This window comes from Phascolarctos cinereus, unplaced genomic scaffold, assembly GCF_003287225.1.
Source record: "Phascolarctos cinereus isolate Bilbo 61053 unplaced genomic scaffold, phaCin_HiC Scaffold_726;HRSCAF=1367, whole genome shotgun sequence".
In the NCBI taxonomy this organism is placed as follows: Eukaryota; Metazoa; Chordata; class Mammalia; order Diprotodontia; family Phascolarctidae; genus Phascolarctos; species Phascolarctos cinereus.
In genome coordinates this window covers 383,859,340-384,147,697 of record NW_027556098.1, presented here as the reverse complement: position 1 = coordinate 384,147,697, position 288,358 = coordinate 383,859,340, and the positions used below count along the sequence as shown (strand labels likewise).

At 44.7% G+C, this 288,358-nt stretch overlaps 4 protein-coding genes across 7 annotated transcripts; 3 read left to right on the top strand and 1 right to left on the bottom strand.

Annotated features, from left to right (window-relative positions):
* The first annotated feature begins 4,945 nt into the window (after positions 1-4,945).
* Positions 4,946-53,997, top strand: LOC110198406 (protein-arginine deiminase type-3). Its single transcript, XM_020972674.2, has 16 exons — positions 4,946-5,070; positions 22,280-22,460; positions 24,147-24,219; positions 25,772-25,833; positions 27,456-27,573; positions 28,339-28,464; positions 29,992-30,170; positions 31,290-31,393; positions 31,515-31,626; positions 32,413-32,520; positions 33,579-33,730; positions 41,870-42,014; positions 42,630-42,732; positions 46,882-46,961; positions 48,865-48,990; positions 53,321-53,997. The coding sequence occupies exons 1-16, from the start codon at positions 4,979-4,981 to the stop codon at positions 53,552-53,554; spliced, it is 1,995 nt and encodes a 664-aa protein (XP_020828333.1). The 5' UTR covers positions 4,946-4,978; the 3' UTR covers positions 53,555-53,997.
* Positions 53,998-82,693: 28,696 nt separating this feature from the next.
* LOC110198386 (protein-arginine deiminase type-4) lies at positions 82,694-130,831 on the top strand. Its single transcript, XM_020972630.2, has 16 exons — positions 82,694-82,842; positions 97,607-97,784; positions 98,648-98,714; positions 102,082-102,149; positions 106,660-106,777; positions 107,569-107,694; positions 111,378-111,556; positions 112,770-112,873; positions 116,440-116,551; positions 116,797-116,904; positions 120,571-120,725; positions 121,701-121,845; positions 122,480-122,582; positions 125,410-125,480; positions 129,310-129,453; positions 130,297-130,831. The coding sequence occupies exons 1-16, from the start codon at positions 82,751-82,753 to the stop codon at positions 130,528-130,530; spliced, it is 2,004 nt and encodes a 667-aa protein (XP_020828289.1). The 5' UTR covers positions 82,694-82,750; the 3' UTR covers positions 130,531-130,831.
* Positions 130,832-135,325: 4,494 nt separating this feature from the next.
* Positions 135,326-166,436, top strand: LOC110203054 (protein-arginine deiminase type-4-like). Its single transcript, XM_078146222.1, has 17 exons — positions 135,326-135,525; positions 136,327-136,507; positions 137,805-137,877; positions 142,044-142,111; positions 143,571-143,682; positions 146,170-146,289; positions 149,241-149,419; positions 149,824-149,927; positions 150,393-150,515; positions 152,278-152,389; positions 157,730-157,837; positions 158,994-159,142; positions 161,903-162,047; positions 163,163-163,286; positions 164,108-164,178; positions 164,652-164,807; positions 165,899-166,436. Exons 1-17 carry the CDS (start codon positions 135,368-135,370, stop codon positions 166,130-166,132), a joined length of 2,217 nt encoding a protein of 738 aa, XP_078002348.1. The 5' UTR covers positions 135,326-135,367; the 3' UTR covers positions 166,133-166,436.
* Positions 166,437-183,194: 16,758 nt separating this feature from the next.
* On the bottom strand, positions 183,195-234,307 carry RCC2 (regulator of chromosome condensation 2). 4 transcript variants are annotated; one of them, XM_020972587.2, is made up of 13 exons: positions 234,198-234,307; positions 232,465-232,874; positions 219,548-219,641; positions 216,102-216,245; positions 210,863-210,994; positions 210,356-210,444; positions 207,033-207,147; positions 204,974-205,140; positions 203,216-203,396; positions 202,346-202,451; positions 196,858-196,930; positions 186,576-186,653; positions 183,195-183,580 (listed from the first exon to the last, which is right to left on the bottom strand). In XM_020972587.2, the coding sequence occupies exons 2-13, from the start codon at positions 232,819-232,821 to the stop codon at positions 183,473-183,475; spliced, it is 1,644 nt and encodes a 547-aa protein (XP_020828246.1). In that variant the 5' UTR covers positions 232,822-232,874; positions 234,198-234,307; the 3' UTR covers positions 183,195-183,472. The 4 variants fall into 4 exon arrangements, with proteins under 4 accessions (XP_020828246.1, XP_020828256.1, XP_020828275.1 ...); XM_020972597.2 differs by lacking the exon at positions 234,198-234,307 and adding an exon at positions 233,615-233,825; XM_020972616.2 differs by lacking the exon at positions 234,198-234,307 and adding an exon at positions 233,702-233,825.
* Between the last annotated feature and the right edge of the window lie 54,051 nt (positions 234,308-288,358).

Here is a 288,358-nt window from a genome sequence, read left to right as displayed (position 1 = left end):
TGACTCTTGCTTCCTGAGGGATACATCAATGAAGCAAAAGCCCTGGCACCCTCTCTTCTCATAAAGGCTTGAAGCACCACCCCGGCAACAGTGAGTTTCATTGCTTGCTCTGTGCAAGGTACTGCGTTAGACATAAAATCTAGGGATAAAAAGAAGAAAAAAGACAGATTCACTGTCCTCAAGAAACTTATAGTCAAATGGGAAGGGAGAAGATATATACAAGATGAACATACAGTCAGCCAATCGACAAACATTTATTAAGCACTTTTACTGATCTAGGCACTGTGCTAAGAAATACCAAAAAAGACAAGTTTAGCCAAACCACTGCCATTGCTGACTCCCAAACCCTTTCTCACCTGCCTCACTGGTGCCTGAAATCCCAATGTAAGATTTCTATTACTGTAGCTTAAGGCTTTTAAATAAATAAAATTTTATCTTTTATTTTTGCATCGCCTACTTTTCCCAATATACACCTCTTCTCCTCCATTCCCAGAGAGCCATCTGTTATAACAAAGAAAAAGAGAGAGGGAAAAATTTCATCAAAATAAACCAAAACATCTGAAAAGTCTGGCATTATAGTCAGTGTTCCAAACCCACTGTCGCATATCTCTTTGAAGGAGAAGTGGAGGTACCTTTCTCTCTCTCTCTCTCTCTCTCCCTCTCTCCTCTCTCCCTCTCTCTCTCTCCCTCTCTCCCTCTCTCCCTCTCCCTCTCTCCCTCTCTCCTCTCTCTCTCTTCTCTTCTCTTCTCTCTCTCTCTCTCTCTCTCTCTCTCTCTCTCTCTCTCTCCCTCTCTCAGCAATCAGGGTTAGGTGACTTGCCCAGGGTCACACAGGTAGTAAGTGTCTGAGGTCACATTTGAACTTAGGTCCTCCTGACTCCAGGGACAGTGCTGTATCCACTATACCACCTAGCTGCCCCTAAAGGTACCCTCTCATATCTCTCTTTTGGGGGAGAGGGTTAAGTTTGGTCATTAAAATTCTGTGGCATTTAGATTCAGTTGTTTTGTTATTGTTCTTTGTGTTTATATCATCTGTTAAGGGAATTATGATATATGTAATAAATATACTAATAATTTAGATTTCTCAGAGCTGCCTCTTCCAGCTTGGGAGTCAGAAGCTCACAATGCAGCTTGAAATGATCCATCAAACCCTTGACAATGCTCTCACAGTCACTACATTCCTGTGCCTGTGAACCTTAAGTGAATCAAACCAAAGATTATAGAACCTGTTCCCATCTCAGAACTCTTGTCATGTGCCCCACCAAGTAATCATGACCCCCAAGACTTGAAATGATACTGTTCCCACAGGACTTGAGAATGCCTGTAATGTCCTGAACTCATGGGGTTGTCCTGGCATACCACTCAGGCCCTGGAAATGATTGCATTGTAATCCACCTTTCCCCCTTTCCCACTTGTGATTTAGGTAAATAAACTGTTCCTTTACTCCAGCATGTAGAGCTCTCCTCGAGAGAACTTCTAAGGTCTGCAGACCCATCCTCCGCTCTGAAAGTAATTCATTAAACTATTACTTGTTTCCTGGCATTCCTGTCTCTGGCCTGCTTTGTGTGGCTCCGGCTAGTCTCAGGTTAGAGACCAGTCCTGTCCAGATTACATTTAAAATTCTGTTAACAAGTCTTAGTCCTTGTGTATATCATTTCCCTGACTCTGCTTAACTTCACCCTGCATCAGGTCATCTAAGTCTTCCATGCTTCTCTGTATTCATTATTTTCACAATTTCTTAGGTACGCTCACATACAGCAACTTGTTGAGACGTTCTCTGATTGATGGGCTACCCTGAAGCTTTGACCCTTGTTGAAATTGAAATCTCCCTGAGAGGGGCAGTAATCTGGGTTATCAACCATTTGCATTTTAACATGAAATAATTTAGCTTTTCCTTTCTTAGGAATAGGCTTGGGAACATGGAGGGAGTGGTGGGGATACTAGGCATCTGAGGACTGGCAATTCTCCATCCAGTCACCAAAGTGCAGGTCCAGCTATGTGGTGCCCATAGTCAATAAACTCCCTTGGCACCCTATCACCTCCAGGATCAAATCCAAATCTTTTGTTTGGCATTCAAATCTCTTTATAACCTAATCCTACCTTACATTTCCAGTTCCCTCACACCTTATACCTCACACATGTACTCCGATCCAGAAACACTGGTTTACTTGCTGTTCCAACAAAAAGGCTACCTATTTCTTATCTCTGGGCATTTTTCCCCCACGCCTGGAATGTCCTCCCTCCTTACCTCTGACTCCTGGCTTTCCTGGCTTCCTTCGGGTTCCAACTAAAATCTCACCTTCTATAGGAAACCTTTCCCTCCCCTCTGTTAATTATTTTGTAGTTATCCTGTAGTTATCCTCATTATCTCCCCTTTTAGATCATAAGCTCCTTGAGGGCAGAAACTGTTTTTGCCTTTCTTTGTATACCCAATCCTTAATACAGTGACTGGCACATAGTAGGGACTTAATAGATGCTTATTGATGAATTGATCTGAGCTGATTGGGGGAGGGGAAGAAGTACTAGAGTACAGGAAAGGGAGACTGAGGATGATGAAGACAAACCTCTCCTACCTCAGTTTTTTGATAAGCAGACCTTGCCTATTGGCTACCGGGCAAATGTTCACTCTGAAGGGATTGGTTAGTCAGTCAACAAGCATTTAAGTTCTTACTATGTGCTAGGTGCTGTGCTAAGCACTGGGAATACAAAGAAAGGCAAAAACAAAATTCCTGCCTTCAAGGAGCTTCCTTTCTAATGGAACAGACAGGCAAATAATTCTCTGTGTGTGTGTGTGTGTGTGTGTAATATGCGCACACAAGACATAGACATTATAAATAGAAGGCAATTTCAGAGGCATCTTGGGCAAGTCACTTCACCCTGCTTGCCTTAGTTTCCTCATCTGTAAATGAGCTGGAGAAGCAAATGGCAAGCCACCTCAGCATCTTTGCCAAGAAAACTCCAAATGGGGTCACAAAGAGTCAAATACAACAACAAGAAAAATCTCCGAAGGAAAGCACTAACAGTGGGAGAGGATGGGAATTGGGAAAGGTGCCTTGCAGATGGTGGATTCTCCAACCTGTGCCCAGAACCAATAGCTTTTCTAGCCAATTGGAACCATTTGCTGCTGACTTCTGCCCCTGGGGCTGAGACAACCATTCTTGAGAAATCCATTTTGCTGTTGAAAAAATTGAGATAATTTAAATTAAGACTAAGATTGGGTCAGGTAAGCCATAAGTAGAGTCCTTAGATAAATATCAGCCTGGTGTGGTGGAGTGGGAAAGGGCTGGATCAGGAGTCAGGAGACTTCAATTCTAATGGTAGTTGTGCTGCTAACTTACTGTGAGATCTTCCCTTCCCTTCTCTGGTCCTCAGTTTTTTCATCTGTAAAAGGAGAGGATTGGCAAATGGACTCTAAGGTCTCTTTGAACTCTGGCATTCTATATTGGAAGGTTCCCCCAATCTATATCAATATTCTGTATTTTAAGGTCCCTTCCAATCAACCAAGATGTCAACATGCACTACTAATTAAAAGATGAAATTTTATGCGGAAAAATGTAAAGTTCTACATTTGGGTCCAAAAAATCAATTGCACGAGCACAAGGTATGAGATGAGAATCCATGGCTGGACAAGATTTGTATTGTGCCAGGGTAAGAGCAGACTTCAAAAGCTTAACAGTGTGACATGATATACAAAAATAACCAATGTAAATCCGGCTAAATATGATAGGTGCAGAGTACAGAATGAGGGGAGAGTGCAGTCCTGCTACACTCTGGCCTGGTCAAAGGCCAGTTCAGTTCTGGGCCACCATATTTGAGAAAGGATATTGACTAAATGGAACATATCCAGAGAAGGGTGGCCCCGGGTGGCGAGGGGACAAGGGAACATCCCTTATGAAGATGAGTTAAAGGAACTAGGGATGCTTAGTTTGGAGAAGAGAAGGCTTAAGGACACTCCACTGAAAAATTTTTTTAATTAAGCGCCTACTATGTGCCAAGTACTTGGGATACAAGGACAAAAAACCAAAACAATATACCTTCTCATATTCCCTCTGGGAAGACAATGTGCACATACATGAATAAATATACATATACATATACATATACATATACATATACATATACATACATACATATACACACACATATACATATATATATATATATATATATATATATATATATATGTATGTATGTTGGAGGGACATGATAGCAGTCTTCACTGTTTGGAGGGCTGTCATGAAGAAGATTGATTAGTTTTGTTCTGCTTGGCGCCACAAGGAAGCAGAAGTTAGGAGGCAGATTTAGGCTTAATGAATGAAGAAAATTTCCTGAGAATCAGAGGTGTCCAGAAGTGGAATGGACTGCTTGGGAAGAGAGTGGGTTTATCCCTCCATAGGAGTCTTAGAGCGAAGGCTGGGTGACCATCATAACCAGTGTGTTGTAGAAAAGATTCTTATTCAGGGACTGGTTGGACCAGAGGTCCTCTCTGAGGTCCCTTCCGACTCAAAGACTTTGTGATCTATGAATATTGCGTCTGCTTGGACAAATGCCCTCCAGAAGCATTTGGTTCAAAGACAAAGACAGAAGTATTCCAGAGCCCCCAGTTCTGCTGGTCTAGTGGACTCCTGACTTTCTGCACCCCACTCTACTTCCCCCCACCCCAGCCAGGAACAGAAAGTTCACTACCAGGTGCCACAATCCAGAAGCCCCGACTGTAGGCATCTCTGGGCGGGTACCTGCTCGCTCCCCTTAGGGGCATAATTAGTTGCATAGGGCAACTGGTTCATATGTAAATGAGAGGCACCCTGCAGCCAATTCTGAGCCTGAGCTCCTGGGAGGGATAAGGTGAGGACCAATTAAGTGCCATCTTTGAAAAAGAAGAGGAGGGTTCCTAGACCCCAGGCTGGCCCTTTAAATGGAATCATGCTTAGCCTTTGAGGCAGTGGGAACGCTGGCTGGAGCCTGGTGGGGATTCATCATGTCCCTCCAGAGGATAGTCCGAGTGTCCCTGGAGCATCCCACCAGCGCGGTGTGTGTGGCAGGAGTGGAAACACTGGTGGATATTTATGGGTAAGAGGGCCAGACTGGGGGCAGGGAGTGTATGAGACCTGGGGGCGAGAGATGGGCTTTTCTCCTGAAAGCCGGTGAAGCCTTCCCCTGGGAGCTCCTGACCCACATAGGACCTCGATGCTCCTGAGGAGATGGGAGGGGGATGTTGGAAATGAAGAGAAAGGGGGGTGGGGACTCATTGAAGTCGTTTCTCTGTCATTTGGTGTTTCATGGTAATGAGAGGAATTAGTTCTTGGTTTAGCTGTTCTCATCTGGGCTGTGGTCTAGGAATGGTGGCCAAACCACAGAGTGATTGCATCTTGAGCAAGCCTGGAACCTTTGACTAATGCCAGCATCATAGGATAATAAAGTATCGAGCAGGAAAGGATCTTAGACCTAGAAAGTCAGAACCGAAAGGGGTCTTTGAACCTAGAACAGAGAACGCCAGAGCTGGGTGGGATCATAGAACATAGACTGTTAGAGCTGAATGGAGCCCTAGAACACAGATCAAAGAACAAAGAATCTTGGGCACCAGCAAGCTCAGCCCGTCTTTGTCCAAATAGTCCGAGTAAAGCTAAGAGGGTGGAGGTGATTTGTCCAAAGTCACATGTTCTAATTAAGTCAGAGGTGAGGTCTTTTGACTCCCAGCCTTGGACTCTTTCCGCTACACCTCTTTCTTGAAACATAATCATTTTTCTTAAAAACCCAAACAAACAAAACCCCATGAACCTTTGAGAAGAATTGGCAGAGGCGAGACTGATCTTGGAGTCTGAAAGCCCCAGACATCGGCAGGGCTTGGCTCTGGAGTATGGGGCGTAGGGAGTATGGAGTATTGTACTGTTTCTAAGTCCAGTGTCAAGCTTCAGGGCCTTTCTCACACTTCAGAGCCCGGGTCTTGTCACAGGGTGCAATCTCAATTGTGGAGGGGCCTCCATCCCCTGGATGGAGATGGATGGGGATATTTGCTCCTGTCCTGCCTTTCTCCAAGTTGGCTTCTCATCCACCCCTACGGAGGTGCCTCCCAAGCTTCTGCCTGTGGGATTGTCTGATCTGATTCTTGGAAAAAGAAGGGAGAGGATGCTCCATCCACATGTGCAAGTATTTTTGCACCCATTTTATAGGTGAGAAGCCTGAGTCTCAGAGAAGATAGGCAACTGGCTCAGAGCCATACAGCATCCCTGAATCCTGTGAGTTTGAAGGGAGGACCTGGAAGATCATCTGGTTTACTTTCATCTCTCCTCAGGCACTTATTAGCTCTGGGACTCTGGGTAAACCTCTCTGACCTTCAGTTTCTCGTCTGTAAAATGGGGCTGATAACTTCTACCTTCTGGGGAGGATTGAAGGAGATAATGTAACAAACCTTAAAGCGCTACATAAACGTGAGCTATTATTAGGACTGGTTTCTAGATGAAGAGACTGAGGTCCAGAGAAGTGAATTGCTCAAGGCCACTAAACTGGTATATGGCATGGCCAGAACTCAAACCCAATGTCCAATGCTCCTTCCAATACACCACGAACAGCCTTGCTTCCTCCACTGAGACTTTCGGGATAGGACTAGATGCAGCTGCACAGAAGGGTGGGGGATTGGCCACAGGGAGCTGCGTAGAATGGGCGCGAGGAGCCAGCTTTTGGGAAAGGCTGCGTATCAGCCCTGGCGGCGTCCTCAGACAGCCACGTCTCGAAATGGCAGCTTCTTCCTGTCGTGAGAACTGAAGGCGAGAGCAGGGGAAGTAACCTTCATGAGCTTCTTCCAGGAGATGGGGAGGTTGGAACAGCTGGCAAAGTTCATCAGTGACGGGAAACCATTGTGGGGGAGGGAGATTGAGGGCGGAAGCCTTGCAGACAGGCGCCGCTGCCTGCCCTGGGGCTTCCTCCCTCACCTGGCCCAGCTGCCTGCTTTCCATCAGGCCGCCTTTTCATTGACCTGTGTCTGGGAAAGGTATAGTCTGGGGACTGGTCATGGGGGCATCCCTGAGCAGAGCTTGCCCTTCTTTTCCTGAAATCCAAGGAATCTCTTCAGGGGAGCTGAGGTTATCATACAGGCTATCCAATGCCAGCCTCCTCATTTTACAGAAATGGAAACTGAGGCATAGAGAGGGGAAGGGACTTGCCTGAGGTCACTCTGGTAACATGTGCTGTTTGGAGGATATGGTATAATGTGTTTGCCCTTCACATGTGAGTTAGACTCGATGGCCATTTATGTCCCTTTCTCCTTGCAAATTCTGTGATTCTGAAGTGGCAGGTCCAGGATTCAACTCTTTGTCTTCTGGTTTCCCTTTCTGGGTCACCAAGCTACTGACGTGGGGGGGGTCAGTGTGGTGCTGTATGAAGAGCACAGCACTGGCAGTTAGAGAACTTTGGGTACCACTCTATGCCTCAGTTTCCTCCTCTGTGAACTGAGATGACTGGGCTGAGTGTTTTTTTTATAACAAGTCCTATGAAACCACTGTCATCTTTTGGAAATTCCTTGGGCTTTGGAGAAAGGAAGACTTTGCTTGGTGGGAGAGGGGAGGGAGGAATCATCTTAAGAATGGATCTCAGTCTAAGAGTTGGACAGGTAGTTAATAATAATAGTAGCTAATATTTATATAATGCTTACTGTGTGACAAGTGCTGAGCTAAACACTTTATAACTATTATCTCATTTGACCTTCATTACAACCCTGCAAGGTAGGTGCTATTACTGTCCCCATTTTACAGATGAGGAAACTGAGGCAACCATAGGCTAAGTGACTTGCCCAGGGTTACACGACCAATAAGTTTCTGAGGCCAGATTTGAACCCAGCACCCTACCCACTGTGCCACCTAGCTGCCCTCTACGTTGTTATTGTTGGGTTGTTTCAATCATGTCTGACTCCTTGTGACCCCACTTGAGGTTTTCTTGGCAAAGATACTGGAGTGGTTTGCCATTTCCTTCTCCAGCCCATTTTACAGAGAAGGAACTAAGGCAAACAAGGTTAAGTGACTTGCCCAGGGTCACACAGCTCGTAAGTGTCTGAGGAGGGACTTGCACCTATGAAGATGAGTCTTCCTGATTCTAGGCCTAGGGCTCTGCCCACTGTGCCATCTACCTGCCTGCCCTCTAGGAATCAGGGCAAATTTTCAAAAGACAGAAGAGAACTTGTAAACTATAGGCTAGTGAGCTTGATGGTGATTCCTGGCAAACTTTTGGAGAGTATTATTAAAGGGATGGTTGATGGAAATTTAGAAAAGGAATTGGTGATCACAAAGGACCAACGTGGCATCATCAGGAAGAAATGCCTGCCTAATCTCATTTCCTTTTTTGACAGGATTAGATCAGGGGGATGCTATAGGTAAAGTTGGCCTATCTTTCAGTAAAGCATAGGACAAAATCTCATGCTGTTCTTAGGTAAAACAGGAAGAGATGCATGTTATTAGGTGGTTTGGGAACTATTGGAAAGATTAGACCCAAAGAACAGTCCCAAGGAGGTTGGCCTAGATGAGCTCTCTCAGACTGCTTCCAGCTGTGGAATCCAATGGACTGAAGGGAATGGGAATAAGGGTCTGGGACCCTGGGGCTAGTAGATCCACTAAGGTCCGAGAAGGGAGAACGATGTTGCCTGTAGACATAAGGGCACACTCAGAGAATGATCCAGAAATTCCATCAAATCCACCCTTACTAAGCCACTACCGTGTGCCCAGCCTTGTGCCGTACTCTGAGGATATAAGGGGTGAAGAACAAAAACAACAGCGACAATAATAATAGTAGCTAGCATTGACGTAGTGCTTTAAGGTTTCCAATTCATGTGTCATCTCCTTTGATCCTCACAACAACTCCCGGACCTAGCAACTATTAGTATCCCCTTTGAACAGATGAGGAAAATAAGACTGAGAGGAGTTAAGCGTCTCAGCTAGGGTCATGCGGCTAGCGTGAGGCAGGATTTGAACTCAGATCCTCCTGCCTCTAGTCCTGGTGTTCTTTCCACTGTGCTACTTTCAAGTTTGCAAAATTCTTTCCTCATGACGATCCTTAAACTGCTTAGAGCAGCAGTTCTTAAACTTTTTGGTCTTAGGACTCCTTTGCCCCCTTAAAAATTATTGAAGACTTCAAATCTGGACTTAGACACTTGGCTAGCTGTGTGACCCTGGGCAAGTCACTTAACCTTGATTGCCTCAAAAAAATTATTGAAGACCCTAAGGAGCTTTTATTTATGTGGGTTATATCTATTGGCATTTACCATATTAGAAATGAAAACATCTTAATATTATTATAAAAATTGTTTTGACCTCACTGACCCTCCTAAAAGAGTCTTAGGAATCCCCAGGGTTCCCAGACTCCGTTTTGAGGACTGCTGACTTAGAGAATAATCAGAGTGTGCTAAGAAAATGGAGCTCAGAGCTCCCAATCTGAAGGCACCTGCTTGGCTGACTGCCTTGCAGAGGGCATCCAGAGCATGACCATTTGCTTGGGATGACTCAGTGAGATCTCAAAGCACCTTGCTGAAAAAAAAAAAAAGGAAAGCATTATCATCCCCCTTTTAAAGTTGAGGAATTATTCTCAGAGAGGCAACAGGATTTGCCTGGGGTTACTCACCTATTAAATCATGTAGCTATAAGATGTTAGAACTGGTAGGGGCCTTAGAAATCATCCAGTTCAACTCCCTGTTTTTTCAGAGGAGGAAACAGACCCATTGAGGTTAAGTGACTTACCCAAGATCACTTTCTTCCCACAGCACATACACGGTGCTCTCTTCATTCCTCTTGACGGGGAGCTTCAGTCTGGCTGGGGAGAGAAGGCTGACCCGTAGAAGATCATTAGAGAACAAGGAAGCATTAAGCTGCATCATATAGATGCTTGGGGCATTCAGAAAGTTCAGTAAAATCACTGTTGGCGGGGGTGCTCAGTGAAGGCTTTATGAAGAATGTGCTCCCGAGCTGGGCCTTGAAGGTGAGCACCAGCCTAGAATGGGAAAGGCATGAGAGAAGGGGGCAAGACCACGGGGTCTGCCTTCCAAGGTCACTAGTATTTTGGCCATCCACATCCTCCAGGTTGGTAAACCACGGTTCCTCCTTGGTCTGTAAAATGAGGGGGTTGAATTCGATGATCTCTTCTGAGATCCCCCAGCTAATAACTGGTCATGAGATCTGGAATTGAAAGGAGATTTTGACATCCTAGGATCCCAGACCTAGAGCTTCAGGTTGACCTGGGAGGTCATTGAATCCATACCACCCTATTCATTTTACAAAGGAAGAGCTAAGGCCCAGGCTGGTAAAGAGCCTTGGCCAGCATCACATAAGAAGGAACAAAAGAAAACAAGCCTTTATTAAGTGCTCATTATGTGCCAGGCCCTGTGCTTAGCACTTTACAAATACCATCTTGTTCTTGTCCTCACAGCAACCCTGGGGGTGGGCACTATCATTCTCCCTATTTTATATTTGAGGAAACTGAGGCAGACAGAGGTGAGGGCATTTGTCTGGGGTCACACATCCAGCAAGCGTCTGGGGCCATATTGGAACTCAAGTCTTCCTGACTCCAGGCCCAATGCCCCATCCACTGCGCCACCCAGCTGGTGGAGGAGCTAGAATCTGACCTCAGATCATAGGATCATAGATCTAGAATCGCAATGGACCTTATGGGCCATTTAATCCAACCCTCTTATTTTAAAGATGAGGAAACTAACTAAACTCATAATCCTGAGTTGGGTGGTGCAGTGGATAGAGCTCTAGGCCTGGAGTCAGGAAGACCTGAGTTCAAATGTGACCTCAGATGTTTACTAGCTGTGTGACCCTGGGCAAGTCATTTAACCGTTTGCCTCAGTTTCCTTATCTGTAAAATGAGCTGGAGAAGGAAATGGCAGTATCTCTGCCAAAAACACCCCAAATGGGGTAAGGAAGAGTCAGACATAACCAAACAAGCAGACAACAACAAAACACGCCTAACTGACAGAGTTTATACAGAGATGATGTGCTCAAGGTCATACAGATGTTAAATGGCAGAAGGGGGACTTGAACCCAGGTCCTCTGACTCTAGACCCAGTGTTCTTCCTGCGGTACCATTCTGCCTCCCACAGATGAGGAAACTGAGGTGCAGAAAGGGGATTTATTATTATGATTATTATTATTGTTCTATTTTTATTATTTGTTATTGTTATTAATTTTGGTATGTGAATACTTTTGGTGCCGGAATGATCTGGGCTGGCAGAACTCTAGCAGGTCCTGCAGAATGGAAAGGTTCACCTTGATCTTAGAGAATCTCTAGTTTTCTCCAAAGCAGTTCACTTGCCACTCCTATGTGGGCCCTGGCCTGCTTTCCCCCCAGTTATTAAGGGCTTTCTCTGCTTCTTAAAATGACCTTGAATTCGCTTTGCATATATCTTGTATTTACTTTTATGTGCATGTGTTGTCTCCTTTAAAAGAACGTAAGCTTCTTGAGGGCAGAAATTGTTTCATGTTCATTATTGTTGTTATTGTTATTATTGTTATTATCGTTGTTGTTCCCACACCATGAACCTGATGGGGGCTTGAGTTGAAATTCTAAGTATCTAAGTGAAGTTCCTCCATCCCTAAATTGGAATCCCTAGGTCTAAGGGAGTGTAAGCTGGGACGAGTATAACCCAATTTTAACATTCCCAGAGGGAGAGGGAAGACAGAAAAGCTGAGCAGAAGGTGATAATAACTCACTTTTATATAGTGCATTACAGAGACATTATCTTCTTTGATCCTTACAGCAGTCCTATGAGGTAGGTGCTATTATTACCCCCATTTTATAGAAGAGGAAACTGAAGTTGATGGAGAATTTCCTTTAAAACATCTCTCTTTCAAGTGGTTCATCTGTCCTCTGCTTGAATACCTCCAATGATGAGAAACTCACTATCTCCAGAAGCAGACCATTCTACTTTGGAATAGCTCTCGTTGTGAGGAAGCTTTCCCTGACACTGAGACTAAATCTGCCTTTGCTTTCTCCCTCTCCACCCACCCCAGTACACCCTCCTTGCCTCTTCGCTGCTGGTTCTGCCCCCTGGGGCCAAACAGGACAAGGCCCGTGGTTCTTCCGCAGGTCACCTCACCAGCTCTCTCCTGCCTTTGATCTCCTATAGTGCTAATTAATAATAACACTCCCTTGGTTTTTATGTAGCATTTGTTTTTACAGCTTCCGAGAAGCTTTCACATAGATCTTCTCATTTGGCCTTCACGGCAACCTTGTGAGGAAGACTGGATAGGGACTATTAGCTCCATTTTACAGAGAAGGAAACTGAGGGCCAGGGAAAGGGAAGGACTTGCCCAAGGTCACGAGATGAATGGGGGGGGCCCACCACCCAGGTCCCCTAACCAGGAGCCAGGAAGATCTGAGTTTGAGCCTCCACTCCAAACCTTAAAGGCCATGTGACCCTGATCTGGAGAGGGGGGGATTTTCTATCACGCTGCTTGTGATTTCTTGTTTTATTTAATTCAGTGTAATTTAACTCACATTTATTAAATGCCTGTTACGTGCGCTGTGTTGGGAGAGCTTAAATAAAAAAGACTTGGTAACTGCTTCACGGAGTTCACAGTCTAGACAAGATACAAGACACATAAAATAGTGATCATCATGATAAGTGGAAGGCATTCTGGCACAATGGTTAGTGGGGGAGGGGGAGAAGAGAGCATGTTTTTTATTAAACACCACTTGATGCTGAGACCAGTTCTTTGTGACCTCATTTGGGGTTTTCCTGGCAGAGATACTGGAGTGGTTTGCCATTTCCTTCTCCAGTTTGTTTTACAGATGAAGAAACTGAGGCAAACAAGGTTAAACGACTTGCCCAAGGTCACACAGCTAGTAAATGTCTGAGGCCAGATTTGAACTCAGGTTTTCCTGACTCCAGGCCTAGAGCTCTAGCCACTGCACCACCCAGCTGCCTCAGAATTATGAATACTTGAGTCCAAGTCACATCTCTAACCCTTGCTTGCTTAAGCTCTAAGTGTCTCAGGCAATGCTCTAATTCAATTCAATTCAACAAGCCTGAGCACAGGGGATGCAAATACTGAAGTGATACCGCACCTGCTCTCAAGCAGCTTACTCTCTATGGGAAGGAATCCCACTGTATGGGAGATCACTGAGTGGCCAGGGAAGGGAGCCAGAGGGCAGGAGATGGTCACACCTTTTTCATTAGTGGCGTACCAGAGCAAGAGTCAAAGGTAGAAATCCGAGGGGGAAAGGAAGGCAGGTGGGCTATGTGTGTATCACGGAGGGCGTGTCCACAACAAGAATTTCCCTTGCGCTGATAAAATCATGAGGCCAGATCAAAAAGTTTGCAGAGAGAGACTGAGACAGAGAGAGAGACAGAGAGACAGAGACAGAGAAACAGAGAAAGGGAGGGAGAAAAGGGGAAAGAGAGAGAGAGAGAGAGAGAGAGAGAGAGAGAGAGAGAGAGAGAGAGACAGAGAGAGAGACAGAGAGAGAGACAGAGAGACAGAGACAGAGAGACAGAGACAGAGAGACAGAGACAGAGAGACAGAACAGAGAAACAGAGACAGAGAAACAGAGAAAGGGAGGGAGAAAAGGGGAAAGAGACAGAGAGAGAGAGAGAGAGAGAGAGAGAGAGAGAGAGAGAGAGAGAGAGAGAGAGAAACTCTGTTAGTGGTGTAGTGGGAAGAGCAACTGGATGTGGAGCCAGGAAGACTTGAGTTTAAATCTTGACTCAGAAACTTAAAAGCTGTGTGATGCTGGGCAAATCTCTTGACCTCTCTGAGCTTTGGTTCCCTCACCTGTAAAATGAGGGAGCTCTGAATGGATGGCCTCTAAGGTCCCTTCCAGCTCTCCCTCTAGGATACTATGAATCCTCGCTTTGGCATTCAATGACTGTGGTTTTGGGCAAACTCTGGTCATTTCTCTGAGCCTCAGGTTTTTCATCTGTAAAAGGGGACAACAATATGTACATTCCCTACTTGACACAGGGCTGCTATAAGAGATGCGTTCTGTAAAGCTTGATGTTCCATAGAAATGAGAGTTCTGATGATGAGGGAGCCATGAGCCACACAAATAGCTATAATACAAGACGGCACATGACGTACCAGACAGCTGGGTTAACAGGGAGGTTCTGTATGGCCCCAAGGGCAGAACTGGGGGGGGGGGAGGCTGCACAGGGGTGACTTTAGGCTTGTTTTCAGCCAAGATTTCCTAACCATGAGGGCTCTCCAATAGTGCTTACTATGTGCTGGGACACAGAGAAAGGTACCTGGTGATCCCTGCTCTCAAGGTGCTCCAGGTCTGATGGGGAGGATAACATGCCAATAACCAGATACCAGCAAGCTTCACAGAAGACACACTGGAGAGAATCGGTAGAGAGAAGGCATTAACACGAGAGGGGATTAGGAAAGTCTTCTCGTAGGAGGTGAGACCTGCTGGAAGCCAGAGAAGTTAGGAGGCAGAAGGAAGGAGGAAGGAGATAGTTTCAGGCATGGGGGGCAGCCAGAGAAAATGCCTGGAGTTGTAAGAGGGAGAGACTTGTTTGGGGAGCAGCCATGAAGCCGGCATCACCGGATAGAAGAGTCCACGGGTGGTGGGAGAGTGGGGGGTGAGTGGAAGCAGGGGCTGGGTGGCTGCTAACATATTGGGTGTGTTGTAGAGAAAGCCTTCTTCAAGTAGAGATTGGGCCAAAGACCTCTGAGGCCCCTTCCAGTCCTAAGGTTCTGTGACAGGTCTCGTCTCTCTTCATTTCTCTGAGGGTCCCCTAAAAGGACCAGCAAAGTTGCCTGGATACTTGAGGGCAGGGGGTCAAAGGGCACCTATCCATCTCAGAAATCATAGCCTGGAGAGAAGAGCTGACTTCCTCCCCTCCCCCCACCCATCAGGAGTACAGGAACTCCCCATACAGCTGTTGTTGTCTAACCTTCAGATTATAAGGATCCCGTCTGATGACCCCTTCTGCTCCATCTTTTTTTTTGTTCGTTTTTACAAGTTTCTTTGGGACCCCTCTGAGTCATCCTGGGGACTCAAGAGGTCATGTTCCTGCTGTCTTCTTCTTCAGAGATGAGACACCTAGAACAAGTCCAGTGGGTGCCATTCCGTTCCAGAGTGGCCAGAATCATGGCGTCTGGGCAGGAGGACCAGCGCCTCAGTTGTGAGGACTTGCTAAGTCTTTTTCAAGGCTTCTCATCCACCTTCACCCTGCTCTCACCTGTGGCTCCGAGAAGCTGTAGCAGGTGCATCGGCCACACCCCAGTAAACCATCAGGGCAGATGGGCTAAACCAGGTTGAGGGTGATCAATGGGCCTCAAACCTGTTGGTAAATTAGGGGGATGTCTACCCCAAGCGTGTGAAAACTTTCCCCGGCAGAAAGGGCAATGATCGAAGGTGCCAAGGTCACCCACTGCCTCCTGGACCATCCCAGTCACCTTGACTTCTGTCTCACCACTGGGCTTCAATGACTCTGGAAGAGAGAGTGAGGCTGAGACAAATCTTTCGGGACAGCTAGGTGGTGCAGTGGATAGAGCACCAGCCCTGAAGTCAGGAGCACCTGAGTTCAAATCCTGCCTCAGACCAAACACTTGACACTTACTAGCTGTGTGACCCTGGGCAAGTCACTTAACTCCAATTGCCTAAAAAAAAGAGAGAGAGAGAGTGAGGCTGAGGATTTTGTGCAGCTCTGCTTCACTTAAATCCAATTCACTCGAAAGTCAAGACATCACCCATGAGGTCATTGTTCCTTGCTCTCTGAGCATCCCACATCCTACTTGCTGTTCCTGGCACACAGTAGGAGCTTAATAAATGCTGTTCAACTGACTGACAAACCATATCCCTGATAGACACAGACACCTGGGAACAGTCCCTGCTTGCCCCAGGGAGAGGAGACCTCAGCCCTGTGGGTGCTGCTGCTGCTGCCACCCTGCTCTTCTGGCTCACCTAGCCTCCAACCCACATTCACTCTCAGACCATTGTCTCGGTTGAATCAAGAAATATGGATTTGAATTCCAGCTATGTCGCTTATTAGCTGTGTAACTGTATACGCCACTCCATTTATCATGGAGGTGGAAAAGGGATTTTAGAGGTCAGCAAATACAAACTCCTTATTCTGCAGTTGAAGAAACTGAGGCTGAGATAAATTAAGTGACTTACCCAGGGTCACACAGCTAAGTAAATGTCTGAAGGAGGATTTGAAGTCAGGCATTCCTGGCTCCAAGCCCCGTGCTCTATCTGCTGTACTCTATACGCTTTTCTGAGCCTCAGTTTCCTTCTTGGTAAAACAGAGGTAAATAAATTTATCCTATATATGGCTTGCATGTAGCTGTTTGCATGTTGTCTCCTACATACAGCAGGGGCTGTATTTTGCCTTTCTTTGTATCTCTAGAGCTTAGAGTAGTGCCGGACACAGAGTAGGTGCTTAATGAATGGTTATTGATTGACTATCTAACTGAACAGAGTTGTTCCAGAGTGTCTGTAAACCTTAGAGCACCAGAGAAAAGCAATTACCCAAAATAAGCCAGGTCATCCTTGCTCAGCAGCTCCAGCTTTGCAGGGAAATCTCCAGCACACAACCCATGGAATCATTCCATCTTTTTCTACCTCCCAGTGGCCTCAGTTTCCTCATCTGTAAAATGAGGGGGGTGGATTCAGTGACCTCTGAGAGTCTTTCTCAGTCTGTGATTCTTTGAGGCTATGTACATTCCCTTCTGTCTATGAGACACATTCAAGCCTGTAGAATGGTGGGATTAAAATTTGCCTAAAGTAGAGGATGCTTGAGGGCATTGAAATGACAAATAGAGTCTCAATTTTATCCTGTCACCAGTTGTCTTGACTTTTATTTTGCCGCTGGACTTTGATGACTGGAGGAGAAAGTGAGGCTGGTGACTCTGAAGGCTGTGCCTCACTTAAGTCCAATTCACAAGCAGGTCAAGACCCTCGTGATGTCATTGGTCCTCTTTGAGAATAAAGGATGAACAACAGCAGAAGAGTTTCGTTTTATCCTAGAGGTACTAGGGAGCCACAGGCTTTTATGGAATCGCAGAGTGATGTGGTTAGATCTGTACTTTAGGAGAGTCACTTTGCTAGCTGTATAGGGGATGGACTGAGTGAGAAGAGGTCTGAAGAAGGAAAACCAGAAAGGAAGATATTGAAATGAGACCCGAACTAGGGTGGTGGGTATATGGGAAGAGTGAAGGAGATGTACGTGAGAGATGTTGAGAAGACAGAAATGATTGGATATGTGTGATGAGCGAGAGTGAGGAGATGGGAAGGTATCGAGGGTACAAAATTGGAGGACTGAGAGGATGGTGACGTCCTTATCGGTGTTTGGCCTTGACACCAGCAGGGAAGTCTGGAAGAGGAGTGGGTTTGGGAGTAAAAATAGGAGTCCTATTTTGGACAAGTTGAGTTTAGGGTGCAGTTAGGAGATCTCATCGATAGTTAGTTGGTGATTAGAGCTAGGAAGAGAAACTAGTGCTCTGTGTATGGATTGGACATCATTTGTGTAGAGAGAATTGTATCCAGGAGAGCTGATGAGGTCACCAAGTAAGAGAGTGCAGAGGGAGGAGAGAAGAGGACCCAGGACAGAGCCTTGGGGGACAACCAAAGTTAGGGAGTGTGATGATTGATGAGCCAGCGAAGGAATCTGAGGAGTGGTCAGACAGGTAGGGGGAAAACCAGGAGACGGCAGTGTCATGGAAACCCAGAGGCAACAGAGTATATAATGGTTTAGGGCAGGGGTAGGGAACCTGCGGCCTTAAGGCCACATGTGGCCTTCTAGGTCCTTAAGTGCGGCCTTTTGACTGAATCCAAATTTTACAAACAAATCCTTAAGGCCACGTGTGACCTTAAGGCCGAAGGTTCCCCACCCCTGGTTTAGGTCTTCATCGTCCTTCCAGGCTGTTGAAATAACTTCCTAATTAGCCTTGTAGTTTCTTCCTTCTCCAATTCATCCATCACACAGCTGTCATAACAGCAACAGTAATAATAATAACCTGCATGTATATATAGACAGCACTGCATAAGCTTTACAGACATTTCATTTCATTCTCCTTCACGTGTTCCACATTGCAGTCAAGCTGGTCGGCTACCTGTCATGTTCCTCATATTGCCCACGCCCTGTCTTGTCTCCTTGTCTTTGTGTGCATTGTCCTTCCTGCATGCCTGGGATGCGTACTCCACTTACCTCCAACATTTAGAACCTCTGGCTTCCTTCAAAGTTCAGCTCAGGTGTCACTGCCTACAGAACTTTCTTGTTTCCTTCCAGGTGTGAGTGCTTGCTCCTAAGTTAGGTGATAAGTTCCCTATTGTGTTCACTTTGGTCTCTATAGACAACTCTCCTTTTTCCTTCCCATCAAAATAATTTCTCTTCTTGTCTCCATAATTTTGTTATTGAGAGCCTCCCGTTCCTCCTGGGATGACTTCCCCTGTAGAATTGTAGTTCACAAGTTCTTATATTTCCTCTAAGCTCTGGAATTTGCTTTACCAAATCTAAGATGCACGCTAGACCATTCCTAGCTTTCCCTTCTTTCTCTAGCACACACTGGAAGATGGTGTGGTCACTTCCCCAAGATTCCTATCATTTCTTCTCCAGCAACCAGTTCCTATTGACAAGAATCAGATCCAGAATACAGCTTCCCTTTGATGGCTCCTCCACCTTTTTGAAGGCCCAAGTTATCGTTAAGACAGGTCAAGAAATAACTACCTCTTTTGCTTTGGGCAAAGAGTAAATCCCAGCAGGTCTCTAGATATTTGGTTTCCTACTGTAGTTATACCATGCCTCTACGCCAGGCTTGTCTAATTCCCAAACTCCTCATCTATGTCCGCTTTCTGTCCAGGTGGATTGTAGTTTACTCAGACGGCAAGAGTGCTTCTGCATTTGTCTCCATTGATTTTTCCTCAGATCTTTTCCATCGGGCTCCCTCCTCTGGGTCCTCTATTTCCTCATACGATTATATTTTCTTAATATGTTACACTACCTGCCTACTCTTTCACTTGTCCTGTCTCTCTCTCTCTCTTTTTTTTTTTTGCTAGGCAATGGGGTTAAGTGACTTGCCCAGGGTCACACAGCTAGTAAGTGTCAAATGTCTGAGGCTGGATTTGAACTCAGGTCCTCTTGCCTACAAGGTCAGAGCTTTATTCATTGAGCTGCCTAGCTGCCCCTCCAAATTTTTTAATGCACTGAATCAAATACATAGAGTTACCCAGAACACTGGGCCTAGAGTCAGGAAGACTGAGTTCAAATCTGGCCTCAAACATTTGCTAGCTATGTGACCCTGGGCAAGTCAGTTCATATAAAGTGTTTCCAAGTTTTTCTCAGACTATCCCCTTTATTTTTCTTTGAGACAATCAGGGTTAAGCGACTTGCCCAAGGCCACACACCTAGTAAGTGTCCGAGGCCGGATTTGAACTCAGATCCTCCTGACTCCAGGGCTGGTGCTCTATCCACTGCACCACCTGGCTGCCTCATGTCCTGTTTCTTTTGAATAAGGTCTATGCTTCCAGAATAAAATTCCCATCATGAGCTTCATCCAGTAATCTAATGAGGCCAAATCTACCTACCTCCTTGAGTTAAGATTTCTAGTTCATCTTACCTGTTATCCATAGTTTGTAAGTGATATACACACACACACATATAGCCCATATATATCTATATTTACACATATGAAAAATATGTGTATGTGTCAGAGTGTGTATGCATATGTGTATCTACACATGTAGTGTCTATATAAGCATATGCACAAACATTTCTATAGGTATGCATATATATATATAATAAGTATTTGTGTAATGTATATATACACACACATATACACACTTATCTGTCACTTGGTAGAATGAAATGAAAGCTTCTTGAGACCAAAGTCTATCCCATCTTCATCTTTGTATCACAGCAAGTAAAGTTCTTTGCCATCATAGATACTTAATTAATGTTGTTTGAATTGGAGAGACAGAGACAGAGAGACAGAGAGAGAGAGGAACAGAGAGAGAGACAGAGAGAGAAAGAGAGAGAGAGACAGACAGACAGACAGACAGACAGAGAGAGAGAGACAGAGAGACAGAGAGATTGATTAGGTTGGGGATTGGGATGAAGTCTGATCATCCTCTCATTCCCTTTCCTACCATTTCAGTACAGTTCCCCAAATCCCACTTTAGTTTCCATTTAATTGATCCATGAGAAAAAGAAGGACAGGTCAAGACAGGAGTGCCCCATGGCAGAGGAGAGAGGGCGGGATGATGCTAGTAGGGAGACCTGGGACAGCAGAGAAAAAGCAGCAAGATATAGTGCTTCAGGGTTCTTAACCTTTTTGGACTCCTTTAACAGCCTGATAATGATTAATAGTAACAATAGTAACCATAATATTTTGCTGTTTCTTAGTCATTTCAGTTATGTCTGACTTTTTATGGCCCCATTTGGGCTTTTATTGGCAAAGATACTGGAGTGGTTTGCCATTTCCTTCTCTGGCTCATTTTACAGATAAGGAAGCTGAGGCAGACCAGGGTGAAGTGACTTACCCAGGGTCACACAGCTAGTAAGTGTCTGAGGCTGGATTTGAACTCAGGAAGATGAGTCTCCTTGACTCCAAGCCTGGCACTCTATCCACTGTACCGCCTAGCTGCCCTCCATGTATCTAATAAACCTTTAATGTTTTTTAACCCTCTTTACTTCGGAAGGTCAAAAGAGGACATAGAGAAACAGGGATATGGGTTGGCATTATCATGTTAAATTTAATACCTCTGTATTAGGCTCATAGGTTCCTATGCAATCCTCTTTTTTCTGTTTTTTCTTTTTTGGATATTGTATGTTGACATTTGTTACATCCAAAACAATAATAAGAAAAACATTTTAAAAGAAACAAAATACTTTACTCTCAACAGTGTTGTGAGGCTGGTACAGTCGTATAAAGTATCCTTACCCCCATTTTATTAATGAGGAAACTGAGGCTCAAAAAGGGTAAGAGATTGGCTTAGAGTCACCAAGTTAGTCTGAAGAGAACTCAGTTCTCCTAACTCCAAGACTAGTGCTCGTTCCATTAGAGAACAATGCCTTCAAGACAAAATTGTCAACAGGGTATGTATTGGAGAAAGTGCCAGCTGAGGGGACCTGGATTCAAATCCCTCCTCTTACTTACTGTCTATATGACCTTGGGTAAGTCATTAAACCATCACTGGCCCCAATGATCTCATCTGTAAGATGAGGTTGGACTAGATGGGTGATGAGATAGCATGAAGGCCAGTTACAAAATGGAGTTGGTTTGGTGTGGGAATCGAGAGAACCAATCAGATTCTAGCTCATGAACACTGACTCCATCTTCCATCTTATGTTTCTGCAAAGTTTTCTGTGGGAAACTAGACATTACAAGCCATCTATTGCTTCACAAATGCAGGTGAATGCAATTAGTCAGCATCTCTCAGTTCTGGGAAAACAAAGCCCTTAAAACCTACTGGGCCCCTCCCAAATTGACCAAAACTCACTCTTCCCCTGTCCCAAATTGGGAAGCCTCTAATCTTTCCTCCAATTAGAAATCAGATTACCTAACTTTGTATCCTAGTTTGTATCCTATTCATTGTTTTCTCTTAATTAATTGATCTTATTGATTAACTGTTTTTAATACGTAAAATTCTCTTGCTCTGTATTCAGGGTCTTTGGCCTGACTGGGGAGTCCATTGAGTCATTTATCAGGCCTGTTGTGCTAATAAATCACATAGCTCAGAACCTGTTTCCTCAGTTATAAATTATCCACCACATGGGTTCTGAAGTCCCTTCCAACTCTATGATTCCATGGTTGTCTTCAGGTATTTGAAGGGTCATCACATAGAAATGAAATTGAACTTGTCCTGCTTGGCTCCAGAGAGAAAAACAAGAAACAGTGGGTGGAAGTTATAGGGGAGACCTTTTGTTCTGATCTATGGAAACATTTCTAAGTGATGAGAGCTGGCCCAAAACGGGCTAGGCAAACTCAAGTAGGGGATGGACAACCACTTGTCAGGGAGGTACCATGTTCTATATGAAGCCTTCCTGGACCCCTCCTTTCAGCGGCTAATGTTGGTCTCCCCTAAATCACCCTCTTTTATCTGTACCTACTTATATTTATACTTCTTGTCTTCCTTTGGCTAGACTGTAAACAACCTGAGGGAAGGATTTGTTTCATTCTTATCCTTGTATCCCCAGCAACTGGTATGATGCCTTGCCTACGGTAGGCACTTAATAAATGCTTATGGATGGATTGATCAATGCTGTTGAGAGGATTCCTATTCAGGTGTGGCTTGGATTGGGCACGCAGCCAAGGGGCTCTCCAGCATCTCCCATCATTCTTGTCTCTTTCAGGTCTGTGCCAGAGGGCACGGAGACCTTCGAAGTCTATGGCACCCCAGGCGTGGACATCTTCATCTCTCCAAACATGGAAACTTCAAGGGAACGGGCTGACACCAGGAGGTGGCACTTCAATATGGGGCTTGAGATCATCGTTGTCATGAACTCTCCAAGCAATGACCTGAATGACAGCCACGTAAGTGTGGGCCCCTTGTGCCAAAGGTGTGGAGTGCCAGATTCATCAGGAAACGCTTGAGTGATTGGAATCTCCTCTGGAGGGAACTCAGTCACTGGTGACCTTCAGTGAGACACCTCCTCTCTCTAGACTTGTTCCTTTTCCTCATTGGTAAAACGAAGGAGGTGGACTCGATTAATTCCGGTGTCCTCATTCCCGACATTCTGTGCCCTCTGGCCCCTCCTGGCTCTCCCACTCTATGTTAGCCCCCGACAACCATCACTACCACTTTTTAACCTCCCCTTACCCAAACCCTGACACCACTTAGCACAGCGTTAGACACACAATGGGGGCTTGTGCTCAAAGGAGAGAACCCTGGTTGAGTGCTCCAAGGACCTGAGTTCTAGTCCTGGGTCTTTGGACCCTCAGTAGTCCTTCCCTTCTCACCGCTGAATCATCCCTTGATTTTGATAACCGTTGCAGTGACTGTTTCGTGAGACCTGAACACCCTCCATCCTGCCCTTGGATTTGGGATGAGGAGGGCAGGCATGGGTAATTCCATGTTTGGGGCCCATTCCATTGCTGGGATTCAATAAATGGGGAACAGTAATTATAGATGTATGGGTGTGTCTAGGCAGAAAGGGCCTGTTTCCTCATAATGTGGGGGAAGTGTTCATTTTAGTTCAGCGAGTCAGAGTCAGAGATCTGAGGGGCTGAGAGATAAATCCTCAAATGTGGAGTATCCATGGAAAATAGCTGTGACACAGCAATTTGAGCACTAGGCATGAGTGTTGCTGCCTTAGAAAGCTGTTTTCTTTATAGAACTAGAGAAACACGGAATCTCAGAATTGGGAGTGAGATGGGAGTTAGAACATAGACTGTCAGAGCTGGGAGGGCCCTTAGAACACAGAATGTCAGAGCTGGGAGGGGCCTCAGAACACAGAATGTCAGAGCTGGGAGGGACCTCAGAACACAGAATGTCAGAGCTGGAGGGGCTTGGAATATAGAATGTTAGAATTAGAAGGAAATGTAGAGACCGTTTTTCCCCCTTTGTTCAGTTATTTCAGTTGTGTCTGACTCTTCATGACACCATGTGGGTTGTCTTGGCAAACATACTGCAGTGATTTCTTTTATTCTATAAATAAGTAAACCAAGGCCCAGAATGGGGCAGTGTTTTCTTCAGGTCACATAGATAGTGCCAGAATTGGAACTAAAGTTTAAGACTATGTAGGAGTCATTGTAAACCGTGACCTATATGACCTACAGCCACCAGAGCTAGCTGTGTGGATACTCAGGGGAGGCTCAGTGCACAGGGAGGGAAGGGAGAGAGGGAATTATCCAGAACGGATCATCATGCTGCCTCTACTGTGGATGAATCTACCATCCTCCCCTTTTGGCTCCGTGAATATTCACATTTTCCAGATGGACCAGTTGAGGCCCAGATCACTAAATAATACACAGACTGCCGAGGGCTTCTGTGTTCCCATTGAGTCACAAATCCTTTCTTGGTTCTCCTTTGTGGGTTGCCCCATGACCAGAGCCATCAGTGATTTGGTCCTCCTTGAACAGAATAGGAAGGATTGGGAGCCCTGGCGTCCCCAAGGGCTTCCCTGCTGGGCCGAAGGCTACCACCCTTGGTTGCTGGCTCCCACGGCGGTCAGTGTCTGCAGGTGGTGGCTGCGACTCAGGGACCATCTCTTTCTGCAGGTTCAGATCTCCTACCACTCCAAGGATGAGCCCCTCGCCCTGGCCTATGCTGTCCTCTACCTCACTTGTGTAGGTAAGTGATGAGGGCAGCAGTGCTGGTCCTGGCCAGCTCCTCGGAGTGAACAGAAATGGGGTGGCCTTGGTGCATTGTGAACATCGGTGTCCTAACATCCCCAAGATAAAGGCCTCTGGCTCTAACACTGCACGAGCCTATCTCAGCACCTCAGAAGGTGTGACTGCAGATATGGGGGTCCACCTTGCAATGAGGCTGCTCGTGGCCCATCTCGGCCTGCCCATCCTGGCAAAGATCCAAGTATCAGGACACCTAGCCCAAAGGGACCTCACCAGTGCCCACTAGAGTGCTGGGCAAGGACCTGAGAGATCTGGGTTTGAATCTCACCTCCCATTCTTTCTGGCTACCTGATCAGGAGCAGATCTATTCAGCTCTCCATGGTCTAGTTTTCTCATCGGTAAAACGGGAAGTTTAGTGAGTCAGTATTATGTAGTGTAGAAACAGCTGGCCTCAGAGCCCCGAAGGCCCGGGTTCAAGATCTGCTTCGAACACAAACTGGCTGTGTGAGCCTGAGCAAATCCCTTCACTTCTTAGTGACCATGGCAGCTTTCCGGGACTCTGAGGTGCTGCATCGGTGCATTGATGGAGGGAGTTTCTCACTAGGAGCTCCCTCTGCCAAAGAAATCGCAAGTTCAGTCCAAAAAGAAATTACTGCTTAATTCACAGTCCTTTGTAAGTGGTCCAACTCTACGGGCATGTTAGTTATCATTAGCTAGTCCAACCTACTTCTTCTATAGGACCACTAAGGGGCGCCATAGTGCATAGAGCTCTGGGCCTGGAATCAGGAAGACTCATCTTCATGAATTTAAATCCAGCCTCAGATACTTACTAGCTGTGTGACCTTGGGCAAGTCACTTCACCCTGTTTGCCTCAGTTTCCTCATCTGTTAAATGAGCTGGAGAAGGAAGGGGAAAAATAATCCAGTATGTCTGCCAAGAAAACCCCAAAATGGGGTCACAAAGCGTTGGACACACCTGAAAAATGACTGAACTACAAAATACATTCTATAGGTGGCTCATACAGTCAGTCATCCATTTGTTCATCTGTTGAACAATGATTGAGTATGGGATAGTGGAAAGAAGGCTAGACTTGCACCCAATAGACCTGGGTTTGAATCCTGGCTCTAATAACTTATTTAGCTGTGAGACTCTGAGCGAGTCCCTTTGTCAGTGTGATCTTGTGTTTGGCCAGAACTTTTCTCCAGGAAATCATTGAGGGGATAGCAGGGCATGGTGGAAAGAGCATTCATTGGCTTTAGATCCAGGGGTCCTGGCTTAAATGACAGCTCTGTGTGATCCTAGGAAAGTCTCTTGGCTTCCCTGGGATTCAGTTTCATCATCTGTCAGATGATGGCATTGAATGACGTGATCACTGAGGTTTCTTCTAGCTTGAACTCTCTTAGAAGAATTAATCTGCTAAAAAGATAGTCTTCTTGGGCACGTGCCATCTATTTCCTGCTCCTGGGGGCCAATGTCCAGCCTAGGGCAGACTCAGAGAGCTCTGAGATCTTGTCCTGACTCACCCCTCTTTTTTTTTTCTTGCAATGGTACAGACATCTCTCTGGACAGTGACATGAATTGTGATGGCAAAGTAGAGAGGAACTACATGGATAAGGTACTCAGTCACTTCTCGGACACCAGCGTGACAGGGAACACAATGGGGAAATCCACTTTGGAGCTGTCTCCAGGCCGGGCCAAGCCCAGAGAGGGATGTTACCGGTATCCCTCTGCTACAGGAGTCATAGTTAAGTTAAGTCTAGGTAGCCAAGAGGAAGCCAGAGGAGCAGGAACTCTCCTTCCTCAAAGGGCAAGCCTGTGCAATATTTATTGAGTGTATGCTTATGCTGTGCCCAGCCTAGTGCTAAGAGCAATCAACAAACATTTATTAAGGACCTACTATGTGCCAGGCACTGTGCTGAGTGCTGGGGAGACAAAGAAAGGCAAAAACACGGTCCTTGTCCTTAGAGAGTTTGTAAATAACTAGGAATATACAAAATCTGTACAGTGTAAATGGAAGGGAGACTTGGGGGGGAAGTCACTAGCTGGCCCTGCCCTCAAGTTGCTTATAGTCTAATTGAAGAGTCGAAGGTTTTACACAAGAAACAGAGAAGAATTAAGTGCCCATAGTACAGCAATGTCCTTTTCAGCAGTCTTCTGCCTCTATTCTCACTCTCCTACACCCATCTACAATTAATGATGTCACAGCTCTGCTCAAGAAACTTGAGTAGCTCTCTATTGCCTCCTGAGTCAAGTTCAGTGTTTTTTGTCTGGCCTTCAAGACCCTCTACCATCTGGCACCTCCTTTCCCTTCCAGTCTTAATTCCTAGTATTCTCTTGCACACAGTCCATGCCCTTGATAACCATCTGTCTTCTGAACAGGGGTGTGTGTGTTCACACCTGAAGGTCCTTTACCCTTTAGCTGGTGAGCCCCTACTCATTCTTTCAGGCCCAGTTCAAAAATTGCCTACTCCAGGAAGTCTTCCCTGATTGTCCTCCAGATCACTAATACCCACAGAACCTGTCTCTGAACCTCTCTAATGTGCCAGGCATTGGGCATTCTATGTGTTTGTCTTATCCCTCTACCAGACAGGCAACTCTATGAGGGTAGGGACAATATCTTATCTAAACATTGTTAACCAGCACAGTGTTCTGCATACAGTAGGTGTTTAAGACATGTTTGTTGTATTAATTTGAACTATGGAGGGCTACTGAGTCCCACGTATGACTCTGTGTATCCTTATAGCCTATAAGGATTGGGGATGGGGAGCGGGGAGAATTCATGTAGGAAATGAGACATGTCATCCCTGGAAGGATGGAGAGTAGCTGGGGATTTACAGAGGTGAATAGGAGGAAGAGGGAATTCTAGGCAGGGGGAAACAGCATAAGCCAAGACAAGAGGAGAGTGAATATAGTGGCCACGGGGGATGATAAAAAGGGGCTAGGTTTGTTGTGGACTTTGGTGTGGATGGAGCATGAAGAGCCTTGAATGCCAGATGAAGAAGTCTGGATTTGGTACTTGAAGACAGAGCTGGGGAGCCAAGAAAGGTTCTGCAGCAGAGGAGTGGCACAATGAGAGTTTTTTGAGGAAGATTACCCTGGTGGCCTTTGGGGGGTGATTTGGAAAGGGTGGGGGGTGAAATCTTGGGGGAAGGGATTATTGCATCCCCAGGAGAAAGGGCATAAGGTTTGGAGATCGAGGGAGGCATATCCAGAGCTTACCCGATTTATTATTGTCAGAGGCACTGGGTATGGGGACCTGGTGGACATGGAGCAGTCCTCTTGGTGAACTGTGACCGGGATGATCTCACCTGTGGCGACAAAGATAACTGTGACAAACGCGTGAGCTGCCTTGAAGGTACAAGCAATGATTCTGGCCAGAAGACATAGAGGGTTACCTGGGAGCCAGGAAAGTGGGCCGACCTTGGCCCTGTGTGGGGGAGGGCTCTCGGTGAGGCTCCTCAGGCCACAGTGGTCCATTTTTCACGTGGCTATCAACCTCTTAGCCCTGAGGTCTGATTCTGAAAGGAAAGGAACTCCATGGTGCCTCGGGCTATCATTCATAGCATGTAGATGGCCGACAACTTCATGGAAGCATGAAGTAGTGTTAGACCACATCCCATCAGCCTAATCAAAGTGGAGATCTGGATTCTAATTCTGTCTCTTCTGTGACCTTGAATAAATCACTTAGTTTCTCTGGGTCTCAATTTCCTCATTTGTCAAATTAGGTTAGATGACTGCTCAGGTCCTTCCAGCTCTGAGTCCTATAATCCTGTGACTTAGGCTCGTAAGACCATAGATGTATAGCTGGAAGAAGACTCAGAGTTCTTCTAGCCTAATTCCTTCATTTTCAGGATAAGCAAACTGAGACCTCAAGAGATGAGGGGGCCGATCTGAGGTCACACAAAGACTTATTGTCAGAGCTAAGACTTGGACCCGCATGTCTAAACTCCCAGCTCTAGCTCTGTCCTGAGTGCAATTACTTTTGCTTGTGGTCCAAGACCCAAGACAGGAGGTGGAACAAGGCATGGCTGGAAGGGTGGGGGGAGGCCATTAGAATATGGCGGCTGGGCTGGTAGGAGTGCCTGTGGGCCTGAGACACCTTGTGCCTCTGGATCCCCAGACCTGCAGGACATGTCGCTCATGATCCTGAGGACCCAGGGCCCCACTGCCCTCTTCGATGACCACAAGCTGGTTCTACACGTCTCCAGTTTTGATGCGGAGAGGGTGCGAGTCTTCCATGCCTGTGGTGAGTTTATCCCCTTATACTGTTTCCAGCAGAGCCACCATCACCAGGAGAGATGTCCACTGAACTGTGTTTCCTACAGTGGGGATGGGCTTCATGGAACAATGCACACTTTTGACTCTAGTCCCCTTGTAATTGAGGGAATAGCTGGCAGGTGGCAGGGTGCTCCAGAGTCTTAGAATTGGAAGGGTCCTCAGAGGCCATCTACTCTAAGCTAGATGAGAGCAGCAATCCCTTCTTCGACATCCCTGAAAAATGGCCATCCAGTCACCGTTCTTCTTGATATCAAGCAAAAACCTGTCTGCCAACCCCTTCCCATTGCTTCCTGTTTGTTCTGCCCTCTGGGCAGAAGAAGGATTCTTCTTCCATGTGACAGGACTTTGGTACTTGAAGACAGAGGTTATGTCTCTCCTACCCTCCAAGGCTTCACTAGACTAAACATGTCTGCATGGTCAGAGGTTTCATCTAGGCAAAGATGCAGTGTGATAAAGTGCAAGGCAATGTATTTGAAATGAAAGGATCTCGGTTCAAATTTTACCTCCATCTGTTACTACTTGGGTGAACTTAACCAAATGACTTTGATTCCCTGGACCTCAGTTTCCTCATATGGTGAAACGGGATCCTGTGGGATCAAATCCAGACTTCTTAATCTAGTATTCAAGGTCCTGCACACTCCATCCACACCAAACCTAGCTTCAGTTTCCATTCCAACTAGGCCCTTTTCACCATAGATGGTGAAATGCAACCATCCTAAATCTTCCACCCTCAAGTAACTTACATTCTACTGAGATGAACCCAAGGCAGTTTGAGAAGGGAGAGAGCATTATTAGCAAATTGGAGACATCAAGGAGGGCTTTAGAGAGGAGAAGGCCTCCTTAGCTGAGCTGTGAAGGGCAGCGAGAGCCATAGCAGGACAGGGTGGAAAGAGCTCTAGCACTGGAGTCATAGGGCTTGATGCTTTATCATCTGTGTGAGCCTGGACAAGTCACTTCAACACTCAGGGCCTCAGTTTCTTCATCTGTAAAACAAAGAGATTGGAAAGCAGGCAGACTTGGAAGTTCCTTCTAACTCTAAATCCATGAGGCGGCCACGATGGATATGGCAGATAAAGAGTGGAGAGTCAAGGATGACTCTCAGGTTATGAACCCAGGGCCCTGGAAGGATGGCGGTGCCATTGGCAGGGTTCCTAGGGTCATAGGCACCTGTGTCAGCTTGGGTTCCGGGCTTGTTCTCCTTAACACACACAGTGAGTACCAATGAGGAGGCAAGAAATGATGAAGTCTAGGTCAAGGCTAGCCTGCTGCTGCCTTTCTGAATGGTACCAGCTCAGGTTCTTCGTGGTTCCCATCCCAAGGGAAGAGCACTAGGGGTCAGGGGATGGCTCTGGACAAAGATGACAAGAAGCATCTTCTGCCTTAGAGGGGAACGACCTCATGACCTACTCCTCTGGGCATGTCTCTAGCTCTTTAAGAGTGACTTCCTCCTCCTTCTCCTCCCCTTAATCCCCTGTGTCCCATCCCTCCCCTTCAGGTCCTGAGGACTCATGTGAAGCCTACAGGTATGTTCTAGGGCCAAACAAGGTGTCCTATGTGGTCCCTCGCTTCAACGGGGATGAAGAAAGGTTCTATGTAGAAGGACTTTCCTTCCCTGATGCTGGCTTTGCCGGGCTCATCACCTTCCATGTCACCTTGTTGGATGATTCCAATCAGGTATGAAGGGTGAGGCTGGGGGGATACATGGCATTGGGCATTGATGCTAGGCTGTAGGAGTGGGTAGGGAAAAGGGCTGTGCTCTCAAGGCTGTTGGCCATGACATAGACATGGAAAGGAGCCAATAGAGTTGGGTCATCTCTTCAGAGGAGGCTTCACCTGGTCCTAGGAGGTTGGGCCTCTGATGTTCCGAACGCTCCAGGGCCTTTCTCCCAGTGGTGCTGCAAGTACAGGTCAGCCCAGGTATTCTTGGGGGAATGCTAGTTTCAATATCCAGAGTTCAGTCATGGGATCATTCATGTACATCTTGTCCATGCCTCTAGAATTGTCTAGATGTCAGTCTTAATCCCCTCTCATCTCCCTTGCCACCGCCCCCTCCACTAAGCATCAGTCTTCCCAAACTCAACCATCATCTGGCCACCTCCTTATTCCACTGTCAGTGAGGAAGAGCAATTGATTAGAGTGTGATAGTGAACGACGTCAATAATCCTGTGAAGAGTATCATCCTCTTTGCCACTCTGAGGTTGCGTGTAGGCACCTTATTAAAGCAGAGAGAGAGAGCTTGAACCTCTGAACTGAAGTTAAGACTCCCACCCCAGTTATAATGGATAAGACCCCCACACTCATAATAATAGCATAGTTGGAGTGTGTTTAGGGAGAACAGAGATCCAAATGAGACCTTTCTACGGTAGAGTAGAACACCTCTGAGGAGTTTGGTTATCTGGGGGTTTTCTCTGTGTGTCTATGTTTAGGTTGCCTTGGGGGTGTGTGTGTGTGTGTGTGTGTGTGTGTGTGTGGTGTGTGTGTGTGTCCCTGGGGAAAGCTTGATGTTATGGACTGTACTTTGAGCCGCCTGAGTTCTCAGACATAAAGCACACCAAAGAGTAGATGGTGGTGACTATGTCCTAAGGTGAGTGACTGTGCACCCTTGACAACACCCTCTGAACCCTTCCTTATTCCCTTCAGTGAGCTTGGTTCAGAAATTACCAGACCCCGGAGGTCCATAGTTTCCCAACATCTTGTTGACTGGGGCCTGGCTCAGAATTCTTCCAGAGCTTGATGAAGCACTGCTCTCTAAGAATCATCGACTGATGAGGCTTCTCTGATCCTTCCCCACAGGATTTTCCGGAGTCCCCGATCTTCACAGACACTGTTGTATTCCGTGTGGCCCCCTGGATCATGACCCCAAGCACCCTCCCGCCCATAGAGGTGTATGTGTGCAAGTGAGTCTGATGTCAGGAGATGGTGAAGGGGAATGCTGGGGAACTTGGGGGTGCTCCCGTTTCATCTCTCTCAGTCCCCTGGACATTTCTTGAGACACCTAACCTACTGACCTGTCCACAGAGTAAGGAATAACACCCACTTTGTGGAAGCAGTCGCACAATTGGCGAGGAAAGCGGGCTGCAAGCTGACCATCTGTCCCCAGGCTGAGAATCGCAATGACCGTTGGATACAGGTGAGGACGCCTCTCTATTCCCAAGAGGCAGCATGAAGAATTGGTGGGGCATAGAGAGAGAGAAGGAGAGAAAGAGAGGGAGAGAGAGAGAGCGAGAGAGAGAGAGAGAGAGAGAGGAGGGAGTGAGGAACGGGGGAGGAGAGAGGAGACAGAGAGAAAGGCAGAGACAGAAAGGGATAGAGAGAGGAGGGAGGGAGGAGGGAGAGAGGAGACAGACAGAGAGAGAGAGAGAGAGAGAGAGAGAGAGAGAGAGAGAGAGAGAGAGAGGCAGAGACAGAGACAGATGGAAAGACAGACAGAAAGACAGAGAGAGAGACAGAGAAGGGAAGGAGAGGGAGAAGGAGGAGGGGGAGAGGAAAGAGAGTGAGAGAGATAAGAGAGAGAGGGAGGAGAGAGACACAGAGATGAAAAAGGGAGAGAAGAGAGACAAAGAAAGAGAAGCAAGAGAGAGATAATGAAGAAGGGGGAAAGAGAGAGGGAGAGACAGAGCATCTGAGGATGTAGGGCTTGATTGACCCCTCTCCCCTTGGAAGGACCATGCTAAGACATTCTAAGACCTTTATAAACAGTCTCCATTATCCTGAAGGAAGGGAGTCCTGAGTTCAAATTTGGCCTCAGACACTTAGTAGCTGTGTGACTCTGGGCACAATTGCCTCAGTTTCTGTAAACTGTAAAATGAGCTGGAGAAGGAAATGGCAAACCACTTTGTCAAGAAAACCCCAAATAGAGGCCTGAAGAGTAGATCATAACTGAAAAACAGCTAAACAACAATCTGTTTCTTCATAGGATGAGATGGAATTGGGGTATATCCAGGCTCCACACAAGACTTTCCCTGTGGTCTTTGACTCCCCACGCAATGGCGAGCTGCAGGACTTTCCCTACAAAAGGATCCTGGTGGGTCCCTTCCTAACCTTCAGGCTTATTTCTGGCCGGCACCATAGGGCCAAACAGCAGCTTCCACCTGGATTCTCCCCAAGGACCATCTAGACAGAGGGGGCAGGGGCGGGAAGGTGGGGAGGCCGCTCATGCCTGATCCCTAATGGGGGCCTCTGGTTTGTCAGCATCCATTCTTGTGAATCTATTCAAGTGACTCGCCTGTTATTCAGTACTCCAGTGAGGGTACCCTAGACAAAGTAATGAGTAACATAGAGAGAGACCTGGAAAAGGTCAGAGGTGTAAGGAGAAACTAGAATGGAGAATGTCAGAACTGGGAGAGGCCTTACAGCACAGAATGTCAAAGCTGGGAGAATCTTAGAACACAGAATGTCAGAGCTGAGAGGGGCCTTAGAACACAGAATGTCAGAGGTAGAAGGGACCTTAGAACACAGAATGTCAGAGCTGGGAAAGACCTTAGAACACAGGATGTCAGAGGTAGAAGGGACCTTAGAACACAGAATGTCAGAGGTAGAAGGGACCTTAGAACACAGAATGTCGGAGCTGGGAAGGACCTTAGAACACAGAGTGTCAGAGCTGGGAAGGACCTTAGAACACAGAGTGTCAGAGCTGGAGAAACCTCAGAACACAGAACAGAGATATGTTTATAGAGATAAAGGGGACCTGAGAACCCAGAATGTCACAGCAAGATCACTTGGAGTTTATCCAGCCAGAGTCCCTAATTTAATCCTCCAAATGAGGAGCTTTGGTTCTTTTGCTGTAAAATGCAGAGCTCCACCACCTTCCTGGTGGGAAGAGGACAGAGAGGTCAGGAAGTCCGACTCTTCCCTTCTTCCTGACTCATGCACCTGCGCACCACATGATGAGTAAGCCATGGTTCCTCTTGTGGCCTCAGTTTCCCAATCTGCAGAGGGAGTAAAATGTTCTCCAGTGCCTCCAAGGATCCCCTGTGAGCCAGAGAGAACCCAGAGCTGCCATGGGACTTCACAAGCATGTGGGGAAATGGGCATCTGTGGCCTGTGCCCTTTCCTGACTCTGTCCTCTCCCCCTCTGCCCAGGGCCCAGACTTTGGCTACGTGACCAGGGAACCACGGGATAAGTCTGTCAGTGGCCTAGACTCCTTTGGGAACTTGGAAGTCAGCCCTCCCGTGGTGGCCAATGGGAAGGAGTACCCCTTGGGAAGAATCCTTATCGGGGGCAACTTGCCTGGGTAAGAGGGAATGAGAGGGATGGGGCATCCTGGCATAGATATTGGAGGTGCTGGTACAGAGCGGGAGGGTGAGGGAGCAGACATTTATATAGCTCCTACTATGTGCTGGGCACTATGCTAAAGGCTTCACAAATATTGCTCACTTGATCCTCCCAATGACCCTGTGAGGGAGGAGCTATTATTATCCCCATTTCAGATTCGAGGAAACTGAGGTAGGCAGAGTTAGGTAATTTGCCCAGGTTCTCACAGTTAGCAGGTGGGTAGGCTTCTGAGGCTGGATTTGAACTCAGGACTTCCTGACTCCAAGCCAGAGCTCTATCCACTGTGCCACCTAGCTGCCCCCTCCCCAAGACAGGGAAAATGCTGGCAAGCTGTAGTCAGAATGCACTGATTTAATCTCATAGACATTTATTGAGTGCCTAATATATGCAGAACCTTGTCCGAGCACCTGGGAGATACGGAGTTTAGGAAAGACACAATCCCAGCTCTCTTGGGGTGTATGGTATAGTTCTGGGAATAAATAGGAGTCCTTAGCGTAGACTAGTTCCCAAAGGGCTTTATCCAAATGCTGCCCTGCCATTTTCTAGCTGTGGGACCTTAGATAAGTCTCTGAGCCTCTTCTGTTAAATGGGGGAAGAGGCACCTGGTACTGCTATGCCAGCCTCACCAGGTTGTTATGAGAAGCAACCTAGCAAGGGTCTACAAAATTAATTTGAAAACAGTAAGAGTCACTAGTGAGTATTTAGTGCTTAAAGGTTTGCAAAGCAATTTACATCCCTCATCTCACCCAAACTCCCTGATCATCCTGGGAGGTAAGTGATATCAGTATCCTCATTTTACAGATAAGGAAACTGAGGTTCAGAGAGCTGAAAGGACCTGCCCTGTGGTCACACAGCTAGTGAGTGTTGAAGGAAGGATTTGAACTCACACCCTCCTGATATAGTGCAGCCTTCATTGCCCTGAACCATACTGTAAACTGTGAAGTGTCATATACATATCTGAGCATTTTTGCTATTGCTGTGATCTTACCTTCCACAGATATGGTGACCCCCAATCCCCAAGTAGCCCTGGGAAGGAACCATGAAGGGAGAGCAAACGGTCTCCCCAACCAAGATGCACAGGCACAATTAGCATGGCTAGAGCTCTCCCTGAGAGGCAGCCCAGCATCTTGGATAGAGGGAAGAGGGGTACAAGTCTAAAATTGCAGAAAAAATCCAGGCCTCCCTTAGGAGAAGAATTTAACTCATTGGGCTTTCCCTACATGAATGAAATCAGAGTTTTCATTAAACAAAACAAAACAAATCCCTCCGGTTCCACACAAAATAGCCTCTGTCACAGAATGACAGGCCCTCGGAGCTGGTCTGGACCTCAGAGGCTGTCCGGTGCATCCCTTATCTGAGCAGGAATTCACAAGTCCTTGACCAATGGCCATCTGTCCTCCGCCCGTAGACTTCCATCCATTGGAGGGGCAACCCTGTGGCAGCTCGTTCTGCTCATGCACAGCCTCAGCATTAGGAAGGTCTGCTTCTTATGGACCAAAGTCTGCCTCCCCAACCTTCGGCCCCCAGCCCTGCTCTGCCCTCTGGGGCCAAGCACATCAAGACTGACCCCCTCTTCCATGTGACTGCCCTTTAAATGCTGTAAGACTCAAAATCAACCTCTAGTCTCCTTTGTGGGCCCAGCTACTACCTCCTACAATGCCCACAGCCAGAGAATAAGACATCTGAAAAATCTGGTGGGTCTCTGAAGGTCCCACTCCCTGCCCTCTGGCACTGGGCACACCCTTCAATACCTCAGGGACTTCCAACTTCACTCTCCCATCATAAGAACCAGCCCTCCGTGCTTCAGCAGGTGATTTCATGCTGTGGCTAACATAAATAAGTGGCCAAAGCCCTGGGGTGACAAGCTTCTCCCTAATGAGTTGGGCTGGGCCTCTGATGAAAGATGGCCCTTCTGTGGCCAGGCTGGTACACAAAGCGTTTCCAGCTTTGACAGAACCTGCCCCAGACATAGGGTCACCTCCAGGTCATAATGAAGACCACTAGAATCAGAGCAGGAAGGGACTTTGGATTGAGCTACTGAAGCTTTCAACTGCACTAAGACTTTTGGGACACCCTCCGTGTATATGTGGGTATATATATATATGTGTATGTGTGTGCTTAATGTAGATAATATAATCACCCTGCATATAGCCCTTGATAGCATATATATATATATATATATATATATATGGAGAGAGAGAGAGAGGGAGAGTTTATATGTGTGTATAATAGAAATAATATATATTACTTTGCATATAGCCCTTTATAGCATATATATTTATATGGGCATAATAGAAATAATATTTTATATAGAACATATATATACCACATTATACATATATACATATGTGTACATATACAGTACACATATACATGTGTGATTTATTTTTATATATTTTATTTTTTATATTTTATTTATAAATACATGTATAGATATATTTTATTTATAAATATATGTATAGGTATACTTTATTTACAAATATATTTAAGTTTATATTTTATTTATAAATATATATATGTATAATAGAAATTAACATATCACCTTTATGATTATTATGGCCCATTATAGCATGTATATTTATGTGTGTATAATAGAAAGGATACATTAATATATATTTATATATAACATACACATATCACTTTATACATATACACATACCTATAAATGCATATACATGTATGTATATATGTACAATGTGATGTACATATGTTCTACATAAATGTGTGTATATGGTATATATATCTATAACCTTACAGTATATATTTATATGCATGTACATATGCTCATGTGCATGCATAGAAAGACATTTATATAGTTAGAGGCTAAGAGCATTGGATCTGAAATCAGGAAGTCCTGAGTGCAAATCCAGCCTCAGGCATTTATTAGCTGTGTGACCCTGGGCAAGTCACTTAACCTTTGCCTCTCCCGTTCCGTTGCTCTCAGGGTTGTCATGAGGCTCAGATGAGATGACATTTGTAAAGCACTTTAAAAACCTTAAAGTGCTATATAAATGCATGTTATTGTTATGATCTTTGCCAAGAAAACCTCAAATGGGGTTACAAAGAGTTGGACATGACTGAAACAACTGAACAGCAAAAATAAATATTATTAATAATATTAATAACTCATTTGAGGGAGGTGATATCATCCCCATTCTATAAATAAGAAAATTAAGGCTGGATAAGTTTTGGAAGCATTGTGGATATAGTGGTCAGAGCGTCGGACTTGGGATCAGAAAGACGGGTTCAAATCCCATTTCAGACACTTACCTAAGCTATATGAATCTAGGGAGGTCACAAGTTTCTTTGTGCCTCAGTTTCCTCATCTGAAAAAGAAAGGCTTGAAGGGACAGCTAGGTGGCACAGTGGATAGAGCACCGGCCCTGAAGTCAGGAGGACCCGAGTTCAAATCCAGCCTCAGACTGAACACTTGACACGTGCTAGCTGTGTGACCCTGGGCAAGTCACTTAACCCTGATTGCCTCACTAAAAAAACAAACAAAGAAAAAAGAAAAAGAGAGTCTTGGACTCTGGTCTCTAAGGCCCTTTCTAGCTCTAAGTCAATGATGCTAGTTCATGGTGATGCAGCTCATAGAGTCATGGATTTAGAACTGGGAGGGGCTTAGAGTCCATCTGGTCCAGGGGTAGAGAGCCTGTAGCCTCCAGGCCACATGTGGCCCTCTAGGTCCTTGAGTGTAGCTCAGTCCATCAAAGGGCCACACTTAAGCACCTAGAGGACCACACATGGCGTTGAGGCCACAGGTTCCCTACCCCCAATCTAGTCCAACCCTCTCATTTTACAGTTGAGGAAACTGAGGCATAAAGAGGTTCAGTGACTTGTCCAAAGTCATACAGATAAATAGTAGGTGGCAATGGTGAGATTTTCACTGCAGTATTCTCAGTCCACATACACTGATGCTTCTATTACACCAGCTGCTTCTCACATCAGAGTCAGGAATCAAATCCATATTTTCATTTCAAATCCACAGCCTCCATTCAGTCACACTGAGGCCTGCAGAGGGGAAGTCATTTGTTGGAGGTCACAGGGCCAGTGAGGAGCAGAGAGATGAAGCCAGGGCCTCTCACTCTCAGGACGTTGCTCCTTCCCTTATCATCCGCTGCTTCTCCTCGCTCTCCTGAGACATCCTGCACGGAGAGCTCTTGGCCTCACCCCTCCCCTCCGACCTCAACTCTCCCAATGATGCTCACCTGGGTACAGCTAGACCAGGTGACGACGGCATAGCTGGCCAGCTGAGGCCCTTCCCAAAGTACTGCCCATTGAATTTTTGAAAATTACTAAAATAGAGAAAAATAATGGTATCTTAGGATGTTGGTAGTAAAAGGTCCCTAGAGCGTGAGGTGAAAGGAACGTTAGGAAATAGAAAGTCAGAGCTGGAGGGACCTTGGAGCACAGAATGTCAAGGCTGGTGGAACACTGGATTTGGAGTTCAAATCCCAGCTCTGCTATTTAATACCTGTGTGACCTCAGGCAAGTGACTTGACATCCCTGGGTCTCCTTTTCCTTATTTGTAAAACAAATATCAGACAGGTTTTGTTACTGTTGGGTCATTTTTAAACCATGTTCTACTCTTTGTGACCCCATTTAGAGTTTCCTTGGCAAAGATCCTGGAGCGGTTTGCCATTTCCTTCTCCAGCTCACTTTACAGATAAGGAAACAGAGGCAAACAGGGTGAAGTGACTTGCCCAGGGTCACACAGCTAGTAATATCTGAGGCCAGATTTGAACTCAGATCTTCTGACTCCAGGTTCTGTTCACTGAGCTTCCTAGACACATAGCAGGTGCTTAATAAATGCTCTGTTGCTTGATTAAAGTGAACAGTCCAGACTAAATGATACTTAAGATTCTCCCCAGCGTTATACATATCCTTCTATGACCTTAGAGTGCAGAATATTAAGTCTGGAAGGGGCCTTACTTATCATCCCTTCCATTTTCAGCTGGGGAAAATAAGTCCCAGAAAGAAGTAATTTGTTTAAGACCTTATAGCATTGCTGGGAAATTCCAAGTCAGTGTGCCTTCCATCCCACTACTCGGCCTCTCCTGGGTGATTCTGCCTAGCATCTCTGGGCTTTGGACTGTTCATTTCATTTCTAAAAGTCGATTGACACGCCTCACCCTTATAGACCACCACAGCTTTCCCTGCTCTCCCACTTCAATCCCTTGAACACTTGGGCATTTTGGAGTTTCATGACTCCCGACTGAGTTAACAAAGATTTCTCATCAACACCAATTCTTTTCTAACTCTGAATTCTGTGCAGATTTCTGAGGGTGCTGGGGTCTCTGAAGATTCACTTGGCTCTGGTGTGATTATAAGTGGGAGCCCCCTAATGGGGCAGAATTACTAGGATTCTTAAACTCAGGTGTTGATTGGCTTTGCTGGCTACAGTCCTCCTCCTACTGCCTGATTAGCTGCATTGCTGTTAAGAGAATATAAACTCTTTCGTTATGGGTTGCAGGAACGCGAGAATACAGAGTATTAGAAAGCAGAATGTGAGAGCTGGGAGGGAATGTTAGCAAAGAGAGAGACAGAGAGAAAGAGAGAGGAGAGAGAGAAAGAGACAGACAGAGATAGAGAGAGTGAAAGGGAGGGAGAGGGAGGGAGGGAGGAAGAGAGAGGCAGAGACACAGAGAAAGAGAGAGACAGAGAGAGAACAAAAGAGAAGAGTAAGAGAAGAGATAGTGAAAGAAAGAAGAAAGGAAATAGAGAGAAAAAGAGATTTAGAGATAGAGATAGAGAGGCACAGAGACAGAGAAACAGAGAGAAAGAGACACAGAGAGAGAGAAAAAGGCAAAGACACAGAGATGCAGAGACAGAAGAGAAGAGAGGAGAGGAGAGAAGAGAGAATGAGAGAGAAGAGAAAGAGAGGAGAGAAGAGAGGGTGAAAGAAAAAAGAAAAGGAACAGAGAAGAAGAGAGATTGAGAGCGTTTTTAACTGCTTGCATTCTAATGGTCTCATTAGATTACTGGATGAAGCTCATGATGGGAATTTTATTCTGGAAGCATAGACCTTATTCAAAAGAAAGAGGACGGGGCAGCTAGGTGGTGCAGTGATAGAGCTCCAGCCTTGGAGAAGGAGGATCCGAGTTCAAATCCAGTCTCAGACACTTGACACTTACTAGCTGTGTGACCCTAGGCAACCCCAATTGCTTCACCAAGAAAAAGAAATATATTGCTGAATTCAATTTATCCCCCATTTTACAGATGTGGCAACTGAGGGTCAAAGTGAGGAAGTGCCTTTCCAAGGTCTCATAGCTAGTAAATGGCAGAGCTGGGATCTGGACTCAGATCTGCTACCCAGCGCTCTTACCATTACACTATGTTAACAACTCATGGATTCAAATCTCCAAGGAGAGGGAAAGGTAGTGACTGAAGTTTATTACTGAGATAAAAATGGCTGATAGTAGGGGCAGCTAGGTGGCACAGTGGATAGAGCACCGGCCCTGAAGTCGGGAGGACCTGAGTTCAAATCCGGCCTCAGACCAAACACTTGACACTTACTAGCTGTGTGATCCTGGGCAAGTCACTTAACCTCAATTGCCTAAAAAAAAAAATGGCTGATAGCAGACTCTTTCCTGAGAGCAGAGAGGACAAAGAGAATGGAATTTATCTCCAGCACCGGCAGAGTGCTCCAATACAGACTGTAAGTTTCTTGAGGGCAGGGCCAGAGTCGGGTTTCTGTTTGTAACCCCCAGCACCTAGCATAGTGCGTGTTCCCTGCATGGAGTAGGTGCTTAATAAATGTTCGTTGAACTAAATGGATCTAATCCAGCCGGGCTAACCAACGGGTGCTAATCTTGGCTTCGCCATTTTTTAATCATGGGACTGGCCCGGACCTGAGTCCTTGCACTGACTACTGAAATGGGCCCAGCGGAGGGTGAGGAGCCCGAGCTCAGACCTGCCTGGCTCCCACCCACCTCTCGAGGTCCTTTTGAGGTCTATGAGACTTGGTACGTTAAGCACAAGTAACAACCTGTACCAAGCGCCGCACAAAGTCTGCTCTCTTCCACTATCTCCTTCCAGCCTGGAGTTGATCCTGGTGGGCTTTCAAGGGCTGGGCCTTTGGAACGTGAATGTTGACAAATCTTACCAAGCTGGAAAGGTTTCAAGACAGTGCCTCTATTGTCAGAGGACCTGCCTGGCTAAGGGCAGAGACCCTGAGCACCAGAGTGGTTTAGCCAACAGGACGTGGGGAGGGGTCGGCAGGGAAAAAGGGGGTGAGGTCAGCTCCATGAGAGGTGGAGGGGTTGTATCCTAGCACGGAGGACCCACCCTGATGAAATCATGGAATCAAATGACCAGGAATCAAAGCCTAATTAAAGTCACTAAATGAAATTTACTCTGGTCTCTGCCCAGGGCCATTTGATCTACCGGGATCCCTCTTGAGTCACCCATCTTGTCTGAGTAGATGCTTAGGATGGATCTGGGGTGTGTGTGTGTGTGTGTGTGTGTGTGTGTGTGTGTGTGTGAGAGATTTCTTTTAGTCACAGACCTCCTTAGTGTATATTCTCAGTAATGGGATTACTGAATCAAGGGGTGTAAATAGTTTAAAGACTTTTATCACATAATTCCAAATCGTTTCCAAGAATAGCTATACCTATTCATAGTTCCCGCAATAATGTCTGTTTGTGTGCTTGTCTTCCCATAGCCTCTCCAGCATCAACAGTTTCCATCTTTCATCATCTTTACCAATATGGTGGATGCAAGGTGAAAGTTTAGAGTGGTTTTCATCTTCATTTTTTTCTTACTGTTATTGATGTGGATACCTATTTTTTTCATGTGGTCACCTGATAATGCACATTTCTTCTGAAAACTGTGCATACCTTGGAGCATCCATCCACTGAGAAATGGCGCTAGGGGCTGCTAGATGGTGCAGAGGATAGAGCTTTGGCCCTGGAGTCAGGAGGACCTGAGTTCAAATCCAGCCTCAGACACTTGACACTTACTAGCTGTGTGACCTTGGGCAAGTCACAACCCCAGTTGCCTCACCAAAAAGCAAAAGAAATGATGCTTTGTCTCTAATATTTGAGCCACTTATTTGGGTTCCTTCTGAGGGATGTTTTGTCCACTTTTTTCACTCCAGATCTGGTGGAAGGCGGGTCACGCAGGTGGTCCGGGACTTCCTGTACGCCCAGAAAGTTCAGCCTCCCGTGGAGCTCTTTGTGGACTGGCTGGCTGTGGGCCATGTGGATGAGTTCTTAAGCTTTGTTCCTGTCCCTGATGACAAGGTAAGGTCCCCCAAGGAAGGCCCTTCATCAGCTCTTGAGGGTCCAGTGGTGCGGTTTCATCTCTTCCGAGGCCTTTCTGCAGCTTTCCAAAGGTGATAGGTTTTATGACCATCATTGTTGTATGCTCTTATTATGTATGCATGAGCACAGACAAGAGACAACATGGAACCCTGGAATTTGGGTTGGATTTGGAGTCAGAGGCCTTAACTTTGCTACTTCTGAGCTGTATAATCTTGGGTAAAGCCCTAACCCTAATTGTGCTTGCCCTCAAAGAGCTTACATTCTGTTGGGTGTTTGGAGCTACCCAGACTGGCTGGTAGGGGTCTGGACTTTAGTTCTAAATCTGTGCTCCTGTAACTATAAAGAGTAAAGATGTGTAATCCCTTGGCATCAGGTACTTACCTCTGCTAGCATCCATGCCCTTAGATGCTCAGGTGGCCAAAGCCTGGCCCTGTGGTGACACTGCCCCTGGGGCTGCTGAAGTTAGCAGGAAGCCTGGCCGTGGACCCCTGGACCCTTTGGGTGCTGCCTACAGAGCAGGGTCAGAATCCTTGCCCTCTGTGCATGGACTGCATCAGGAGCCCTGGTTGAGGGCATCTGCCTTTCTCCATACAGGGTTTCCGCCTGCTTCTGGCCAGCCCTAGCGCATGCTTCAAACTTTTCCAGGAGAAACAGAAATGGGGCCATGGAAGGGCCCTCCTGTTTGAAGGTGTTATGGGTGAGTTCTTTGTTGTGTTACTCTTCCTCATCCTTGCCACTAAGGTCCTGCTTGGCCCCTTCCCTTCCCTTCCTATGTCTTCAGTCCCTCAGCTCCACCAGTACCAGAGATCTGGGGAGAGACGCCAGAGGCCCTCTAATCCAATGTGTTCAATATGCCTCCCAGAGGAGGAATCAGAGCGGTTATCTGGCCTTCCTTTGTTGACCTCCAGAGAGGCAGCTCTGATTATTAGGACGTTTCTCCTCACTGAGGTTTCCTACCTGCTCTACTCCTGGCTCACGGGGCTAGTTAGAAACCACTGACGAACAAGTCACAAGGCATTGTGGAAGGGACGGAGAAGAAGACACAGTCCCTCCTTTCAAGATGGTGTCACTAGGAGAGAGAGAAAGCACTGTCCTGGCAGCCTGAAGGCCTGCCTCTGACACTATGCTGTATGACCCTGAACAAATCACTTTTCTCTCTCCAGGCCTCAGTTTCCTCATCTGTAAAATGAGAGGTTTGGACTTAGATATTCTGTAAACTTCTTTCTGACTCCCCAATCCTAGGATCACTTATTAGCCACATGACCTTGGGTCTCTCTCCAAGCCTCAGTTTCCCCATCTGTAAAATGGTGATGCCTCAGGGGATGAGGAAAAAGTTTTCAAAATCTTAAATATGCCCAAAAATACCACAGAAAACGTGAATGGTTATGATTTAAGGAATGCTAATAAGAATAACAGCTCCCATTTCTATGAATTTGACTATTTTATATAACACTTTCCTCACAAGAGCCCTGTGACTCATTCTCATTTTATAGAGGAAGAAATTGAGACTCAAATATCATTTTTATGTTATAGATGGGGAGATTGCAACTCAGATGTTATTATTCTCATTTTACAGTTGGAGTAACTGAGGCTTAAATAATATTTTATAGATAGGGAAACTGAGGCTCAAATATTATTATTCTCATTTTACAGATGGGGAAACAGGCTTAGAATGGTGAGGTGACTTGTCCACGTCTCACAGCTAACAAGCGATTGTGAGATTTAGACGATCTTAGAGATAATTTACATATACCCCCAATACCTGCATCATTTTTCAAGTGAAGAAACAGAGCCCCAGAGAAGGAGGTGACTTGGGACCTTGGCGTTTTTGACTCCAGAACCAGTAGTCTCTCTCTGGCCCAGAACAGCTGTTGTGGCAGGGCTGAAGCTTAAACCCAGACCTTCTAGCTACAGCTTTGAGGCTTTCTTTATGATCCTCCCCCCCCCAACTGCCTCACAGTCTAGCTGGCAAGAGAGCTTATCTGTGTGTGGAAGGACAACTCAGCATTCCAAGGAATAGATATCCAGTGTCAAATGAGGGAAACAGTCACTGAGTCACTCAACAAGCCTTTATTAAGTCCTGATTATATGTTAGGCACTGTTCTAAACACTGGGGACACAAAGAAAGGCAAAAAATGAAAGCCTGCCCTCACAGGGTTTCCATTCTAATGGGGGGGACAGCATGTAAATGAGGAGGTACATCTAAGTTGTAGCACAAGAGGGTCTAGAGAGGGGCAGAGATGGTGGTCTGGACCACTTCCTGGAGGAGACACCCTCCCCAGAGCAGACCAGAAAAATCCTCAGGATTTCAGGGCTCTGGGCAGCGTTCCAACAAAACCTTCCCCGCCCAGGGCCCCTGGGCACATACCTGGCTGCCTCTGGAATGCTCTGATCTAATCACGGGGCCTCAAACCACATTAGCCCAAGTTGTCTCTGGAATCAGTGAGAACAGCACGATGGAGTGGGAAAAGGGGAGGACCCAGAGTTAGGAGAGACCAGGTTTTGTATCCTGCCTTTGAAGCTGTGAGACCCCGGGAGAGTCACAGGGCAGCTCGGCTCCCACCCTCCCTGACTCATCCGGTCTGCTCTGCTTGGCCGCCCACTAGTGAGCATCAGCTGTCACATGATGTTGTAGGTGGAATGTTTGTCCAATCTGTGGGTGTCCCAAGCTGGGAGGTGTAGCTAGCATGCTGGATGACAGAACCAAGGTCCAGAAAGATGTCACCAGGCTGCAATATTAGGCCCAATCTAATAAAAGAAATTTAATAAGGAGAAAAACTTGTAGAAAGACTACAGGATGGGAAAATTTGACCAGAAAATGGTTCGGGTGAAAAAGATCTGGGGGTTTCAGTGGACTGCAAGCTCAATATTAGACCACATTGTGACATGGCCAGTACACACACAAAAAAGTGAATGCTTTTAGATTGCACTAATAGGGGGGCAGCTAGATGGCACAGTGGATAAGCACTGGCCCTGAAGTCAGGAGGACCTGAGTTCAAATCTGGCCTCAGACCAAACACTTGTCACTTGCTAGCTGTGTGACCCTGGGCAAGTCACTTAACCCCAATTGCCCAAAAACCAAAAAAAAAAAAAATTTTAGATGGCAGTAATAGAAGCAGAGTTTCAGAATGAGGGTAGGGGTAGCTCCACCCTGGTCAGACTATGACACTTCAGTTCGGGGGAACACAAAATAATTGATGCCGGGGCAGCGAGGTGGCACAGTGGCTACAGCAGTGGCCCTGGAGACAGGAGGACCTGAGTTCAAATCCGGCCTCAGACCAAACGCTTGCCACTTACTAGCTGTGTGACCCTGGGCAAGTCACTTAACCTCAATTGTCTCACCAAAAAAAAAAAGAGAAATTAACCAAAGAAAAAATAATTGATCCCCAAATTGCTTGCCTTCTCAATGACTTGGGGAGGGAAGAGAGGAAGAGAATTTGGAACTCAAAAATTTTTAAAATGAATGTTAAATTGTTTTTCTACATGTAATTGGGGAAAAAATAAAATATTAAAGTTAAAAAATTGATACCATTTGTTTAAATGTTCCGCTCCCATAGTCCCTCACTTCTACAAAAAAAAAAGGGAAAAAAGCACATCTTTTCATCTGTTCTATGGGGCTACATCTTTGAAAGGATGCTGACAAACTAGAGTGTATCCAGAAGAGAATGTGGCCAGCCTGGGGGGTGGGGGTGGGATGGTAGATCATTTCATGGGAAGCCAGTAGAAGGAATTGGCTGGGTCTTGTTTGGAGAAAAGAAGGCATAAGAGAACCACAGTAATGGTCTTCAAGTATGTGAAGGGATCTCATGAGGGAGGAGAAATTTGCCTCATTCTGCTTGGCCCCAGAAGATAGAACCAGGAGCAATGAGTAGAAATCACCAAAAAACCTTTCTAGTCTTGGAAAAAAAAACAACCCTCTCCAGTGATGAGTGTCCAGAGGGGGAGTGGGCCATCTCTGCAGGTAGGGAGTTCTCTCTCACACTAGGTCTTCAAGTAGAACCTGGATAAACACCATATAGATACATCATAGCGGGGATTCCTGTCCAGGGACGGCAGCCTCTGTTGTCCTTTCCCACCCTGAAATTCAATGATTCTACCATATTAGGAAGAGAAACTTAAGTTGTCCTACTCTTAGCCCAGCTCAGCCCTTCCCTGGGCCCCCCTTTCTCCTCTTCCTCAGGGCCTGACCTCCCTTCCAGGAATTCATTTCAGGCTTTCTATAATTCAAAGGCACTGACACCTCTGGGAAGTTGTAAGATGTCTGAGGGACGAGGTCACCGTGCAGAATTACAACACCCTGGCCCCCCCCCCCCCCCCCCCGCCCCACATGCTTGCAAAACTGCTTTGCTAAGTAAGAAGGTGTCTGGTCAACCTGCAAAAATATATTGACTCAGTGTCTGAGAACTTGAACCCTGCCTTCTGATTTAAAGCCCTCAAAGCAATAGGATTTTAAAGGACTAATTTTTTTTTTAATTACTGATGGTAATTTCTAACTTGATTTCTCTCCTTCTGTCTCTTTCCCTCCACCCACCATTTCATCTCTCATTCTCTCTGTCTTTGTCTCTTTCCCTTTCTCCTTTATATCTCTCTCTCCCTACTTCTCTCTCTCTCTCTTTCCCTTTAACTCTGTCTGTCTCTCTCTTCCTCCCTCCCTCTCTCTCTCCCTTTCACTCTCTCTGTCTTTCTTTGTCTCTCTGTCTCTCTCTATCTCTGTCTCTGCCTCCTCTCTCTCTCCTTCACTGTCTCACTATCTCTTTCTGTCTCTCTCTTCTCTATCTCACACTTCTCTGTTTCTCTATCTCTCTCCCTATCTCTGTCTCTCCCCTTCTCACTCTTTACTCCACAGGGAGTTCACAGGTGAAGACCATGTCCATCAATCAGATCCTCTCCAATGAAAACTTTATCAGTTACAACAAATTTGTCCAGGTACTGGGAAGGGGACAGAGAAAATTGAAGACACTCAATAAAAAGTCTCCTTTATGCTTTTTTACGAAGAGAGTCAGAAGGCAGAGAAAAAGAAATTCTACAAGAAAAAACCGTTGCTCCAAGACCTTGCCATACCCAGAAGGGAGCTGCTCTCCCCTGGCTCCTGTGTCTCTCCAATCACACCTGGCATCCTTTGCTGATCCTGGCTTCAAGTTGCTGCTATGGTTCAGTAACTCCTCTGAGTCAGAACAGTTGCAAGGCACAGTGTGAGGTGCTAGTTATTGGGGGCTATCTTTCCCTCTGCTGCTCTGGAAGACTTGTTGAGGTGTGGCCCCAGGTGTAGCCCCAGGTGCAGCCCCAGGTGTGGCCCCAGGTGAGGCCTAAGCAAAGGCAGAAGAGCTTGTTGCTTCTGGAATGTGGTTTAAGGGACACTGAGCAGCCCAAATGAGCTGCAGCTCCCACTACCACAGTCACTCCTTTGGCTGAGGCTCCGGTTTATGTAAACACATTATCTGAGAAGCACAAGATATGAAGCTATTATCTGCTTCTAACAGATTAGTTTATCAGAATGGTGTTGAGAGAGAGATTGGGTGTCATGAGAAGAGCCCTTGATTTGGAGACATAGGGTCCGGATTCAAATCCTATCTCTGTGACCTTGGTTTTTACTTGTCTGCCCCTCAGCTCCCACCTGTAAAATCAGGGGGTTGAACTAACTGATCTCTAAGATGTCTTCTGCCTCTAAATCTATGGTCCAATGATGATCCAGTGACCAGCACAGACACTAATTACATCCAAGGAGATAAGGAAAGCATTGGAAGATGTGATTTCTGAGACACTGATGATCCTTAAGAGGCTGTAGAGAATGGAGGTGGCAAAGCAGGATTGGGGAAGGTCAACATCCCCATTTTCAAAGATGAGAAGAGATTGATGTCTGTAAACAATAGGCCAGTGAGCTTGACTTTGATTTATGGGGAAATTCTAGGATGGTTCATTGAAGAGATGGTTCGTGAAAGTCTAGAAAAGGAAGCAGTGATCATGAAGGACCAGCGTGGCTTCATCACAAAAAGGGCATGCCAGATGAACCCTATTTGAATGAGAGAACAAAAGAGCAGTTATTTGTGTGAATGAAAGAACATTTATTAAATGCTTACTATGCCCCAAGCAGAATAGCTGGGCGGCTAAACGATACAGTAGATTGAGTGCCAGGCCTGGAGTCAGGAAGATTTGTTTCCCTGAGTTCAGATCTGGCCTGAGACACTTACTAGCAAGTCACCTCACCTGTTTTTCTCAGTTTCCTCATCTGTAGAAGGACATGGCAGACCACTCCAGTAGCTTTGCCAAGAAAACCTCAGATGGGGTCAGGAAGAGTCAAACATGACTGAAAAATGACCCAACGAGAACAAAACGCCCCAGTGTGAACATAAGCGCAAAATCGAAGCAGTGTCAGCCTTCAAGGGCATTCAATTCTAATGAGAGAGACCTTACATTTGGGGAAGACGTGGCCAAGGACTGGGTTACTAGGGCAGGGAAATTCTGTAGGTAGAGTCTACCTAGATCTTAGCTAAGCATGTGATAAAGTCACTCATGTATTCTTGTAGATGAGCGATGTAGCTGCTAGAGAGGGAATACTGAATGTAGTGAGGAGGGTGCCTGCCAACAGCTGGCTCTTACTTGACATGGCCTTAGAGCCAGGCTCTGGCTCCCGGGGGAGTTTCTATGATGGTGGAGGGTGAACCCAGGTGATCCTTCATAGAGCTGGACAACATCATATGGGGCTCCTCGCTTAAGCGGTCTGTGGGTTCTCTCCTGGAGCCGAATCGTTCTTTGGTTTCATCTTCCTTCTCTCTCCACTAACTCTGCCTCTCCTTGTCTTTCCCTCGATGCTCACTGCCCATGCTCCCAGAGTTGCATCGACTGGAACCGAGAGGTTCTGAAGCGAGAGCTGGGCCTGGTAGATCGAGACATCATTGACATCCCTCAGCTCTTCAAAACGGAGAGGAGGAAAGCAGTGGCGTTTTTCCCTGACTTGGTGAGGAAGAACGGGAGGATGAATGGTGGTGTCCAATGTCGCTGGGATTATTAGTCCCAATTATTAATAACATCTCCCTAAGTTTCCAACAGCTCCAGGAGGGAGTAAGGCAAGCCTTATCATCCTGCTTAATGAAGGGGAAAGTGTTTTACATTTACCTGGCATGGATGGGACAAGTAGCCGAGAAGGGGCTTAGTGGAAAACTCCAAGACATCCCAGTTGGAAGGCAGGAAGGCCTGATTTCAGTTTCTGCCTCTGGCTAAATCCAATCCAGTGTTTCCATTGTACTTCAAGGTTCACAAAGCACTTGTTTCCATGTCCTTGGGTCCTCAGGACAGCCTAGGGAGGGAGGGAGTTCAGGTTTTAGTATTCCCATTCTACAGGTGAATAAAATGAGGTTTCAAGAAACAAGCACCCTGCTCAAATTCACACAGGTGTGAAGCGAAGATTCAAACTCAGGTCTCCTGATTCCAAAACTGGAGCTTCTTCCTTCCACCCCATTATATCACACTGCCTCCATTTTATAAAGTATAAACTGAGGCACAGATTGGTTAAGTGACTTGTCCAGAAGGACAAAGTTAGTCAGTGGCTAAGCTGAGGTTCAAGCTTAAATCTTTCCACTAGACTGAGTTGCTTCAAATGTTGTCCCCATTGGACTGCCTGGGGCTCTCTCTTATGTCCCAGAGGGTTTCCTATGGCCTGCATGAGGTTCAGTCATTTATCTGTTTTCTTGGAGAAGGAACAAGGATCCCAACAAGGCCATAATGAGCAATCAGAATGGACTTGGAAGAAGAATCAGAAACTTTACGATCACAGATTCAATCCTGGGAGGGGCCTCAGAGACCATCTGGTCCAGTCCTCTCATTTTATAGATAAAGAAACAGAGACCTGGGAAAAGGAAGTATGTCATCCAAAGCTATGCAAGTAGTAAGTGGCAAGGGGGCAGTCTAAGCCAGGTCATCTGACTCCCAATGCAGGGACATTTCTGCTGCACCAAACTCCTTCCCGGGGGCCTGATGGCTGGTCCATAAACCAAGAGAAGTTACTCTTTTGGCCAGTTTGTCTATAGGCAGGCAGGCAGGCTATAAAGCATCCCAGAACCTGACCCTGAATGACCTTTCCTCATAATAACTGACATCTATCCAGCATTCTAACATTGCTCTTTGCTCATTATCTGACTCGAGCCTCATGAGGTAGGCCCTACAGGGATTATTATCTCTATTTTACAGATGAGGAAATTGAAGCTCAGGGAGGTTGTGACCCAAGTCAATGAATCATTTCTTAAGTCCTTACTGTATCATGAAAGCAGTGACTTGCTTAAGCTCTCCCCCAAACCCCTCCAAATACTCATAAAAAATGGCTCTAAAGTGCTTACTGTATGACAGGCATTGTGTAGATGCTCGCTTACATGTAGAGCAAAATAATGTTATGTCAGCATATAAGCTAAGACCTCAACAAGCTTTCACCTTAATAGAAGGAAGCAATGTCTATATCTTCTAAATATCTATATTCATTATCTGCCTATCTTCTATCTGTCTATGTATCTATCTATCTATCTATCTATCTATCTATCTATCTATCTATCTATCTATCTATAGGAGAGTGGTAGTCAGGTAGAGGTATTTGTGTTTAGAAAGTTACCAGGTTATAAAGCCATAGAGAAGTAGATTGACACATCCGTTTTATGATAAAGTTGATTTGATTATGGTTCCAGAACTGGTAAGATGGTGTGTGATGGAGGCAATCAAAGGGAGAGGGAGACATCAGCACTGAAAGAGTTAATTCCTCTAGGGCAGAGTTTCTAGTACAGGAGGCAAAGCTGATGGTAAGAGGATGACCAGGGAAGGAAGTACCAGGGGGAGAATGAAGATGATGATGATGATGATGATGATGGTAATGATGATGGTGGTGGTGGTGGGTGGGCCAGGGTCTTCCTGAGCTGGCCAGTTACAGCACTATAATTCACCATGTTTCACTATCTCCTTTCCAGAAGCTCTGAGCTCTTTTACAGGAAGACTTCCTTCAAGGGGGAATGTACAAAGGATACAGGGAGGGCAGGTGGCTTCACCGGATCATTTGCTGACCCTGTGGTCAGGCTGGACTCTGAGAGATGCCTCCTGATATACAGGCCTATGCTTCTGGACGTGAAAGATAACAAGCTTCTTTCCTCTCCTGTCATGCTTCCTTTGTTCTTTCCTTCCTCTTTTCAGCTAAATCTCCTTTGCCCCCACATTTCAGCCTTGTTTGGAAACCCTCAACATCACTTCCTCTTCCTATCTTTCTGTGAAAGCAGTAGCTGACTTTTAAGATAAGCTTGCAAATAAGTTCAAAACGCCCCAAATGGTTACCAGCCCACCTTTCTTCTGCCCATCCTGGCCCCACCTTACATAATCATAGACTGCAAATGACAATAGGTCACAGGGAACCGTCTGCAAAGCTTCCATCAAAGGAAGCATTCGATTCAACAAAAATCCATTAAGTGCCTACTATGTGCAATGCACTTTCTTGGGCATTTGTAATAGCAAAATAAACTCCGACATAGTTTGTGGCCTCAAAGAGCTTACAGTCAGTCAGTCAGTCAATAGACATTTATTAAGTACCTGTTATATGTGCCAGGTGCCATAGTAAGGACTGAAAATACAAAGAAAGGCAGAAGACAGTCTCTGCTCTCAAGAAGGGGAGTTAACATGCTAACAGTTATGCACAGGAACAGACTAATTGAGGATAGAGGAAATGTGGGCTATATACAATAAGTATGTAGAACACAACAAACAAAACTAACATTTCTTGAGCACCTACTATGTGCAGAATGGCAGAGGATGAGGGTGAGAAGAAGACAGTGAGTCAGGCACTGAACCATTGGAAAGAGTGAAGGGAATGACCTGGAGACAGGTCCTCGGGATCACAGACCTTGAAGGTCATAGAGCCCAACACTTTCAGAGGCCCAGAGGGATGGGGTCACTCACCTAAGGTCACACAGGTAGAGAGTGTGGAAGAGCTAAGATTCAAATCCAGGGTCTTTGACTCCAAATCCAGTATTCTTTCCAATGCATCACTCTGCTCCTCCTTGTAGATACTGGAGGAGAGGGTGGTACAAGGGAATAGAGCAAAGAGGTCATTTGGGGGAAGTGTGATAGAGGTGAAGCGTATAGGTGGGAGTGGGGATCAAGAAGTAGGTCCACCCTTCCTATGGTCCTGAGTCACACACAGGAAGAGGAGTGGCCTTCACGTTAGAAGCAACAAGGTTCTGGGCCTGGATTGGAACCTCAACCCTACCCTATACCACCTGTATAACCTCAAGCAAGGCACTTTCCCTTCTCGACCTCAGTTTCCTCATCTGTAAAATGAGGGAGTTGGATTAGTCACTGAGGATATTCCAGTTCTAAGTCTATCGTCCTATGAATAAGTCACTTAATCTGTCTGGGCCTCAGTTTCCTCATCTGTAAAATGAAGGAGTTGGATTAAATAGTCATTAAGGATATTCCAGTTCTAAGACTATTGTCCTATGAACAAATCTCTTAAACCCTCTGGGCCTCAGTTTCTCATCTGTAAAATGAAGGAGTCAGACTTGATGGTCTCTAAGATCCCTTCCATTTCTAAATCTATGATGCCTTGTGTCAATGAGGAAACTGAAACATTTGGCTTAGACTCCATTGTTAACCTGATGCAGCCCCCTAGTAAGGATAGAAAGGAGTCTTCCAATCCAAATAGTTCTAAAATACAATACTCCATGATTGGCGCTTTAGAGAGGTGAAAACAAAGTCCTCTGCTGACTGAGGACAAGGTCTTAGCTGATTGGGGTGAGAGGAGGGAAGGCTTTCTGGAATCAGGCTTTAATTATGGATGGGCTAGAGAGATTAAGTGCTGGGAGAAATCTGAGGATGGGAGATCACTTTAATCTGGTGGGGCCAGGGAACTGTTGATAGAAGAAAAAGGGAAAGGAGGAGCTTCTACAGAGTCAGAGTCCATGAGGGGAACAAGAAGACTGTTACAAGAATCAGAGGTCATGGCAGAATGAACAAAAGCACAAATATGTGAGAGGGCAAGATGAGAAACAGGAATCCAGTTTGACTGAAATTGAAGAAATGTGAAAAGGAGTTGTATGAGATAAGGCTGGATGGGTAGTGTAGAAGCAGATGGGGAAGGGCCTTGAATGCCAGGATCCTTTATTCATTGAGCCATGAGGAGTGCTAAAGTTCACCAAAGGTTATGGAGTAGAGGAGCAGCATGGTTTTGGTGGGATATTAGAAGCACTGTGTAGCCATGAGTGCCCTTGGTGATGTGACGCCTTTCCCTCTAACATCCCTGATTTTCCACTCTGTGGTTACAGGTGAACATGCTCGTGTTGGGGAAGTACCTGGGGATCCCCAAACCCTTTGGGCCTATGATCAATGGGCGCTGCTGCCTAGAGGAGAAGGTCCGATCCTTGCTGGAGCCACTGGGCCTTGAGTGCAACTTCATTGATGACTTCACCCCCTACCACATGCTGCATGGAGAGGTACACTGTGGCACCAATGTCCGCCGGAAGCCCTTCCCCTTCAAATGGTGGAACATGAAGCCCTGAGCTGGCTCCCTTCCCTCCTTCCTCTCCTCTGCCTGGGAACTTCAGTATGAGACATGTGGAAGATTCACCTGAATGATGGAAATTCAACAAAGCAAACAAACCTAGGAAGCTTTGAGAGAAACTGAGTCCCACTGGAAACACTAAGCCCTTTCCCTATAGTCCCTTCCCTACATTAGCTCTCTACCTGGGAGCTGAAAAGCTCAGAGACCAAGTCCTCCCTCTCTATGAAACAACATGACCTCATCTTATGCTGCCTCCCACGTTTCACAGGTTTGAGACTCACAATGAATCCCCCAAACTATTCACCTGCCATTTCTTCCTTTTGTAAACTCCTCTTCAGAAAAATGCCAGCTTATAGCGTTGTGTCATGGTGATATCGTCTCCTTCCGTCAGTGAGGCCAGAGCCCCGAGCAGGCTCACACCGCCAGGCAAAAGGAAAAATTCTCAAGCCACATTTAGTTTGGTCCACTTACTTCCAACCCAGCAGACCAATAGAACTAAGAAGTAAGATCATTCCTAGCACGAGAAGGTCTGAAAAACCAAGCGGAAGCCGTAAACACGTCCCTTGTCAGCTGAGTCCTCAGAGCAGGGCCTGCAAGTTAGAATGAGAAGGATTCATAGCAGAGGCATCGACCAAGATTCTTTTTGTTCTGAGCAAATCCAGTGTCCCTTTGCTAGGCTCTAAATTCCTAGAGGGAATGGGCTATATCTTGTATATCTTCCCATCTCTCTCCTAGTACTGAGTTCAAGGTCTTGCATACAGTGGCCTCTAAATAAATGGGTTTATTTTGAAGTGTGACTGTGAAGGTAGGTTTCTAAGAGACTGACAAGATTCCCTTTGTCATCCAGCAATCAGGAATTTGACTCTTGGTCTGAAAACCTAAAAGCACTTGGGAATTTAGAGATACCAGGAATTCCATGAGATAGAGAATAGGGAAAAAGTCAACAAGCATGTAGCACTTACTGTTTGCCAAGTGTAGTAGTGCTAAGTACAGGGAGATACAGAAGCAAAAAGAAAGACAGTCCCTGCCCTGGAGGAGCTTACATGATAATGAGCAAAGACAACCTACAAAAGGGAAAAGCCAGGGGTGGGAGGGTTAGAGAAGGGAAGATATCCGAGACCAGAGAGGGATGAAGACATGTGCATGGCTGGCCCGGGCACTTCCTCAAAATGGAGGCTGTAGGAGGAACAGATCAATCAGAAAAAGGGGCCTCAGAGGCAGAGACATCTTCCAAAGCAAGAAAAGTCATGGAATCTCCTGGTTGGAAGGGAGCTTGGAGGGCATACAGTTCAAGTCATACCAGAACAAGCATTATCTCTGCAATGAACCCAAGCAGTCATCTAGCCTTCCCTTGAAGACCCCCAGTAACAGGCAGCTCACTCCTTCCCCAGCAGCCCATTCCACTTTGGGGCAACTCCACCTGTCGGGAAGCTTCTCTTGGCACCAATCCTCGATGTGCCTCTGTCAGTGCCCTGAAGCCAAAGAGAACAGGCCTCCTCCCTCTTCTACCCCATAGACCTTCAAATATTTGGCCTTCATGGCTATTATATCATTAATGTGATAATATAATATATATTATCACAATAATATGTTAATATAATTATCATAAAATACATTGCTGTATTAATAAAGTAGACAGCTAGCCTTAGACTCAGGAAGACCTGAGTTCAAATCCTACTTCTAACACATATTAGCTGTGTGCCACGATTGGTTATCTTTCCTTCTTCAAGAGGCCCAAAATGACATTATTATGTTAGATAAGTTACAATGTGTCCCACTTGACTGATCAGACCAGTATAAGCTCAGGCTGCTCTCCCACAGGTCGGGTACATTCTCTAAATTTGTGCATCTCACATTTCCTTCGAACTACTTCAATTTTGCTCTCATGGAGCACCAGCACCTTCTCTGATATGGGCACGCCATGCTGGGCGGTCCTGGGCCAATGTCTCCCATGTCACACAATCAATTCCAAAGTTTTTAAGAGAGACTCTGATAGTGTCCTTGCATTGCTTTTTCTGACCTCTGTGTGAGTGCTTGCCACGTGTGAGTTCTCCATAAAATAGTCTTTTAGGCAAATATATGTTTGGCATTCACACAATGTGGCCAGCCCATCGAAGTTGTGCACTCTGAAGCAGAGTTTGAATGCCTGGCAATTTAGCCAAGAAAGAACTTCAGTGTCTGGTGCCTTATCCCGCCAGGTGATCTTCAGAGTATTCCTAAGACAATTCCAATTCAGTTTCCTGGCAAGATACTGGTAGACTGTCCAAGTTTCACAGGCCTGTGTGAGCCCATGGACAAATCACTTGATCTCTCAGTCTCCTAAGCAACTCTTTCAGACTCTGATAGAGAAAAGATGCCTATCTGCATTGATACGGGGAGTTTTCACTCTGGGAGTTCCCCCACACCCCTGAAATCACAGATCTAAATCATATCCCCCTTACCAAAAAAAAAAAAAAGATAAATCTCATTTTTATGGCACTGTGAAGTATGGATTGGAATATTTCCCTGTTGTTCCAAATAAGGAAACTTGGGCTAGAGAGGAGTGAAATGATGTGTCCAAGGTCACAAGGCCAGTAAGGGTCTCAGCTGGGATTCAGTCTCTGCTTTCCTCATTATAAGCCCTGTTCTCTTTCCACACACCAATATCATGATGCCAAAGGGGAAAAGGCTGGCAGCTGCATCCAACTAGCTGGAGACAGTCTATCGGGTCTAGGATGGGACATGGGGGGATCCTTCCTGAGCCCTGCTGTGGGGTTTTTTCAGCAGGTCTTATTTCTAAGACCTTTGTACTAGAGGATGGGGAGCTTCTGGGGGCAATGCAGCCAAACAAAGATGGCAGCTGGAGCTGGCAGAGCAGTGAGGAGTGACTGCCAGCCCAGACAGCGGAGCCCCAAGGATGGCTTTGCTCTTCTCCATACCTGAATGTGTCACCTGTGGTTTTGGCTCAGATGCTGATACTGAGCAATAAATCAAGAGAAAAGACAAGAGATTTGTGCTTGACCTTCTCATCCACTTCCAAGCTTGGGATGACGCTGGAAGGGCAGAGGGGGTTACTTTCATTCCATACATGGCCTTGCCCAGAATAGGTGCTTCAAAAATGGTTGGTGATTACATGAAAACACTTCATGGCTGCCATAGAAATCACAGAATGCCAGCCAAGGAAGAAACCTGAGAACATAGAATGTAAGGACTGAGGACATTAGAACACAGAATGTCGGAGCTGGGAGGGCCCTTAGAACACAGAATGTTAGAGCTGGGAGGGCCCTCAGAACACAGAATGTTAGAGCTGGGAGGGACCTTAGAACACAGAATGTTAGAGCTGCGAGGGCCCTTAGAACACAGAATGTTAGAGCTGGGAGGGACCTTAGAACACAGGATGTCAGAGCTGGGAGGTTCCTTAGAACACAGAATGTTAGAGCTGGGAGGGACCTTAGAACACAGGATATCATAGGTGGGAAGACCCTTAGAACCCGGAATGTTAGAGCTGGGAGGGCCCTTAGTACACAGGATGTCAGGGCTGGAGGGGACCTTAGAACACCTTAGAAAATAAAACATCAGAGTTCAAAGGGATCTTAGAAGACAGGATGTTAGAACTTGGATAGACCTGAGAAAAGAAGTCAGGACTGGTGAGGCTAGTCTTGGAATCCAAAATGCCAGACCTGGAAGAGACCTCATATCACATCTAGCACAATAGCTCCATTTTACAGATGGGGCAACTGAGGTCCAGAGTGGCTTGCCCCAGTTCATAAAGCCAGCCAGTGGTGGAGTTGTGAAGCAAATCCAGGCTCCAGGGTTTTCCTCACTACGACAAATCTCAGGCATTCACCAAGCCAAGGGGGGAGAATTATGAAGCAGCTGAAATTTGCCTTTGGTCAACTTCTGGAGTCCTCTGCCCATCTAAACCCTGTGCAAATGAGGACCACCCTTCATTTCATCTAACACCAATAAGAACATTATCCCTCAGGGCAGCTAGGTGGTGCAGTGGATAAAGCTCCGGCCTTGGAGTCAGGAGGACCCAAGTTCAAATCCGGCCTCAGACACTTGACACGTACTAGCTGTGTGACCCTGGGCAAGTCACTTAACCCCGACTGCCTCACCAAAAAAAAAAAAAAAGAATATTATCCCTCCCAGTGATAATTTGCATTGTATCTAGGAGAATGGAAAACGTCAAGACCCAAGAGTGAGTCTCTAGTGGAAGACTTTCAGTCTCAGCCAGAGGGGTAGTTGTGTTTGAGGGGGGGTGGGTGGCTTCCTAAAAGCACAAAATCATCAAAGTAATGTGTAGATTAGCACCTTCATTTTACAAATGAAGAGCCCGGGGTCCAGAATGTCACTGGCGATGGAAGCCAAGTCTCCTACCTCCCAGTGATGGTCTAGTCCACCTATGTGCTGGGCAGGCCCTCGGATGAGACTCCCTGGCTCCTCCAGGGCTCTACCCTAACCAGAAGGAAGCCATGCTGCTTCTGGTCATGAAAGGATTTCAGGCTCTCTGCCTCGCCAGACCCAGGCTGACTCATTTTATAGGGCTTTAAATCAGTCATTTTGGGATTTCTCCAGCAAGTTCCCCAACCTACACTGAGACAGTCCAGGCTGGTGGAGGAAAAGCTCCTGCAGATCCTGCTGGCCCAGAGACCCACTGAGCTCGGGGTCTTCAGACCCCGAGGAAATCCTAGAAGCCACCAGCCAGATCCCCAGAGACGGAGGATTGGGCAGAAAGGTCTTGGAAACCTGTCTCTTTCTGTTTGTATGTTGGTTTACGGGCTCATAAGAGATGGTGGTGTTGGGGAAAGAGAGCTGACCTGCACCAGGAGTCCCGCCTCTGATACCTACTGGCTGAATGGTGACCCCAGGTAATCATTTTACCTTCTAGTATCTTAGGGACAGACCTGCATTGGTAGAGGGAGTTCCCATACCTGAAGCTCCCTAGATCAAATAAATCACAGGCCTAGTTCCTGCCTCTTACTCCTTTCACAGAACCTCCAAGTTAGAAGAGACCTCAGAAGTCCCCTACATTGCAACCCTTAGCTGAAAAACAGATCCAGCCTACCACGTACCCAGAGTGGTCTATAAGCTTTTGAGGGTACAGGCTATTTCTTTTCTGTAGGGATACAGAGGCTGAGAAGGGTCAAGGGACTTGCCCAGGATCACACAGCTAGGAAGTGTCCCAGGCTGGATTCAAACTGATATCATGCTGACCCCAAATAGAGCCACCCTATCTATTGTACCACAGAGCTGCCTCCTGTCCTGTCTCCGAAGGAGCTTCCTGGACTTTCCAGCTTATTGGCATCCTTCTTAAATTAAACCTGACTCCTACAACTACATATAGTCTCCTGGAAGGGGTCTGAGCAGGGCAGAGGGCTGGCCAATCGCTTCCCTCGTGCTGACCTCTATGCTTCTGCGAACATCAGCTTTTTCCTCTCATCTCCTGCTGGTAATTATTCTGTGACCTCCAGTTCATCCAGCTGCCAGAGAGCTGTAATGCAGAGGGTGCCTGGAAAAGGGCATGAGTCAGGAGTGTGACATCCTCAGAGAATGAGGTGGGCTGTCTTGTATGAACAGGTCCCCATTAAGCGTCAATACAGGGTGGCTGGGGTGATTCTCTTCTCGTCCTTCCTCTTTCCTTGTTTTGGGGGATGATCAGCAAGATAGAGGGTGAAGCTGGGGACAGCTCCTGTTGTGGTTGGCACGATTTCCCCATTGATTCATCCTGAGCGGGGGCTCACCTGGAGAGAGGGAGGCGGGCGGGAAATTCAGGGCTGTCTGCTTGACTCAGTCCCTGACGCTTCGGCCTTGATTTATTGCAATGAAGTTGGGGTTTCCTCCCCTTGTAAAATCGAGTTGTAGCTTCTCAGGGCCCCAGCTTTCTTGTCAGCATAACTGGGTTAGACTAGGGTGTCCTTTGCCTACAGTATTTTATGTTCAAAATTCTAAGGGCCCTCCCAGCTCTGACATCCTATGTTCTGAGACCTTTCCCACCCCTGATACTCTGTGTCCTAAGGGCCCTCCCAGCTCTGACATTCTGTGTTCTAAAGGGCCCTCCCAGCTCTGACATCCTGTATTCTAAGGTCCCTGCCAGCTCAGACATCTATGTTCTAAGACCTTTCCCACCCCTGACACTCTGTGTCTAAAGGCACTCCCAGCTCTGACATCCTATGTCCTAAGACCTTTCCCACCCCTGACACTCTGTGTCCTAAGAGCCCTCCCAGCTCTGACATTCTGTGTTCTAAGACCTTTCCCACCCCTGACACTCTGTGTCCTAAGGGCCCTCCCAGCTCTGACATTCTGTGTTCTAAGGGCCCTCCCAGCTCTGACATCCTGTGTCCTAAGGGCCCACTTAGCTCTGACATTCTGTGTCCTAAGGGCCCTCCCAGCTCTGACATTGTGTGTTCTAAGGGCCCTCCCAGCTCTGACATTCTGTGTTCTAAAGTCCCTCCCAGCCCTGACATCCTGTGTCCTAAGGGCCCTCCCAGCTCTGACGTTCTGTGTTCTAAGGGCCCTCCCATCTCTGACATGCTGTGTTCTAAAGGCCCTCCCAGCTCTGACATTCTGTGTCCTAAGGGCCCTCCCAGCTTTAACAGTCTGAGTCTAAATAAAACACAACTGCCATCTGGCCTCTGACTCCACTATTCAATAGAAACCACTCTCTCCAAGGTGGCTGGTGATCTCTTTCTCAGGCCTCATTTTTCTTGACTTTCCTGCCACTTTTGACCCTCTCCCCTCCCTGGGACACGTTCTCCTCCTTCAGTTTTCATGACACTTCTTTCCTTGTTCTCTTCCTACCTAGTGGAAAGCGCCTTCTTGGTCTACCTGAGGGTTTGCCTTAACCCACTCTTCTCCTAGTAATCTCGTCAACTCCCATCATTTTAATGACCCTTGCCATGCAGATGCCCACTAAATCAAAGAATGCTAGAACTAGAATTGGAGAATCTGGGTTCAAATCTTGGGTCTGCCCCCTGTATGACCTCGGGGAAGCCACTTTATGTCTCTGGGCCTCTGTTTCCTCATCTGTAAAATAAGACATGGATAGCATGTCCAACAGCACCCCTGGACATCTCTATTTGGATGTTCTAAAGGCCTCTCGAGCTCAGCACGTGCCCAGGCCAATGTCTTCTCCTATTCTTCTAAGTTTTGCTCTTCTAGTCATCCAGGTTTGCATTCTCATGGTCATCCTCAACTTTACACTCTCCTGCCCAGCTACCCTTGTCCTGTGACAGAATCACACAGGATTTCAGTTGGGAAGGGGCCTTAGTGGCCATTTTGTCCACCCAGCCTGGCAAGTGGTCATCCTTTGCTTAAAGCCTTCTTACGTGGGAATCCCACCCCCATCACTCTGGGTGTCCTGTTACCCTTTTGGGTAGTCCTCATTGTCAGAAAACTGCTCCTGGCCTCAGGCTTCAGTGGAATTCTTTGTCATTTCTACCCATTTCTCTTGGCTTAGTCATCAGGGATCAAATAGGCCAAGTCCACTCCCTCTCTTCTCCAGGGCAAACATCCCTAATACTTCCAGCCAATCCCCCTTTAGCATGGATTTGAGACACTCTCTCAACCCTCCTCTGAACGTTCTGTCTGACAGTGGTTTCCTTCTTAAATCGTTTTGCCCACAAGTGAACACAACCAGGGTGGGGGCATAAAGGAACTCTCGCCCCCATGTTGCAGTAAGCTACAGCCTCCTTAATGTGGCCCAAGTTTGCCATAGCTTTTACAGCTGATATATCACCCTGGTGACTCATTAAGCTTGTGGCCCACTCAGCCAGGGGTGCTCTGGGGCCAGCTCAGAGAGCCGATCGTTATATTTTAGGCAAATGCTCCAAATCAGGGCTTGGTTTATTGTTTCCTTGACTGCCTACCAGGGGTGGGGAACCTTCGGCCTTGAGGCCACATGTGGTCTTCTAGGTCCTTCGATCTGGCCTTTTGACTGAGTACAAGTTTTACAAAACCAATCCTTTCACTAAGGGGATTTGTTCTGTGAAGGAACCCAAGTTCAGGTCACTGGCCTATAGTTTGCAGATTTTGTTCTCTTCCCTTTTTAGAAAATGTGAACAGCAATACCTTGCTCATCCCCCATGATCTTTTCCCATGATCTCTTGCTTTCCCCCCCATGATTGTGGAGCCTAACAGTGGCTCCGTGATTATATCTGCTGCTTCTGGTGTTGCTTTATTTATTTTGGGTATCAACTTCCCGTTGGCCATTTGTATGTGTGTGGTCATTACCCACTGAGACAGTGTTTCCCAAGTAGAAAGCTCACTGTCTCTAGAATCTGAGGACCTGGGTTCAGACCCTTCCCGAGATTCATATTTACCTGCATGATGTTGGTCACATCTTTTAACCTCTCAAGACTTAGCTTCTTCACCTACGAGGAAAGCTGGGGGGTTTACATGTAAAGCGAGGGGGTCAAACAAGATGGGGCTCTTATCTATTCAACCTCCATCATAGCTGTTGTATCCATCCCTTTGATTCTAATTAAAAGCCACTAAATTAAATTAATTAATTAAACATTCTAATTAAAGGCCATTCTATGCAGGGGTGCATAGTTTAACAGCTGGCTCTCCACAAAAAGAAAAAAGTACATACAATACACTTTTAAATGTCATCTACATTATCAATATTTTCTCCATTGCTTTCTTAAACCCAAGCAGTCAACAAGACAGTGAATCAGGCCCTGATCTGTAGCATTTGCTGATTTCTAAGGCATAAATGCTCCCACTGAAAATGGAGCAGTTGGCTCTCGAGGCAATCCAAGCTGGCTTCAGCACACTCAAGCCCCAGGATGGGTCCCCTTGCCTGGGTTCTTGAATAGTCTCCTAATCAGCCTCTGCGTTACCAGTCTCTCCTCTCTCCAATTCATCTTTCATTTTGTTCAGTCATTTTTCAGTCATATCTGACTCTTCACGACCTCATTTGGGATTTTCTTGGCAAAGATACTGGAATGGTTTTTTGCCATTGCCTTCTCCAGTTCATTTTACAGATGTAAAGACTGAGGCAAACTGGGAGAAGTGATTTGCCTAGGGTCACACAGCTAGTAAGTGTCAGAGGCTGGATTTGAACTCAGAAATGAGTCTCCCTCATTCTAAACCCAGTGCTCTATGCACTATGGTGCCCCCTAGCTGTCCTCACCTTTCATAGAGCTGTTAAAGTAGTCTTCCTAAAGTACAAATCCAACTATGTCTCCTCACTGATCAAGAAGCTATTTTGGCTCCCCATTACTTCTCAGAGAAAATCCAAGCTTCTTTGGCATGGCATGGCATGGCATGGTGTAGAGGAGATAGTGTTGAACTTGGTGTCAAAAAAAATCAGGGGGCAGCTAGGTGGTGCAGTGGCTAGAGCACCGACCCTGGACTCAGGAGGACTTGAATTCAAATCTGACCTCAGACACGTAGTACTTACTAGTTGTGTGACTCTGGGCAAGTCACTTAACCCCAACTGCCTCATAAAAAAAGAAATTTATAAAAAATTACTCACTTACCTGATTTAAGCCTCAGTCTCCCCATCTGTAAAATGGAGATAACAAAGATATCTATAACTCAGAGAACAGATTGTGAGGATCAAATAAAGTAATACATGGAAAGTGCCTTGCAGACCAAAACTTTTATGTAAATATTGGCTACTATTAGGGTCCAGCCCACCTTTCCAGATATATTTCATATTATGCTCCTTCATGCCCTCTACATTTCATGTAAACTGGTCTACCTGCCATTCCCCATATAAAATATTCCATCCGCTATTCCCATGTGTGTTTGCCCAGGCTTTTCCTTGAGCCCGCAATGCTTTCCTTCTTCACCTCTGCCTCTTGGAATCTCTAGCTTCTTCTAGGCTCAACTAAGATGCCATCTCTTACACAAAGTCTTTCTAGAATTCCCTCATCACCTCTCTTTCCCATAAATTATATTTGCCAAGTTGGTATTTAGTATTTAATTGTCTGTATCTATTGTATCTTCCTGGTAGAATGTTAGTTTCTTGAGATCAGGGACTCTTTCATTTTTGTCCTTGTATACAGAAGGCTTGACAAACAGTAGGCACTTAGTAATTGCTCACTGAATTCATTTCAATTGTGCCTCAGTTTCATAAAGATTTGAACATCTTAATTTTATGCTGCCAGTAAATTAGGGTTGATTGCTTTCATGAGAAAAATACTCTTTGATTTAAAGGAACCCTATGGTGAATCTTTCTGTACAGAGTAACCCCAAATCTTAAGACTTTGGGGTCACTCTGCATATTCATTGTAGGATTTTTTTAAAAAAGTTGGTTGATGATCTGAATTGGTAGAGGGGATTCCCTTGCCTGGGAATTACCTAGAGCATTGAAATCACAGGTTTATACCAAATTATGAAAATCTTAATTTTATGCAGCAAGTAAATTAGGATTAATTCCTTTCAGAAGAAAAGGATTCTTCAATTTAAAGGAATTCCATGGTGAATCTTTTTGTAAACAGAGAGCTTCCCAATATACAGGGTGACCCCAAATCTTAAAACGTTGGGGTTGCCCTATATATTCATTGTAGAATTTGACTTTTTTTAATTGCTTCCCTTCAGAGCATACAATGTCAGACACATTTGTATACGGCATCCAGTTGCTCTAAACTTTCTAGTCTTCTTACACTTGATTCCCCTCCATACACTCTATGATCTAGCTGGCCTCCTGACTGTTTCTCACATATTACACGCTATCTTCTAATTGCTTGTCTTTGCCTAGGCTGTCCCCTATCTTTGGCATGTTTTCCCACCATGCCTCTGCCTTCTAGCTTCCCTGGATTCCTGAAACTGTGGGGATGACCATGAATTGGGGAATGGTTGAGCAAGCTATGATGTATGAATATGAGGGAAAACTTGCTGTAAGAAATGATAAAAGGACCCAAAAGGACTACAAAACCATGCATATGCTTTGACCTAGCAGTGCCACTACTATTTTTGTATCCCAAAAGAGATTTTTTTTAAAAAGAAGGACTGAAATGTGCAAAAACATTTATAGCAGCTCTTCTCTGTTGGCAAAGAATTGGAAATTGCAGGGATGTCCATTTATCTGTGAATGGTTGAACAAATCATGGTATATGATTGTAATGGAATACTATTTTGCTCTAAGAAATAACGAGCAGGATCCTCTCAGAAAAACCTGGAAAGATTTACATAAGTTAATGCAAAGTGAAATATTGTAAAATGATCAGCTGTGAATGACTTAGCTATTCTTAACAATACAATGATGCAAGACAACTCGGAAGGTCTTATGATGAAAAAATGCTATCCACCTCCAGAGAAAGATCTGATGAAGTCTGAATACAGATTGAAGCATAGTTGTTTTTTTTTTACTTTATTTTTCCTGAGGATTTTGTTTTGCCTATGTTTTCTTTTATAACATGACTATTATGGAAATACTTTGTATGACTACATCTGTATAACCTATATTGGATTGCTTACTTTCTCGATGGGGGTGGAGTTGGGGAGGGAGGAAGGGAGAGAACTGGAACTCAAAGTTTTTAAAATGAATGTTAAAATTGTTCTTACATGTAACTAGAGAAAATAAAATACTAAATAAAACCAAAAAAGCATTAAAAAAGAAATAATAAAGGGGATGATTTCAGAAAAAACTGTGAAGACCTATATGAACTGATGCAAAAGGAAGTGAGCAGAACCAGGAAAACATTGTACACAGTAACAGCAATGTTGTAACAATGATCAATCCCACGGGGCAGCCGGATGACGCAGTGGATAGAGCACCGGCCCTGGATTCAGGAGGACCTGAGTTCAAATCCGGTCTTAGACATATAACACTTACTAGCTGTGTGACTTGGGCAAGTCACTTAACCCCATTGCCTAGCTTAAAAACAAACAAACAAACAAACAATGATCAGCTCTGAAAGACTTTGCAACTCTGATCAACACAACGACCAATCACAATTCCAAGGACTCATGATGAAACATGCTATCATTCTCCAGATAGAGAATGGATGGAGTATAGATTGAGGTATATTTTCTTCTCTTTTTCTTTCCTTCATTTCTTATTTTTTTCATTCCTTCTTTCTTTTTTTGGGGGGATGGGGCATGGCTAATGTAAGGAGTTCATTTTGCATAACTACATATATTTGAAATGATTTTGTTTTTCTTGCCTTCTCAATGGGTGGAGGAGTGGGAGGAAGGAAAGGGAGACTTTTCAACTGAAAATAGATAAAAATTGAATTAGAAAAAAACAGCTCAAATTTCACCTTCAACAGGAGGCCATTACTAGACCTCATTCTCCACCCCCTGCTAGTGACTTCCCCTTTGAAACTGCTTTCTATCTACTCTGTACATATCTTATACGAGTTAATTATTTACAAGTTGTCTCCCCCATTAGATTGTAAGCATAGTGCCCAGAGCATCATAACCACTTGATAACATGTTTATCAAAGACTGAATGTTGCATTTTCCTCATCTCCCATGATCATCTCTAAGTGCTATTATTCATTCTTGTACAATGGGAAGATGAAACAAGAAGTTATCAGATTTTTACTAGGCCTACTTTCAGTTAAGATTTGCTGGCTCTCAGTTATCTGAACTAGAGTGAGGGCACTGTGGCATCTGAGCAGGGGATTAGGATGGAAGCTTTCTGACTCTTGGTGATGTGATTTAGTTTTTTATTTGGGGTGGGTGGGGGGAGAGTTTAAAATTTTGATGGCAAATTATAATGTCTGAAGTCACTCTTGTTTTGACATCCTGGTGGAAGAAGAGTTACACTTGTATTTTCTAGAAATTGTTAAGGGTTGGGCAAATGTCAGTTGCAAAAGGCCTTAATACTTCCACCACCCTGGTACGGGATCCTATTTCATCACACCTGGATTATAGCAGTAGCTGCCGGTGGGCCTGCCTGCCTTTAGTCATTCCCCAATCCAGTCCATCCTCCATTGGGCCACCAAAGGGATTTTCCTAGAGCATATGGCAGACCATAGCATCACCAGCCCCCTTTCCAGTAGGGAGTCAGTAAACTCTGGTGGGGTCCAGAATCAAATACAAAATCCTCAGTTTGTCATTCAAAGCTCTTTATAACCTAGCCTCCTTCCCCTGCTCCTTCTTTCCAGTCTTCTTACACCTTGCACTCTCCCAGGTAACCTTCCATATAGAGTGACCCTGGCTTCCTTCTTGTTCCTCAATCAAGATACTGCATCTCTCGACTCTGGGCATTTTTACTGGCTGTCCCCCAGGCCTGGAATGCTCTCCCTCCTTATTTCTGCCTTGTGGTGCCCCTGGCTTCTTTCAAGTCACAGCTAAAATCTCACCTTCTACAGGAAGCCTGTTCTAATCCTCTTAATTCTAGTGCCTTCTTTCTGTCAATTAATCCCTGTTTATCCTGTTCATCTGTTTGTACGTAACTGTTTGCATCTTGTCTTCTTCAGTAAACTGTGAGTTCCTCCAGAGTAGGGACTGTCTTTTGCCATTCTTTGTACCCCAGAGTTTAGCACAATGCCTGCATGTAATACATACTTAATAAATGCTTATTGTCTTACTGACTGACTTGAGAGAAGAATGAGGAATCACTGATGCTGACGAATTGGTGTTCCTGGAAGCCAACTTGTTGACTTTCAAGGGATTAAGGTAAATTCTATCGCTCCTTCCTTTTTTTGTCTCTCTCTTCTTCCTCTTTCTATAAATCTGACATTTTGAAGAATCATCAAGTTTCCAAAGGAAATGCAAATCACTCTCATTTATCTTCTTTCATCCTCATCCTCATCCTCATCATCACTATGGTGAAAGATAAGGAAGATTATCATGTGTTACCCTGGTAACCAAGAGACTAGGCTCAGGGAAGGCTCCTCACCAGACTTTTGCTCAAGACTGAGACAGAGAACCGGTGTCCTGAATCCATCATTTCAGTAACCTGACTGATAATGGTATTTTCCCTCAGGAAATAGGAAGGGCCTGTTCTTGGTGAATAGCAGGGTAGGGTTCAGATAAGAGAAGGGATTGTAAGATGCCAAGCTTTGTGGCTCCCATATATAGCCAAGGAGGTATAACACTGAAAGAGTTGGCCTTTTCCTTCCTCTTCTGGAATTCTCTCCCTGGTTGTCAAAACCATTGATGTTTTGGGCTTGCCCAAGGTGAGAGTGGAGACTTCATAGTACCATAGGTTATAGAGTTGAGAGTGTCCTTGGAATCTGGAATGCCAGAGGGAGGAAAAACTGTGGAACATAGAATGTCAGATCTGTCTGGGAGGGAGCTTAAAACCTAGAATGTCAGGGCTTAGAAGGCCCGTAGAACCTAGGTTATCGTATCCAAGGAGGCCCTTAGAACACAGCATGTCAGACCTGGGAAGAACTTTAGAACACAGAATGTCAGAGCTGGGATGACCCTTAGAACACAGAATGTCAGAGCTGGGAGGGCCCTACAGTGTCAACGCTAGGAGGGCCCTTAGAACAGAGAATGTCAGAGCTGGGAGGGCCCTTAGAACAGAGAATGTCAGAGCTGGGAGGGCCCTTAGGACACAGAATGTCACAGCTGGGAGGGCCCTTAGGACACAGAATGTCACAGCTGGGAGGGCCCTTAGGACACAGAATGTCACAGCTGGAAGGCACCTGAGAATGTAAACTATCAGAATGAGAAATAACCTTAGATCAGAGGCTGCCTAAGCTGAAGGGGACCTCCAGGAGCCTTCCTATTAACAGCACAATTCCTTCATATTACAGTTGAAGAAACTGAGCTTCAAAATTAAAAAGCACTCGTAGCCATCTCTGCACTGTAGGCTTTCACTAGTCCTTCATTATCCCCTGTCCTTCCTCCACAGCAGCTAGCTCCGCAGACACTGTGTGCCTATGATTTGAGGGGTGCCGACATTCCTCCCTCCTCTCCGCCCCTCCCCTCCCTCCCCAGCCATCGGCCCATTTCATCTGTAAATCTAGTAGTCTTAGCTCTCTTGACTGATGGCACCACTTGGACTACGATCTCCTGGAGACATCTCCCCAGTGCACTCAGACTGAAATTCCCATGTTAATCATTCCCTTAATTGAAGGACCTTATTAAAAATACAAATATGATCTGGGAAAAGACATTGTCACTCAACCAAGAACACATGAGTTTGATTTGCTTTTTCAGGTGAGCTAAGAGTGTTTCATAAAACAAATATTTATGAAGCACCTAGTGTACACAGGATGGTTCAGGCTCTGTCCCACTCTCCAGCAGCTAAGAAGAGATAAGTGTAGACACACCTAACCCTAATACCAAGGAAGTGCAGTAAGAGGAGGCAGGGGGCTCCGGGAGTGCAGGTCACTTTTTGCTGGGAAGAATTTTTAATTTTTCATTGTGCTTTTCATTGCTCTCAGTTTTGCCTTTATAATGAGAATGGGTGGCATGGAGGTGTGGATTCCATGTGTCCAGGACAGCCTCCGAGGTCTGCAAAGCGCTTTACATATTTTGCCTAATTTAATCCTTAAGGGATGTAGGTGCTACAAGTAATAGAAACCCCATTTTACAGATGAGAAAAATGACGGTCTGAGGAGTGACCTGACTCAAGGGGGCAGTGTGTGTCACACAGCTCATAATTGCCAGAGGCAAAATCTGAACCCAGGTCTCTGTTGACACAGACAGCTAGGTGGCACAATGGGTAGAGTGCTGACCTAGAATCTGGAACACCTGAGTTCAAATCCAGCCTCAGATACTTACTAGTTGTGTGACCCTGGGCAAGTCACTTAACCCTCTGAGAGAAATGATTATTTCCCTCTTGTATTAATAACTAAGTATTGAATTAGGACCAAGATTTTTCCCCTTTTCTGGCTCTTCATCCAGAAATCAGCAGTGTGGGAAATCTCTGTCAAAGACTTGTCCGGTCAGGATGGCTGAGATCTAATCAAAGATAGTGAAAGAAATTCTAAGTTTAGACTAATGGGTGCATTCCAGTTGATTGTGTTTGCTCAGACAGGTCGAGGAAATGTGGCTTTTCCCTTTTTTCAGACATGTGATAAGGAAATTGATAAGTGTTTTTGACCAAGGTTTGGGTGATCCAAGTCACATTTCCCAAGACCCTCACTGTAATACAGGAGGGCCTCTCCTAATAGTCACTTTCTCTTTAACTCTTAATCAATTAGCATTAATTGTTACCCTCAGGAACACTCACTCTTTCAAGGGCATATAAACTGTGAGGCCGCCAGCATGAGTGTCTTTGGTCTGAGAGAGAAGGCCAAATGACCATCTTTTTATTAAAAATACTGGCATTATTAATAAATGACTAATTACCCAGAAACTATATCTCTCAAACTTTTTAAACATCACACTTCTTTGCCTCAGTTTCTTTATCTGTAAAATGAGCTAAGAAGGAAATGGCAAACCACTCCAGTATCTTTAGCAAGAAAACTCCAAATGGGATCACAAGGAGTCAGACATGAATAAACGACTCAACAACTCTGTTGATACAAAACCCAGCACTCCTCCCCCTCCTATGCCCTATTGTCTCTCTCTGGCTCTGGCTCTGCCTCTATCTCCGATCTCTCTTGGCATCTGTCTCTGCCTCTCTGCTTCTGTTTGTCTCTGTGTCTGTGCCTCTGTCTCCCTCTCTGATTTATGGAGACAGGACGGCCTGCAATTTTATATCTGTAGATGTTTAATAAATTTGTGTTGAACTGAACTGGAATTCCTACCATAGGCTTCTAGTAGGTGCTTAATGATAACATTAATAGCTTGCATTTCTACAGCATTTTAATGTCGACAAAGCACATTACGTATGTCATTTCATTCAATCCTCACAACACCCCTATATGAGCTAGGTGCTCTCATTATCCCCATCACATAGATGAAAAAACTGAAGCTAGGCTCAGAAACTTGATTAGGGTCACACAGTTATTAAGGGTGTGAGGAAGGATTCAGATGCAGGTCTCTTCCTGACTCCAGGTCCAAATCTCTATCCATTGCATTATTCAATCAATCAATAAACATTCATTAAACACTTGCTAGGTGCCAGGCACTGTGCTAAGCTCTGGAGATACAAAAAGAGGCAAAGAACAGTCTCTACCCTCAAGTGGTTTACAATCTAATGAGGGAGACAATATGTAAACGAATGCATACTAAGCAAGCTATATGCAGGATAAATAATAATAGTTCACATTTATATAGTGTTTACATTTGCAGCCAGGCACTGTTATAAGAGCTTTACAATGATTATTATCTCATTTGATTCTCAAAACAACCCTGGGAGGTAGGTGCTATCATCATCCCTATTTTACAGGTGAGAAAACTGAGGCAAACAGAGGTTAAGTGACTTGCTCAGGGTTACACAGCTAGCATGTCTAAGACTGGATTTGAACTCCAATCTTCAGACACTAGAATTAAAGAAGGCTTCCTGTAGAAGGTGGGATTTTAGTTGGGACTTAAAGGAAGCCAGGAAGGTCAGTACCACTCGGTTATCTCTAGAAAAAATATGCTGGATTGGATGTTTGGGAAGATATGGGTTCACATATTGCTTCAGATGTTATTAGTTGTGTGACCTTGGGGCAAGTCACTTAAGTTTTCTGAGTTTCAGCTTCTTCATTTATGAAGCGGGGAGAAATAATAGCATCCCCCTTTTCTGCGTCTTTGCATGGGCTGCTCCCCCATCCCTGGAATGTTCTTACTTCTCAGTTGTATCTCTTGGAATCCTCTGTTTCCTTCAAGACAACTCTAGTACCACCTTCTACATTAATCTTCTCTTGACCCCTCAAGCTACTGGTGCCTTTCAGTGCCCTGCCCCAATTACCTTGTGCTTCTTTTATACATAGGTTTGTGCCTATAGATGTACATATTATCCCCCTTGATATAATGTAAGTTTCCGGGGCAGCTAGGTGGTGCGGTGGATAGAGCACCGGCCCTGGAGTTGAGGACCTGAGGTCAAATCCGGCCTCCGACCAAACACTTGACACTTACTAGCAAGTCACTTAACCCTAAATGCCTAAAAAAAATAATAATAATAACATAAGTTTCTTCTGGGCAGGGACTGTTTCGTTTCTGCCTTTGCATCTTCAGCACCTAAAACAGTAATGCACATAGTAGGTGCTCCTTAAATGCTTACTGATTAATCACTCTTTGGTCTTGCAGAGGAGAGCCAGCAATAGTGGGTGGAAGTTAAAAAGAGGCACATTTAGGCTGGACGGCAGCAAGCCCTTCGGAGCTGCCCTGCAGTGGGGTGGGCTGTCCCGAGGGGTGGGGCGCGCCCCTTCCTTGGAAGTCTTCAAGCAGACGCTAGACCACAGCTTGTTGGGAATGTGATAGAGGGGACCTTTTAATGTATGGCTTGGATTACTTGGTCACCAAGGTCCCTCCCAACTCTTAGATTTAGCTACTTGGTGGTTCTGTGTATGTAAACCCTCCAAGGCATATGCTTGTCATTGACCGTCCAGCATTGATGACTGAGTCTGGCTCTCTGAAGCCATTGATGACCACAGGCCATCAGCCAATCTAGAATTAGAGCTAGAAGACTCATTATAGCTTGGTTTGCTTCTCAATGTCCCCAGCTTGTAGGAGAACTGAGCTCATTCCTTTTCTGGTCGGATGGCTGGCTTCACATTAGTGAGGCCCAGCTGTGTGTGATGGGGCAACTGTGTTTGGGGATGAGGAAACTGTGAGGCACCAAGTGCAGAGGGCAGAAATTGACACACTGGGCTAATGACATGAGTCTTTCCCCATGGCTAAGTTAAGCAACCAGAGAGTTCATATTAATTTGGGGCAAAGATTCAGGGAGAAGCCCTAGCTTTCTGGCTTGGCAGAGGCAACAAGCCGCGTCAGGTTATTGATAGAATGGTAGGACAGCCTTCTTCTTACACAGCTATCTGCCCAACAAACTTGATTATAGCTTAAGGGATCCCCACTAAAAATTACTCTTAGAAAGGAGAAAAAAGGAGCAGCTAGGTGGCACAGTGGATAGAGTGCCAGCCCTGCAGTCAGGAGGACCTGAGTTCAAACCCGGCCTCAGACCAAACACCTGACACTTACTAGCTGTGTGACCCTGGGTAACTCACTTAACCCCAATTGTCTTAAAAAAAAAAAAGAGGAGTACTGACCTTAGAGTCATAGGAGCCAGGTTCAAATCCCATCTCTAGCCTCTTAGTACCTTTGTGCTTTTGGGCAAGTCACTTCCTTCTCTGAGCCTCAGTTTCCTTATCTGTAAAAGTAGCATGTTGGACTAGACTGAGGTCCCTTTTAGCTCTAAAGCTATAATCCTATAAACACTTTCCTTTATCAACAGGCTCTTAAACTGGGGTCTGTGAAAAATATTTTGGTAATTACAGTTCAATATAATTGGTTTTCTCTGAGAACTTCTAGATTTTATTTTCTGTATTTAAAAAACATTCTGAAGGGAAAAGGGATAAAAGAGGGGGGGAGACAGAATGGAGGGTGGATTAAGGAAGGGGTATTCAGAATGCACGCCATCTTGGGGTGGCAAGGAGGGACAAGATGATGAGAAAATTTGGAACTCAAAATCTTGTGGAAGTGAATATTGAAAACTAAAAATAAATTAATCAAAAAAAATTTTTTTTTAATTTTTAAAAAATTCGGAGAAGGGGCTTCTAAGCTTCACCAGATTGCCAGAGGGGACTGTGACACAAGAAGGGTTAAAACTTCCTATTTTATCACGTGTTATTATAGTGAAAACTTGCTTAGATTAGTAAGGTAAGCAGAGAGAAAGGTCCAGAGTGAAAGGCTCAGTGGTGGAAACCAGAGGTAGCTGGAGGATACCGTAAAAGCACTGGAGGGAGAATGGAGAAACAAGGCAACAGTGTGAAGACCTGTGAGGCTGGGGCTGGGGCTGGGAGAGCCTGGCACTTGCTTGGGCTCTGCCCCCCAGCTCTGCCCCCAGCTCTACCCCCAGCTCTGCCCCCCCAGCTCTGCCCCCAGCTCTGCCCCAGCTCTGCAGCTCACTTCCCTTTCTGGGCTTGGGTTTCCTTAACGGTCAATTAAGAGACTGAACTAGCTGTTCTCCAAGGTTCCTCCTATTTATGATACTCCATCTTCTAAGATTCTTTCCAGCTCTGACATGTTCTATGGTCAGTCCTAGCAGCACCAACCCTCTTTGTTCTGAGGGCCCTCCCAGCTCTGACATCCTGTGTTCTAAGGGCCCTCCCAGCCCTGACATCCTGTGTTCTAAGGGCCCTCCCAGCTTTGACATTCTCTGTTCTAAGGGCCCTCCTCACTCTGCCATTCTCTGTTCTAAGGGCCCTCCCAGCTCTGCCATTCTGTGTTCTAAGGACCCTCCCAAATCTGACATCCTGTGTTCTAAGGGCCCTCCCAGCCCTGACATCCTGTGTTCTAAGGGCCCTCCCAGCCCTGACATCCTCTGTTCTAAGGGCCCTCCCAGCCCTGACATCCTGTGCTCTAAGGGCCCTCCCAGGCCTGACATCCTCTGCTCTAAGGGCCCTCCCAGCCCTGACATCCTCTGTTCTAAGGGCCCTCCCAGCCCTGACATCCTCTGTTCTAAGGGCCCTCCCAGCTCTGCCATTCTCTGTTCTAAGGGCCCTCCATGTTCTGATATTTAATTTTCTAAGGACCCTCCCAATTGTGACATTCCACTTTCTAAAGTCCCTTTTACCTCTAAACCTACATTAAAGAGCGGTTGATTCCAATGGCAAACTTTACAACTTTGGCAAGAGTCAAGCAATCTTGGATGAATGGCATAGAGATTTGTCCCACTCTCCACCTTCCTTGCCCATGCCTGCAAAGTCCATTCATCTGTACTCCTCCAGGCCCTGGGTCCTGGCCACAGGCTCCTGGGACCCTTGGGGCAGGCCTAACCCAGCCTCATTGGCTGACTCCCCCAAAATCTACTGGATGACATCAGTTGCAATTACTGAGTAAAGACAACTGGGATTTTTATTGTAACATCAAGAAATGTAAACCAAACAAAAGAGAGGGCATTGCCCAAGAAAAACTCATTTCCTGCTAACAAAGTTCGCATCTTTACCCTTTTGTCTGTCAACATTAAGAACATTCTCTTCCTCTGGGATCCCTGGCTCCAAGAGGGAAGAGCCCCGGAGTGCAATCAGAAGGCTTGGTCCAAAAACCGCATTTTACCATACATATACCCATGTCACTTTGAGCAAGGCCCTTTCCCTCTCTGGGCCTCAGTTTACAGATCTGTAAAACTAAGTCTGTTGGACAAAATGAATCATAAGGTCCCTTCTGGCTTTAAAATAAGAGCATGGCTTCCTTTGGCTAGAAAATGTTCCTGTAAAGCACTAATTCCTTAGTGGTCTAAAAGAATTTTAGCATCAATTAAGCACCTACTAAGCACCAGGCACTGGGGATACAAAATAAAAAAACAAAGCAGCACCTGCCCTCGAGGAGTTTACATTCTCCTGGAAGAACAGGACATGAATTCAAATAGGCATATGCACCACATCTACCAATGAAATAGAAGACAATTTCGGGGAATTGGCAGTAGTGGCTGGGGGGATGAAAAAAAAACCTTGTTTAGGGGGTGGCTCAGAATCTGAGCCCTGAGTAGAGCTAAGAAAACAGCCTCTGCTCTCAGGGAATTTATGTTCTCTTGCATACTGCAGACTGAGGCTTCAAATCCAGACCTGAAAGCCACCAAGCCACATCGCCTCTGTTTCCATTAGACCCTGCTTACTGAACGGCCCATGTGAAACAAGAGCTGAGGCTGAAAGCCGAGGTAACGGGCTGATCTGTTTGTTCACAAGCTCCCATGCAGTCTGAGCTTCCATCCAGAGAGGCAGACGGCCCCAGGGCAGGGCGGACAGAGTCTTCTTGTCCACAGCTCTGGCCCCATCCCCTCTGGAGCGCTGAGGTCAGCGCTAGAGGTCACAGTTTAAGAGGGACAAAGTGGGCGGCATCTGGAAGACGGTGACTGGGATGGAGAGGACTGGAGGCTGAGTCACATGAGGAAGACGTTGAAGAAATTAGGGCCATTCAGGGTGGAAAAGAAAAGACTGATCCATGGGCTCAGGCCTGTCCAGGCTTGTCAGGCTGAAGAAGGAGCGGAAGCCTTTTGCTTGGTGCCAGAACTAAGCCACAGGTCAAAGCTGGGAAGAGACTGACTTAGGCTTGCTGTTGGGAGGAAGCTCCCAAGAGAGGTGTTGGCCAAAGGCCTTCCAACAAAAGCCGACTGGCTGCTTGACAGGTGGGTTGATGATGCTTACTCAGGCACAGTCGGACTAGAGAGTCACCAAAGTCCCTTCTTGTTCTGAGATTCTGTGATCCTGTGATTCTGAATTGTGTTGCTAGGAAGATTTTTATGCAAACAAATGCTGATAGCAGTTATGCCCATTTTATAGATGAGGAAACTGAGATTCAGAGAGGTCAAGGGACTTGCCCAAGGTCACACTGCTAGCCAAGAGCAAAGCCAGGAATCCTTTGACTCTAAAAATGTGATAGTAGCTTAGAGTTGTTTTAATTTGCATTTCTCATCAATAGTGATTTAGAGCATTTTTCTCATATGGCTACAGAGAGCTTTGATTATTTTGTTTGAAAACTGCCTATTCATATCTTTTGACCATTTATCAATTGAGGAATGGCTCTTATTTCTATAAATTTGACTCAGTTTTCTATGTTTGAGAAATGAAGTCTTTATCAGAGAAACTCACTGTAGAATTTTTTCTTCACAGTAATGATTACCAACTATGTATTTCCCTCCATCCTATTTTCCCCATTTATCCTACTCTCTCTCTCTGTCTCTCTGTCTCTCTCTGTCTCTCTCTCTCTCTCTCTCTCTCTCTCTCTCTCTCTCTCTCTCTCTTCCCTCTCTCTCTCACTCTCTCTCTTATCTCTCTGTCTGTCTCTCCTCTCTCTCTCTCTCTCTCTCTCTCTCTCTCTCTCTCTCTCTCTCTCTTCCCTCTCTCTCTCACTCTCTCTCTTATCTCTCTGTCTGTCTCTCCTCTTTCTCTCTCTCTCTCTCTCTCTCTCTCTCTCTCTCTCTCTCTCTCTCTCTCTCCTCCACCTCCTTCTCCTCCTCCTCCCCTCTCCCCCCCCCCACTCTCCCACACACTCTCTCTTTCTCCTTTTATCCTGTCTATTTTCAAAATTGTTTTGCTTCGGACTTTCACTTCCTCCAAACTGCCCTCCCCTCTATTAGCTCCCCACCACCACCTACCTTCTCTTATCCCCTTTCCTTCCTACTTTCCTGTATGGTAAGATAGATTTCTACACCCAATCAAGTGTGTATATTATTCTCTCTTTGAGCCAATTTGGATGAAAGTAAGGTTCATGTGATCCCGACCCCTCTTCTTCCATTTCCCCCTCCACTGTAAAATCTCTTTCAGTGCTCTTTTATGTCAGATAATTTAGCCCATTCTATCTCTCCCTTTCCTCTTCTTCCAGTGCATTCTTCTTTCTAATTCCTTAATTTTATTTTTTTAGACAATCATGCTATCACATTCAACTCACACCTCTACCTTCTATGTACACTCCTTCTAATTGCCCTAAAAATGAGAAAGTTTTTAGGAGTTATAAATATAATTTTCCCATGTAGGAATAGAAACAGCTGAACCTTATCAAATCCCTTAAGATTTCTCTTTCCTGTTTACCTTTTTATGCTTCTTTTGTATCTTGCATTTGAAAGTCAAGTTTTCTATTCAACTCTTGTCTTTTCATCAGGAATGCTTGAAAATCCTCTATTTCATTGAATATCCATCCCATCCCCCCCAAAGACTATACTCAGTTTTGCTGAGTAGGTGATTCTTGGTTGTAATCCTAGCTCTTTTGTCCTCTGGAACAAAATCCAAGCCCTCTGATCCTTTAATGTAATGTCTGCTAAATCTTGTGTTATCCTGGCTGTGGTTCCATGATAGTTGAATTGTTTCTCTTTGGCTGCTTGCAGTATTTTCTCCTTGATCTGAGAGCTCTGGAATTTGGCTATAATATTCCTGGGAGTTTTCATTTTGAGATCTCTTTCAGGAGGTGATTGGTAGATTCTTTCAATTTTTATTTTGTGCTCTGGTTCTAGAATATTTGGATAGTTTTCCTTGATAATTTCTGGAAAGATGATGTCTACACTCTTTTTTTGATTATGACTTTCAGGTAGTCCAATAATTCTTAAATTATCTCTCCTGAATCTATTTTCTAGACCAGTTGTTTTTCCAATGAGATATTTCACATTTTCTTCTATTTTTTCATTCTTTTGATTTTGTTTGATTGTTTCTTGATGTCTCATAAAGTCATTGTCTTCCATTTGCCCAATTCTAACTTTTAAGGAATTATTTTCTTCAGTGAGCTTTTGTACCTCCTTTTCCATTTGGCCAATTCTACTTTTTAAGGAGTTCCTCTCTTCAGTGAATTTTGTATATCTTTTTCCATTTGGCCAATTCCGCATTTCAGGGCATTTTTCTCTTCATTGGATTTTTGTGGCTCTTTTACCATTTGGCTTATTCTATTTTTTAGGGTGATATTTTCTTGAGCATTTTTTGTACCTCCTTTAACAAGCTGTTGACTCCTTTTTCATGATTTTCTTGCATCACTCTCATTTCTTTTCCTAATTTTACCTCTACCTCTCTCACTTGATTTTTAAAATCCTTTTTGAGCTCTTCCCATGGCCTGAGAGCAATTAATATTTTTTTGAGGCTTTAGATGAAGGAATTTTTACTTTGTTGTCTTCTTCTTCTTCTTCTTCTTCTTCTTCTTCTTCTTCTTCTTCTTCTTCTTCTTCTTTTGGTTTTGTTTTTAGGCAGTTGGGGTTAAGTGACTTGCCCAGGGTCACACAACTAGTGTCAAGTGTTTGCTCTGAGGCCAGATTTGAACTCAGGTCCTCCTGACTTCAGGGCTGGTGCTCTATCCACTGCACCCATAGCTGCCCCCGTTGTCTTCTTCTGAGTGTGTGTTTTGATCTTCCTTGTCACCATAGTAACTTTCTATGGTCAGATTTCTGTTGTTTGCTCATTTTCCAGCCCATTTCTTGACTCTTAACTTTATGCTAAAGTGGGGTTCTGCTTCCAGGTGGAGGGTGCACTGTCCCAAGTTTCAGGGTTTACAATGCAGTTGTTTTCAGAGGTAATTCTGGGGACCTGTAAGTTTTTGACTCTTCCAAGATGCTATGATCTAGGGAAAGATGTATTTACTACTCTCTAGTAAATGCGTACTAGTTTGTAGGAACTATTTTCCATCCTGGAACTGTGACCAGTATTCCTGCTCCCCTGTGGCCACGAGCTCTGCTGTGCTAGTGCTGTTCCTCACACTGGGACTAAGACCCAGGACTGTGACCCAGATCCAAGAGACCCTTGACCCCCTTGCCATCTGTGGGCTGGGAGATCTAGAAATCGACACTGCTGCCATTGACTCAGTTGCCCTGAAGCCTGCTCCTGGTTTGCTAGAGCCTGGTCTACACTGGCATGGCTTGCACTGGACTGCACTCTTTACTCACTCTGGTCCAACAGACCTTTCCTGCTGACCTTCTAAATTGTCTTGGGCTGGAAAATTGTTTCACTCCATCTTTTTGTGGGTTCTGCTACTCTAGAATTTGTATAGAGTCATTATTTAAAGGCATTTGGAAGGATTTGGGGAAGAGCTCAGGCAAGTCACTGCCCTTACTCCGCCATCTTGGATCTGCCTCCACCATTGTTTATTTCTTTATTTGTTTGTTTATTTATTTATGTATTTATTGGCTAGGCAATGGGGCCAAGTGACTTGCTCAGGGTCACTAAGCTAACAAGTATTATGTGTCTGAGGCTGGATTTGAACTCCTGAATCCAGGGCCAGTGCTCTATCCACTGCACCACCTAGCTGCCCCTACCATTGTCTATTTTAAGGTATATTCTATGAACCTATGGTTGTACGTGTGTAGACAAGCCTGACTTTTATGAGTTTCTCACACCTGTGTGACTGTGTGAGCTACCTCGTGACAGCTTCTTGCCTCGTCCTGTCTTGCAAGACACCTAGATGTCACAGAAAGGCACAAAACATCCTGGTATGGCCAGAGCATCCATCTGAAAATGAAGTCAGGGCTGGTGACTGACCAGCAAATAAGGAAAAATGACAAGCCAAGGGTCGAGTTGTCAGCAAGATCAAACATTATCTTCTCATCCAGAAACAATTCTTCTGGCCTAAAATCTCTTGCCTGTCTTTTTGGAATATCCCCTATGCATTCTCCTCTGTGTTCAAGACTGAATTATAGCTTATTTATGGGATCATAGAACGTCAGAGTGAGACAAGACCTTAGGGCTCCGATGCTTTTGATTCGCAAATGAGAAAACCAAGGCCCAGAGAGATTAGTTGACTTTTCTAAGGTCACATAGATCATGGAAAGTCATGGAATTTAGAGGTTGCAGGGACCATCTAGTCTGATCATCTCATTTTACAGATGAGGAAACTGAGGACCAGAAAAATGAACATGCCCAACGTCACTCAGATAATGAACTAGCATTCAGATCTAGGACCTCTTACCCCAATCCAAATGACTCACTATTACCCAGTGGAACACAATGTCCTTGGAGGCAAGAATTGCTTCGTTACCCTTAAACAAATGGTCATTGAATGGAATTATGACACACTTTTATGTGTGTCTCTGGTTTATCTATTTATATATACATATGTATATGCATATATACACACACATATGTGAGGGTTGGGGGCTGGAAGAGTGTGTGTATGTGTGTGTGTTTAGTCCAAGTTCTTTAACGGCTGACACTGTCATTTTTATCTTTGTATCTTCATTGCTGAGCACAGGGACCTGCCTTTACTGTATATCGGAGGGGCTTCATCAGTACTTATTAAATGGAATCAAACTGATTTTCTGATAGTCCCTCCACCCCCCAATCCCCAAAGGCTGAGATCTGTGAAAACTGGAAGTGGGTGTGAGTATCAGTGATAGCCAGGCTCTTGTCACTGCTGCCAGGAAGCCCTGGAGCAAAAAGCAGGAATAAAACCCTTGCAGGGCCCAGGCAGTTTTGTTTCTTAGTCACTAGGGAAATCGAGGTGACTCTGGCTCTTAGGGTATATCCTGTTCCCACCTCTGCTATGTAAACATATTTATTCAGGCAGAGATCTTTGTCACACTTTGGATCACACAAATTTAATGATCACTTTTTCCCCCTTTAGGTTGTTTTAGACCCTCAGCAGACTTCCTCCTGAGCCTCTGGGTTGATACTGGCTAACCCATAAGGCTCATTTACTTGGGGCCAATATCCCGGATGATAGAATTTTTCATCTCGAGCTCTGGATGCCCTTTCTGGTTCCAGGAGAGGCTAATTTAAGAGCCCTCCATGCTGCACCTAAATTCACTCATAAGGAAATAGGAAATGGACCAATGATTTCTTGGATAAAGGAAATTTCTAGGGGAGGAAATTCCCTCTCCCCATTCAGATCTCCACCTTTTCTGAAAAGCAAAACTAATAGTCTTACAGAGCTGCTAAGGACATTGAGAGGCTTAGTCATCCAGTGTGTGTCAGGAGAGGGACTGAACCCAGGTGTTCTGGGCTCCAAGGCTACCTCTTTATGTATACATTCAGTTTATATGACATACAATGTGCATGTGCATATATGCACACATAAACATACGGAGAGAACGCTTCAGGCTTCTTCACAGCAGCCCTATGAGGTAGGTCAGATGGCACAGTATAATAGCCCCACCTCAGACATGAAGTCACCAAGGCTTAGAGAAAGGCAGTGCATTACAGCACGCAGTAAAGAACTGGGACTTCTGCCTGGGTATCTTCTAACTCTAAGCCCCACTCTCCTTTTGAGACTGAGGAAGCTGTATGTGAGAAGTCCTTCCTTTGCAACCACTTTTGCCAGTTGGGGGTGGTGGGGGCCAAGGCAAAGCTCTGTTACTGGAGACATTCCAGAGCGTCTGTCTGAAGGGAAACAGACTCGGAAACGTCATCAACCCATTGTTAGGGAGGCTGCCCCCTAGTGGGGTGAACGGGGCAGGGTTGGGCTGAAGAGGCGTTCACTTGGGAGACCCAGTTGGAAAGAGAGGAGAACAGAGGGTGGCTGTTCTTCTTCAGTTGTGACTCTGTTTGGGGTTTTCTTGGCAAAGATCCTAGAGTAGTTTGCCATTTCCTTCTCCAACTCACTTTACAGATGAAGAAACTGAGGCAAACAGGGTGAAGTGACTTGCCCAGGGTCACACAGCTAGTAAGTGACTGAGTCTAGATTTGAACTCAGAAAGAGGAGTCTTCCAGCCCAGCACTCTATGCACTATGGCGCCCCCTAGATGCCTCTTGGCCAGCTAATAATAATAATAATAATAATAATAATAATGTAATACAATATTATCAAGCCTCTATTTACAAAGCCATGACTAGCTCAGTTCTTCATCGCCTTTCCCTTAAACTATTGCAAGAGTCTCCTAAGGGGGATCGACCCCCTGTCTCAGGACTCTCCCCACCCAAAGCCATCCTCTGCTCAACTGCCCAAGTGAATGTAGGTCTGACCATGTCACTCCCCTACGCACTTAACTGCAGTGGTTTCTTATTATTCCCAAGACCAAATATATGATCATCTTTTTGGCATTTCCATCCTCCACCACACGGCCCCTTTCCAGCCTCGCTGTGTATCAGTCCCCTTCTCACGCTCTACCATCCTGCCTAGCTTGTCTTCTGGCTCTTCCTCGCCCACAATTCTGAACCTGTCTCTGAGTCTTTGCTCTGGCTGTGCCCCCTGCCTGGAGCACCTAAAACAGAACTCAGGCACCACTCCGCATCTAGCCTTTCACAGTCTGCCCAGCTACTAGTGCCTCCCTCCCCAAAAACTTTGCAGTTAATTTGAATATGCAATGTATATTAAATGGAAATATAGACATATGTAAATATAAATGAACTTAAATATAAATATATGCTGTCTCCCCTAGCAGAATGTAGGTTTCCTGAAGACAGACCTTTTCCATTTTGGTTTCTGCATCTGCAGTTCCTAGCTCTGTGCCTGGACGTAGTAGGCATTTAAATATTTGTTGATTGCTTGATATGGCTGGTAATTGACCAAAAGGGGCTTCAGTGCTGGCTCTCCAGACTCCAAAGAAGGGCTGCCTGGAATGACAACTCTGCATGCCAGCAGCACCTGGGATTCAGCTCTTTCCATGTAGTAAACCTGGGATGTCTTTGGTTAATATCAAACTTCTGTTCACCAGGGGAGGCTGAATGACAACTCGCCCAGCCCCAGGCTGGGAGCCTGAGAAAGGCCCAGAGAAGCCCCAGGAGCCATGGCTGGGAACAGGGAGGAGCGAGCCACAGTGACCTCCAAACCGCATCTGCTGACTCATTTACCCAGTATAAAGGGAGCAGCCCATGGGCAGTGCTGAAGGCCTCAGGCTGGCACCACGCCCCAGAAAATGGCCCAGAAGAGGCTAGTTCGGGTTTCGCTGGATCGATCCACCTCTGCTGTGTGTGTGCTGGGCACCGAGATTGTGGTGGATGTGCAAGGGTAAGGAGAAGGGAGCTCTCCCTGGTGCCTCGGGTGGGTGTGTGGCTCTGACCCTATCTGATAAGTCCAGCAGAAGCTTTCTTCTAGTAAATGCTGTCAGCTTAGCAGTTAATGAAGCTAATAATCTCTGAGCAGTCCTGGGAAGGGCATAAATACTACAAAGAGAAAAGGAGAATCACAGGACAAGGGCCATGCCAGAGCTGGGAAGAAGAGTGAGAGAGGGCCTTAGGACACAGTTATGTCAGAGCTGGGAGGGCCCTTAGAACACAGAATGTGAAAACTAGGAGGGGACCTTAGAACACAGGATGTCAGATCTGGGAGGGGCCTTAGAACACAGCATGTCAGATCTGGGAGGGGCCGTAGAACACAGCATGTCAGAGCTGGGAGAGACCTTAGAACACAGAATGTCAGAGCTGGGAGGGCCCTTGGAACACAGGATGTCAGAGCTGGAAGGGCCCTTAGAACCCAGAATGTCAGAGCTGGAAGGGGCCTTAGAGCACAGGATGTCAGAGCTGGGAGGGACCATAATAGTCAATAGTCCAGTTCTCTCATTTCATAAATGACATTGCGGACACTTCAGGCTGTGCTGCCTCCTGTACAGAACTCTCCTGGCCTGTGGCCCTGACCTTTCACATCACCCTCTCTTGTATCCCTGTTCTCGTACACCTCTTCCTGCTGTTAGACTGTAAGCTCCTTTTTAATCTCAGAGCCGAGCACAAGATCCTGCATGTTGTACATACTTTTGCTGATTTCAGTTAAATAGAATCAAATCTCACAGTTCATTCAGTCCATCCTTTTGGCTGACTGGGAATGCCCTCTCTCTCATCTCCAACATGTGATATTTCTGCCTCTTCTTGGATACCCCCAGTGATGAGGAACTCAGTGCCTTGGATATGTCAGCCCATTGCAGTTTAGGACAACAATTATTAGGATTCCTTCGATAGGGCTGAAATCTCTCTAGCTCTAACATGTTGTTAGGCTGGAATCTGGCACTGGACTGAGGACCGGGCTTCCCCAACCCCCCAATACACACACACACACACACACACACACACACACACTCTTCCAGCCCCCAACCCTCACTTGAGACCCCAGCTTTCTCAGAAATTGCTTGAGATCTCCTTGAGTCTTCCTAATTTTGAGAAAGGTGTTTACCCCATAAGGGGAAAGTGATTCCCTTGAGGCTGAAGTCCCAGGAAGATGAAGGGGAAGAGTTAGACAAGAAGGGGTAAACAAAGGTAGGGACTGAACCTGTGATTTCGTAAATATAGAGACCTCAAGGGTGAAGAAACTCCTCCTACCAGGGTGGGTCGGCCCCTTTTTGTGAACTTAGGGTTTCAGAGAGCTGCCCAGAGTGCTGAGAGGTAGCACCATTTGTCTAGGGTCACACAGACATTATGTGTCAAAGGCAGGATCTGAATCCAGGTCTTCCTGGCTCCAGGCCAGCTTTCTATCCAATATGACATATTGACTCTTTGAAAAGAGAAGACAGTGGGACAGCTGCCCACTGCATAGATAGGGCACTGGCCCTGAAGGCAGGAGGACCTCATCTCAAATCCAGCCCTAGACACTTATTATCCATGTGACCCTGGGCAAGTCCTTTAACCCCAATTGCCTCCCAAAAAAGAAAAGGAAAGAAAATAATTGGAAACAAGGTCCTTTAAAACAAGCTAATGATTTTAAGTAGTACCCGACTAGCAATTCATTCATTCATTTCAACAAACATCTGAAAACTATCCACTAAATAAAAATCCTGGACTTGCTGCCAGTGGACAAACCAAGCAGTCCTTCCTCCTGCCCTCAAGAAGCTTACAGTCCAGTAGCAGCAGTAGCAGGGGTAGCAGGAATTGCTTTTATTAATATAGCTCTTTAAATATGTACACAGATGAATACAATGTCAATTGGCCAATGACAACTGTATGAGGGAGAAAAGTGAGTGCAGTGAGGTCCGGTGACTTCCTGGAGGAGATGGTGGAGGAGCTGAGCTTCCAGGAAGGAGAAGTAATTTGGGAGGGGGTCTAGGGCTTATCTGGCCTCCACATAAGATCATTTTGCTGTTGTCCTTGTTCAGTCATTTCTTTGTGGCCCCATTTGGGGTTTTCTTGGCAAAGATACTGGAGTGGTTTACCATTTCTGTCTCCAGTAACAGATGAAGAAACTGAAGCAGCAGAAGTTAAGTGACTTTCCCAGAGTCACATAGCCAGTAAATGTTGGAGGCCAGATTTGAACTCAGGTCTTCCTGACTCCAGGCCTATCCACTGAGTCACTTAGCTGCCCTAAGTAGTGCTCCTAGGCTCTCCTTAATTAATATGAATGATACTAATTATATCTAATGGCCAGTGCTGGGAGTAGCAACCCCAGCAAGGGACTGGGCTAGGGTTCCATCCCCTTTCTTTTTGGCAGCAGAAGGTCATTAGATTGCCGACAGAACATCTCCCCAGAGCAGGCAGGCGGCACAGCAGGCCAGCCGGTCACCTTGGATACCCACGTCACAGTCTGCCAGCACTCCCCGTCCCAGGGTGTAACCCAGGACGTTTGCCGGTCCCCAGAGCACCAGGTGGTGGGGTGCTTTGAGCACCGATCTGAACGCTCTTTGGGAACTGCAAAGCGATCTGCCATCAAACTGCAGCCCTCACAATGTGACCCAGGGACAGATGAGGAAACTGAGGCCCAAGGAGATAAATATTTTGCCCCTTTATCCAAGGAATAAGCACCAAAGGCAGGATTTGAACCTAGGTCCTTTGATTCCTAAGTCAGTGTGCTTTTTGCTATAAACAGATAACTACTATCAACCAGACGGGAACCAGCCTCTAACCTGTGGGTGGCAGGAGTCAAAGAAGCAGAGTGGGCTAGAGGCAGGAGAGTCAGGACACACACAGAAGCTTAATTAATTTCACAGTAGGAAAAATGCCATTTGCAAACAGAATCCCTGCCCCCCTCCTGAGAAGAAAGCTGCTTATGTACATGAAAGGGGCTGGCCTATCACACAGTCATTCTTCGATCTTGAGATAGTTCTCATGATTAGCATTTCTTTTTTTTTATTTCTTTTTTTAATTTTTAGGCAATTAGGGTTAAGTGACTTGCCCAGGGTCACACAGCTAGTAAGTGCATGGTTAGCATTTCTTGGGACTATACAGGTGTTCTTGGGGTCTGTGGGAACAGTCATTGTCTCAAGTCACAGCCACTCTGAGGGGCACGTAACCAGAGTTCTGTGATGGGAACAGGAATGCGGTACCTGTCAATCACAAGGAACAGGGATTGTGAACACGTGATGGACAGCCTTGGGGAAAAAGGGGAGCTAAATTCCTTAGTGAGCACCTAGTGCTGGCCCAAGTAATGCACTGGTGAGATCATTCCAGGGCAGGAAGGATTATTGTTTTGCCAAACTCAGGGCGCAACCTGCTTGCTGGGCCTTAGCTCTGGAAAACAGGGATCTCCAAAATGTTTTGGTAGTATACAGGATCATTTGAAGAACAATGCTATAGCCCTGACAGTTAGCAGGATCAAGATAGAGTTCCTATATGGGCCCAGGCTGAAAGGAGGCCTAAGATCCCTTGAGATGGCACTGAGGAGGCGCCATGGGGATTGAACGGGAATGCCACGTTTGGGGAAGAACAAGCTGGTTGGAATGTAGATTTTGTGAAAGGGAATAATAAACAAGGAGTCTGGAGAGGTAGGCTGGAAACAAATCACAAAGGGCTTTCAATGCCAAGCTAGGGAGTCTCTGTCTTCCCCTCAAAGCAACAGGGAGCCACTGAAGATTCCTGAGCAGGACAGCAACGTTGTCAGGTGTGTATGGAGCGGAGGTAAAGGAAGGGCATAAACATTTCTATAGTGTTTACTGTGTGTCTGGCTCTGGGCAAAGTCTTTTTTTTTTAAACAAATATTCTCTTTTGATCCTCACAACAACCATTCGAGGTCAATGCTATATTATTCCTATTTTGCAGATGAAGAAACTGAGGCAAACAGCAGTTAAGTGACTTTCCCAGGGTCTCACAGCTAAGAAGTGTCTTGAGGCTGGATTTGAACTCAGAGAGGAGTCTTCCTGACTCCAGGCCCGTGTTCTATCTACCTTGCCACCAACTTGAAGATGATTTTGCCAGCTCCAGCCCTTACTCTGTGACCCTAGACAAAACACTTCACTCTGCCCTAAGCCAGGGATAGGAATACTCACACAACCAGGCTCAGGCAGTTGTGTGGACTGGTGCTTGGCAGTCCTTAAAACCCTGTAGAAATATGGCCTGTCATTGCTGAAGTGCCATAGAAATGAGAGCTGCTATCTTATGAGCTCAGAGCTTGCTTCTTATCTGATAAAGCAAGTCTTTAGGGTATGTTTTTATGGAAGGCAGGAGGGTAAGAATTTGGTATCATGGGACTTGGATTCAAATCCCAGCTCTGCCACTTCCTACAATGCAATACTTCCTATGTGATGGCACACAAGTCTTTTCCCTTCTCTGAGCCTCAGTTTCCTCATCTGTAAAGTGAAAGGCTTGGAGAAAACGACCTCTAAGGTTCTTTCCGACTCTGTGTCTATGCTGCTACGTTAAGTTTTTAAGGGATGGGGCCATGTCCGAGAAAGGATGCTTGATTCTGGGGATATCCCAGCTCCAGTGCCAAGCACAATAAATGTTTGTTGATTCATTATTAGAATGTTTCTTGGTAGAGAGGTAATCTTCTGTTGCCTTTGCCTTGAATATCTTTCCTCCCCGCCCTGCCCCCTCTTCCTTTCAAAGTCAATTCCAATACCACCTCCTTCCTTGATTTTCCTTTCGATAATGACCTTTCCTTGGACCTAACCCAGAACTTTGTACCTCTTTAATAGTAGCACAGTGGGTAGGAGGCTGGCCCTAGAGTCAAGAAAACCTTATTTCCAATCTGGTCTCAGACACTTACTAACCGTGTGACCCTGGGCAAGTCACTTCACCCTGTTTGCCTCAGTTTCTTCATCTGTCAAATGAGCTGGAGAAGGAAATGACAAATTGCCTTTGTCAAGAAAACCCCAAATGGGGTCATGAAGAGTTAGACACAACTGAATGACAACGCTTTTCTATTTATATAGTACACTCTTCTCCTTGTATCTTACCCTGCTTGTGAACTTCCTTGAGGGTAGGACCAGATCTTAGCTAGACTTTAGAATCACGTGATCATCGATTTATAGCTGAAAGGGACCTTTGAAGTCATCCAGTCAGAACGCTCATTTTGCCTATTTTATAGATGAGGACGGTAAGACCAGAGACATTAAATTACTTGCCCAAGGTCACACATTTAAGGCAATAGCAGAATTAGAGCCCAGGTCCTCTATATATCTACCTTCCCTGGGCTAAGAATAATACTCTGTATTCAGTAGGCACTTAATAGATGCCTAAAAGGAAATGAAGTGAATGATGATTAATGAATACTTTAAAGACGTCATCCAAAGTAGCCCCTGTCTCTTCCAGCTTCAAGATTCCCTCCCCTGGCAAGGATGGGCCTGATGAGTAAACTAGCATTTATTAAGCACCAATTGTATACTCCTCTATCACCTTGTTTGTGCTCCACACCAGGCATGCAAAAATGAAAAGGGGCCAATAAGATCACAAGAGCATAGTCTTAGAGGTAGAAGGGACCTTAGTGGACATCAAGTCCAGCCTCTTCCTACCTTCAAGGAGCTTATAGGCTGCTCCTTCAAGTCCTAGTTAAAATCCCACCTTTCCCAAGCCCCCTTAATTCTTGTGTTTTCCCTTTGTTGATTATTTCCAATTTTTGTATAATGTGTATGTTGTCGTCTCCCTGATTAAGATTTCTGGATGGCAGGGACCATCTTTGCCTTTCTTTGTATCCCCAGCACTTCGCATGGTGCCCAGAACACAGTAGGTGCTTAATAAATGTTTACCGACTTACACACAAGTAATATTTAAGGTACAATCTTGGTTCAGTGGCAAAGAGAATGGGATTTGGAGTCAGAGGACCTGGATTTAAGTCCTGGCTCCATTCCTTATTGTCTCTGTCACTTTGAGCAACTGATTTCTCTCTCAGCCTCAGTTTTCTCATCTGCAAAATGGATCCAATCAGCCCTGGTATCCCTTCCAGCCCTAAATCTATGAGCCTGTAAGTATAAAGGAGAGGGATAAAGTACTCCTAGAGAGTAGAGGAAGAAGAAGGCATCACCTTCAGTTCTTCCTCTTTCTGTCCAGTCTATTGAACCATTGATGGCTTTTATTTTCTTTAAAAAAATATATCAATGGGAGCAGCTAGGTGGTGCAGTGGACAGAGCACCAGCCCTGGATTCAGGAGGACCTGAGTTCAAATCTGGTGTCAGACACATAACACTTACTAGATGTGTGACCCTGGGCAAGTCACTTAACCCCACTGCCTAGCCCCCCCCCAAATATATCTCTCAATGCGCTTTTCTTTTCTAAAAAAAACCAAACATTGTCATTTTCCAATAATTCCTCACACCCAATAGACTCTCCCTTGTAACAAATAAATGCATTAAAACAAAAACAAATTCATACATTGGCCATCTCTGGACACATACGCCTCAGTTTGAACTGAAGGTCTATCCCCTGTTTGATGATGTAGGGAGGAATGCTTCATCTTCAGTCCTCTGAATGGGCAGTGATTAGGCATGGATGGCATAGATGGGCTGCTAGCCATTGGAGAGAGCCAATGATGTGATAGATTGATTAGTCAACCAGGAAGCATATATATCAGACATGGTGGTAGGCTCTGGAAGTATAAAAACAAAGCAAAGCAAAAACCAGTCCTTACCCTCAAGGAGCTTACATTCCATGTGACAACACAAGTCTACACGTAAAACTATATGTGAAATGCATATATCAATATATATTTATAAATACATATGTATACAAAGTCACCTTTATTTTAGGAATAAGGAAATGGAGGTCCCAAGAGGTTTCGTCATTTGATCACAGATGTAGAAGAAAGTGGGAAAACCAGGATTCAATCTCAGGTCATCTGACTCCACAGTCTTTCCTCTGGGTTCTTGTCTCCTTGGCATGGGTTGTAGGCCTTTGTGAGATCTCATGGAGGCAGAACAGATTTGCCAGGCCAGCTGATCTGTTGGTGGAACCAAAAACTGACCCAGCTGGTTCAGGACAACTGCCTCTCAAATCATAGAAGGGTTTGTTCACACACACACACACACACACACACACACAACACACACACACACACACATACACTCCTACCTTCCAGACATTGCTCAGGTTGACAAACCCTTCCAGCAGGGCTTAGACAACTCAATGAACTCTTACCTCTTACAAAGATTGACGGGCTGTCAGTGACGTATGATGGAAAGACTGCTGGCCTTGTAGTCAGCAAAGGGTAGGATTCCAATCTCTCCTCTGATGCTTATGAGCTGGGTGACTAGAGGTAAATCTTCTAACCTCTCTGAGTCATGGTTTCCTCCTCTGTAAAAGGGGGTGAAAGTACCCATAGCACCTGTCTTCCTGGGCCATTGTGAAAGAGCCTCACAAACTTTTTAGCCCTCTAGGACAGTGTCATGCCTCACTGTTCCTCCTCCATCCTCACCTCCTCCGGTTGATTTTTTTTTACCCCAACTGGAAGATTTTATATTTATTCCTACTGAATTTCATCTTATTGGATTTAGCCCAAAGTCTTATTAACCTTACTAGATGGCATATTAGTGCACAGAACGATGGGCCTGGAGTCAGTAAGACTCATCTTCCTGAGTTCAAATCCAGCCTCAGATACTTACTAGCTGTGTGACCTTAGGCAAGTCTCTTCACCCTATTTGCCTCAATTTACTCATCTGTAAAGTGGGTTGGAGAAGGAAACGGTAAACCACTTTAGTATCTTTGCCAAGAAAACCCCAAGGAGGTCGCAAAGAACTGGACATGACTGAAAACGACTGAACAACGACTTAACCTCTCACCGAGCTCCTTCCATTTAATCTTTCCAGTTCCCCTTTTCTGACTTCTCTGACTTAGCAGTCTTTCTAAAAAAAAAAAACCTTCATCCTTGTTGGCTTCTGGGCTCAGGCCAGAGGTGTGCTGAGCTGATTGTTAAATTTTCAGTGTAAGCATTTATACCTCAGAAATTGGCAAACATTACAAACCAGGACTCGATCTATTGTTTTGTGGATTGTCTAAACTTAAGAAACTGACGGAAAAGTGTTAATAATTCAACTTAAACTTAGAAATGTGTCAGGGTTAAATCTACCCAACACCCCTACCACCACCACCAAAGCTGGTTGTTAAACATTCACCACTGGCTTTATTTAATTCTACTGACTCCTCCTCCACCCCTCCTCACCTCTTCCACTAACTCTCATAGATCCAGATCAGGCATTCTTAACTGGAACCTTTTGGAAGTCTGGTCAAAGACCTCTTCTCAGAAGAATGTTTTTAAATATACAAAATAAAATATAGAATATGACAAAGGAAACCAATTTTATTGAAATACAGTGGTCAGGGGTAGCTAGGTGGTGCAATGGATAGATCACTGGCCCTAGAGTTCAGGTCAGAAGGACCTGAATTCAAATCCAGCCATAGACACTTATTAGCTGTATGACCCTAGGCAAGTCACTTAACCCCAATTGCAAAAAAGAAAAAGAGAGAGAGAGAAAGAAAGAAAGAAAGAAAGAAAGAAAGAAAGAAAGAAAGAAAGAAAGAAAGAAAGAAAGAAAGAAAGAAAGAAAGAAAGATAGTGGTCAAAATATTGGGAAAAAACACACACAAGTCCATGGGCCCCAATTTAAGAATCCTTGATGGAGTTAAACCGGATGGGAGCTCAGGGGTTCCCCAAAGCAGACTGAGCTGAGGCACAGCAGAGAGTGAACCATCAGGCTGTTTGCTCAGTGGCTGACTAGCTAGAGAGAGCTAGAGGAAGAGGCTGGGTGTGGCTTCCTGGGCCAACGAAGGTTCAGTAAGGAGTTCTTAGAACATACCCATGGGCAGCCTCATTCAGCTTTGGAGCACGAGTTTGGTCCTTGGCTAAGGGCTGATGGGGCAGGTTGTCTGCAATTGCACAATCAAGTCACACAGATCCAGTTTGACGGCTTTTCAGGAGCCCAGGGAGATGGGGCAGTGCCAAAGAAGAGATCAGATGTTTATGAGACCCAGGAAGGCATCCACTTAAGAGGAAGTGTCCTGGGACCAGCATGGGACCAGGAATCAGGAGACCCAGGTTCTCCATCCAGGTCTACTATTAACTGGCTATGTGACCTTGGTCAATTCATCCCTCATCTCTGGGAGTCATCTGCAAAAGGAGAGGATTGAATAAGAAATACTTAAGTGCTGGCTGGGGATAGGGGACTGTGCTTAGCCCTGGGGGCGATAGGATGTTTACATAAGAGATAGGCCTTGTTCTCATAGACTCACAGTCTAGAAAGCGGGGTAAGGCACCAGCACACACAGCAGTTATTTAAAAAAAAAAAGGATTAGAGAATCTTAGTATCATAGACCTGGAGCTGGAAGAAACCGGAGATGGCACTGAATCCAACCTTTTTTAGATGAGAAAACTGAGACAGGCAGAGATTAAGTGACTTGCCCAGGGTCACACAGCTAGGGAGTATCTGAGGCTGGATTTGAACTCAGGTCTTCCTGACTCCAGACCCAACACTGCTCTGTGGTGCCCCGGAGCAGCTTCTAGTTTTACTTCCAGGACATTCCAAGAACCTCTAACTTTGCTGATGTGGAAAGACTACTGTGCTGGGGGTTGTCTCAGGCTAGGGTCCGAGTCCCAGATCTGACATTTCCCAGAATCCTAGAATCTCAGACTGGGATGAGACCTCAGACGCCATCTTGTATAATCTGTGCCTGAACAAGAGTCCCTTCTAAAGAGGGTCCTCAGCAAGGGGTTCTCCTACTTTCCTGAAAGACTTCTTTGAGAGTTACTATGAATGAAATATCCACCCACTTGTTGCCAATCTGGTGGTAAGCTGAACTCAGCTAGGTTGGTCTTCTGGTGATGGATACATGGGTTCAAATCCCACCTTGATTATTAAGCCAGTCCCTCTGCCTCTCTGGGCTTCAGTTTCATTATTTGTGAAATGTGTGAGTGAGACTCGATGGCTTCTCAGGTCCCTTCCAGCCCGTGAACTCCTCTGTGCCTCAGTTTCCTTATCTGCGGGTTGGACTCCATGGCCTTCAAGGTCCCTTCGAGCTTTGAGCATATCAGCCCAGGATGCTTTCCTTGACACCTTTCTGGCTGGACAGGACTGGATAGAGTTTGCCCATTGCTGGGGTAGTCTCTGAGAGGCCGTCCTCACTGTCAAGGATCTCCCATTGAGCATCAGACAGCCCAAATGTCAGGACTGGCATACTGAAAAGAACAGTGGTCCTGGGTTCAGGTCCTCCCTCTGGTGATTGTCCCTTGTGTGTTTCGGGACAACTCACTTTGCCATCTGGGGCCTCAGTTTCTTCATCTGTAAAATGAGCAGATTGGACTCGGCAACTGAGAGCCCTTCCAACTCTAGGTCTGTGATTGGCCATTTCTCCATTTAATACTGCTTTAATCCTGGCATACCCCTGCCCAAATACCTGCCTAAGCCCTGAAGAAGAGATGAAAAATGAACCTCCTCTCTTCTTTGCAGAAGTGGGGGACCATGGGTATAGAATACTGCATACACTGTCAGACTCAATTGCTTTTGGTTGGTGAGTTTTGCTGAACAATGTTTCTCTCTCTCTCTCTCTCTCTCTCTCTCTCTCTCTCTCTCTCTCTCTCCCTCTCTCCTCTTTCTCTCTCCTCTTTTTTGTCTATCTCTCCCTTTCCTTCCACTTTCCTCCTCTCTTCTCTCTCTCTTCCTCTTCTGTCTTTCTTTCTCTCTCTGTCTTTCTTTTTCTATCTTATTATTTGTTTCCAGAGATGGCTCCCTAGGTAGAGGTGCATTCTCCGAGTTGGTGTGGTAGTGTAATGAAAGAGTATTGCATTGGCCTTAGAAACAGGAGACAAGAGTTTGTATCCCAGAGAGGAAGTTCACTCACTGAATTCATATGAGCAAATCACAGTTTCAGCAGATTTAGCATTAGAAGGGCCCTTAGAGACCGTCTAGTCCAGGGGTTCTTAACCTGGAGGTCCATGAAGTTGCTTTTTAAGGTATTTCATTAACTATTCATTCTCCTTGGTTTCCCTTATGATCCCTTGCATTTTATTTCATGCACTTAAAAACATTCTTCTGAGAAGGGGTCCCTAAGCTTCACCAGGCTTCCAGGAATCCAGAGGATCCTGGACACAAAGGGATCCGGGACACGATAAAGGTTAGAGTCCAAGCCCTTTATTTTATAGAGGGGGAAACTGAGATTCAAAGAGAAGTGACTTGCTTAAGAGCATATAGGGGCTGAGCTGGGATTATGAACCCAGGTCTTCTGACTCTAAATCTTCCTCAGGCCCACTTGAGAAGTCTTTCAAGCTTGGCAAGATCTGTGCTTACACTCCACTGTTAGGGCCTTCTGTAACCTAGGGTCACAAAGCTGTGATGAAACATGAGAAGAAGGTCTCTTTGGAAGGATAATAAAATAAAGATGGCAATAAATGTCAGTCATGTCTGATATCTGCAGTGCCTTACATTTCTCAAAGCACTTTTTGAGCACCTATCCGATTTCATTAGCTAATGGCATTGACTTACCCTCAGAAACTTTACTGGGACCACACCCTCAAAACCCCAGCTCATAAATTCACCTCCTTGGGGCAGCGTTTGAAAAGCTGCCCAGGATCATAGAAAGAGCCCTGGATTTCAAGTTAGTAAACTTGGGTTCAAGTTCAGGCTCTAACATTTGCTAGTGGTAAGACTTGGGCAAATCACTTTAACCTCTGCAAACCTCGGTTTCTTGATCTGTAAAATGGACATAATGCCTTCCTTGCCTGATTCACAGGAAGGATTTAATGAGCCAATGGATCAGAAACCCCTTTGAAAACTATGAAGCATTGTGCAAATGTGGAATGTTGGTAAACCTGTGGAGACTTTTCCTTACTGTGGCTTTCCTCTTGATTTAATTCAATAAACCTCTACTCATTTACCAAGCATGGTAGGTGCAGAGTACTGTGTTGAGTCAGAGAGAGGTTTAAAGTTTGATAAGAAAGTCCCTGATCTCATGGAGTTCACCGTCCAGTGGGATTATGGGGGTAAGGGAAGAATTCCCAAGTATATAGATAACTGAAATACATGTTACGTCATCAGAGCATTGGGCTAGTGATAAAGTCTGGATTTGGGATTTCATTAGCACAGGGAAGGCCCACATGAGGAAACACCCCCTACCAATGGGAGTCAGCACTTTCTGTACAATCTATAATCCTAGAAAATTGATGAGGGTGTGAGGGGGGAGGGGGAGGACTGATTCATAGAGTTAAGTAACTTGCTGGGGGTGGGGGAGGGATTCACATTGGTAATATATATCAGAGATAAAAATTGAACTCAGATCTTCCCAGCTCAGAGGTCAGCTCTCTATTCATTATGCCAACAACATGGAATCTCCAATTCATAAGAAAGGACCAAAAACAAATGAATAAAACAAAAGAATGAAATGATCCATGGAGGTCCAAGGTAGAGTTGGATTTGCTTGGGCTCTAGGAAGAGGTAGGTGCAGTGAGGAGGTGCAGTGGATAGAGCCCTAGCCCTGGAGTCAGGAAGACCTGAGTTCAAATCTGATTTCAGACACTTACCAGCTGTGTGACCCTGGGCAGGTCACTTCACCCTGTTTGCCTCAGTTTCCTCATCTGTAAAATGAGCTGGAGAAAGAAATGACAAACCACTCTAGTGTCTTTGCCAAGAAAACTCCAAATGGAGTCACAAAGAGTCAAACATGACTGAAAAACCACTAAACAACAATAACATGGAGGAAGTTGTGTTTGACTCTTAAAATGTTAGAACTGGAAGAATCCTTACACACCAATGAGTCCGACCCCCTTCTTTTTAAAAGGAGGAAACTGAGGCTCAGGAAAGGACAGTGACTTGCCCAAGAACACACTCACATAGAGTGAATGGCAGAGCTGGGATGCAGGCTAATTTCTTTTGGTTTTTTTTTAAGGTCTGTTTTTATTTTTTATCTTTGTATTCCTAGTCCTTAATTAAAACAGTGACCTTCATTAGTGTGAAATTAATAAATGCTTAATAGATTGAACAATTTAATTGCAGATAGATAAGAAGAAGTCAATTAATAGATTGACGACACATTAAACAGAGTCCAGATTCTGAATTTTACTCAACATCAGTTCATGCTAACAAGAGAAACCTTACCTACAAGCTAATTTCTTTTGACTCTGAGTTCACTGCTCCTCTTACCCCACCGCCTCGTGGCTTTAAAAGCTGGGAAGGAACAAGCAGACAAAGGGAATCACTATCACCAGTCAGGGTTTTTGTTTTTGTTTTGTTTGTTTTGTTTATTTTGGCTTGGTTTTTAACTACATGAATTCATGCGTGTCGTTGCTTTCTTTGATTTGTGGCTTGGCTTGGGGAAATGATGAGCTGGTCACATAGCATGAATGGCGGAAACCCTATAGACAGTACTTGTTTTCCATTGATATCCATATAACGCCAAGGAAATAAGAGGAAGCCCCTTCTGGTGGCTTCTGGGAGTACATGGACACAGACAAGCACATGGACATGCCCAGGATGGACATATGTGCATGGGCTATTCTCTGAACCACTGGTGGGAGCATCCATGTCAATGAGGTAGATCATAGAGCCATCAGAATACTGGGGCATTGGAGTAGATGTGTTATTTTCTAAGAAGTGTCCTTCCATTATTTTCCTACATGGATTGTAAGCCCACCGAGGGCAGGGAATGGAACTACTGTTTCTACTGATCTTCTTTATCCAAGATGCTCAGTCTTCTGTCTCTGTGCTTTTGTTCTCCATCCCTAGAATGCTTTCTTTCCTCATTTCCATGTCTTGGAATACCTAGCTCCCTTCAACGTCATTTCCAAATCATACCATCCATACTCTAATTATCCTCCTCCTCCTTTGACCAGAACCTGGACTCTGTCTCTGGGTCATCTCACTGGTGACCTTATCTTCCCCAGAAGCAGGACTCCATGTCATATCATAATACTAATAACAACAACTAACATTTATAAAGCACTTACTGTGTGCCAGACACTGCTTTACAATCAGTGTCTTGTCTGATCCTCACAACAATCCTGGGAAGCAGGGGATATTATCATCCCCGTTTTACAGTTGAAGGAACTACGGCAAACAGTGGTCAAAGGATTTTCCCAGGGTCACACAACTAGTAACTAGTAAGTGTCTGAGACTGGATTTGAACTCAAGTCTTCCTGGTCTAGGCCCAGAACTCTATCTACTGCATCTTCTCCCTGCCTTCCCAGACATTTCCAAAGCATGCTACTAGACTCTGTTTTCCCTCCTTCTTTCCGATTCCCCGTTTTGTGTAGTCTTCCTCCATCAGAATGTAAGTTCCTTGAGGGCAGGTATTGTACAGTGCCTGGCACATAGTGAGTGTTTACTACATACTCCTCTCTTTCCCCTCCCTCCCTCTCCCTCCCTTTCTCCCTTCCTCCTTCCTTTCTTCCTTCCCTCCCACCTTTCCTTCTATCCATCCATCCTTCCTTCCTCCTTCCTTCCCTCCCTCCTTCCCTCCCTTCTTCCATCATTTCTCCCTCCCTTCCTTTCTTCATACCTAGCATGGTAGCTAATCAAATGTAAACCAGCTGATTGACTTACATTTACTCCTAGTAATGATGAATCCATTGCTTCCAGGGGGGAGTGGGAAAGGTGGGTGCAGTGACATTCATTGCTCCTTTGATTTCATGCATCTCTCTCCCCCTGCTTCTCTCCATGATCCAGATGTGCCCCAGCTGGGTGCAAGTTCTTTGAAATCTGTGCTACACCAGGAGTGGTCGTTGACCTCAACTGCCATCCTATCAAGAGGTCACCCTCAGGCATTTCTAAATGTCTTCTGGAGCCTGGGGTGGAGATGACAGTGAGGATGAAAGCCCCAAGCACCCTTCTTAATGATCAACAGGTGAGTGTGATTGTGGAAGACAAAACTGAGCATTAGGGGTGTTTGGCTTATATTTGTATTCACGGAGTTTAGCACAGTATCTGGCACATAGCAAGCACTTAACAAAAGCTTGTTGACTTGAAAAAGATCTGGGAGATTTATTGTACTGCAAGTTCAATATGAGTGATGTCAGCAAAAGAAGAGCACACATGACCTTGGGCTATAGTAAAAGGCAGCGTGGCAAAGACTAGTGGTCCTGCTTTATTTGGTCCTTGTCAGGTCACATCTGGCATTATGTTCAGTTCTGAGTACTTCCATTTAGTAAGCACAGAACAAGCCGGAGAGTGTATAAAGAAGGGCAACCCGAATAGTGAAAGACCTCTAGCTTCTTCATATGGTGACTGATTCAAGAATATGAAGATGTCTCGTTACAGAAAAGAAGACGGGGCAAGAGATAAGATAACTGTCTTCAAATATTGGAAGGAATATCATGTAGAAGAGAGATTACATTTGATTTTCCCAGAGTACAGAATAATAGCAATTAATACTATTAACAATAGCTACCATGTATATAGTACTTTAAAGTGTGCAAAGAGCTTTACAAATATTATCTAATTTTATCATTTATTAATCATAATAGCTAGCCTTCCCTCCATTAATTATCTATCTATCCTGCATATATCTTGCTTTGGCTTAGGGTTAGGGTTTTTCTTACTCTCAAACCCAGTGCTCTCTCCACTATGCCCCCTAGCTGGTTTGGTAGCTAATATTCTAGGGTTTTGTGAACATTAGATCGCCATGTTGTTGGTCTCTTTCCTCCTTTCTGACAGCAGATAATACACCATAGGCTGAAATTACAAGTGCCTTTCTATATTGTTCTGCAGGTCAAGATCTCCTATTTAGGATCCAAATCGAGTTCTGCCCAGGCCTTGCTGTACCTCACTGGTGTCCGTAAGTGACATTTCTGATTCTATTGGAGTGGAACTCAAAAGGTCTCATCATCTGGTTTGAGTTACTGTAATTAGAGAGAGAGAGGCACTGAATATTAGAAAAATAACCATTTTGTGAGGTCTAATTCTTGTTCCTCTGCTGACATCCTCTCTGAATACCTTTCCTGGGGGTGTCAAGGCAATCCCATTTTCTAGAAGGCTGTATTTAGAGAATAAGTGTTGGCTGGAAAATTGGGAAGGCCATGGGTACATTGGAGAGTGTCCAGAGAAGGGCAACCAGGATGGGGAAGGGCCTGGAATCTGCGTCACGAGATCAATTTAAGGACCTAGGGTTGTTGAGCCCGGAGAAGACATGAGTTGGTCAGGGGAGACATAAAAGCCATCTTCAAGTAGCTAAAGGACACTCTCAGGGAAGAGGGGATCAGATTGGGTTGCGTTTACCCTGAGGGGACTGAGATGGAAACAATGAGTTGGAGTCACAAATGCCAGCCTTAGGCTTGACATCAGAACACATTCTCTAATAAAAATGGAATGGGCTGCCCCTGGAGGTACTTGGTCCCCCTTCACTGGGGGGTCTTCAAGCAGAGACTGGGTGACCGCTTCTCTGGATACTGAGGTGGGGATGGGGTTATCCATTCAGATATGAGCTGGACTAGGTGGTCTCTGAGATCATACAATGATGGATCTAGAGCTGAAAGGAAACTTGTCCAACCCCCCCCCACACATCACATAGCTAAGTAGTACAGTGGGTACTTAGAAGGCAGGAAGATCTATGTTCGAATTCTACCTCAGACACACACTAGCTGTATGACCCTGGGACAAGTTGCTTTAATTGCCACCTGCCTCAGTTTCCTCATCTGTAAAATGGAAATAATAATAATAATAGTGCCCACTCCACAGGGTTGTTACAAGGATAAAATGGTACAGTGCTTTGCAAACCTTAAAGCACCATATAAATGCTAGCTATTATTAAGTGTGGGAGGCAAGATTCGAACCCAGGGCTTCCTGACAGCAAGTCTGGTGCTCTTTTCACTCCTTGACACTGCCTCTCCACCTCTGAAATTCTATGGTTCTATGAGGTCTTCCTAAGCTAAAAGGAACCATGTGCCATTTGGCTTGCCTTGGTTTGGAGAGGCTGATTACCAGGTTGGCCGTGGCAACTGATTTTTCAGCCATAACAACCGTGCCATCTACCAAACCAAGCCTGTTATTTTTCTTGGTGCAGGGAGTACCTGAACCTACAAAATCATAAATCATCGAAGTATGGAGGTATAGAGATCATCAGAGATAATATAATCAGGCAATGTGCTGTAGTGGGAAGAATGATGAATTTGGAGTCACAGGACCAGTCAAATCCCAACTCTGCCACTTGCTTAAAATCCAGAACATTCTGCTTCTTTCCTTGATGAATTTAGTTCCTGTCTTTCTTTCCTCCTCGTCCCCTGCCATTGTACTACCGGACTTCAATATACATATTAATGATCTCACAAATACCCTACCTTCACAATTCCTCAGGCTATTCACTATTCCCTCCAGCTCAGTCTCACACACACACACACACACACACACACACACACATCATTGACCTTGCTTAATTCTTTACTTACAGCCCCCCACCTCTGCAAAAGGTGGGAGTCAGGCTTCCCTGAAGTCACAGTAGATCACTAAGTTGAACGAAATTCTAAAGGCAAATTCTTTTGTCTTGTAGACACTGTATACATTGTTCTCCTGGTTCTGCTTACTTTACTCTGTATCAGCTCTTGTAAGTCTTCCTCAGTTTCTCTGGATTCGTCATATTCGTCATTTCTTACAATATAACAATATTCTATTACATTTGTTTAATAAGATTATTTTATATGTATATATACACATATAAAATAATCTTATTTTATATGTATATATATACATATAAAATAATCTTATTATTTTATATATATATATATGTATATATACATACACATATACACACACGTATATCATAAATTTATCTGGACAAAAGATCAAGAATCTCAAGGGAAATTATATTTTTTAAAAAACTGAAATGGAAAGGGGCTGAGCAGCACCAGATCTCACACTATTCTACAATGCAGTAATCATCAAAAATGATTTAGTGTTGGTTAAAAAATGAACTGGAAGAGATTAGATATATACCATACCATTCTTTGTTATAAAGTAGCCTAGTGTTCCATAAAACCAAAGGCGCCATCTACTGGAGTAAGGACTCTATTTAAGAAATACTACTGCTAAAAATGGAAAACAGTCTGGCGGCAATTAGGTTTACACCAAGACCTCACATCATATATCAAGATTATCTCCAAATATAGTAGACTTAGTTTTCCCAGCAGTTCTTGTCAAATAGAAAATCCCTGACCTAGTGGCTGATGTCTTCAGATTTTATGAACACCGTTGCATTTAATTGGCTAGCTTGTATCTTGTTTGTGTTATGGTTACTGCTTTACCAGCAACTTCTTAAAACTGAGTTAAAACTAAAATTTAATTTTAAATTTAAATAAACATTAAACATTTTTTATCCATTTTATTTTTAAATTGACTATTATTTCCAACATTCTTTCCCATCCTGCCCTTCTAAAGAGCCTTCCCTTATAATAAAAAATTTTTTAGAGAAAGAAAAATGAAATAAGCCAAGCCCATCAACATACGAAAAAAAAATCTGATATTATAGGCAATGTTCCCTATCCATGGACCTCCACTTCTCCAAAACAGCTTAGGGAGGTGGGTTTTTTTCCATCTTTTCTTTGAGACTAAACTTGTTCTTTATAATTTATAAGCATTCAGTTTTGATCATTTTATTTTATTTCATTTTATTTATTTTTGGCTAGGCAATGGGGTTAAATGACTTGCCCAGGGTCACACAGCTAGTAAGTGTTATGTGTCTGAGTCCAGGTTTGAACTCAGGTCCTCCTAAATCCAGGGCTGGTGCTCTATCCACTGCGCCACCTAGTGCTGTCCCTGTTTTGATTATTTTAGAGTGGTTGATATGTCCACTTACATTGTTGCAGTCATACTATTTTCCTGGCTTTGCTCACTTCTCTCTGTATCAGTTCATATAAGTCTTCCCATGCTTCTCTGTATTACTCATGTTTATCCTCTCTTACAGCACAGTGGTATTCTATCACATTGATACACCCAACGTGCTTAGCTACTCTTTAATCAATGGGCACCTACTTTGTTTCCAGTTATTTGCTGCCATAGAAAGGCTGCTATAAGTATCTGGGGGGGGTGGTATATGGACCTTTTCTTTTTGTTAGTGACCACTTGGGACTATACACGTAGCCATGGGATCTCTGGGTCAAAGTGTATAGTCTCTTTATTTCATTAGCAACTCCTTCTGTTGGCTCCTGTTTCAGAAATCTCCCTGGATGTTGACACTTATCGAAATGGCAGAGTAAAGCCTACTGATGGCAAGATTGACAAGGTAAACATGAGGGGTTTTTCCTCATCCAGGGAGCCGGGAGAGGATGAAGCTGTTGACTTACTGTTCCCATTCTGTTCTAGATTTCCCAAGGTGGTGGGTGTCACCTGGTGGTGGGAAAGTGTGGGGAGCAGCAGCTCAGACTTGTAGCAGTCTTGAACAAGGCATGTTTGCCATAGACCACAAGCTCTGCAGAGTAGGGCCCATGGAGTGTCACACATTGAAAGCCTTAGATTGTTCTTCTAGGAGAGACCCCAGAAAGAAGTCTTGGGAACAAGAAAGAAGGGTTGATTAGGGACAAGATTGGATGGTCCAGCACTTCATCACCTGCCCCTCCCCCAAAAAAACCCCTCAAACATATCCACCTCCCCTGATTGCATTACTCACACCACAGTCAAAAGAGCTCTAGACCTAGAGTCAAACGCACATTCACTTGCCATTTGGATTACTTAACTCACTGTGTGACTTTGCACATGCCCTTCCGAGTCAATTTCTTTCTGGGCAAAATGGGAATTCAACAACATTTATTAAGCAAGGAACCACATAACAAGAATGAGAGGCAGCATGATATAGGGAATGAAGACCTGCCCTTGGAGTCAGGAAGACATGATACATACTGGCTCTGAGGCACGCTGGCTGTCAGTAACCAAGTCACTTACTTCTCAGTGCCCCAAGGGATGTTCTAAACTTAAGTTGGAGGAAAGGTGCTGATCTGCATTGGTGGATGGAGTCTTCTCATGAGGGATCTCTTTATACCAATAAAATCACAAATCTGGACCAATCCTGCCCCCCTCAATCTTGTGAAGTAGGGGGTTGCCGACGTATATTATATCTATTATATAGGTAGAATACCTATTACAGATGTAGAATACATATTATATGTAGAATATATGTATAAATGTGTAGAATATATTATATGTGTAGAGTATTTATTATATTGAGCCATATTACATTGAGTCAAAATAATTCTACAATAATATATTCTATATATATAACATTATATATAAATGATCAAAATTATTGACCATATTATATATGTAGAATATGTTATTGTAGAATATATTATATGTAGAATGTGTATGATATATGTGCTATATATATTCGACACTGGTTCATAGTGTGTATGTGTATATATGTGTGGGTGTATATATATACATACCTATATGTATGCTTATAACAAGTCTATCTATACACTACCAATCAACCAGCAAACATTTTTTTCAATGTTTACTATGTACCTAGCGCTAGGGATATGAAAAAAAAAAAGCAAAGACATTCCCTTTTCTCAAGTTGCTTACATTCTAATAGAGAATCTGTTACTTCGTGCAAACCTGTTTGGTCAAAATGAGGAAGAGGGCAGAGAATACAAAGGCCAAATGAGACACTGTCCCTGCTTTTATAAAATGCTGCTAGCTTCCTCTGGAGGGTTGTAGCCAGGAGCAGATGAGCTAATGGAGGAAGGTGCTTTGTGAATGATGAGGAAAATGTGAATGATGAGGAAGCTCTGACATTCGAGTCCTATGATTGACAACCTGCTGTGGAGTGGGCCTGCCTCTGGCTTTTCAGTGGTCAGGTCCAAGGAGCACGAGCCAGTTTCACAGGCCCTTTTGCTGGAAAGGTTTTCATTGGTCCTCCCTAGGCTTGGCTGATGTCACTACCGGCAGGCTCTGCAGTTTGCTAGCTCTCTCTGTGTTGGCTCTTATGAACTTGCAAAGCTCACGAGGCTCATTCCATCTCTGACACTCATTCACCCAAAGTTAAGAAAGAATTAGACCCAAAGAGTATGTGTGGCCATGTGGTGACTCTGGTAGGGAGCTCTCCCTCATAGCAGTATCTGCTATTGTGTCTTCTCCTCTTCTCCAGGAGCTCATGGTATTTCTTCTTCCTCCTCAAGGGGAAGATAGGAAGTTTTCATCTGTTTGAGCCTTTTGCATGACATGTAGGTCTGGTTCATCAGCCATTTAAGGGTTATTTGTCCTTGTGCAGTAAGTTGACAGAGAACTGTTAAAGAATACCCAGGTGCCCTTTCAAGAGGGTCTCCTCTATTATCCACCCCTACCACTTGAATCGACAGCAGTCAGAGCACTCTGTGAATGCTCTAAGGTCTGGGCTTTCATTGGACAGTTCCCCATTACATGAATAAAGGAGGCCCCAAAGAAACATGGTTCACTCACCAGCAAGGTGAGTAACGTAGATGGGTAGTGTAAAAAACACTAGATTTTCAGACAGAAGACCTCAGTTAAGACCCTGGTTCTTCTTTCTGTCTTTGTGACCCTGGGCAAGTTGCTTCACTGGTAAAATGAGAAAGTTGGATTAGATGACCTTTGGAAGCCTTTCCCCCCTAACATTCTCAAACACCATAGAACACTGAAGTGATGGATTGATTATGGAGGAGGAGGAGGAGAATGATGATGATGGTGATGATGGCGATGACAATGACCATGGTGATGACAATGACCATAGCAACCATGTGGCAATGACAAAACTTAACACCATAAGCATCCTTTGGGAGACAATCAGAGAATCTCAGAGTTGGGAAGGACTTTGAAGGCCATCCATCTAGTTCCACTGGTGCCTGAACAAGAATCCATTCTAACATATCTAAGAAATGGCTGCCCAGCCTCTGTTTGAAAGTTACCAGTGAGGGACAATCTCCTTCCATGACAGCCCATTCCGCTTTAGGGCAGCTCTCATTTTTAGAAAGCATTTCCTGGGGCAGCTAGATGGCACAGTGGATACAGCACCAGCCCTGGATTCAGGAGGACCTGAGTTCAAAGCTGGCCTCAGACACACAACACTTACTTAGCTGTGTGACCCTGGACAAGTCACTTAACTCTACTGCCTAGCCAAAAAACAAACAAACAAACAAAGAAAGCATTTCCTGACATCCCTGGTATACTAGCAAATGTTTACCAATGAGCTCTCTGGATAAAAAAGAAAAAAAAGTACAATAGATGCACTTTTAAGTTTAATCTTTATCTTTAACATGTTCTCTATCACTTAAGACTAGATAGTCAACAAAACAATAGATCCAGCCGTGGTTTGCTGTGTTTGCCAGTTTCCTAGACGTTAATGCTCTTACTTAAAATTCAACAGTCGGCTCACCCGGCAAGCATAAGCCAGCTCCAGCACAGCCCTGAGTGATCTCAGTGCTGGTTCTGTCCAATGGGACTCTCTTCCATCTGCGAGCCCTACAAACCTAGCCCTCATGTACCCTTTGAGTTTTCTCTGCTTCAGACTAGATCTCCTCAGTTCCTAGAATCCATCTCATTGGACCTAGATTCAAAGCCCTTGGTCCTCTTGGGCGCTCTCCTTTGGACACTCTCCATCTAACCAAAGTTCTCAAAATATGATGACCACAATGAACACAGTCCTCCAGGTTTGGTCTGAGCAGAACAGAAAAAAGAGAGGTTCTCCCCTTCCTATTTATTCTTGGAACCGGTACTTCCCTAAATCACAATCTTGCTCTTTCTCCCTCTTCTGTCTCCCTCCCTATCTCCCTCCCTCCTCCCCTCTCTGTCTCTCTCTCTCTGTCTCTCTGTCTCTCTCTGTCTCTCTCTCTCTCTCTCTCTCTCTCTCTCTCTCTCTCTCTCTCTCTCCTCCTCCTCCTCCTCCTCCTCCTCCCTCTCTCTTTCTCCCTTCCTTTTTCTTTCTCTCTCCTTCCTTCTTTCCTATTTGTTGCTTTTTTCACATCCTTCCTTTTTTCGTTCTTAATTTCTTGTCTTCCTTCTTTTCTTTTCTTTTCTTTTCTTTTCTTTCTTTCTTTCTTCTTTCTTTCTTTCTTTCCTTTTTCTTCCTTCCTTTCCTTTTTCTTCCTTCCTTCCTTCCTTCCTTCCTTCCTTCCTTCCTTCCTTCCTTCCTTCTTTCTTTCATTCCTTCTTTCTTTCATTCCTTCCTTCTTTCTTCTTTCTGTTGGCAGATCCCAAGATGTCTCCTTTCTCCTGGGCAGCCTTTCTACAGCAGACAACCTTTTCTGGAGTGAATGACTGCAGCACTAGTGGCTCATCAGTCATGGTCTTTGGCTGCGCCACACTGGGAGCTCAGGATGCAGCTCGTCAAAGACTTGGGCCAGTCGGGGGTGGCAGCCGACCTCTGTTAGTTCAGACCTGCACAAGGCTGAGCTAGCTTGGCCTGCGACCCATTCATTGTTGTTCTTGCTCAGTTGTTTCACTCGTGTCCGACTTATTGTCGTCCCATTTAGGGTTATTGTAACAAAAATACTGGGGTGGTTTGCTATTTCCTTCTCTAGACAATTTTACAGAAGAGGAAACTGAGGCAATCAGGGTTAAGTGCCTTGCCCAGGGTCACACAGCTAAGTAAGTGTCTGAGGCCATATTTGAACTCATGAAGATGACTCTTCCTGACTTGAGGCCAAGCACTCTATGCACTATGGCGCCCCCTAGCTGCCCCTTTCAGTAGTTATCATGATTATTACAGTTTCTAAATTTCAGAAATACTTGCTCTGTGGTTCCTAGCACTAAGGTAGCTCTGTGTTCCCCTTTGGTGTCTGCAGAGAAATTGGAAATGGGGCCCCAAAGGACAAGGTGCCGTCCTGCTTGTGAACTGTGACAAAGACAGTCCCACTTTTTCGGAGGTGGACGCTGAGCTGGAGAAGGTGACTAACTACAAAGGTAAAAGACTAGTTCAGGCCCCTGTTCTTGGGCCAAACCTGAGGGTGAAAACCATTTGAAAGGGAGAGTGTGCCGAGACCAGGCATTCCCACAGTCATTTGGCCTTCAGAAAATGACAGAATGTCAGAGCTGGGAGGGCCCTTAGAACACAGGATGTCAGAGCTGGGAGGGCCCTTAGAACACAGAATGTCAGAGCTGGGAGGGCCCTGAGAACACAGAATGTCAGAGCTGGGAGGGCCCTTAGAACACAGGATGTCAGAGCTAGAGAGGCATTAGAATAAAGACTATCTGAACCTTACTAACATCTTGAGAGGTCAGCAGTGTGGGCATCATAACTCCCACTTCAGAAATGAGAAGACTAATAATCAGAGAGATGAAGAGTCTCTCACAGTCAGAGCTGGCCCAGGAGAGAGCTGGGAGGAGAACCCAGGTACTCTGGTTCCCAGCCTAGTGCTTTTGACACTACACTAACAATGAAATTACTCACACCAGAGACCCCGCATCAACCTCCTTTTCCTAGGTGGCACAGAGGATACAGCACAGGGCCTACAGTTAGGAAGATCTGAGTTTGAATCTGGCCTCAGACACTAACTAGTTGTGTGACCCTGGGCAAGTCACTTATTCTACCTGCCTCAGTTTCCTCAACTGTAAAATGGGTATAATAATAGCACCTACCTTGCAGGGTTTAGAGGATCAAATGAGATACTATATTTTAAGTATTTAGTACAATCTCTGGCACATAGTAGGCACTTAAGAAATCTTTGGAATTTTTCCTTCTTCCTTCTTTGCAGACCTGAAGGACATGTCCCTCATGATTCTGAGCACACAAACCCCAAAGGATTTCTTTGCCCGGCATGAGCTGATTCTACACGTTTCCAAGTTTGAGATGAATAAAGTGAGAGTTTTTCAAGCTGACCGTGAGTACCCCCATGATGATTGGTTATCATCTTAAGTGTCTCTGTTGGTTAACATCCAATGATATTTTCAGTAATCTGTCATTAAGCCAAGTCTTTGGAATCAGCTGGGCCCAGCCTCCTCCGAAACAAGTCTTGACCCATTTCTAGGTTGGAATGTCTACCCAGTGTGATTGAGGAAGAAGTGTCAGTAGCAACTGGTTGATGAGAACAGAGCTCCCCAAAGATCTAGTGACAGCTAAGAGAGTAACACAACCTTTGAAAATCAGACAAATGAGGCAGGTAGGTGGTTCAATGGATAAAGCAAGGAACTTGGAGTCAGGAAGACCTGAGTTCAAATCCTGCTTCTGCCATTTACTAACTGTGTGTCACTGGGAAAATCACCTGACATCTCTGTGTATCAGTTTCTTTATCTGTAAAAATGAGGAAAATATTAGCACCTATCTCAGAGGGTTCTTGTGAGGACCAAATGAGTTAGCGCTATATAAAGTGCTTTATAAACATTAAAATGCTTTATAAATGCTAGCTATTATTATTATTAGATAGAAAAATAGATGGATAGATAGATGGATAGACAGACAGACAGATAGATAGGTAGATAGATAGATAGATAGATAGATAGATAGATAGATAGATAGATAGATAGATAGATAGATAGATAGATGAATGGATCTATAGGTGAATTGAGGGATAGAAGGATAGATGGATGGATAGATGGATGGATGGATGGATGGATGGATAGATGGATAGATGGATAGAAAGAAAGATTAGATAGACAGATAGACAGACAGGTAGATAAATGGAGCATTTTTTAATCCTCTACCACTATCACTGAATCAGAGTCCCAAAACTTGAGGCATTAGACCTGCCAGTAGGAAAAAAGACCTTGTACTTGTACCTCTGCCCATAATTTAAGTGGCTTCTGCCTTGTAAAAAAAACTCCCCTACAGTGATAGTTGGCCCACTTCCTTAGTGTTTCTTGGGAAGGAATCCATGTATGCAGGAAGGAAGAATTACTTAAAATTGAAAGTAGAAAAGGGACCATAGGATCATAGATTAAGAGGTAGAGGCTACTTTGAAGGCCATCAAGCCCAATTCCCTCATTTTTCAGATGAGAAAACTGAGGTCCAGAGAGGTAAAGGAACTTGCCTAGGGTCACATGTCTTCTAAGTGTCTGAGACAGAATTTGAATTCAGGTCTTCCTGCCTCTGAGCCCATCACTCTGTCCCCTGCAACACCTACCTGAGGGTCTGCTTAGAAGGGCTTGTCAACTCAACTGTCACTACCTTTGTGACATTGAATCATCATTTCCTGACCTCACTGGCTCAGATACACTCATCCATTTACCCTTGGACCCTATGTCCATCTGTGCTGGCATGAGATTTCTTTTCCCCTTGCATTAGCATAGTACAAGACACATAGAAGGCACTTAAAATTCCTGTTGAATTGAATCAAACTGAGTTGAATTAGGATGAGTTTAAATGAATTGCTGACACACCTGGATGGGTCTGGTGGGAGAGGGACTCAGAGCTGTGCACATCTTATTGACATTTGCCAGGGCCTAGGAATACTGCTCCCCCAAATGCCAATGAACCAAGATCACCAGAAGCAAGACTCAGTGGGCCCCCAATCTCTTTGTCTAGATGCAAGCTGAAGGTGCCTTTATCCATGCACTGCATTACTTCTCAACCACCCCAGGCTTCCTAAGCGAAGGTTTGCCCAAAGGGCTAACCCATACCATCCTGGGATCAGAAAACTACCCTCAGATTTCCCCAGGGATCTGCAGTTAAAATATAACCTCAGTCATACACACACACACACACACACACACACACACACACACACACACACACACATACACTCACACTTGTGTCCAGATGACTCATTGTCCTGCCACCTGCAAATACTCAAGGTCATTAAAAGATCCCTCTCTCTGCTTTTTCACAAATAACTAGGAGACAGCTTCCAAACACACCTACTCTACCCATTACCAGCATCAATAGAATATCCTGGCACACTCTCCTAGTTTAAGGCAGGGATAGTAATCTATCACTGAGTAACTGTGAGTTCTCTTCATTTAGATAAACAGTTGCTTGCCTTTTAAATTGGATGTCCCTACTATATTTGTGGCTCCTCCCAGCCCTGAGCAGCAGAGATATCTATCTTCCAGACGTGGGAAGGTGGCTTGAACTCATCCCCCCAAGGGTACCCTTCCAGCCCCTCCCCACATTCCACAACCACCCTAATCTCTCTCCAGCTGTGAAGTCTAGTCTGGGTTTCCAGTGTGACCCTAAGACTGGGTGGTGGCATGCCCTTTAGAGTCCCATCTTTTCCATTCCCATCTCTTTTGGGGTGTCACACTCATTCATACTCCTACTATCTTTCCTTTTATATACCCACCACTTCGTTGTGGTTTTTGATCGTGAGACTGCAATGCCTAGGATTAGTGAAGGAAGAATAAAGGGAAGACTCTTCATCTGGGGAGAAAACATACAAATGACTGCTTGGCTTTGCTCCCTCGAATTCCTAACTCATGCTTTTAGGGAGGTCTTGAGGTTCCCTTCTGTGCCCTGAGAGGCTGCCTTGGCCCAGAGCTGAAGATTGCAGGGCTTATCTCACCCTCTTCAGGGCTTCTTGCTAGGTGGAAATCAGGTATACCTGGGGCCAAGTGTTCCATGAATCTTGGGGCCTGGCTTAGTCCTGAGTAAAAGGGTGTCCATTATCAGTTCCAATTCAGATATCATCTCTCCACTTTAAGCTTCATGCCTGATTGGTGACTCTCCCCTGGATGCATTAATTTCCTTGATTTCCTCTTGGACTGGCCAGAGTGTGAGAAGATCATTATTTAAAAGAGCTATTTATTCGAACAAAAATCCAGTTAATATATTAATGTGAAATAAACCCTGTTGCACCTTGATTTGTTTGCCAAAACTATGATGTAGTAAAGATGAAGTAGCTTGAAAAAAAAAATAAATTGGATGTCCCTGGAGCATAACCTTTGGTATATTCTCTGCCTAAGACCTCAGGCAGCTTAGAGAGCAGCCCAATGCATAAGACTTTCCCCAAGGACACAAAGAACCTAGAGGATCAGAGAGGCAGTAGGGAAATCCACTAGGTTTCACTTACCTAGATAGAAGGGGTGTCACCTGGCTCTCACGTGCCCTCAAGTTAACACACTCAGCTCTGCAGTATAATGAAGGCAGTGGCGTGCTAGGGGCCAACTCAAAATGGCACCTCAGAACCAATTATTAAAATTTCAGCGTGAGCATTTATACCATGGAAATCGGCAAATACTACAAATCAGGGCTCGATTTATTATTTTGTTCATTACCTAGGCTTAAGAAAGTGATGGAGAAAAAAGTTAATAATGCAAATATATGATAATATTTTAATAACACAAAAGTGTGTCATGAGTACATTGCTTCCCCTGAGACTCAGTTGCTAAACATTTACCAGCACACACCTGAATAAGAGTCAATTTAAGAACCCCCTAGCCCAGAAATCTACACTTTCTCTGCCTTTATGAGCTACTTACAGAGAAGCTCAGAGCAGGAGAGGAGCTAGGACCCGCATTAGGGATACTGACATCAGCCGCTATCTGCCCTCACAGCTCAGGTGCCCTGCCTTCTTGCTGTCGTAAGAGCGCACGGTATGCAGACCTTTTATCTGTCTTTTCTACCTCCTAGGGAAGAAACTGCCATCCAAATGTGAGATGGTCCTGGGGCCAAAGACGCCATCTCACGTCCTAAAGGTGCTTGACGGCCCCCAGGAGAACAACTTTTTCGTAGAAGGACTCGCCTTCCCCGATGTTGACTTCTCAGGGCTCGTTTCCTTCACGGTCTCTTTGACGGACATCTCTAATCTGGTATGACTTAAGCAATGACTCAGGGGCAGACCTCAGCTCAATAGGCTGGGAACGTTGACACTGTGGGGCAGGGGGCGGAGCTTCAACACCCAGCAAGCCTCCGTGGCTTTAATCTCTCTTCATGCTTTCTACCGATGCTGGAATAGTTTTTCTTACGAATAAATCTGTTGATAATATTCTTCTGCTAAAAAACAAACAAACAGACCAACCAAAAAACTTCAGTGGATCCCAACTGCCCACCAAATAGATTCGGACTCCTTTATCTTGCATTCAGGTTTGATGACCTTCGCAGTCTTACTTATATATATATACTTAGTTATATATCCTTCTTGTTGTTCAGTTGTTTCAGTTATATACTACTTGTGACCCTAATTAGGGTTTTCTTGGCAGAGATACTGGAGTGGCTTGCCATTTCCTTCTCCAGTTCATTTTACAGATCAGGAAACTGAGGCAAACAGGGTGAAGTGACTTACCCAGGGTCACATTGCTAGTTAGTGTCTGAGACCAGATTTGAACTCAGGTCTTCCTGACTCCAGGCCTTGGTGCTCTATCCACTGTGCCATCTACCTGTCCCATACATATACTACACTTACTTATATATTCTACACATCTCTCCCCTTGACATGTCCTATACTCCCTCACCCCTGTGCTTTTCTTTGCTCAAGCTGATCCCATGACAAATGCCACTACTCACCTTCTTTACCTGCTGAATTTCTACCTATCCTTTAAAGCCCAGCCTACTGCCTCCCCCAAGAAGCCCTCTGTGATCCCCCTGTCTGTAACAGGGAGTTCTCCCAGTTCTCCCTCGGACTTTGTTTTCTATCTCTCTAATTCAATTTTCAGCCAAGATTGTGCCTTGTGGTTATCAGTGTTTATGCCTCATCTGCCTAAGATTGTGAGCTCCAAGAGAGCTGGGATCCTGCCACAGCTAAGCTCTGTATCTCCCTTAGTGCTCAGCATGGTGCCTGTGCAAGTAGCAATTAAATGAATGTATGCTGAATAAATGAATGAATGAATGAATGAATGAATGAATGAATGAATGAATGAATGAATGAATGAATGAATGAATGAAACTGGAGATTACAGATATGGCTGGTATGATTGGGCCTTCACAGCTCCTTCATCAAATGAAGGAAGGCTCTGAGTGACCTCAGCTGAGCTGATGTGCTGGTGGCAAAGAGCCATCCGTGTCTTTTCCTTTTCCCTCTCCCAGCCGGTCCCAGAGGCTCTGCTTTTCCAGGACACTGTGGTGTTCCGTGTGGCTCCCTGGATCATGACTCCGAACACTCAGGCCCCCCAAGAGGTATATGTATGCAGGTGAGAGAGGTGCTGCCCTGCCTAGGGGTTAGGGAGGGAGCATACCCCAGACCGTGGAGAGCTGTTGTGATCACTGTCCCCACTGCTCAAAGCTTTTCAAATATCTCTTCCCTTCACCCAGGGCCCCAAATAAGAGACTGTCATAATGATAATTAACCTGCCCCTTCAATAACTTTCAACCCAAAGAGAGACAGATCAATGCCCACAGCTCCAATCTTGTGCCAGTGAGGAGAGGAAAGGGAGGGAAGGAGAGAGGGAGGGAGAAAAGGATACAGGATGGAGGCTGAAGAAGATACTATTATATTTCAAGTTTAAACATTAGAAGGGGCCTTTGAACATAGACTATTAAAATATAGAAAATTAGAGCTGGGAGAGCCCCTAGAACAGCGAATGTAAGGGATAAGAGGGCCTTTAGAACATAGAACGTAAGAGGTGAGAAGGACCTTAGAATACAAAACATAAGAGGTGAGAGGGACCTTAGAATACAGAATGCAAGAGGTGGGAGGGACCTTAGAACATAGAACATAAGGGACGAGAAGGACCTTAGAATACAGAATGTAAGAGGGACCTTAGAACATAGAATGTAAGAGGTGAGGGGTACCTTAGAACATAGAATTTAAAAGGTGAGAGGGGCCCTAGAATACAGAATGTAAGGGGTGAGAGGGACCTTAGAACATAGAACATAAGGGATGAGAAGGACCTTAGAATACAGGACGTAAGAGGGACCTTAGAGCATAGAATGTAAGAGGTGAGAGGTACCTTAGAACATAGAATTTAAAAGGTGAGAGGGGCCCTAGAATACAGAATGTAAAGGGTGAGAGGGACCTCAGAACATAAAATGTAAGGGGTGAGAGGGACCTTAGAACATAGAATGTAAGGGGTGAGAGGGACCCTAGAATACAGAACGTAAGGGGTGAGAGGGACCTTAGAACATAGAACATAAGGGATGAGAAGGACCTTACAATACAGAACGTAAGGGGTGAGAGGGACCTTAGAACATAGAACATAAGGAGTAAGAGGGGCCCTAGAATACAGAATGTAAAGGGTGAGAGGGACCTCAGAACATAAAATGTAAGGGGTGAGAGGGACCTTAGAACATAGAATGTAAGGGGTGAGAGGGACCCTAGAATACAGAATGTAAAGGGTGAGAGGGACCTTAGAACATAGAACATAAGGGATGAGAAGGACCTTACAATACAGAACGTAAGGGGTGAGAGGGACCTTAGAACATAGAACGTAAGGAGTGAGAGGGGCCCTAGAATACAGAATGTAAGGGGTGAGAAGGACCTTAGAACATAGAACATAAGGGATGAGAAGGACCTTAGAATACAGAATGTAAGAGGGACCTTAGAGCATAGAATGTAAGAGGTGAGAGGCACCTTAGAACATAGAATTTAAAAGGTGAGAGGGGCCCTAGAATACAGAATGTAAAGGGTGAGAGGGACCTTAGAACATAGAACGTAAGGAGTGAGAGGGACCCTAGAATACAGAATGTAAGGGGTGAGAGGGACCTTAGAACATGGAATGTTGGGGTTGGGAAGGACCTCAGAATACAGAATGTCAGAGCTGGGAAGGGCCTTAGAACAGAGACTGTCAGAACTGGAAGAGATGCTAGAACATAGAATGTTAGAGTAGGGAAAGACTTTAGGACCTAGAATGTCAGAGCTGGAAGGCACCAAAGAATCATAGATTTAGAACCATGAGGAACCTTCAAGGTCATCCGGTCTAACCCCCCCTCATTTTACAGAATATGAAGTCCAGAGTAGGAAATGACTTGTCCAAGGTCCCAGAGGGAAGATGCAAACCTGGAGTTTGAACTTGGGCCCTTTGGTTCCAAACCTAGTGCTCTTTTTCCACCACCCTATGCTGGACCCTCAGAACGTCCGATGGCAGAGACAGAAGAGGTATTGGAGACCATGCCACCCAGTTCATTTATTTGGCAGAGAAGGAAACTGAAATCGTGGTAGTAGAGCCAGGACTGCAACCGCCAGGTGCTGTGACCCTAAATCTGAAGCTCCTCATCAGCCCTGGATACCGTTCCTCAGGGTCAGCAGGAAGCTATGGCCAACTCTCCTATTTGTAGAGAGCGGGGATGAATCTAGTCTTGTATTCTTCGAACTTCTCTCTTTGCCCCTTTTCTGACGTATACTGAGATAAATAATGGGGTCTTCTCATGGTATGGTCAATAGCGATGTCTCCTCTTGGAAGTATGACATAGGAGGAGGCAGAGAGATGTAGCGGAAATAATGGAAATAGCAATAATATCATTTAGGTAACAATTTAAGGTTTGAAAAGCAATGAACAAATATTATCTCACCTGATCCTCACAATAACCCTGCGAGATAGATGCTGCTATTATCTGTATTTTACAGATGAGGAAACTGAGTCACAGAAGGGTTTGTTCACAGTCACACAGCTGGTAAGAGTCTGATGCAGGATTTGACTATCCACTGGACCACCCAGAAGCTAAACTAGAAAGAACAAAGGACTCAGAGTCAGATGATCTGGGTCTTGGACCTAGATCTGCCATTTTTCCTCAGTGTGACCCGGAGCAGGTCCTTTCCCCTTCTCCCAGGCTCAGTTTCTTTATCTGTAACATAAGGGGATTGGAATAAATGGAATCTAAGGTCCTCATCCCTGATATTTTGTGTTCTAAGGGCTCTTCCATTTCTGGTATTTCACACACACACACACACACACACACACACACACACACACACGGTTAAGTGACTTGCCCAGGGTCACACAGCTAGCTAAGTAAGTGTCTGAGGCCAGATTTGAACTCAGGTCCTCTTGACTCCAGGGCTGGTGCTCTATCCACTATGCCACCTAGCTGCCCTGACTCATCTCTGGTATTTCTAACTCTAACATCTTATGTTTAAAGGTCCCTTCCAGCTCTGAGATTCTATGTCTCGAGGCCCCTGATAGTTCTACCAGTTTATATTCTAAGGTCATCTCTAGTTCTGACATTCTGTGTCCCAAAGCCCCCTTCTGTCCTGACATTCTATGTTTCATTGCTGCTCTAGCATATGAGCCCTGCCAGCTCTGATATTCAATGTTCTAAGGCTATTTCTTGTTCTGACTTTCCATGTTCTAAGGTTCTGGCCATTAATATTCTGAAATACCTCCCAGTATAGATGTTCTATATTTTAAAATCCTTTTGCTCTAAGGTTGCTCCCTGCTCTGACAGTGTATCTTCTGAGGTCCCTCTCAGATCTGATTTTCTATGTTTCAAGGTTTCACATGCCAAGGTTGGACCAGACCTCTGCCTCCTTCCTCCTCCTCAGGTTTGCTGAGGACACACCAGGACTGGCTGATTTGAGCTATTCTAGGACACGTCTTGAGAGGGGAGTCTATGTTTCCAAGCAGAGAGCAAGGAAGAACAGGGATGCCACCTGTCCTTCTTCCCTACTCTGCCATGGAGTGTATTTGCCTTTAAGATGGCATTCCTTACCTCGAGGCTCCTGGACTCTTGGTGGCATTGAAGGAACACCCTAACTCAAGTCACTGTTGTGCCCAGTTCCCAAAGCCCCTTGGGACGAGCAGTTCTTCCTTGTTCTTTCCAGGACTTACGATAACAAGAACTTTGTGGAATCTGTGACTGCTCTGGCCAGGAAGGCTAAATGCAAGCTGACCATCTGTCCTGAAGAAGAAAACCAGGATGATATATGGATGCAGGTGACATTAGCTAGTCTACAGTCAGGTAGAGACTGTACTTGTACCAATGGCGTGATTTCTCTTGTGTGTAAGCCCAAACGGGGATCAGTAAGAAAGTGAGGGTGTTTAAGTGTGATTCCCACAGCCAAGGAAATCTGAAAATAATTGTCCTCTCTGCAGGATGGCGGGGTTGGGTACGTGATGTGATTGTCACTACCGAAGGGCAACTCTTGAATTTATGTCAATTTTCCTTCTGCTCCTAATAGGATGAAATGGAGGTTGGTTACATCCAAGCCCCTCACAAGATATTTCCTGTTGTCTTTGACTCGCCCCGAAACAGAGGACTAAAAGATTTCCCTATCAAAACTGTTCTGGTATGTTTTGTTGCTGTTGGTCATTTTTCAGTTGTGTCCAACTCTTTGTGAACCTGTTTGGGGTTTTCTTGGCAGAGATACTGCAGTGGTTTGCCATTTCCTTCTCCAGCTCATTTTACAGATGAGGAAACCAAGGCAAACAGGGGCAAGTGATTTGCTCAGGGTCACCTATAAGTGTCTGAGGTCAGATTTAAACTCAGGAAGATGAGTCTTCCTGACCACCTACTCATTAGTTAATTAGGTTATGAGCAGAGACTTTCTTCTATGGGTCTACTCCTATTTGAGTGTCTAGAGGTAGAATGATATAAGGGGAAAAGTGTATGGTCTTTGTTGAATGTATAGATGGATAAGTGAATAATGGGTGGGTGGATGGATGAATTTGGAGTCAAGAGACCTAGGCTTGTATCCCACCTCTGAAACTTACTAGATAACTGTGATCCTAGGTGGGATTCTTAGCTTCTCCAAGACTCGGTGTCCTCATCTATAAATGGGCATAATTTTCATGCATGACCTTCCTCTCTTTTTATAAAGAAAGACACATAAACCTTAAAGGGCTACAAAAATGGGATGTTATTACATTCCTAGTATAAAGTGGCTACAGAGATCTCAGATCCTCATTGGGGAAGGTCTGCTGACAATTTTTCCTTTGAAAGATCTTTCATTTCATCAGTGTGTACCCCACATTCATTGAGGAAGATAACAATAACCCCAAGTTTCACAAACTGCATTTTGGTGGAGTGGAGTCAGGAATCCTAGAATCAAGGGACCTGTTTTCAAATTCTGCCATTCACTAGCTATGTGATGCTGGACAAGCCACTGAACACTTCTGTGCCTCAGTTCCTCATCTGTAAAATGGTCATACCAATAGTCGTGCTATTTTAGAGAGGCATTGTGGCATAATGACCAGAGTTCTGTCAAGACCTAGGTTCAAATCCCACCTCCACTGCTTGCTATCTGTGTTGGAAAGTCACTCCAGCTAAGTCTCAGTTTCCTTTCATAAAATGGGAATATCAATACTTGTATTACCTAAAAGGTCAGCATTATATAGTAGCTAGAATACTGGCCTTGGCATCTGAAAAACCTGAGTTCAAAACCTGCCTCCAGCACTTGCTGATTATTGGGCAAGTCAGTCAACCTCTCTGAGCCTCATTTCCTTCATCTGTAAAATGGGGATAATAATAGCACCTACCTCCTGAGGTTGTGGTGAGTTCTCAAAAAAGGTAACATATGCACACACTAACATACCACAAAAAAAAAAGGGATGAGTCGCTCTTGGGAACCCAGGAGAGATGCAGGGACAGGAGCCATTCCTATTGCCAGGGTGGAAAAATGGCGGCCAACGTTCTGGCCATGAGCCCCTCTCCACTGGAGGAGGATGGTCCTGGGGTGCCATGCACAGCCAACCAACCAATCCAATATGATTTATCGTATAATAGGATGTGTCATATAATATTATGTCTTATATCTGATGCATGTCATGTACTAGATGTCAGATATTTTTATGTATCACATATTTTACATCACATATATCTATTTTATATATTATACATACAGGGCAAATTCTATAATACATACATGGGGTGTATATTATACCATACATAGGATATGTAGCACATATCCTACATGTTATATAATATACATAATGGTACACATATGTCTATATGAGAAGCATACAGGGTAAATTCAAGGCAGCCTTTGAGGGGGACACGTTACTAGCTCCAAAGATTTTGTTGCCAGTTAGGCTCTGCTGGAGTGTGGGCTCCTTGGCCCAACCTTCCAGAGCCCAGGCTCAGCTCCATACCATGACGAGGTCGTTGTTATTATTATTGTTGTCGTCATCATTACTGGTGCTTTTCCTATTATTGCCCCAATAATCCTCGGCATGTCCACAGTTCTCTATTTGTCCCAGCACCTTCCTAATCCTAGCTCAGTATGTACTCATCCCAATGGCCGTGGGGGGATGGAAGGCAGGTTTGCCTCCTGGCTGCCTACAGGACCAGTCAGCAGCCCAGCCAGGGGGAGAAGCAGGCCCCCTTCCACCAGGGTGGACTGTAGCATTGCACAGACCTGTTCCTGTCTGGGGGTGAGATCCCCAACCCTCCAATGGGTCATGTTTTTGTAGTGACAACAGAATTGTGCCATTAATCTCTCCCTCCATTTGCTGGGGCCCGGAATGACAGGAGGGAAGGTGCCCAGCTGTGATTCATTCTGACACACCTTGCCAGATCATTCTAGTGCAGGGGAGCCTCTACTCTCTCCAGAGGCCCGGGGGTGGGGGTGGGGATCCTTTCCAAAGAGACAAATCCTACAGCCTAACCCTTGGCGGCTGGCTTGCTAGAGGAATGTCTTGATATACCACAGCTATTTAGGACAGAAGGCTAGAGGATTGAGAGGTTTCCATAAAAGAAACAAATCAGCTAAAAATACTGAAAACAAATACTTAAAAAAAATCACTGAGGCATTTTACCACACCCAGAGGAAGAATGTAACCTTTGACCCCAAGGGAAGAAAGAGTATGGGAGAGGTGGAACAAGGAGGCACAAGGATATACCGACCATCAGTCAGTAAGCATTTATGGAGCATCTACAGTGGGCGTAGGAGGACCCATGTTAGACACCGGAGCTCTGTCACCAGAAGAACAAGGGGGCTGGGATATAGAGTTCCCGGCCTTGGGGGCAATGACCTATAGGCCCCACAGGACAAGGAAGGAACCAGTGATCCTGGTGAACAGCCCTCTTCTTGTGGTACCTGACTCATTTCAATCTCTTCATCACTCTTCCAGCCCCAGGCTGGACACCTGGGCTGCACACACCACCTCCCTGATGGAGAAGGGGGCCGAACCTTTTGTAGAGAGAAGGGGGGGACTCCCTCAGGTGGACCTTATTGGCTTCCCACCCCATGTCGTAGGCAATCAGGCCCCAATCCACAAAATGGTATAGGAAATAGAATTTTTTGGCATGGAAAATTCCAGATGGGGGGACTTCAGAGAAAGGGCAGGGTGGGGGTGGGGAGGGGGAAGGAGTACCAGGCAGAAGGAAAAGACATCTCTAGAACAGACACAGTGGGTCAGAGAGCTACCAGTCCTGAATAAAAGAGCAAGGAAGACCCGGATTCAGGTCCCAGCTTTGAAACATACTGGGGAGGTCATTGAACCTTGCACTGCTCTATGTAGTTGAATGTAGTCTAGTGACCCTGTAGATGGTCTAGTGACTATTTTTAGTGACCTTTTGTTAAGGAGATTTGTTCTGTGAAGTTGGGATTCAAAGGGTCGAACTTGAGGACCTAGAGGGCCACACATGGCCTCGAGGCTTCGGGTTCCCCAGCCCTGTTCTAGTTGGAGACTATGAGTTTTGGAGAGGGTGCTGACCTGTGCTGGCAGAGGGGACTTCCTCCTCTGGAAGGTCTCTGGACCCTTTCCAGACTACCACGGGGAGCCACTAAGAATATGAGTGGAAGAGTGTGGAATGTAGGCAATCGGTAGGACGAACAGCTTCCAAGGTCTTGCCGAATGAGAGAGAAGGATGGCAGTGATGCCGCTTAAACAACAGTTTATATGAAAATGATCTGGTGCTCTTAGTGGACTACATGCTCAGTCAGCAAGGTGATCTAGTCATGAAATAAGTGAGTTTGGTGTTACTTCACTCCCTCCCACCCCCCACCTCTCAGGGTCCCGATTTTGGTTATGTGACGAGAGAGGCAAACGGAGATTTCATCACTGGCCTGGACTCCTTTGGCAACCTGGAGGTCAGCCCGCCTGTCACAGTCGGAGACAAAAAGTACCCTCTGGGCAGGATCCTCATTGGCAACAGCAGCTACCCCAGGTGAGGGTGCAGGGATGGGCAAAGGCCTATGGCTAGAGTGGGAATTGGCAGGCTAAGAGTCTTCCACTTAACCCCATCTCCCTGCCCTTCTCCTCCCATACAAACAGACATAGAAACACTCTCTTTTCCAGCTTTAACATTTGATACCTAGGATCCTTGCAGCTCTAAAATTCTCTGTTCTAATACTCCTCTGAACTGCCATTCTACAATGGAAGGGCCATTTGAGGTCTAAAATTCTATGTTCTAAGGTTCCCCACCCCAGCTCTGACAGTCTGTGTTCTAATGTTCTCTTCCAGCTCTGACACTCTTTGTTCTAAGGGCCCTTCCACTTCTGACATCCTGTGCTCTAAGGGCCTCCCAGTTCTGACATCCTGTATTCTCAGGCCCCTCCTAGCTCTGAAACTCTGTGTTCCAAGGCTTCTCTCAGATTTGACATTCTGTGTTCTAAGGCTCCTCCTAGCTCTCACATCCTGTGTTCTAAGGCTCCTCCTAGCTCTCACATCCTGTGTTCTAAGGGCCCTCTCAGCTCTGACACTCTGTGTTCTAAGAGCCCTCCTACCTCTGACATCCTGTGTTCTAAGGGCCCTCCCAGCTCTGCCATCCTGTGTTCTAAGGCTCCTCCTAGCTCTCACATCCTGTGTTCTAAGGGCCCTCTCAGCTCTGACACTCTGTGTTCTAAGAGCCCTCCCAGAACACCCTATGTTCTAAGGCCCTTTTCAGCTCCAATTCACTCTGAATTCTATACAGTGAGCCCCTGGTCACTGAAAAAAGAAGTGAAGTCAAGAAGAAGCTGGCTGCTTGTTTCATTGTCCCAGATCAGGCAGAGGGTTGGACTAGATGACCTCCAAGATCCTCTGTTTCCATTTTTCTGAGTAGTGGATACCAGGCACCTCTCTGGTCCTTAGCTTTTCCCTTTTCCAAAATGGTGCCCACCTACATCTTCTCTTGGACACTCACTGCTTCTGTGGTTTCCAGGAAAGAAAGCAGAGAGATGCTTAAGATACTCCAGGACTTCCTTTTCGCTCAGAAGGTCCAAGCACCTGTGAAACTCTTCTCTGACTGGTTGTCTGTCGGGCATGTGGATGAATTCCTCAGCTTTGTCCCGGCCCCAGATAGGAAGGTACAGCCCTGGGCAGGGGGAGGAGAGGAGTTGGGTGGGGGGAACCTGCCAGGAGCCACAGAATGTTCTGGCCTTGGAGTTAGGAAATGTGGGCCCAAACTCTCTGACCCTGGCTGGCTGTGTGACCTTAGGCAAATCACTTCAACATTCTGAGCCCAAATTCCCTGATCTGGAAAATAAGGTTAATGATACTCAAACTCTCTCTTCGCCCCATCCCACTCCCGGTGGTTCAAAGAATATAATTTGTCAACTTGAAAACTCTGGAGAAAAGTGAGTGATTATCTCATTTTCAGAGTCTCCCCGTCCCCCACTCAATTCCTGGCCTCCACCTTCTGAGCGGTTCCTCCAAGGCAGACCTCAGTTTCTTTGAGTCATAGTACAATTTTATTCCTGAACGAGAAGCAATATGGCTCAGGAGAATGAGGGCTGAACTGGACTGTGCCACTTACTGTATGACCTTGAGTAAGTCAATGAACTTCTCAGGGACTCAGTCTTCTCATTTATAAAATGGAGTGGAGGTTAGTCACTAGAGGGTCACCAGAAGAATTCTAAGATCCTTTTGGGCTGGAGCTAAGAAGAAGCATCTCTTGCAAAGCACCCCTAGCATCCTGACCTGAATGTCTCCTTCTTCTAGGGATTCAGGCTCCTCCTGGCCAGCCCAAGCGCCTGCTACAAGCTATTTGAGGAGAAACAGAAGGAGGGACATGGAGATGCGAAGATGCTTGAGGGGGTTAAAAGTGAGTTTCTGGTCCAAGGTTCCTGGGAGCTGCTATTCTTCATGCCAACCTTGAATGTGGCTCCTGGAGCCACGTTCTCATAAGGAGACCCTGGCAGTCACTGCACACTCTGTGACTCAGTGATTGGTACCAATCTAAGATCTATCATGTATTAGGTGACATTGGGTCTTCTCTCAAAAGTGGAATTGCTTTGGAGATTTAGTCTAGGAAAAAATGGCAGACCTCAGAGTTGAAATGGGACCCATTACTGGAATCATAGAATATCAGAGCTTGAACCTATAACATCAAAGCTCAGAGAGGCTTTAAAACACAGAAGTTAGAACTAACACCTAGAACACCCTAGAACACAATGTCATAGCTGGCAAAATCCTTAGAGATCACCTAGCCCAACTCCCTTATTTTACTGTTGAAGAAATTGATGTAGAGATAGGGAAATACCTTGCCCAAGATCCCCCAGGAAGTGGAGGAGGCAGGGAGAGAATTCGGGTCTCCTGACTCTTCCATTATTCAGTTCAATTAAAAACACATTTGTTGTTACTGCTATTGCTGTTCAATTGATTCTTCATGACCCCATTTTGGGTGTTTTCTTGGCAAAGATACTGGAGTGGTTTGCCATTTCCTTCTCCAGCTCATTTTAGATATGTGTGTAAAAAACAGGGTGAAGTGACTTGCTCAGGGTCACACAGTTACTGAGTGTCTGAGGCTGGATTTGAACTCACGAAGATGAGTCTTCTTGACTCCAGGCCCAACACTCTATCTACTCTATCACTCAGCTGCCCATATAAATAGTTAACATTTATATATAGTATATACTATGTTCCAGGCACTGTGATAAGTGCTTTATAAATATTAATTCATTTAAAACTCACAACCACCCTGAGAGCAAAGTTCTATTATCATCCTCCCTTTACAGATGAGGAAACTGAGGCAAACCAGGTTAAGTAACTTGCCTAGGGTCACACAGCTAGTAAATATCTGAAGCTGGATTTGAAATCAGATCCTTCTGACTCCAGGCCTAGCGCTCTATCCACCGCACCACTTAGCTGCCCCCTCCCCCAAAAACCCATTTATTAAGCCACATATATATGTATGTGTGTGTGTGTGTGTGTGTATATATATATATATATATATATATATATATATATATATATATATATTCACTGAGGTGCTGAGACAAATTTCAGACAATGAGTCATAGTCTAGAAGTAGGAGATTAAGACACAAGCAACAGATAACAATAATCAGAGTTATAAATAGAATGGGGCAATCGTGATGACCACTGGAAGGATGCACTTCAGGAGCTGGAACTAACTCATACTGATTCTGGTGAGCCTATTGTTAAATTTTCAGCATGAGCATAATACTCCAGAAATTGGCAACGTCTACAAATCAGAGTCTGATCTATTGCTTTGTTGATTGTTTAGACTAAAAAAAGTTATGGAGAAAACATTCATAAAACAAATTAAGCTTATATGTTTGTACTGGACATTATTATTTTATTTCGGAGTGCTGATTGTTAAACATTTACCAGCAAATTCCTGGACAACAGTCTTCTGTTGGCCCACACAGCCACATGGCATAACCACCCATGGCTATTCACCCACCGCCAAGGTCTTGAAGCTATGTTACATACCCCTGGCCCCAAACCTCCCTGTTCCTCAAGCCTTCAGAATGAGGGTCCAGCTTCTCTTCTCTTGGCAGATTTTCCTTGGTATCACTGCTACATGTCATCTTTCTGCCTTTCCAGTCTTTACAGTCATTACTCCCCTGCCTATACTCTATGTCCCAGCCACACTGTCCTACCTGCTCCATTTCCCACCTCTGTGACTTTGTAACTCATGAGTTAATCCCCCACTCATGCTTTGAATGCTCTGCCTCCTTACCTCTACCTCTTAGAATCTGTCACTTACTTCAGAAGTAATTGCCTTCCACATAAAGCCTCTCCTGATCCCCACCAGCTGCCAGTGACCCCCCTCCTAAAACTACCACATGTTCATCATGTCTATATTTTATAAAGAATCGCATATGTACAAAGTGTCTCATCCTTGAAAATATAAGCTCCTTGAGCTGGTTTTTTTTTTCATTCGTGTCCAACTCTCCATGACCCCATTTGGGGTTTTCTTGACAGACATACAGGAGTAGTTTGCCATTTCCTTCCCCAGATCATTTTACAGATGAGGAAACTGAGGCAAACAGGGTTAAGCTCCTTGAGGGGAGGAACTGTTTCATTTCTGACTTTATATCCCCAGAATCTACAAATCTGGCATACATATGGTACTTAATAAATACTGGCATTTGGTACTTAATAAATGCATGTTGATTGATTGGTTGATTTGCCCTAGGGAAATAACTCCTAATTATAACTCTAACAATTGTATAAAGCAATCCAGGGTAAGTCCAAAGAGGTACCAAAAAAGTGCTATGATCTCTGAGGATGAGGACAGGGAGTGAATCCGTTACTGACTGGGAGAATCATGGAAGGAGGTGGTGCTATTTCATCATGGGACCATCTCTTCCAACCCTCCAGGTAGCTGATATCTACAAGAGAATTCCAGGAATGTCCTTCAAGATCCTCTGAGAGAGACCCTTGATTGTGTTACAATATTTAGATGTTTTTTTCTGTTATTGGCTGCTCTAAGTAATCCTGGTGCTTAGCAGACACCAGTGCCGTGGGCTCTATTTTTTCTCTTTACAAATAGCTGTCTGGGTTATGAGTGAACAGAGGGCTGAACTGTAGCCCAAGACTGTCTTGGCCAGCCTGAAGCAAAAAGCTAATCGCTTACCTGCTGCAAACCTTTCTCATTTTTCCCTTTTATCTTCATTATAGAAAAAGGAAACAAGACAATAAAAGACATTCTGTCGGACAAAACCTTGAGAGAGCACAATCAGTATGCCGAGGTATGGGGAACTGGGACCCTGGGAGAGGTGGTGTGGAATCTCAGGAAAAACAAACAAACAAACAACAAACCAGGATTTGAAACCAGGATTCAAATCCTGTCCCTGTAAGCTACTCTTTATGAGACCTCAGTGGGTCATGACATTTCTGGCCTCAGTCTCTTCACCTATGAAATGGGGTGGTTGGATTGGGTGATGCCTAAGGTCCATTCCTGTTCCAACATTCTATGAGTCTATGCAGAGGAAGCCATGGTAGACTTGGAGTCAGCATGACCTCAGTTGGAATCCCCCCTCAGACTGACTACATGGCTGCAGGCAAGTCAATAATCTCTGGGAGCACAGTCAACTGTCTAAAAATTCTCAAAGTGTGGTCCAGGGACCCCTGAGAGTCCCTAAGACCTTTCCAGGCTGTCCATGAGGTCAACACTACTTTTATAAAAATACTAAGACTTTTAAAAAATTATATTTTATTTTTTCCCCAATTATATGCTGAACAATTTGAGTTCTAAGTTCTATCCTTCCCTCCCCTCTTTTAAAAATAATGTCTAATATGGTCAGTATCTTTAAGGAGTCCTCAATACTTTCTGAGAATGTAAAAACCAAAAAGATTCAGAACCACCGCTCAGAGGAGTTACCTCCCTGATTCCTTCCAGTCATAAATCTGTACTTTGGTGATCACAGCAGCTAGGGGGTACAATGGCGAGAACACTAGATCTAGAATTAGGAAGACCTGAGTTCAAATCGTGCCTCAAACACTTATGGTTGTGTGACCCTGGGCATGCTGCTTAACCTCTGACTGCCTCAGTTTCATCTCCTGTAAAATAGTGATAATAATAGCATGTTCCTCCCAAGGTTGGGAAGACAATATTTAAAAGCACTTTATAAACCTCAAAGCAGTATATAATAGTTATATTATTATTATTATTATTATTAATTATTATTATTATTATTTCTACTAAGGCATAGATGGCTTGTAACCTGTACTGGTAGAGGGAATTTCCACATCTATAAAATCAAAGATCCATAACATTTTGATGTATGATTCTTTGATCTTTGCAGCGTCTGAGGGAGGAGGTGTGGGGAAGGGAAAGGTCTGGGTTTGCAGTTTGACATTCTTTACCCAGAATCCTTTGACTGATGACCATGGCCACCAAGAGATCTTGTCAATGAAGTTATTCTTTCAGCCAGAGATCTCCATGTAACAACATTAGCTTATATTAAACTAGTTGGGGAACGGGAGAGATTAGAGGTAAAGAAGGCTAGCAAGGAAGAAAGAGAAAAGGAGAGCCTACTAATTCTCAAATCAGCTTGGATCAACGTAAGTGGCATTTCCTTTACTATGTACTCAGCCTGACAGTCCCCTAGGGAAGGAGTAGAGCCTGAGCAGAGATATAATTAGGAATATTTGCACCCAGGGCAAATACCACAACCTCCAAGGCAACAAACTACCCCGTGGGGGAAGAAGAGGAATGTAGACTGCTAGGTGAGGTCCAGAGAACAGGGTAGTACAGAAAAAAGCTCACCCCAATACACCACTTCTTTGCTTCCTATTCTAACTCATTATTCTTGCTAACTAGGTATTATACAGCTATCTATACAGCTGAAGGACTTCAAATTAAATTAGTGCCTTCTAAATTTGGCACCCTAGGACAGAGCCCCAGTCACCTCACCCTAGTTATGGCTCAGACATGGGAATAAAAAAGAAAACTTGATCTGCGTCCAGTGTCTGTCAGTGACCTCTGATTTTTTTTTTCAATATGGCACTCCTTCCACCAATGCAGATTACAATGGATAACTTTCCATCTTAGAGAGTTGCTCAAGGCTCAGACTTGTTCAAGGTCATACAGCTAGTACCTGTCAGAATTGGGATCAAAACGTAGGGCTTCCTGACTCCCTGTTCTGCTTTCTCACCATGATGCCACATGGCTTCTCTTGCAGCAAGACCAGCCATGTTTTAATCCCATCTTTGCTACTTACCATCAGTTTAGAGTAAATCGCATCCCCTCGGGGGGCCTCAGTTTCCTCATATGTAAAATGAGGGACTGGCCCTAATGACCTCTAAAGTCTCCTCATACTAAAGTTCAAGAACTCCGTGGCTTTAGTTAGAACTATTCTTCAGTATATAGTAGATCATCAGATCATAGAGTTGAAGCCGGACGTCTGGGACCATTGAGTCTAAACCCTTCATTCTTCAGATGAGTAAACAGAGGTTCAAAATCTCACTGACATCCCATCAGCTTCTTTGTTTTGAATCATACAATCAGCTCCACAAAAGCCCTTTGTCAATGTCTCCTATTGGCACAGGGTTAACCCTATAACTCTCAGAGTCTATGAATAGTTGGGGACCCATCTCTGACAGGCCCTTCTAAGGTGAAAAGCCTTAGACCAGGGGTTCTTCACCTTTTTAGTGTCCTGGATCCCTTGGGCAGTGCTGAGTGAAGCCTAGAGACCCCTTTGCAGAATCACATTTTTAAATGCATAAAATAAAATACATGAGATCCCAAAGGGAACAGATTATATTGAAATGCAGTCCAAAGAGTTGGATAAGACTGAAAACAACTGAATAGCAAAACAAGTTGTCAAAATATTAAGTTATAACAGCTGACATTTATACAGTACGGTAAGTTTTAGAAAGTGCTTTTCATGATTTCCAAATTCATAGACCACCCCCCCCCCCCTTACAACCTAGCAATGGATTGTAGGTCTGTTCTCCATTAATTTGGACACAGTCATTCACAGAGGACATCCAAGACCTAGAGAAGGTGACCTGTTAGTTGGTTAGAAAGTGAAAGTGTGCACGCTTACACACACACACACACACACACACACACGTCAAAGAAATAACAATAGAATATTTAGAAGCATCAGAACATGAACCATCAGGAGGGTGGTGGTGATTGCCTAGGCAGAGGAGGAAAAGATTCCACCCAGGGCTACAGAGGGTGTGAAGGAAACAGTGGGGCAGGGGCACATAATGTCAGATACCCTGAGAGGGCAAGTCACCTGCCAAAGGTCACACAGAAGGAGAGTGGAGGTACCGCGGCTAGAATTCAGGTCTCCTGCTATAGAAAGGGCACTGAAGGGGAAGTCAGAAACCTGGCCTCAAGTACTTGTTCTGCTGGTTTATAATCTGTATGGTGGGCTTTAGCTACCTCATCAGTACAATGATGGGGTGGGACCAGAGTATCTTTGAGGCCCCTCCCAGCTCTGACATTCTCAGTTCTAAGGACCCTCCCAGCTCTGACACCCTGTGTTCTAAGGGCCCTCCCAGCTCTGACACCCTGTGCTCTAAGGGCCCTCCCAGCTCTGACACCCTGTGCTCTAAGGGCCCTCCCAGCTCTGACACCCTGTGTTCTAAGGGCCCTCCCAGCTCTGACACCCTGTGCTCTAAGGGCCCTCCCAGCTCTGACACCCTGTGTTCTAAGGGCCCTCCCAGCTCCGACACCCTGTGTTCTAAGGGCCCTCCCAGCTCCGACACCCTGTGTTCTAAGGGCCCTCCCAGCTCTGCCATTCTCTGTTCTAAGGCCTCTCCCAGCTCTGCCATTCTCTGTTCTAAGGCCTCTCCTAGCTCTGACCCTCTCTATTCTAAGGGCCCTCCTTGCTCTGACATTCTGTATCTCCAGGTCCCTCACAGCTCTGCCATTCCATGGCCCCTCTGCCCCTCCTAACTGGCTGCTCTGCTTCCCTAGGCTGGGCCTTTCTCAGCCTGGATTAACCACTGCCTGAGTGAGCTCAGTGTTGGGCTGCCCTTTCCAGGAAGCAGTCACTTACGTGATGTGTAGCTGGGTTCCCACAGAAGAGAGTCACCTCCCTGCATGTCACCCTTCCCTAGAGCTGCATTGACTGGAACCGGGAGGTCCTGAAGCAGGAGCTGGGCCTGACTGAGCAGGACATCATCGACATCCCCCAGCTCTTCTGCCTTAAATGGCAGGTCTTCAGAAATGCTCTGAAAGCCGAGGCTTTGTTCCCAGATGTGGTAAGAGGTCATCAGCTGAGGGGTGTGGGGCCCATGATCCTGGGGAGGGGGGCAGCTTCCTAAGGTGCCAAGATAATGGGAAGTCTGTCCTTACAGGCGCGGGGCTCATTCTCTAATGAGGGAAGTCTCAGGGTGGGGAAGGCTAGGAGAGAGTACAGGAGACCTAGTTCTTCTCCAAGATTCACTTTGAGTTAATGGGATGGTCTTTAGAGAGTTTGCAAGGAACAGCATGGAAAAAGGGTCTAAGAGTCCTGGGTTCAAATCCTGGCTCCCATATTTAACAATTTCTGTGGGCCTTGATTGCCATATTGGTAAAAGGAGAGAGCAAGATTAGTGGCCAAGATGTTTCAGCCTTTCCGGCCTCTTCCAGCTCTGACCATCAGGATCAGCGAGGAGTAAAACAGCCCAAGTGTGGAGGAGACAGCTGGCAGGATCTCACTCTCTATAGGATTTGGAGTGGGAGCCCAGCTCGCCCATTTTACAGAGCATAAAACTGAAGCCTGGAAAAAGGAAATCTGTACCTAAGCCCACCCAGGGAATCAGCCTCAGGACTGAAGGGCAGGAGAAATAGCTCTGGGTTTGACATCAGAAGACCTGGGTTTGAATTCTGCCTCTTCTACCTAGTACCTGTATGAGGATGGGAAGTCACTTCCCCTCTCTGGGCCTCAGTTTCCAACTCTGTAAAAAGGGAGGATGGGCCTTAGAGGGCCTGCAAGTTCCCTTTCAGCTGTGAATCTACGGTTCTAAGCCCTTGGCCTCCAAATATAGCCCTCCCTTTCCCACACGGGGCTAAGGGTATGAAAGGCTGAATTCATTGTTGATTTTTCTCTCCTCCTGCCCCAGGTGAACATGCTCGTGCTGGGGAAGTACCTGGGGATCCCCAAGCCCTTTGGACCCATCATCAACGGACGCTGCTGCCTAGAGGAGAAGGTGCAGGCCCTGCTGGAGCCTCTGGGCCTGAAATGCACTTTCATTGATGACTACTTTACCTATCACCTCCGCTCAGGAGAGGTGCACTGTGGCACCAATGTCCGCAGGAAGCCCTTCCCCTTTAAATGGTGGAACATGATGCCCTGAGTGGGTTCCCCCGCCATCACCTCCCCTGCTGTGTCCAGTATTTGTAAGCCGTGACAGAGGGCTGCTCACTGTGCCCATCTCCACTCCTGGTCCCACAGCCCCCCTTGTCTGCCCCTGCCCCATCCCTCCTCAGCCAGGCCGGTTCTGGCTGCCCTGCCGTATGCTGTCCAGCTCGAGATATGGAGACTGTCACCCAGCAAACAGCACCAGAGTAAAAAATGGACGGCGGTCTAAAAGTCTGTGGCCAGGCAAGCACACACTGGGAAAACCGTAATAAAGTTGTGAAGACTTTGTGACTGTGGCTGTGCCACCCAAAGTTCTTTATTTTCTGTTGTGTGCCATTCTGGGGTCCCAGAGCTCGAGTTCTGGCTCTGACACTTACTGGTCATGGGTTCTTGGGGAAGTCTTTCCTTTCTCTGGCCCTGAGCTTCCTCTTCTGGAAGGCCTGCAAGGGCCTTCCCTTGTGTAAAGTCCCTTAGACTCTCTATGTTCTAAGGGCCCTTCACCTCTGACATCCAATGTCCTAAAGCAGGGGAGGGAACCTGCAGCCTTGAGGCCACATGTGGCCTTCTAGGTCCCTGGGTGCAACCTTTTGATTGAGACCAAGTTTTACTGAAAAAATCCTTTTATTAAGGGATAGGACCTCAGGGCCTTCCCAGTTCTGATATCCTGTATTCTAAGGGCCCTCCCAGCTCTGACACTCTGTGTTCTAAGGGCCCTCCCAGCTCTGACACTCTGTGTTCTAAGGGCCCTCCCAGCTCTGACACTGTGTTCTAAGGGCCTTCCCAGCTCTGACATTCTGTGTTCTAAGGCCTCTCCCAGTTCTGACATCCTGTGTTCTAAGAGTCCTCCCAGCTCTGACATCCTGTGTTCTAAGGCACTTCCCAGCTCTGACAGTCTGTTCTTCAGCCCTTTTCCACTCTAAATCCTAGCTACTTGTGAGCTCCATCCCCTCCTTGTGTAGTCCGGGTCTCTTTCAGACTCCCCTGCGTGGAAGGCCTGGAGGAGCCAAGGTGGGGATCTGTGGAAAGCCCTGAGCTGGAGCAGTGCTGAGGGTTATCCACATCCCACCCTTGCTGTCCCGGTGAGCATCCCCCTCCAAATTCTGTCTACTCTTCAACCTGCTTCCACATCTATCAAGAGGACAGTGCCAGACTCTCTCAAAACCAATGAATCTTCACCAAGGCAGACCCAGGGAGAGAGATTCTTAAAAGTCCTTCACTTTAACTCTTGCTGATGTGACTCAGGGACTGCATGGTTATAGGTCTCTGAGAGAGTGGGGACAGAGCCCACGTGTCCCGTTAGAAAATGGAATGTTAGAGTTGGGAGAAAGCCTAGGACGTGACGGAAGAATAAGAGTTTATAGGATCACTTTGCTAAGAGCTTTACAGGCGGCTAGGTGGCACCATAGTACATAGAGCGCCAGGCCTGGAGTCAGTAGGACTCATCTTCCTGAATTCAAATCTGACCTCAGACACTTGGTGGCTGTGTGACTCTGGGCAAGTCATTTAACAATGCCTCAGTTTCCTCATCTGTAAAATGAGCTGGAGAAGGAAATGGCAAACACTCCTACATCTTAGCCAAGTAAACCCCAAATGAAGTCATGAAGAGTTGGACACAACTGAAACAAGTAAATGAGAGCTTTACAAATATTATCTCATTTATCCTCACCCTGGAGGGAGGTGCTATTATAGCACCCCCATTTTACAGATGAGGGAACTGAGGCAAACAGGGTGAAGTGACTTGCCCAGGGTCACACAGCTAGTAAGTATCCAGGGTGGGCTTTGAACTCTGGTCTTCCAGACTCCAGGCCCAGAGCTCTATTCAAGGTACCACTTAGCCATCCCTGGTCCTTGTCTGGCTGGGCAGCAGCTCCTCAATTGTATGACCTAAGGCTAGAACTCCTCAGTTTTCTTTTGTTAACATGATAAAGTCATTCTAGTTCAGGGGTTCTTACTCTGTCCGTGGACCCCTGAGGGGTCCAAGAATTTGGATGAGAAAGAATTACATCTTTATTTACTTTAGCCTCCAACTGAAATTGAGCACTTCAGTTATGAAAGGAGGCCCCAGACACTCTTCTGAGAAGGGGTTCATAGCCTTCACTAGGCCCCCAAAGGGGTGCACATGGCACGAAAAGGTTTAGGAAGCCCTGGTCCAGAGGGTCTCAAAGGTCCTTCCATAAGGGAAAGTCCATCCTCCAAGACAGGCTCTGTTCTCTCCCCACCTGGTCCTGCTGGGACAAAACTGAGAAAGGCCTAAGGGCCTGCAGTCAGTAGAAACCTGAGGCCCACTGGGTGCTTAGCTGGAGGGCTTTGGAAGACCTGGGACTTCGTCCCCTGGGTGAAGGAAAGCCACCCGAGGCCAGAAGAGGGAACCCAGAGGGAGAAGAGGCCCCGCTATCACCAGGCCTGGCTCTAGTCCCAACTCTGGCTCTTGGGGGCCTATTCATGTCTTCTTACTGTTGTTGCTGACATTCATAATTGAAGGAAATGCTAAACAGGAATATTAGAACTGGGGAGTGGAGAGGAGAAAAGAGGAGAGAAAGAGAGAGGACAGGAGAGGAGAGAAGAGGGGAGGAGAGGAGAGAAAAGAAGAGAAGAGGAGAGAGAAAAAGGAGAGGGGAAGGGGAGGAGAGGAGAGAAAAGAAGAGGAGAGGAGAAGAGAGAAAAAGGAGAGGGGAGGGGGAGGAGAGGAGAGCAAAGAAGAGGAGAGGAGAAGAGAGGAAAAGGAGAGGGGAAGGGGAGGAGAGGAGAGCAAAGAAGAGGAGAGGAGAAGAGAGAAAAAGGAGAGGGGAGGGGGAGGAGAGGAGAGCAAAGAAGAGGAGAGGAGAAGAGAGAAAAGGAGAGGGGAGGGGGAGGAGAGGAGAGCAAAGAAGAGGAGAGGAGAGGAAAGGAAGAGGACAGGAGGACATTATTGAGGGATACTCTTAGAAGAGACTGGAGAGGAAAGGTTCAAGATAGTATCAAAGGACAAAAATAGAGGTATTTGCCTTGCCTAGAAGGACCATCTCATAAGAGGCTGGAGGAGAGGATAGTGATGATAAATGGAAGTTTTTTCTCTAGGTTCTCTGGAATCTATTCTTTCATAGTTCTCCTACCAATATGACTGCTCCTTCTCAACCTCCTTTGCTGAATCATCATCCAAACTTCACCTTGTGCCCTTAGATGTCTGCTGTCTCTCCTCTCTCTCTCTCTCTCTCTCTCTCTCTCTCTCTCTCTCTCTCTCTCTCTCCTCTCTCTCTCTCTCTCTCTCCTTTTTCTCTCCTCCTTTTTTTCTTTTCTCTCTCCTCTCTCTCTCTTCTCTTCTCTCTTTCTTCTTTCTTTTCTCTTTCCTTCTCTCTCCTCTCTTTTCTCTCTCTCTATCTCTCTCTCTCTTACCTACAAATACGTCAAATTCTTCATCTTTAAAAAAAACAACAGGGGCAGCTAGGTGGTGCAGTGGATAGAGTACCGGCCCTGAAGTCAGGAGGACCTGAGTTCAAATGCGGCCTCAGACCAAACACTTGACACTTACTAGCTGTGTGACCCTGGGCAAGTCACTTAACCCCAATTGCCTGAAAGCAAAAAAAAAAAAAAAACCAACAAAAACCACTCACCAGTCATACAGCTATTACCTGAAGACCTCCCTTGACAGGGGACTCTCTCCCTTCCAAGGTGGGAAATTCTCCTTAACACCTCCCCCACCTTGGCTCTTTTGACACTGTCTACAACCCCTCTCTCTTCCTCATCTGTAAAATGAGCTGGAGAAGGAAATAGCAAATCACTCCTGTATCTTCACCAAGAAACCTCCCCCCCAAGAAAAAGGTTCATAGAGTCAGACACGACTGAATAAGAGCCCCCAGAACACAGAATGTCAGAGCCAGAAGGAGCCTTAGAACATAATCATGTCAGAGCTGGGAGGGACCGTTGAATATAGAATGTTACAACAGAACTTTCAAGTTGAAAGGGAACTTAGAACATAAAAACTAGGAAAAATCTAGAACATGAAATGTCAGGGCTAGAAAACACTTTGGAATACAGAATGTCAAATCTAGAAGGGAACTTTGAATACAGAATATCAGACCTAGAAGGGGCCTTAGAACAAAAATTGTTTGACCCGAAAGGGCCTTAGGGGTTGTCTTGTCTAAAGTCCCAGGGTTGATGGCCAAATAATAATCATCATTATATAATAAATACATGATGCCTTGAGGTTTGCAAAGTGCTTTACGTACATTAACTCATCTGATGCCCACAACAGCCCCTGTGAGGTAGGCACAGATGAGGAAAGTCACACAGGGTGGTGTTTCAGGGCCTTCCTGACTCCATGTCACAGCTCCTCAGCCTGGCCAGCTCTGGAAATTGACTCCTGATCATCTAAAGCACCTGTGGGTGTGGGCAGGTTAATTTATCCGGATCTTTTGCTTCCTGGAGTCCTGACTGCTTTCACTGAGAATATGAAGTTCTAGAGAGCAGAGGGTCCCATCTAATGCCCAATATGAGAATAAAGAACCTAAGAATCTAAGTTCCCAAGAGCTCTAGAGGAAACAAAGCTGCCACCACAGCATTTTTGTAATAAATTGCTCCACCCTGCCAGGAAAAGAGAAAAGAGGAAGGTACCATGCGTATATTTCCACCTGTCTTCCTCTTCTTATTCCTTGACCGTGCTCTTCAATCACTTAAGCCCTAAGAAAGATGGAGAACACCTGGGTAGATGATTGATTATTCCCTTAATTAGAGGTGAAGGGGCTACAGGTGGGTCTACTGACTGAGGCCTATAACAGGAAGCCTAGGGCTTTGTTTCTTGGCCCTCTCTGCTAACTTCAAATGATCTTGAAGGGGCCACTTGAAGGTAAGGAAATATGGTCTCCTGGGGGGCAAACACGGACTCCCAGCAGGTTCGGAGTAAGGAATCTGAAAGACTCAGGCAACTTCCAAAGAGGATTTACCCTACGTCTTTGGAGCGTCCCATCAAGAGAGTGTGCCCAATGGGCACTACGGTATCTGTTGATGTTGTGAGGTAAGAGCAAGGGAGCTTCCCTGGACTGATAGCCCAGGTGTTATGTTATTGATGCATGGCCTGAGAATGTTTAGAATGTCTGAGGCTGCCCTGGGCTAGCTGTAGGACCAGTGAATACATTACTTCCATTTATGGTGAGTCTCAATTTCCCCTTCTGTGAAATGAAGGAGCTGTACCAAATGGCCTCCAAGGCTTTTTCGGGCTCTGACGTTCTGAAACTCTCTAGAGCTCTGGGGACAGCAGACTGCTGCCCATGTGGGTGTGTTGGGCCCTGGGCTTCCTGATGACTCTTTGTTAGCACCGGGTGAGAGGCAGGATGCCGTGGTAGGACGGGTAGTGGATTTGGAATGAGAGAACCCAAAGTCAAATCTGCCCACAAACCTTGGAGGGAGGACCAAGGCAAGCCCAGGAAAAACCCCAAAGGAAATTGTCAAAAACTTTTAATACAGCCCAGTTCCACTTGGGATGCAATTCCTGTTCTGGGCTTGGCTGGGATGGACATGGAGATCTTGGAGCTGGGAGATGCCTTGAAGACCAAGCTCAGCCCTCTCTATTAACAGATAAGGAATAAAGAACTAGAGACAGAGAAGTGACTTACTCATTCATCTATCATACTATCTACAGAACCTGTTAACACTAGAACTCAAGTCTCTTGATTCCAAGTCCACCATGCTGTACTCATAAGCCTCAGGTTTCCTTTGGCTGGCTCTCTTAGGACCAAAACCTTGTGGGAAGGGTAGAGAATGAAACCATGGCCCTGCCTACTTAACCGGGTCTCATTCTCTTTGTTTCTGACATCAGGTTTGCCCCTAAGGGTTATAAGACCTTTGAAGCCTCAACTTCTGAAGGACTCCTTTACAATGTGGAAGGTACGAAATTCAACTTTTCCTTCTCTGGACATCCCAGCAGATGGTACCTGCAACCATCCTGCCGCCTCATCCTTAAGGCACTCGCGCCCAGCTCTAAGATGTTTTCAGATTGGGTAAGTTATGATGGGTCACAGGAGACATGGGGGAAATCACTGCTTGGGCAAACCTTTATCCATCCAGTAACTTGCTTTTCACTGGATGCTAGGTCCTACAATCCCACCCTTCCAAGAGATACCATGTCCAGGACAAGTGAAAAGGATAGGCCCTGCTCCGCCCAGAGCTGGACTGTGGTCTCTGGGCACCACATTTAGGAAGGGCATCAAAAAGCTGTCCAATATGTAGTTGGTAATTATAATACCAGACCCCAAGAGAAATGGACTAGATGTATAAATTGAATACTTTTCATAGAAATAATTGAACCCCAGTGGAGTTGATGAGACCTTTCATGATGGAGCATATTGAGAGAAGTCCCAGGTCAGAGCCTTGACACTGACCCAAAGTTAAAGGTGTTACAGGCTTTAGAGCTTCCAGGACCTTTTGACACCATCTACTTTAATCTCTTAATTTTGCAGACAGGGAAACTGAAGCCAGGGAGGAAAGGAAATGTATTCAAGATCACACATCTAGTTAGTAAAACAGAGCTTGGAATTGGAATCTAGGTCACCCAACTATAGTTCCAGGTTCTTTCCATATTGAATATGCTGTTAAGTGGTTAGAGCACTAGATCTGAAATTGGGAAGAACTGAGTTCAAATCTGGTTTCAGACTCATACTAGCTGTGTGACCCTGGACTCTGTTTGCCTCTGTTTCCTCAACTGTAAAATGAGGGTAACTCTGACTTAAAACTATCTGGCCTGCCTGGCTGGTTCTTTTCTCAATGTACCAATCTACTTCTCAAAATAGGGAGAGTAAATGCAAAGTAATGTAGGAGAAGGCGCCAGGAGTCTAGAAAGACCAGGAGGTAGTACCTGATATGTGTTGGGAAGAAAACTAAGGATTCTGTTGGGGCAGAAAATGGCCTAGGTATGGGGATAGCCTCTTCAAAGGCACAGAGATGGAATGTCATCTCCAGGGAACTAACCAATAAGCGCGTTTCTCTGGAATGTAGAGTATACACAAGAGAATAATGGGGAAAGATCATTTGGAGCCAGACTGCTCTAGTAGTATCCAGCTGCTTCAAGCTCTATTGTGATGGACCTGGAAACTATAGACATAGCCCATCCCTGAAATATTGGTGTGAGGTGGGTAGCTAGGTAGCAGAGTGGATAGAGCACTGGCGCTGGAGTCGGGAGGACCCGAGTTCAAATCCGGTCTCAGAAACTTGACTCTTACTAGCTGTGTGACCCTGGGCAAGCCACAGCCCCATTGCCTAGCAAAAACCAAAACAAAACAAATATTGGTGTCTTCACAGGTTAAAATTACCTACTTTAAAAGTGGAGAAGAACATTCCGACCACGTGGCTATGATGAATGTCACCTGTGTCTGTGAGTAACCAGCTTAAAGGGGTAAAGAGAATGAGAAATAAGAAATTGACTGCAAGCACAGGTTTTGCTTGGGCAGCCTGAGGGAGGGGAGGGCAGGGGAAGGACTGGCTGTAGAGTGAAGGCTTGTGTCCACATGGGGAACATCACGGTTGGTCAGTGACCTTTTGAAGGGCGTCGGCATGAATGAAGGCACTGCAACGAGCAGTCATTAAGTATCTACTGGATTCCAGGGCCTTGCTAAGCACTGGGGGTACAAACACAAGCAAAAAGAAATAGTCCCCGCCTTCAAGGAGCCTCTATTCCAATGGAGGAAGATTACACATGAAAGGAAGCTGAAAAGTAGGGACTGGGGATGAAGGTACTCGCATACAGACATAGTGTTGTGGTCCAGAAAGTGAAAGGCAGAGCCAGGAGGAGAAGAGTGGTTGGCTGGCCTGGGCCTCTGCCCAGAATGGAGGCGGCGTCACCATTGGAAGAAGGGGACTAGTAGGGTGTGGGGGTATTCCAGAGTGAGACTGCAGCTGCTGAGGTGTGATATCACGGTCCAGCTGGAGGAGAACAAAGGTTGGCCAGCCTGAGTGAGCTTGTCTCAAAATGGAGGCACTGGAAGGAATGCCTAAATTTGAGAAGAGGGCTGGAAGGGTGGATGGTAGTTCCCAATGGCTCCCACAGGCAATGAAGGAATAGGATGAACATGCCAAAGGGTAGTTTGGAGAGGTCGGGTCATCTTCTACCTTTCCTCAGATGACAACTCCTCCCAAGATATCTGCTTCCCTTAGGCTGTTCTGGGTCATGGAATCTGAGAGTACAAGGGGAAATGTTGCCAGATTAGTCTTTCTTTTCCTTTTTTTTTTTTTCTGAAAAGACTTAGGGAGTTTTAGTGGACAGCAAGCTCAATACGGATTAACAGTGTGATGGATTAGCCAAGAAAGCTAATGCAGCCTTAGGCTTTGTCAGATTTTCATAAAGCTCTTTACAGACATTCTCATTTGAACTTTACAACATGCCTGTGAGGTAGCTACTATAGTTATTCCCATTTTTAGAGATTAGAAGACTGAGGTTCTGAAAGAGGAAGTGACTCATCCTTGGTAGCATAGCTAGCCCAAGGTGGGATTAAATCACAAGACTAAGAAGACAATAGCCTCAATATACCCTTCCCAGGTTGGACCACATCTGGGCATCATACTTGTGGAAGAACATTGATAAGCCAGAGAACACAGGAATTCAAAGCAGATCATTTGAGGACTGGTTGAGGCTATTCAAACAAATCAAAGATTTGGACAAGGAAGAGAAACATAACTGCTTCCAGGTGTTTGAAGGGCTATCAAGAAGAAGAATTAGGTGGCAGCTATGGGTGCAGTGGATAGATCACCAGCCCTGAAGTCAGGAGGACCTGAGTTCAAATCTGATCTCAGACCAAACACTTCACACTTACTAGCTGTGTGACCCTGGGCAAGTCACTTAACCCCAATTGCCTAAAAAAAAAATTAGTCTTGGTTGCCTTGGTAGTATCACTAGGCAGAACTAGAGACAACAAATAGAAAATGCAAAGGGGCAAAATTAAGTTTGATGTAAAGAGAAACCTAATTAGAGGACACCCAATGTAGAATGAGCTGCCTCTGGGAATCATGGATTTCCTCTCATTTGGAGGCCTTCAAGTAGAGATTGGACAACTTCTTGGGTCTATGGTACAAGAGATTCTTTTCAAGGTACAGGCTTCAGTAGATATCTTCTAACTTTCTGAATGTTTATGTATGAAAGTAGATGGCTAAGGCAGAAATAAGAACATGAGGAAGTTTTCTTTTCTCCGAGTATCTTCTCTCTAGTGGTCCCGATTCTGTTTCAGAACCTAGAGGACCCTTAGGATCCAGAGTGATAGAACCAGGTCTGTTAATCTCATTTTTCCTATAGTCTTTCTTGCCAAAGTGGAGCATTTCTTTTTTCTTTAATCTTTTTTTTTTTGACTAAAATTGACACTTTTGTCACTTTTTAAACTTAATTTCAAATTGTGTTTTCTGGAAGGATTATTTACCAACTTTTCGTGCCTCCAGTGTTGGCTATTCCCATGTCTTGTCCTCTTTGCCAATTTGTCCAGTGTGAGGTGAAACTTCAGGGTTGTTTTAATTCACTCTTTTTTTGTACTGCAATTCAGTTTTTTAAATTTATTTATTTTCAGTTTTCAACATTCACTTCCATAAGATTGAGTTTCAAATTTTCTCCCCATCTTTCCTCTTCACCAAGATGGTGTGCACTTTGATATAGGCTCTCTATATTCATATTGAACCTATATTCACATTAGTCATGTTGTAAAGAAGATTTAGAACCAATGGGTGAAACCAAGAGAAAAAAACCTAAAAAAAAAAAAAAAGGAAAAAGAACAAATAGTATGCTTCAATCTGTATTCAGACTCCATAGTTCTTTTTTTTCTAGATGTGGGCAGCATTTTCCATCATGAGTCCTTTGGAGTTGTCTTGTTGAATTGCCAAGAAGAGATACATCTTTTAATTCACTCTTTTTTTTTTTTTTTTTGGCTAGGCAATGGGGTTAAGTGACTTGCCCAGGGTCACACAGCTAGTAAGTGTTATGTGTCTGAGGCTGTTAATTCACTCTTAATAGTGATTTGGAACAATCTTTCATAAGATTAATACGCTGTTTTCAGTTCTTTTGATAATCCTTTGTTCATATCCTTTGAGCTCTTGGCCATTGAGGAATGACTTTTAGTCTTGTATGTCAAATTAGTTCCCTTTATCTTGAATATTTAACCCTCATCAGATACTTGATGTAAAGCTTTCTATAACTGATCCTTCCTATCCAAGTTATATTGATTTGGTTAATGAAAAATTCAATTTTGTTGTCATTAGTATTTTTTTTTTTTGTGATTGCCTCTTAAGCAAAGAAGGTAAAGAATTTTACCCCTAAACATAGCTGCAACTAGGTATCTGATCTTTTCCCTGCTAATCTTTTATGGTGTGACTGAATAGTGGGTTACAGCAATTGAGTTGATTGGACCATGTCTTCCTTCCCCACACCCTTCCCCAATGCCTCATTAAAATTGTTTGTAGAAGCAAGGACTGAACTAGTAGGGATAGAATGAAGACTAATGAAAGAGGATAGTCTTCGGAGAAATGTGCCAGAAGGGATGGGAATCCAAAGTATCAGTAGAAAGATTGCAACCTTTCCCTTCCCCTCTCCCAATATTTAGAAAGAACATATTTTCATCAGAGCTTAGAGTAAATAAGGGGAAAATGGTGGGGGGGGGGGAGGAAATGACATATTGTACTAAGATTTTATGGGAGAAGAAATTGGTGGCCAATAGCCTATTTTCCTGGTATAGTATGAGACTGCTGAGTCATCTGCTGAGAGATGGGGAGTACTTGTGGGAGACTTGAGAGAAGAGAAGTTTTGGAACAATCCTTGTGTACAATATGACTCAATTAAGGAGAAGAAAAAAGATTGCCTTAGCATAAGGAAGACTTAGTTGAGATTGTTGGGTTATTTTCATTGTGTTCAACTCTTCATGACCGCGTTTGGCAAAGATACTGGAGTGGTTTGTCATTTCCTTCTCCAGCTCATTTTACTGATGAGGAAACTGAGGAAAATGGAGATAAGTGACTTGCCTAGGGTCACAGAGCTAGTAAATGAAGTCAGATTTGAACTTGGGGAGACAAGTCTTCCTCTTAACATGGGAACTTAGAACTTTACTTGCCTCATCCCCAGGTTTTATGTGTATAAAATGAAGGGGCTGGTGTGTTCTGGGAAGGCCCGTAGAGTTCTTCTATTTATCATCCTATGAAGATGCAAACTTCTAGTGGTAATACTAGAAAATTCTCCTAATGATTAGCGCTATCCAAGAGTGGAAAGGACTGTCTCAAGACCTCCTTGTCACTCTAGGTCTTCAAGTGGGGATCTTGAGAGGATTCCTATTTAGGTACTGGTTGAAGCCTTATCTGTGTAAAGTCCTTTTCCATTCCTTGACTTGGGGCCAAAGAGACGCCCAAGATATGCAGCCTCTGGGAAAAATAGACCTTGGAGCACTTTTTAGCCTTACTAGAAGAAGGATGGGCTGGGAGGTCTCCTTCTCTGGCTCTGAGAGATCAGTGGGAGAGTGTTCCTGGCCCCAGAGCAGCCCCGGGCTGCCCCTCACCATCCTTTGCTTCCTTTTCCAGCTATCTCTCTGACAGTGGAAAACTACCAAGACAAAGTGAAGAGCCAAGAAGGAAAGAAGATGCATAAGGTACAGCGGCTAGGGCTTTTCCTTCAAGTGGAAGTAGGCATACTCTAGAAAGAAAACTCATGGACTAGTAATTTGGAATCTTTTGCACGTCCTGAATCCCCTCAGCAGTTTGGTGAAGCCTATGGACCTCTCTCAAAATAATGTTTTTAAATACATAGAATATATAAGATTACATAGAAAACAAATTATATTAAATCTGGTTCTTAAAATAGTTTTTGGAAAAAGATAAAAACTCACAGACCCCGAGTTCGGAACCATATTAATGGAATCCACTAGGGGGAAAAGTCAGCATGAAAAAACCATCTAGAGTCCTGGGCTTTGGAGTTGTTCCTTGGTTCAAATTCTGCCACTGACAATCATTAGGTATGTAACCCTGAACATTTTCAGTTGACTCTATCAGGCTCCATTTTCCCCACCCATAAGAAAAAACGGGGCTCCTAATGTCTCTAGTCACCCACTTTGTAGAGATGGTTGGAGGTTCAAATGAAAGAATGGATGAAAAGAAATACATGGTATCTCAAAAGCCTTGGTGAATTTTGGGACACCTTGTATTTGTTAAAAGGGAGTGCTCTTTGGAGAAGGGAGAGGAGTTGGTGGGAAGGGACAGTCATAGGAGGGTAGAGAAGAAACTAATCATATTAATAACTAACATATGTCACTTACTATGTACCAGGTATTGTGCTAAGTACTTTACAATTATCTCATTTGATCCTCACAACAATCCTGGGAGACAGGTGCTATTATTCTCCCCATTTTACAGATGAGGAAACTGAGGCAAACAGATGAAATAACTTGCCCAGGGTCACACAGTTAATAAGTGTCTGAGGCTAGATTTGAAATCCAGATGAAGGGCATTACGGCCCTCTATGTTTACAATCAAACAAGTATGTAAAAGGCTTAGCTAATATTGGGAAAAAAAACCCCATGTATATCAGTTATTCTACTGCTTTGAGGAGGCAGGGGTGTCCAGGATCTCTGGATAAAGGAAGGCAAGGAGAAATATTTGAGTATGATAGGGTTATTTTCTTTGATACCTATATTGAAAATTCTACCTTTGAGTTACTAGCTAGATTTTCCTAAATTCTGAATTATATATAAAGCAAATTATAGTCAGCTGTGTGGTATGCTAGACAGGTCATGAAGACTTGGCTTCAAATACAGCCTCAGACACTTACTGTGTGGCCCTGAGCAAGTCATTTCACCGTCTGCCTCAGTTTCCTCAACTGTAAAATGAGGATAATAATAGTACCTATCTCCCAGGGTTGTTGTGAGGCTCAAATGAGATATTTATAAAGTGCTTAGCACTGTGTCTGGCACATAATAGATGTTTAAATGCCCATTCTCTTCCCCTCACCCAATATTTAGTCTTTCTGGGTCCAGGTAGAGTTACAAGCAGGACTCATTTCATAAGTCTGGGGTGGGGGGACGGTCCTTTGGAGCCCATGTTTTGTCTTTTCAGGGAAGAACCTTTTCCCCCTGGCGGGGGCCCATCATGCTTGTGAACTGTGGATGCAAAAATAAATACCCACCCGACACAGAGAAATATGAAGAAGAAATTCTTGACAAAAAAGGTAACTTGCTGCATCTCCCATTCTGGGGAGCAGCCTTAATCTTGGACTGGGCCCAACCTAAGGACAGCAAAGTCAATTTATTCAGCAAATTTATTCAAAGTGCTGCATAATCTACCTCTATCCCCATCTAGAATAAAAAGTTTCTCTTGTGTTTAAAAAAAAAAAAACTTGGGGTAGGGGCAGAGGAGGACAAAGGAAAAAATCTTCAGTTTAGAATTGGAAGTCTGGATTCAATCAATAGGCATTAATCAGATATTGATAATGCATCAGGTGTTGTGCTGGGGATACAAAGTCAAATGAAAACCCTGACCTCAAGGAACTTACAGCCTAGGGGAATGGCAAATGCATTCCCAAATAAGGAAAAAAAAACCACAATGGATTTTGATGCACATTTGAGAGAGGAGAACAATGAAGTGAAAGGCTGTAACCACTAAAGTAAACCCCAAGCCCAACCGTGCAAGCCAAATCACTAATTTAGAGGCAGTTGGGTACACAGTGAATGGGGCACTAATCCTGGAGTTGGGAAGAACTGAGGTCAAATCTACTTGGGCACTTACTGTGTGACCCCCTAGGCAAATAAACCTTTCTGCCTTAGTTTCCTCATCTGTATAAAAAGGATAATAATAGCACCCACTTTGCAGGGTTGTTATGAGGATCAAATGAGAAAATATTTATAAATTGCTTAGCAAAATTTAAAGTTCTATATAAATGCTAGCTATTAAAAGAAACTAGTAGGGTTGTTGTTTTTCAGCCTAGAGATAAAATGCAATCCCATGCATTCTTTACCCAACTTTGTGAAGCTATATGTGAATAGATTCTCTTTCATATGGCTCAGGAGCCCCCAATAATCCAAACAATCTATATTCCTTCCCTTCTTTTCATATCTGTGTACCTTACTCACCTACTGCCTCTCTCTCTGATTTCCTTTTCATGGTAGTGAAGCACACAGATCAGAAGCAGCTATGACTGACCAAGCTTTATCTAAGGTGGTTTTCGTACTTATTAAATAGAAGTATAAGCAAACTTTGAAAAACATAAGTTTAGATTTAACATAAGCCCTCCAAGACCAAGTGAGGGATGGAAAGAAGAACAACCATAACCTCTCTCGCGTCTTTACAGGTGAAATTCTCCACCCAGCATCCCTTCCTCATCCCCACCCAGATTACCTTGTGGCCACAATAGGTACCTGAAGGAGCAGGCCCTGTGTTTGTATAGGGGGTTGTAAGAAAAGGCTGTCCCTCCTTTTCATTTTCAATAGGTCAAAGTAAGTCACCAAGGCTGAGAAGGCATGGATGGGTTGTGCCCTCCATTATGAATCTCTTTACAATATCTTTTCTCCCAACCTTCCTATACTATTTCAAGGATACTTCTAGACACCAAGATTCATAACTTCAATGACTCCCTAAACTCTTCTTCGTTTCATTCCCTTCATGTATCCAGTTGGCTGCCAGATCTTGTCTTTTATACACCTTCAGCATCTTGTGTCTGTCACCTTCTTTCACTTGGCTACCACCTTAATCTAATCACTTGCCTAAATTATAACAAAGTCTCTAGATTGATTCCCATGCCTGAAGTTCCTCTTCTCCAATCCACCCTCCACACAGCCCACCAAAGTCACTTTCCCAAAATGTAAGTAATCACATCACACCCCTATTTAATAAACTCCAACAGTCCCCTAATAATTCTCAAGATCAAATGTTATTTCACCTTGCCATTTTAAAATGTTGACTTTTATGTAAGTTTTACACAGTAGCATATGTATACAATTTGAAGGTATGCATATATTGGATAAGTGAGCAAATTTTTTCAGTGGTAGTAGATGACCAAAAAGCCTTGGAGATGAGCTCTAGGACATAGTGAGGAAAGGAGAGGGTATTAAGTCTGGAGCTAGGCTGTGAAAGGCTGGAAGAGATGAACAGAAGTTTACATCCTATCCTAGAGGCTAGAGAGAACTGCTTAAGTAGGGCAGGGATGAGGGCTTCCTATAGGTCTTATAGGTCTGGAGTTGGAGGTTCCCTTAGATCCCCACCTATCTTACAGATGAAGAAACTGAGACCTAGAGAGGTGGAAATAATTTTCCCAAGGGAGCACAGGTAGTAAAATGGCAGAGACGGGATTCAAACCTGGGTCTTCTGACTCCAAATTCAGAACCCTTTCCACTGTCCCATATGACATCCCCATGTGCAAGGCTGTAAGCTCAAAAAAGCTGACAATCCTGATGGGTCTAAATGTCAGCTTATGTGTTCCAGATTGAGGCCCCTGGAAGTAGAGGCACCGAATCTAGGGAGGGAGGGAAGGGGAGGAGTCTTCTTCTGAGATTAAGGTTGGGGATATTGACCTTTTTAATAATTAAGGCTATTTAAAAATGGACTACAGATACTTTGAAAGAATGAGCTCCCTATATCACAAAGAGTTCAAGTAGATGCTTAAGTCGGGAGGGTTACCCTTGGGCCTTCAGGAGCTAGCTTCTTCTTTTCCCTTCCCCAGCTATTCATCGAATGTCAAAAATGTTCTTGAGGATACATTCCCCACTTGGATTTTTCAACACCCATCAACTAACTATTAATTGTTCTCACCCAAACAAAGTGAGACTCTTCGGAGTTGAACGTGAGTATCCTTTTGGTCTTTGGGACCCAACGTGGGGCCGTAGTAAAAAAGAGAGAAGACTAGGAACCACAGGACCAGGCTCCATGTGGAGACTTGGCCCCTCGCTGCCTGGGAGTGACTTCCTGGGGTTCATCTCCCTTTTCTACAAAATGAGGGTGGGGTAGATGACCTCCAAGGTCTTTCCAACTTGAAATTTAGGACCCTGTGCAATAGGGAGGTGGGAGTGAGAGGCCTGTTAGACAGAATGGCTTGGGCAACTCTTGCACTGACAAATTTGAGTTCTGGTTGTGCCAAAGGTTTTCTCCAAAGAACCCTAAGCTTTGCATATATACCATCACTTGGACCAAAAGTCCAGTGACAAAAGAAAGAAGATAATTATAACTGGGAATCCTTTACCTGCAGGCTTGTTTTTGGTGCTGAGGAGGGGGACAATATCACAAAGGCTAACTAACAGTGGGCTTCTTCATGCTGTCAGAGGGGTAGAAGATGGGTTCTCAGGAGAACCTACCACTGGGTGACAATGGGGGAGGATTTAAGTGGGGTGAAAGACCAGTTTTGTAAGACATGAGCCAGCCGAAGACGAAAAAGAGGTGTAGTAGAAAGAGGGCTAGATTTGGGATCAAAGATCCTTGGTTCAAAGTCAGTCTCTGCTGCTAGCTGTCCCTGTGAGTGGAGGCAAGGTTCCTGATCTCAGTTCCCTTATTTGTAAAAGGCATTGGGCTCTGAAAAGTCACATCTGGCTCAAATTTTATACCCAAAGATGTCTATCTTCAGATCCCTCTACTCAATCCCTAGTTACAGTACTAAACTGAGCTCAGATTCAGTGTCATGGGAAGACCTTAAACATCTGGCCCAGGGGTTCTCTATCTTTTTGTGTGTTATGGACCTCTTCTCAACATAGTATTTTAAAGTAATGATAGGCAACTAGATGTAGATGAAGACTGGAGTTCAAATCCATCCTCAGATGCCTCCGGGCTTTGTGACCCTGCACAGGTTACCTAAGCTCTGTCTATTTGGGTATAAGAATAGCACCTTCCCCTCCAGGGTGATTTGGGAAGATAAAATGAGATATTTTGAAGTGTTGAGAGCATCAAAGCACTATACACATGCTTTTGTTGTGGAATTGTTTCAGTGGTGTCCTACTCTTGATGACCTCATTTGGGGTTTTGTTGGCAAAGATACTGGAGAGGTTTGTCATTTCCTTCTCCAGCTCATTTTACAGATGAGGAAACTGAGGCAAACAGGGTGAAATGACTTGCCCAGGGTCATTCAGCTAGTTAGTGTCTAAGGCTGGATTTGAACTTGGGAAGATGAGTCTTTCTGACTCCAGGCCCAGCACTATGGTACCACTTAGCTGCCCCCATACACATGCCAGCTATTGTATGTGTGTGTGTGTGTGTGTGTTGTGTGTGTGTATGCTCATGCATGTATATACATACATAAATTGTAATTACATTATTACTATATCATAAATGCTTATATTCTTATAATTATGTTTCTATAATTTTTATGTTTGAAGGAAATGCTAAATTTCAGCAGTTTCATGGAAAACAAAAATGACCTTTTTTCCCCTCTAAGTTCATGAACTCCTTGAAATCTATCTCCAGATACTTTGGGGATCTGTGAACCCCAGGTTAAGAATTCCTGATGAAGTTCATCTTTCTCATTTAACAGATGAGAGTGAATGCCTTGCCCATGCCTCAAAGTGGCAGAATAGACTGGAGTCACCTATCCTGTCTCCTAGTCTTCCAACTACACATCACTTACTGGTCATTTTTCAGGCTTCTTTAAAAAAAAAAACCAAACCCAAAACATCTACAAGCAGTCATGCCAGCTTCTCTTGCTTTCTTCCTCCATTCCCCCAACTGCCTCAAACTACCCTAAATTCAGCTCTTAGACCTCAGGGAGGGGAAGAGGGGAGAAAGGTAAAGTTCATCCTTCCCTTTCTTCTCCTGAGATCAGAGAATTTCTTTTTGCTGATTCAGTTATTTGTAAAGCTGAGGCTTTTCCATCTTGGTCTTCCAAGGACCACTAAAAAAAAAAAGTTGTTTTTTTTTTTTTGTTATTTTGGTTTGGGTGAGTTTTTAACCCAATGCTACCACAGCCCACCCACTATTTATTTTAAACAGAATATCTGGAGCTCAAAAAAGGGAACCCAGAGTAAATGCACCTTCATCACTATTGTAATCTGTCCCAACCTGACCTTCCTCTTCACCTGTTCTGTGTCTTCCCCTATAATCACTAGCCCAAATTGCTCAGTCCATTTAAACCAGAAAGGGTTGGGGAGGGGGGTAATATACCAAGAAATGTCCAACATAAGGAAGCAAGCTGTAAGCCTATGAAGGTCCTCAAACAATGTAAGCAGACAGTCATTGGATACGGCTCCTGAAGGGAAACCCACAGGCCTAGGAACATAGCTGCTAACAATACCTTCAGTCTAACGCGCAAAGATCCCTGATCACCACCAGGTCACTCTAACAATACAGTGACATGCACCTTAAATTTTGAGGAGGCTGAACTGGTCCTTGGTGTAAAGCATCCTTCTATTTTGTGACCTGGGGCAAATCATCTCTGGGGGTAGTGGGGTGAAATGGAGACTATGGTTTAAACTAGCTGGCCCTCTACAATCTAATGCCTTTTTTGTAGGGGATGTCATTCCAGGTATTCTTGCTTGGCTTCAAGGAGAAGCTATACACACACCCACACTCCTCTTTGACCCGTTGGTCAACAGTCATCATACAACAGCTGTAAGAGCTATCGGTAGCTAAGGAATAACTTTTTAGTTTCATCCCAATGGGCCCAAAGGTTTGGAAGACTGACTCCATTATCTTAGGGTAGCAATGAGCCACTGAACTCGGGAAAGTTCGGTGGGATGTCCCGCTTTGCCCCACACCCCCAACTCAGAACCAGGGAACTGCCCCTGTAACCGCCTCATGCTTTCCTTCTCCTAGGACCCACCATAAATCCTCCTTACAGAATGGTACTGGGGCCAAACAAACCTTCCCATGTTCTCACACATCTGAGAAACCGAGAAAGACGGAAATTTTATGTGGAAGCGCTTTCCTTCCCAGATGCTGACTTCTCTGGGTTGGTGTCTTTCACCGTCTCCCTTTTGGATAATTCTTACGGGGTACGTGTGGGAATGGGGCACTGGACTAGGTAGTGGGGGAGGTTGGTGAAGTCTGGAGGGCAAGTTGGAGAGAGAGCTCAACACAGGGGTAGGGCAGATAGGATTTAAGAAGTCATCCCATGTAAGGGGCTGGGGAGAAACGGGAAGGAAAAACTCAGGAAGGATGGGTTGATTCCAGCCTCCAGTGAATATGTGAGTGCTTGAGAGCTGGCCACTTGGGATTCTAGATTTTTAAGTTGGAAAGGATCTTAGAAGTCACCTCTTCCTACAGATAAAGGAGCAGAGACCCAGAAATGACTTGCTCAGCTAGGATGTAGCTGAGCAGGGATATGAACCTAGGCTTTCTATAACTCTAAAGGTTAACAGCTTTCTACTACACCCCAGTCTTGTCCTGCCTCCCATAGAAAGTCTCTGGACCTCCAATTCATAATGTAGGATTGGTTTTCCGTGTGGCACCATGGATCATGACTGCTAACACCCAACCACCCGTGGAGATCTATATGACCAAGTAAGAGTGAGGCCCCAGTAAACCTCTGGCGATTCCTCTTCCTCCTGCCTTAGCCTCAGCCCCATGGCTCTCTGTGCCAATGTGTGGGACAAAGAGCTTTCTAATGACCCCCCCCGCCACCTGGGGACCCCATTAGAATGAACTGTGCTCTTCCTAGGAGCCTTGGCCAATAGGTGGTCTTGTCCATTCATACTCTCCTCCAAATTATTCTGTATTTATTCTATGTGTAGGTATCTGTGCGTATGTGTCTATTTTTCTATCTAGATATACATGTATGCACAATACACATACATGTACATAAAGACACACATGCATGTATATACATATAGGCATACAAGTATACATGCGTACATGTGTGCAAGTGATCGTACATGTGCATGCGTTTAAGTATATCGAATGCATGTTCCCCTGCCTCAAGTATGTAAGCTTCTTGAGGGTAGGGACTGTTGTTTCTTGTCTCTAAAGCCCCAGTGACTCCCACTGCCTGGCACATGGGAGCCCAAACCTGGAGCTGTTCTCCTGCTTTCCCTTCCAGCACATTGAAGCAATGGCCCCTGTATCCTTGGAGATTTTGGAAGTACACCAAAGGTAAACTGCCTATCAGGTGGCTGACGGGGTCATCGAAGACAAAATCAAGAAGAAACAGGTTTGTTCTAGGGTTTAGAGTCTTAACGTAGGTAGCTCAGTGGCTAGAGCACTGGGCCTGGAGTTGGGAAGACTCATCTTTGTGAGTCCAGATCTGACCTCAGACACTTACTTGCTGTGTGACCATAAGCTAGGTGACATAAGCAAATCACTTCACCCTGTTTGCCTCAGTTTCCTCATCTGTAAAATGAGCTGGAGAAGGAAATGGCAAACCACTCTAGTATCTTTGCCAAGAAAACCCCAAATGGGATTACGAAGAATCTGACACAACTGAAAAGCAATTGAACTATCTTCTCTGCTTTCACCTAATCAAGAGTACGTCTATAGATTGTTTAGGTCGGGTCTTCAGACATCTGGCAAGTCACAGCAATTTCCAACCTGAATGGTTGAGGGACAGGCAGGTTGGCAATTTTCCTTAATCAGCTCAGGTCCATTACCTGAGATGCCTCGTGAATTCTAGAGTGGCTTTCTCCAGTGCCAAGGATTGGGACATCTAAATTTGCTCAGAGCAGATCAAAATAGGGAGAGAGAAAATGTGGGGATTGGAGCAAGGGCCCTAGAGATTGCCCCCTCCTTTTTTTAAAGTTGAGTTTTAGAAGGAAGGGAAGAAATGGAAAATGCTGAGGCTAGAATTTAAAGACCGTCAGCCCTCAGCAGAATAACTTCATCCAAGCAGAGAAAGCCTAGGGAGGGGACTTCTGCTGTAGAAACACCTGATCTCATTCCATGGACCAGATCAGAGCTCTAAAAGTAGTTTGGAATTAAAACTAAGAAGTTACCTACAAAGAACAGGAGGAAAAGACTAAATATTCCTTCTTCCCCTCCACCTCCCCCCACCCCTTCCCCTCCATCGATGGATATGGATAGCAAACAAAGTGGTGAAACAAGTTATCACCTGGAAGCCAATGTTCTGTTGAACCTTCGCCCACTCAGCCGGATTGGTACATAGCCATGGACCATTGGGCTCATACCCTAACCCCTTCCAGCTAGAAGGAAACTTTCAAGCTTGTATTCTACTCTGCTTGGCTTCTCAGAATGCAAGCTTTTCTCCATGACATGCTAAGACTTTGGAGGAGAAAGACGGGGGTGATAAAGTAGGCTTTGATACTCTAAATGGATTGCCAGTCATGATGTGCTAAGGGACCCTCTGCTTAGGAGAAAGGTGATAAAGGCAGAGTCATGACTATTGCTTGGGCCTACAGTGAATTTGCAGACTGACCAGACCAAGCAACACGATGGCAAATTTAGGTGGGACAAGGGAATGGGGAGAAGAGGCAGATCCTGGGACATCAGCCCCTGTGATCAGAAAGAAACTCTGGTATACACCAAGTTTTTGTGGGAGGGCTAGAGCAAAAGCTCCCCAGGGTTGTAACAAAGAGAAGCATGTACCCATTTGGAAGCTTCCTATTCTAAGAAATTGTTATTAAACTCGATTGTCCCTAAATTACTAAAGGAGTACAAGCATAGTAAACACCATCTAACTTACAGCACTCTGGGGACAAGTCCCCAGTGGCACCATGTTAGTTAAAGCTCTGGTTAAGGCTTTGTTTCCCAAAGTCTTTGTAAAGAACCCTTTTTCATGTTGAAAACCATGGATACAAAAGTAATAGGAGCCCTCACCCAAAAAAAAAATAAGACTCTTCCTAATAGAAGGGGATTTGAGTTGAATGGGATAACACCCTGCTGGTGCTTTGCTTTCTTCCAGATCTATGCCTGATTCAGAATTCATGACTACCGTCCTTGACTATTCCTACGTAGCTCATTGTGAGCTGACTTTCTGCCCCAAGAACAAAATTCGACTTGACACATGGATTGGGGTAACACCAATAGTCTGAAGAGCCTAGCTCTCTGAGCTCCCCTCCCTGGCCCAATGTTCCCATCCTCTTGGTTGGGAGGGACAAGGTGCAGAGGTGGGGAGGGGGCATGCTGGCAGGGTTACTCCCTGTATGCATGGAATGGACAGTGGATTATATGGGGTAAGATGGGCTTGGTTCCTGACTAAGGACCCTGGAGGAAGGGAAGGGAATTGGGAGCCTCAATTGGGATAACTCGGGGCAACCATTTAGAAGATTAACCTTGATAAGCCTGAGCAATTGAAGCTAATAACAAGACAGTCATATTTAGATTACTTGAGTATAGAGTAAGCCCCTAGTTGATGTAAACTTTGTCTATTTTTACTCACGTAAGCATTTAAAGATATAAAATTTCTTCTAAGAACAGCTTTTGCTGCATCCCATAAGGTTTGGTATGTTGTCTCATTATTGTAATTTTCTTGGATGAAGTTATTGACTGTTTCTATGATTTGTTGTTTGACCCACTCATTCTTTAGGATTTGACTATTTAGTTTCCAATTAACTTTTAGTCTATCTTTTCATGGCCCTTTATTACAAGTAGTTTTTATTGCATCATGATCTGAAAAGGATGCATTTAATATTTCTGCCTTTCGGCACTGGATTGTGAGGTTTTTATGCCCTACTACATGGTCAATTTTTTGTGTAGATGCCACGTACCATTGAGAAAAAGGTATATTCCTTTCTGTCCCCATTCAGTTTTCTCCAGAGGGCAACCATATTTAAATTTTTTTAAAAAATTCTATTCATCTCCTTAACTTCTTTCTTGTTTATTTTGTGGTTAGATTTATCTAGTTCTGAGAGGGGGAGGTTGATGTTCCCCACTAGTATAGTTTTGCTGTCTATTTCTTCCTGTATCTCCTTTAAGAATTTGGATGCTATACCATTTAGTTTAGTAATATTACTTCATTGTCTATAATACCATTTAGCAGGATGTAGTTTCCTTCCTTATCTCTTTTAATTAGATCTATTTTTGCTTTTGCTTTGTCTAAGATCAGGATTACTACTTCTGCTTTTTTTACTTCAGCTGAAGCATAATATATTCTGCTCCGGCCTTTTACCTTTACTCTGTGTGTATCCCTCTGTTTCAAATGTGTTTCTTGTAAACAACATATTGTAGGATTATGGTTCTTAATCCATCCTGCTATCTATTTCTGTTTTATGGGAGAGTTCATCCCATTCATATTCACAGTTATGATTACTATGTGTCTTTCTCTCCATCCCATTTCCCCTCCTGTTTATGCTTCTCTCTCTCCTTTCTGTCTTCCCCTCCTCACTAGAGTTTTACTTTAGACCACTGCCTCCCTAAGTCTGCCCTCCCTTCTATTAGCCCCCTCCCTTTTCTTTTCCCTTTACTCTCCTACTTGCTATAGGGTAAGTTAGATTTCTATGCCTAACTGATTATATTATTCACTCTTTGAACCAAATCTGAGAGTAAGATTCAAACAATGCTCCTTTCCCTCCCTTTTTTCCCTCTACTGTATTAGGTTTTTGTGCCTTTTCACGTGATGTAATTTACCTTTGCCTGCCTCCTCCTTTCCTCTTCTCCCAGAACAATCCCTTTTTACCACTTAGACATTTTTAATCACATCAAAGTCAACTTATACTCATATCCTCTAGTATCCCCCTTTTAAATGCCATAACATTACAGTTCTCAAGAGTTACAAGTGTCATCTTCCCTTGTAGGGATAAGTTTGCCCTTATTAATAACATGGTTTTTTTTCTTTCCTGTTTATGTTTTCATGCCTCTTGAGTCTTGTATTTGAAGGTCAAATTTTTTGATGAGCTCTGCTCTTTTCATCAGGAAGGTTTGGAAGTCCCCTATTTCGTTGAATGTCCATATCCTCCCCTGAAAGATTGAGCTCAGTTTCGCTGGGTAGTTGATCCTTGGTTGTAATCCAAGCTCCTTTGCCTTATGGAGTATCATATTCCATGCCCTCTGATCTTTTAATGTAGAAGCTGCAAAATCCTGCATAATTCTCACTGTGGTTCCATGATATTTAAATTATTTCTGTCTGGCTGCTTGCCATATTTTCTCTTTAATCTGGTAATTTGGGAATTTAGCTACAATATTCCTTGATGTTTTCAATTTGGGATCTCTTTCACGAGGTGATTGGTGGATTCTTTTGCTGACTATTTTACCCTCTGGTTCTAGCACCTCAGGGCAGTTTGCCTCAAGGATTTCCTGAAAGATGCTGTCTACGCTCTTTTTTCATCATGGTTTTCAAGTAGACCAATAATTTTAAAATTGTCTCTCCTGAATCTGTTTTCCAGGTCAGTTGTTTTACCAATGAGATATTTTACATTTCCTTCTTTTTTTTTATTATTTTGTTTCTGTTTGACTGATTCTTGCTCTCTCAGAGTCATTAGCTTCTACTTGCCCCATTCTAATTTTTAAAAAGTTGTTTTCTTCTATTAGATTTTGTACCTCCTTTTCCATTTGGCCAGTTCTACTTTTTAAGGAGTTGTTTTCTTTAGTGTACCTTTTTTCCCTCATTTGGCCAACTGTATTTTTTAAGGACTTGTTTTCTACAGTTAACTTTTGTCCTTCCTTTTCCAAGCTATTGACTCTTACATACCTCTCATTTCTTTTCCTAATTTTTCTTCAACTTCTCTTATTTGACTTTTAAAATCCTTCCTGAGCTCTTCCAAGAAAGCTTTTTGGGCTTGAGACCAGTTCATATTCCCCTTTCAGGTGTCAGATGTGGGTATATTGACAACGTTGTCCTCTTCTGAATTTGTGCCTTGATCTTCCCTGACCCCATAATAAGAATCTATGGTCACTGTCCATTGCTGCATTTTGTTCGTGGTGTTTGCCTATTTCCTGACTTTAAAAAAAAAAATTGAGCTCCCATGCTGGAGGGAAGGGGACACTTACCCAAGCTTCTTCTGCTTGTCAGGGCCTCGCACAGGGATGTTTTGCTGCTGGTGGATGTCTGTCACCCTGGAGCTTTGCCACCTGTAGTTGTGTTTCCCAGAGTTGTGCTGAGGCACTGGGTGATTTGGCTACTGGAGAACACCACCACCCATGGTAGTTTTCTGAGCTGGTGTCTTCCAGTTCCCTTGCCTGTATCGAGGCTCTTGGTGGGGGTCCTGGTGTTAGCACTTGCCTGCTCTACCACCCTGGGTCTCAGGATCTCCCCCCCCCATATGCTGAGGTGGGGCTTGTTGCTGGCTTTCTGGGATGCTTCCCATCCTGTACTGCTCCCCCTCCCCCAAGCGAGAGGGGCCTTTCCTGTTAATCCCCCAAGCTTTCTGGGCTACAAGATTGCTGCACCCCATCTTTATGCTGGCTCAGGGTTTTTCCTGGGTCACTGGCTTCTGGGCTTTCAGAGGTCAATAAGGGAGTGTAAGAGCAACTTACTTCTTACTCCACCATCTTGGCCCAATGTAAACTTTGAATCAATGGCTAGATACCAATAGGTATTATGATGAGCTGATTCTATAGCCTTTAAAGGCTTACAAAATCCCTAGGCAAGGTTCATAACTGCTCTGGGACTCTATTTCCCAACCTGTAAAAATGGAAATAATCACATATACCTCAAGCTCAAATAATATGGTATATATAAAGAGCCATAAGAATACTGGCTATCATCACACACTTCTTCTAATAGTCCTATAAGATAATTGATGTATGTACTATCTCCACCTCAAAGTTTGAGAAAACTAAGACTTAGGGAGGTCAAATAGGTTTTTCCCCTTTACAAGGTAGCTAATACAGCAATGGAAAGAATACTGAACCTAGAGTCAAAGACCTGAGTTCAAATCCAGCCTCTGGTACTTACTAGCTGTGTGATCCTGGGCAAGACACTTCAGTTCTGATTGCCTCTGTTTTCTCATCTATAAAATGGAGAGAATAATAGCACTGACCTCCCAGGATGCTTGTGAGGATTAAATGAAATAATATTCGTAGTTTAAGGGAGAAAAAAGCACTTAGCATAGTGCCCGGCATTTAGTAGGTGCTATAAAAACTGCTTTTTTATTTCTCCTCCCTCCCACTTACATGAAAGAAGCAAGCAGCACCCCTGAGATATGAATCCAGTTCTCCTGACTCCTGCTCCAGCTTCTTCAATTTGTTGTTGTTTGTTGTTTTTCAGTCATGTCCAACTCTTTCTGATCCTGTTTGGGGCTTTCTTGGCAAATACACTGGAGTGGCTTTGCCATTTTCTTCTCCAGACCATTTTTACAGATGAGGAAACTGAGGCAAACAGGGTTAGATGACTTAACCCAGGGTGACACAGCTAGTAAGTGTCTGAGGTTGAATTCAAACTCAGGAAGATGAGTCTTCCTGATTCCAAGCACAGTGCATCTACCTCCTCTCGCATACCTGTTGGTTTATCATATTTAAATGTTTCCCTTGGTTTCTTGGGGCAGCTAGGTGACACAGTGGACAGAGTACTGGGCTTGGAATCCGGAAGATCTGAGTTCAGACTTGGAGGAGATACAAGCGAAGCAAGGTGGCAGCATTCCGTCTAAACTATGGGGCATCTACTTTCTCCTAGGGAGAATAGAGAGCCAGCAGTCATGTCTGGGCAGGAAATGGACACGGCCACACCTGTACCTTAGGGAGGGGGAGATGGCTTCTGCAGTAGTGCGTGCCAACCCAGAACGGGACTAGGGAGAAGGGGCTTGGTACAAGACATGATCAAGTTGGAAAATCCAGAAAGATAAACTTGGGCTTGACGTAAAACATCCCACAACCCTTAAAGCACTATATAAATGTTAGCTGTTATTGCTGTGGTGGTTATTATTATTATTAACCATTACAGATGTCCAAATACAGGATGGGCTACCACGGGAGGTATTGGCTCCCTTCCTTGGGGAGCTCCAAGCAGAGGCTGAATGTCTATTTGTCATATACTCTAATGGGGATCTTTTTAAAGTGTTTAAGTTGGACTAGATGGCTGCTGGGGTCCCTTCTGAATCTCCAGTTCTGGGATTCCATAAGATGTCCAGGGAATGGACTACTTGTCACATTTTGCCTTTGCATTCTTGGCATCTCATATCCCTTGCTCATCAAATCTACAAAGAGAACTCTGGAAATTTCGAACCTAGCTGTCGGGGGGGCGGGGGGGAAACATGGTGCCCCAACACAAATAGGGCAGGTAGGAGGAAGAGCTGGTTTAGGGAGAGGACAATTACTTGAGTTTGAGGTGCTGTGAAATTGTGGCAGAGAGGGCCCAAGAAGCAATTGGGAGACTAGAGACTGGTTTGTGAGGCAGGGGAAGAGTTGGAGATTACTCGAGTTACTTCCACCTCTGAATTCTACATGAAATGGGACGCTGGCTCCTTTTTGTTCCTTCCCAGAACGAGGTGGCGATTGGGTATACCCAGAGTCCTCAGCGATGTTTCCCTGTTTTCCTTGACTTCCCCTGGACCAAGGGACTCGAAGACTTCAAGTTCAAAGACAGTCTGGTACATAGCTCGGTTGGGTGCAGTAAGCTCTGACATTGTTTCCCCAAGTCTATCATGATAAAGTCAAGAACAACCTGTACTCATCCACAACTTTCCTATTTAAAAAAAAAAACCCTTTCCTTAATCTAGCACTATGAGGTCAGTGATGCAAGGTGTTCATTTTCTCCATTTTATAGATGAGGAAACTTGAGGTCTGGATTGGGGAAAATGTGAGTGGTACATAGTGGTCAGAGGGAGGACACACTCGAACCCGGGCTCTCTGACTTGGTCTGCAGAGTGGTGAAGGGGAGGTTGGCCTTTGGTGGCTTGCCTAGAGGTGGGGGGATGGTCTCAGATGACCTCAGGAATTCTCTTCCAACCAAATGCTGGGCTAGAGATGGCATTTTTGGGAAGACATGAGAAGTTGGAAAATATCCAGCAAAAAGTGACCAGAATGGGGGAAAAGCTAAGGATGTTTAGCATGGAGAATGGAGAAGATGGGTCAGGTAAGAACAAGATGGCAAATCTGAAAGTATTTGAAGGGCTGTCACCTAGAAGATCAACTTGCTCTGTTAGGCCCTAGAGGCCCAAACTAGGAATAATAAAAGTCTTGGTTACAAAGAAAATTTATACTTCAGACAAAAGAAATTTTGATTAATAATGAGTTGTTGAATAGTGGAATGGGATTGCCTTGGGAGGTAGTGAGGTCCTCGTCCCCAGAGGTCCTCAAGTGTGTTTGTAGAAGGACTTCTGGGTCATTCGGGTCTCTTCCAATTCTGAAACTATTCTTCTACTTTTGAGGAAAAGGTAACTAAAGAGATTTGTGTGTGTGTGTGTGTGTGTGTGTGTGTGTGTGTGTGTGTGTGTGTGTGTGTGTGTGTGTATTTTTAAAAAGCGCTGTTGCTCAAAAGACTTAGGTCTGAATCCCAATTTTGCCACTGACTAGTTATTTTACTTGGGCAAATCAACTGATCTCCTTGGGCCTCACTTTTTTTTTTCTGTATAATGAAGAGATTTCAAAAACCCCAGGGTTTCTGAGGTCCCTTATAGTTCCAACTCATGAGCCTGAATTCTCAACCACATCCTGGCCCACATTAACCGATAGGACCATGATTTTTGTTCACTTATCCAACACTGACTTCTTTTTCTCTAACTGGGGGGTGGGGACTTCTCCCAGCCGTCATCCTTTGGGTATGTGATCCATGAACGGGAAGATGATGACAATCTGGATGCCACTGGATTCCTGGAAGTCAGTCCGCCAGTCACTGCCCATGGCATCTTTTATCCCTTGGGCAGGATTCTCATTGGTGATGGCGGCTTGCCCAGGTGAGGAGGAAGTTCAAGACTTTAGCAGGCATAGGGAATGTGAAAATGTATTTTCCCTACCCCATACATGTCCTTAGTCTTAATGGTAGCTGGTCATTTGTATTCAGCAAGTACCTTTTTAAAGTGTCAACTGTATGTAAGACCTTTTGCTGGGAAAGAGTCAGAATCAGTAAACATTTATTAAGTGCCTACTACATACCAGGCCCTGTGCTAAGCACTAAGAATCCAAAAATAAGCAAAAGACAGTCCTTACCTTCAGGGAGCTCACAATCTAACGGGGCAGAAAATATGCAAACAATGGTTGATATGGTGGGACCTACACCAGGAGACAAGCTGAAAGACAAGCTAGCGTACACTAACTTATTGCAAATGTACAATGCATAAGAGCTTCCCAAAAAGGGTTTACGTGAGATCCAGTAAGCTAATTCACTCCACATTTGTTAAGCCCCAGTGATATACAAGGTTCTCTTTGGACATGGGCAGAAAGAGAGGGGGAAAAGGAAACAGTTCCTGTCCTCAAGAAGCTTACAGTTATCCCTCCCCTGTTGTGGGGGTTAGGGGTGCGATGTTCCTCCCTCCTTACTCCCCCCTCCTTCCCCACAATCTGAAAAATCTGTGTCAAATTTTTTTGGCCTTCCCTTTGTACCAGAGAAGAAATCTGAATTTTCTTTTTCTTTTATGGGGTGTTTGCAGTACCTTATTGTAAAAATATAGGTTGATATTATATAACACTATACATATATTTTATGTATTTCTGAGTTTCTAAACTTTTTCTGTGCTGCCTGCTGGCCTTTGCATTTTGTCTGTGGCTTCTGCAAAACTTTCCCCAAATTCGCATTTAATTTCTTATACCAACCCATGTTATATCAAAACTGTGATAAGGAAAGTTGCAAGGTAGAAGGGATAACTGTACATTTCTGCTGATCAAGTGGGTGGGGAAAGGCTTATGGGAAGAAGCAACTTTAAATCAGGCTTTTGGAGGATGTTGGTGTGATTCTAAGAAAGAGCATCAAACTTGAAGTCAGAAGACCAGGATTCAAATCCCTTTTCTGGCACTTCTGTGCAACTTTAGGTGAATCAGTTTTATACCTGTGGGGTTTTGTTCCTGCCTCTTTTCATAAGGCGGAGGTGGGGTGTGTGGGATTAAAACAGACTGTCCTTGAGATCACTTCCAGTTCTGAATCCTGTGACCTCATCGTCTTGGAATCTAGATTCTGAGAAGGGGAAAAAAGGACCTTTTGGATCATAGATCTAGAACAAGAAGGAATCTTAGAATTAGAGGTTACCCTAAGTTCATCCCACCCCCTCGCACTTAAAAATGAAGAAAAATCAGACCCCAAAAAGGAGCAGAATCAGGGTTCAAACCAAGGTCCCCTGAAGTCAGATACAGCATAAGACTTCCCTTCTGTGTCCAGAACTCTGCTGTCCAAGTTAGGAAAGACACTAATGACTTAAAACTAAAGTTCCTTCAGTCTAGCCTCTCTGAAATAGGCAGAGGGAGACCCATCCTGTCTTTGCAGAGTTGGGGACCTATGGATGTGAAATATTGTATGCATTGTCACTTGGTTTATGTGTTGACTATTTTTGTAGAATTGTTTTCTAGTCTCTTTTCTCTTCCTTTCCCCCTCCCCCATAGGAAGCCGGTCTTAGGAAGATGTGGGTTCTTTGACCCCAGTAATACTACTTCTAGGTCTATATCCCAAAGAAGTCATAAAAATGGGAAAAGGACCCATGTGTTCAAAAAAAAAATATTTATAGCAGTTCTTTTTGTGGTGGCCAAGAATTGGAAATTGAGGGGATGCCCATCAACTGGGAAACAGCTGAACAAGTTGTGGTATATGAATGTAAAGGAATACTATTGTGCTATAAGAAATGATGAGCAGGCAGATTTCAAAAAAACCTAGAAAGACTTTCACGAACTGATGTTGAGTGAAGCGAACAGAAGCAGGAGAACATTGTACACAGTAACAGCCACATTGTGCGATGACTGACTTTGACAGACTTAATTCTTAGCAATGCAAAGATCTAAGACAATTCTGAAAAACTCATGATGGAAAATGCTCACATCCAGAGAAAGAACTATGGAGTCTGAATGCAGATTGAAGCAAGCTATTTGTTCTTTTTTTGTTGTTGTTCTTTCTTGTGGATCTTCCCATTAGTTCTAATTCTTTACAACATGACTAATGTGAAAATATGTTTAATATGGATGTACATGTAGAGCCTATATCAGATTACATGCCATGTTGGGGAGGGGAGAGGGGGAAAAATTTAGAAATCGAAATCTTATGGAAGTGCATATTAAACTAAAATTAACTAATTGAAAAAAAAAAAGGAAGACAGACATGGGTTCAAGAATGGGTCCAACACCTAGGAGTTCTGTGAATCCCAGGCAAGTAACTTAAACCTTTCAGTGTCCCAGAGAATCCTCTAGGATTATAAATGGCACAGAAGGTACCAACCTGCATCAGCAGCCATTTCCTCCCCTGGGAGCGACCAGTGCCAAGGAAGGCGAAAGTCCAGTCCCTAGTTTGTGCTTGTATTATTCATTAGAAGGAATGGCCCTCTGGGAAGGGAAGTAGAATATTCAGACTTAGGGGAGTGATTTAAAAACAAAATAGAGATTTTTTTTTTAATGGAAAATGAAATGGGCACAATGCTGAATTGTGGCCCAGGATTCCCATCCTTTGGCCCCACTGGCCTTCAGCCTACTTCCCTCCTCCTAGATATCTCCTAGCTTTACTTAACGCTTGTGTTTCTTAGGGAAAACATCATAGAAGTGAACCAAAGGTTGCGGACATTCATCTATGCCCAGAACATGCAAGACCCCCTGGAACTCTTTTCTGAATGGCTTCTGGAGGGCAACGTGAAAGAATTCCTGACCTTCGTCCCTGCCAACGATGGAAAGGTAGAGGGCAGGAAATGTCTGTCTGGCCTGGTTAATGCTGGGATTGTGTGGGGAAGGGATGGACCTGATGTAGGTTTGAACTATGTTAGTGAGTATCTAAGTGGACTTGAAGTTAACCCACACGCACATATTAGGAGAAGAAACTCACTAGTTTCACATGGTCCAGTGGAAAGAACATAGCTACAGAGTTGGAAAAGCCAGGTTCAAATTTTGACTTTACTACTCCCGACTGTGTGGCCTTGGGCGAATTGGTTTAACCTCTCTGGATTTCATTTCCCCTTTTCTTTAAAATGAATGTTGGGGGGCAGCTAGGTGGCACAATGAATACAGCATCGGCCCTGAAGTCAGGAGGACTTGAGTTCAAATCTGGCCTCAGACCAAACACTTGACATTTACTAGCTGTGTGACCTTGGGCAAGTCACTTAACCCCAATTGCCTAAATTAAAAAAATTAAAAAATAAATAAAATGAATGTTGGGACTCCAATGGCCTCAAAGGACCCTTTGGGCCATAGACATATGACCCTAAATAGGTTGGGATCCCTTCATTTGTACTGGTCACCTCAATCTCCCTGCCCTTCTAACGGGGAAACTTGATAAAAAGATGAAGGCTCTGGATATTAAGTCTAGGTCTACCCCCACCCCAGCCCTATCATTATAATCTGACTCTTAATCTCTAGTCTGCCAGGATCCATGGTGAGGGGATTTATGGGAACCTCTTCCTCACAACGTCAAATCCACAAACTTGAGCACCCATTGGGTACTAATCTAAGTAGCTACCAGAACTAGCGGCGTGCCCCTCACCCCAGTAAGAGTGGCTACTGGCTACATCTGTTCTCTCTCTATGCCTTCAACAATGTCCTCATCCAGGGGCAGCTAGGTGGTGCAGTGGATAGAGCACCGGCCCTGAAGTCAGGAGGACCTGAGTTCAAATCCGACCTCAGAACAAACACTTGACACATACTAGCTGTGTGACCCTGGGCAAGTCACTTAACCCCAACTGCCTAAAAAACAAAAAAACAAAAACAATGTCCTCATCCCACTGAAAACCTTGAAAATGCACATATGGGATCCATGGTCAAACAGCCCTTCATTGCTCTGTCCTTTTTGTCTCTAGGGCTTCCGGCTCCTCCTGGCTAGTCCCAGTGCTTGCTACGAGCTATTCAAAATGGAGCAAAGACACGGGCATGGAAATGCTTCTGTGTTGGACGCAGTGGAAGAAGAACTGCTCTCTTACGCTGGTATCTCCCTTCCTCTGATCCCCCTCACCTTGGCCAGCTCCATCTGACCCACAACACAAGCTCCCCCAACACAGCGCTGGGCTCACAAGGATCGGGGGGAGTGTCTAATGGGCATCCTAAGATATTGCTGGCCTGGATGCTATGAGCTCAGGTCAGTGAACATGCATTTATTAAGCACCTACTGTGTGTCAGGCACAAAGACAGAGGTAAAATAATCCCTGCCCTCTAGAAGTTTACATTCTACTAGGGGAGGCATATATGCACAGACATACATACACATATACACATACCTGTACTCCGCTGTGCCTACGCCCCCAACAGACGCAGAGCAGCCAACAAGCAGTGCTGGCCAAGAAAGTACTAGCTGATAGAAGAAAAGGTGTGGGGGATTGTTCTTTGCTCTTTGTTTTTTGGAAGACAGAATAGTCGCAGGTGAGAGTAACTGGCAGTGGAGGAGAGGTCAGGCAGAATTCGAGATGGTCGCTGGGATACTGGAGCAGATGTGGCTGGCAGGCATTGGCGGGAGAATGGGGGCTGGTGACGTGTGCGTATGTGTGTAGTTGGGAGAGTTGCCTGCACGGAGGGACGCAACTGAAACTATGAGGATGAATGAGATCCCACGGGAAAACAGGAAGAGGAGCCTGCAGGTCTTGGTAGACAGGAGGCTCTGTGGGCAAGAAGGGGGACAAGCGTATGAAGAGCTGAGCAGGACCCCTCCAGCCTCGTCCGTGCCCCTCCCCAGCCCACTTCCTCTCCCTCTCATGATTCCCATGGCTGCCGGTAACGTTGGTCCTCATCACCTTGTCTTATCTTCCCTACAGAAAGGGCGAGGATGAGTATCAGCGAGATCTTAGCTGATGAACTCTTGCAGAGGCAGAATGACTACGTGCAGGTACTGGGGAGGAGAAAGACTGGCAGGTCTGGGCAGCTCTGAGCCTGGCTGGGGTCAGAGTCGGAGGCTGGCAGAGCCCACAAACTGACCTTTCCTCTCTTGGTCACTAATACAGACTAAAATTTAATCCTCTCTTCCATATCGTACACCCTGGCCCGTGCTGTAAGGCTGACAAGAGTTTGAAGATAAAGGCTAAAAATGGAGTTGGAAATCAATTCCACAAATGTGAATTGTCTGCTATAGGCCTGATATGGGAACCTTTTTTTCCCCCCCTTTTCCAGATAAAATCATTGCCCCTCTATTGAAAGGTGGTGTGTTGTAGCAAAGTTAAGGGTTGGAGGTCGGGAGACCTGGGCTCAAGTCCTCAGCCTACCACTAACTCACAGTATGATACGGGCATGTCCCATTTCCTTTCTGGGCAAAGTTCCCTTTCTAGCATTATGATGCTTTTCTTCTTCTCTCCCTATGTCAAGACTTGTATCACTTGGAACCGAATGATACTGAAGGAAGAATTGGGGCTCTCAGAAGGAGACATCATTGATATTCCCCAGCTGTTTCGCCTAGGATGGATCCAGGATCCCACCACCAAAAAAGACGTGCTCCGAGCAGGGCATCTCTTCCCAAACATGGTAAGAAATATGGCAGGGTGTTCAGGCAGTAGACCATCCTTGACATCTGGGCTTCCTGACTCTGTGCCTAGCTCTCTATCTATCGTACCACCTATCTGTAGGGACAGGCAGGAATCTCATTACAAAAGATGACTTTGGAGCTGGGTCTCCAAGGAAGTTGGGCGAGCTGAGGAGAGAGCATTCCAGGCATGGTGGATGGCCCCGACAAAAGCATGGTAGATCATGCATGAAGAACATTAAGGCCACCAAGGTAGCCCGGTCATATCATGCATAGAGGGGAGTAAGGTGTAAAGAGCCTTTAAATGACAATCAGAGGGATTTGATCTTAGGGGTAATAGGGAGCTACTGGAGTTTGAAGGTGGGAGACAGAGGTGACATAGGGAGACCTGCATTTCAGGAAAATCCCCTTGGCAGGTGTGCTGAGGATGGATTGGGGCAGGAAAGATTTGAGTCAGGGATACTAATTAGAAGCTATTTGAATAATCCAGGGTGATACTGATGCAGGCCTGAACTAGGGTAGTAGATGTGTGAGTAGAGAGAAGGGGAATCCATGAGAGATGTCACGTCTATCTAGATGACAAGATTCCAGCAAGATATATGGATTAGATATATGGGGTGAGTACAAGAGAGGAGTCAGACAACAGAGAAAGCTTAGGGTTGGACATGAAGGTCTGGGAATCCTTAGCATGGAGGGACAGACAAACAATGGGAGTTGATGAGATCGTCAAGCAAGTCACTAGTTACCCCAAAAATAGACACTAAGGTCTCTTCTATCTCTGGGTCTGGGAATCCTTAGCATGGAGGGACAAACAATGGGAGTTGATGAGATCGTCAAGCAAGTCACTAGTTACCCCAAAAATAGACACTAAGGTCTCTTCTATCTCTGGTTCTGTATCTATCTATAACAGATCTTCCTTCCTCTCTTTTAGAACTCTTTTCCTTGAAAGTGACCCAGACCCTCAGTGCTACTGATTTTTTTCCTTCTCAGTGTTCTGCATAGACTATCTCCTAGATGTAGGGACTGGGGCTTCTTGACCCCAGAAGCTGCCGACGAGTCTCTACCTTCCTTTTTTTTTTTCTTCTTGCCATAGTTGAATATGATCGTCCTAGGATCTTATCTTGGGATCCCCAAACCCTTCGGGCCCTTAGTCAATGGAGTCTGCTGTGTGGAGAAAAAGGTCCAGAGCCTGCTGGAACCATTGGGCCTGAATTGTCTTTTCATTAGGGAATTCTTCGGTCATCAAGGAGATGAGGGGGATGCCTACTACTGGCTCAACATCCGCCGGGAACCGCTGCCCTATAAATGGTGGAACTTTATCATATGATGGGTCATCTCCTGCTCTCTTCTCTGCCCTGATGCCCACCTATGGGGTGGTGGCAGGAGCTCTCTCCACTACTGTCTTATCCATCTAATCTTCTGGACAATCTCTAGACTACAGTGATGGCCAACGGCCATGTCTCTTCCAATCAGTGGACTGAACCCTAATCTTCAATGGCGTATAGTGTCTGCCTTGAGAGACATCTTAGATTGTGGCACACTTGGCCTTCACCCTCCTGGTCCCCTCGTCCAGTCTATTTTATGGTGCTGAGAGTGACTAACCCACCAGAGATGCTACTTATGGCTTGGACCTTGGCTTGAGAATTTGAGCTAATATTCAATAAAGCTCCTATTTCATTCAAGTGGTAGCTTCTTTATCATGGGGCTGGGGTAGGGGCCAAAAAAAACCCAAGCCTATTTAAATGTTACTTTCTTTCTAGCTTTCTGAAGAAAGTGTGGCACAAGTGTGAAACACAGAATAAGGGGCGGGGGGAATGCTGGACTTGGGAGTCAAGAAATCTGGTTTTAAATGGACTAGCTGGGACCAAGGGCAAATCTGATCCTTGTACACATATGGCCCTAATATGCTACTGTAGGGTCCATGTCCTTTGCTCTACTATAACCAGAGCTGGAATATGTTTTGTAGTTGGGTTTTTTTTTCTCCTACTAGGCCAACTGGAGGACTAGTTAGTTCAGAGGAAGACATTTAAGGAAAGAGCATAATATACGTATGATTTTTCTCCCTACACAGGGATACTTCTCCTTATCAGCAACTAATTCCTTTGGTGGGAGGAGGAACCACCCACAGGGAATGTAAGACCAGGAAATATACATATGTGGAAGAAATGTGATGGCCAGGGCAACTCCTACCACTGATGCTGTGCAGATACCAATGTCCTCTAACATCACTGAGTCGCTCCCAGTTGTGAGACTTTGCTGGCATCCACCAAGGGACAATGTAGTTTTTCTCTTCCCCATAGAGGGCAGTGTTGTATAATGCTTTAGTTTATAGCCTTGGGATTATTATAGCTCTTTTGTGATGCGTACCCCAAAGGGCAACAGCCAGTCAAATAGCTGGATAAACTATTGGGCCTTTTAAATCTTCCAAATGCCTTTATTCCTGCTATCCTTCAGAATCGGTCTCAATTCTAATTGGACTACAGTTAGACTTTCTATCTCTTGCCAGTATGCCAGTTATGATCCATACAAGTCACAAGCTGGATAGAGCTGGTGACTTTCACCAGCTTTGTCTACCTATAACTGTTGCTATACTCAAGGTAAATAATATTTGCACTACCCACCTCACAGGCTTGTCATAAAAATGAGAAGTAAAGTAAGATTGGACAAGGGTAAATATGATTCTAATTTTCAAAAGAGAAAGAACAATTACTTTGATTCATGGGAAAATTCCACAATAGACCCTTAATATCTAGAAAAAGAAGTGGTGATTACAAAGGGCTGACATGATTTCAGCATGCACTGGTCACAAAACAGGCTAATCTCATTGGGTTCGGTTTTTTTTGATAGAGAAGATTACTAAGCTATTAAATACTACTTAAGTACTTACTAAAATAAGCTACTTAATGTAAGGGAAGTGCTGTGGATATAGTTCAATTTTAAGCAAAGTCACTGATAAGTGATAATCAAACTATTCTTTAGGAGAGGGTGAAGATACGTGGATTAGACAATAATACAATAAAGTTTAGAGCTCGGGTGTTAGCTAGTCTCAAAATACAGCTGATAACATCATAGCAAGAAGTCTCCAGTGGAGTTCCCCAGGAATCTCTACTTAGCCCTATTCTGTCAAACATTTAAATTAATCACTTGGGTAACAGCATATAAAACATGCTCATAGTTTTACATAACACACTGGATGACAAAGTCAGGACCTAAAAAGATCTTGACAGGCTAGAGTATTGGGATGAGTCAAACAAGATGAAATCTGATAGGATAAATAATTGACTTTATAAGTACAATGTGGAGAAGGATGGTGTTAGACAACACAGTTGTTCTGAAAAAGATCTGGGGTTCTTAAGGGACTATAGTGAGATATGGCAGCTAACTAGAGAGAAATGATTGTCCCACTGTGTTCAGACCTGGTCAGATGACAGCTGGAGCAGTGAGGTCAAGACTGGGTACTGCAGTTTAAAAAGGTCAATTACTAGCTAGAAGGTCACTAGGAAGGGAAAGAGCCTTGAGACTGTCCTATGAGGTACAGGGGATGTTTATCACAGAAAAAAGAAGGCTTGGGGGGGGGGGGTGGAAGGACATGATAGACGTCATTAAGTATTTAAAGGTCTGTCCTGTGGGGAGAGATGAGATTTGATCTGTTTGGCCCCAGAGGGCAGAGCCAGGAGCAGGGCAGACAATACCAAGGGAAGAATATAGAGCTGAGGATCGGACAAGCTGTCCAGCACTTACGGCTGTCCCACAGTGGACAGGGCTCACCTGGAAGAGAGAGAGAGGCGGTGGGCCTCCTATGGAGGCCCTCAAGCAGAGAGTACTTGTTAAATATTTAGGGGATTCCTCTGGGGCACTAAATGGACACTGAGGTCCCTTCCCGCTCTCGAATTCTGGGATTCTCTTTACAATGCCTCAATGTGCTATAAACATGAGTTACTGTCCTCATTTTACAGATGAGGAAACTAAGGCCCGAGCAAAAGTGACTTGCTAAGGCTAGGCAGCAAGTGTTAAAGAGAGGACTCTAACCTCCTCCTAGCTCCGTTCCAGCACTGCGGCTACCTTTGCATGTTGGCACGTTCCGTTCTCTCTGGGGCTAGAACGGCCCTTGGACTCCACCTCTTCCCCCATAAGACAGAGAATCAAACTGGGTACTGAGGAACAGTAGTAGTAAAAGGGCACCATGCTAAGCGTTTTATAAATATTATTTCATTTGACCCTTACAATGACCCTGAGAGGCAGTTGCTGTTATCCTCATTTTACAGGTGAGGAAACTGAGGCAGCAACTGGACAGCGGATAGAGCACTAAGCCTGGGAGTCAGGAAGACCTGAGTTCAAACCCAGCCTCACACACTTCCTAGCTGTATGATCTTGGGCAAGTCATTTAACTTGCCTGCCTCCATTTCCTCAATTGTCAAATGGAAATAAAAGCACCTACCCTCCAGGGTTGTTTTGTTGATTAATGGTGTCTGACTCTTTGTGACCCTATGTGGGGTTGTCTTGACAAAGATGCTGCAGTGGTTTGCCATTTCCTCCTCTAGATCAGTTCACAAATGAGGAAACTGAAGCAAATAGGGTCAAGTGACTTGTCCAAGGTCACACAGCACATGAGGCTGGACTTTAACCAAGGTTCTCATGATTCCAGGGCCAAAAATCCACCCACTGTGCCACCTAGCCACCCTTCCAGGGTTGTTACGAGGATCAAATGAGATATTTGTAAAGCACTCAGCATTGTCCCTGGCACATAGCAGTAGCTACAGAAATGCTAGCTATTATAGTTACCAGGCAGAGGTTAAGTGACTTCCCCAGGGTCACACAGCTAGGAAATGGCTCAGGTTGGATTTGAACTTGGGTCTTCCTGACTCCAGGCCCAGTGCTCTGTGCCCTATGGGGCCACCTAGCTGCCTCTAAAATAACGGCAATTTCCCCACCGGCTTGCTGTGTGATTTGTGGAAAGTGCCTTGCCCTCTCTGGGCCTTGGTTTCCTTTTCTCCACAATGCCAAGGTTGCTGTACCTGACCTCATCTGTCCCTACCACCTCTAATGGGCAGCTAGGGGGGCGCCATAGTGCACAGAGCGCTGCTCCTAGAGTCAGGAAGACTCCTCTTTCTAAATTCAAATCCTGCCTCAGACATTTACTAGCTGTGTGACCCTGGGCAAGTTACTTTACTCAGTACCTTTGCCAAGAAAACCCCAAATCGGGGACACAAAGAGTCAGACACGATGTAACAAAATACAGAGGTGGAGCTACCAGCTCTAACGATCAATGATTCTCTACTGCTGATTCTGATTCTTGAGAGGGGGGGATGCTTGGGGCAGTTTATCTTAGCGTCCACAGCTCTGCCATCCAATTAGGGTCTCTGCTAATAGTGTCCAGAAAGGACCAGTGGGCTAGAGCTGGTGAGGACCTCGGCTGCCATCTGGCCCAGCCCCCCCATCGTATAGATGAAGAAACAGACTTAGAAAAGTTAAGTGACCAGCCCACAGTCTTACACAGCCAGTAAGTATCAGAGGCAGAACTTGAATCCACATCTTCCTAATTCCAAGTCGAACACACTAACGAATGCACTCTAGAAGACCCAATGGAAGCCTTCTTGTAATGGCAGCATTTCAGGCACTGTGACCATGTGGTGGGAAGTTACTTTGAAGACGGACCTAACATGTTGCAGACCCTTCCCCATGATACTCCATCTCCCACTACCAAGCCTTTGCCCCGGCTGTCTGCCATGCCGGGAATGTTCTCCCCTCCTCCCCTTGGAATCCCAATTTCCTTTAAAACTTGGCTCAAGCATTGCTTTCTATTGTGTGATCTACCATCCCCACTCCCACCCCAGCTGCTAGCACCCTCCCTCCCAACATCATTTTGCATTACGATCATGAATTTAAAGCCAGAAGGGGTCCAACCCCTCCATATTACAGATGAGGAAACTGAGGCTGAGGGTGTGACTAGTCCAGGGTCTAGCAAGTCCCTGGGGCCTGTAGGATTCAAACTTGGGTGTTTCTGACTTGAAGTCAGAATGTTCCAATGCGCTATCTCCTTCGCCCCTGGATGCTTCTATTCTGCGCACATTCTGTCTATGTACGTGCTATCTCCCCTATTAGAACGTAAGAGCCTACAATACAGGGTCTGTATTGCACTCGCCTTCATATTCCCCCCAGCTCAGTGCATGGGAGCTATTTAATAAATGCCTGATTGACTAATGGCAGTGAGCATGTAGCCTGACAACCCAATTTTATTTTATTTATTATTACAAATGACTCATCTGATCCTTACCACCACTCTGGGCGGTAAGGGTTGTTATTATTGTACCCATTTTACAGAGGAGGAAACTGAGGCACAGAGAGGTTAAGTGACGTACCTGCACCTAATTTAATAGATGAGGAAACTGAGAAACAGAGAGGGTACTAGCTCAAGATCACACCTTTTCCCATCAGGGAGTTCACCCATCATGTGAGGTCCTGTCTTGTGTCGGCCCGATCCCTAAACTGGGGCCTCCATGGACATATGAGTTAACGGGCAGGGCCTTAAGCAGAATTGTCTTCAGCTCCTCAGAACTCTCCTTCTCTGCAAAGTTGTGGTCCCTGAGATGGTCTACATTATTGGGGAATGGTGCCCTCATTGTCACAGGGGAGAATTCAAAAATGTGCATCAACATCTGAGGCTGGGGGCCCAGGCTCCCATGACAACCTTTTAAAATGATCCCTGGCAACACCCTCTGGCTTTCCGGAGAAGTCTGTGAAATAAGCCCCAGAAAGTTCTAACAGGTGAACAGCACACAGCTCTCCTCATAATCCTAACGGACTGCCTTTGCCCATCTCCCACCCCATTTTTTGCTGTGCTCCTGGGACCTCACTTTCTGCTGTCCTCTCTCCTTGTCTACAGGGCTCTAGCCTTGTGGGTCATACCCACTACTCTGGTCCTCCAAAAGTGGTTTTCCTGAGGGCTTCGGGTTCTTCTATACCTTCTATCCCTTCTGGCCTGTCAAGACTAAGGGTGACAGTGCCATTGTCCCTGGGGTTTCTGACACCATCAATTTGGAGTCAAGAATAAATCCAGCCTCCTCATTTAACGAAGGAAACAGAGGCCCAGAAAAGGCAAGTGATATCTCCTCAGAGTTTCATAGCAGTGAGGAATTGAAACCCAGGTCCTCTTGTCTTCACAGCCAGCAGCATTCTCTCCACCCAACCGCAGCTTAATGACTAGTTCTTCTCAATCAGGATTAAGACCAGGAAGTATGGTAGTAGAATGTGGTGGAGACATTTCAAAGTACAGAGCTTGTAGACAGCTCTAGGTTGGGAATACCATCTAAGTGGCATCCCGGTCTGCAATCACAAAGAAGCCCTTTGGATCGTAATCGCAAGGAATGCCAGGTGAGGGCTCGTGCTGGCGAACGTAACCGTGACAGTGCCGAGGATGCTGCCCAGGAAGGCTGAGCCCTGACTGCTCTGACTGAGAGTGGACTACTGGGTCTTTTATCAGGCCTTGCCGGGACCCTTCCGAGTGAAATAAGAGCAATGATAATAACGATAATACCTTAATTTAGATAACGTTGTAAGATTCACATGTTTCCCAGTGCTCCCTATGAACAAGAACTATTTCTGACCTCCATTTTACAGAAGAACCCCGGCCTCGGAGAGGTGGAGACTTCCTCAGAGTTATATGATGAATGTGTCGGAGAAGCATCATCTACTGGAAAGAACAGACTTTGGAATCAAACTGCATCTGTTGCCAGCTCTTCAGCCTGGGGCCGGTCACGCCCTTTTCTAGGAACTGCAAGGATTTCGATTCCAAAAACAGAACGTTCAACCTCCCCATGAACAACACATTCAGGGGTGGGAAATGCACTATTTGTCAAGGTAGGTCATTGCACTGCTAAGGCTGATTAAATGTCACCCTTCTACAGGGCCCAAGTGGCCTGCCCCCCTGTAGCAACCTTTCGTTGCTGCTGGTTCTGACCTCCGGAGGTACAGATCTTTTGCCACGCGGGTAATGGAGACCATTGGTGAGGAGGTGCCTTTCAGCTCCCTCTCTATGATCTTAATATCCAAGTGGCTAAAAATCCCACGTCCTTGTCTAGCACAACCTGTCTAGGCTATGAATGTCCAACAGGTCCGAGACAAAGAAGTTTAAAAACCAAGTGATTAATTTTGAGGAATTAGAGTGTTAGAACACAGCTGGAAGTGGTCTCAGAACACAAGATGTCAGAGCTGAGAGGTGCCTTAGAACACAGGATGTCAGAGCTGGGAGGGCCCTTGGGACACAGGATGTCAGAGCTGGGAAGGCCCTTAGAACACAGGATGTCAGAGCTGGGAGGGCCCTTAGGACACAGGATGTCAGAGCTGGGAGGGCCCTTTGGACACAGGATGTCACAGCTGGGAGGGGCCTTGGAACACAGGATGTCAGAGCTGTGAGGGCCCTTGGAACACAGGATGTCAGAGCTGGGAGGGGCCTTAGAACACAGAATGTCAGAGCTGGGAAGGCCCTTAGAACACAGGATGTCATAGCTGGGAAGACCCTCAGGACATGGAAGATCAGAACTGAAAGGCACTTTAGAACATAGAATGTCAACATCAGGTTTTTAGAATCGCCATGTGAGAAGGGCTAGGCATGTGCATGTTGACCACTTCCAGATGAGGCAACTGAGGCTGGGAATCAGAATCACAAAATGATAGCTGTCTAAGGCACACTGGTCAAGTTAAGCACATTAAAAAAAAATTAATAGTAAACTTCAACCTGTTTCTGAATTTGAGCATTACTTTCCACAACTCAGATTCTGCTCAAGGCACTGCTGATGATCTAGAAATAACGGCCACCCCCGCTGGCCAGCGTGTGAGCCCCATAAACAGTCATGGGAGACCATGACAATAAACTTCACATCCACGGCTGGAGGCTTAGTGCCACCTTGTGGCCAACTTTCCACATAGCAAATTAAATTCAAGAATTGGCTTCGATAATACTTTTGTGCTTCCTAGCCAGCACAGTTCTCTGCACATAAATTCACGTTGATTAAATAGCTGTTGAATTGTGATGAGTAAAATTAGCTAATATGGACACACGGGGAACTCACCAACCAACGTGAATGTTTTTTTTAAAAATACGTAAATTAGAAAGCAATGGCAAACATTCAGTACCTGTTATATGCAGGCACCATGCTAAACACTGAGGAAACAGATAAAAATGTGAATTGGCCCCCACAGCAGTGCACTTACTTTCTAACTAGACAAAAATGAGAATGTGGTCTAGTCCTTTAAACAGTGGCAGGAGTGCAAAAGTTCAGAATGAGTTGGGGCTAAGCAGCAGCTAAGAATAAGAAGGCTTTTTAAAAATCATATTGCAAGGGGCAGGTAGGTGGGATAGAGCATCGGCCCTGGAATCAGGAGGATCTGAGTTCAAATCTGGCCTCAGACACATAACACTTACTAGCTGCGTGACCCTGGGCAAGTCACTTAACCTAGCAAAAAAAAATATCTAAGATTGGTGGTGGTGGTGGTCTTTCATTCTCGAAGAGGACCAGTGACATCCTGAAGGTGATGCCATGACTTGCAAGTGGATTGGATTTAAGGGAGGCAGGGCTGGGCAGAGTCGCCAGGCTCGCTTTCTCCTTCAGAGCCATCTTAGTCTAGTGTCAAGATAAAGTTCAGGTTGACTGGAGATGGCCCAGGATGCAGTGAGGGACCTTGGCTAAGGTCTCTCCCGGGTCTGTTTGAGGCTATGCCCATTCAGTGATTAAGACTAGGTAAGATTCCGGCTGTTGTTTGTCCTTAAATGAGGCAAAGAATGGTCTCTTTTCCCTAGTCCAGAAAAAAATAACAACATTCAATCTGGGAGGTGAAGACCCTCCGAGCCAATCAGGGACCAGACAACGGTCAAGTAAGGTTTGGGCTGGGACCTACTGTTAGCCAATCAATGAGAGCCAAGTGATTGGCTTTGAAGGCATGGTTCTCAAAAAGAAATCTAGCCCACAAACCCCAAGGTATTCTTTGAGGTTTCAGCTATCAAAATTTATCTTCCTACAATCGTTACAGCAAAAGTCTCTGATAAAAGAAAGCCTCATTTCTCATATTTAAGAACCGAGTGAAATGTATAATATAAGCCATTCCCCAATTGCTAAATGGTCAAAGGATATGAACAGGCAGTTGAAGAAATCTGATATGAAAAAGGACATGAAACACGCAGCTTCCGATGAGGAAATAAAAGCTATCTATAGACATATGAAGAAGCGCTCTAAATCACTACTGAGAGAAACGCAAATTAAAACAACGCTGAGGTACTACCTCACACCTATCAGATTGGCTAATAGGACAAAAAAAGGAAAAAGATAAATGCTAGAGAAGATGTGGGAGAATTGGGACAGGAATGCACTGCTGGTGGAGTAGTGAACTGATCCAACCATTCTGGAGAGCAATGTGGAACTATGCCCAAAGGGCTATAAAACTGTGCATACCCTTTGACCCAGCAATACTACCACTATGTCTGTATCCCTAAGAGATCACAAAAAGGGGAAAGGGCTTCATGAGCAAAAATATTTATAGCAGCCCTTTTCGTGGTGGCGAACTTGGAAATTGAGGGTATGCCCATCAATTGGGGAATGGCTTAAACAAGCTGTGGTATTTGAATGTAATGGAATACTGTTTTGAAATAATCAATGATGAACAGGCGGATTTCAGAAAAATCTGGAAAGACTTGTATGAACTGATACATAGTGAAATGAGCAGAACCAGGAAAGAGTATCAGCAGCACTGTGTGGTGATCAACTATGAGTGACTCAGCTCTTCTCAGTAAGACAACATCCCCGGACTGAGGAAGGAAAATGCAACCCACTTCCAGATAACGAGCTGATGGCCTCTGAATGCAGAAACAAAGAATAAATACCTGTTTCACTTACTCTTTTTCGTGGGTTTTTTTTTTCCTTTTGATCTATTTCTTCTTTCACAACTGTGACTAATATGGAAATAGCTTTTACATGATAACACATATATAACCTTTATTAAATTGCCAACATCTTAGGAAGAGGGAAGGGGAGGGAGAAAAAAACTTGGAACTCAGAATCTTGAAAAAAATGAATGCTAAAAATTGTTCTGATTTGTAATTAGGGAAAAAAATACTACTTAAAAATGTAAAATAGGGGCAGCTAAGTGGAGCAATGTGTAGAGCATGGGGCCTGGAGTCAGGCGGAAGCGAGTTCAAATCCAACCTCAGACACATAACACTTACTAGCTGTGTGACCCTGGGGTAAGTCACTTAACCCCAATTGCCTTACCAAAAATAAATAAAGATGTAAAATAAAATACATTTACATTCCTTTGGGCAGAGCACCTGCAGATAAGGGTATGATTCTCTACATGGATAGAGGAGGAGGAGGGAGGGAGCTGCGTTGCCCATCGGGAACTGGCCAGCTGGGCCCCAATGGGGCAGTTACTAGTACTCACAGATCGTTGTTTTTCCTTTGTTCTCGAAGAGAACCAATGACATCAGGAAGGTGACACCATGACTTGCAAGTGAATTAGATTTAAGTGAAGCAGGACTGTGCAAAAGCACCGTTCTCACTTTCTCCTCTAGAGCCATCTGGGTCCAGTGGCAAGATAAAGATCAGGATGACTGGAGATGGCCCAGGATACAGTGGGAGACCCTGGCCTTTTTCTTTCAGAGAAATGCAAATCAAAACAACTCTGAGGTACCACAGCACACCTACCAGATTGGCCAACATGACAAAACAGGAAAATGATAAATGTTGGTGCAGATGTGGGAAAATTGGAACACTAATGCATTGTTGGTGGAGTTGTGAAATGATCCAACCATTCTGGAGAGCAATTTGGAGCTATGCCCAAAGAGCTATAAAAATGTGCATACCCTTTGACCCAGCAATAGCACTTCTAGGGCTGTATCCCAAAGAGATCATACAAATGGGAAAAGGATCCACATGTACAAAAATATACATAGCAGCTCTTTTTGTGGTGGCAAAGAATTGGAAATTGAGAGGATGCCCATCAATTGGGGAATGGCTGAGCAAGTTGTGGTATATGAATGTAATGGAATACTATTGTGCTATAAGAAATGATGAACAGGCTGGCTTCAGAAAAACCTGGAAAGACTTGGTCTGATGCTGAGTGATGTGAGCAGAACCAGGAGAATGCTGTATACAATAACAGCTACATTGTGCAATGACTAATATTGATAGACTTAACCCTTCTCAGTAATACAAGGATCTAAGACATCTCCAAAGGCCTTGTGATGGAAAATGCTATCCACATCCAAAGAAAGAACTGTGGAGTTTGAATGTGGATCGGAGGATAGTATTTGCTATTCTATTTCTTCTGTTGTGTTTTGTTTCCTCTTTCTGGTGGTTCCTCCTATTGGTTCTAATTCTTACTTACAACATCACTAATATGAAAACGTTTAACAGGAATGTGTATGTATAGCCTATATCAGATTGCATGCCATCTTGGGGAGGGAGGGAGGGAGGGAGGGAGGAGAAAAATTTAAAACTCAAAATCCTATGGAAGACATTATTGATAAATCAAAATAAATTGATAAAAAGAAAAAAGAAAAAAAACCCCAAACAGTGAGCAAGTGAGGCTTGGGCTGGGACCTATTACTGGCCAATCAGTGACAGCCAGAGTGATTTGGGTTTAAGGCAGGCTCAGTTAGCTCCACTTGAATCCCAAGGGGCCTTACCAAAGCCTGGTTTCTCCAGAGCTCTATTTCAAGAATATCACATTGGAAAGAACCAAAGAAATGGGGTATGGGGCAAGGACAACGAATAAGAGAAGGCAAAGGTGTTTAATTCTTTTTTTTTTTTTAATTTAATTTAATTTAATTTTTTTAAAATTTTTTTTCCATATGCTTTTGAGTTGAAAATTTTTTCTCCCTTTTTCTCCCCCCCCACACCCTCCCCAAGACGGCGCACAATCTGACATAGGCTTTACATTTACATACCCACTAAACATATTTTCACATTAGTGAAGTTGTAAGTAAAAATTAAAACCAATAGGAGGAACCATCAGAAAGATGAAACAAAATTCAACTTAAGGTAAAAATAAGTGAGAGCAATTTGACTTCCATAGTTCTTTCTTTGGATGTGGACAGCATTTTCCATCCTGAGGCCTCTGGAGATGTCTTAGATCCTCATAATGCTGAAAAGGGTTCAGTTTAACAATCTTAGTCATTGCATAATGTAGCTGCTATTGTATACAAAGTCCTCTGGGTTCTGCTCACTTCACTCAGCATCAGACCATATAAGTCTTCCCAGGTTTTTCTGAAGTCAGCCTGTTCATCATTTCTTATAGAACAATAGTATTCCATTACATTCATATACCACAACTTGCTCAGCCATTCCCCAATTGATGGGCATCCTCTCAATTTCCAATTCTTTGCCACCACAAAAAGAGCTGCTATGAATATTTTTGTACATGTGGGTCCAAAGGTGTTTAATTCTTACCTTGCTTTCATTTCTGCTGCCAAGAATGACCTTTGCACTAAAATTGAGATAACTCAACTACGTGCCTCTGTTAAGTCATGGGGCCCAGCCAGACATACTGTATCCTCTGGTCTTAAAAGTGACAGATATGACCGTTGGGCTCCTGAGAGTAACATCTGAAAGATCACTGCCAATGAGACAGGTATTATAGAAATATAAAATTGCAAATATCCTTATTTTCTTTTTTTTTTAGTTATAGATTTCTTTTTATATACTTTCACTTTCTTCCAATATCTTTTCTCCCAGAGAGCTAATCCATGAATCTACTTATTATACACCAGTGCTAAACACTGAGGTTCCCAAAAAAGGCTTAAGACAGACCCTGCCATCAAGGAGCTTAAGAGTCTAATGGTGTTAATAGGAATGTTATGTGCAAACAAGATAGAGGCAGTATAAATTAGAGATAATCAAGGGGAGAAAACACTTGAATTAAGGGACATCAGGAAAGGCCTGCAGTGTAAGGAAAGCAGAACTGGAGGTAAGCAAGGAGGATGGCAGGCATGGGGGACAGTCAGTGAAAATGCCTGGAGGCTGGGAGCGAGCTGTGTGGTTGGAGTGCGAGCAGCAAGGAAGCCAATGTCTTTGGATCAAGGAACACCAAAGGGTTGAAGGAAGGAGGGAATGAGGTGTAAGATGGAAAGAGAAAAGGGGACTAGTTATGAAGGGCTTCGAATGCCAGGGGATTTTATATTTGGTCCCAGAGGTGATGGGGAAGAGTTGGCAATTATTATTAAATGGAGGTGGGGACGTGGTCAGAGCTGTACTTGATGAAAGCTTTTTTGACATCTGAATGGAGGATGGTCTGCAGTAGAGGCCCACTCGCTAGAACAGGGAAAAGAAAAGTTGCCGTCTTCTTTCCACGTATGTCACTGTAGTCACGCTTCTTCTTCATATATTACAATGTTTGTGGATGGTTATCGAGCTCTTGATGAAAGAGAAAACAAAGAACAGAACAGGAGCAGATGTTCAGACCTCAGCTGCTCTGTTAAAGACCCAGGGGTTTCAATGGCCAGCAGGTCCAGTGCATAGTTCAGAACAGCATCCAAAAAGTGATCGATGAAATCCTGGGCCATGGAGAAAGGCAGAGCTTCCAGGACGGCCAACAGCCATGAGGTCAGATCACAGCTGTGCTCAGTCCTCGGGACCACAGGAAGAGCGGAAAGGGAACAAGAAGGGTTAAAAAGCCTTGGGTCCAAGGCACAGAAGGATCAATGGAAATAACTGGGAATGTGTCATCAGAACACTGAGGGAGAAAAGGGGGCCATCCTCAGCTGTGCAAAGGGCCAAGAAAGAGTCATCAGCCTTGCTCTTGTTGGCCCCAGAGAGCAAAACCAGGCAGTAGAGGCAGATTTAAGTTTGACATTAAAAAAAAACAAAACAAAACTTCCTAACAGCAAAAGCCAGATTTGAAAACCAGCTGGCTTGCTGGGTTCTGATACTGTAGCTGCTCTAGTCCCTTTTAATCTAAAAATTCTGGGATCTGCTGCCACTGTAGGGGTTCAGAGTAGGGTCGGTTTCACTCATCTCTCTACTTTGCAAGGATAGAAAAATCTCAAAGGCTGCAGCATAGCATACGTCAACACCGGGCTGAGACATCAAAACACAGGGTCCCAGTCCCAACCATGCCACCAACTTTGGGCCTTCTCTAGGCTTTTGCAAAAAGGAAAAGGAACTTCTCCCAGTGGTGACTTTCAAAGTCGATCCCTACTTTGACAATCATACCCTAAATTCTCTCCTACCTCTAACTTTGCATGTTCTACGGGCCCTCCCAGCTCTAACATCCCGTGTTCTAAGGGTCCTCCCAGATCTGATACTGTGTTTTTAAGATCTCAAGGTTCTAACATCCTATGTTTCACAGCTCTAATGTTCTAGACCTACAAAAGAACGGAACTTTCTTAAGGGTTACTTTACCCTTTATGGAATTTGCACATGACATTTTACACATACCAAGAGGCTTAAGTGTGCAGAGAAGGAAGTGGCCTTCTGGATGACCTCCAGGTGACTTGAGCATCCCAGCCGCCTCTCCCCACCCCACCTAGGGCTTAGCATTTCCAGGAATCTCACTCTAAGCCCACTGAGACAATGTGTCTCCTCAGGGGACTACGGAGTGGATTGGCCCATTTGCTCCAGGGTCACTTCCACCTTCTAGACTGGCAGAGGGCAGAGTCAGGGAACCTGGTGAGATCAAAGTCTCTCCAGCTCTGACCAGGTTCTTCATCTCCATGTGTCACGGGCCCCTTTGGGAGTGTGATGAAGCATAGAGGCCACCTAGAATATTTAAAAATGCATCATATCGGGGCAGCTAGGTGGCGCAGTGGATAGAGCACCGGCCCTGAAGTCAGGAGGACCTGAGTTCAAATCCGGCCTTAGACCAAGCACTTGACGTTTAGTAGCTGTGTGACCCTGGGCAAGTCACTTAACCCCAACTGACTAAAAAAAAAAATGCATAATACCTAGAATTACAAAGGAAACCAAGAACACTGAAATAGCACACAGCCTCCAGGTTAAGAGATCCTGCCCTCCCTGGACTTCTGATGAATGACAAAGCAAAGAGCCAGAAAGGAGTAAACAGTGATGTCATTTATTTAAAACATTTACTCCAAGAAATATATATATAAAAAAGACAAATTCCAGCACTAAACAAGGAAACTTCTCTTGCCCACCCTACCCTACCCCAGTCTACACTTCTGCATACAAAGCCTCCTGGAAGCAGGCTCTTGGGGGAGGGAGTGAAAGGGGAAGGGACATCCACTTGAAAACATGATCCGTGATGGATCTCTGGTCACTTTCCATCTCTCTTCAGAAAATAAAAGGTGTACAGGACATTTTGGTTTATTATTTCCCCCCAAACCCCTTGTTCTAAAAGGATTCTTTTTGCTAGTTAGGAAATTCTCATTCCACAACACAGAAATGGAAGGGAGCAGAGAAACAGACACTCAAAAAGGTCTGGTTATACCCCTCCCCCCAACTTGTTTTCTGGCTTCAGTCCCTTTGGCACCATGGGTATCATGACCAGAAATTAGATTTACTTTGTACTTGCGTTCTTGGAAGATTCAAACGTTGCCACCCCCCATTCCCCCCACCCTTAACTACCTGCCATGGATCTTTTAATCAGTAACCACTATGGGTTTCTGCTGAATGAATGTCCCTTCCTCCCCACCCCCCATGCTCACAACCCCAAATGAGCTCCCAATAAATCCAACCTTGGTTTCTCCACATCAGATCCCCCTGGTGAACATGTGACAAAGAAGTGAGGTTCATCCCACCCGGGTAAGACCTGTATTTTGGGCTCCCATATGTGTGACTAATTAGCAAGGGCAGGAGCACATCTAGGGAACGAAGCTCAAGATGGCAGAATTCATTGGAAGTGCTCCAGCCCCAGAAAATCATCCCCCCCCCCCCCCTCTCCTTGTGCAACAAAAGAAGCTCATGAGGACGCGTTTATAAAGCCGGCTCTTATTCAGAGGAGAAAAGATTTCTCTATGACATGTGTCTATGCTATCACGGGATTCCCCCCGGCCATTTATCACCTTAGGAAAGCCAAAGCACTTGACTTTGCACCCAACAAAGGCAGAGACCATTTTACAGGATGCCCAGGCAAGGTGGCAAAGGGAAAATAAACAAGACAACTGGATGAGGATACATTTTTGGCATTTTTAACATTTTAAGAGAATCTACAACTGGTAACAATAGCATAGAAAAGACCCCCGGAAAATTTGCTTTCCCAGGGTTATGAAGCCTGCCTCCATCTCCACCCACTTCAGCACACTGGACAGAGCCTCCTTTAAACACCTGTACTCCCCTCAGCTCAGCTGCCTCCTACATCTGAGCGACATCTGAGTGGGAGGAAGACTTTGGATTTCAAATGGGTGGGACTGGAACAGGGGTCTGTAGAAAGGCACCACTTTTTTTTTTCCCTCCCAACATGGGATGACAGGGGATGGCAAGAACGAGAAAAGCTGAGGCCAGTAGGCGGGTGACACTCTAGCGCTCCGGCTCTGACACGCTGGAAGGGTTTTCAGCCATTGGCATTGGTTGGCACCATTTGGAGCTAAGCAAATTCTACCTCAGAGTGCCAGGTCCCTGCACTCGGCCTGGACTGTTCAGAAACAAACAAACAAAAACAGGGCACAGAAAATTCATGCCCGGATTCACTGACAAAGGCACAAAGGCTCGATCCGTCACTAATCGATTCCCTCTGCACCAACAGACCAATCCTCCGAGAAGTATTTGTAACCAGGCCTTGATCACCAGGGGATTCCACAAAGCTGAAAACTGAAAGGGGAAAGAAAAGCCCTCTGCCTCTCAGAGAGGCACACCGTCCCTGCTTCAAGGACTGACGCTCCATGGGAAATCTCTTGGGACTGACATTAAGTCTGTCCTTATTCATTGGTTTTGATCAGAAGTAAAGACAAGGACAAACGGATATACACAGATCTTAAAAGGTCCCCATCATAAAACTAAAGCAAAAAACCAAAGATGGGCCAAAGGAGAACAGAGAGCTGGTTAAAGGGATGCATGGTCTGACCAGTTCCCCTTGACTCTCTTAAGAGAGTCAGGAACAGAAGCTGGCAAAGGGCAACACTGAAAACCTTCTAACACGAAGACACTTGCTCCCAAGGACAAAGCCTGACCTTGGATGAAATGTTTTCACCAAGTCACCCTGACCTCCACGGATGAGGAAATAATAATCCTCACCAAACAGAGATTCTATCCCCCATCTTCATCACACAAGGAAGTGACTCTTGGAAAACTTAAAAAACAAACAAACAAACAAAAATATGTATATAAATGGACAAAAACCAATGCTTCCCCTCCCCTTCCCACCCAAGGCAAACCAACAAATTAAAATAAACCCAAACCAAGGCTCAAAAGTTCCTGCCATTTTCATAGGAATGCTAACTCGTCAACTACGAGCAAATATTTTAATTAAACATTTGGGGTAGGGGAAGGGAGAAAAGAGAAAGGGAGCGAGAAACGCTTTGGAAATCGTACAGTAAAAAGGTAGTAAACGTTGAATTTGCTTATAAAACGGAACCTCGGGAAGACTAAGAAATAGGAGCTTCGGGCCACCTTTTCACTGTGTAATCTCTTCTCATCCGCCTTCTTTGTGTCCCAGTGCACATTGGAAATGACAGCTGCCTAGAGCGGCCTGGAGAGCCAGCTAGCAGCCTCGATGCCCCCTGGCATCAAGAGAGGGTGCGGGGATTATACTCAGGGAGTTTTTTAAGCTTTTCTTTTTCAGTCTCGCTCTCGTCCCTCGCGATCACCAAGGAGTGTGAGTAGCCCATGGCAACCTGGAGAGAAGGAATTAAATCAACACGAGCACAAGAATGCTGACAACACCAAGGTAGGCAGGTCTTTGGTCTCTGCTGGAAGGGGGTTTAAAAACTTGAGCTGTATCCCTGATGTGCCCAGTCTATGGCTAAACAGATATATTACACAGAGGAAAACACATGCTTCCTATTGCTTTAGGTGCTTTGTAAATTACAAAGCCCAAGAGTCAGAGCAGCTCCAAGGTAGGTTTTAAAAGTGTAAGAATTTAAAAGCAATACAAAGTTGAATTTGGAGTTCCAAAGACCTGGGTTCAAATCCCCTGCTTTGCCTCTGACCTTGAACCAAGTCTTCTGGCCATGAATCTCTTTATTCTTAAAATGTAGAGGAGTGGGATAGATGTTAGATGTAGAGCTGAAAGGGGCTTCACAGGGCATCTAGCCCAAGATGAGGAAATTGAAGCCCAAGGAGATCATCAAGTAGCTGGGCCGGGATGGGAACCCAAGCACTAGAATTCCATCTCAGCACTGTTCTCCTATACCACACTGCCTCCCATGATCATCTAAAGGTCCCTTTTCCCATTTCTACATCTGTGATCCAAAGGCCAACCCTGGATAAAACCCTGGGTAAAAATAACTGCTCCCACGGGGATAGGATCACATTAAACCTGGCTTCCTGCTTTACAAAACAAGTTTATTTACTCTCAAAACAAACCTGTAAAGTAGGCAGCTGGCTAGGGTCATTCAGGTCATAGGTTAGTGGTCTTGGAGATGAAAGAGACCTCAGAGGTCAACTAGTCTGACCTCTTCCCCACCCTAAAAGGGAAGGCCCCTGGTAAGTGACTTGCTCAAGGGCACACTGGTACTAACTGCTACAGGCATCTTTGACTCCAAATGCAGCATCTTTGACTGTACCATTGTCCATTTTTATGGATACATCATTTTTATGGAGACTTGAGGAGGTTAAGAGATTGGCTGAATCAGAATCCCAGCCACCTCAGCCATTTACTGCCTACTGCCTGGGTGACCTTGGAGAAGGGCCTGGTCCTGACCTATCTGATCATTTCCTCATCTCTAAAATGGAGGAAGATAGATTAGATGACCTCTAAGGATCCTTCCAGCTCGAAATGATTAACCTATAACTGGTTCATGATCCGGTCATAATACTCAGTATCTAGTTTTCTGACTTTCCAAGTCCAACTCCTGACAATGCTTGAAGGCAGTGGGGATGTGGGATCAGATCCTGGCTCCTCCTCCTTACTTTGTCATTTCAATTTATGGGCCTCAGTTTCCTTCTCTGCAAAATGCAGGGGAGGGATGCTAGATGATCTGACGTCCCTCTGCCTTCTCCTTTAAATCTATGATCCTGTGGAAAGACGGAGAGGTAAAAGGAACTGAACCCTACAGACCCAGGGCACGGGTGTACTTTGACAATGACACAATCCCATGTAAAACTCGGGTCCTGTTCATGAAACCAGTTGATGAGCAAATCTAATAGCACCTAGTGTGAAAAGGTGCAAGAAACTATTGGTGTGTCTTAAGTCTTCTTGAGTCTGATACTTCCACCTGTAAACTGAGGGGATGCAGCTACCTGGCCAGCCTGCAAACCAGCTGCGTTTGACAGTGGACAGGACACTAAGCCCAGGTCACAGACTGGACCACCTGCTACCTGAGACCCGGGGCAACTGTTTTAACCTCCCTGGGCCTTGGGTTCTTAATCGGTAAAGTAAAGGGGCTGGGCTAGATCTGAGGCCCTTCCCAGTCTCCAGGTATGATTCATGTGGGGAATAGCATGGACTCTCACGGTATTCGGAGTACTCCCCACCCCCAAAACACAGAAACTTTCTTATAAGAAACTACTTCCGGCATCCACCCCCTGCTAATCTCAACCCTCACCAGGTGGCCAAAGAAGGAAACCACAGATGGAGGGAGAGAGAGAGTGAATGCTTCCAAGCACCTTCCCTATCTGCGCGGATGGCGTGGGGACACAATGATCCGAGCTCCCCTTGTGTGTGTGCCCAACAATTCTCAGATCAAGTTCGCCCTGTTCCAGTGGGGGCTCATTTGCATCTGGCTCTGCCAGGCTGGTTAATGTCACAGCCCAAGGATGGGCCTCCCCATCTGCCCCATGCTTCCTTCGTTCCACTGAGTGCCCACACTAATGGTGAGCACATTAAAGCTGGGCCCTGGGTGACAGAGAGGACGGAGGCACTCAGCCCCTGGGGGGAAGGGAGGCAGAGGGACAAATGCTTTCTGCAAGTTGGACAAATGCTATTTGGGGGAGGCCCGTAACCCTCTATTCACATAAGCCAACAATTTCTCTCCCCACTGGGGCTCAGGCCAAAACAGTTACTATGATGACACTTTGGGATCAGGAAATCCTAATCATGGCCATGTAGATTATAGGACAGTTCAAGGGGACCATAATGTCACTTGGGTCCAACCTGCTTTCCCTACACAAATGAGAACCAAGTGACCCAGGATTTAAACTTCAGTCTTCTGAAATCAAATCCAGACCTCTCCCCATTAAGAGTCAAGTAAATTCACAGAATCATGAATAATTTAAGAGCTGGGAAGGACCTTTGAGTCTATCAAACCCAGTGAGAAAAAACAAGGTCAAGACTAGCAAATTGACTCAGGACCATAGCTGGAGAGCTAGAACGGAACTCAGAGGGCATTTCAGACAACAACTCCTAAATTTTAAGAATGAAGTGACTCAAGTGAAATGACTTGTCCGGGGTCACACAGCAAGTATCTGAGATAGGATTTGAACTCAGTTCTTCCCAATTTCTAGTCCAGTGCCCAATCCATGCTATAAAACCTATCACTGAGAAATCTCTACTCTTTCCACGCTGGTGCTAGTGTGCATGCTTCCCCATGATCCACCCTCTCAGGAGCACTGATTCAAAAAGCCCAGGGGACAAATGTACTAGACAACAAGTCCCGATGCTAGAAGCAGCAGACAAAGACAGCTAGGACATGGGGCCTGCCCCCAGGGAGCCTCAATCCCTCTACTCACCTGCTCTGTGTAAATGCCGTCCAGGGTCTTCACTTCTTGGGCCGCAGTGGAAGACTTGGGCTTGTGATCGCCATAGCCCTGGAGAAGCAAAAAGGATGAGGGAGAGGATCTGAATGTGGGTGACCTCTGCGGCAGGCTTCAAGAAGGCTGCCCGTGCCACAGCTCCTCGAGAGGGCCCCGCCTGAGCAGCCTCAGGCTGCCGATGGAGGCTAAATAATGACAACTGATAGTCTTCTGCCCCATAATACTGAGAAAAGTAAGCCCAATATGCAACTTATGGCCCTGAACCACAGAATCCGGGTTTACAGGGACCAGTCCAGGCTTGGGGGTGTCTCACAAATTACTGACTCATTCCCCACCCTCCCCCAATCCCAGAGTGCAGACATCAAAATTTACCAGGTATTCAAGTTTATACAGAAAAGGTCAAAGGACCATCAGCTACCATGCAAGCAGACAGGTCTAAGGATTCAATGGTTACAGGAAGCAGGATTTACATGACCAGACACAAAATATCGAAAATAAAGAGTCACGGACACTCTCCTTTCTTCAGAGTCCTTCCAAACATCAATACCCCAGGGTTGAATACTTCTGTCCCTTTTCCCCTCCTCTCTCTGTCTCTGTCTCTCTTTCTCCCCCTTTCCTTCTCCCTCTCTCATATTAAGTCCCACCTTCCCAGGGACCTCTATACTCGCCACCCTCACACTTTTAAGCCTATCCTCGTTTAGGTAACTGCCCTATCCCACCCTCAACACACAACTCAATTCTAACACTTAGAAAAGTGCCCAAAGGTAATTCAGAAAGAGAAACACTAACAGTCTTCATGGATATACTACCTCTTTTCAAAGAATTCATAAGAACTTGTGGATATTATGTTAAATCTTGCACTCACTGGTTTAAGCTGGTAATTCTCAACCACGCTCTTTTCCTTCTGGGACATCATAGGCTCCTGTCCCCACATTATCATCTAACAGCTAATTCACTTTGTGTTATGCTAATCCTATGCCCACTCCCATCGGGGTTTCCCACCTCCCTGCCCAGCCCCAGATCCTGAATTCCACACGGGCAGAAGCTTTGTCATTCAATCTCTCTATGTCTCCCCAGGGCCTACAGCACTGTTTCACATAGCACAGAGCTACACACACTCATACATGCACTACATACATACACTCAGCTGAGCCAAGAGGCTCATTTAACCTGCAGAAGTCAAGACGTGCTCCACATTGAAAGGGCGCCTACAATTGGAATGAAAGCTCGATGAAGCTCCCATGACGCGCGTGCAGGGACCTGTGCCTGGCAATGGAGACAGAAATGAACAGGGAGGGGACGAGGTCTCTGCCCCTAGAAGTAGATGCTACAATCTAATGGAACACCTACACAAGGACAGGCAATGGAGACACTCTGACAGTGCTTCAGGAGAAACTCAGGTCAGAGAATGAGAGGCTGTCTAAGGCCAAGATCACAGTCACCAAAACCAAAGAGAAGCCTGGGTGCAAACAGCCAGAAGAGTCCTTAGCATAAGATCAAAGAGCCAAAACTGCACAGAAGGAAAGGAAACAAGTACCTGCCATGTGCCAAGCACTGTGTTAATGAAGCACTTCACAGATATTATCTCATTTAAATATCATGGGGCAGCTAGGTGGCACAGTGGATAGAGCACCGGCCCTAGATTCAGGAGGACCTGAGTTCAAATGTGGCCTCTGACACAACACTTACTAGCTGTGTGACCTTGGGCAAGTCACTTAACTCCACTGCCTAACCCCCCCCCCAAAAGAGAATCATTTAAATTTCATAGCCCAACCTGGGAGGTAGGTGTGATTATTATACCCACTTTACTGATGAGGAAACTGGGGCTAACAGAGGTAAATGACTTGCCCAAGGTCACATATCTAGGAACAGTCTGAGGCTGGACTTGAACTCAGGTCTCCTGGACTCCAGGTCTAGAACTCTATCCATTGAGCCGCTCAGCTGCCCTCAAGAAGAGTCCTTTATAGAAACTAGAGTCCGACCCCTAAATTTAGCAGAAGAAAACTGTGGCTCTAGCAGGTTAAGCAACGTGCCAACACAGACAGCGAATGTCGGAGGTGAGACCTGAAGCCAGGTCCTGATGTCATGTTGTCACAGATTATCTGCATGAAGGTGTACAGGCAGGAGGGGGCCGAACGAGATCAGGGAACGTCAACGATCCAACGTGGCCAGAACACAGGCTACGTGAAGAGCCAACGGCGGCAGAACGGGCTGGCAAGGCCAGACGTGAGAGCTTGCCCTTTCCATAGGTAGGCAACAGTGAGCCACTGTAGAGGAGGTACAGGGTCCCTGGCCCGGGAAGGGACCCCTCATTTGGCAAGAGGTCACAGACGTGGAGGGGCCGAGTCCAACCCCCTCACTTACAGATCAGGCAGCCAAGGCACAGACAGACTAAGCGACATGCCCTAAATTACACAGCAGACTCCCAGTCCCGGCACTCCAACCACTAAACCAGCTGGCTGATAGAGCCTGAGGCCTGGGGAGGAGACCCGCCCTGCCCCTGACTCAAGTCACCTTCCTGGCCTCCATCCGGCATTCATTCCAGAGCACTGTGAAAAGAGCGAACCAACAGGTGGGACATGACTTAGCTCTTCCACACGAATGTCAAATGTGAAAAGGTGACGTTGGATCGAGGGTGATAACATCAAAAAGGCAAAGATGACCAAACAGAAAAACGGCACATGAGAGGGGGCTGTGTGAAAAACACTGCAACTGCCCGCGTCCGGCCAGGCTGGAAAGCAACCTGAAACTGTGCTGGAGGTTATCAAGAACGCACACCATGACCCAGAAATACCGCTGCTAGGCCTAGCCCTGCCCCGCCCCAGAGAGGTCAAAGACAAGTGGAAAAGACCCATATATACAACATTCACAGCCCCTCTCTGTGCAGTGTCAAGAAGAACTGGAAGCTAAAGGAGTGTCCATTAACTGGGGAAAAGAGGAACAAATTATGGTATGTGGCTGGAATGCAATAACCTTGTACTAGGGTTTCCTATGAATTGATACAGAATGAAATGGCTGAACCAGGAGAAAAATTGGTAATAACAATGTAAAGAAAAGCAACTCCGAAAGATGTAAGAATGACGCTTAATGTAATAACCAGAAAGTGCTCCCTCAACTACTAAGAGATCTACAATTCCAGAGGACCAATGAAAAACCACGTGACCCCCCCTGGATATTTTCTGGGCATGACCAATGGGGGAATTTGCTTTGCCTGACTCTGCCTATTCATTGCAAGGAGTTTGAGGGAGGAGGTTAGGGATAGGGACAGGGAGGGAGGGAGTGGGAGAGAGAGACAGAGAGACAGTGACAGAACGAGAGAACAGAAAGAGTTCTTCCTTTTATTCCACAATATATGGAAATGCTCCATTTTATCTGCTATTTCTTAAGCTTAGATTTTTTTTAAATTAAGGGTGATCATTCAGAAAGGATTAAATAGAACATGCTTCCTGGGAGGGGTAGGATTGTAAACCATATTCTGAGGAACTCAAACAACAGAGATTGTTGGGTTTGGGGCTGAAAGGAGGTAAAGAAAGACATGGCCTTGGGCAGGAATGTGCATGGACAGCAAACTGATTAACATGGATTAGAAGCAAGGGTCTGGGTAGAAAAGTAACAAAAAATGTGGCTGGGAGAGCTGGGGAGGGCAGAGGGATAGACAGCAGGATCTCAAGGCCAGGATCTAGGATTGGACACAGTAAGCATCACAGAATCACTATGTTCCTGAGCGGAACAAAGGGAAGATCCCTGTGGTGGGGAGGGAGAACATTTAGAAGGTGACTGAGAATAACTCAAGCACTGAGGCTCTTAATGAGGTCCACCATTATTTGAAAGAGATCAGCCCACTTCCTATCCACACAAAAAATCCAAGTGGATGAAGAATGCACATTGACTAGACTACGACACGGAGTTAGGTGGCCAGCATCAGTGTGGCTCTACATTATAGTATATATACTACACAGTGCATGCACATATATACATATGAGAGAGAGAGAGAGAGAGAGAGTGTATATACACAGCAATGTACCCACAGACATGCACGTGCATACAATGTGTTAGTTTATCTCTCTTGAGAGATGTAGATTACAAATAGAGTGCATTGCACATAATAGGCATAGCTGTATCTATAAGTTATAGCAAATAGGGAGTTAAGCCATCAAGTGGAACAGAATGAATTCTGGAGATTAAATAGTGATTCCAATGACACCCATGAACTTCTCACTCCCAAAACCCATCTTTTTAACTTCAGTTTTCTGTTGGTGTTCTACGCTTGTGGATCAGGAAGCCCCATGATACTGGGGGTGATGCCAACAGCAGATCAGTACGAAGCAATGAAAGAAGGGGGTATTCTCAGGATGCCGGCTCTCTCTTCCCTGTCCTGACTAGCATGGAAGAAGCAACATCGCAGACCTCCCCATTAAGGGCCTTCATGACCAGAACAGAAGGTGATAAGAGGAGAGGGAGGGCTAACAGACTGCTCCAATTCAACACAGGATTAAAGGACCAAAGAGAGGTCTCCGACAGGCAGAGGGCAGTGCCTTGGACAGCCACAGGATAACATTTAGAGCAGGATCTCAAAGGGCATCTATTCCTCTCTGCCTCCCCAGATAGTGAGGAAACTGAGGCCCACAGCTGTGGAGTGATTTCTGTGGTCACACAGAGCTGGGAGAACAGGATCAAAGGCATACACGAGGAGAAGGCATGGACAGATTTCTAGCTGCACTGGACGGGAAAGCCCACACAACGTGAGGATTCAAGTATATGAAGGTAGATGGTGAAATGCTAAAGTCTGTGACAAGCTTGGGAGTTATTCCTCGATAAATGGACCAAGGAATCAGAACTGTGGCCAGATGAGTTCTCAAGGGTGGTGCATAAAAGCATGCAGTGAGTCCAAGGCTGCATGCTGGAGCAGGGAGGTTAAGCCCAGCAGGGCAGGTGAGGAAGCTATTCTTATCCTCTGTCCTGGTAAGTGAGTGCATGGCCAAGGGGCACGTTCTCGGCACCAAGCTTTAGGAAGAACACTAGTAAGCTGGAAAGGGCTGGGGGTGGGGGGCATTCAGAATGGGTAAGGGCCCTCAGGTCGTGCCACAGCAGTTGGAGGATCTGGGCATTTTCACCTGCCAAAGACGTGTTTGGAGGAAGGGAAGACAAGACAGCTCCAAGCATACGAAGGGCCGTCTTTCAACTTGCTCTGTCTGGCACCAGAGGGGAGAAACAGAAGCTATGAGAGAAGTGAATCCAAAGGCCTGATGTCAGGAAAAACACTTGCTAAGAGAAAAACTTCCCCCTCACAGATCTGCTCCCAACTCTGCCCTTCTGTCTGTCCCAGAACACCAATCCCCTCCAGCCCCCTCCTCTGATTGACTGGGGAGGTCCTGCCAGGGAAGCCACGCTCCAGACTCTAGCCGTCCCAGCATGCCATCCTCACAGGGCTGCCTGCCTGCCCCATCCACGTCCAGCTCATGCCCCCTAAGAACAGCAGATCCTCTTTTCGGCTACTATTTGTATTATCAACACAGCACAGTGTCAGGCACATGTGAAGTTCTTAATAAATGCTCGCTCTGTCTCTCTCCCATCTTTTTCTTTTCCTCCCTCCCTTTCTCTCTCTCTTTCTATGTCTCTTTTTTCCCCTCTCTTTCCCTCCCTCTCCTCCCACCTTTCTCTGTGTGTGTGTGTGTGTGTGTGTGTGTGTGTATCTTTCTCCCAGAACTAGAACAATCCAAATCTGAACAGGCTGTGCTGAGGGGTTAATGCACCCCCTGCTCATGGGCTGGCTTTTCTCCTTTTCCGTTGGTTACGCTATAGTAGACATTTCATAGAAGGGATTCCTTTTTTTATGTTACAGGTTGAACTAAACAGCTCTCAAAGTCCTTTGAGAGTCTATGAACAAGAAGAAAAGGCAGAGGCTGCTGGAAGGGACAGGAGGGAGAACCAGTCAAGTATCTGCCAAATGTCTACCTTTGGGTACACCTGGACAACAGGATCAGTCTGGCCCAATGTTATCTCATTTGTGTGTTCTCTCACTAACAGCCCCACACAGAAAGAAGCGAAAACGGAGGCCCAAGAGCTTCACAACAGAACCCAGGGCTTCAGGCTCCCGAGTCGGGCCTCGGTTCACAGACCAGGATTTGCCAAACAGAAGGCTGGGGACGATCTGGGACATTGCACAGAACGGAATGGGGGCCCTGGCAGAGGACCCCCTTCTAAGATCTGAATCATCAGAAACAATTCCAAGTGGCTTTTTTTTCCCCCAATACAAAAATGAGGTTAGTTTTAGAAGGGAGCGTAGCAAAAAAATGTCCTGACACCAACAGTGAAACCAGAGGAGATCACGAGATACGACACAGGAAAGAATAATTAGGGACAAAGAGGGAACGGGCCTGGATCAGTGATTTCACTACCACAGGGAGCTCTCAGATAAGGAAACTCCCTGCATTGATGCTGGTCAGTGACCGCTGTGCCACGCCACGGTCTGAGGAGTCTGTAACCTCTTCTGTGACAGACCCTGCCACAGTCTGTCTGGTGAAGCTCCAAAAAAATATTTTTAAATGCATAAAATGCACAGGACTAAAAAGGAAACCAATTTTATTGGAACACTGCTATAAAAATCTTTTTGGGGGGACATGCAGCTAGGTGGTGCAGTAGATAAGAGTATCAGCCTTGGAGTCAGGAGGACCTGAGTTCAAATCAGCCTCAGACACTTGATACTTACTAGCTGTGTGACTCTGGGCAAGTCACTTAACCCCACCATTGCCTAACCAAAAAAAAAAAAATTTTACATAAAACTTTACTTAAAAAAATTCTTTCTGCTCATCCCTGGTCCAGGGAGGAGTGCTTCACTTGGGGGTGACAGAACTGCACCACGTGTCAGAGAAAGGACTTGAACCCAGACCTTTCTGGCTCCAAGGCTAACTCTCCATCCACACCATGCTGCTGCTGCCTGAGAACGATGGAGCCAATTACTGACTCGTGTTTCAAACTCCTCCACACCCTTCTACATTACTTCATGTCACCCTCACCGGAGGGCCCATGTCCTACCTGTGCTCTATAAGCCCCTAAGTGCTCCCCTGCCAAGGAACTTGGCTGCCCCAGACCAGGGAGTTTGGCCACTGGTCATCTGGGTTCACAGCTGTACCAAGTTGATTCACCACCACCTAAATGCCTCCATAAGAAGCTCCCTTGGGGTTGCAAGTTTATATTTGGAAGCACCTAATGATTCTGAACAGGACCTACAGAAATACCTGTGCCTCAGTAAGAGCAGGAACCACAAAGTGGGTCAGGCTTCTTTTCACTTCCTCTCTTCTGACCTTCAAATGAGGTCAGGAGCTTCCTTTGGCCTCCTTTAAGACTAAATCAAATCCCACCTTCTGCAGGAACAGCCTTGCCTGCCCATCTCCCAAACCTCCCTGCTACTGCCTCGTCCCTCTGAGATTATCTTTCATTTACCTAGTTGATATTTAGTATCCATCTACTTGTACGCATGCAATCTCTTTCCCATCAAGCTGGTGGGCAAGGACTTTGTTTCTGTCCTTCTTTATAACCCCAGCTTAGCACATAGTAAAGGCTTAATCCGTGTGTACCTGGGACATTAGGGAATTGGCCAGCATGCATCCCTTCCATGGACAAACTGCTGGGTGATAAAGACTGAGAGCTTGGAGACAGAGAAAGAATGAAGCCTATCGATCACCAATGGGGACTCAGCAGGTAGAAGAGGCTCTCACTCTGGCCCTGAGCCTTCCCTTTCCTACCATCCCTTGACTACTGGTTCCAGTGCTTTCAGCTCTGTTTGTAGAGGGAAGATAAGAGGGTGAAAACAAAGATGGTCACATTTCTAGGAGTAAAGCACATGACTTATAGGGGAAAGCTTGCAAGGCCCAACTCAGTGGGGTGAGATAATAAAGCAGGATAAAAACGAGAAGCAAGATTTACAAAACGCATTCCACCCCAGAGCCTTGTGAGGTCCCAGATCCTGGTGTTATCACCACCTGCAATTTAAAGATGAAGACCCAGAAAGGCCAATGGCTCGCCCTGGGTGAGAAGGCTGTTCTCTTTCCACAAAAAGGCCACACTTTAAAGCCCATTCTCAAAATGCACTAGGCAGCCAGATAAACCCCCCAAAAAATCCAGCCTCAGGTACTTAACTTGTATGTGACCCTGGGAAAGTAATTTAATTGCTATTTACCTCAATTTCCTCATCTATAAAATGGGGATAACAATAGCAGCTACCTCCCAGGGTTCTTGTGAGGATCAAATGTGTTAATACTTGCAAAGTACTTAGCACAGTGCCTGGCACCTACTTGGTACTATATAATGCTAGCTACTATTATTGTTATTATTATTATTAAAATAATCCAGGAGGTAGATAGGACAACTACTCCCTCTACCTCCAGGTTTATAAACTTCTACGGACACCTAGGTAGCAACCTGTAGTCTTTATAGTACCAGTTTCTGAACATGCTTTTTTCCAGTGGCTCCCCTAGGAACTCTAGTAAAGCCTATGGACCCCTCCACAGCAGAGTATTTTTTAATGCATAAAATAAAAAGTTTTTTACAAAGAAAACCGGTTCTATGAAAATACAATAATCAAAATTTTAAAAAAGTTCACAGATGCAAGGTCAAGAACCTGGGTCAGATCTATCAAGAGATAGGACTTAATCCAGGTCCTTCTGAACTCAACATTCTGGCCACTACATCACACTGTCTTGTTATCCCCATTACACAGATAAGAAAACTTAGACTTAGAAAGATAACATATAATGGAGAAAGTGGTGAACCTGCCAAGAGTCAAAAGGAGCCTGGGTTTGAATCTGAGCTCAGCCACTTACTACTAGCCATGGAGAGGTCACGTCACATCTCAGTTTCCACATCTGTAAAATGAGGGGGATTCGACTCAATGACCTTCCAACCCTAGCTCTAAGATCCTATGAAGGACCATGCCCAAGGCACCAGGACTCAGGTCTCTTTTATGAGGTCCCAGATTCCTTCCATTATACCTCCCAGACAGTGGAACATGGCCACTCCCCATTCCCTATGCAGAAATCTACCATGTGTGCAGCCAAGGAAACAAGGCCTCGTCCAAGGCGCATGCACACTGAGCAAGGGAGTCAGTGTGGTGGGCACCTCTGGGACAGGATCAGGAAAATGATGATCCATTAGCACTGCCCTAATCACTCCTGTAATTGAGAATAAAAACTGAGAAGACGGAATGAAAGCCAATTTAGCAAAGTGGGGGACCTCCCAAGAGACAGAGAGTCTAAAAGGCCACTACTCTGTGACATCTGCTAACGACTGCTTCCCAGTTAGTACTTATGGGGCTTCAGCATCTGAAAAGGCTTTGATGGGCCTGGAAATGTGTGAATTCAATGGGTATTATTTGCTCTCTAAGTTTCAAAAGGAAGATGCAGCTAACCCACTACTTGTCATGGGGGAATAGGCTGTGAGACCTGGGAGACTTGGAGCTGTCTTCTGCCATAGGGAAAATATTTTATGGGGTTGAGGGGTAACTGTTTTTTAGAAAATCCTACCTTGATCTGCATTTATGCAGCCAAAATGGCTTTGGTCTCACCAACCTCTTCCTCTGAAGGCAAATGTTGACCAGAAGAAGCCCTGGGTCAGAGATGAATCTACACTCCACAGATTTGGAGGCTAATGTGTGCCCAGAAACATGCGAAGGAGAATTCTATAAAGCCTCTGTGCCTGGTCTATAATAATACTTGTTGATTCTAAGCATGAGAAAGTCCGAGTGTGGCAGGGCCTAAGGAACAGCCTGAATCACACAGACGTTAACTAATCGACCCAGGGACACACAGATGGTATCAGAGGTGGGGGTGCCAACTTGGTATTCCTAAATCCAAATCCAACACTCTGTCTGCTTAGCATAGCCTAACTTTGTTTTATCACATTAATGCTACAGAATGAGGAGCAGGTCCTTCATAAAGGATCCTCGCCAAAGCAGTGGGCTCAGGCCTGAGCACATATAAGCACCTTCAGCAAATGTCTGCTCATTGAATGAATGCTTCAAGAAAAAGGAAGAAAACATTTAAGATGCAACAGATGTGAAGACCCATGAGTGCTAGAATGTGAGAACTAGAAAGAACTCTCTCCATCTCCCTTGATTCACAGGTGAGGATGAGGAGGGATGGGAGACCAGGCAGGAGCAAGCTGGGCAGGAAGCCTGATGGGGCGGCTCTCTCAACCTAACAGGTGTTCCGGGCCTTCGACCCTTCCCTTACTGAGCCTCACATCAATCAATGGATCTTACCAATTCACCGAAGGTTGGAGATGGGCCCCAGCTTATGGTGCTCTCGTCTGCAGCCACGATAATACTGCTCTTCCTGAAAAGAAAGAAAGAAGTGGTCACTGCTGGTCTTGGGGCCTCCTCCACTGCCCTGACCCTGAGCCAGGGTTCTTCTTGCAAGCTATGGACTCAGGGATGCTGACGAGGGCACTGCCTGCCTTTAGACACCAGTGAAGGCCACAGCACAACCCTATTTTCATCTCAGCATTTCAAATAATCAGCAACAGCAGGAATTAATGTTCCAAGAAAAAAGGAAAAATATTTAAAACACAAAAATACTTAATAGCATCCTAGCCCGCTTTTCTTTTTTTTCCTTCTCTCTTCTTTTTTCCCCCCTGAGATCAGGCTGTAAGGGCAGCAGCCCTCAGGGACCGAAGCCCCACATTGATTCAGTCCAGAGGCTTTGAAGACCTCCATTCTAACCATGACCAGGTCACTTCTCAATAGGAAGCCTGGTAGCCCTCCCTGACTCCTGGGGGCTCACCATATTGGGGTCAGATACCCAAATGCCTCAGCCACCTGCAGCTCAGAACTCCCCAGCTCAAGGGCCTCTACCAGACTCCCACTTTCCTAGGAACAGGGATTCAAGGCCATGCATCACCAAGCCCAACCCAAACACAGCCTGATTTTCTACAGGCAAACTCCGTACAATCACCCTCTAAGGTAAATTGTTAGGTAGTAAAACACTCTGAAAAAGGTCAAACATCTTGTAATTGTGACCTATTATATCCATGTTACAGATGCAAAAGGAAACTGAGGTACCAAGGGGTAGAATGCCTTGGCCAGCTAATAAGTGTCAGAGCAAGGGGCAGCTAGGTGGCGCAGCGGATACAGCACTAGCCCTGGATTCAGGAGGACCTGAGTTCAAATCCGGCCTTGGACACATCAGCACTCATGAGCTGTATGACCCTGGGCAAGTCACTGAACCCCACTGCCTAGGCCACCCCCAAAAAAGTGTCAATGCAGGATTTGAGCCCAAGTCTCCTGAATTCTAAGCTCTTCCCACAATACAAGAAAAAGGCTGAAGAAGTCTTCTAGAAGCATTCTTGATTTTTTATGTCCCAAACACAGAATTACACTATCTACTTTAATTTGGTTTTTAGACCCCTCCATCCAAAACAAAAACAGCACGCCTTTCAGAATACGGCAGAGACTGTCAGACGTGGTCTGACAATTTGCTAAAATGCCTTTTTTTAAAATCTTTATGTTTTTTAAACAAGGGACGGTTCTCTGAGCCGAAGAGGGGGAGGGATGTGTTATAAAATGAATGATGTTTTTTAAAAAGCATCAACAGAATTGAAAATAAACAAAAAACCCATGAACATAACAGCTAGCACTAACATTCAGCATTTGTATTTTACATGTTATCTTACTGGATCACCACAAGAACCCTTCTGAGGTAAATGCTATCTATTATCCTCATTTTACAGCTGAGGAAACTAAGGCAAGACAGAGACTGAGGGACTTGTCCAGGACCACTCAGCCAGTAAGGCTGACTTTGGAGCCACATCTTCCTGCCTCTAGGGTCAGCATCCCATTTGCTGTGGTCACGCCTTGCTGCCTCTCGTGGATAGGCCAGGGCTGCCTTACAACACAGGCCATTCAAACGCTCTGGCCGTGCAGCCTCCACAATGTCAACCCCCGGTGACCCTCCCGGTGCCATCACAGAGTGACAGGGAGTCCCACTCCTGATATCATTGTCTCCCATGAACGTTCCACACCCAAGATGGGCCGGCTGCCTCTGCTCTCCTTCCCTCAGCACACACAATGAGAACATCCTGCAGCTCCATTTACCGGGAGCCTAGCCTCCTTTAATTCCGCCTCATCCCTCCCCACGGGCTCAGGCTTTCTAAACTTGCTGCTCATGCAACAAACATTTATTAAACACTTCCTAGATTCGAGGCACCCTAAGTGGTGGGGGATATAAGTGCAGCAAAAAGCAGTCCCTGTCTTCAAAGAGCTTGCACTCTAACATGGGGAGACAAGACACCAAAGAAAGCTGAAAAGCTGCAGCAGGTTCCCTGGAGTAAATGGAAATGACCTGGAAAGGTCGGAGCCCTTCACAGAGGCCGGCTTTGGGAGGGACCTACTGCTCCCCAGACCCATCAGAGGAGACGAGGTGCTGCTTATCAAAAACTGAGTCAATCAGCAAGGTGATGAGACTTCAGGTGATCAGGGCATCCTGAGGGTAGCAGCCAAGTCTGGCAGAGCAGAGGCGCTGAAGGAGAATGACCAAGACAGGGCCTCTCCCCTAGGCCATCACCCGCCTTAACCTGGACCCAACAGTTCAAAAGGACAATGTTCCTTTGTTCTCCATTCTCCAACACCCTAACACCCTGCCCCCTTCACCTATCCTCCAGCAAGCCTAGCCAAAGGTCAAAGTTGCATTATTCCCACCCTCTGCCTCTTCTGCTTCTGATGGCAAAAGGGAAGGTGCTAATATATGTCATGTATCTGCAACTGAGCCTCATGGCAGCCAGCCGGTCCTTTCAGTACTCCTTCAGCCGTTCTCTTTCTGTTCTCCCATCAGGCCTCCTCCTCCCCGTCTCGCTCGGAAGAAGGCTCTGTCTTTTACTTCATTAGAAAAATTCACTGTAAGCATCGTTCCCTTGCCCTTTGACCTTTGACACAAGGGGATCATCTCTGACCAAGGCCAACCCGTGTGTGTGTGTGTACACACACATACACATTCATGTTTATGTGTATGTATGTAATGTATGTATCTCTCTCTCTGTGTGTATATAATCCCATGCTTTCCTCTCCACTCCTGCAGTCTGAATCCCTCCCACTTCTCTCACTCATCTGCTATCTCCTGGCTTGTTCACCAGTACCTAGAAAAACAGAAAGATGACTCCTATCTCTAGAAAATCCCCACTAGACACTAGCACCGACCATCTTCCTCTATCCACCCTTTCATGGTCAAACTCACAAGAAGAAGCTGCCTAATAACCCCACAGCAACTACATCCTCGGCTCTCACTCACTCCTTAACCTCTTGCAACCAGGCTGCCAATCTTACCAATCACTCAATCGAAAGTGTCCTTACCACTGACCTAGCTGCTCAATCTAATGGCCTTTTCCCTCGATTCTCCATCTTTCTTGACCTCCCCACAGCATTTAACACTGTTTACCTCCGGATATACTCTCCTTTTTAGGTTTTCCCCCTCTCCTCCTGGAGATCCTCTCGGCTCAGAGTATCTGGGCTCTCCAGCTACCTGTGTGATCTCTCCTTCTCAGGATCCTCTGCTGGCTCATCTTCTCTAACACATCTCCCTTAGAGGTAGAAGTGCCCCAGAGATGTGTGAGGCCCTCCTGTCACTCCAGTTCTAACATCTCAGGTCCTCAAGTTTTGTCTAGCACTGATATCCTGTGCTCTAAGGCCCCTCCCAGCTCTGACATTCCCTGTTCTAAGGGGGCCTCCCAGCTCTCACCACCTGTGTTCTAAGGCCCTCCCACCTCTGATGTCCTGTGCTCTAAGGGCCCTCCCAGCTCACATCCTGTGTTCTAAGGCCCTCCCACCTGATATTCTGTGCTCTAAGGACCCTCCTAGCCCTGCCATCCTGTGTTCTCAGGCCTCTCCCAGCTCTGACATCCTGTGCTCTAAGGGCCCTCCCACCTCCGATGTCCTGTGCTCTAAGGCCCCTCCCAGCTCTGACATTCTGTGTTCTAAGGCCCTCCCAGCTCTGACCTTCTGGGTTCTAAGGGGCCTCTCAGCTCTGACCTTCTGTGTCCTAAGGCCCCTTTCAAGTTCTAAGTGTCTTCATCAGCGCCCAGACACAATTATCATTTTGAGGCAGAGGACTCAGAGACAGATAGAGTCAGTCCTATAAATGCTCCTGAGCTGCTGGCCTGTCACAAACTGCTTAGTGCACATCGCGTAATCATCTCAAACTCAAGCGTGTCCCCCTGTGTCCTCCCTGAGAAGCACCTCTATTTCTGTCCAGTGTACTAACCCGTTACCACCAGACGCCCAGGTCTGCAACCTCACGGTCATCTGGAGTGCTCACTCTCTCTCGTTCCCACCTAGGTCACTTCTGTGTCTGCCTCGCCTCCCCACCATTTCTCACGCCCATCCCCTTCTCTCTACTCCAACGCCATAATCTTAGCTCAGGCCTCACCCCCCCCCCATTCTGCTTGGTGCCCTGGGTCCCTCCCTACTCCATTGCATCATCCACACACCTGCCCAAGAGATATTTCTAAATTGCAGGTTTCACTTGGTCACTTCCTTCCTTAATAAATTCCAAGGTCTCCTGACTTACTTTTAGTAACAAATACAAAATCTTGTTTGGATATTTGAAGCACATCATGACCTACCTTTCTAGCTTTATTAAGATAACTAATATCTTTATTGGGCAGCTCAGTAGCACAGTGGGCCTTGAGTCAGGAAGACTCGAATTCAAATCCAGCCTCAGACACTTGCTAAATGACCCTGGGCAAGTCACTTTAACCTACTTGCCGCAGTTTCCTCATCTGTAAAATAGAGATAATACTACTACCCACCTGTCTCCCAGAGTTGTTATGAGGAGCAAATGAGATGTATTTGTGAAGTGCATAGCCCAGTACCTGGCACCTAGTAGGCACTATATTATTACTGCTTAACGGCCCTTTTTGGTCCAGCCAAGTGGAACAGACTTCTTGATGCTGCTCACACACGCTCTGTCTTTGCACAGGTTTCACATACCACCCCCACAACTGAAATGCACCTCACCTACTTCTTAGGCTCCCCAAGTTCATTCGGAAGCTCAGTTCAAATGCTGCCTCTTACACGAGGCCTTCCTGGATTTCCACGGCTGCCAGTGTACCCCGTCCTGTCGCATGCCTATTGTGTACAAAATGCCTCTCCTAGTGAATGTAAATTCCTGGAATTCAGGGGCTGTGCCATACATTCATTCCTTTGCATACCCAATGCCTAGCACATAGTAAGCACCAATGTAATCAATATGGAAGGGATTCTAGAAACCTAGTATGGAATAAAAATGGAAAAAAAAAAGTAAAGAGAGAGAAGGGGGCAGGGGAGAGGTTGACTTGCCCAAGACCACATGGCTAGGGGCTCTTAAAACTTGGAATTAGAGAATTTTTTTTCTTCTGATAATTGTTTTTGAATATAAATGGTTTCTTTTGTACTCTTCTGAAGTCTACTGGATGCATTTAGACTTCTATCCTAAGAAGGGATTCATAGCCTCAACCTAGGACTGCCAAAAAGATACATGATCCAAAAATAAAAAAATAAAAATAAAAAAATAAAAGTTAAGAGCTGCCTGGCACACAGTAGGCACTTCCTAAATGTTTACTGATTGACAGACTGGTCCCATTAAGTAAACATGAGTAAACTCTGAATTCAGAACCCCAATGCTGGAGTCCAGTCTTCAGCCCAGAACATGGCGACCATATCTGGTGTGCGCTGGAGGAGAGGAGAGAAGAGCATTTCATCTTGAGTCCCACAAGTCACTTACCCACAAGCTAAGCTTCTAATTTTCCAGCCACAGAGGTCCTGAACAGCTTTGGGATACATGGTAGACTCCCGAGAAGTGTTGGTAGCACCCCAAAAAAACAGGCCACCTGGAGAAACACACAAAAGGGCCTAAGGAATCTTTGTAAGAGAAATTCTCTTGAGGCCATGAAAAAACTATTAAAGACTCATGGGACAATCACAAGAAATCGACAGTTTAAGAACAAAGTACCTCCTGCCTACCCTACACGCACCTCTTTTTCACAAGTTGTCCATCCCATTAGATGACAAGCTCCTAAGGGCCAGGACTACTTTGGCTTTTCTTTGTAGACCAAATGCTTGGAGTGGAGCATACAGTGGGCAATGAATAAAAAAACTCTAAACTGATTAATACAAATAGGAGGAGAGCTGACTGAAAGACACTGCTACCAGATGATAATGCAGGGGTTACATTTCAAAAAAAAGTAATAAAGAACAGGTACTAGATCTGTGCTTTCTTTGGTGTGGAGAACTATTAAAAGAGGAAAGTTCCTAAACTAATACTTAGGTACATCTTTTGGGCAACACATAGTATCGCAGAGAAGTGACTAACCTTGTGTCCTAAGGCCCCTCCCTGGCCTGACATTCTCTGCTCTAAGCTCCCTTCCGACTCTGATACTCTGGATTCTAAGGGCCCTGTCTTCATGTCCTCCTGGCTTTCTAGCTAGGCTCTGTACTGAATACAACATGTTGTAAGTAAACATAACTTTCTTTCACAATACTGAAAAGGGGAAAGTCTGTCCCCTTGCCGGAGCACTGGATTATAAAAAGCAAAATTATCTTGTTCTTAATACCTTCAAACCCGGGGCCAAAACCAGGAAGAATAACCACTAACCAACTTCACTGACGGCGAAAGAACAGGTGTAGCCGGCGTAGATTTGCGCAGCCCCACGGCCTGGGAAATCAAAGAGCTTCACCAGACGAGGGACCATCTCATCCTTCTGCTCTGCGTGGCCCAGCCGGCCATACCCTCCAAACCCCCAGGAGAAAACACGTTTCTGAGAGTCTAGAACCAGCTGTATGGACAGAAGAGAAAAACCAAACCCTAAAATCAGAAAGTCAGTCGCCAATTCACAGGACAAGTTCCCAAATTGATAACTGTTTCCCATTTCCAGATCCAGGTAAGGTGGCGGAGAACAGAAGAGAACCCATTATCACCTTGCGGGGTGGCAAACGAGATGGGAATATATGCACTGGGATGACACATGGAATCCAAGGACAATAAGCTCTTTTTCTCTGCCAAGTTATCCATGTTCCCTTCTTTTCTTAATTATTTAAAGTCACACATCTTTCCCTTCCCCATTTGAAAGCAAGAGGGTTATATCTCCAGACAGCAAAGTAACTCATCCAATTTCATATTATAATATTGATTAAACTGCAGAAGGAACAAAGAAACAGGGAAAAGGGCACACGCGCACGCACGCACACACACACACACACACACACACACACCCTCCCTTCATAGTTAACCTCTTCCTAGAAAGGATGTTACCATGTCATAAATCACCAGTAATCAGAAATCAATCTACTGATCAGTTTTGCTGATTATTTTTTCTCTTTCAGAGGGAAATGTAGGTGATGCAAAGCAAATGCCGCCTATAAAAACCTATTTTTAAAAAATTCAATCAGCCTTTGCCCAGTGCAGTCGAAGGGAGCAAAGCAGTTCCATAATTTCCAGAGCTAAAGGAGACCCTGGAAACCACAGCATCTGCCCAATTAGGTTGAACCATTGCCTAGGGCAGTGAAAGGGTAAGTGACCTACTCAGAGTCACTCAGAAATCATGTGTCAAAGGCTTGGGACTTGAACACCCAAGTGTTCCAGGCTCCAAGGCCACGTTGCCATAGAGTCTGAAAATTTTTACATATGAACTCATTGTTTTCCCCATCAGAAGGTGTGCTCCTTGAGAGAAGGGATTATTTTATTCTTGTTCTTTATGTGGCACACAGTAGGTGTTTAATAAATGCCCATTGGAGCACCGACAAAATTACAGCTCACTGAAGTACGAATATTACCCAAACCATGATGTGCTATGCAATATGAATAAGGAAGGGTTGGCTAAGGGGAAAAAATGTCCATAACAGCAGGTATTCTCCCCCTAAAATAGTAAATATAAAAATATGCATGTACCATGCATAATTATGTAAAAATATTCCACCATATGTAACAACTTGGGTGGATAATAGGATTAATTTCCTCCAATTTATGCCAAGATTGCCCTAAATACCCTTTAACATGGAGGGTCACAAGATTATAAGATTCAGAGCCAAAAGTACATTGGAAAGCACACAGCTCAACCCCCTCATTTTTCAGATGAGGACGTTACAGTGTTACAGAAAAGTTAACTGACATGTCTCAGGTCAAGAAGATACCTAGAAACTGAGGTGCACAGAGCGTGGTGTGCTGGTCACGCAATGAGTGAGTGGCCCCCTTAATGGCATGTGGTCTTCGGACGGGTCTAACATCAAGGGTACCTGTGGCACTGCTTCCCAACAGAACCAACATGGAGAACAATAAGGACCACCATTCACTTCTTTCAATTCAACTCTCTCCCAGTGATGATGCCAAGAACAACAATAAAAATGCCAACCTTACCGTGTGATTGGTGCCACAGGCAACATCTCGAACCACCACATTGGGGACTGGCAAAATCTGTCCATCTTTCGTCTTTTCAATGAAGATGGCAACTCGGCGGGGGACCAGCTCACAGTCGTATTCTATCCTTTGAGCCCGGGCAATGAATTTCCCGTCAGAATTGTGTCCTGCACCATATAGAGAGCCAAGATTTTAAGAGCAGTGGCACTAGGCAAAAGAGATCACAAATGGCCCATTCTTCATTATTAGCTGGGGCAGAGCAGACTCACTGGACCAGGGAGGGCAAGGTGACTGGGTGCAGGCAGGAGACCTCTAGTGACACTGATTCTGGTTTAGAGGTGTACATGGAGGAAAACCAACTTAGTTTCATGTAAATTTCTGGGCTTCTTCCTCCTGCTCCCTCTCCCTTATCTCTATACCCAATCCAATCATACAAGACAGTCCTTTACTCTCCCATCTCCAGCACCTGTCAGGTCCTCTAGCCCCAATGCCGCCATCTTAGTCCAGACCTCAATTTATCACAGTGCCTGCATGACAGGAATAGCTTCCTAAGAGGTCTTTCTTGCTGCTACCATTGTCTCTAGCCTACCTTTCCAGTCTTGTCTCATTTCACCCGCTTGCTATGGACTCTAGTCCAAGCCAATCTTAATCTTTGTACCTTTCAACATGCCCTGGCTGTTCAGTGCCTTCCCCATTCCCCTGGAATTATTTTCATTCTCTTTCTCTCTCTTCTTCTCTCCCCTCACCCTCTATCCAACCTTCCCTGAATTTCAAAGAATTCTCTGTAGTCTAGTTCAAATGCCACCTCTTTCACTGAATCTCACTGATCTCCATTAAAAAGAGCCCTTCCCCCAGACCTAGGGTGGCTATTTGCTTTCAAACACACTTATCCCTATCTGCCCATTACTGTCCTGTAAGCTCCATGAAGGCATGGGGCCAGGTCTCATCTAAACTTTCTATTCCCAGGGGCGGCTAGGTGGCATTGTGGATAGAGCACTGGCCCTGGAGTCAGAAGGACCTGAATTCAAATCCATCCTCAGAAACATGACACATACCAGCTGTATGATTTTGGGCAAGTCACTCAACCCTGACTGCCTCAACTCCCCCCACCCAAAAGGCAAAAAAATAAAATAAAATAAAATAAAATAAAATAAAATAAACTTTCTATTCCCTCCTTCCTCCCAAGCCCCAGCACCTACCCTAAAGTTCTCCATACACTTTGTGGATTGACTATTGAACAAAGGTTTTTTTTGGGATGAAGCACTGACAGGTCTTCCTTAGTGTGCCAAGTGTTTACAGAGGGCAGGGAAACATACTTATTTTGGTCAAGCACTAAACACATCGTTAGATAAAAGATTAAGGAGTTTCCTGGGTGATCGAGTTTCCTAAGAATCCCCTTCCAATATAATACACTTTGGTTCACTTTTGTTTACTCCTTTCTGGAGGGAACTGGGATAAATGTAGTTTCACATTCTTCCACAGTCTAGGGAAAGCTAACTCGAGTCTCAACGGTCCAGACCAGAGGTTGGGAACCTGCAGCCTCAAGGCCACATGTGGCCCTCTAGGTCCTCGAGTGCAGCCGTTTGACTGAATCCAAGTTTTACAGAACAAATCCTTTTCTTAAGGGGATTTGTTCTGTGAAATTTGGATTCAAAGGTAGATGACTGAATAACTAAGAAGAAAATTAATGAAAATACTAAGGTGTCACCTCCCTTACTCTGAGCTTGGTTTCACATTTTTCCTTTCCTGGCTCAGGACAGGAAACACAAAGGGACATGAATAATGGTGAACTTCAGAAGACCATGCCCTGGCCCTGGGAATGAAAAACAAAGTTGGGGACCCTGTCAAGTTGCTGGTGTCTGTGCAGAGAGCTCCACCCTCCACATCTCACATTACAATACTGTTCTGCTGAAAGTTCACAAGCACTTAGCTGTGAACAGCTATTATCCGAGATCAATGGACCACACTTTTAAAACACGTGTGTTTAGCCTCCACTGATTCTGGCCTGAAATATGCAGTTGAGATAACAGAAGCTTTTAAAAAGAATAGGCTGCCATACCCAGCTGACCATATTCAGGGCACCCAAAGGAGTAGAGGTTGCCTTTGCAGTCCATTATCATGCTGAATTCAGCCCCACAAGCCATTTTCGTAATTGGCTGGCCATTGTACATTATCTGAAAAGAAAAAAAAAACAATAAGCGAGATTTCAAAATTAAAAGCGAATAAGAATAGGAGGGAAGGAGAAGAAGAGAGAGTGAAAGTGAGAAGAGAAAAAGGGATAAAGAAAGAGGAAGAAAGGGGGAGGGAGAGAGAGAAGAGAGGGAAGGAGGAAAAGAGGGGAGGAGGGTGAGAGAGAAAGAGGGGTGAAGAAGAGAGGGAAATGAGAAAGGAGATGAGAGAAGGGAAAGGTTGGGGGGGGGGAAGATATGACTGCCTGACAAAATAAACCAACCCTTACCCACCCTTTTGCAATGGACCATGAAAAATTTACAAGGAATCAAGGGAACCTAATATGCCCAACTACTCTCAGGAAAGAGGTCAAGAGCGTACAAAGAAGAGAAATGTATTTAGGAAGACAGAAGAGGAACTGAATGACATGGTCACAGAAAAACAGAGAAATAAAATAGCTAAGTGAAATACACAAAGATAATAATAAAAAAAAAAGCCAACCATTGCTTTAGCCTTCAGGTTTAAATCTGTCACCCAAATAAGCATTTCCAAGACTCTCTTCCAGTCGACCTCATCTCTTAGCCCACACCACATTAATGAGAAATAAAATAGCACCTCTAGTGGGCAACTAAGGGGAGGAGGAATAGGCCACGGCCCATCCATCCTTGAACCTTCTGGCCTCAACTGTGGGGTATCTGGAAGAAGTCAATGGAGATATTGGTGTCCTCTACTTCAGGATTTGAAAATCCCTCTGAGCAAGAGGCCAAGCGATGGTAACTGTACTTCTGAAAACAGACCAACCCACAACCAGAGAGGGGAAAGGGATGAGATTGCTCAGGAAGGTAAATTAAAAGGATTCCAGATGCTTTCTCAACGACCCAGGGACCTCCGAGGGGCTGACTGAAAGGACTGGTTCCCATCTATCCAATTTTCTAAGATCATATATTCAGACCCACATGGAACCTCAAGAGGGCACCCAGTTAAATCAAATTTCATAGAAAAAGAAAAGAGAGCCCAGACAAAGGGAGTGACTTGCCCCAGGTCATACCAGCAGACAAGAGACAATAGGCTGGAAGCCAACACTAGCCAAGTCCAATATCCTTAACAATGCTCCACCTGCCCCCCAGCTGAAGGCAGAGATACTTAAGATTCTCCCCACCCTCATTCTTTACTAGATTCCAGATTGGAGCAACTGACTGAAAACACAGTGAAACTCAAAAATTTACTAAACGTCTTTTAGAAACACAATGCCCTTAGACCTGCTCTCAAGCAGTTTACAATCCAGAATAGAAGGCATCAGACCCATCCAAAATGAGCTTTTCAATTTCCTTCAAATTCACAGATGCATTCGGCTGAAGAGTTTTTAAATTTTCAAGACTCAAACAATGGCATCCATGGCACCTATCCTTTATCCCTTCTCATGTATATGCTGCTCACTGGGCACAGAGGATATGCCCAACAACGGATGGCAGCATTACCTAATGGAAAGAGCCCTGGACTTGGGAGTCAGAAACCCCAGTTCTGATCATCCCTACCTGTAACCTCGTTGAACCCTAGGGTCACCATCTGCAAAATGTATATTAACATTTTTACTACCTACTATAAAAGGGTGCTTTTAGGAAAGTAAAGGGATACATAATTATGAGTTATAATAGCTTGTGTTTTTTTATTTCTATGCTGCTTTCCTTCCCAACTCGACTGTAAGCTGCTTGTGGACAGGACCATGTCACAAATGTCTCTGTACCCCTAACACTGTATGAGGCACTTTGTGGGTACTCAGTGAATGGTTTCCAGACCAAGATCTATTTAAATGTCATTTTTAAATTAGAAACAGATTTGCATGCGCATTAAAGGGGCTCCCAAGCACATTTTTTTTCCATTTAAAAATGGGAATCTTCATCTACTCTGCAACCTGTGACCAATGATGACCGAATGCCAGCAGGAACATTAAAGGATACTAACAGAATAGAAGGCAAACAGAAGTATAGTAAAAAGTGAACAAAAGCCCATGTAAGATGAGCTAGGGCAAACTGCCAATACTAAAAGCACTAGGTGATAAGGGTCATCTTGACAATATCCACGGCCACTCCAAAGAGATGATCTTAGCTATCCACATAGTGAAAACTAAGTGGATGAAGACCAAGCATTGCCTACATTATGGAACTGAAGTTAGATGGGTAAATAGCAGTCCATCAAATACCTCATCTCTCTCAAGCAAGCCCTAGGGATGGACAACGAACTGAGGTCAAAACTGCCTAAAAGGAGGCTGAGACACATAGGGGAAAACTGGGCAATGCTTTCACTGAACCCAAGCAACTCTCTACTGAAAAAGACCACCTTCTAAAGCCAAGATTCCTGGGACTTTACACAGTGGCAAATCATGAAACGCCATAATCTCAGATGCAAATGAGCCAGAAGCGATGGAAAGGAGCAAGCCGGGCTTATAAGCAGGGGGCAGCATATGATTTGTGCTAGAAACAGAGAAGTGGTGTCAAAGACTTCAAAGACATAGAATCACAGACTGAGGGGCTGCAAGGGACCTCAGAGGTCATCAAGTCCAACCCTGACATCCAGATGAGGAAACAAGGGTCTCAAAGAAGGAAGCCACTTGCTCAAGATCTCTATCCATATTAAAGAGAAAGTCTTCTAGTAGTCTGGATAGATCCTTTATGATGGAATTCTGGAATAATACAGCCAAGGGTCATACAATAGGAGGTCACAGAGGAGCACCAGGAGATAATTCTCCTGTCACAGAAATCTCAGGATCTGCTAAGGAAGAGCAAAGGACTAGACTGGTGATTTGCATTGGAATAGGGAGCTCTACCAATGCAGGACAATATCTTCCATGAGACAGGTTGCCTGGAGCACTAGGACACATTGCCCAAGTGACTGGGTCAGTATGTTATCAGAGACACGCCCTGAAACCAGGCCTAACTGGTTTGGGGGACGGCCTTCCATCCCCACTGCCACTTAGCTGCCTATCTATCTATCAGTTGTAGGTTGAAATGAAAGAGAAAAACCATGGGCTCTCTCCACAAAATAATGGAAGAAGCACAGGATATTAATTCTGTATTCCACCCAATACTGGCTTGCCTTTTTCCAGCAGGTTGGCCAACACATCAAACAAGGAAGAGCAAAGTCCCATTTATGAGAAACAAAACTGAACCATGGGGCCCAAACCCACCAGCCACGATGAAGAAGACCGCTAATTACCTGTGCGGGGCTGGGGATAGCATCAGTCTGGTTGCCAAGGCCAAGCTGCCCCATCTTGTTCTCTCCAAATGCAAACACGGAGCCAGTTTCTAGGAGAGAATAAAATAAAATGGGAAGAGAATGAACGCTCCAAATGTGATGGTGATTTAAAGCTGTCTCAGGTACAGAATATTAAACACGCTGTTCGTTTGCCAAAGAAGATGGAAATGAGACAGTGTTCCAAAGGTGAAATAAGCTGATGCTCTCCAGAATCACCATCTCCTATCAGAAAACGAGAGCACAAAGAAATGCCTTGTTCCCATTTGCAAATGGAAACAGTAGAGAAGAAATAATCTTTTCATCCTCCAAAAGGTGCTTCCTGTTTCTAAGGCCTATTGTTCAAAGGCCTTCAAGATACTGCCTGTTCCCCACTCCAGGCCATCTGGAGATACCCTCAATTCTGCCTCACCGAGCACGTTTTGCCTGAACCATAGGCCTCACTTTGGCCAGGAAGGCCGTCTCTCATACCTGTCAAAGCCAGAGTGTGGTTCCTCCCACATGCAGCAGACACAATCACTTCCTTGCTGAGGACTTCTATGAGTTTAGGGGCTTCCACTCGCTTGGTATCGCCATGTCCAAGCTGTCCCTTCTCATTTCGACCTGAGAAGACCATGAGGAAGTCAACAAGGAAGAGAAGAGATGCAAACTGAGGCTTTAACACAGAGGTCCTTAAACTCTTCAAGACCATGGGCAGTCAAGTGAAGCCTATGGACCCTTTCTCAGAATAATTTTCTTAAAAATGTACAGTATTACAAAGGAAACAAATTATATTAAGGCTAGCTCTCCAGGAGGGAGAAGGATAGGGATACATGGGATACTATGGAGATGTAAGAGACAGAAACCCTCAATAAACATATAAAATTTTAAAAAAACAAAAGAACAAAGTTATATTGAAAAGCAGTTATCACAAAAAAAATTTTAAGCATTTATCGATCAAAGGCTAAGGACCTCTGGTCTAAAAGAAATTACTAAAGATTCTCTTAAAAGAAAAGGAAATTAAGTTAAATATAAAAAACTGCTATGATTTATTAAAGGAAATGTCATGAAAGGTGATCTATTTGCCACTCACCCTAAGGGACTTTCCATCTGCCCTGCAACTGAACCTCCTCTAGCCACTGTCTTTCCCCATAGGGATGGAAGCTCCCAGAAAGGGGTGGCTAACTTGTATTCTTACCACTTTGAACAGAGTAAGCACTAAATGCTTCCTCCCCCCACCATTTATTAATTCAACCATCCAGGGAAACATGAATATAAGATAACATACAAAATACATACAAAGTTAATACAAAAATAACACCAACCAGCTTCTGCAGAGCAGATCAAACCAGAACAGTGTCCGGAAGTACACAGGGCTTGACCACCTCGCCCCACCGGAGTGCTTCTGAGAGGCGTATTTTCAGATTCTGACACCTGCCTCTTCAGTTCAGTCTCGGTGCACTAAACCCACCTCACAGCCTGTTGGAACCGTGCCAGTCATTTCTCTTATTTTTATCTACCTCATAAATGGAGCTCACATTCCCTGCCAACCCTTACGACTATAAACCTTCAACCACTCCAGTAACCTGGTGACTAAACAAAAGCAGCCTCAGGGCCAGAGTTGCATCCACAGGCACCTGTCCCCACCCCTGGAAGCCAAACTAAGGCCCACTCCCCAGTGTGGGATCACGCCTTTGGCGGGCATCAAACTTGCCTGCCCCACGACATCTTCAAGTGCCCAAACCACATTAGAGGGGAATTGGGAAATATTTAACAAAATAAAGATACAGTAAAATATAGATAATGTTACACTTTTTTATTTTGTGCATAGTTTAATAAGCCCCGGGTTCTGTGAGTATGACACCACCCGCCTAGGATGCCAAGAGTATTCAAATCCGGTAAAGTCTGGGAACTGCGGTTCTAATCCCCCACTAACTGCATATCTTCATTTCTCTGGACCTCAGCTTCCTTCTCTATGAAATGGCAAATGGGGTGAAAAGTTGGATTACATTACCTCAAAGGTCGCTCCCAGCTCTGACATCCTATGTTCTAAAAGCCCTCCCAGCTCTGACATCCTGTATCCTAAGGTCCCTCCCAGCTCTGACATTCTGCATTCTAAGATCTAACCATTCTCTGTTCTAAGAGCCCTTCCAGAACTCAGATTCTAAGGTGCATTACAATTCTACTTTTAAAGGATTTTAATCTTGGGAAGGTGTTCTTAATTGGAGGGAAGTTCATGAACTTTTACCATAGATATACATTTATTTTGATATGTTGATGTATATCTATATATTATTTTTCTAACATAACTGATTTCCTTCAGACTTTATTATATGCATTTAAAAACACTCTTCTGATAAGGAGTCCATCTACACGCAGACTTCACCAGACACTGCCCCTAGGGCTCCATGATACAAAGAAAGGGGAAGAACCCTTGGACCAGGGGAATGCAGACAACTCAATTCCTCTGCAGTTGTGACAAGACAAACAGTTACGGTGCAAGGATATGGAGCTAATTTAATAAGCACTCCAATATCATTCCAGAATATACACAAACTCTTGGAATTCAGGTGTCCTCCCAAGGAGGGTCTGGGTCCAAGGCTAGTCCCCTCCTGTCCTGGTTTACGTATACTAAGAGTAAAAATAAAATCAAAGTGGAGATTTTTATCTCTGGAGATATTAACCTCATCTTTAACTTGGAATTGGCTAAATATCTGTGAAGAGGAATAGTGTGGGTACAGTGGAAAGAGCCCCGAGTCTGAAGTCACAGGACCTGGGTTCCAATCTACCTCCACCTAAGCGACTTGGCCAAATAATTCACTGGTCCATATTCTCACTCAGTTTCCTCGTCTATCACATCAGAGGGTGCAAGCCTTTCAGCTCAGGAGCCTCCATGTCCCCAGCCTATGAAAGAAGCCACACCAAGAGAACGGAGCATTGAACGTCAGGAACTGAACGACGGTCTTTAGACCTGCGGATGATCACCGCTCGGAGAAAAAGAAGCCGTTCTCAGGGATGTGCTTGAATTCAAGGTGTTTTTACGTCAGACATCACAATGCTCAAGAAACGGATGTGACAGATACACACTAGAATGAAGGCCTGTGCCAAGTCATGGAATTTATCTTTGGAAAACTTGAAGCCAAGTACAGCAGACCATCTGTCCCCCTGGCATGATGTCCAGTCTACCTGGGAGAAGGAAGAAAGCCTAGGAAAACCCAGGATTCCGAGTTACCAAATGGGGCCCGAAAGTGTGGCCAATGGCTCAGTCTCACCAAACAGTCATGTCTGTCATACCACAGGGTATCAACTGTTTTTGTGTGGAGAGCTTGAAATAATAATATTAATGCCTGGGGGAGACAAATCCCAGAGGTTTCATCGAAAGCATCCATTCTACATTTCCTAAAAATCTTAAGTCAAAAAACTCAAACACCTTACAAAGTATTAAGTTCTCCATTATGGGGTGGGGGTGGGGGTGTTCAAATGGAAGACGGATGTAGGGAAGGGGATTCCTCTCCAAATACAGCTGGATTACTTTTGCTCTGGTCTTTGTCAGTTTCTTTGTAGTGGAAGCAAGTTTCAAATCCCACTTCTGACACTTAGTTACCTGAGGCCAGCCCCTTCACTCCTCTGGGCCTCAGTTTCCTTATTTGTAAAACTAGGGGGGTTGGACTGGAAGGTCTGTAAAGTCCCTTCTAGCTCTCAGACAGTCAAAGGAATTACAAAAAAGCCCACCACATTACTTGAGGTGCCTTTAAAAAGGCATTAGGCATAAGACAATTAGGTGTCCAAAGCCTGACATAAAACCATTTTACACGGGTCCGGATATGGTAAAGTGCTGGTGACTGTTGTGGGAAGGGACTTGCTTTTTAAAAGCAACTAAGAGATAACGGGACCGTAAGCGGTTTAAGTATGTCACTGTGAGGCCATAAAGTATAAAACTGGGCCAAACAAACTTGTTGGCTTTTTTTCTCTCTTCAACGGAACTACAAAATTAGCAGCCAAAAGAACACAACAGATGTTTCTTGTATTTGGACCTTGGTGAAGTATCTCATGAAACTGCAAAAAAATGGTTCAAACAGACTGAAATAAAAATAGCGTCATCTGGACGAAAAGCTGGCCAGAGGATCAAAAACAAAGGGTGGTGAGCAGTGCCAGAGGACCCAGAGACACAAAGGGTCTGGGAGATCCCAGAAGCTCTCAGGGACAGATCTCAGCCCCGTTTAATACCTTCATTAATAATATATTTACCAAAAAAATTAAAAATAAAAATAAAGCACTGCCACCAAAGTCACAGAATCTGGGCGCTGGGAGGGGCCTCTGTGGTCACCTGGTTCAGGGGTCTTCACCAGGAGTGTGGAATAGCTTTCAAGAAGTCCATGAATTTGGCTGAGGAAAAAAATTACATCTTTATTTCAAAAGAATTGGTTTCCCTTGTAATCTTACAGATTTTATTTTATACAATTAAAAACATTATTCTGAGAAGGGTTTCATAGGCTTCACCAAGACCTGCAAAGAGTCCATGACACAACAAATAATAATAACCACACTGCAGTTATCATGTATATAGCACCTACTCTACTACGTGCCAGGCACTTCACAAATACCATCTCATTTGATCCTCACAGCAATCCTGGAAGGTAGATGCTACTGAGCCCCATTTTATAGATGAAGAAATTGAGGCTTGCAGAGGTTAAGATAGGGGTGGGAACCTGCAGCCTTTCCATTTGAATTCAGTCAAAGGGCCACACTTGAGGGCCTCACATGTGGCCTCCAGGCTGCAGGTTCACCACCCCTGGGGTAAGACATTTTCCCAGCATTCCACATCTGTGCCTGGAGCAAGATCTGAATTTAGCAAGCCCAGCCCCCCAACAATAGTGCTGTCTTTCCCACCCAGGGACATAAACAAAGGCAAAAATGGAAAGAAACAACTCAGAAAACAGACTGGGGAACCAAGGGTAAATCCAACCCTTGGGAACCAGGCAGGTGAGCCAATAATTAGCCCTAAACTAAAGAGAGCTGCTCCAGCCTGGGCCGTCCAGAGGCTGGATTCGGAGAGGGCCAGCAAGCATTCTGAAAATCAGAGAACACTGCACAGACAGGCCGCGATCGTTACCCACGGGCAAGGTATTGCCTGGGAGGGAAATGAGGCGCACGGACGGTGGCAGAAGAAGGATCTTTGTAGATTATATTATCATGGAATGTGGCGGGAGGGGAGAAGGGGGGGAGCAAAAAGCCAACACGGAGTTGGGCAGCAAGAATAGAGTTCCTATGTCACACTGTGCTACGAAGCACGAAGGTGACAGTCTGGCTGATGATGATGCACCTCCAACAGGAATTCCATTGTAAGGCACCTCCCAATCAGAAAGCCGAGGATGCAGTGAAGTGGAGTCACACGAAGGGAGAAGGATGGGATGGGGAGGGAGTGCCCTGCCCTCCAGACAACAAAAGGAAGGAAACACTGGATCATTCACAAATGCCCAAAAGGTAGAACAAAAGAGGATTTATTTATTCCTGGCATATAAAGGGAAGGTAAAGGAAAGGAGTCCATAGGATGGCCAGCCCCCCTCCAAAATAAATCCATTACCTTCAAGGGAGACTGTGGGCGCCAAAGAGAAGTCCCGACTGTGTCGGAGGGCCAGCTTTGCAATAGATAAAATAAAAATGACAGGGCCAGATAATACAAGCACTAAACAGTGGGGCTGAGGGCTCCCTCAGACACCTTCTCACTTACCCCAGCTCCAGAGCTTTCCTTCTGTGGTGATGAGGAGACTGTGAGCCGCACAGGGGCCAGAGACCACCGTCCGCACCTGAACCCCAGAGAGACAGCCGTATCTGTGTGGCCCCCACAAGTTCTGTCCCAGATTTCGATAAGCCGCTGGAACCACAAACAGGTGACAGGTTAGGCTGTTTTGTGCACTCCCCCAACCCCACCAAATGAAGGGAACGAATTACCAAAAGACAACTGTAGCCTGCAAATGGATGTTCTTTGGGACACAAGCACCTGGCTTTGACCCTAAGTTTCAACTCTTTGGCAAAATGGGGATTTTACTCTACCTACATCACCAAGTTATTATGAGAATACATTACTTCTATAAACACCTAGCCAGTACCTTCTGTGTTCTACAAAGTGTTCTATAAACACTTAGTCAGTTCCTCCCATGTGCGTGGCACTGCACACATTTATTTAACAAACACCTGAGCAGCAAAGCACCTACTATGTTTGTGGCACCATACTAGATCCATTTATTCACCAAACACTTGAGCTATCCCTACGACATGCATGGCACTGTACTGCAATAGACACCTTTATTTAACAAGCACTTAATCAGCGCCTACTAGGTACAGTGTGAAGCCAGGCACTGTGCATACAAAGAGTAAAAAGGACACAGGAGCTGCCCTCTAGGAGCTTACACTCTCCCAGATCAAATGTCTTGTTTGAATGAAGGCTACCACAGAATGCGATGAAGCAGAAGACCCTAAAAGAGTCCTTCCAATTACTCACTCTTCTAACCACAGCAACAGGTCTGCATTTGTTTTTTGACACCTATTACTCTGAAGGTACAGGAGTATTGAAGAAAGTGTCTTCAGGCCGGGTCTGTGGCCCTGCTGTGCTAGCTCATGCTTCAAGTCTCACTGATCTGGGTGCAAGCACTGATGGCGAGGCACCAACCATTAATTTTCTGGCTTCATCAGGAAGGACTTGCATGTATTCAGGATAGTCGATGCTCATATAAGTCTATTCCTACAACCCTGCCTTCATCCCCCATCCATAGGAGATGCCACACAAATCCACCTCCTTCAGGTATAGATGCAGGAGCAATCACTGAAAGGAACTGAGCCCATCTTGCTGGCACTCCACAACGAATTCACCTAACAGCCTCGGGACTGGTAATGACACCTCATTCATTCTATAACCATCTGCACCAGCCTTGATACTAGCAGAGATGGGAAATTGAAGACATGGTCCCAACATCAAGAAGCCTTCACTAGCAGGGATGCTCTTCCCACTCTGACTCATTTTTAAAGTCATCTTCTCATCCAAAGATCACAGATTTAGAGCTTACCTTAGAGATGATCTCAGCTAACCCCTAACACCCCTCACATTAACAGAGGAAGGAACTGAGGCCCAGAGACAAGTCACTTGCCCCAAGGTTCAAGGCTGAATGGCAAGCCTTGTAATAAAAAGCCAACGTCAGCGTGACCTTTTCTTTTCTTGAACGTGTCCTGCCTATGTTTCAGGCCAACACGACCCACAAAACCACGGGGGCAAAGGGTGTTCTATTTGAACGGGACCTGCCAAGTCAAACGGTTTCACAGGTGGCAGGTTGGCTGTTCACTGACTTGCCGAAGCATCCTTGTTCCTAGCAGCGCTATGAATAGAAACCAGTGGAATTCAATCAGCTTGTGTGAAGGGGGGAATTTCTCCCCGCCTGGCCTCCTGAGGAGCCCTCACAAAAAGGGATCCCAGACACATTAGCTGCCTAGCAGCAGACCCGGGCACTGGAAGGCCAGGGTGGACCCGAACTGTGAAATCTCCTGGCCTCCCAATTTATATGGCCTGATCCTAATCAGAGATGCAGTATGAATCATTATGCTATCTTGTAAATTAACAAGGCATACACAGTAGCTGATCTGACAAGATACATAGGGATACACACCCAAGGTCAGACCATGGTGGGGAGTGATGAAAAAGGAACTGGAACAGGAAGCAGGAAAACAAATCGCTTTCTTTATACAAGGAGACATGTTGGAGAGGAAAGAGTATCAGCCGTGGAGTCAGCTAATCCAGACTTGGGGGTCCTGATTCAGGGGACTGTGGGGGAGTCACTGATCATTAATTAGGGCAAAGGTTTAGTTAGCAGGGACCTAATCCAACTCCTTCGGTTTACAGATGACCGAGGCCCACAGACACTTAACATGACTTGCCTAGAGTCACATGGTAACAAGTGGGACTTAATGCATGTCCTCCGACTTCAAATCCAGCCTTCTTTCCACTGTCCCAGGCTGTCCCCCAACTGAGCCTCAGTTTCCTCCTCCAGAAAGTGGGCTTAATGTCTCCACTACCTACCTTACCTCACAAGACTTCTGTGCCAAAACAAAGCTACTACTTCGCACAGACGGGGAAGGTTATTCCCTTCTTCCTTATCTCATTTCCCACTGGAGTGGGGATCCCCTCGGAACTTAATTCCAGCGAAACACTGAAGGAAGAACATAACCTCACAGCCTCATGTCAACGAGATGGTGAGAAGCAGGGATATCACACCTTGGTTGCAAAAAAAAAGGAGGCCCCAGGAAGTGTCCAGGGCAAGAGCAGCTGACCTCAAGGAGAAGGCGGAGGTTAAGCTTAATAAGCCTCTTGCTGAAAGGCACCTGAGAAGGGAAGGATTCAGTCCCCATCCCCCTAGAAGCAGTGTGAGCCAATGGCTTGCTTGGTAAAGGAACACCATGAGAATACTGGCTACCGACGCCCCCAGCCTTGGGTTGGGATTAAAACCTTAATGGCTTGGTTGTAAAGATTCCATCTTGTACTACGGGGAGGATGGGTGCTCATCCTGCTGCCCTGGCCCATTCATTCCCCTAATGACACCTGGTCTCCTTCCTTACACCTTTCTGGCGCTTTCCAGGTCAAAGTTGGCCGTTCTTCACTCCCTCCCTCCCTCCCTCCCTATCCTACTGGGGAGTGTTGGTGTGCAAATATTTGCCCACTGGGAGAAAGCAATGCTGGAGAGTACTTTGGGATCTTTCCAAGTGAAAGCCAGTTATCATAAAACATGGAATCAGGCCAAGTGGGCTTTTTCTTGAAAGGCTGGTAACCCAGCTGGCGCCCTCATGAGGAATGATACCCATTTTCTGGAAGTGACTGGGGGGTGGGGAAGTGGTAGGAAGAAAGGCACCCTCTATGGCCCTCCCTCTACTGTTTACACATGCAAGGAAGTTCCACCAGAAAGTCAGCACCTTCCAAAATGAGTGTATTTTAAGACAGCTACTTCACAAGTCTAACTGTGGAATCTCTGGGGTACAATCTCAAAGGACCACTCATTATCTCTCTTTTTATTAAAATAACCATCCCACAGGTAGAGGCCCGTCTTGTTTCTTTCATAAAGGAATGGAGAACCAAGGGGAGACGTTCCTTGGTGTTTTGTTTTGTTTTTTTTAAACAAGCTTTGTTTCTCCTACCTTGCTGTTTAGGCACTTCCTTCCGACCAATGAGGTCCCAGTTGGTCGCCCCAAAAATCAAAAGCTGCCCTCTGCACTTAGAGCCTTCAAGTTTCTACAAAGGAGGGGGAGGAGAAAGGAGAAAAGCATCAGCATTTAATGCCATCTTTGTGGGCAGACCTCCCAGGCTCTGCAGGAAGCAAAAGGAATAATGCCTCGTTAGTCACTGGCACCCAGCTGGCCTGCTTCTCGGGCCTTGCTGAAGTGGCCCTCAGCAATCACACAACCTAATCTCCGTGCTTTAATACATGTAATTCCATTCCTGCAGCACCTCGCTTGTTATGCCCAGGGCTCATTTCTTATCCTTTTGATTTCTTATTTAAATATATTTTGCAAAACACTATAAAAATAAATACAGGCCAAATACACCACCAAATCACATACCCTCCCTCCCACCCTGCAGAATGACTTAACACAGGTATTTGCAAGATGCCTGTAGAGAGTATTACAACTGGCTTGTCCTCAGGGCCAGATCTCCATTTTCCTATCAGCAAGCAGAGCTCCACGCAGACTTCCAGTGTTGGGCCTGGGCTTCACTTCTGCATAGTAATTAAACCTGACCAGCCTCTCCTACTGTTCCTTCTCTTCACACCCAGTAGGCCAAGAATCTCTCACTAGGGAAAAGTGGGAGGGAACACTGAAGGGAAGAGCGACACCCCCACACATATTCTAGAATCCCTACAGGCTTTTCTCAACTCCTAAATCTTCAAGGAAAAGTGCGTGAACTCGAGAGAAGCAGCCAGGGCACCAGAGGTCTGGGATGGGGCTCCCTTCAAAGGCCACTGCCATTCATTTTGTTCTTCCATCAGTCAAAAGGAATCAATGATGAGTGAAATGAGGGTATTCCCCAGGGCTCAGATGTGTAAGTGAGAAGCCGGAATTTCTAGCTGGTTTATTTCAGTGTTCATTCTGACCCAGTCTACCAGTGGTATCAGCCATACATAGATTCTGATGTTCCGTTGTATCCATAGATAAAAAAAAAAGTCAATCAACTTTTCTAGGACTCTGCTTCCTCATCTGTAAAACAAGCAGGTTGGACTAGATGACGGTTAAGATCCCTTCCAGGATCATCCAGTTCCTTGCTGAACAATCTATTTATGCCGTGATATTATAAAGACCAGTAACACTGACTGACACCAAAGCACAAATTTGGGCTATGAACACAAGGCACCGTGTCAGACTCAGCTTCCATGTTGGTCACTCTAGCCCAACCGGTGTCTATTAAAATTTCACCCTCTTCCTTCCACAGGGCGGCTTTCTGGAAGAAGAGAAGGGAAATACAGGGGGAGAGAGAGGTGGTATATCAGTAAAAGAGAACACCTGTCTGCTCTTTCCAGTTACGGAATGGCAAGGAATGGAAACTGGTTTCATCTTTAATAATGCAGGCACCTCTCGAGCCTTGTGAGGCCCTGGGGAGGAAAACGTTCTGTAAACACTAGAGTGCAAGAGGACTACCTTATAATAGTTATTACTCCTCACCAACATGGATAGGAAAGGCCAACAGGAATACATCCACAGGAAATTAAGAGGCACAATCTGATTTAAAGAAACCATTTTCTGAATGGTTTCTCAATGGGGGCGGGGATTTTTTGGCCCAGACTTGTGACTTCATTGGTGTAAGAAATTTCCAATGAGGAAACTCAATGTCAGCGGGGTTATGTTCCGCACCTTTGGGATGCTGCCTGAGACCCTGAGATTGGGAGCAACTTGTCGAGGGTCTCAAACCCAGGTTTCCTCGACTCTGAGGTCGGCTCCCTTTCTTTATCCACTATGCCTCCCTACCTTTTTAAAAAGCAAAACAAAAAAGGGGGGGGGGGTGTTAGCTAGGCGGCACAGTGCATAGAGCTCCAGCCTTGGAATTGGGAGGACCTGAGCTCAAATCTGGCCTCAGACACTTGACACTTAATTGGTGGAGTGACCCTGGGCAAGTCACTTAACCCCGATTGCCTAACCAAAAAGCAAAAACAAAAAACAAAAACAAAAACCCTTTTAACCAACTGAGAAGTTTGACAACCCAATTAACTGACATTTCTATACGTTTGTTTACAAAGAGCCTTCTATACAATTAGAAGCCTCAGGGGATGCAAGTTCATAGAAGGGAAAGGACCAACTTCCTCTTATTTTGCAGGAGGAAAAACAGCTTCATCCAGGCATTCACAACCCCATTTTACAGATGAAGAAACTAAGGTTGAGAGGTTGCTGACATGCCGTGGTCTACACAGCTCAGAAGGTTCCAGACTAGAATCCTGATTCTGTATTAAGATCCTTTCCTGCTATACCACACTGCTCCCAGTCCAGGACAGTTTAAGTGCACATTTTCAAAGTAAATGGATACCATTTCCTTGACAACTTGACAACCCAAATCTGACACTGTCAGGTTCTTCCAATGGTGTGACCTCTGACCCATGCTCTGGCTGGCGTCGAAACACCAGCGTGAGAAAACATGTTCATTTACAGCACAAGCCTGCTTCATAAATGGGGGGATGGAGGGGGATGGAGGGGGTAGGAACAGCACAAGCGCCAGCCAGAAGGCGACCTCACTACACTTAAATTATTTAGAGCTAGACCTTAATCAGAGATACTAGAACCCTGCTGCACCCAAGGCTCAGATTACTTGACTCTGAGTCCAGTTTCCCCTGGTTATCTGCCCTCCTTTGGCTAAAATGGTGGGCCTTAGCTTAGGAGCGAGTAAAGATGTCGAGTTGGAGTACAGAGAGAATGCTGAAGCCGTCATCTACCGAGATCAATTTTTCTATGTCAAGAAAAAGGAAAGAAAAAACCCTGGTGAAGTTTACTCTCCAGGCCATCTTAGTTGGCCAAAGTATAATCAAGCAAGCAAGCGTTTATTTATTAAGCATCTATTATGTGCTAGAGATACAAGCACAGATGTGAAAGTTGTCCCTGCCTTCAAGGAACTTCCAATCTAGGGACTGATAGAGCAGAGAGGGGAGGGTGTTTAGGAAGAGATGAATAGAGAAAGGCCTCATGAAGAACAAGGTTCTTTAACCTGGGACCCTTACGGATTTCAAAAGGTCCATGTACTTACATGGGAGAAAAATGACATCTTTAATTCAAGATAATTGGTTTCTTTTAGAATCCCGTGTGTTTTATATTTTATGCATTTAAAAATATTCTGAGAAGGCATCCACAGATTTCATCAGACTGCCCCCAAAAGTTAAGAATCTGACACAGGAGGCATTTGAACTCAGTCTTAAAGGACATTAGGGCCCCCAAACCAAGGTGAGGAGGGAACGCACCCCAGGCTCGGGGTGGGGGGCAGCCTGTGCAAATGCAGAGAAAGACGGGAGGGAGAACATTAGCTCCTGGGGGAGGGGAGTAAAGAGTCACCAGACCATGGAAAGTTCATTCAGATGACAGAGATGACCACGGGCCAGACATCATCAATTGCATGTGGCAGAAGCATAGGGGGCGAGCAGGCAGGCAGACGCTTCAAAGACACACCTCACATAAGTCACCCCTCAGCGCGTGCCACAGGACACACCACTTTCCCAAGAATAAAACCAATTCTTTTCTGTAACAAGCGCTCCATCAACGAGCACCCATTTGGGGCCGAGACACACTGCACCAACCGGTCTTGAGCAGAGAAAGGCTGGATGGGGAAAAATCTTGCCAAAGTTCCCAGTCACAGAAGAGCCTGTCATTGCCCTAAAGACTTGAAGCCCTCCTCTAGAATGGCTAACAGTTATAAAGAGCCTAGTAGGTGCCAGGCACTGTCCTAAGCACTTCACAAGCATCAGCTCATTTCATTCTCACAACAACCTTGGCAGATCAGGTGCTATTTTCATCCCCATCTTACAGATGAGGAAACTGAGGCAGATTAGCCCCAGGGCCACACAGCTAGTATCTGGGGCAGGATTTGAAGCTGAGGCTTCAGAGCCTGCCACAACACATGCTGGTGTCTCTGCCAGGATGGCAGGGGATTTCTGCCTGTCCCTCGTGATTTCTCAAGGCCAGCTGGGAGGTACCAAGATGAATATTAGTGGTAGTTTGAGCAGCTCTTCATAGATCAATCCATTACCAAGCTATGGCCTTTCACATCGACAATAAAAAGTGAATTATGGGAGGAAGCACATTTCACATCATTCCTCATATTAGTTTAAGTGGTCTAATGACTCTAAGGAGTTAATTATCGGCCTGCTAGCAATCACATATCCCAAGACCTTCATGCTTAAGAAAGCTTCTGGAACGCAGGGACTGAATTCCTTTCAGCCTCTGTATCCATCCCCAGCGCCTGGCACACAGCAGGTCGTTGAAAATGATTCTTGACTGGCTTCAGTACTTTACATTTGCATTCTCTACATACTTAATTGCTATAAAAGAGCTTGCCTTCTTAAACTACTTCTTCCAATATATCCTCCACTTCTTATTTCACATTTTCACCCTTTCCCTAGGAAGAAACTGGCCACCTTAACTGCACACCACATCCATCAGCTATTCATTAGAGCCCCGAAATAGTCATCTCATATGGAACAGCTATCACAGATGAGTGTATGCCTCCCACAAGATGAATGCTCAAAGAGAGAATGTCAGGGTAGCAAAAGCGGGGTGGGGGAGAAGGGGGAAATATATGGTATTTGACCCTTAGATATTTAATTCAGGATTCACTGATGGGACTACAGACTGTTTACCAGATAATGTTGGCTTCTGTAATACTGCTCATATTCAAAGGCCACAGGATAGCTTAAAAACAAACAAAAAAAACCCTACCCCCAAAACGCTAAGTGAATTTCACTTAATCTTGCCGCCTCCCTCCCAACACCCTGGTCGCACAACCTGGGCTGAGATGGACAGCAATAGCAAAAACATACACTGCGCTTCTTCAATCAACAAAATGGGATTTCTGGTATAAAGTGACTTTTGAATTATTACCCAAGTCCAAGAAACATGTTTGAGAGTCAACCTTTTAACATACATTCATTTAGAAGCCTGCCTCTCTCCTAGGCGGCAGGGCTGTTCAGAAAAATGCCTTCCACAATAAATTCCCTAATGGGCTATCAACTGAAACAGGCTTTGAGCCCAGTTCTCCAAGATATTTATTTGCTGCTTTCTGATTGGACAGATTTGTCTCGGGGTCCACTAAACCTTCAGCAACCCTATCCTGGAAAAATTACACTGAGACGTCTTCTGCGATCTGGCCCGCTGCATTCACCTTACAGCTAGTGTACAGTCAACGGTACTTGGTTTAGTCTACTTAGAGGAATACCTCTGGAAGGTCGCTCCTAATTCAGATTGAATCAAAACGACACAATTAACCACAATGAGGTAGTCTGTTTGCCTGGCAGAGATCCCCGGGTACTTAGGGCAAAAATGATTTTCTCTGTCTAAAATAATATATGGCTAGTACAGATCAGACCCATAAAAATTGACATCTCATGCTTTCAAGGAAGCATGGTACAGTGGAGAAAGAGCTGGCCTAGGGGTCAGAAGCCCCACAAGGCCATTTACTAGCTGGCCTACTAAGTGAAAGGGGTTGTACCAGATGAGCTCCAAGGCCCCTCCCAGTTCTGACTGTCTGGGTTTTAAGGCCCTTGGGGTCCTGGACCAACATTTATGAACCTAAAACAAAAAAACCTTTCTGCAATGGCTAAACGCTATTGGTCCCTCCTTCAAAAGACAAATAGGTAAGGCTTCATGTGTAAACTGCAGACAACCGTAGCTACCTATAAAAACGGTTATTTGAGCAAACCATTCATATATGATTTTGCACCACCCCAACTATACAGTAGGTATTGCAGGGTTCTAAAAATAGAAAGGGGCAGAAGGAAAGGAGGAGAGGGAGAGAGAGAGAGAGAGAGAGAAAAAGAGAAGGAAAAAAGAGAAAGGGAGAAAAAGAGTGAAAGAGAAAGAACAAAAAAAAAGAAAACAAAGGGAAGGAAAGCAAGGGAGAAAGGAAGGAAAGAATGAAGTAAGGAAGGGAAGGAGGGAGGGAGAAAGGGAGGAAGGAAGGAAAGAGAGGGAAGAAAGAAGGAAGAGAGGGAGGAAAGGAGGAAGGAAAGAAAGAGAGGAAGGAAGAGGGGAAGGGAGAGAGAAAGGAATGGAGGAGGGGAGGAAGGGAAGGAGGGAAGGAGGGAGGGAGGACACTGCTAAACAAAGTAACCTATTTGTCCAAAACCTGACCTGGAGATCCTCTTGCTGGGGCTGAACACAGCAGTATGGTCCAGTGGGAAGGGCACTATTTCTTGCCATCAAAGGACCTGGGTTCACATTCCACCTCTTAGGCTTACTACCTGTTTGACTGAGCATGTTACATCACCTCCACGGGCCTCAGTTTCCTCATCTGTGAAAAAGAGGGTTGGCTCCCATGGGCTCCGAGATCCCTCTCAGCTCTCCACCTAGGATTCTATATAAAACAGCGACAGCAACATTCACCCAGCATTATCAGGGTTCATAGCAGCATTCTTTGTGATTGAGGGGGGAGAGGAGGGAGAAAGAATGCGGGACATAAAATATATCCCATGATGGGGGAACAGCTGACCAAGGTGTATAGTAAGTAAGTAAACAGAGTATTACTGCCTATTAAGGAAGGCCAAAGCATGAAGAATTCAAAGAACAGAGCAGAAGGCTTGCATGAAGCCACGGAACAGAGAAGGCTGTGCCAAAGAAGAGACTTTAGGTGGTGGACACAGCAAGGGAGAGGAGGCGAGACCCAGGTCACAAAGCAAGGGTCAAGGCCAAAGTCAAAGGGCCCACTGACCCATTCCTCCTATTCCAGGGAAAGTACTTCTGTGGGGGTAACAGGGCAGGAGAGAGCTGGTTCACATGCTCATCAGCATAAAAAATGAACCAATTCCAATATGAGTATCAATAATTTTCATAAATATGTTCCTTCCCAAATGTTATACTTCGATAATGTTGCTAGTGGCTAGTGCACTGGCCCTGGAGCCAAGAAGACTCAAGTTCAAATCTAGCCTCAGAGACACCTACTGTCTGTGTGACCCTGGCCAAGTCACTTCTGTGGCTTGCTTCAGTTTCCTCAACTGTAAAACAAGGATAATAATAGGCACCTCCTTAGCAGGGTTACTCTGAAGAGCAAATGAGTCAATATTTAGAAAGCGATTAGCACAGTGCCTATTACTGTTGTTAATAATAATGATGATGATGATAATAATGATAATAATAATAATAAAAAAAGGAAAGCAGCCTTGAGAAGGCTCAGGATCTGCTTGAGAGAATTTTAATGTTTCTTCTACTCTGCCAGAACAGCATTTAAATTATCTTACAATAGACTTATTTGCTCAATTTTTTAAAAAAATCTTCTTGATAAATGATGCTTCAACACATCAGAGGCACCCCTAGTATACTACCAATTGAATAATTCTCCACAGTATACAAAGGCTAAGATGCCAGATTTAGGGCTGAAAGAGAATTTCAAGGTCCCCTAGACCGTCAAAGGCCACCTCACCAGCCCCAATCTGTCAGAATTGCCCACAATCACAATTGCAATGATTGTAAAGTCAGGACAACATCTGGTTGCAAATCCTCTTGGCTAACTTATTTGTGCCATGTCCATGAAGAGCAATCCCAGGGCAAATACTATGTATCCTAATAGGAGAGGCCCCCGATACAAGGAGAAACAACTGACAACGTGTGGGGGGAGGCGTGGGGGGGGGTTTGAGGTTTGTATGGAAGCAAAATTGATACTCAGTTGCCTGGTACATATTTCCAAAGGGCCAGGGGAAACATAGAAGTGGTGTGAGTCAGTGGATAGAGAGCTAGCCTTGAAGCCAAGATCTGAGTTCTAGTTCTACCTTTGACACATAGTGGCCATGTGGCTGTAGGGAAACAAGTCTAGCTCTAGGCACTCTGGGTAACTAAGACCAGATGTTGAAAAAAAAGGGGGGGGCCATGCCAAACTCCCTCTACCCTGGTGAAGAGAGTTTCCCCCATGAAACCAATGCTATCACCAGGCTAGTCTCTATCCCAAGCCAAAGGAAACAGATAGCATCATCAGCTTGTGTGACCCCCCAGACAGCAGTGGACTAGAACATCTCTGGACTATGGGGTATTTAAGGCTGAGGACCACGACTGACCTTTCAATCGTGGCACAGGCTATGTGCCCCCTTCATAGGTAGAGAGGGCAAAGTATCATTACTCCCATTTTACAGAGGAAGAAACTGAGGTTCTGAGGGGGTGAAGACAACCAAGAAGTGAAATTCTAGCAACTCCTTCTAGCCTCTAGGATAAGCTACAACCCCCTCAGGTCAGTCAAAGGCTGCCACACTGGCTCTGGCCTCCCTCTCCTTCACTGGTTGGGACTATGACTGGCCCTCCTGCCTGCCCCATACACAGCCTTCAAGGCATCACAGATTCAGGGCTGGAAGGGCTTTCCTAGGTCATCTGGTCCAACCACAACACTCATTTTACAGTTGTAGAAACTGAGGCTGAGAGAGAAGGGATTTGTCCAAGGTCACAGAGGTACCACGTGGCTGACTGAAGATTTGAAACCAGGTCACCCAGACTCCAAGCCCAATGCCCTTTCACTGCCCCCCCTGCCCTTTCCAGGCCTCTTATCCCTCCAATGCACTCCCCCTCCTCACATGTGAGAGTCTTAGAATTCTTCTTTCCAAAGCTCACTTTGAATGCTTCCTTCCCTTATCAAACCTATCTATCCTAAGCCCCAGCTGGTAGCACCTTCCCTCAGGAAAAGACCTTGTGCATGCATCTCACATTTACTAATCTGTGTTGTTTCCCACTAATCTCATGTAGATTCCATGTTAATCTTTCCAATACAAGAAAGCCCCCAAGGACTGTCATTCCTCTGTGCCCCTGGAGTTTAAGTCAGAAATGTTTCTGTATCCCCAGAACCTAACTCTGTGCTTGACATGTAACACGTGATTAATAAAATCAAAGAAATTTCTTTGCCCCTAATCACACACATCAATTATCTGTCAGCACCAGGGACATAGCAGTACAAGCAAACATTTTTATAGCTCCTTCAAGTTTGCGAAACACTTTACCTATGGCTTGTTGATCCCGTGAGTAGACAGCTAGGCATATTTCAGAAGGACTGACAGGGCAAACAGAGACGGTGTGGGTTAATGGATAGAAAGCTGCCCACCAACCCACCCTGCTCCTGGGACCCCCCCTCACCCAAGCTTGGTTAAATAGTTATATTTTCTGGGGTTGGCCCCTCCTTCCCTTTTCTGGACTTCTGAGTTCTTAAAAAAAAGAAAGTTCTGAACTGCTCCATCCTAATGACAGTTGGATTTGTCCATTTAATCTGGCTTGCTGCGAAGGTCTGGATCCCTGCAAACTGTCAAAGAATCTGATCAGGCAAAAGTTTTCAAAGGAAGACATCCAACCACATGAATAGCTGCTCCAAATCACTAATAATTAGAGGAATGCAAATTATAGCCAAGGGGAGATTTCACCTCACACTCAGATTGGCAAAGATGACTTAATTAATTAATTAGGTTTTCTTGCGCTCACAAGTCTGGACTGTCACGTTGGCACTTTTTCTAGAAAATAGCCACTGGCCAAAGGAATAATAATGTTGGCTCCCACTGACATAACAGGACATAAATGACAGCTCTAACCCTTGACAGATCATTATTGATTCAATAGGGACCCTTCCACTTTGAATGAATTGTCAAGGGTTAAGAGAATTCATAAGACACCATGGTCTCTGTTTTAACCAAAATTTTTAAGACCCTCTGGGATCAAGTGAATTCTGTATGGTCTAAAAGTATGTGTGTGTTCTTCCCATCTCCTCATTTCCCACCAGGCTGCACTTCTTTTAGGACTTCTACTTTTTCAGAAGCCCAGGAACCTCATCTTTGTGAAATCTTCTCATCCTCCAAGATCCAATCAACCCTGGGTTCTCACCACCCTCTCTGCCCCTCTGCCTTTAGGTGAGAGAGTCAAAGACCCCAAAGCCTCCATTTAAGGAGGAGGTGCAGGCCAGACCCTCATTTCTCACCTTGCTCAACTACTTTGAGACTTCCCTGATCTTTCTAGCATGTCCCCTCCACAGGGTAGCTTCTTCTTCCAGTTTCCTTCTGTATGCTGTTTTCCCCCTTTAGATTGTAAGCTCCCTGAGGGGCAAGGCCTTACTTTTTTCACATCTGTATCCCCAGAGCAAAAGTTTTGACTACTATTGATTTGCCTTCTTAACTGCAAAGACCCTCAAAAAACTTCTAAAGGTCACCTCACTTGAAAAGATGCTATCTAAATACTTATTCCCTTCCCTTTGCCCCAGAAAAATGGAAGACTTTGTCGATACAGGTACGTATGTTAAGTACATGACACTTTGAAACTTCAAACCTGGGTCAAATGCACACTTACATACGGCAGAGAAGGGAAAAATATAAGCATTTATTAAGTACCTACTATGCGCCAGGCACTGTGCTAACCACCTTATGGTTATTATCTCACTGGATCCTAACAATGCTGGGAAATAGTGCTAATGTTATCTTCATTTTACACAAGAGGAAACTGAAGACAGAGGAGTTAATTTCTCAGAATCACAGAGCTAATAAACATCTAAGGCAAAATTTGAACTCAAGCCTTCCAGACTCTGGACCCAGTAATTTATTCACCAAACCACCTAACTATTTTGCTTAAACAAAACCCATCTGTTTTTATTATGCAATGGAATTTCTTCACTAAATATAGTCTTTGCATGGAGTTACTTCCCATAGGTGTATAAAGATTACTTAGGGAAAGGAGGTCAAGCATAAGAAACTTGGGTAACCTTCCTGCCTTGACCCAGATGGTCCATTCTGCAGTTCCATTTGGGACTCCCTGAACAGACAAACCCATTGCTTTAACAGGCTCCCTCAATGGGCCAGAGGAGAGCTGCCGAATTTCATTTTGCCCTTTAGAAATTATCCCTGCAAACATGAACACAGAAATGGGTTGCAGTCCAGACCACTGTATTCTGGCTGAGCTCTCGATTGCAGGTGAAAACTAAATTGAAAATTAGGAAGTTAGTGTTTGCTGGGCAAGTATCTGAATTACTCAATTTCCCAATAAACGGGGGGGGGGGGGGGGGGGGGGGAAGCTAAGAAAGTTTAAGTGGACCTGTCAATGTAATCCCCAAAACAAACACTAAGCTGGGGTGGATCATCTGGCTGTCTCTGGTACTGTCAACCTCCACACCAGGCTCTGACAGCAGGCAGGGACTCTAAATGAGTCCCTTTAGAACAGAGGAGGGCCCTTAGGGGAGAGAATAGTGTTTAAAGACCAGGAAGCCAAGCCCAAGGAAGGGGAAGTCACTTGTCCAGGGTAGGCCCCGTAAGGTGATGCAGGGTCTTCAGGATCCCATCTCTGCACACTCTAAACTCCCTCCCTACCACTGCTCCAAGTGACCTCCTTCCTTCCTTCTGAGATAATGTCATTTCAGGGTTCCTTCCTCAAATCAAACACGAGGGCGAGCATTAATTTGCGCCTTAGTGGAAAGCCCTACTAGGGCTGTGTTTAAGACCCTCAAAATACTTGGGAGTGTGCTGGGAATCAGGAAGGAAGAATAGTTACTATAGTCCCCTTTCTCTGGGCAGTAGTTGTATAAAAGACCTGAACTCCAGGCCTGGCACTGCCACTTAGTAGCAAATCATGGAGCATCCTGGGCCTTGCTTTCCTCCTCCGCAAAATGGATATCAACGTACTTTTACTACCTACCCCTAAAGGGGTATTATAAGGCAGATGCCTGCTCCTCCAAAAAGAATCCCCTATATTCAGAGTGGGAAGGGGGATCTAGTCCAACCCACAGTGTGCAGGAAATTCTTCTACGTATATCTGGGCCAGTGATTACTGGGAGTGGGGGGGGAGCTCCCTACCTGAAGAGGCAGTTCATTATTGCACTTCTGGGCTTAAGAAGCCCAGGAAGAAAGATCCAGAGACCAATGTATAGGGATATTTAAGTACTGGCTCAACCCAACGGAAAGGGAGGGGTGGGTGAACTCTCCGAAAACTACAAAAATCTACATAAACGGGCGCTGCCATTATTATTCAATTACAGCATTCAGCACCGATTAGTAATTAATGACGAGATATTCATTATTCATCCTTTCCTAAGTGGGCGCTATACAGCGTCCCCGGAGACAAGTTCTGCAAACTGCCCCCTAGCCGTCCCCCAGGGGCGGAGTCCCCCAGGGATGCGCGCACCCGCCCCACCTCCCACTCGGGTGCAAGGACAAACCAGGAAACAAAGCTCAGAACACCTCACTGCCGGGCTCCCCCGCCTCCCCCAACTTTCAAGGCAGCTCGCCCTACTGGGCATGCGCCCTCTCGGCTCAGCCCGCCCCTCCCGAAGCAGGGCTTCCCCCAGCTTCCAGGACGACGGGAATGGGGCGGGAGAGAGCGTGCGCAGTACCCAGCGTCGCCGGCCCCTCCCCTTCGTCGAGCGCCGGAGTCGAGGCGGCGGGAACCTCAAAGCCCCGGCAAAATCGCCGCTCCCTGCAGAGCCTTCGCGGGCGGGCGGGCAGCCCCGCCTCTCCCTCCCCCTTCCTTTTCCCCTCCCCCACCCCGCCATGACTAACCCGCCGCACGCAGGGGGGAGGGAATCAGGGAGGCTTCTTCCCCCCCCACAACCCCCCCCCAGCTTCCCGCCCGGAGGCGCCGCCAGCTCCTCCCTCCCCCCTTCATAACCGAACTTGAAAACTCTCGATTCCCCCAAAGGGAGGGGGAGGGGAGAAGGCAGCTCGCAGCGGCCGGCGGGGGCGGGGCCATGACCCCCCTCGCTCCCCGCTCTGTTCCGTTCCCCCTCCCCCCGGACCCCAGTGCACGCGGGCTTCGGCCTCCCCTCCCCCGCCGCCGGCCTACGGGGGTGGAGGGTGATGGGGAGGGGAAAGGAGCCCGGGCTGCTCGCGGCGGCCCCCCGCGGAGACGGCGCCCAGCCCTCCCGGCCCCGCACTCACTATCCGCTCCTTCGTGTGCTCCGGCTCCGTGATGACGACGGCCTGTCCCGCCCCCGCCTTGCCCGGCGGCGGCGCCGGCTTGGCCGACCGCTTGGCCCCGGGGCCGAGGCTGCCTCCGTCCAGTTCGGCCAGGCCGTCCTCGTCGCCGCTGCTGCCGCCGCCGCTGGAGCTGCCGCGCTCGGGCCGCTCCCGCTTCCTGCCCGCAGCCGCGCCGCCCCGCGCCTTCCTTGGGGGACCGCCCCGGGCCCCCGCCGCGCCCGCCGCCGTCGTCCCGTTGCCCGAGCTTTGCTGCTCCCAGGCCGCCGCCGCCGCCTTCGCCCCGGCTCCGAGCCCAGCGCCGAGCTTCTTCCTGGGCATCCTGGTCCCCGATGGGCGTCCTGCTTCTGCTCCGGCCGCGCTGGGTCTCCCGGCTAGGGACACACGGACACACACACACACACACACACACACACACACACACACACGCACACACACGCACGCAGCCAGGCGGGCACATCCACGACACAATAGAAGCGGGGGTCAATTTAGGAAAGCGAGAAAGCGAAAGCAGCCCGACCTGAACCCACCCAAGTCTCCGAGCCGGCCCCGCTGGGGCAAGTTTGGGGAAAGCTATGCAACGCTTGGAGATCACCTAAAGTGCCCAATGCACCCCTGCCCCCAGCGACGTCCCCCAAAAAAGTAAAATCGGGGAGGCCATGAAAGATTACACCCTCTCCCCCCCAAGAAAACCCCCAAAATCCTGATGGCAAACGATTTGGTAACACTTCTAAGAAGCTCCGGGAGTCTCCCTTGGGGCGCTCCGGCTTAAAGGGGGGGGGTCATGCTGGCCCTCTCCCCCACCTGCTGCTTTTGTCTGAGAGCCTCCTGCCAGCACCGTCCTACCCGGTTTAAAAGCCCACAGTGAAATTAATGGCAATTATCTCTTCCCCCTCCCCTTCTCCCCCAGCTTCCCTCCCTCCCCCGCCACAAATGGCTGGAGGGTCTATCCAAAGCCAAGTCTCCGGCCTCATCCATCCCTAAAGAAGTCAGGCCTGGGGGTTCTCGGGTGAGCCGGACCCTACGGGGGAGGGGTACTGGTGGAGAGTAAAGACCTTTCTCCCAGGGAGAGAAAAAAAATTCTAGTCCTCCCCCTAAAACAAAACAAAACCACCTGGTTTTTTTTTTCTTCCAACCAGAAAAAGACCCGCAACTTTGCTATGTGACCCCAACTCCGCGTCTCGCTCCCCTCGGCGGGTACCCCTCGGGGCGTCTTCCTCCCTTTTTCTCCCTCTCGGATCCCAGGTTGCAGATCTCGCTGGGCTACCCTCGCCTTCCTCCGGCGCTTCTCTTTTCTTTTGCTCTGTCTGCCTTTTTTTTTTTTATTGATTTTGAACAATGGGATCTCTGTCTGTCTCCGATTAAACCACGTGGATCCGCCTTCCTTCCCTTTTTTATTCATTCAAACCTCCCCCTAGCCCCCCCCTCCTCCCTTTCCCCAGGTTGGGAGGTGTTTTTTTTTAACCTTTTCTCTTTAAAGAGAAGGAAACATCAAACTTTCCCCTAGCTCGCAAAACTGATCGCTCTTCAATTTCAGCCCCCCCATCCCCCCCACACCTGGACCGAAAGTGATGAAAAAACTAAATCCCCCCTCCTGTTAAAAAAAAATAATTGGACCGCTGCGGTTTCGAAAACTCCCCCCCCTCCCCACATCTCCCTCCCCATCCCAGTACAGAAAAGGATTTCAGCCCACTCACCAGATACACTTAAAATGTAAATACGAGCTTCCAGGACAAATGCTTCACTACAAAACAGAAACACATGGACGAGCAGCAGAAAATGAGAGAGCTAGAAGAGAGCCGGGGGAAATAAACCTCCTCACCGCGCCCTCTCCAGGTCTGGAGGACCCCAGGGCCTGGAGGCCGGTCCCCTCCCCCATCCCTCCCCCAGGACGGGCAAAGCGGGCTGCCCCCGCCCTCTTCCACCCACCAGCGCGGCCAGCTCCGCTCCGCGCCCTCGCGGAGGAGGGCGATGATGCTTTCCTGGTACTAGCCCCCTCTTCCCCTCTTCTGCATTGCTGAGCTCTTCCAAAAACTTTCCGAACCTTTCCTCCGAGGGGGATGCCAGTCTCCAGTGGGAGCCCCACTCTTGGCCCGGCTTGTTGGGAAAGCTGGGTTTTCTGGCAGGGATCAGATCAGGCGGTTTTCCCAGCCACCCTGGGAAAGGTGCTCCCAGTCCCCACTTAATAGAGGAAGGCAGCTAAGAGCCACGAGGGGGTTCCAACCTCACACACCCAGCAGATGGGCAAAGATGAGCAAAAAAAGATTTTCTTGCATGCACAAGTCTGGGCTGAGTTACATCTTTTGCTAGAAAATGGCTCCTATTTTGGCCAAGGGAACAGTAATGACAGCTCTCATTTCTCTGTTCATTTAAAGAGCACTGGTGAAGGCAATACTGCCTCAGGTAGTAATGTCCCGAGTAAGGAGAGGGGCTAAGTTGAGGGCTAACCCTCAAGAACGTTATCATGGGATAACGAATTTAAAGCCGAAAGGGTGACTCAGGTCAGCCAGTCCACCCCCTTAATTCTGCAGATGAAAACGCCAGAGAGATTAAATAATTGGTCCAAGGTTAAACCAGCTCTAAGTAGCAAAACCTAGAATCCAACCCAGTCCCTTTGACCCCAAGGGCAGGATCTTCCCCATGACACTACTGCCTCTCAATCTGCATTCAGAAATAACTATAATATACAATATTAGGTGATAAGCCCAAAGGAGATAGATAATGTGTCTACTTTTATTGTTATGTATACAATCATAGCCAGCATTTCTGTGGATGCTTTCAGGCTTTATAAATACCTCGTTTTAGCCTCTCAACAACCTTGGGAGCTAGCTGCTAATATTATGCCCAATTTACAGAAGAGGAAACTGAATTAGACAACAGTTAAGTGACTTGGCCCAGCTAATAAGTGTGAGAGGCTGGATTTGAACTTGGGACTCCTGACTGCAGGCCCAGCACTCTATCTCCTGTAGCGTGTAAGACCTGGACCCAAGTATTCTGGATCCTAGACCAGGATAACATTAAGAAGGCAAGCACAATACCTAAGTGATTGGAATGAGCTAGACTTGCACATGGTGTTCATTAAGTGATGTTCAATTCAGTCAGTTGGCCAGCAAACATTTAAGTGCCTACTATGTGCCTGTTGCTGTGTTAAGCAATGGAGACACAAGGGAAAAACAAAAACATTGCCAGGTGTTTCCAGTCTGAGAGACAACATGCAACCAGCTATGTATAAGCAAGATATAGGGAGGACCAATTTTAAAGAATCAACAGAGGGAGAGCACCAGAATTAGGAAATACGTTCTCTTACGCAGTAATGCCTTATGTTGTAGTATCCCCCTTGTATCAATTGGATTGAAAACTCCTTGGGGCAGAAACTGTGTTATTGGGTCATTTTTATGCCACTGGTTCCCTTAATAATTGACTGCAACCTCCAAGGCTTACTGAGATTTCTCATTGGGATGCCCTAAGCTCCTGAAGACCACACCTCCAAGATTTGGCAGCTAGGTCCTACCAAGCTGCACAAGTTTGAAAGTGCAAAAGAAAGTAGGTCAGTTCTCTCAGGAGCAGCCCCCTTAAGTTCGGACGCCCTAGGTGACTACCAAATGATGAACTGTTTCAGACATAGCAATGGAGGCGTTGGGTAGTGGATACAACGCTGGGTTTAGAGCCAGCAAGACTCATCTGAGTTCAAATCTGGCCTCAGACACTTATTAGCTGGGTGACCCTGGGCAAGTCACTTCACCCTGTTTGCCTCAGTTTCCTTATCTATCAAATGAGCTGGAGAAGGAAATGGCAAACCACTCTAATATCCTTTCCAAAAAAAAAATCTCCTAATGGGGTCACGAAGAGTTGGACCCGAGTGAAACAACTGAACAAAAGATGGAGGCATTGCTCCATCCCTATTAATGAAATCACAGACCTTCAAAATGTCTGGAAGTCCTGTGGACCTAGGGGAAAGAGTGATATCAGAGAACCAGGGTTTGAATCCTACCTATCCCTGGATACCTGTCACCTAGACCAAGTCACTCTTTGGACTTCCGTTTCCTCTTCAGTAAAATAATAAGAATTGGATTTAATGACCTCTAAGGTCCCTACCAGTTCAAACCCTATGATCTTTTGCTAGAAAGAAAGCATCTTGAGGGCAGAGACTGTCTAGTGTCTCCCAAAGAACAGAACCCCCTCAGTACAGGTGTTTAATAGATTTTTGTTGAATATGAATAGTAGCCCTTTCTGAATATTTACTGACTGAATGAATGAATCCTAGAAACCAAAGGGAGTTGGAAAGGAAGCTGCTGCTTTCATATGGAAAAACTGAAAGACTGCTAACTCTCTCTCAATGACAAAAAAAGGTCAGAATCCAATAAGCCTAAAATGCTGATGGAACAAGGCAGAAGTGAGATATATATTATATTAATTATATGACTATATATATTATATTATACATGTTAATTATATTACATATAATTAATCAATATATAGATATAAATGAGAAATCTCCTAGGCCTGCATAAGACTTTGACCTCTAATCTATTATTGACTTTCCCCATCAGTTTTTCCTAGTCTTGTGTTTGCTTTCTGTCTGTGCCTGGCATATAGTAAGCACTTAATAATTGTTTGTAGACTGATTGTCTACTAACTCATACTCTCAGTATTCCCAGAACTCCCTGGATCCCCACATGCTTCTTCCCCGTGCCCCCATCTCCTGTTTTCCAGTCGGGTACATTATGCCCTAGACAAATTAGACAGCTCTTGGTCCCATGAGACCACTCCCTTCCACAAAATGCCACTTCCACTAGGACCTTTTTGTTCAAACCACACCCACTAAGCTTTTTATTTTGTAACTCCCCACAAACTTATCAGGTGATCTTTTGTACTGTAATTAACTTTGTAGATCCCATTGCTGTCAAAGGGTAGGGACTTATCGAAACTTAATGTCTCCCCTCAGTACCTCCTCTACACATAGTAGGTGCACAATAAATGGTAGAATGTGCTGTATTTCTTCCAGAGATTGCACTAAGTTTTTGAAGTCGGAAGCTGAATTAGGAAAACCTTTTCTGATCCCTTTCTCAATGACATGGTATGAACTCAACTACAGAGAGAGGTGATCCCTTGGGCTTCCCAAGGCCAGTTCCAGCAGGTTCTACCTTCCTGCAAAGGGCTTCAGTACAATCCTGGATCGTATCTAACTTCCAAGGACCAGCCTAATTAAGAAAAACTCCACCCCCACCCCCATCCCTGCCCAGGAGGCCGGCCATTTGGTGAGGAAGCTTTGGCCACGGCAAAAACACCAACCAAAATATCTTGTACAAAATAAAAGCAGCATTAACTAGAATTCAGCTAAACCTCTAGGTTCAAGGACCTGCAGGAAGTGGCATGTAGATACTTGTTCCCATGCTGTGTTTACCCCCAAACAAGCTGTATAACCTTCAGAGAGCACCTTCAGATTACCTCGGGTGAGAGGTCTTTTCCTCCCATGGCTAATGCTGCCCCACCCCCACTGGTGTAAAGGACACATGTATCCTAAACCCTGATGCAATTGGACAGTAACAGACAGTTGCATCATATGATCCCCTAGGCGTGGTGTTCTCCAAACTGGTTTTTCTGCAGAGGGGGATGCATCAGTCCAGCACCTCTTCAGGAACAGCAAAAGACTGGCCCTACTGGTCCTGCCACCCAACCCATTTTTGCTAGGGCATGCCTCCCTCCGGTGCAACCATCCATCAAGGAAAGGCCAAAGCACCTTTCCTCCCCAAAGGAGTGTCCACCATACATATACAGGGAGGTGTGTCATTCAGTGTGTTATGTAACACTTTTAAAAGCAAATCGAGGTGTACCTACATGGATGAGGTGGAAATGCCAGTCCTACTCGAAAATATGCAATGAATGCTAACTCTAATTTTAACCAAGCAACTCCTTCCTAGATGGTGAGAGGCCTGGGTTAAATGCTGGGCAAGGATCTGTTGAAGGAACTGTAGGATATAAGCTCAAGGAGGGAAAGGACCTGTGTTTGTTCCTTTTTTTTGTTTTGTTGTTTATACCTGGTGCCTAGCACAGTGGCCCACACCTAATATAGACTTGATAAATGCTTGTTGGTTTGAAGACTTAGGGAGGACAGGAGAGCTCTCTCTAGTAATCATGTGGGAAAAGGATGAGGCTTGACCTACTTGGCCCCAGAGGTTAGAACCTGGAAGTGACAGATGAAAACTGCACAGAGATTTTGGCTCAAAAAACTTCCTAATGGAGCTATACCAAAGTGTCGTGGAGGGGGAGGCTAGGTGGCGCAGTGGATAGAGCACCAGCTCTGAATTCAGAAGGACCTGAGTTCAAATCTGGCCTCAGACCAAACACTTGACACTAACTGTGTGACCTTGGTCAAGTCATTTAACCCCATTGCCTAGCCCCCCCAAAAAAAAAGAACAGGAAAAAAAGTGTTATGGAAGAGCTTGGGAGGTAGTGAGCTCCAATTATTGGAGGTCCTCAAGCCAAAGCTGGATGTGGTCCTTTTTGGGTGGAATGTAGTTGAAGTCATTCTTCACCAGGTGTGAGTTACCCTGGATAAGCTCTGAGGTCCCTTCCAACTCTGAGATTTTGTGGTTCTGCTGTTGAAGCAGCTGAGCGCTCTCTAGGGGAGAGCACGGGGCTGGGGATGGAAAAAGGGCAGATTCTTATCCTGTCCATCCATTTGCCATGGGACTTTTGGGAAGTTCTTTCACTTTTCTTGGCTTCAGTTACTTCAGCTGGAGACTGGAGAGGTTTGAGTCCATTACCAAAATTCCATCCGGCACCCAGCACTGTCCATGCACATGGGAAACATGTAGTGTGTGCAGAGAAAAAGGAAGGATGGATGGATTACATTATTTGTAATGAAGACAAGCTAGAAGCCCGCCCTGTAAGATCAGGTATGAAACAAGGATTCCCACTGTCTCCAATATGATTCAATTGGAAATCCTAGCAATAGCAATAAGAGAAGAAAAAAGAAATTGAAGGAATCAGAGGAGGAAACGAGGTAATAAAACGATCTCTTCTGCAGATGATATTGGTGGGGTATGGGCCTAAGCCAAGACCTTTGCCCCTTACCCCAAAAGAATTGGGTCTCATTTGTCTAAGGGATTCTCCTTGAATTCTCCCACTTGATCAAAGAGGTCTCTGGCATTCCCCTGAGTCCCATCAACTGGTCTTTTGTTGTCCCCCAGACCCAATCCCACAATTCTGTTACCCTTAACCAAGCCTAGAACTCCATTGTATATTACCTCCCAATGTCTCCTGGCTACTTCCCAACCTTGACCCAATCTAGATCCCATTCTTGACCTCCCAGTAATTCCCATCAAGATCCTTCCTAGATTCCTGCCACTGTCTTTCTGTATATAAGGTCCATCTTGTCTCCATTAAGGTGCTGAGATTCCTTAAGAACCTAGACAATAGCTCACAATTGTTTAGATTCCTTAAGAGTCTGGCCAATATGGCGGATATTTAATAAACCTCGTGTCTGGCTGAAAGAAGGCTTGGGTCAAATTCATTTGGGCAGGATCCTCCGTGTTGTGATTTTGGCATCCCAGCACCCCTAAACCTCTAGACCTCATCAATATGATGATACACTTGGGAAATACCAAAGACTCTACCAAAAAGTTAGTTGGAATACTAATGTTAGCAAAGTAGCAGGAGACAAAGTAAATCCATGTAAATCATCAGCATTCCTATATATATCACAAACAAAACCCTTCAAGAAGAAATAGTAAGAGATACCCCATTAAAATAACTCTAGACAGTATAAAATACATGGGAGTACACCTACCAAAACAAACCCAGGAATTATATGAACAAAATTATTTAAAAAAACACTTTTTATACAAATAAAAATCAGATTTAAATAATTGGAGAAATATTCATTATTCATGGGTAGGCAGGGCCAATATGATAAAAATTACAATTTTACCTAAACTAATTTATATATTCAATACCATCCCAATTAAATTGCCAAAAAAATTATTTTTATTGATATTAGAAAAAAGCAATAACAAAATTTATTTGGAAGAATGAAAAAAGATGTGAAGGGAGGAGGTTTAGCAGTACCAGATCTTAAACTATATTATAAGGCCATAATTTTGAAAACTGTCTGGTACTGGCTGAGAAATAAAAAGGTAGATCAGTGGAACAGAGTAGACATACAATTTACAGCAGCAAATAAATATAGTAACTTTGTGTTTGACAGGTAAAAAGACTTTGGGGGATAACAATTCATTATTTGGTAAAAATTGTGGGAAAAACTGGAAAGCAATCTAGCAGAAACTAGGAGTAGACCAATATCTTACACCTTTTACCAAGATTAGATCAAAATGAATATATAAGCTAGATATAAAGAGAGAGATTACAAGAAAATTTGAAGAAACATGGAACATATTACCTATCAGACTTATGGATAGTTGAACAATCTGTGAATAAATAAGAGATAAAGAGTAAAATGGATAATTTTGATTATATTAAATTTAATTTAAAAGGTTTTGTACAAATAAATGTAGCCAAGATCAGAAGGAAAGCAGAAAACAGAAAAAATTTTTATAGACAGCTTCTTAGATAAAGGTCTTACATTTCAAATATACAGAGAACTTTGCCAAATCTATAATAATGAGTCATTCCCTAACTGATAAATGATCAAAGCATATGAACAGGCAGTTTTCTGATAAAAAAATCAAAGCAATTTATAGTCATATGAAAAAATGCTCTAAATCATTATTGATTAGAGAAATGCAAATTAAAACAATCCTGAGATGTCATTTTACACCTGTGAGATCAGCTAAAATGATCAAAGGGGAAAGTAACAAATGTTGGAGGGGATGCAGAAAAATTAGGACACCTATTCACTGTTGGAACTGTGAACTGATCCAACCATTTTAGAGAGCAATCTGGAATTATGTCCAAAGATTTATTAAACTGCCTATACCCTTAGACTCAGCAATAGCACTACTAGGTCTGTTTCTCAAGATGATTAGGGAAAAAGGAAAAGAACCTGTATGTTCTAAAATATTTATAGCAGCTCTCTTTGTGATGACAAAGAACTGGAAATTAAAGGGATGCCCTTCAATTGGGGAATGGTTGAACAAGTTGTGTTATATGATTGTGATGGAATACTTCTATGCTATAAGAAATGATGAGCTCAATGATCTTAGAAAAACATGGATAGACTTGCACAAAATAATGAAATGTGAAATGAACAGAACCAAGAGAACATTGTATACAGTACAACTTGGAGCGACTAAGTCATTTTGACTACTATAAATACCCAAATTAACTACGAAGGACATATGAAAGAATGATTCTATCTGTATCCAGAGAAAGAACTGATAAATTGAAGTATGTATAGAATGGTGATATATATATATATACATATATATATATATATACACACACACATGTATGTATATATATGTGTATGTGTATATATGTGTGTGTGCTTGTATGTGTGTGTGTGTGTATATATATATATATATATACACACAATATGTATGTACTTGTGCTTATGGTGAGGGGATGGAAGAAAAGAAAAAAAGTTACATGATAACTATTATGTATTTAAAAGGAGCAACAAGTTGTACATAACAGATTTGTAGTTTTGTGATTTACAATCATCTTTTTTCTATTCTACTATATTATGGAAATGCTTATTTTATTTCTTAAGTTCAAAACAAAATAAAATAAATAAAATTCAAAAAAAATTTGCCAGTGCCATAGAAACATGATGGGGCAACTAGGTGAGACAGTAGATAGAGCGCTGAGCTCATCTTCCTGAGTTCAAACATGGCCTCAGACATTTACTAGGTATGTGACTCTGGACAAGTCACTTCACCCTGTTTGCCTCAGTTTCCTCATCTGTAAAATGAGCTGGAGAAGGAAATGGTGAACCACTCCAGTGTCTTTGCCAAGAAAACCGCAAATGGAGTCACAAAGAGTCGGATGTTAATAAAAAACAACTGAACAACAAAAATACTATGTCAGACACAACTGAAAAACGACTGAACATCATCACATCACAGGAACATGACCTGTTGTCATGACTTGCCCAAGGTCATACAGCCAGTTAGCACTAGAACTAAACCACGCCATGTTACTGACTGCGAGCTGAGTCAGCTCTGACCAAGAATTTGAAAGATAAATTAGACTAGATGTTCTCTCTGAGGTCCTCTGTAGTTGTAACATGCTACTCTGTTCTAAGGTCACTTTCAGACTTAGCATTCTCTATTTTAATATAGCTTGGACAGTCTATGTTCTGCAGTCTCTCCCAGCCCAGATATTCTATCTTCAGACACTCTGTGGTCTAAAGTTCCTTTCAGCTCTAACATTCCATTGACTATGCTTCTGAATGCTTTCAAATAAACTCCTCATAGAGAATCTATTCCTATCTATTCCTTCTCTGTGCAGAGCCCTCTAAGGAGCAGGAAAAAAAATAAATAAACAAAGATTTCTTAGTCTTCTTTAGGCCTTAAAACATTTAATGGTTGTTTGCCTTTAAAACCAAACCACCTGATTCTCCTATCCACTGGAAGGGGGGAAGGAGAGGGGAGGGGCTCCCCCTATTCATCAACCCACCATGCATCAATTAAGGGGTTAGTCTAAATGACTGCCCAGGCACCTTTCAAATCAAAAAAATTCTAAGATTCTAAAATTCTGTGAGTCTGATTTTAATAACACCCCATAATTCCACAGAGCCTTGAGGTTTGGTAAATTGATTTCCTTTCTACTGCTCTGTAAATGAGGGAGTCTGGGCATCCCCATTCTGCAGATGAATGAGGACATTGAAGCTCAGAAATGCTGAACAACATGCCTATGGTCGCCCAACTAGTAAGTTCCCAGCCAGAACTGTATCTATTTTTTAAAAAATCCTAATATTTGATGAATCTAAAATTCCATGAGCTTGTGATTCTAAGAATCCCTAATTCTAAGATTTTATGAGTGGCCGTGGCTAAGCTTTGAAGGTCAGGCTTCAAGAGCCACTACTGTGTCCCGATAACTTGGTCCTTGAACCTCTGAGTAAGCCCTATGTAGTCTAACTAGTTGCTATCATAACTTAGCGTGCATTGGTTTATCATAAGTGGGCACTGAGGTAAAGGGAGTTCTAAGAGAGGAGCTAAAACCTTTAGAGCCTGAGGTCCTACCCAATGAGGGCAAATCCAAGCAGGAAGCCAAGAGGCCACTGCCACCTCTTCCAGGAAGCCTTGCCAAATTCCTTTCAACTTCTCCTCTAAGACTCCAACCAATAATGAATCAATCAACATTTATTAAGCATCTACTCTGTGCCAGGTACTGTGCTAAGCACTGAGGATACAAAAAGAGACAAGAGGGGGGCTCTGCCCTCAAGGGGCTTACAATCTAACTTCATACACCACTTTGTTCAGCACCTCTAGAATATACTTTTTTTTTGCAGTTTTCTTCTTTTTGTTCTCTTTTCTTTTATTTAGTATTTTATTTTTCCCAGTCACATGCAAAAACAACTCCCAACATATGTTTTTAAAACCTTGAGTTCCAATTTTTCCCCTTCTTCCATTGAGAAGACAAACATAGGCTGTACACGAATACACTTATTTTTGTTACATTTTTGCCTAACCCTGATAACCACCAGTAAAAGCCAGCATTCTGATCTACAAAATGTTATCTTTTAATGATCATACACAGAATCATAATGTGCTCCAGTTTATTTTGAAAAGGTGCTCGTTAATTTTAGCAAGATCACAAAATTGCCACATTTCTTTGTTTTCTTCTGAACCATTTTTTCTATGCATTTTTCAATGTTGCTTTTTTCTTTCACATAATTATAGTCAGTATGTACCATGTCCTTTTTTACTTTCTTCATTCTGCATTATTTCATGCAAGTCTTCCAATGTTTCTTTGTATTTGTTATTTCTTATAGTTTAATGGAGAAGAAACACAGCATCATTGATGGAAGGCAGCCCCAGGAGCCAGGAAGACCTGAATTCTAGAACCTCCTCTGACACACAACACTCTCAATGCCCAGAAGGCAATTTTTTACTGATTAAAAAAATAAAACTTAATTTTAAAAAATCTACTTGTAGACCTATTGGGGAGTGAAGGGTGTGGTTAGCTTACCAAAAGGAGGAGGGAGACAACTTTTGCCATTGGTTAGGCCTGTGGCCCCTTGCTCATACACAGTAAGCCACAGTGGTTTTGGAAATCATATGACAATCCTAGAGGCAGTTAGGTGGTGAAGTAGATAGAGCACTTTCAAATCTGGCCTTAGACACTTACTAGCCGTGTGACCCTGGGTAAGTCACTTAACCCCGATTGTCTAAAAGAAAGAAAGAAAGAAAGAAAGAAAGAAAGAAAGAAAGAAAGAAAGAAAGAAAGAAAGAAAGAAAGAAAGAAAGAAAGAAAATCCTATGACAATCCTTTGGGTATGACAAGCAAGAGGAGAAAAAAAATCAAATACATAATCCTAATTAATGGGATTTATTTCTGCAACTCAATTTTTAGGCTGGGTTCCCTTCTGAATCCAAAGCATTCCCAATCCACTTGCCTGCCATAGTATTCAGTAATAGCATATTTTGTAAACCTCATTTTCCATCAGTAGCATGGGAATCATCTTCACTCAGAATTTGTTAGGCATAGTCTCAATATACATTGCAAAGGAGTCCTCATCTCGTCAATGGGGCTCCTTCCTACCTCATCATAGAACAGGACCCAGCATCACGACATTGTGAAAAATCAATCCTCAATAAACATCTATGAAGCACCTACCATGCACCAGGCATTGTACTCAGTGCTGGAGTTACACAGAAAGGCAAAAGATTGCTCTCAAGTTCATATTCTAATGAAGCGTTTCAGGGATGGCCCTCAGGTTACAGGGATAGGTTGGATGGTGATCCCTCTGTCATTTCCACTGATACAATCATCTCCGCTTTTGATGTTAAACCATGTGACAGGGCCAAGAATTTTGGTGGCTGGCACTTTCTTTTCTGGGTCTTCAGCAAATGTGGTTGTAGCATTGGAAGGAGCAGTTGCTGGGCTGCATCTCCAGAGGGGTTGCTTTCCAGGATGATGGCTGTGGGCCCCTGAGCAAAAAGCCTTCTTTGGTCACTGGTCTACGTGTCTGTTCTTTTGCATTCTTGGAGAAGAAACTGAAGTCTTCAATCAGGAGAGACAATCCATCCCCCAACTTCCCAGCATCTGGTACCCAGAGGAGCAAGGTATGACCTTTGGAATCTAGTCCAGAGGTGGCCAGAGTAAGGACCATGATGCATCTGGGCATGAACTGGGGCCCAGTGTCATATGGGAACTGAGCTAAGAGAGTGTTGCTGAAGTGTTCGGGTAAGGGAAGGGGAAATATGTGAACGTTTGTTTTTGCCATAACTTCAAAGGAATGTCCCTTCATAATAACTAATTGATGTTAAGTGGCTAAACTGAAATGGCTTACTAGTCACTGCCACCTAAAGATGGAGGGAACACGGTGGGTGGGAGCTTAAGCCAATGATAGTAAAGATACCACCCCTCCTCAAAGTACCTTAGGACATTTAGGGGAAGACGGTCACCTGCTTGGCCCTGGGGAGAGCAAGCTAGAGAATGCTGACTACATTTGTAGTGAATAAAGTTTAAAGCTTTAAATTTGCAAAATGGTCTATGTACATAAGCATCTTTTTTTTGGCAATTGGTGTTAAGTGACTTGTCCAGGATCACACAGCTAGTGTCAAGCTTTTGGTCTGAAGCCGAATTTGAACTCAGGTCCTCCTGACTCCAGGGCCAGTGCTCTATCCACTGCACCGCCTAGCTGCCCCTTGTTATATTAGCATCTTATAGTGGAGAGAGTATAAAACTTGGAGTTATGAGGACCTGGGTTCAAATCTTGCCTCAGTGATTCCCTACAAGGGTGGGGAACCTGCGGCCTTGAGGCTACATGTGGCCCTCTAGGTCCTCAAGTGCGGCCCTTTGAATCCAAACTTCACCAAACAAATGATTTGTTTGGTGAAGTTTGGATTCAGGATTTATTCTGTGAAGTTTGGATTCAGGATTCATTCTGTGAAGTTGGGATTCCGGATTCATTCTGTGAAGTTGGGATTCCGGATTCATTCTGTGAAGTTGGGATTCAGGATTCATTCTGTGAAGTTGGGATTCCGGATTCATTCTGTGAAGTTGGGATTCAGGATTCATTCTGTGAAGTTGGGATTCAGGATTCATTCTGTGAAGTTGGGATTCAGGATTCATTCTGTGAAGTTGGGATTCAGGATTCATTCTGTGAAGTTGGGATTTAGGCAAAGGGCCACAGTTGAGGACATAGAAGAGGCACATGTGGCCTCGGGGCCACATCCCTACCCCTACCCTAGCAGTATGACTTTGGGCAAGTGATTTCTTCTGAAGAAAACTTTAGTTTCCTCATCTATTACATGAGGGATAGACCAGATAGGCTCTTCCAGAACTTGATTTGTGATCTCCCTTAAGCATCATACCAAACCTAGTAATCACAATAATAATAGTACCCATTTAATAGATGAGGAAACTGAGGCACAGCATAATACTTGAGTTGTTCATCTGCTCTCCCTCACTCCCACAACATGACCAGCCCACTTCCTTTTCCTATCCCTGATGATGCCTTCTTACAGATTGTCAATGGTAAGGAGCTGCAGTGTACTTTTGCCCACCCCACCTCTCTCTGCCTCCCTTTGGGTCACTTACATCTTTGGTTCCGGGGCTCTCCAGAAGGCCATGATTCCTATGTACATCTAATCCATCTATTCCTGCTTACTTCCACTAAGCATCTTTATCCAATCCATATAATCTCCTTGATGTGGGGGACTTCCTCGCCCCAAACAACACCTTTACATCCTCTGCCATTTGTTCCTGTTCATGTCTTGTGGTAAATCCCCCATAGAGGAGCCCCTGCCCATTGGGCATGAAGTCTTCACTGTGCCTTTGAATATTCTAAGGGTCCCAGTGAACTGCTCTGAACTGATGCATCTCATGGAAACCAGAAAATAAAACCTAGCAAACTATTTTCCCCCAGGGAAGGCAGATAGGGACATATGCTTTTGAAACTGAAGGAGGAAGAGGAGGAGGAGGTACAAATTAATCACAGATTTGACAAAGAACTGGGGGATTCACTATGAGATGAAAGGGCAAGTCTGACCAAATTTCTTTTGCAATCATGGAATCTGAGGGATAGATGGACTAAGGCCACGAGACCCTTCCTTTCCTTGGAGATTAACTCCAATTTATTCTGTATTTATCTTGCATTCCCTAGTCTTTGTATGTTCTCTCCCCCATCAGAATGTGAGGGCAAAGACCACATTTTGGCCTTTCTATGTATCCCCAGCACTTTCCCCAGTGACACATGGTAAGTGCTTAATAAAAGCTCCTTGACTTGACCACTTCAAGAACAGACCAGGGTCACTATCCTTTGAGGTTACTAAGTGTCAGAGTAGATAGAGTGTTGGACTTGGAGTCAAGACCTGGCTCTAATCCTGGCTGTGTGACCCTGGGCAAGTCGCTTTACTTCTGCTTGCCTCAGTTTTTCTCTTCTGTAAAACGCAGCCTATTTCACAGGGCTGTTGTTAGGGTCAAATAAGGAAATACATGTAAAGTGTTTTGTGTGCTTTAAAGCACTATAGAAGAATGTGAACTTTGCCAGCTAATCAGCAGAGCTAATAGAGAGTGGTTTACAATGCCAGTATGAGCAGAAACCATTACATCTATTGCTAATAATAGCTCATGTTTCCATAGTTCTTTGAAGTTTTCAAAGTCTGTGAGGCTTTTATCACGAAAAGGTGAGGAGTGTAGACATTAGTACGTCCATTTTACAAATGAGGAAACTGAGGTTCAATGGAGAAGTGGTATGCCTAGAGTCACATAGCTAGTTAGCATCAGAACTGGGAGTCAAACTAAGGTGTCCTGACACTGTGCTAAGTGCTTTTTCCACTGTGCTATACTGTTGTAGAAAACCAAAATAACTTTTAAGATAAAAAGGAGGAAGAGGAGAGAAAGGAAGAAGGAGGAGGAGGACAGAAAGTGATGAGGATGGGATCCGGACCCCAAAAAGGAAAAACCCTGGGCTTTCCCAAGTATCCATATCTCTAGTTCTCCTATCAATTGGTGTTTCATTATTGCCTATTCCCAGTTCTCTGTTCCTAGCCCTCCATTGTCTTACCTCCCTATGGCCCCTGGCTACTTCCCACCTTTAATCCTATCTAGACTCCATTCTCCCTTGGCCATGGCCGTCTAGGTCCCTGCTCTTCTGTTCACTCCAGCTTACAGGCCACTCCCATCCAGATCTTCTTTAGACCCCTCCTCCAGTCACCCCAAACTACTTGGTCACTCCTAGATCCCTCCCACGGTCTTTCTGTATATAAGGTCCAGCTTGTCTCCATTAAGGTGCTCAGATTCTTAAAATCTAGTCAAATGCTCAGATTCCTTAAGAACCTAGCCAATAGCTCACAAATGTTCAGATTCCTTAAGAATTTAGCCAATATGGCAGATCTTTAATAAACCTTGTCTGTGGCTAAAAGAAAGCTCCGATCGAATTCTTTTGGGCAGGATCTGCATGTTGTGATTTTGGGGCCTTAGCACCCCTAAACCTCTGAACCTCAACTAAAAAGAAGAAGGAATAGGAGGAAGAGGAGAGAAAGGAAGAAGGAAAAGGAGAGAAAGGAAGAAGGAGGAGGAGGAAGAAGAGGAGAGAAAGGAAGGAGGAGGAGGAAGAGTAAAGAAAGGAAGAAGGAAAAGGAGGAGAGAAAGGAAGAAGGAGGAGGAGAGAAAGGAAGGAGGAGGAGGCAAACTATTAACCTGGGAGGTTACATCTGAACATTTCAGATGATCCATCCTGTGTGCCATCCACACAGGGTCAAACAAATGATAGACTGATTCTCTTCACATTCTTTCCCCTACTTGCTCACTTCTCCCCCAACCAAATTAAAATATAAGACCACAGATTTAGAGACAGCATTCCTCAATAGATAAGTAGTGGAAGGACGTGAACAAATGGTTTTCAAAAAAAAAATGCAAATGAACAACTAAATGGAAAAAAGATGTTCCGAAGTGTTATTAATAAAAGAAGTACACATTAAAACATCTCCAAGATACTTCACACACATCAAATAGTTAAAGATGATAAGTAATGGAAACAGTTGATGCTGGAAGGACTGTGGTAAAACAAGTACTCTAATACATTGTTGGTGCAGCTGCAAGCTAGTCCCATAGTTCTGGAAAATAATTTGGAATTTTGAAAGGAAAATCCTTAAACAGTCCATGCCCCTGGAATCAGCAGTCCTTGGGCAAAACATTTTGTCTCTGTGTTGAAGCAGTTTCCCTGTGACCAAATCCTCCTCCTTTTCAGTAAACATTTATTAAGCACCTCCTAATAAAGTCAATATAACTTGATGTTTGGTCATTGTGCTAATTCTCCCTTTTTTGCTACCCTGCTAGACTGTATCAGGGCAAGGTTAGAACACATCTTTCTAAGGCAAAAGGAACCACAGAAGGGATGGTGGGATTGCACACCCAAACAACAGGAAGGTAATTATAAATCAACATATTAGCAAATGAAAAACACAAAACCCTGGAAGGCTAGAACAGGATAGAAACACAGTCAGTAGATAGGGTTGGGGAGATATCACAATAGGGTGTGATTTAACTCACAGAATATTTTATGGATATTCCTAAAACATACTGGAATTAAACAAATTCTAGCCTACCCCCAAGGACTTCCGGGCAATAAGTGTTGGTTAGCAATACTGAGTGACAATCTCAGAGTTGGAATTCATTAGTAGCTGAATTGAAATCACTGAATTCTTTAGTACCTTAACAGAAACCTTTTCCCCAACATCCCCAATTTGTGGTCATCTGGTTTACCTTTGCTGCTGCTTTCTGAAGTAACCATTCTGCTTTTGGGTAGCTCTAATCATTAGGATTCTTTTCCCCTTTGATCCAGTCCAAAATTGTTTCTCGGCAACATCTAGCCATTGTTGTTACCAACTCTGCTCTTGGAGGTCAAGTAGAATAAACTAATCACATTGTAGCAACTGTCCAAACCACCTTCAGGCTCACTCCTACCCATTGCACCCATGCTAGCAAATCCCAGAGGGGCTACTGCTAGAATTACTCTTGGGATTCTAGGGTTAGGTAGCTACTCCACTAACACTGTAATACCTGAGCCCCCACTGGTGGGTTTACCATTAACAACTCAACATAAAGGAGTTACTTAAAAGGCAGAGTAAGGAACAATCAGATAGCATTCTGCCCATTGATCAAGGTAATATTCTTCAATCAATGCACTCGGTATCTACTGGGGGAAAGCCTCACAAATTTAAAGTACCATGCTAATGAAGTATGAGAAATGAAAGAGTTAAGTTTCCACATAAGTAGATAAGAAATCAGCTTGACAGGCTAACTTCTCTGTCCAAGGGGGGAGTGATAACACAATTTTAGGCACAATAGTGTATGTTAGGGGTGGGGCATATAAGGAAGATTGTAACCCAGAAGGATTAGGATCAATCCTGATCCAGAAGGGAGGAGTTAGGCAATTACTAACTATAAAGATCGCTCTGGCTTCTTTTACCCTGTGCATTTTCTTCCCTTCCAAGGAGGTGTGCCCACTTCTCGAGAGAATCAAAATGGTGCACTTCGACGTCTTGAATAAAAAGTCTTTGAGACACCAGTCTTCAGAACTGAGTCTGGGGTCATCTTTATAACATGAAGCACACATGTAGGAAATACATGTGGCTAGGGCAACTCACAACTCTGGAACTCTGAGCCTTCATATCCTTTTTCTTTTAAAAAATTTGTTGTGTTGGACAAATGGCTCTACCGCTAAGGTTGGCTGCCTGGAAGTTGTGCTGGACTGCTCCAATATAAGGCTGCTCTGCTATTGGACTGAACTATGGTACTGCAGGGACAAGCCCTCTTGCTAAGCCATGCCTAAACTGGCTAATCCTATTGGCTGCTGGGGTAATTCTGTGCTGTTTCAGGAAGAGCAAAAACCTTTAACTTGGGATTTACAGAAGCTTCTGCAATTCTATTTTTTTGTCTGGATTCTGAGGGGTTTCTACCTTCCAGGAAGCAGGTAGCAGCACAGATTGGTATAGCCTCTCTTTTGCCAACTATCTCTTCCAGGTAACAGTTGGTGATGCAGAGGCATTACCTCTCTTCCACATAGCTCTAAAGTCTTTTCTTAGACTAATCTTAATTCAGAGCAGGGATACTCTGAGTGGCAGACCTCATTCTAACTTATGGTAAATAACAAGGGCCCCCAATGCAGAGGGTTGGAGTGCAGGTAGAAGTTGATATATTCTAGGAAGGAGAGAGACAGCCTGAGCGAAAGTACATAGGCTGGAGATCAGGTTCAGGGGAACAAGGTAGACCAGTCTGGCTGGACCTTAGCATGTGAAAAGAATAATCTTCTAAACTAGGTGGGAACTGGATTGGAGGGCTTTCAATGCCATGCTGAGGAGTCTGGCAGAGGCAGTAGGGAGCCACTGAAGCTTCTTGGGAAGCCAAATGACAGGGACAAAGCAGGACTTGGAGTCTGAACTAGATGTGAATGAAGGATGCTAGAGATGCCATGGTTGAACCCATGGGAATCCCAAGGGTCTGGATGGTGATAAGCATGGCAACCCTAAGCAGAATTTAGGATGCTGTGAGGTTTGCAAAGGACTCCACATAGGCTGTCTCATTTGTAGGTGTGGGTTATGGGAGAAGGAAGAGGCAAGGATGAAGATGGATTTGCGGACCTGGGGTATTGGGAGGATAGAATTGTTCCCAACAGAAGTAGGAAAGTTTGGAGGAGAGTAAGGCTTAGGGGGAAGAGCATGAAGTCTGCTTAGGCCATGTTGGGTTTGTGAGATATTCAGGAAGGGATGCAAGAGGGTGGGGATGTGGGGCTGGAGCTCCTAGGAGAGAGTAACATTAGGTAAATGGACTTGTCAGTCGTCTGTCTAGAGATGAGAATTCTTCCTGTTTGGTAAGAACTGGGACCAGGATATCAATGCCCCTTACCTGTTTCTATTTGTTAAAGGATGAAATGAGTGTTGAGGAAAGCTAAGAAAGAACTAGCTGCTCTGCTTCTGGTGGAGGAAGAGTGGGGTGGAGAGAAATAGAGAGATGATGATACGTACAGAGAAAGAGTAAAGACAGAAAAAAGGAAAGAGAGTCAAAATGACAGAGAGAGAGGAGAGAGAGAGAGGAGAGAGAGAGAGAGAGAGAGAGAGAGAGAGAGAGAGAGAGAGAGAGAGAGAGAGAGATGATGATGATGATGATGATGATGATGATGATGATGATAGGCACAGAGACAGAGTAAGAAGGAAAAAAGGAGAGTCAAAATGACAGAGAGAGGAGAGAGTGTTCCATATCTGTAAAAGGATGAATTTAAAGGAGATGGTAGCTAGAGTCTTTTTAGGCTTGGACATTCCATATCTGATCATAACTCTAGCTCTAACATGCTATAAGGTCTTTACAATTCTAATATTCTGGCTTACTTAAGATTCTCCCAATTCTGACCTTCTGTGTTCTAAGGGTCCTCCCAGCTCTGACATTCAGTGTTCTAAGGGCCCTCCCAGCTCTGACATCCTATGTTCTAAGGGTCCTCCCAGCTCTGACATTTTGTGTTCTAAGGGCCCTCCCAACTCTCGACATTTTCTATTCTAAGGGCCCTCCCAGCTCTGACATCCTGTGTTCTAAGGGCCCTCCCGGCTCTGACATCCTATATTGTAACTTCTAGCTCCAACTTCCTTTGCTCCTAAGTTCCACATTGTCTGGCTAGCTCTCACATTTCTATGAACCCATGATTGTCATGGATTTATGATCCTCCTTTTCATAATTTGTTTGTTCCCTAGGTCACAGCGCAAACAAACACAAGTAGAAGTCTGTATCCAAATACACCCATTGACTCTAAAGACTATGGAAAACTAATGAAAAGGGAAAAAGTCAAGTCAGAACAAAGTGTTCCCCAAAGCTTTGTGCCATTTTCCTTCGAGTCAAAGGCTATTTCTGACTTTATTTCATATGCTCCACACTTATTAATATAATTCCTGCTACATAAGGAATGCTTTATAAATGATGGTAGTTGATTGATTGATTGCTCCCTTGTCTTTTAATACCTGAATTAATGAAAAATGTTCCTAATGGGATTATCTTGGAGAACATTTGACGATGGTTGAGTTGTCTTGATGTGAGTTGGGCTCCATTTGCCCAGGCGCATTAATAAAAAAAATCACAAGGAGAAGATAGTAGTAGCAGAGAAAGCAAGCCTATATAGAAGTGTCCAGACAGGCTATATCATGCCCAGTTTGGAACAAACCCATGGAAATCTTCTGGGCCTTACTTGTAGGACCAGGTGTGCACCCCATCATCAATAAGAGTGAGATTATAGGGATTAGGAAGCAGGATGTTGGCACAAAAGGAGGATTTGGGCTCATAAGTAGGATCCTGATGTTTTATTCATTTTTTAGTAAGGCAAGGATGTATGTATGATGTCATCAGAATGAGTAGTCCTTCCCCCAAAATAGACTGGACTCTTTTGGGCTTTTGTGCCATGTACCAAAGTGTTGTGGCCAAAAAGGAGTTGTGTTTCAACCCACCGCCCAAAAAAAGTAATATCTGAACTTGGTTAGATGGGTCATTCATTCATTCAATATTATGAAACACCTACCATATGTAAATGGCCATGCTAGTGATGGGGATGGGATCCGAATCCCTAAAAGGAAAAGATCATGTCTTTGGGATCTGGATCCCAAAAAAGAAAATCCCTGGACTTTTCCCAAACCTCTGGGAATGCCTGTGACTGTAATCCATTTAACTGGCCTTTCATTGTGGCTAAACCCAATCTCCCAATTCTGTTGTTACCTTCAGATTGTCCCAGGCCATTTCCCACCCTTAAACCTATCTAGACTCCATTGTCCCTTGGCCACCTGGTCCTGGTCCCTGGTGTTCTGTTCACCACCACTCCCCTCCCCACTGGCCACTCCCATCCAGATCCTCCTTAGACCCTTCCTCCAGTCACCCCAAACTACTTGGCCACTCCTAGATTTCTCCCTCAGTCTTTCTGTAGATTAGGTCCATCTGACCTCCATTAAGGTGCTGAGATTCCTTAAGAACCTAGACAATAGCCCACAAAGGTTCAGATTCCTTAAGAGTCTGGCCGATATGGAGGATCTTTAATAAATCTTGTCTTTGACTGAAAGAAGGCTTGCGTCGAATTCGTTTGGGCAGGACCCACGTATCGTGATTTTGGGGTCCCAGCACCCCTAAACCTCAACACCAGGTTCTAGGCCAGGAGTAAAGATCTGCAGCCTTAAGGCCACATGTGGCCTTCTAGGTCCTTTTGACTGGATTCAGTCAAAAGACCACACTTAGAAAATACATTCAATATAAATGTATAAGTAGAACCTATATCTGATTGCATGCCATCTTGGGGAGAGGAGAGGAGACAGAGTGGGAGAAAATTTAGAACTCAAAAGCTTATGGAAGTGAATATTGAAAACTAAAGATAAATTAATTAATAAAAAATACTTCACAGTGAGTACTGCTTCACAAAAAAAAAGGCTGCACTTAAGGACCTAGAAGGCCATATGTGGCCTTAAGGCCACAGTTTCCCCACCCCTGTTCTAGGCATACAAAGAAAAATATGACCAAGTCCCTGAACTTCTATTCTGTTGAGGGTATGGGAGACACAATAATAATAATAATAATAATAATAATAATAATAATAATAATAATAATAAGTATTTACACAGGGCTTTAAGGTTTACTAAGTTTTGCTGTTCAGTCTTTTTTTTTCAGGGTTTTCTTGGCAAAGATACTGGAGTGGCTTGCCATTTCCTTCTCCAGTTCATTTTACAGATGAGGAAACTGAGGCAAACAGGGTGAAGCGACTTGTCTAGGGTCACACAGCTAGTAAGTGTCTGAAACCGGATTTGAATTCATGAAGAGGAGTCTTCCTGACTCTGGGCCCGGGCTGTATGCATTGTTCACTAAATACTTTATAAAGTTTATCTTGTTTGATCTTTACAATAACCCAGGTAGGTGGGTGCCATTATTATCCCCACTTCATACATAGGGAAACTGAGGCAGGCAGCGGCTTGCTCAGAGTCACTCAGCTACTAAATATCTGAAGTAAGTTTTGAACTCAAGCAAAGAAGAGATTCAGATGAAGTTGTCTGGAAAAATGTAGAAAGAAGAGAACATTTAGGAGTCAGCTTGGTCAGTGCAATGAATGCTGAATTTGCCAGCAGTCAGAGGACTTGGGTTGGAATTCTACCTCAGATGCTTATCACCTGTGAGAATCTGGGCAATCAGTTAGTCAACCTCTTCATGCCTCAGCTTCCCTATCTGTAAAAAGAAGAGGGTTGGACTAAATGGTTTCTGAGGTTCTTCTTGCCCTTGCTCTAGAGCTCAGAAACTTTCAGTTTGAGAGATGAGTGGAGCTTACTGAGAAAATGTGACCTCCTGAGCTAATTCTTTTAGGAGAATTAGGTGAAAGGTAAGATCTGGAGAAATGAATGAATGAATGTAAAGACATTTAAGTGCTTACTGGGAGTTGAACCTCAGCTAAGCATGGGGAATAATAATAATGATAATTGTTAGCATTTATGCAGTACTTTAAGGATTATAAAGGTCTTCACATATGGTAGGCTCATTTAATTACAATACAAAAACCAAAAACCAAAACAAAACCCCACCACAGAACCTGTCCTTAAAGAGCTTACATTCTAATGGGGAGCTTGGAGGAAATTGATTACAAGTGTACAGGAGGGTCCTTACAAATGTCCAGAGGTTAAGTGCTATTGTTCTCGGTGAAGTGGGGTTATGGGGGAGGGTGGTAATGTGAAGTGCCTGAAGGAGGGCTAATGTAAGAGAAGCCTTGGTTCTCAAGTGACTGGTCTACGACTACTACCTATTCTATGCTTGAAGCCCTTTCAAGTGGGGATCTGGGAGAAGCCAGGAAAGAAAGAAGCATTTATTACCAGGCACTGTACTTTATAATTATTATCTCACTTGATAGACCTTGTGTTCCTTTGCTGTGGCCCATTTGTACCAAGAGAAAGCATAGATAAAGTGTAGGAACTTTGAGCAATTTGGCTAAAATGTGGTTTTTGTGATTTCTATTTTAAATCGGTGAAAGGACAGCGGAGACATCATAGTGGGCATAAACTGTCTGTAGTATATTTGCCAATTGAAAATCTTGCTTATGAGGCGGGTGTAAAAGATATGATCAAGTCAGGTCAACAAGCATTTATTAAGCACCTACTATTGCCAAGGCACTGTGCTAAGGGCGGGGGATACAAAGAAAGGCAAAAGACAGTCCCTGCTCTCAAGGAGCTTATAGTCTAATGGGAGACGACAGGCAAACAACTCTGCACAAACAAGAGATGGATGGATGGATGGATAGACAGACACAGACTATAGATCAATAGATTGATTGATTGATACAAATGTAGAGGGTCACTAGGTGGTGCCATAGTGCATAGAGTGCTGGGCTGGAAGACTCATCTTCCCGAGTTCAAAGCTGGCCTGAGACACTTACTAGTTGTGTGACCCTGGGCAAGTCATTTGACCCTGTTTGCCTCAGTTTCCTCATCTGTAAAATGAGCTGCAAAAGGAAATGGCAAACCACTCCAGTATCTTTGCAAGAAAACCTTGGGTCACAAAGAGTCAGACAAGACTGAAAACGACTCGACAACAAATACACACACATACAATTATATAAAGATACACACACACCTATATACATAATACATATATTACAAACAATATATAGTACAAACAAATCTATATAACAAGATGTGTGTGTGTATATATATATATATATATATATATATATATATATATATATATATACAAATAAGATCTATATCTACAACTTGATTGTACAGAGTCATTTACATATTTTCTCCCCCATTAACTATGAGCTTCTTGAGAGCAGGAATATGTGTGTGTACATATGTGTATACATGTATGTATATGTGTCTATGTATACATGTATATGAATATTTGTATTTAAATATTTTGATGGGACTGGAAGTCAGGAGACAAAGGTGAGGTGGGAGAGAGTTCCAGACATGGACAAGAGTCAGTAAAGATATATAACCTGTGTGACCAAAAATAGAGGTAGGCTAGTGATGTATTAAAAGAAAGGGCTAATAGAGGGACAATTCAGGTGCTGCCTTGCTACTGTCAAGATATCTACAGGAAGGCCTTAAGCATACAGGGTGTGTTTCTTGTGGAATATTGTTGACAGTGCACAGCAAGGTGATATATGTTGAGAAGACAGAGATGGCTTGTGATTTCTATAAAATATCAATGAAATAATATACGTTCACAAATCCATTATGTGGCTTTTCAAGCTAAGTGTTATAATGCATAGAATGCTGAAGTTAGAGAGAGAGGAAGACCTGAGTTTTAATCCTATCTCAGACACTATCTGTTAGACTCTTTGCATATAATCTGTCTCAGCCTCAGTTTCCTCACCTGTAAAATAAGTATAATAATAGTATCTACCTCATAGGGGCATTATGATAACCATATAGTATCATATATGCAAGCACTTTACAAATGTTAAAGCACTATGTAATTGTTAGCTATTATTAATATTGATATAATTATCTCATAGGATGTTAGAGCTAGAGGGACCTGAGAACTCGCTTAGTCCAACCCCCTTCCTATTTTAGCTGAGGAAACTGAGTGATTTGCCAAAGACCTAAGTATAATGTCATGAAAAATATATATTATTAAGATGGTGCAAGACAGTCTTTGGCAATTGTCAGAGAAAAACGAAAACTCAACTGACAAGTGAGACAACTGAAGCATTAATTATCTTTTTGCTTTATGATTAGTTTAGATAACTATGATTATCCACTAGAAGGAAAAGGGGGAATGAGTATATTACCAAACTTCATAAAACTATTATAAGTTGATTGTTTTTTCTTCCCTTTCATTGAAGTGATTGAGTAATATGGGTGTACTCAGAATCACATCATCCTAAGATGTTCATGCTGGGAGGAAATTGAAGAGCATGGAACGTGAGAACTGTAAGGGACTTTAGCCCGTAGAACATTAGAATGTAGAATAATAGAATTAGAAGGCATCTTCAAACATGCCATTTTTGTACTGGAATAGAATAGACCTTAGAATGTGCAATGTTGTTGTCTGTTCTTTCTGACATCGTGGTGATGTCTTGACTCCTTTGGAAAGTGGGTTTAAGCAAGGCAGAGAAGCGCAAAGTCATCGGCCTTGGTCTCTCTTCCAGAGTCATAAAACTCCAGTGGCTGGAAATGGCCCAGGATGCAGCAGATGACCTTGGCATGTTTGATATCTAGTGAAGCTCTAAGTGCACTGCAGAGCCTGCTTCGGGTGCCTTCATGGCTGCTGGAACAAATTGTTCTCATTTGTCCATTCCACCTGGGAAAGTCTTCACATGTTTGGAGTAGACATGTCCCTAACTCACTGATGGGTTTGAGGCCTTATGGTTACCCTCAACCCGGTTTAGTGTGTCTGCTAAGATGGTTTTACCCAGGTGTGGCCCTTGAGAGTACTACAGATTCTTGGAGCCATGGGTGAGAGTTGACTGAATCAAGTGGATACAAAGGTGGATGAACAATACTGAAAAGGGTTTAGCAAGCCTTCACACCAGAAGTGGTAGTCTTCCTGAACACTAACACTAAGGAAGAGACCTTAGAATATGAAATGTAGATGTTTGAACTGGAGATCTTAGAATACAACACAAGTTGAGAAGCTATGAATGGGTTGGGATGTTTGATAAAGGTAGAGATGGGAACTGAACTTGTGACTTCATTGATAGAGGGAATTCCCAGGTGAGGAAAACTCCCTTTCCCAATGCAGGTCAGCACCTTCTCTGTAATTTATAGTTTTAGTTACACTGGGAGGGTAAGTGACTTGTCCAGGGTCACACAGCCAGTATGTGTCAAAGGCAGGACATGAACCCAGTTGTTCCTGGCTTCAAGGCCAGCTCTCCCTATAGGACATCCTGCTGCTTCTGATCTTCACTAAATTATATAGGAAATTCACATATTCCCAAATCCATCATATGGGTTTTCAAGCTATAATCCCATGGAAGTCAGACTTTAGACCACAGAATGTCCAAAGCTAGAAAGGAAAGAAACTTAAGAGCATGGAATATGAGAACTATAAGGTACCTTGCGGGACAGTTATGTGGTGTGGTAGATAGAGTACTGAGGTTGGAATCAGGAAGACTCATCTTGATGAGTTCAAATCCAGCTTCAGATACTTCCTAGCTGTGTGACCCTGGGCAAGTCACTTAATCCTGTTTGCCTCAGTTTCTTCACCTGTAAAATGAGCCAGAGAAGGAAATGGCAAACCATTCTAGTATCTGTCAAAAAAGGTCATGGAGAGTCAGACTCAACTGAACACCAACAAAAAGGACCCTAACCCATAGAATGTAAGAGGGCATAATGATAGAATTAGAAGGGACCTTAGAATGTACAACCTCCACTTTATCCAGATGAAGGAACTGAAGTCCAGAGAAACTTTCCATCAAGTCTCAGCTCAAGTCCCATTTTCTGTAAGAATCTTTAATCTTAGTGCCTTTCCTCTGTTATTTGTAACTTATCCTGTCTATATCTTGTTTTTTTAAAAAAAATCTTTTATTTCTTTCCAATTACATTTAAATTTTTTAAACATTTTTTTGTACTTATGAGTTCCAAATTCCCTCCCACCCTTCCTCCTCTCTCCCCTTATTAAAAAGGCAAGCAATTTGATATAGGTTATACATGTGCAGCCATGAAAAACATATTTCCATATTAGTCACGTTATGAAAGAAAACAAAGACTCCCTCTCCTTCCCCCAAAAAAAACCACCAGGAAAAATAAAGTTTAAGAAGTATGCTTTGATTTGTATTCAGACTACATTAGTTCTTTCCCTAGAGGTGGATAGCATTTTTCATCATGAGTCCTTCAGAAATGTCTTGGATCATTGCGTTGCTGAGAATAGCTAAGTCATTTGCAACTGATCATGGTAAAATATTGCTATTACTGTATATGTTGCTCTCCTGTTCTGCCCACTTTACTTTGCCTCAGTTCATGTAAGTCTTTCCCGGTTTTTCTGAAATCATCCTACTCATCATTTCTTATACCACAATAGTATTCTATCACAATCATATACCACAATTTGTTCAGCCATTCTCCAATTGATGGGCATCCCTTCAATTTCCAATTCTTTGCTACCACAAAAAGAGCTGGTAGAAATAGTTTTGTACATATAGCTCCTTTTCCTTTTTTGTTTTTTAACCTTTTGGGGATACAGACCTAGTATTGCTGTAACAAAGGGTATGCAGTTTTGTAGTCCTTTGGGCATAGTTCCAAATTGCAATCCAGAATGGTTGGATCAGTTCACTACTCCACCAACAATGCTTTAGTGTCCCATTTCTCCCACATCTTCTCCAATATTTGTCATTTTCCTTCTCTGTCATATTAGCCAGTCTGATAGGTATGAGGTGGTACCTCAGAGTTGCTTTAATTTGCCTTTCTCTAAATCACTATTGATTTAGAGAATTTTTTCATATGACTCCATTTAGCTTTGATTTCTTCTTCTGAAAACGCCTGTTCATATCCTTTGACCATTTATCAATTGAGGAATGACTTGTATTGTTATAAATTTGACTCATATATATTTGGGAAATGAGGCCTTTATCAGGAAAACATGCTGTCAAATCCCCCTCCTCAGTTTTCCGCTTTCCTTCTAATTTTGATTGTATTGGTTTTATTTGTGCAGACCCTTTTTAATTTAATGTAATCAAAATAATCCATTTTACATCTTGTAATGCTTTCTGTTTCTTGTTTGGTTATAAATTCTTCCCTCATCCATAGATCTGACAGGTAAATTATTCCATGCTCCCTAATTTGCTTGTGATGTCACCCTTCATGTCTAAATCATGTTCCCATTTTGATCTCATCTTGGAGCAGTGTGAGATATTGGTCTATATCTAGTTTCTGCCAAACTGCTTTCCAGTTTTCCCAGAAGTTTTTTGTCAAATAGCAAATTTTTTGTCACAAAAGCTTGGATCTTTGGGTTTACAAAACACTAGATTATTATGGTCATTTGCCACTGTGTCTTGTACACCTAATCTATTCCACTGATCTACCACTCTATTCTCAGTCAGTACGAAACAGTTTTGATGATGACCACTTTGTAATACAATGTGAGACCTGGTATAGCTAGGCCACCTTCCTTCACTTTTTTTTCCCATTAATTCCCTTGATATTCTTGATCTTTTGTTCTTCCCAGATGAATTTGTTTTTTTTTTCTAGCTCTATAAAATAATTTTTTGGTAGTTTAATTGGTATGGCACTGAACAAATAAATTAAAGTAGAGTTGTCATTTCTATTATATTGGCTTGGCCTACCCATGAGCAACTGATATTTTTCCAGTTGTTTAGATTTGACTTTATTTGTATGAAAAGTATTTTGTAATTATGTTCATGTAGTTCCTGGATTTGTCTTGGCAGGTAGACTTCTAAGTATCTTGTATTGTCTATAGTTGCTTTAAATAGAATTTCTCTTTCTATCTATCACTGCTGGACTTTGTTGGTAATATATTGACTTGTGTGGGTTTATTTTACATCCTGCAACTTTGCTAAAGTTGCTTGTTATTTAAAGTAGCTTTTTAGTTGATTCTCTAGGCTTCTGTAAGTTTACTATCATATCATCTATAAAGAGTGATGGTTTTGTTTTTTTGGTTGCCTATTCTAATTTCTTCAATTTCTTTTTCTTCTCTTATTGCTATAGCTAGCATTTCTAGTTCAATATTGAGTAGTGGTGATAAAGGGCATCCTAAATGGCTCAATGGATAGAGCCCTGGACTTGGAGCTAGAGAGACCCGAGTTCAAATTTGGCCTCAGATACTTATAAGCTGTGTGATAGTAGACCAGTTACTTAAACCTCTGTCTGCCTTAGTTTCCCCAAATATAAAATGGGGATAATAATAGCACCTAAGTCTCAGGGGTGTTGTGAAGATTGAATGAGATAATATTAGAAAAGTGCTTAGCACATTTCTGGTACATAGTAGGTACCATATGCATACTTATTCCCTTCTCCTTTCCTTCCCATCAAAGAGATGAGCAATATAACTAAATTTATATTGTCATGTCTGCTGTTAGTAATTTACAAGGATGGCCCTTGCAGCTGTTTTGTACTCCATTCTTTCCATTGGTTTGGATAAGGATTTTTTTTGGGGTGAGGCAGTTGGGGTTAAGTGACTTGCCCAGGGTCACACAGCTAGTGAGTGTTATGGGTCTGAGGCCAGATTTGAACTCAGATCCTCCTGACTTTGGGGCCCATGCTCTATCCACTGTGCTACTTAGCTATTCCCAAGGATTTTTAATAGGCAATCAGGGTTACATGACTTCCCCAGGGTCACATAGCTAGTAAGTGTCAAGTGTTTGGTCTGAGACCAGATTTGAACTCAGATCCTCCTGACTCCAGGGCTGGTGTTCTATCTATTGCGCCACCTATCTGCCCCCCGGATTTTTTTTTAAATAGGACAAGTAGGACCAGAAATTCCAAACGGCCGATAAATAAATATTTGTTGACGGATTGAATTCTGCTGGTGGTTGAGTTAGTCATTTAATTAATTATAAATTGTTTTCACTGTTTTTTTGTGTTAGTTTTATCTTCCCAAATCAGTTGGTAAGAAAGAATACTGACCATCTACTACCCATTTCTATTACCCCATGGCACAGGCCCTCATAGTGAATTCCCCATAAATGTTTATCAACCCTTGGATTTGAGTTGGATCTGATCTGGTTATATTGAGTATCATTTATATGGAAACATGCAAATGAAGATTTCTTTCTTTTTTTAGCTTGGTATCTAAGATTTATCAGTTTGGGGAACTCCAGATGTGTAAATTTCCCTTCCTGATAGAGATCAGCAATGAATTCCCTGGGAACACTGAGAGTGTCAGTGACTTGCCCACGGTCATACAGCCAGGCCAAGGCAGGACTGGAACCCAAGTCTTACTGGCTCCAAGATCAACTCTTTATCCTCTTTCTCTCTTAAATGATGATGCTAATAAAGTGATATCATTTCCAGGGTGATGAAGATGAAAGAGACAACTTGTAACAGGGAAAAACAATTGGACAGGCAATAGGGCCACTGACAACATGCGTAGGACAGGGATAAGAGCTGGGCCTGTGATTTCATTAACAAAGGGAACTCCCAAGTTAGGAAATTCCCTCTACCAATGCAGGTTGGCACCTTTTTTTTTTGGTTATACATGTGTAGTCATGCAAAACATTTCCATATTAGTCATGTTGGGAAAGAAAACATAACCCCCCTAAAAAACCTTCATTCTGTATTCAGATACCATCAGTTCTTTCTCTGGGGATGGATAGCATTTTTCCATCATAAGTCCTTCAGGGTTGTCATGGATCATTGTATTTCTGAGAATAGCTAAGTCATTCACAGCTGATCACCTTACAATATTGCTGTTACTTTGTACAGAGTACATTTCACTTTGCACCATCCCATGCAAGTCTTTTCAGGTTTTTCTGAGAGCATCCTGCTCATCATTTCTTACAGTACAACAGTATTCCATCACAATTACATACCACAACTTGTTCAGCCATTCCCCAATTGATGGGCATCCCTTCAATTTCTAATTCTTTGACACCTGCCCCCCCCCCCCAAATGCGCTGCTATAAATATTTTTGTACATATAGGTCTTTTTCCTTTTTTTTTTAAATCTCTTTTGGGATACAGACCTAGTGGTGGTATTTGTAAGTTAAAGGGTATGCATGATTTTATAGTCCTTTGAGCATAGTTCCTAATTGCTCTACACAATAGTTGAATCAATTCACAACTCTACCAACAATACATTAATATCTCATTTTTACCACATCCCCTCCAACATTTCTCATTTTCCCTTTTTGTCCTATTAGCCAATCTAATAGGTATGAGGTAGTACTTCAGAATTGTTTTAATTTGCATTTCTCTAATCAATAGTGAGTTAGACCATTTGTCCTTATGGCTATAGATAGCTTTAATTATTTCATCTGAAAACTGTTCATATCTTTTGATCATTTAATAATTGGGGAATGAGGGGGGCAGCTAGGTGGCACAGTAGATAGAGCACCAGCCCTGGATTCAGGAGGACTTGAGTTCAAATCCAGCCTCAGACGCATAACACCAGCTGTGTGATCCCGGGCAAGTCACTTAACCCCCATTGCCCAACCAGAAAAACAAAAAACAAAACAAACAAACAAACAAAGAGATTTAAAAAAATAATTGGGGAATGGCTCTTGTTTTTATAAATTTGACTCAGATCTCTATATGTTTGAGAAATGAGGCCTTTATCAGGGAAACTTATCAGTACCTTTTCTGCACGTGAGAAGTTAAGTAACTCACCGAGGATCCTCTGGCCAGGATGTGTCAGAGACTGGCCTTGAATCCAGGTCTGCCTGACTATGAGGCCGGCTGTCTGTCCACTGTACATTGGAGACTCTTCCCTGACTGTAGAGCCTTGAGAAGAATCATTTCCTCTCTCTGGAATCAGTTTCATTATTTGTAAAATAAGCTGGTTGGAATATATGATCTCCAAGATCTCTTCCAGCTCTGACATCCTGTGTTCTAAGGGCCCTCCCAGCTCTGACATTCTGTGTTCCAAGGGCCCTCCCAGCTCTGACATCCTGTGTTCTAAGGGCCCTCCCAGCTCTGACATCCTGTGTTCTAAGGCCCCTCCCAGCTCTGATATTCTCTGTTTTAAGTTCTCTCTCTGATCAGACATTTTATATATTCTCCACCTTTTGGAAGTTCTAGAATATTATTAATTACCATTTTTCCTTATTGAGTCAGTTCAGTAGAAGGCACAAAGTTATACCTGCTACTTCAGTAAAGGAGAGATAAATCCAGGACAAGCATACCCTAGCTAGGGCTCATTGGTCAGGAACCTCTGCCAGAGATGTGATTTCATCCGCAGGTCCCTTCTTCCTGCCCACTTGTAGCAGCAGCTTGCTCACCAAGTTGGAACTGGTGGTGCAGAGAAAAACCCAGCTTCAAACACCTGTACCTTTAATCAGCAGGACACATACTTTGCCCACGAACCAGGGGCTCTTCTCCTTACAAGAAGCGTTAGAAGGACTGATGAGAAGTGCTTTAAAAAGGAGAGCTCACATTTTGAAATTTCTACCTATAGTATACAAGGTGCTTTCCTCACAATAACTTTGCTAGGCTCCCATTTCGTGGAGAAGGTAATTGAAGCTCAGACAGAGGAAATGACTTGCCCTTGTCTCGGGTAGAGGCAAGATGTGAACCCAGGTCTTCTGACACCAGGCATTCCAAGTTCGGCATTCCTCCTACTAGCCTGGGTTGCATTATGGATGAACGCTCAGAAACGCAAGGATGAGGAGAGAAATAAACCATCCTCCACTGAAACGGTTAGGATGGGTGAGGAAGAAATGGAGGCAAGATCAGGAAGAGCAGGGGAAAGAGGAAACAAGAATTTTAAAATGGAAATTTAAATATTGGCCTCTCTCCCTGGCTGGCTTGTTCCTGGCTGTTATAATAGATTTTCTGCAACGCTAGAACTGAGTTAACAAGGCAGAAGTCAGGGGAAAAAAAAAAGGAAGACCAGACATTTTTCCATTAAAAAACATAAGTTGTAGAATGTGCCTTTGATAAAGTTCACTTAAGAAATGATTTAAGACTTTCATTAATTGATTCCTCCCCTAACACTCTCCCCCACCCCCTTCCCAATGGTAACCAGCTCCAAACGCTGTTAGATTGAAACAGAAAACAACAGAAAACAATCCTGGCTTCAGATGAGAAAACACAGCAAATGTGAGGAGTTGCATGTGCCCCACCCCCAGCCCCTTTTTGTTCCCTTGCAGATTCCAAGACTGGATCATTGGGGATCAGAGGATGGAGCTGGGAGTTTCCCCAGGTCTCTGGAATGCTGTCTCCTCACCTGCGCTCAATCCCTGCCTTTTGCCAACGCTCAGCTCGAGTGACCTTCTGGTTTTTCTCCTATCTATGTGACACTTGGTCTCCTTTGCCGGATCTTTATCTAGGCAAAGTTACTCATCGAATTGTCCCCCAAAGGCTCTGTCCTGGTCTGTGTTTTGAGGACCCTCAGCTATGCTGCTCGCTTTACTTTCAGCTCTCTCTCTAATCTCCATCTCCCTGCCAGCTGTCTTGGCTACCGAAGGATGACTCAACCGAAGGCTGTGGGTACCCCTCCTCCATCCTAGCACCCCTTATGTTTTCCCTCTCTCTAATGGAATGGAAGCATCTTGAGAATAAGGGCTGTCTCGTTTTTGTATCCCAGTGCCTGGAAACTACTAAGTGCTTAATAAATATTCTCATTCTCTCTCTCTTTCTTTCTCTCTCTCTCTCTCTCTCTCTCTCTCTCTCTCTCTCTCTCTCTCTCTCTGTCTCTCTCTCTGTCTCTCTCTCTCTCTCTCTCTGTCTCTCTCTCTTTCTCTCATATTCTCTCTCTCTCTCTGTCTCTCTCTCTTTCTCTCATATTCTCTCTCCTCTCTGTCTCTCTTCTTTCTGTCTTCTCTCTCTCTTACTATTTTTCTCTCTTTCCTTCTCTCTCTGTCCTCTTCTCTCTCTCTGTCTCTCTCTCTTTCTCTCATATTCTCTCTCTCTCTCTGTCTCTCTCTCTTTCTCTCATATTCTCTCTCCTCTCTGTCTCTCTTCTTTCTGTCTTCTCTCTCTCTTACTATTTTTCTCTCTTTCCTTCTCTCTCTGTCCTCTTCTCTCTCTCTCTCTCTCTCTCTTTCCTTCTCTCTCTATCTCTGTGTCTTTCTCTTTTTCTCTTCTTTCTCTCTCTCTCTTCTCTCTCTTTCTGTCTTTCCTTCTTTCTCTGTCTCTGTCTCTCTCTCATCTATCATTCTATGCTGTTGCATTTGGTGATCTTATCAGCCCCTGTGTATTCACTTATCTCCATGCTGATAACTCCCAGATCTATAGATCCAGCCCCAACCTCTCTCCTAATCTGCAATCTTGCTTCACCAATCACCACTTGGATTTCTTGAACAGGATGTCCCATACTCATCCCATAATCATGTCCAAAACAGAATTTGTTATATTTTCTCCCAAATTCTCTCCTTTTCCAAACTCTACTGTTACATTGAGGGCACCACTATTTTTCCAAGTCAGCTAGATGATGCAGTGGATAGAGTTCTAGACCTGGAGTCATAAAGACCTGAGTTCAAATCCAGCCTCAGACACTTACTAGCTGTGTGACCCTGGGCAAGTCACTTAACTTCACTGTAAAATGAGAACCATAAAATGGGAATAATAATATTGACTCAATTTAGGGGTGCTGGAATAGTTTAAGGGTACTGGGACCCCCAAAATGGCAAGGTACAGGGTGACATCACCTGGAGCGAATTCATTCACTCAAAACATCTTCTAGTCAAGTGGCAAAGTTTATTGTGATGCCTGTAGAAGTGGGCAAAGTTCCTTAGGGAACTTGAAACTTAATGGAGGTGATACTAAAGCTTATGTGGAAAAGGGACATTGAAAGAACGCCTGCCAAGTATGCTTATTAAGTGATGCAGGGGTGGGATTAGGGAGTGGTCAGTATATGTAAGTAGTCCAGGTGCTGGGCTGCTGGAATGCATGGGAAAATTGAGGGAGTCAACAGAGACAGCTTTATTAAGGAGACAAAATAGACGGGTTGCCAGAGAATGGTCTTTGGGCCAGCACCCCTGTGTCTGCACTAGTATGAAAGGGATTACAGGGTCAGGTCTGTGTATGTGTATCTGCAACAGGGAGAGATTTTCTCATGGCGGGGCTGGGTTACTTCCAGAGACATGGTCTTAGGGCTGGGGCCCACGCACAAGCACCCCATCAATACCACCTGCCTTGAAGGGCTGTTGGGAGGAGTAAAGCACTTAGCACAGTGCCTGGCATTTAGTGGACCCTCTATACATAGGTTCTCCAATCACCCAAGTTTATAATCGTGTCATCTTTAACTCCTCGCTCACTCAACATATCGAGTTTGTTACTAAATCTTGTCATTTCTACCTTTACAACATCCATAACATATGTCCTCTTCTCTCTACTCAAACAGCCGCTACTTTAGCTCAAGTCTCATCACCTTTAACCTGGACTGTGGTAAAACCCTTCTAGTTGGATTCCTTGTCTCAGATCTCCTCCCACTCCCATCCATCCTCCTCTCAGCTGCCAAAACGATTTTTCAAAAGAACAATTTTTAAGGAAAAAAAAAGTTCTGATCACTTCACATCCCACCCCCCTCTATAAACATCTGTGGCTCCTTATTACCTCTAGGATTAAATATAGCTCTCCTCTGTTTGGCATTTGCAACCTGGCTCCTTCCTACCTTTCCACTCTTCTTCCATTCCATTTTCCTCCGTGTGCTATTGTCAGCAACGACAGCAAAAACGGCTACGGCTACGGCTTGCTCCTCTATGCTGGCTGGCTACCTCCCTGGACTTCTCCACCCCTTCACTTCCACCTCTCAGTTTCCCTGGCTTCCCTCTCAAAGCATCTTAATCTACTCTGGCAATATCTCACAAATATCCAGTCATTTTAGAACGTGAGCTCCGTGAGGGCAGGGGCCATGTTTTTGCCTTTCACTGTATCGCCTGAAACATTGTAAGTGCTTAATAAATGCTCATTAACTGATTAATCTCCTAAAAGAAATGTACGCTGTCCCATCAGCTGTTAGTCTTCTTTCTCCTGAAAATGACTATGTGTATATTCTGTGTTTAATTTTGTTGTACTTCTCTTCCCCCTAAATAGAATGTAAGCTCCTGATGACATCCAATGCATCTCATCTGTTTTACACATAGGTAAACTGAGACCCAGAGTGGTGATATGGGCCATCCAGTGGAAGAGTTTAGGCTCTGGAATCTGAGGAACTGGGTTCAAATCCCATCTCTGATGATTCCTACCTGTGTGACTCTGGGAAGTCATTTAATCTTCTTCAGCCTTAATTCCCTCATCTGTAAAATGAATGGGTTGGATGAGATAACCAGTGGGGTTCCTTCTAGTTCTTGATCTGTGATTAGATGACTTTTGTGCCTTGAACACTACAAATGTTTGTTGAATTGAATTGAAGTGACTTGTCCAAGGTCACACAGATAGAATAGGTAAGAGCAGAGACATCCAGCCTGATTCTCTCTCTCTCTCTCTCTCTCTCTCTCTCTCTCTCTGCAATTGGGTTAAGTGACTTGCCCAAGGTCACATGGCTATTTAGTGTATGAGGCTGGATTTGAACTCAGGTCCTACCGACTCCAGGGCCAGCCCTTTATCCACTTTGACACCTAGCTGCCGCCTGGTTCTCTTTCCACTGAACAGTGCAGCCCACCAGTTGGTACAGAGGATGGGATGGCTGTCTTGATGGTGCAAGAGGGAGGTCTGAAAGGGGACCCCCAAGCCCTGGATTCTCTGTCTGGTAGCAGCCCTGGCTGTTGGTGGGATTGCTCACACTTTATTCTTGCTCCTCATTCTTACCTACAAGCCAGGGATGCTTGAGGCCTGTTTCTAGGACTATAGGCATGGTGGAGAAAGATGAGCCACTCAGTGCTAAGAGCAATGGGCTCTTTTATTTGGAGCATTTAAGGCTGAGGTTCCTAACCTGTTCTGTGTTCATGGACTCCTTTGGCAGTCTGGTGTAACTATTTGTAATGACAATTTAACAATCAACTCTCTTGCACGCAGAGCTGGCTCCATCACACATTTCCTAATGCAGCTTTTCATGTAGGTATTCCCCTAGTGGGCCATGGGAAAGTCCGTTGAAATTTAGAAGGTTGTGGCCTTCCACCATATTTCTGTAGATGCTCTGAGGTAGATGTCCAGAGTCCCCCAAAAGAGGGCCCTATTCCTTGGGCAAGGTTTGAACCCAGGTCTTCCTGCTTCTAGGTCCAGGACTCCAGCACTTGGCACATAGTAGGAGCTTTATAGCTATTAGTTAATAATAATTTATGGTTATTGATTGATTCTACCTACTCTACCACATAGGCTTTGAAGAACAGCAAAGATTCAGATAATTATTAGGAAAGAAGAGGGAAATTCAGATATGGGAAACTGATTTTTTTTTTGTGGAACTATGAGGATATTCTTTAGTTGTTAGCCTTTGAGAAGCAAGATGGTATGGTGGATAAGGGGGGCTGACTTTGGAGTCAGGGAGACGGGTTTGAATTCTGCCCCTGATACTTATTATCAGGACAAATAAATCACTTAATCTTTCTGAGCTTACCTTTTCCTCATCTATAGTATGGGGACGATAATTATACCTATAGTATTGACTTCTCTAGGGGTGCCATGGTAAATCACTGTATAAACTTTAACACACTAAACAAATGTTACCTGCAGTTGTATGTGGGGAAGAGAGGGGGGTATGAGGTGGAGATTAGAACCGAGGTTGAATATACAAGTTGGTGTGCTTCCTAGGGAACAGGGCCTTCCCTCTGAGGACCCTCAACCCCAAGAAGACTTCCATCCAGGTAGCTTCGGAGCATTTGCAGATATAGTACAGATATATACTACCTTCTCATCTTCAGGGTACTTTTTGTGGGTCTACTAGAATTATATACAGAAAGATCAATTAGGAAACCGTTGGGGGCAGCTAGGTGGCAGTGGATACAGCTGTGGCCTTGGAGTCAGGAGGATCTGAGTTCATATCTGACCTTTGACATTTACTAGCTGTGTGACCTTGGGCAAGTCACTTAACCCTAATTGCCTCACCAAAGAAAACAAAAACAAACAAACAAAAAAACTTCATAAGGAAACCCTTGGATGGTTAAGCCCAGAAGTCATCTTGGGGATTATCTCACCCAAGCCATTTTCCAGAGGAGGCACTGAATAGTGCAGATGACCCATAGGTGGGCAGGCAGGTGCTTTTCAGAAGAGTGCTTTCTGGATTTAACCACAATTCAGTACATAATAAGGGCTTTGAAGTTGGCTGGAGGCTGCTCCCACTCCAGCCTGCTGCTGATGTCATCCTGGCCCTGCTTCCCCTCCCTCCTCCCCATTAGAGCTCCTTTGGAAATCTCACTCTGCCCACCGAGAGCAAGTCAGAGTAGTTAATTATTTGATTTTATTTTTTTAAATCAAAGCCTTGGTGGATTCTTTCTTGGTGTTCAGTGAGTGGGGAAGATGCGCCTGCTCCACCCTCACAGGATGAAGGTTGCGTGGCTGGGAGGTGGCTTGAAGGACAAGAAGAAACAGGCCTTTGGGGACATGCTGGCTTACCTGACGTGACCCCTTTTCTCCCCGGATTCTCCCCTGCTTTGCTAAAGGAAAGGGGCTGGCCTAGAAGAGATCTAGGAGCCTTCTAGATCTAATAGTCTGTGTTCAAGGGTCCCTTCTCTTTCAGGAAGCTTGGCATAGTGGAGAGAGGGTTACCTTATAAAATCAGGGGCTGGATTCTTTGACTTCCAGCTTCTAATGCTGACCTCTTTAGCATTAAATCTATGATTCTATGATCCTAGGAAGACCTGGGTTCAAGCCTAGCCTCTGATTGATAATGGCTTGAATGACCCCTTGTCAAGTAGAAAACATCTGTCTGCCTCAGTGTCCTCATCTGTAAAATGGGGATAATAACAGCTCCTACTTCCCAGGGTTGCTGTGTGGATCAAATGAGACAATAATTGTAAAGCACTTTGCACAGTTCCTATATAGTGCAATATAGCTATTATTATTATTATTTTTACTATTATGTCCATAAGTTATGATTCCCATATCCTAAGTCCTAAGTCAGGAAAAATTTGGGTTCAAGTCCAGCCTATGACCCATGCTGGTGTGTGTGACTTAACCCCTCTGTGCCTTCAGGGCTGAAAGCACTTTCTGTCTTTTAAAAACTAGATTAATATGCCAATATTTTATTTATGTAATACCTTTTACTTGTATGAGAATGAAATAAAAAGCTGGCCTTGGAGTCAGAAAAAATCTGGGTTCAAGTCCTGCACCAAAGTGATTTTCTAAGATTATAAAGATGCTAGCAGTTGCTGATTTGCATTGATGAAATCACAGGTCCTCTGCAAAGGTCCTTTCTAGCCCTGACGCTCTGTGTTCTAAGGGCCCTCCCAGCCCTGACACCCTATGTTCTAAGGGCCCTTCCAGCCCTGACATCTTGTGTTCTAAGGGCCCTCCCAGCCTTGACACCCTGTGTTCTAAGGGCCCTCCCAGCCCTGACATCTTGTGTTCTAAGGGCCCTCCCAGCCCTGACACCCTGTGTTCTAAGGGCCCTCCCAGCTCTGACATTCCATGTTCTAAAGTCCCTTCCAACTCTGATGTCTCTCTGTGACCACAAGCATCCTGATTTCTTCCTTTCCTGTCTTCCCTCAAGCTGCTCTTCACCCTCATTATGGCCTCTGATCCTTTGACTGCTCCATATTCTTTCAGTCTACAGGCCTTTGTGTCCTTCACTTGCTTTCTTATGAAGGAATATAAAACAGTCAGATACTTCAGTACTTTGGCTTTTATTCAGTCCCTATTGTTTATTGTTGTTTGTTGAGTCATTTTAATCAAGAGCAATCTCCATGACCCCATTTGGAGTTTTCTTGGCAAAGATACTACAGTGGTTTACTATTTTTTTCTCCAGCTCATTTTACAGATGAAGAAACTGAGGCAAACGGGGTTAAGTGACTTGCCCAGGGTTACACAGCTAGTAAATATCTGAAGCATGGTTTGAACAGAGGAAGATGAGTCTTCCTGATTCCTAGCCCTGTGCTCTAGCCACTCCATCACCTAGCTTCCCTTTGCCTGGCAAATAGTAAATGCTTAATAATTGACTTCCCAACACTGTCAGCCCTGTGACCAGGACAGTGCTTTGGAGCATGCCCCTCTGGAGCATATGGGGAACTTCCCTGGCCACTTCTAGTAAGACAGGTGACAGCACTAAAGGATTTGCATTTTGGAAAGGTGAGGCAATGCCATTATTGGTCCATTGGCCCACATGATGTCAGCAGTGGGTCTGTGTCAAAGAGGATGGGCCACTGAGTCAAGAACAATGAGCTGCTATCTTTAGATACTTGAAAGGGAGACTTCTTCCGCCCTGACTTTTCTTCCTCTCTTTGTAATGTGTGGCATGGAATTCTCTCAGACTTCCCAAGGCAGGAGGTGTACCTATGATGACTGTCTGTACATGGCAGCTAACGTGTGCGTTGCCTAGGCAGGCCTGAATCTGGGCTTTAGGACCGAGGCTGCTTCTTCTGTTTTGCATTTCTTTCCCTAGGCATAGGTGTGTTGTGATACTCAGCACAGGCCCAGGAGGGCATGAGATACCCTCCCTCACTAACGGGGCACAGTTCTGATCTCACAAAGACACCAACCTCGTTCTGTAGAGTCTGGACTCTAAAGAGAGGGGTCGGCTTCTTTCTCCTTATCTTTACCTCTTTATACCCCACTCAAGGGCCCCAGGGAAAATCATTTAAAGTTTAGGTATGTTTCATGTCTAAAGTGTCCTTAAGAGGGGGTTATAAAGGTACTCAGTGCACTGTATAAATCAGGTATAGGGTAGCTGTTTATTTTCTCTGTGCAAAAGTCTCATGAATTGAAAGATGTAAAGCTTCAAATAGTAACCTCTAATTTCAATTATAGGCTGCCTTCCTTCTGTTAATTAGTTCCTATTTATCCTGTAGTTTGTTGCGTATTTGTCCTGTGTATATTTGTATCCTGTATATATATTTATTTATATGTTGTCTCTCCCAATAGATTATAAGCTTCTTGAGGCCAGGGACTGTATTTTTCTTCTTTTTGTATCTCCTGTGCTTAGTACAGTGCCTGGCACATAGTAGGTGATTAGTAAGTATGTATTAATTGATCACTTGCTAGATGGTGCAGTGGATAGACCTAGGATAGACCCGATTCAGTGGATAGAGCACCGGCTCTAGAGTCAAGAGGATCTGAGTTCAAATCCTGCCTCAGATACATAACACTTACTAGCTGTGTGACGCTGGATGAGTCACTCATCCTCTGTTTGCTTCAGTTTCCTCATCTGTATAATGGGGATAATAATAACACCTACCTCCCAGGATTGGTGTGAGGATAAAATGAGACAATATTTGTAAAGTGCTTCACAAACCTTAAAGCCCTATAGAAATATTAGCTATTAATTATACTGTGCTGAGAAATTGTCACTTAAAATATATTATATAAAGCTTGAATGTAACATTTGGTTGGATTGCTGAACAACCATTTCATCTTCATCTTTGCAAAGCTTAAAAAACCCTCACAGTCTTCTTGTAAGTCAGGTCAAGACTTGGGCTCATTCTTCCATCAATAGTTATCTTTCTTTTGAGGAATATTGTAACAAGTACAGGGGATTCCTTCCACAGAGCAGCTGACATGGGCTGAGGAACCCAGCAACTCCCAAACTCCCAGGGTGGAAAAGCCCATCTTTCATAAGCATGGTTCTATCACCTATGCACAGGGAGAGAAACACAAAGCAGATAAAGCTATGCCTACTCTAGCTGCCATTTGTAAGCATCTGCCATAGATTCTGCAGGAGAGGAAGAGAAAAGGAGAGAGAAGGGAGGAGAAGAGAGGAAGGGAAGGAATGAGGAGGAGAAGAAGCAGAAGCAGAAGAAGAAGAAGAAGAAAGAAGAAGAAGAAGAAGAAGAAGAAGAAGAAGAAGAAGAAGAAGAAGAAGAAAGGAGATCCATACCATTTTCCAGAGAAGGGAAGAAGAGAGGAAAAGTTGTATCCTTCTTAAAGTGTACTGAATGGGAAAACTCTTGTGGTCTCATTGGCCAATTCTCTTTAATATAGGCACGATTTGCTTCCATTATCTGGACCACAGGACTAATAGAGGGATTGCTTAGTTATCCCAAAGTAAAAGTCCTTAATTGTTCAGCCATATGCATTACCAAGAGTGTCTAGAGATGCTCTGTTCAGTTGCATCCATGCTCTAGAGTAGATTGAGGTGAGGGTTGGGAAGACCCTCATTATCCCCATTACCTTAACACTACTTACCTCCTTGTTTGGAGGAAAGGTCTTTGCCCCCTTTAAAGCCTTAGGGAAATAGGAACTATCAGTATTAGCTGTGTGACTGTGGGCAAACCATTGAGCCTTGGTTTCCTCCTCTAAAAAATGGGGATAATATTATTTACAATACCTACCACACAGGGTTGTTTCAAGAAATAATGTTTTACAAAGCCGAAAGTGATGTAGAAATGGGAGTTATTATTAAGATTAAGCCTGTGGGGAGGAGAGGATTCCAGAGATCCATCCCCCTGCCTCTAGGCAGAAGAGTTAATTACAAAACCATTAACCTAAACTTGAGTTGTTACAAATATCTAGTTACTCATGTAGCTCGCTTGCCAGAGCAGAGTGTCTCTGGGTTTGGTCCAGATGTATTTGTGGTCTCTCTGCAAGCTTCCTTTGTTTTTATGAAATTCACCCTTGGGGGACAAGGATCAGGTCTATTTTATAAGCACCATAGCTTCCCCTTCTATGGTCATTTATAGTTTGCATGATAAGTTTTTGAAAAAAATATCATGTGATATGGAGAAATTGGCAGGAACATTAATACTCCCATTCAGAAATTGCCAAAGTTCTTCCTGTTTAATTTCCCCAAGATTCAAATAAGGAGGCTGAGATTAAATGAGAGGTTAAATGTGGTCTCTCCTCACTCCAAACCATCCTCCACTCAGCAGGCAAGTTGATCTTCCTAAAACGTAGCCTGACCATACCACATTACCTATTCATTAGTAAACTCCAGTTTCTCCCTATCACCTCCAGGATCAAATATAAAATCCTCTATTTGGCATCCAAAGCCTTTTTTGACCTGGTGCCCTCCAACCTTTCCAGTCCTCTTTATGCCATATTCCTTCCATGTACTCTTCGATCCATCCACACCTGCCTCCTGGCTCTTCCTCCCAAGAAAGCTCCATCTCCTGACTCCAGGCATTTCCTCTGGCTGTCCTCTATGCCTGGAACACTCTCCCTCCTCATCTTGGCCTCCTGGCTTCTCTGGCTTCCTTCTAGTCTCAGCTAATGTTTCCCCTTCTATAAGAAGCTTTTCCAGATAACTCCTTAAGGAGTATGGTTCGTACACAACTGTCTGCATTTTGCTTCTCCCGTTAGACTGTGAGCTCCTTGAGGGTAGTCACTGGTTGTCGTTGTTGTATTGGGTTTTTTTGGCCTTTTTTGGTATCCCCAGTGTGCTTAGCATTGTGCGTGACACATAGTAGGGTGCTTAAGAAATATTAGTTGAATCACTAATGTGAAAATACGTTTAATAGGAACATATATGTAGAGCTTACAGATTGCATGCCATCGTGGGAAGGGAAGGGGAGAAAAATGTAAAACTCAAAAGCTTATAGAAGTGATTGCTGATAAATCAAAATAATACAAAAAAAGGAAAAAAATATCAGTTGACCGACTGACTCAAGGTCACATGGCTAGTGAGTTTCTGAGACAGGCCTTGAACTCAGGTCTTTGGGACTCCAAGTCCAGCATGATCTGCTACTTCACATGGCTACCAGCAGGGTGATAGAAGGATGGGCATGCCAAATAAGAGAATTCATAATAATAGCTACACTTAATAGCCGTGCGACTGTGAGCAAGTGCTCTTATTCTTTGGGCCTCAGTTTCCTCATCTATGAAATTAAGGGGTCAGACATCTAAGCTCCCTTCCAGATCTAAATTTACGATCCTATGACATTCATTCATTCATTTATCCATTTGGTCCATAAGCATTTATTAAATGCGCCAAGCCCTGCCCTGAAGGAGTTCACAGTCTAGTGGGTGAGAAGACATAGGAATAACTGTGTATAAATGAGCTATAGATGGGATGGGAGATAATCAACAGAAGGAAGGCATGAGCATAATGTATTATATAATATGTATTCTGTAGCATCTAATATCATATAGACATATTGATGGACATTTTTGTTGTTCACCTGTTTCAGTCATGTCCAATTCTTCCTGGGGTTTTCTTGGTGAAGATACTGGAGTGGTTTGCCATTTCCTTCTCCAGCTCATTTTACAGATGGGGAAACTGAGGCAAACAGGGTGAAGTAACTTGCCTAGGGTCACACAGATAGTCAGCATCTGAGGCTGGATTTGAACTCAGGTTTTCCTGACTCCAGAGCTGGCACTCTATCCACTGGGCCACCCAGCTGCCCATTTATGATATTACACATATTGTATACATATGTAATTTTATATATAATTTCACTTGAGCTTCATGACAACTTCATGAGGGACATACAGATGAAGCAGCTGAGTCTCAGTGAAGTTAACTTATTTGTGGTCACACAGCCAATAAATAACAGAGGCAGGATTTGAATTAAAGTCTGCCTGACTCCAGGTCCAGAACTCCATCCATAAAAGCCCCATTGCCCCTCCTTCCCGAGATATAAAAGCATGGGATATGTACAGGAATGGCTAGTAGTCTAGTATAGTTAGACGGTAAAGTAGAAGGGGAAGTCTGAAATAAGGTGCAAATTGCATTATTTCAATTCAACAAACATTAAGAGCCTTCCAGGCATTTTGCTACAGATTAGGTGATCTGAGAGAAGTAAGTCATAGGCCTTACTCCCAAGATGAGGAACTGAGGCCCAGGTTGCAGTTTAGTCTCATGTAGGGTGAGGGGACAACATATACTCCAACAAGAAGGATGCAAGGTAGAATGTGGTAAGAGCAAAGTTAATTCCAATCTTGGCTCTGCCATTTACATCACCTTTGTGACCTTGGGCAAGTCACTTAACATTTTTGGGCTTCACTTCCTCATCTGTGAAATAAGAATGTTGGACTAATCTTTATCAAGGTCCATAAATTAAGAAAAAAATTTTTGATTAACTATATTTCAATATAATTGGTTTCCTTTATAATCTTATGTATTTTATTTTCTTTATTGGAAAATATGATTCTGAGTAGGGGTCCAAATGATGCAGTTTAGGGGTCCTGGGACCCCAAAATCACAACAAGCAGGTCCTGCCCAAAAGAATCCGACCCAACCCTTCTTTCAGCCAAAGACAAGGTTTATTAGAACACTGTCACATTGGGCAGACTCTTAAGGAGTCAGAATATGGGTAATTAGTGGCTAGATTATAAGAATCTGAGCATCTTAATGGAAACCTTATATACAGAAAGACTGTGGGCAGAATCTAGGAGTGGCCGGTAAACTGGGATGAACAGAACTCTCTGACCTGGACCTTGAGGCCAAGGGAGAATGGATCCTAGCTAGGATTAAGGGTGGGAAATGGCCAGGGGCCATAGGGAGGTAAGGCAATGGAGCAGAGATTGGTATAGCTACAAACACCAGAGATTTGGCCATGTGAGAAAATCCAGGGTTTTTCCTTTCTGGGGTCCAGATCCCAATCCCATCACACACACACATACACACACACACACACACACACACACATACACACACACATGCCCCTAAAGATAAACAAGTATGTCAAAATATCTGCAATATAAGTCCTCATCACTTCTTAACTAGACCACTGTAATACCCTCCTAGTTGGTCTCCCTGAACCCAGTATGTCTTCTTTCCAGGCCATCCTCCACATAGTTGCCAAGATAATTTTCCTAAAACCTAGCCATAAAATCAAAGATTTGCACCGAGATCATCTAGCCCAGGGGCACTTAACTGCTTTTTTGTATCATGGGCCATTTTGGCAGTGTCTGGATAAGTCTATATGATGGAGTTGGGATCTGGGCCCCAGAAAGGAAAAACTCTGGACTTTCCCATAAGGCCAAATTTCTGGCGTTTGCCTGAGGCTATGATCCCATCAATTGGCCTTCATTGTGGCTACACCCAATCTCCCAATTCTGTTACTCTTAACCTAGCCTAGCCCTACCTTTCTATGGCCTCAGGGCCACTTCCCACCCTTAATCCTAGCTAGGCTTTATTCTCCCTTGGCCTCATGGTCCAGGTCCCTGGTATTCTATTACCTCATAGTCCCTGCAAACTATTGGCCACTTCTAGATTTCTCCCACATATTCTCTGTACATAAGGTCCATCTTGAATGCATTAAGGTGCTCAGATTCTTATAATTTAGCCAATAGCTCACTAACATTCAGACTCCTTAAGAGTCTGCCCAGTATGACGGATGTTCTAAAAACCTTGTCTTTGGCTGAAGGAAGGCTTGGGTTGAATTCTTTGGATAGGACCTGTGTGTTGTGATTTTGGGGTCTCAGCACCCCTTAACCTCTAAACTCAACATATGTACGTATATATGAAAGCATGTATACATTTATACACATTTATGCTCAATGAGTGTTAACTCTTTGAGGGTACAGGCTGTTTTGTTTTGTTTTTGTCTTTATGTCTTTGGTGCTTGGTGTCAACCAGAAATCACAACTTCATGAAACATATGTGAAACTGGATTTTCTTGCAAGAGAAATGAATATGCATATGGAACTCTAGCACCATGTTATAGTAGGAACTTAATATATGTTTGTTCATTGATAGGTTGATTAGGGTAGTGGGGTTATGTGACTGGAGAGATATTGTGAAGATAGAATCCATAAGATAGATAGCTAGAATTTACATAGTGCTTACTATGTGCCAGGCATAGTCAAACCACTTAAAAAAATCTCTTTGATACATCAGTCCTGGGAGACAAGTGCTATTATCATCTTCATGTCAAAATTGAGGAAACTGAGTCAGGCAGAGGTGAAGTGGCTTGCCAACGTCACACAGCTAGCATCATAGGCCAGATTTGAACTCAGGTCTTCCTGATTCCAGGTCCAGTGCTCTATCTGCCCCACCATGGAGCTGCCTGTAGATAATATTTGGTAACTGACGTGTTGGGAGGTGGAAGATTTAACTCTGATTTCTTGAGGTACTTCATAATGGGGCTTGATGAGGTTCTTAACCTTACTCAGATGCTACCTTCTTTGGCAAATCTTCCTGGGCTCTCCTGATTTCTAAAGACCTTCCCCTTCAGACCTCCAGCAGCACTTTGTACATCTCTGATGCCCCGTTCTAGTAACACCGTGTTTCATCTTCTTGTAACGTTCTAGTAACACCGTGTTTCATCTTCTTGTAACTCCTTGTTTCATGTTTGCTATCTGGTTTATGTCCTGTCTCTCCCCATTAGAACATGAATAACATGAGGGCAGGGCCACTGTCTTATCTAAATTTTGTACCACTGCCTCCAGAGACTGGATTAGATATTTCTTGGGGGCAGGCACTGGGCTGCTTTATTTGTCTTGAATCTCTGTGAGCTGCCTTGCATGTAATATATACTCAAGAGATGTTTGTGAAACTCACTGAGCAGCCTATGAATGTTTGTTGAATATATGGAATGCATGGTTTTTTCCCTCCCTTCCACACTCTGCTTCTCCCCCCTTTCTCTCTCTATACATGAATGAAGGAAGATGACTTTGGAGTTTCAGGACCTAGGGTTCAGTTTCCAGCTGTTACTGGCTACCTGTGTGACCTTGTGCCTCTTTGGGTCTCAGTTTCCTGGTTTATAAAATGAGAAGGTTCCACAGGATGACCTCTAAGGTTCTTTTTGATTCTAAATCTATGACCCCATGAAGGAAAAGAACTCTGTGTGTGTGTGTGTGTGTGTGTGTGTGTGTGTGTGTGTGTTTCCAGGAGTACCTGTAGACTGCAACCCAGGATTTAATATGACATGGAATGTCAAAACCAGGGACCCATATGTGAATCTTATTTCTGTCCTCCTTTATTTGAAAATAAATGGGTCATGTCCTTTTGGATATAACCTCTACCTTGGTTTCATCCTGTCAGACTCAAAGTAAAATTAACCCTTTGGCTGTCTCTTCCTTCTCTCAGGGGTGACTTTCTGGCAGCCTTCAGCTCAAGAGGAACCTTGTTGTGGGCTTGGGGTTTGGGGGAGAGGGAAGACTCAGAAGCATATATAGTGGTTTTCAGAGGTTCCTTATGGGGATCCCAAGTGCTGTCTTTTTCTGTCTCCCGTGAGGTAACTTCTTTCCTGTCAGTAACATAATGGAAAACCCCCCAGCCTGAGCACCTCTGCGAGCATCAGTTTCTTCCTCTGTAAAATGGTTTTAAGAGGCAGGTATTAATGGCACAGTAGGTATAGAACAGACCTGCACAATCTGAGGCCTGCCAAAGGATTTTGGGCGGCCCATTCGAAAAACGGAGAAGAAAACATCCCAAAATCCTTCATCAGGCAGCAGGTTGTGCAGGCCTGCTACAGAGAATGGGCCTTGGAGTCAGGAAGACCGAGTTCACATTCTGCCTCTGACCTTAACTAAGTCAATTAACCTCCTTGGGCCTCTGTTTTTCACATTTGTAAAGTGGAGATAATAACTATATTTGTTACCTCACAGGCTTTTGAGGCTCAAAGGAGATAATTTGGGGAAACTTAAAAGTGCCATATAAATATCTTGAATTATTAAGTCAGGCCTCAGACATGTATAACCTGAGCGACCAAGGTCACTTTAACCTTTCAGGAAATTTTCTGAGACGATGAATTGCGTGTTAGGTGCTAATCTGTATTTGTGAGGGAGTTTCCATAAAGAGATGAAATCCCGGGTCTGGAAAGGGCCCCTCCTCCTTCTCCCAACCGTGCCGGATCTGGATGACCAGACCTGGACTGCCTAGATCTCCAGATTCTTGGGAGGAAATTGCTCTGTAAGCCTTCAAATGCTTTATAAATATGAATTGTGGAACTGAGGGAGGGGCTGTCCAACATTTCTTGAAATGCTCAGCTTCCTCTCCTGACTCATTTCTTCTTCCCTCCATTCATCCAGGACAAAATGTTTACATTTTATAAGGCATCGGAAGTGAGGGCTGGCTGATTGTTGGGCCTCATGGCCTGGTCAAGAGAAAATACAGCAGTAGAAAAAAAAAAGAACTGGGCCCAGAATCTAGGAGATCTCATAATAATGTCATAGGTTTAGAGTTGGAAGGGATCTCAAGGGTCATCTAGCCCATTTTGCAAATTTTACTGGTGGGGAAACTGAGGCCCCAGGAGGTTGCTGTAACTAGCCCAAGTTCACACAGCTAATAAGCAACACATTTACTGGTATTCTTGTTGTATCCCTTCCCCCCCCCCCAGTAGATTATAAACTCCCTGAGGGCAGGGCTTATCACTGCTTTTTGTCTTTCTATCCCCAGCCTCTGGCCCAAGGCCTTTCACTTAATAGAGTTTGTTGACTTGATCTGAATTCAAAGGAAATTCCTCTGCCAGAGTTGGGGTGGGGGAGGCTCCTGCTTTGGTTACTTTTGGCCTCAGTTTCCTCAATTGTAAAGAAGCAGTAAGGTAAATTAGAATTGAACCTGGAGTCAAAGATCCTGGGTTCAAATCTCACCTCTGATACCACCAGTGTGACCTTAAGCAAGTCATTACTTTCTCTTGAGTTTTAGTAATAATAATGATAATTAATAATAATAAGGGCAGCTGGGTGGCACAGTGGAGCAAGTTTTGGCCCAGGAGTCAGGAGGATTCATCATCTTCCTAAATTCAAATCTGGCTTCAGATACTCACTAGCTGCGTGACCCTGGGCAAGTCATTTTGATGGAGTTATGGGGTTCCTAAAATGAAGAGACCACTAGATACTCAATAATCCTTTTAACTGTCCTTAATGGGGGGGGGTAAAATTAATATTTTTACACAGAAAAAGGGGGAAAAGGGTCAGTGTAAAGATCTCCATGGGATTAAGGAGTGGTAAGTAGCCTGGGGTGGGCCAGGTGCAGACAATGAAATGAGTTAAGTAGTCTGGGCCACAATGAAAGGACAGTTAAAAAGATTATGGAGTATCTAGGTAGAAATGTGTGGGAAAGTTCAGAGGCAAAGACACACTATTTTCCTTTTAGGAGTTCAGCTTGAATCCTATAACCTCATCAACTTCACCCTGCTTGCCTCAGTTTCCTCATATATAAAATGAACTGAAAAAGGAAATGGCAAACCACTCCAGCATCTTTGCCATTTGTTACCCAAGAGTCAGACGTGACTGAACAACAACAATGATAATGATGGCTAGCATTTATATAGGGCTTTGAGGTTTACAAAGTACTTTATATATATTAACACATTTGATCCTCACAAAAAACCTGTGAGGCAGGTACTATTGTTATAACATTTTACAGATGAGGAAAGGAAGGCACAGAATGATTGTGAAATGATACTCCCAGGGTCACACAGCTAGTAAGTGTCTGAGACAGGATTTGAACTCAGGTTTTCCAGACTGCAAGTACTAACGCCACCTAGCTGCCTCAGCTCCCAATCTGCAAAGAAATATTGGACTTGGTGGTATCTGGGGTAACTTCAGCTCTAGACCTATGGTCAAATAATTTGGAATGAATTCAGATACTCATTAGTTATGTGACCTTTACCCTTTCGGAGCCTAAGTTTCTTTGTCTGTCAAACAGGAATATTAGAACTTTAAAGGCTATAGAAACAGTTGCTGATAACTTTCCTCCTAATCCATTGGGCATTTGGAAGATCAAATGAGTAACCAGAAAGTCCACATAAATTCAGGAGAATATAAATTCATGGAAGATAGAAGTTCCCCTCCCCATCTTTTTGGGGGTCTTTATACATCCCCAGAACCTGGCACACAGTGGGCGCTAAATAAATGCTTATGGACTGCCAGAGGAAAGCAGCTGAGTTTTGCTTTCCAAGCAAGTGCTAGGGGAGAGAGGAAGTGCGGAGGGCCTGGCAAAAAGTCTGTCAAAAGGTCAGTGAATGGACCTGGTCCATTGACACCTGGTGCAGAGAGGGCAGTGTCTGTTGGCAGGGAGATGTTATAGCAAGATTATATCTGAGTTAGCCGCTAGGACCTGCCAGCATTGGGGGGCAAGACCACTCTTAAGCCAGTTTTCTTACGCAAACTTGGGACAAACAGCTTCCCTTTTCTTTCTTTCTTTTTTTTAAAGCTAACTTTTAAAAAAGTTTTTGTTTATTTTTAGGCAATTGGGGTTAAGTAACTTACCCAGGATCACACAGCTAGTGTCAAGTGTTTGGTCTGACGCTGGATTTGAACTCAGGTCCTCCTGACTTCAGGGCTGGTGCTCTATCCACTGCACCACCTAGCTGCCCCACACCCTCCCTTTTCTTAGTGGTTCAAGGGATACCAATATTCTTGGTCCCAGAGGTCAGAACTAGGAGCTAGAAGTGGAGATACTGAGATTTCTCCAAGGAAAGATTTCCTAACAGAGAGAGTAATTCTTCCATAGATATAGCTGTCTCTGGAGTTAGTGGGTTCCCTCCACATCCCTGGAAGTCTTCATACAGAGACTGGCTGGCTACTTTCAGAAATGCTTTAGGCGTTCTACATTTCAGTCAAACTGGCCTTTTTTTTTTTAACATCTTATCTCCGACCTCCTTGTCTTTGCATGGGTAGTCTCCCCCACCTGGATAGCTGTCCCTCTTAAAGGTCTTTTTTATCACTACCTTCAAGGATTAACTCATATGCCACTCCTATCGGAGGCCTACTTTGATTTCTACTGTTGCAAACTGCCAACTTTTGGAAGTGATTTGTTCCCTCTGGAGAGGGAAAAGAGGAGGAGGAGGAAAAGGGAAGAGAGAAGGGAAGAAAGCAGGGAACACAAAAGCAGAGAGTGATAAAGTGGAAAGAGCCTCGTTCTGACATTGGAGGACCTGAGATAAAATCCCATAATGTCTACTTATTTCCTATATCACCTTGGGCAAGTCACTTAACCCCCATTGACCTCAATTTCCATGTTTGTTTAGATTATGATCTGGCCCGTGATCCTACAGGTTGAGGTTGAAGTTAAGATTTGTGCCAATAGAGTCCACATTGTCTCTTATTCTGGAAGAATAAGAGGGCAGTGAGTTAATGAAGTGGGTAGCTAGGTGGTGCAGTGGGCAGACAGTAAGGGGGCCACACAGTGCTCCCCCAGTAAGATACTTACTAGCTATTTGATTCTGGGCAAGTCATTCAACCCTGCTTTTGATTCAGTTTCCTCACCTGTAAAATGAGCTGGAGAAGAAAATAGCAAACTACTCCAGTGTCTTTGCCAAGAAAACCCCAAATGGGGTCATGGAGAGTCAGGCATGACTGAACACAACTGGACAACAAATAACAAAAATAGGGTCAAGAAGAGCTGAGTTAAAATCCACTCTAAGGCACTTATTAGTCACTTAACCTTTGTCTGCCTCAGTTTCCTCAACCGTAAAATGGGAATAATAAAAGCACCTCCCAGAATTGTGAGGCTAAGAAAATAATTTCAAAATGCTTAGCACAGTGCCTGGCACACAGCTAGTGTTATATAAATGTTAGCACTGTTATTACTATTATTAATAAGAGGTTGTCATGTGCATGATTTTAAGCACTCCCTAGCCCTAATTAAGATCCCTCTTTAAGAGCAGCTAAGACACAGCACATGCAAACTGGAGGGCAGGAGAGTTGCTTTCTTCTTCTTTTTTTTTTTTTTTTTTTTGCTTTTAGGCAATTGGGGTTAAGTGACTTGCCCAGGGTCACACAGCTAGTAAGTGTCAAGTGTTTGGTCTGAGGTCGGATTTGAACTCAGGTCCTCCTGATTTCAGGGCCGGTGCTCTATCCACTGCGCCACCTAGCTGCTCCTTCTTTCTTCTTCTTTATTGACGTCAGAGATTCTTGCCTCCTGCCCCTTGTCCCTAAAAGTAAGCACAGGTTGGGTGGAGTTTACTGTCATGCCATTGAGAAGTCTGTCATCTGCTTCTACACGTCTAATGTTGATGTGTAGAGACATAGAATGTCAATGAGAGAAGGGGCCTTGGAATGTTTGGAATAGTATTTCAAGGTCAGAATGCGAAGGGACCGTAGAGCCATAGAAAGTCAGAACTGGGTGGGCCTTTAGAGCACAGGATGTCAGAACCTGGAGGGCCCTTAGAACACAGGATGTCAGAGCTAGCAGGGCCCTTAGAACACAGGATGTCAGGGCTGAGAGAGCCCTTAGAACACAGGATGGCAGAGCTGGGAGGGCCTTTAGAGCAAATTTTGTCCAATTCCCATATTTTATCAGAAAAAAGAAAAGAGGAAGAGACTTACCCAGGGCCACACAGCAAGGCAACCATGAAGTAAGATTAGAACCCAGGTCTCAGACTACCCCAGTGCTTCTCCAGCATTCCTCTGCTTTGGCTGCTACCCACCCCTGTCCTTTTCTTTCAAAGTCGCTCTCCCCATTACTACTGAAAGGCACCCAAGGCCACCTAGGATCAGAGAGGGGCCCATCTGGAGCTGGCTGAGTTAACAGAATTGCTTTCAGCTGTGATGTCAGGAGCCAGCCTGGGCCCCCAAGGAGAGGGGAGGAGTGCTGTGGGGGAGGGGAGTGAGAGATGCAGAGAAGATTAAGGACTCTGAGAGTCAGGCAGGAGGGGAGTTTAAGCCACATGTTCCAAATAAACCACCAAGAGATTCTTTTCTTGACTCATAATGGAACACATTGGGGGAAGGGAAGGGAGTCTGGGGATAGTGAAATTGACCAGGGTCCCTCTGGTATAGTTAAGGGTGGTCGTGTGTCTGTGGTGGCTCACTTAAAGAGGCTCTATCCTCCCTTCACCCCACTCTAGAGCCCTGGGGACCACTTTTGCTCCATCCTATGGTATCCTGTGCCACAATGCTTCACAGCTCCCCAGCCTCACCCACTCTTGGAAGGGACTAACAGCCAGGTCCAGCTGGGGAAAAGTGACTTCCTGCCTTCTAGATTTGATGAAGGGCCACTGCAGCTACATAGGAAGGTCAGTGTGGCTTTGGGATCCTCAGAGGAAGTGTTTTTGTAAAAGTTATGAAGCACCAAAGGATGGAAGGAGTAGTGAGAAGTCATCTGGCAAGATCGTGGCTTTAGAGCTGGAAAGGGCCTTAAATATTTAATTAAATAGTCAATAAATATTTATTAAGCACCTACTATGTGTCAGGCCCTTGGATACAATGAAAGGTAAAAGACAAGCCTGTGTCCTCAAGGAGCTCCCAGTCTAATGGAGGAGATGATACATTAACAAAAAAAAAAACAAATAGAAAGCCAAAAACTGAAAGGGAGGGTAGGGGAGAAGGTGAGAGGAAAGGGACAGGAGCAGGGAGCATGGTGGAGTTCTGCAGCCAGGTGGGAAATGATGAGGTATCCATGTTGGGGTCCCTCCTTAAATGAAGGATCTGGGAGGAACTCTCAGAGTTACGGAGGAGTAAATGGAGGCTCGGAGGAGTAAATGGAGGCTCGGAGCAGTTAAGATATTTGCCTAAGATCACACAGGGAATGAATAGCACAGGTGTGATTTGAACCTAGCTCCTTTAACATCTAGGGATTTTTATGATAATGTATGACCCTGGACAAGTCACCTACTTCCCAGGGCTGTTGTGAGGATCAGATGAAATAATATTTGTGAAGTGCTTAGAACAGTGCCTGGCACACAGTGGGTGGTTGGTGTCCTTCATCCTCCAAGAGACCCAAAATGATGTCATTATGTTGGGGTCAAGGGACAGTGTGTCTGACTACGGCTGATCAGACCAACTCGAGCTCAGAAGACTCTATTACAGGTCGAGCATAAACAGTTCCCGTGTGCATTTGGAGTAGATTCTCTAAATTTGCTCATCTCACATTTCTTTTGACCTACTGCAATTCTGCTTTGCTCACTGAGCACAGCGCCTTCTTTGATGCTGGACGATCCTGTGCCAATGTCTCCCATGTCTCATAATAGGTTCCAATGTTCTTCAGAGAGACCTTGAGAGTGTTCTTGTATTGCTTCTTTTGACCTCTGTGTGAGCGCTTGTCTTTGGAGAGTTCTCCATAAGATAGTTTTTTAGGCAAACCTTTGGTATGTTTGGTAATCACACAATGTGGCTGGCCCATTGGAGCTGCACTGTCTTCAGTAATTTGAATGCTTGGTAGTTTAGCTCAAGAAAGGACCCCAGTGTCTGGTACCTTAACCTGCCAGGTGATCTTCAGAATCTTCCTAAGACAATTCAAATGGAAGCGATTCAGTTCCTGGCATGGCGCTGGTAGACTGTCCAGGTTTCACAGGCATACAACA

What these genes read in the sequence shown, in the direction of transcription:
- LOC110198406 (XM_020972674.2), top strand. Translation starts at nt 4,979, where the DNA reads ATGTCCCTCCAGAGGATAGTCCGAGTGTCCCTGGAGCATCCCACCAGC. An exon ending in CCTCTACCTCACTTGTGTAG is followed by an intron (nt 24,220 to 25,771) that starts GTAAGTGATGAG and finishes GCAATGGTACAG; the next exon opens with ACATCTCTCTGGACAGTGAC. An exon ending in AGAGGAACTACATGGATAAG is followed by an intron (nt 25,834 to 27,455) that starts GTACTCAGTCAC and finishes TATTATTGTCAG; the next exon opens with AGGCACTGGGTATGGGGACC.
- LOC110198386 (XM_020972630.2), top strand. Translation starts at nt 82,751, where the DNA reads ATGGCCCAGAAGAGGCTAGTTCGGGTTTCGCTGGATCGATCCACCTCT. An exon ending in CCCTTCTTAATGATCAACAG is followed by an intron (nt 97,785 to 98,647) that starts GTGAGTGTGATT and finishes ATTGTTCTGCAG; the next exon opens with GTCAAGATCTCCTATTTAGG. An exon ending in GAAGGTGACTAACTACAAAG is followed by an intron (nt 106,778 to 107,568) that starts GTAAAAGACTAG and finishes CCTTCTTTGCAG; the next exon opens with ACCTGAAGGACATGTCCCTC.
- LOC110203054 (XM_078146222.1), top strand. Translation starts at nt 135,368, where the DNA reads ATGGTCTCCTGGGGGGCAAACACGGACTCCCAGCAGGTTCGGAGTAAG. An exon ending in AGAAATTCTTGACAAAAAAG is followed by an intron (nt 143,683 to 146,169) that starts GTAACTTGCTGC and finishes TCCCTTCCCCAG; the next exon opens with CTATTCATCGAATGTCAAAA. An exon ending in ATTTTGGAAGTACACCAAAG is followed by an intron (nt 150,516 to 152,277) that starts GTAAACTGCCTA and finishes GCTTTCTTCCAG; the next exon opens with ATCTATGCCTGATTCAGAAT.
- RCC2 (XM_020972587.2), bottom strand. Translation starts at nt 232,821, where the DNA reads ATGCCCAGGAAGAAGCTCGGCGCTGGGCTCGGAGCCGGGGCGAAGGCG. An exon ending in CTCCAACCTTCGGTGAATTG is followed by an intron (nt 186,654 to 196,857) that starts GTAAGATCCATT and finishes TTGCTTCTCCAG; the next exon opens with GGCTATGGCGATCACAAGCC. An exon ending in ACGGCATTTACACAGAGCAG is followed by an intron (nt 183,581 to 186,575) that starts GTGAGTAGAGGG and finishes CCTTCTCTCCAG; the next exon opens with GTTGCCATGGGCTACTCACA.